The sequence below is a fragment of the Etheostoma spectabile genome, chromosome 1 (assembly GCF_008692095.1).
Source record: "Etheostoma spectabile isolate EspeVRDwgs_2016 chromosome 1, UIUC_Espe_1.0, whole genome shotgun sequence".
NCBI classification, from domain to species: domain Eukaryota; kingdom Metazoa; phylum Chordata; class Actinopteri; order Perciformes; family Percidae; genus Etheostoma; species Etheostoma spectabile.
The window spans coordinates 57997-330565 of NC_045733.1; the positions used below are offsets into that span (position 1 = coordinate 57997).

Below are 272569 nucleotides of genomic sequence, written 5' to 3' on the forward strand. Positions count from 1 at the left end.
TATGTTCAGATTGTGCTCACTGAGAGAAAAAAGGGGGAAACTGGCTTTATGAATCAAATTGACTGGACTTGTCACACACAAGCTCAAAACAAGTGTCAACAGTAACAGCACAATAACCTGTTTGGTAATGACAGAAGATTTGGCATATTTTTCATGGGTGCAACACACATACTCAGCTCTGCTGCTCATCCCACAAATGCATGCATTGTAAAAATGGGGCACCATTTGTAAGGGAACTAAACAGGCTTTCCAACTGTAAAAAATGTATTGTCAAAAACATTGTTACCACAGTGAAACACAAATTTCCTTACTTTTTGTGCTTATAATTTTAAAATACCATAACAAACTTATTTGTTTAAAACCTATTACTTCCCCCCTGTTGTTCCTGCCTCATTACTCATATACACTGTAATGTATTAAATCCCTCTAAAACATAAAGGTACTAGCCATTTATTCCTTAACCTTGTCTTCTTCCCCATCCACTGTATACCCTATATTTGGCAGATGAGTCAAATCTGAAATATTGGCAACACCTAGAGTACATAACACTGCCAATGGTAAACAATATTATGAAATTTTTTAGATAACAACATGGTCTGTGCAGTTAACTTCACTGATACCACAAAATACACACTGCTCTAAGCCTCATCTGTGAGTTTAGTAGGTGTAGTCTCAACCTTATAAACTTATAAACACTGACGTCTAGTGGCAGCAAAGTCGTTTCTACAAGACAACATATGAGTTTAGGACAAACCACAGCTGCACATTAAACTGCAGCTTGAGGACGCAGCAGTACGTTCAATGGGCCAAACATTATTTTTCCAGATCTAGTTGCCCCCATGTCTTCACCAGATCATCTATGCTGCTATGTATTTTTCCATGCCGTATGGTCGGTTCTTAGTAGGCCTACTTGTTGATCTGCTGGGACTAGATGCTGATCAGTGATATTATATACAGGTTTTGTCTCAGCTAGGTTTCTTTATTCATTGTTTTACCTAGTTTGGCATGGATGCATTTTAGCTGACAAATTGCATTAAAAGGTTATTCTCTGCCAGCGAATTATGTTCTTACTTAGCATAATAAACCACATGGATTATTATACATGCAGTGCTCTATGTAGCATGTTAAATCTACTCTCACAATTGAAAAAATGACCCTGAAGGAGGAGAGTGACATGAAAGATTACTTTATAGACCCAAATTACTTGCCTACTGTATAGTTAAATAAAAAAAACTATTGTAACTATAAGCATAGTATTATTTATATAAGGGAACAGGAGATGAGCATGTGTGTTTATGGTAATATTTTTGTCAAAGACCATGAAAATGAATACTGTGTCTGTCAAGGATGATTTTACAGATGATTAGCAAAATAAAAACTAAAATGTATTGAGAGTTTTAATAATTTCTCTACCTCCTTCTGGACTCAAGGGGGAGAATAAATTCTATAACAGACAAAAAGTCTGACACAAATATTGAATTTTGCTCAAAGGCAAAAATTCTTAATGTCACAAACAGAGCTGAGTGTTCAACCCGAGGCTATGACACAGCAAGAAGGAGAGATTTTAACAAACTGCACAGGTCAGACTATCTATTCCTCCAGTTATGTTGACCCTCAGCACCGTGTCTATTCCAGTTAACAGTGTGTCCATGCACGTTTGTGCACTGCAGTCAATGAGCCAATTCTGCTGCAGTTTGGAAACTAAGTGAGGCATCCCCCCCCCTTCCTCAGGGCATGGCAAAGGCAACCATGGAGAGACACTGCCACAAATAGACTCTCTAAATATGGAGAGCTTCAGTCAAGAGAAAATGCATGATCGAATTTTGGGCCTCTCCACCAAACAGCTTACATAAAAGGAACACAGAAAAGAAGACAGGATAGAGGCTAAATGGCACTTTCTGCTAGAATATGTGTATTTTGAATTTGTTGTGTGTTAGTGTGGGCAAGTGCTTGCTTGCACCTGAGTGTGTATTTACTGTAAATGTGCAATCATCTGTACTCGTAAGGCTACGGCTTTGCATACAGATCCAAGATAAATGTGACACAATAACAATAACTTCTCACTGACAGCTGCAGAATTTATAGGCTGTGATATGGCCATAGAAATAGAATTAGAGCAGAACGGACATTGAAATGTCTGCCGTTGTTAGTTGTTATGGTGACAAACCACATCAGTAAAGTGTGTCAAGTTTGAGAACTACGCTTTGGCTTACAGTTTACATTTAGCTGTGTTTTCCTTTTGTCTGTCTCTCGTTGAGGCTCATCATTGTAGCAATCCTGGACTCCCCTCCAACAGCAAGGCAACACACCTCTCCATGCTTGATACTACTCCACTGCTCATTTGTCGCAAAACTATGAATGTCCATTCTACTCTCATTCTACTTATATGGATATATTCTATATGTCCCAAGACCATGGAAGTATCTACCATTAGGGTGTCCCATGTGTCACCTAGGGGCCTTCTTTGCTTATAGCTCTGTTTTTAGTGACTGCCGACTCCTGAGGGAAATATCTGTCCCTTTAGCTGATAGTTGCTCCACTATGTTCACCAGCTACTTGCTTGCTTACTTGCAACTTCAACTGTCTGCTGATTGGTGCTAAGCAGGTGGTGTACAGTTGTTTACTTTTCGCAGTCAAAAAATGACACCGTGATAGCAGTGAGAGTGAACCAAAACATTCACGTTAGGGTCCAGGGAAAACCATGACAATGACCTGAAAGATAGCCTCGAAGAACTGTGGAGTCAGGTGATACTCACTGTGACTTTATCCCTGCAATCGACCTCTTTCACATAAAATCATACGTGACCCTTGGAGCAGAATTAGGTTAAGCGACTCAATGGCATTTCGACTGCTGAACTTTTGGTTCCTTGCATGCTGTCGTGCTGCAATGCTCCATTCTGACCTGCAGTTGACCCTGAGCCCTAACTTTGTGTTTCACACACTGTGGGCAATGAGCACGTATGTCAACTGGTGAATCAATGAGTGCAAACCAGACTTCACATTAAAGAAGCAGTGAGAGTCAGAAAAAGACCACTTAGTCAGATATTTCATCTGATCCATAATATGAGAAGTTAAAGATGCTTCCACACTGACTTTATTATAATAATGAACACACGCCTTCATGAGTCAGCCTCCTTCATCCCACAGCCCGGACTGTGTGTGTGTGCGTGTGTGTGTTTGTGTGTGTGTGAGAGAGATGGTGGACGGTGTCTGGAAATGCGACCCCACTCGTGTGTCCGTGCAGCCACGTGTCACAGCAGATGTTGCCTGAAGCCTCAGCAGTGTCTCCAGTGATGTGCTGTCCGCTGACCTTCAGTAACATTTGAAGATGCAATGGCCCACTTGTCATGGACAGCTGCATTGCCTTACATTAATATGCCTCACCTCCAGATCTGCTATATGGCATTTGCATGACATTAGCATATATCTGTGGACCAGCTGTTTGACGTTGTTAGACAGAAAGGTAGGGTCACACAGTGGAGGTTTTTGGTTGTTGAGGGTGGGAGACAGGGGAGTGTACAGGCAGACAGTTATTGGAGCATGGGAACACATTCAGCTGCAACATAGGGCTGGTTGCAGTTGGAGATTAAAACGTTACCATGGATATTATTCAAATAAAAATACTGTTATTTTGCTTTGAATTTTTCTAGTTTTGTCTAGTTTCTCAGATACCAAATCTTAATTGCTTTATCCAAAATATTTTCAACTGCATTAGAAACATTTGAATTTTGACCTAATGATGGTGGTGGATGAAAAGTTAAGGGATCACCAAAGTTATTACAATTCATTCTGAGAGCTCCCTGTTGGTGGGAAAGCACTGTTTACTCTAAATTTCAATCAAATAAGGCCTGGCTCAGACAACATCACCAGAACACTCTGACACTCAATGAGAACAAATGCACATCTTTGTCCCATTGCTGTGAGCGCTCTCATGTAGTATAACAACTGAAATGATGACTCATTGTATAAACAAAGGGACAAACGTTGTTCTTATTTGTTCTGTTTTTTTAGATTTTTTTTTTACATCTCATTGCAAAAAAAAATTACTTCTGTCTGTTGCAAAATATTAAATTGCTTAACCTCAGAATACACAGCACAGACTAACACTTACATAAGTACAAGGATGGGATAGATTCTTGTTCTGTAACATTACAAATTCCAGAGTCTGAGTCATCTTTTAACCACTCTACTCCTCCTGTTTAGTTGTGTATTTGTTGGGACTGTATAGGTAATATGTGGGTGAGATCTGTGGTTGTGCTCTTCCTTTCTAAAGCTCAGGCTTTTGGTCAGTTCTGCTGCTCTGCTTGAGGATGCTGCAGCCAGGTGGTGACCCTGCATGCAGTACCTGGCACACAGCGTGTGGAGGTGCGGCCAAATCCGTGAGTCTAAGAGCTGCCCACACTGGCCAATCTGCCATCAGAAAGAATGAGCAGTAGGAATATAAAAAGCTAATTTTTTATTTGTGTTATGATACATAATTATTATAAAGGCAGTTTGACATTTGGTGAATATTCCTATCCCGATTTCCCAGTTGGGCCTTCATTTACTGATCAGGGAGGCTTTAAAGACCAATGTTCTGATCACATTTAGAAATGTAAATAAAGAAACAAACACACAAACTGTTTTTTGCTTTCTTTTTAAACTTATCATTTTCATTTTTGTTTTATGGGATATGCTCTGAATTGTGATGTTCCCTATAAGTCTAAGCTCAATGCTTGTATTTTTCTCAACCTTTGTAAAACATTATAACCTTTGTAAAAACTTTAGTTTTCCCACATCACATTTCTGTCTGTTATGAAATCTCACAAGTGTCAAGGCTGTTTTTCTAATCCAGCAAGTCTTTGCATTACTTCAATGTTCCGGTGAAGACTGACTGTGTCACTAATGGAATGTGACTTCAGACAATCAATGTGGTTGAATGGATCCAAGGTGGGAGAGGATTTATGGTTTTCAGTCTCCAAACTGACTTGCAAGACATTAGGAGACACTGACAAAAAGCAATTTCACACTGCCTGCTTTAGGTATCCACTTACTTCTGTATTGAAAGGTCAGTTCACATTAAAAAAACCTGCCCTGAATAACCATTTAAAGATCCATATTTAGGTCACATTTTAGTTAGACATTGTAATCAGTATTGTCAATCACCAACCAGCAAGCACAGACACTTTTCTGCAGACCTGGAATTTGGACTGACATATTGATTACTATTAGTTACCAAGGACAGTAAATGAAAAATGTAAATGTTTCTGATTCTATTATTACAACTAATTCAGAAAAGTAAAGCAGTAGTATGTGAACATCTGTTACACAATCAACTTGGCAAAGCTGTAAAATTCACATGAAATAAAATGTGATGTGAACAGATATACAGGATCAGTTAAAAGCTGTGAGGTACACAACAAATAGAAAGAATACAGTCTAGCTGGTAAAGAAAGGATACCATCTAGTCAGAGTTGGTGGAGAACAAAACAGAATTAAAACAACAGTAAATATTGGATTTATACGTCAGCCAAAAACACTACTCCAAATATCTTCTCTCCCTGTTTACTGAATTTGCATTGCAGCTGTTTTTCCAACACACCGGGAAATAATTTTATAAGGCAATAATATGTAATAGCTGGGAGATTACCAGCTGGTCAAAGGGTTTTTCTCAATCCAAGTTAATGCCCTTGCATTAACCCCTCTTTCATCCCAGCTTTGTTTATGAATAAACGATTATTGACACACACAGCAACCCAGAAAGAATGCCTGGAAATCCTGTTGCACAATATGTCTAAAAACACCTCAAGCTGTTGGGCAGCTCTGGAAGCTGCTTTCTGATTGGTCACGGTTTCATGAGTTTGAATCCCCTTCGTGACCTTTGTCAAATGTCATCACCGCTCTGTCTCTCCAATCTTCTGCATCACTTTCAATTTTATGCCATCTATAAAAAGGAGCCATAAAAATAATCTTTACTATCAGTGCCATTCAGACAGGAGAATCACCATCTCATTACCACCCCTGTTTGAGGGACTGATTATGGGATGAAAGGAGCCCAGCAACCGAGCTGAGCCCGGGGCGTCCTAGTAGCTCAGTCTGCTAATGGTTGCATGGGGTTGAATTGCAGCTCATTCCACACTGTTGCATCTCTCTCCCTTTACTTCACTGCAACTCTTTACTGTACCTGCCACCAAAAAGGGGGAAAAGAAATGAGATATGCCCATGTAAGAATGGTGGATTGTCCTCTGTTCTTTTTAATAAAAAGATCAAAAACCTGGTTGAAGTGAGCAACAAGAGCAGTTGAATCTCACTCAATTATGCCCTGTTACCTCCCTGGATCCTTTCAATGATCCCACACAGACAAAGCACTGTGATCCCACTGTGAAACACCCTGTGATGAAATACACCATTGTGTTTGTCCTAGCCCCAATATGGTAATCCAGGATTAATTATGGGCCAAACCTAATGAGTATCTCTCTAGCCCTCTTAGATATGTAAATGTCCTAGAAGTGGACTCTCTCTGTGTTCTATAAAAGAGGCAGGACAGGGCAGATAGAGACAAGGACAAAGGTTTAGTGGCCATAGATTATTTCAAATGATATCATTGCTGGAATGAATCCAGGTCTATTCTCACTGGGTTAAGGGAGTGAATGTTTAGTGATACCTAGAAATCCGTGTGTACTTATAGTAAATGTGATGTTAGGGAATTTCACCTGTGGTAGTAAATACAGAACCCTTATTTTTTTAAATATTAGTACACACAGTACAAGTTATGATAAACTGACCCATCTGATATGACTGTTGCCTCACTGCTCACCATCAGTGGCTACCTGTCTCCCTGAAGCATGGGTTGAGAATTGCTACATCACCCATGCTTAATTAGACAGGAAGTGTAACTATGGGCAGAGCCAGAGGAAGTGTGCTCTTGTAACACTTTCATCCTTTTTACTTGAAAGGTGAGGGACAAAGAGAGAGATAAAGAGAGAGGGTGATAAAGAGAGAGCGAGAGCGAGAGAGGGAGGGAGAGAGACAGAGATAGAGAGAGAGCTTTGTGATGCTACCGTGGAAACATTTTTTTCTCCTTTGTACTTTACCACAAAGAGGAAAATTTGCTGTGTTAAGACGACAAACCCTCAGACACTTATTCAGTTTTTAAATGGGTTATTAAGGATGTATTGTGTTGCATTGTAGCTGCGGTAGAGCCAGTTACATAATATGTATTGATGCAGCCTATCTAGAGAAAGTGAAACTACTCCGCAGCGCTGAAACAACATCTGAACATTTTCAAATTCAACAATGTCAACATTCTCCATTATAAGGAAATGCTCTCGATTCAAAATCAATTTGAGTAAAAGGATAAAGATGGGGAACGCTCTACTGGGTGAGCTATAGGTGGCCCCCACATTTGGTGAATTTAATGTACAAACTATATTGGAAACGTCTCTTTTATTTGTCTTATTTATTGGGGTTAATAAATAAGACAAATAAAAGAGACGTGTGTGAAAAAGTAATACAAATTAAAAAAAGTAAATCCCTGCTCCCTAGGGATAGGATTATTAATTTATTGAAGTGCAAGAAACGTTATAAAGAAATAGAAAACAGGTAAAGAACTTGTATAAATTATACATATATATATAATTACTTAAGTAAGAACAGTCAAAAGCAATATATGATATACATTATACGGTAAGCCCTTGACACAATTGACATTATTATGGAATGAGTTTTTCTTGATTCCTCATCTCCAAATAAGACTCTTTCTACATATGTGGTTGAAGAAAGCACTCCTTTCAGATGTTTGTGTTCGTCTTTGTGTGTGTGTGCGTGTGTGTGTATGTGCGTGTGTGTGTGTGTGTGTGTGCGTGTGTGCGTGTGTGTGTGTGCGTGTTTCGGGATTCTCCACATGAAGAAGCTGCGTCTCTGTGGCTCCCGGAGTTTCTGTCCAAGGTGCTGAAATCTGCTGCTCCGAGGACGGCTCACGTGACTGCGCTTCTTCCCTGTGTCAGAACAGAACAGGATACTGTGTGTGTGTGTGCGCGCGCGCGCTCGCTTGTGTGCGCGTGTGTGGGCTATGCACGGGGACACCTCAGTCCTGATCATGAGCGATTCGGGCTCACGAGGAAAGCTTGTCTAAGACGGCGTCGGGGGTTGTTGTGGTATGCCCGCAGCGTGGAATTACTGTATTTGAATGTGTAACTTTGACTCCACTGCATGTGCATCCTTTTCTTCTTCTTTTGCATTTCTTTCGCCGTTGCAGGCATTAGTGTGGCAACTGTGGACGGGCACACGGGAGTGGGCTGCTGCCCACCAAATCTGACTGTGTCTCGGAGGTGCTGAGAAGAAGAACATGTAAGAGTCCGCAGGCATCCCCGCAGATCCTCCCGGATTTACAGCCAAAATGCAGAAAGGTCTGAGACTCAATGATGGCCACATCACCTATCTGGCTCTTTTGGCGAAGAAGGATGGGACCAGGCGAGGTTGCCTGAGTAAGAAAAGCTCAGACAACACAAAATGGCATTCAAAGTGGTTCGCTTTGTTGCAGAATATGCTATTTTATTTTGAGAACGACTCCAGCTCACGCCCCTCCGGACTGTACCTGTTGGAGGGATGTGTTTGTGACAGGGCACCGTCACCGAAACCGTCTCTCTCAGCGAAGGAATGCTTAGAGAAGCAGGTAAGATATCGATCGCACGGGGAGCTCCCATAAGTCTGACAGACTGACACTGTTAATGTGATCCGTCTCACTGAACGGACGCACTCTGAAATGTTGCCTGTTGTGTTTCTCCTGATGAGAGAAACTTGCTTTTGTCAATGTGGTTCTCAGCGAAAGCAACAATTACAAGAGGTGGTAGGTGCTATTCTGTATGCGCAGCAAAATCTCAAACGACACAGTTGCTGTTTTTATCTCAACATCTAGCCTATTTATTACGCAAACAATGTCCCAGAGATGTTCACTTGACGTTTGGTGTTACGCAATGGCGTCAGTGACTGATTGATTGTCTTGATTCGGCACTAAAATAGCCTCCCAGCATGCCTCAAAGGCGACTCGTCAAAAAATACAAAAAAAGGGACTGTGGTTTAAAGTTGACAGGATAAATGCAATTTTCTGTGAAACTTTGCAAACATGGGAACTGGTTTACTTTTTTTCCATTTCCTTTCTTGTATCATCCCAATATTAGTTGCAGTAGGCTACTTTTTTTTTATATAAGCGAGTGTATTTTTAGACATCTCAAATTTTCAGGGATTGCAGCTCATATCTAGGGAGTAAACTTAAAACAGCCTCCAAACTTTGCAGGTTGCCATCTTTTCGAGGAGAGCTGCCCCTTCCCTCTCGTTTTGACGTATTGATTTAATTCCTTGTCTTGATATTAATAGCATCCTACCTTGGCAACCGCTCTCCCCGGTTCATAGCGGCTCGGTTCATTTGATAGCTCTCTCATTGTCATGGGCGTGTTAACGACAGCCATCAATGAAACCCAAACGATGTCCAATGTATGCTTTTGTTTCTCAGCACATCCCCCATTTGTTTTAAATTCCTCTGGCATTTAGTGTCATGCATTAACATGTGCTACACAGTTTTTTTGTTTGTTTTTTTAATGCCAGTGTGACAGGGTCAGAAATAATCTCAGTAAAAGCACGGAGAGAACCCGTTTCTAGGGGTTAGGAAGGCTGCTGCTTGAAGGAATAAACCTTGTGGCATAAAAGCATTTAAGAGGCAGAAAAGTGGTCAAGCTGCTGTGAGCTGTGACTGCAGTCACCTTCGGAAATCTGCTCTGCCAGCTGCAGTCTTTTTCTGCAGCAGAGCCCATAAAGAATTGAAGTCAAAAGTCAAAGTGATTAGTAATTTGATCTTTTTCAGTTGTCATAACCTTCATTTATAAGGCAAAAAGGTTTTTCCACCAAAGCCATTAACATGTGAAATTTGGCTTTTGGTTATTTTCCTTTTGAGGGTATGTTCTGTATGACTGACTATAGACTGTAGGAAAACCTGGACTTTAGGCCTCACAGGCAGGTTACACTTTATATTTACACTATATATTATAGGCCTACCTGTGAAAGAAACAAAACTGATTCAACCAATAAAAGGCAACTAAGTTTCATTTTGTAAACTATCACGCACCATTTTGTTTCGTGGCATTGTTTTGTCTTTCTTTGATTATGATTTTTGGCCTTTTATGGATGCAACAGAGGACCCTGGCCACACAGGAACTGGGAGCATTGTACTTCATGATCAGGGACTTAACCCCTTCAGGCCATCATAGATTTGGTAGGTCTTCAGAGATGGTTTATTTTCCAAAACCTGTTTAAATTAACGTTCAGAGCAAGATTAAGGTACACCTTAAAATCTGTCCAGTTTTAGGCAACTAGAAGAAGAAAATGTCAAGTGCAACAATACATTGTCAACTTCTAGTGTGTATGACAAAAATCATATCAAACATTTCATATCTATTCTAACCTACGGTGATTGAACATGCACCACACTTTAGCATTTCGTTAAAATATATCTATTTAAAACTTGTAACGATTTTGCATGAACAGAATTTGGATGCTATACTGCCAGACTAAACCTTGCATCTGTCAAATTACTGTACAGTAATGACAATTTTGACAAATTTACCATCTTACTGTAGGTTGTATGGTTAGGAACCCAATCTTGAGTTATAATATTTATACGATGACTGTATAAATGACAAATAAAGGATAGACGCCACATAAATTCATTGTAAGCGACTGTTGTGCGGTGGCTCCTGCGGGTTTTGTATGCGTCTGTTTCCATTAGCTGTACCTGGTGTTGCTGTCCGTGGTACTGAACTCTGCTGTCACGTCATGTTCTTCAAACACTTGCTCTCTGCTCTTTGTTGGCAGAGCTGTCAGGATTAGTATCAGTGTCACCAAGAGGGCGTCATACAGATTTGCCAGCAGAATCTTGACGATTCAGAACAAGTTTATCATACCCTAGACATCTTTTTTTTCTGTAACACAGTCAAATTTAGGTTTTTGGGATTGCAGTCCTCAGCAAGAAAAAAAACACTGGTTGTTTGTCATTTTCCTAACAAGCCATGTTTTTGCAGTCATGGGAAATCTAACTTCCTACATAACGATCAACTTTGTCGTTTAGTTATAAGAACTTGTTGGTCACTCTCATAGCGTAAGCTGTTAAACTTAAAAACTGCTCACCGTCAAGCATATTTACTTAAACCGTGTTAGGACAAGAGCTCTAAACTGGGGATAAAAAAATGGACTGAGTGACATCTATGATGACAGCTGTTCATGCAGGCTGTTCCAGTGAATTTAACAGTGAATTAAATGAATTTGAAAGCCTTCAATTAACATAACACAGTCTTCTGTTCAGCACGTGTCCCTTTACATAATATGTGTCAGGAATAAATTCTCTCAGAATGTGTTTTTTGAGTGGGGGTTTGACGTTTTGTGCGCACATATATACAATGTGGTTGTGTATTTTGCACAAATACATGCTTTTCATGTGTGAGTGTGTGTAGTCAATCATACCAGTGTACAGGTCTGTATGTCTACACACATCTGGACACCTTGCAGGACTCTGTGCATGGCTTGAAGTCTGTATTTGCCTCACTGTGTCTTCCTGCATACGCCGATGTTGATCTATAAAAGGTGAAATGAGGACAGAAAGAGTAATTAATGCTCCAGGTGTCTAAGGGCATACAGATTTCCTTTTCACTCTTCCCACTTTGGAAAAACAAATGATGACAATCGAGTCAACGAGCAGACTGTAGAGGTCTGAGATTTCTGACATAAACCTGTTACATATGCAGATTACAAAAGATTTCTGTGTGTCAGTGGTGTGTGTGCATGCAGCCTATGTGTGTGTGTGTGTGTGTGTGTGTGTGTGTGTCAGAGCTTCAGGAGGAATGGCAGGGCGAGCACTGGATCTTATCTGTCTGTGACAGGGAGAGGGACAATGCAGCGAATAGATGCCAAGCCAACTGCCACCTTACAGGGCTACAGCGCTTTTTATAGCCCTCATTCCTCAAGAAGGCAAAAGATCTTTCTCTCCCTCCCTCTCCGTCTGTCTCTCCATTCGCATTGTATTCTTTGGAGTGTTCTACTTTTTAAATGTTCTTATTCCCCATTTAGAAGGCGAGCTACGTTTAAGCCCACAGTTACTATGGCAACCCCTATTTGCATCTGAAAAAGTGCATTTGAAGGGGCCAACGAAATGTGCAACAACATGCCACGGCATTGTGCTTCACTTAGCAAGTACAGCAAATGTGGGCACATGAGAAATGTGAGTTGATGACGGGTAGAGGAGGGGAGAAGTGGAAATGCTTGATATGGTTTTGCTTTAACAGTTTTATTTGTTCCATTTATATATACAGTATATACTGTATATTTATAAATTGTGAATTGTTTGTTGTTTGAGTGATTTACATAGATTTCTTTGAACCTTTTCATGAATGTATAGTATAATCTTTAAGTGTAGGTCATACAGCAAACAGTTTTATAAAACAGCATGACTATGGGCAGTGTAAAGTAATCACAGTAATTCTCAACAATACACCTGAGTTTTGCCGGCAGGTAAACGTGGAACTGGGGGCTGGCACTGTTGCTCTTCATCTGCTTTGAAAATTGGTAACCCTTCCATTAAGTTACCAGCTAATGTTAGCGCTAGCTAGCTAGCTAGCTTTGGTCGACAAGGTGCCAGCAAAATGCTAAGACATTTTTAGGAGACCAAAATATTCCAAAGTTTTATTTCATATTTTTTATTTAAATGGGATCATAATTTGATCAAATGAACATATTGCTGTATTGAAGAAGACTTGAAACTAGCGGTTGAGCCCAAACTCATTCTTTTTTTTTTTACTTCCCTGTTGTAAATCAAGTGAGAATTAGGGTCCATTTCTCAATGACTTCTTTAATCTAACTTGATTTTGAGCCAGTGAAGTCGCCACCTGCTGGAATTTAGATAAAATGTGTTGCGTTGTTGAGGCACTTCATATGGCTTTACATTTCACGCCCGGAAGTTGCCAATTGAAAACCACTATTATCATAATGATGAGATATATAAATATGTTAAATCTTTTCTCTCTTCCAGGTGAAATTCAAAACCTTTTCTTAATTGATTTTAGACAACAGTTTACTACGGGCTATGATGTCTCACTTACCGGGAGATAATGTCTATGTGGCAAAAAAATGTGGTGACTTGGAGCTAAATACAGTTCCCTGAAAGGCTTGACATACCAGTTCACAGAAAGCGGGAGATTGGAAGCACATTACTGACAAAGAACCATTCTGCTGCTCATCGGGAAATATGGAACATTACTCCCCTTCACAAATGATTTGCTCATGACTTTTGGGAGGGATGGAAAATCCAATATATTGGATTTGTGGGGTTCTATTTACAATGCACAGTGTTATATAATTTGATGTGTTTCTAGCACAAAAAGGCTCTACTATTATTGCAATGACCACCAATTTGTTGATTTGAGGTTGTTATCTGATAAGCCTATTAGAAAACAATTCCACATGCATTTTCCATAATTGCCATAACTTAACCTTTAAGGCAGTAAGGTCACTGGAGATAATTGATGAGGGAATGAAAACAGGTGAGGACGCAGAGGCGTTTGTCACTAAAGTGCAGCCAATGGGACAAAGCAAAACAAAACATGGCGTCAGTCGAGAGGCTTCCACCAATTCAGGGGTGAGTTGCCAGGTTACAGGCAGAATGCACATAGGCTGTATAATGAATCCCTGCGGACTTTTCTCTTCGAGTCTCTGTCCTACTCATTCACACACGGGCATGCATGTGGATATACATACAAATCTAATTTCAACAAAATGCAGGTTTAAGAAAAAGGTGGTCATTAATGACGAATCATGCAAGGTTTTCACTTCCAAAGGGTTTTCCTGCAGATCATCTAAGACACAATGCACTGTACATATTGAAGTATGATATTCTCATTATATGCTTAACAAATCTTTGACTCTTTCTATCGTGTCGTTTTTCAGTACTACTTTACGGTCACGTTCAATCATGACAACCAAAAGGCTTTGGAGCTGCGCACGGAGGACGTCAAGGACTGCGATGAGTGGGTGGCTGCCATCATACAGGCCAGGTACTTCTCACACATGACCTCTCCACTACATATACACATTTAGCTGAGGATGGTCTGAGGAGGGAGATTTCATTGACAATGTGTGTGTGTGTGTGTGTGTGTGTGTGTGTGTGTGTGTGTGTGTGTGTGTGTGTGTGTGTGTGTGTGTGTGTGTGTGCGTACGTGTGTGTGTGTATCTTGCTCTGTAGGAAATTGAAAGGATTTTTAAGCTTGCCGGTTCAAAAACTGTACCAACCCATAGATTAGGGTTCCATTTTTAAATTTATTGAAAGGCATTCAAATCAACAAATCTGGAGATACAATGTTTTTCCTTAACAGCATCAAACTAGTTTTATCTGATACTGCATACATATCTGCCCTGGATATCACTTGCACCGTGTTCTCCTTTGAAAAATAAAAATCAGAAACCAAAAGCATTGAATGTTTTTTGGTTTCACAATGGCTCCGCCTAGTTTTAGTTCAACAGAATATCTGAAATCTGTCTACATAGATGGGGAGTTTATTTCGATTCAGCCAATCAAATCGTGTATAAACCAGTGACACTGTGTTAGACATGCGCTACACAACACAAGAGCCACTGAACAACAACCACATTAGTTTTCCTACTGCAGTTTTACTGTATCTAACTTACAAACAAACATTCTCTGTGGAAACCTGCACTGCTAACGTCAATGTGTGTACTAGCTAGCTAATTAGTTAGTTTATGTGTAATATAAATATACATAAAGATTTTGTGCATTTTCAATTATCCACACACATTTTGAGAGCGAGGAATCAAACAATTAACGTATTGCATTAACGTAAATATTCTGTAACTACATCAACTTATAAACACTGTACATATGCTTTCAATTCCTTCTAAATCAATGAATCATGTAAATTACAGTTGTTTTACATATGAACTTTAATTGCTGCATGTTAACATTAATAAGCTGCGTTTAGGCTCCAATTTTGGAATTGGTCAACATATTTCCTTCTGTGTTGCCACCCCTAGAACCCTGCTGCTAGCGTGGTGTGTTAGCTTCAAAAGTCTCATTAAGCTGAGTAGGATGCTAAGGACTACCGAATGTAAACAACCACGGTGTCCTCTGTCATATATATTCTGCCAGGCTTCAGATTGTCCCTCAAATCGGATGAATAGAGTTACAGAAGTTTGTAAATTCCCCCTTAAGATTCAGAGACAAATAAGGATCATGAAAGTCAAGGGATACAATCAGACTAAATGTCAGCATGTAAGCAGGGCAATGAAAAACTGTATTTGCATAGAATTATAGTGTTTTTATAAAGATTTCTGATGTGCTATTCTAATACTTTGAGTTTCTTTTTTTACCACCTATTTATTTCATTCATTCCACTTTAACAAGCTGTTTTGTGATGTTGAATCAAATCAAACTAAAACCCTTTGTTCAACTGGGTAATGCTCAGCATTATTGCTCATGCAGAAGCAGCTTTTGCACATGGTTTGCTAAGCCCGTAAGTACAGTATTTGAAGAATTGTTTTGTGTGAGTTCCTGTGCTCGGTGCGGACGTAAGGTCTGTGGTTCATACATATGCTGTTTAGAAGTCTGCTTTTGCTTTGATAAATCAATTGAGAGCCCATGAAACATACGTTAATGAGATCCTTACACTGTCGTGTGTGTTTCTTTACAGTTACAGGAACCTGGCGACAGAGCATGAGACCCTCATGCAGAAGTATCTTCATCTACTCCAAATAGTGGAGACGGAGAAAACGGTTGCCAAGCAACTTCGACAACAGATAGAGGATGGGGAAATCGAGATAGAGCGGCTAAAATCAGAGGTAACCTGTCTTGTTCTTTCATGCTAGTAAAACCTGCAAGTGTGTGTTTTGTGTTACTGTATGCACACAGTGGAGAGACAGATAGACTCTGAAATCCAACAGCATAAAGACAGAAAGGGCGATGGACAAAGGTCAAGACCCAGATTCCAAACTACAATTTTGTGAGTTCATGGTGAGCATCACAGCTTGTAGCACCCCCGGGATGTCCTTGTTAAAGCCTCTGCAATACTGTGGAGTGTTTTGTGTCCTAATTATTCCGTCTAAACTAGATCAAATGCACCTCTCTTTAATGTGCTAATGGCTATCTCCAATTGAATTGAATGTTTTCAATATGCATGACTCAACTTCTATTGTGCCCGATACCGCAGCCGGCACCACAGCATGATAATGAACTGTCTCACTTTTCATGGCTAAAACATGTAGACCTAGTAGTAATGGATTTTGGGTTGTTTTGTTTAATTTCAGTCCTTTATTATTTAAAAGCTGTTTTATTATCAATTCCTATTCACATACTGTGTCAGTCTAATGGAGAGTAAATAAAACAGGGTTGACTAAAACAACTTTGATGCCACTGGTAGAGTGTGTTCATACATGAATTCTTTGAATTTAGTGAACGGGCGGTAACAAAGTTGAGCAAAAAACACGTGAAAAAATACACTGAATAAAGCATTCATAATCCTAATAAAAACACAGAGTAGTACGAGTAGGATTATAACTGCATACATTGTGAGGTACTTGTCTCTGCCCACTCAGTCAATGCAATGTTTGATTTGTGTTGGATTTCAGATCGCTGGACTGCTTAAGGACAATGAGAAGATCCAGTCAAATCCAGAGGTACCTCCCAGTGAAGATGACACAGAGATTAAGAAGATCAAAAAGGTGAGATCTGGCTGCTTTGGTGCTGTGCAGTTTTAAAGGAGAAAGCCGGACTCTTCTTTCTTTATCAAAAGCAAATGCAAAGAAAAAGACCAAGTAGGAAGGAGGGACGGAAAGTTTGACCTGTTCCTTCATTGATATGTATGGTTTCTGAAACAACTACGGTACATCATCTCTGCACCTTCAGGTTTTTATTTTTAACCTTCATTTATTCAGGGAAGCTCACACTCACATTTACAGCAGAGAGCTCCTCAACCACCAGCTTCTACTTTCTTCAGCTCTACTTAAGCAGCTGCCTGCTCCTTAATAAGGTTGGAGAGTTTGGAAAGTTTTGGGAAGCCAGTTAGCTTAAAGCTAAGGTGACAAACCTACATATTATTATCACCGAATTCTGAAGTTGCCCTTTGCTCTGCAGAGCGTTTTAGTATCTTTGGTGCTTTAGTTGCCTGGCCACACCTTTTCTGTATTGGTTCACTCTCAATGCTCTAAAACTATTGTTTCCAGCTGCAGCAGGTAGCTGTATTCAAACATTTGCAAAGAAAACTTCCGCACACTATCTAACTTGCAAACATTATATAAAGTTTATTAGTAGGCAACGTTTTGGTGTAAGACCATCTTCAGGCAAATAGTGTTACTTTCTGACGCACCTGTCTGAAGTTGTGGATGTGCAAAGTGTTTTTTCTGAGCTGTATTCACACACCCAGTAACACATAGGTAGATAGATAAAGTTAGCAACTGTCTGGTGGAACATTTACCAACTAAATAAGGAGACATTGTTTTCAGGAGTTGGTGAGAACAGAGTTTGAAGGATGAATATTAGACTTACATTTTTCAGGTCAGCAGAAACACAACTAAATGAATGCCTGCAGGTTGTGCAAACAGGCAACCATTTGCAAGCACGTTCTCCTTTGCAACTTTATAAGGTAGTCGTTGTGTAATCTTTGTGTTTACAGCTTGTTGTGCTGCCCCCAAATGACTAAAAAAATCCAGAACCAGCTTTAGCTTGTATTCAGAGCAATGACAGACATTGTCTTCAAGATATGGATCTGAGTCGGACTTGACTAAAGGTGTGCCTTCCTTTCCACTAAATTGTTACATTTACTACCAGGAAAGACTATCTACAGTGACTGTCCATTGCTATCTAATAATGCTTAGTGTAAACAATGCTAATTGCAGTTGTAATGAACTAAAAACATAAATAAACTAAATTAAATACTGAAACGTTATGCGACTCTATTGGAATCCACTTTCCCAGATCACTTATTTTCAATGTGATACTGTACAGCCTGGCTGTCCTAAAATAAGGTCTGTCCAAATGTTTACCAAAGATGCAGAATGAGTTGGAGGACTAAATACTTCTTTTTGTGTGTATAAGCACACACACATACAAAAGGTAGCTTAACTTTTGTGTGCTAACCTTTTTTATCACAGGTCCAGAGTTTCCTGCGAGGTTGGATTTGCCGCAGGAAGTGGAAAACCATCATCCAGGACTACATCCGTTCACCCCACGCTGAAAGCATGAGGAAGAGGAACCAGGTGGTGTTTAGCATGCTGGAGGCCGAGGCTGAATACGTCCAGCAACTCCACATCCTGGTCAACAACTTCCTGCGGCCGCTCCGCATGGCCGCCAGCTCCAAGAAGCCGCCCATTACTCACGATGATGTCAGCAGCATCTTCCTCAACAGGTAGCTGGTGGTGAGACTGGTTGTTATTGTGGTGTGACTCGGCGTAGTGGGAGCTGCCAACTGCTGTGAACGTGAGAGGGAGAGCAATAGAACAATAGCTGATAACCACCATTTTGCTTATTTGTTTTATCAGTGAGACCATCATGTTCCTCCATCAGATCTTCTACCAGGGCCTGAAGGCCCGGATAGCCAGCTGGCCGACACTGGTGCTGGGTAAGCACAGTTCAGCAACATTAAATCACATATAAAAAAGAAAGATATTGGGGTCTTTTTTTGGATACATCTACCTGTGAGACTGTGAGATATATATGTACACCAGTATAACAACTTTTTGAATTCAGGTGTTTGCAGAAAGATTTACAAATATAGAGCAACTATAGCGACTCTTTTTTTTAAATAGAGAGTGATTTAAAATAAGTAGCCTATGTTTTTAGCTCTTGCTCATTTGTTGTTGTGTCTTTATCTTTGTTAGATTAAATGTTTTATGATTTAGGAAATGTACTTGTTGTTCATGAAGATTTATGAAGATTTTCCTTGACAGCGGACCTGTTTGACATCTTGCTGCCCATGCTGAACATCTACCAGGAGTTTGTGAGGAACCACCAGTACAGCCTGCAGATCCTGGCCCACTGCAAACAGAACCGAGACTTTGACAAGCTGCTGAAGCAGTATGAAGCCAAGCCCGACTGTGAGGAGAGAACACTGGAGACCTTTCTCACTTACCCCATGTTTCAGGTAAGAGTTTAGGGCTGCAGTACTATTACCTAATCCTCACACAGTTTCATAAATTATTCCGTGGAACTTATTAAGGTTGTAAAGTACACCGTTTCATGTGCATACACATATACCTACTTTCTTTTGAAAAAAAGAATACAGCTCCACAGCTCAGTGCTCCAACAACCATGTAGTTTGTAGATACCAATTTTAATAAGTGTGTCAAACATATTTTTCTTTTCTCTCTCAGATCCCTCGTTACATCCTGACGCTGCACGAGTTGCTGGCTCACACCCCCCATGAGCATGTGGAGAGAAATAGTTTAGACTACGCTAAGTCAAAACTGGAGGAACTTTCCAGGTAAATCTGCTTTCAGCCAATCAGTCGAGCAATTGACAATATATTGTACATTGTGCCACATTATATGATACAACTCAAAGAAACTTAGTGTGTATAAATTAATACAGAGATGTCGATCATATTCTTGTGAGAGATGCTCTTTTGTCAAGGAATTGAACATACAGCTTTAGCTGTGAAGTACCTGAATTCATTCTCTCCTTTCAGAATCATGCATGATGAAGTGAGTGAGACGGAGAACATCAGGAAGAACCTAGCTATTGAGCGGATGATTGTGGAGGGTTGTGAAGTTCTGCTGGACACCAGTCAGACATTTGTTAGGCAAGGTAAGGAAGCAAAAATAATGCATTACGTTACTCGTGACTTTACTTGTGTTACTCAGCACAGCTCAGTGCTGTGGAGTAAAGTCTGGCTACACCATGCAGTGTCATGGAAACTGTTGCATAACTGAGAGTATAGGATGACTTAAACACAAATGCATGAATATGGATTTTTAAATTGAATAGCACTAAGAATGCTGACCACCTGTGCTTGACTTGTGCAAAACAATATACCCTAAGGGCAGTTAGTTGTCACGCTGACAAAAGTGGGAATGTATTACAATTAAATAATTATTCTTCTACATATATATTAAATCACCATACTCACACATCTCTTCTGCAGCCTTTTCTGTTATGATGCGTCACATGTACTCTCACCAAGATGTTCAACACCTTCCTCTATCTCTGCAGACGTGACAACAATAATTACTGATGCACACATTAAATTATTCAAAAAAAGGCTTTTGCAGTTTAAACACTAATTAAAAGATCAAGGTCAAAGTCAAATTCCGTGTGTGTGTGTGTGTGTGTGCGTGCGTGCGTGTGTGATGCTGACACTTCACAGGTTCCCTGATCCAAATCCCAATGAGCGAGAAAGGGAAGATCACGAGAGGCCGACTGGGCTCTCTGTCTCTGAAGAAAGAAGGCGAGAGACAGTGTTTTCTCTTCACCAAACATCTCATCATTTGTACCCGAGGCTCCGGGGGAAAACTTCACATCACTAAGGTACAGCAGGACCTGATACAAAAAAATGTACAACCCAAAAACTTGAGTTAAACTTTTCTTAAATTGTCCTAAAATTGATCAAACATTTTCTGTACTGGTAGAACCTTTTTCAAGCAATTTGGGAGTTTGGAATTAAGATTTCCACATTTGAGGGGTGAGACATTGTTGACAACTGTCATGGAGCATCAGTCTTTCAAATTTGAGATAATAGTCATATTCATTATTAAGCATGCTAATATGATATACATCTTTTTAAATAAAAGTACACGACTAGGCATAGACTGACATGTGACATAAATTGATAATTATTAAGTATAATATGATATATACATAAAATAATAATCATCTAATTTATCTTCTTTTCTCCAAAAAATATTTGAGTCACATCTAATCAAATCCTAACATTGACACAGATTTAAAATGGCACTGGTGGAGATATAAACAAAGTCAGTACCTATTTCAGCGGCATTTGTTAAGATTTCCTAAAAAATATACAGACACCTCCACATTCTATGAGCTGCTATCAAATATTATGTGACCTTTTAACCCTGTTACAGAATGGAGTGGTCTCTCTCATTGACTGCACACTGATGGAGGAGCCAGAGGGGACAGACGATGAGTGTAAGCTACTTTAAATGTCTCTTAATATATGTCTGTTAATATAGCTCAATAAACGATTGGTCTTTGCATCACATTCTCTGACTGTTTGCAAATTTACCAAAGACAAACCGTATAACAGTCAGCGATCAAAACTGTAATTGTACTTTTTTGTGCAGCGTATTTCCCTAAGAGTCCGAGCACTTGCATCATTACCTTTCTTTCCCATAGTAACTGTTGTGTGGGGGATAACAAAAAGTGAGCATTTAGAATAATTCAGTATAATAAACTGCAGATAAATAACATGTTGCATTCTTTTTCTGATGAGCGAAGTTTTTTTTGAGCCCTTTGGGTGCAAAGACTGACAATTCTCCATAATAATCCTGTTTACATGACCATCCAGAGAGAGCTGTAGAAGTATTATTTCTTAATTCACCACCATCAAATTCAACCAAAACAATCACATTCATAATTGTTGACCGGTATCACAGGATTCAATCAAGAAACCACAATGGATCATTGTGATTAATAGTGTTGTGCTTCCATGCTACTCTTTCTACATTAGAGGCTGCAGATGGAAAACACGTATCTGCTGCGGCTTTTAAATGATTGTAGGGATTTCATCATCAGAAGGAAAAGGTTTTTATTCAGTGGAAAGGTTTTTGATACACATAGATAGATTCTCATAGGATGTTTTTTTTCTTAATTTTTTTCTTGATTCTTGATTTTAAATAATTCTGAATGTACTGTATAGAGTAAGTCAACATAAAAAAAACATTACTGAACTTAGCTAAAGTGTACATTTTTTTTCTTATTTCGTCATTTCTGTTGTTTTGTAAGTTCCTATTACTTCTTACAGTGTTGCTCTCAGTATAGTTAATTGTTTTCCTGTCATAGTGAAATGAAGATTGTTGAATTTGTGCCTTGCAGCTAAAGGGGAGCGGAGTGGGCAGGACACAGAGCATCTGGATTTTAAAGTGATGGTAGAGCCCAAAGACGTCCAGCCCTATACCATCATCCTGGTGGCGTCATCCCGACAGGAGAAGACAGCGTGGACAAGTGACATCAGCCAGGTACGTGTCCTTACTTGCGTGATAAGACTGAACATGTTCCATCCAGCAGGAGTGTGAAATGCTGATTTGACTTAAGCATCATTAGATGAACTCAAACTAAAATTAGAGCTAAGGCTGTACACTGCAAATAAATGTAATACCAAGATTATAATAGAACATCTCTTATGGCTGTTAGGGGTAAAAACTTGTATCGTCCACAGGTTTGTGAACTCCCTCACCCCCCTTGCTTTGTTATACTCACAGAGAGCCTTCTGTCTGCTTGCCTTACAGTGCATAGACAACATCCGCTGCAATGGTCTGATGATGAACGCCTTTGAGGAAAACAGTAAAGTCTCCGTGCCACAGATGATTAAGTGAGGGTCTGCTACCACGCAGAAATGCATACATTACACATGCCCAAACAGAGAAAAGCATTGCATAAATACATGACAAATGCATGTGGTCCCAAACTCATACATTTGTACATATTATGACATAACATAACCCATGCTCTGACCCTATCACTACATGCCTAAACCTTAGCCTTTAAACAGCAATTCAAAATGAAAACCACACACACACAAACACACACACACACACATATTCTTCACTTTCAATGTCTCTCTCTCACAAACACTGGTAATTTTATAGATTTTTTTAAAAAAAATTTTCATATACCAAACCCATAGTAATGTTAATGCTCTCCCCAATGACCCACACGTGACTAGAAGTGTGTACTAACTGAATAACTGCATAAATACTGGGAGCTAAATCCCTGTGAGTCGCATTCCTAACCTCAGTTAAAACGCAGGTCGGACACCAGCTTGTACTGCGATGACGTCGATATCCGCTTCAGCAAGATGATGAACTCCTGCAAGGTGCTGCAGATCCGCTATGCCAGCGTGGAGCGTTTGTTGGAGAGGCTGACCGACTTGCGCTTCCTCTCCATCGACTTTCTGAACACCTTCCTCCACTCCTACCGCGTCTTCACTAGCGCTGACGTAGTGCTGGACAAGCTCATCACTATCTACAAGAAGCCCATCAGTGCCATCCCTGCACGGTGAGTGATCCCCTGAGTGAGGCAATTCCAAGAGGTTTGATTAGGGATTTTATGAGCTCACTGGTATGAAATTGTCCTCACTGCCATATTTTACTTGCAGGTTAATAGAGAAGGTTTAGAGATGGCCCCTTTCTGTTGTGAATCCAACATTTGATATCTTGTTTTGGTTACACTGTGTGTACACATTGTCTTATTTGTTTGGTCATTTATTCTTCACCTCATGTTTAAATTATAGTCGGTATGCTTGGTGATCTGTGGATCGCGGGAACCTCTTAGTTCATGAAAAAAAACCTTTAACTTTGATGTACCAGTTGCAAACACAGCTACAAAGATAGATCTTATTAGTCTGAATGGCCAATCCATGTAGCTAGTAGTCTATATTCTTGACGATCCGCCGGAGTTCACTCATTTAGGCCGGATATCTGTTGCCTTCGTTTGTGTGTAATTTTAAACTCCGGCTGATTTGTGAGAACTATGGTTAACCTTTTGCAAGGTAAATTCAGACAGCTAGCTAGACTATCTGTCCAAACTGAGTTTTCTGTTGCATTACTAAAACAACTTTTAAACGTACACATTTTCCACCAAAACAAGCTCCTTCCGAGACTTTTTTGCAACGGCACCACAGGTTTTCTTTGGTTTTTAGCACTGTCAAAGTTGATTGTGATTGGTTTAAAGAAATGCCAATAAACCATAGCACGTTTTCCTTCAATCCCTGAATGCTATGCGGAGTAGCCAGACTCCTTTCAGCGTGCTTTGGGGGAGAGTCCGGCAAAGCGAGCCTATGTAGCTAGTGACGCCTGAAAAAGGAACAAAGTTTACATTTACACATAATTTTGTCCTGAGGGTGCAGCAACAGTGCTGTAATGGTGCAGTGAAAAGGTGGGACTTCCCCCGGTGTCTGGATTTGTGTTTGCTCTCATGTGGGCTGTCTGTAAGCAGCCATCATGTTATCATACCCTGTCCAGGTAAGAAGGGACTAGAGGAGAGGCAGTGACAGGTCACACCAACACATCCACTCCTCTGTCTTCTGTCCACCATCACAGTTAATTGGGTCCTGCATCCACCCACCTCTTCCTAACCCCTCCTCTTTTTTCTCATTCCTCTCTTTTACCCTTTTCCATTCTCTCACTTTTCTTTTTCTTTCCAACAGTCTGACCATTCCTCTCTCCGCTGCACTGTCACCATGGCAACCCTTCACTCTGCTGCAGGACCCCACCCTCTCCCTCTCTCCTCAACTTCTTTCTCCCTCCCTCCCTCCCTCTCTCTCTCTCTCTCCCTCCCTTTCTCCCATCATCTGCAGCAGCTGTACGGTATTAAATATTGATGGTGGTGTTTTGCTCCCAGACCCTGCTCTCCTCTCCTCTTCTCTCCTTCCTTCTTTTTGTCTTACTCCTCTCTCTTCTCCTGCTTCATAATATCTTCTCGTTTTTCCTCTTTCCCACTTAACTTGTGTTGTTTTCTGGCGCTCCACTTTGCTTTTATCGAGCTTTGACTTTCTCATGTTCTTTTCAACTCCCACTTATCTCCCTTTCCTTTCATTTATACTCCCAGCCTCCCCATTCCCATCTTTACCATTCTCATCTCCTTTCTTTTACTGTTTTGCAAATTTAGGAGAGGAGACACAACATGGCAGCAGCTAACACCATACAGGGTTGGAGGCTTCCCATTCGCTCACTCTCAGCCAGTAGCCTTATGGTGGAATCCATATCCACTATGTTGCTTCTCTCTCGCCCCCTCCCTCCCAGTCTCACTGTATTTGCCCCAGCTTTTTTTGCACTGCACCTCTGTCTCTTTGTCACACTTTTCCTCTCTCTCTTGCTTTCTCTCTCTGGCTCCCCTTTTCTCTCTGTTTCTCTCTCCCCATGTCTCTATGGGCCTCCCCTGGGCTGGTTGCTGTTGGCAGCACCCGTGCCTCCCACACTGTCACTTGACATGCTATTTATAGGCCTTCAGAGGGGGTGGCTCTCAGTGCAAGGAGGATGCTGTCTTAAACAATGTAGCTTAAATAAAAGAGGTAGGAGCTCCCAAAGAGCCCTATGGTGAATGTGGTCCCTCTCTACTTCTGTGTACAGATACCAAGTTCACCATGCACTCCCATTATTACTATTTCTCTCCTGTCCTCTCTTTCCTATTCAGGTCACCGGAAACAACTACTCAAAATCCCAAAAGTGTTATTTTTTCAGTAGTGAAAAATGCTCTTAATGTTCATCCTGTCTTTTTCTCCTCTTTTTCATTCTCACCTTTCCTGCAGTTCTTTGGAGCTTTTCTTTGCCAGCAGCCAGAGCAACAAACTCCTCTACGGCGAGCCACCCACGTCGCCGCGTGTCAGTCGCAAGTTCTCTTCCCCTCCTCCTCTCTCCATCACCAAGACGTCCTCACCCAACCGCCGCCGCAAGCTTTCGCTCAACATCCCCATCATCACAGGGGGCAAAGCCCTGGACCTTGCTGCACTCAGCTGTTCTCCCAATGGCTATGCAAGCATGCACTCCACCATGTCACCCTTCAGTAAGACCACCCTCGACATCAACAAGCTCTATGTGTCTAGCACCGTGGCCAGCAAAATCCCCGATGAGGGAGAGACCAAAGCGGAAGGCAAAGCTGAGGAGTCTGTCCTCAACAAGCAAGGTCAGAATAACTGTCCAAGGGATTTTGCTCAGTTTTAATGAGGTTCACTTGTAGTGCAGTAGGATTTTTATAAGCCCACTGTGATCTTCATATCTTGTATGTATCCTCAATTCATACTAGAGCAACTTTTGCTGTTTATCGCATTAAGTGTAAAAAGTGGTACAGATGTATGTTTTACATATGTAAGAGGTGTATAGAAAATATAGTCAGCTTTTTTTCTTCAGTTTCCTTTGAGATTGAACAACAAAAGAACAGCAGTACAGTTGTTCCTATGTTTTATATACTTAAAATCCAATTTAAATGTTTTTAAAAATGGTATAACATAACATTAAACTGACTATGATTATTGACCATAGATAGACCATAGAATTCTGCTCATTTTTTTGTCTGCAACAAGCTCAACCCAACAGTTATGCCCATACATTTCTTCTTCTTTGCTGCCTTTTTTCTCTTGAAAGTGAAAAACTTTTTTTGTCCAGATCTGTGTGTCAGAGAGGAATGTGATGGTGAGCCAAGTCAGAGTGACGAAGCAGAAGCAGAAATGTCTCCTCCGAAATCACCATCAACACCCAAGAACGTCAAGTCCAAAAACTCTGGTGCAGTATGACTTTGTCTCTCCGCCATTGTGTTGTGACCTAGTGTTCTGTTAAAGCGGTTTTATTTCTGACACACTTTTAGAACATTTTGTGATCTACTTTTGAATCCCAACCCACAAGTTAAAAACAATGTAGTGGGCAAGAATATAAGAGCTGGCAAACTACAGTAGCTTAGCAATTTGTGCTGGTGACATATAGAGTACTTGCAGTGGAATGTCTTGGTGAATTAGAATATGAAATAAATCAAATCAATAATAATTAGTAAAATGAAACACATTTAACAGGCCTGGTTTTCTAATGTTACATTATCTATGAGCACTTCATTGAATCATTCCATTGGCAGATTACTGAGGAATTAAAAACCACCTAATATAAAATAAGCACTTGAATTGAAATTAAATTTAAAAAGACCAATTGTTCAGTAGAACTGCACTGGAAAGACCAACACCAGTTTACTACACAGAAGTATCAAGCTTAAAGCCATAGATCAACTTGTACACTTTATTGAAGAGTTAGATGAGAAGATACCAGTCTCATGTCAGTAAATATATGTAAAAGAGAAGCTACCGCTACCTGCTGTTTAGCTTTGCTTAGCATAAAGACTGGAAACAGAAGGAATTTGCTAACCTGTCCAAAATTAACAAAAATCCATTTACTGTACCAGCAACTTAAAAAAATTACAAATTAACCATAACCCCCAGTAAATCCACAACATGTTGTTAATAAGTGAAAAGATTTTGCCACACAATCTTTGTGTTAAGCTAATGATAAGGGTGTAAGTTTAGGATCCATTTTGACCATCCAGCAGAGTCAGATTGTGCGTGAGAGGTGTAAAGAGGTTGAGATAAAAAGAGTAATTCTCTCATAGAGTTAAATAAACCCTGCTGCAGTGGACGGTAGCAAACTTTTCTTTCTTTTTTTTGAAAATGACAAACGTAACCAAATAAGGTCTTGATAAAAACCACCCACATCCTCCTGGCCCTCCCCATACCGCATAGAGAGGGGGCATCCACCCCGTAGGTAGTCAGGCACAATTCATCCCCAGTGTGTTCTCTTCCCACGGTGCTGGATGCAAGGGAAGCCAGTGCCTTGTGTGAGTAGGTGGAAGGAAACCTTGTACCTTAGCAACGATGTGCATGTTCTTCTAAACCGCCCCCGGCTGAACGGAGGAAGGCAGAGAGGAAGGGAGGGAGTGAAGGAGGGAGGCAGAGGCAGACACAGTGGAGTGTACACCGTCACTGCCACGAGCTGCAGGACACACTGTGTTGTGTCTGTATTGGCTCTCTGTTGCCCTCCACTGGTCAACAACTTAGTATAATTATACACAGTATTTATACACAGCACTTCACATAAGGAATCAAATCACCTTTAATCACCTAACCAGCCACCCTTAAATTCCATTTCAGCGATATCCTGTCAGAGGCTTGGAAATATTTACTGTAAGGCAGGGGTCTTTAGCATTTTTTAGGCCCCCTTAGCTGAAAGTGAGACGGAGCAGAGACATATTGTATAAAACTGAGTTGCATATTAACCTGGGCCAACAATAACATGCAGGGCAGCCTGAAGCCTTTATACATAACTGTTTATGGTGCTTACAATACAAAGATATCAAAACAAAAAAAAATGATATAATCTTATATTATACATAATGTTTTAATGTTAAATATACACAAACGCACAGTGAATCCTTCTGGCTATCTCACCTATAGGCAATTTTGTGTAAATTAAAAAAAGAATCATATATGGGACCATTTATCATTGATAATAATATGTTGGATTTGTGTTTTGGTATATTTTCAGACACATTTTAGTTTTGGAAAAAAAATCTTTTTTAAATGATTAAACAACAACTTGGTGCCCCCCCCCCCCCCCCCCCCCCCCGCAGTAACTCTGAGGACCCCTAAGGGTCCCGGACCCCCTGTTGAAGATCACCGCTATAAGGGTTGTAATATTGGTGTTTTGTTTCCCTTCCTCTAGAGTTTTCCCTGTTTTCCTTCAACAATGGCATGGTGGTGTCATCTTGCCGGGAGCTGGACAATAACCGGAGTGCCCTTTCTGCCGCCTCGGCCTTTGCCATTGCCACCGCTGGTGCCAATGAGGGCACGCCAACCAAGGAGAAGTACCGTCGTATGTCGCTCGCCAGCACAGGTCAGTCACATGAGGGGATGCTACTTCTGTTGACCAATACAAAGGCTTGTTGAGGACTATTATGGAATTAAAAGTAAACTACTGTAATCTGATTGCATAAACAGTAGCTCAATTCTAGTTTAATCGCCACATAAAACTCCTTGATTAGGACTTTGTATTTGTGGTTGGATTATTTAGCCATAGTGACTTGAAGCATGAAGCCGTTGTATGCTTCATTACCACAAGGTGGCCTCCAATCAAATTAGAAATGGGAAGTACTCTGTTCATTTTATGTCATTATTTTAGCTGTGCAATTCAGTGCAATTAACTCATAATACTATTATTATTATTATTATTATTATTATTATTATTATTATTATTATTATTATTATTATTATTATATTTATTTTATATTCACACTTGTATTAGGAAACAAACTGATAATTTTACCAAGTGAACAAGTTTTCTTTATTTTATTGATTTCATTATAGGTGATTGTTGTCATACATGTGGCAAAACTAATGAAAAGTGATCAACTGTAAACTGTTTGTTGTTTCACTGCTCAAGTTTCCTGAATGTCAGGTTACTGTGATATGTTGGTTTCATCCACACAACATCTCTAATGCTGTTAGTTGTTGTACTTGTACTGTAATATTTAGAAACATTGGACAGCAAGAGTAAAGTCTGGGGAAATGAGGGGGATATAAACGTGACTGTGGCAATGGCATTTACATTTACATACCTAATTTGTTATTTAAATAGTCAGATACACTGTTTTCTTCCGTATCTGGAAGTAAAATAACAAAATGTAAAGGAAATAATCAGTACGCAGGTAAAGGTAATGGTGACATCACACAACTGATTGCTTTGTGGTATGGAAATTTAGTTGGCTGTCACTTTGTTCCAGGTTTTCCTACAGATCAGAGGAATGGGGACAAAGAGTTTGTTATCAGGAGAGCTGCCACAAACAGAGTCCTGAATGTGCTGCGTCACTGGGTCTCCAAACACTCGCAGGTAAAGTTCACTTTCCCTTCTATTGTTTTCTTTTTTCTTTGTTTCAATATATTTTTTTGTATGCCTTTTCAGAAGAAAAACAACACTTTCAACCAAACTCTGCTGTTGTTCCTGTGTATGTCCTCAGGACTTTGAGCTGAACACAGAGCTGAAGATACGGGTAATTGGCTTCCTGGAGGAGGTGATGCATGACCCAGAGCTCTTGACACAGGAAAGAAAGGCAGCTGCCAACATTATCAGGTTGGGTTTCTGTTATCAACGCTTCATCACACATACAGTCATATTTGTTTGTCAGTTTCCTTTAGAAAAAAATGTTTTTGCAAAAGTATTTCTGATGCTAACTGAAGTAATGGTAATAAAAGTGGAGATACAGTAGATCACAGGTCCTGGCCTAAATCTAAGCCCTGGTGGACCTACACAGAATGCACATGGACACTGACAGTGGGGCTACACAAACTAAAGAAACTTTTCTTCTTTTCTTCTGTGCAGCAGTTTCTGAATGTCCATTGAGTGTTTTCTATTTCTCCAGGAAAGAGAGAACAGGCTTTGACATTGGTACAGCATGGCAAAAATAGAGTGAAACGCCAGTATGGTGTGCGATCCAACCAACCTGTCAGCATTCACTATTGAAACTAAACATTATCAATCCCGAGGAGCTGAAGCCAAAAATGCCTGTAACCAAAACTGAACATAAAGAGTAATCAATACCCAAGTTTGGCACTTTTGGACAGGTCAAATGTATGTATGCCTACTCAGGTAATGGCAATTGTGGACAAAACTGTCAAATATTGACAATTTTCTCTTTTTGCATGTAGGACTCTCACTCAGGAGGACCCTGGAGACAACCAGGTCACGCTGGAAGAGATCACGCAGATGGTGAGAGAACGATTACAAAAGCCCATTCAGTATAAAATAAACCCTCTTACTTCTTGAAATGACGGTGCATCCTGTTGAAATGATTTGTGCTTTAGTTGTGTTAATGCTTTTCACCGCATGTGTCTTTGTGTCAGGCCATGGAGGACTGTAAGACTGAGCCGTTTGAGAGCCACTCTGCCCTGGAGATAGCTGAGCAACTAACACTGCTCGACCACCTGGTCTTCAAAGTCATCCCATACGAGTGAGTACACACACATACATGTGTGTACGTGCATGCACACACAAATGTACAAACCCAGGCATTTGGTCTATACGATAAAAATGAACTAAGGCTGAGTGGGAGGGTGAAAGGAACCACAATACAAAGTGTATTTCGGTGTGTTTTTCCATTGTCGATTATTTGAAAAAAATATTTTTTTCTGCAGGGAGTTTTTTGGTCAAGGCTGGATGAAGAATGACAAGAACGAGAGAACTCCCTACATTATGAAAACAACCAAGCATTTCAACGATGTATGTGTTTTGTCTGTTATTGTTATTAAAAAGATAAATGTGTATCATAGATAGATAGATATCGATGTGTCTATCTATCTATGTATTTTTATCTTTTTTTGTCAGATCAGCAACAGGATCGCCACAGAGATCCTGCAGTGGGACGATGTCAACCTGCGAGTGGGGGTGATTGAGAAATGGGTGGCAGTGGCTGACATCTGTCGCTGCCTCCACAACTACAACGCCATGCTGGAGATCACGTCCTCACTCAACCGCAGCTCCGTCTTCCGCCTCAAGAAGACCTGGCTTAAAGTCTCCAAGCAGGTATCAGACGTTTCTGACATTTTCTTCCAACTGTGAAGTTAACTGGGCGCAACACTTTCAGGTTGTAGCTTAATTGTTCATGTAGTCACAATCAAGTTCAGCTGGCCCTAAAGGAATAGTTTGAGAAGTTTGATACCACTCTAATGTTTGTACACTACCAATTTTAATGCTCTCTGGCAATAATTTCCTGGAATTGGGTTGCCACTGTGACATTGAAACCAGCAGAGACTCTAGGAAGTCACTGCTCCCATAAATTGTTCCAGCACACAACTCCCTGTAAAATCCCAACTTGTCATTTTTTAAGCGTCGCTTTTTGTCTGGGTTAAACATACCCGATATAACGTGCTAATGATTAAGCTTTAGAGGTGCTGGACAGAGCCTGGCTAGCTGTTTCCAGTCTTAATGCTAGGATAAGTTTTCCCTGCTCTGGGTTCACATTTAGCGTACACATACGGAAGTAGTATCAATGTACTCAATTCCCCAAATGGCAAACTATACCTTAGCTTTTTTCCTCCAGCCACAGTGAGCAATTCAAACTTTTGTTTTTTTTTAAATGCCTATAATTGTAACAGGGAATTTAGTAAATTAAACAAAATGAAGAGAAGACAATTTCCTCTTAGATAGGCTCATAGAATTGTCATTGACTGTAAATTGTTTATGAAACTTTCAACTTTCCAGATTGAGAAGATTTCCATTACGTTTTTGATTGCTGGTAATAACAGTTTTTCTTTTCCTACTTCTAGACAAAGACTGTGATTGACAAGTTACAGAAGCTGGTGTCGTCAGAGGGGCGATTCAAAAACCTGAGAGAAGCTCTGAAGAAGTAAGTATTTAGAGCGTTTCGATTTCCTGTGCTCACACATTGTGGTGGAGAAGTTTTAAATGTTCCTCTTTATGTCAGTGTACTATAACTCTATATTTGTCACGTGTCTCGTCCTCAGCTGTGACCCTCCCTGTGTTCCCTACCTGGGAATGTACCTGACTGACCTGGCCTTCATCGAGGAGGGAACACCCAACTACACAGAGGACAACCTGGTCAACTTCTCCAAGATGAGAATGGTAGGACACTACTGCACTGAAGCACACACAATAACATGCACTTTTATATTGTTTCTGTCTTATATTGTTTTAATTTAATTTGTCTCCAGATATCTCACATTATTAGAGAAATACGCCAATTTCAGCAAACGGCTTACAAGATTGATTATCAACCAAAGGTAAGGTTAGCTTTTTGTCAATATTGTTGTATTGTATATTTTATACTTTTTTCAGGACTTTGATTACATGTTTGGAGGTATAACTTTACTCATTTTTGCAAAGTCATTTTAGTCTTCTTATTGATACAAGTCTGTTTTGTTCAATAAAAGGTATTTGCGTTAACAGTACTAAAAATTGTCCAATTAAAGTGTAAAAATTAATACATTTATTTTTCTATTTAACTAAAATAAAGTGGCGACATGTAGGAGGCAAGGTTAAAGTGTATGATCCACGCGCTACTGGGAATAATGTGTATCTTTCGTTGCTAGTAAGTGATTGCCTGTAACGATCTGACAATGACAAAGACAACAAAATTGTATATTGTTTCTTTTTTTTTTCAGTTTACAGCTTACATTTCAGTGTGTTTTAGATACATGGCATCTTGGGACACTCATTTTGAGTTTTGTCTATGTTCACTATTGCTTTAGGTTGCAAAGTACTTGCTGGACAGCAGCACAGCCCTGGATGAGGAGAGCCTTTACGACGCATCTCTAAGAATCGAGCCCAAAACTTCATCATAAAGAGGATCTCTCTCTCTCTCTCTCCCTCTCTCTCTCTCTCTCTCTCTCTCTCTCTCTCTCTCTTTCTTTCTCTCTCTCTCTCTCTATCAAACCTCTCTCTTGGCTCTCAGGCTCCAACCAACAACGCTCATTAAATATATATAAAAGGAGGGGTGACCGCTAGTGGCTCGGGTTCAAATCTGACCTAAGGCTCTTTGCTGCGTGTCATTCCCCATCTCTCTCCCACCTCAGTCAAAAAAAAAAATCACCCACGTACAAATTGCCAATCTAAGACATAAAATACTGCAAACACTATAGGGATACAATATAACGTATATAAAATAAATGAATACAAATTTGTAGTAGACAGTTATTGCAACATGAATAAACTAAACAGGGATCTAGTAAATGTGTATGCATAATGACAAATAATGTATATATATATATATATATATATATATATATATATACATCTATTAGGGCTGTCAAAATAATGCGTTAATTTTGATTAATCAATCTGTGAAAAAATAACTCGTTAAAAATAACGCAGATTAATCCATTCCATATTGACCTTTGACCCAGGGCCGTTCTAGCCACCATTTGACTGCCAGGATCATTGATTGGAACATTTACTTAAAAATGTCATAGTCATATTGTTGATTGTTATGGTCAATATTTGAACAGTAAAAATCATAATAAAAAGAGTTTTTGAATTTTAATGTCACCAATGCCGATTATCCATGGATTCATTTGAATTGAAATATTTAAAAGACTTTCACAGCGAGAATTATGTATGCGATTAATTTAGATTAATTAATCACAGGGTATGTATTTAATTTGATTGCATTTTTTAATTGATTGACAGCCCTAATACATACATTATATATATATATATATTATATATATATATATATATATATATATATATTATATATATATATATATATATTTATCCAGAGATGTAAACAGGTGTAAAACAGTATGTGATAACTATCTCGAAGTCTTGATGACCTCAAGAGTTCAGCAGTCTTATGGCCTGTGGCACGAAGCTGTCCTTGAGCCTGGTGCTGCACCAGCGCTTGCTGCGGTACTGCCTGCAGGATGGCAACCCCTAGGGGTCCCTGACAATCCTTTTGGCTTTCTTTCTGCACCGCCAGGTGTAGAGGTCCTCCATGGATGGCAGCTTTGTCCTGGTGATGTACTGAGCAGTTTCACCATCCTCTGTAGAGCTCTGTAGAGCTCTGTAGAGTGCGGTGCAACTGCCATACCAGGCGGTGATGCAGCCAGTGTGGCTGCATCACCGCAGTTGCAGTGGAGTGTACAGAAACAATATATGATAATGTACATACTATTATTTGTATTAGACACAGTAGGCTGTGCCCTTCTAGTATGTGGTCCCCAACGGACTCGTTCTGTATAATCGTTATTAGAGACTGAGTAGAAGCCCAGAGAGGTTTTATTTATATAGTTACAGAGTATTTATGTTATTAATCGTCTTAAATACCATTTTATGATAGTTATTTTCAAACAGAATACACAGATGAGAGCGCTTACAGACAAGCTATTTAGTCATATTGTATTTGGAATGTGCAGTACATAAAAAGCTATCCTTGGTCACATTGGGGGTCACATTTGACACATGATGATCAATTCCCGCTTTTCTGCTCAGATGTCAAAGTCAAAGAGAAAACTGCACATAAGCTCAGTTGTCCCCATACAAACATTCTGCCTGATTAGTACAGCAACCATTTCTTTAGCCTATTTGTCCTCAAGTGTAGCTCTTCAAAGTCAAAAGTAATACAAATATCTGCTAATCTACTAGTTGCATGATCATTAATTCAAAGTTGTGTATTAAGATTTAAGATATTAGTCCTGGTTGATTGAATCCAGCGCAGAAAAGACAGATTCTGCCACTAAAAGTAAATACTGCTAATTATTGGATGTATATTTGTGGAATGGGATGTGATTACCAAAAACGTTAAGGTTTGGAAATGTTGACACTTTTTAAGACTTTCCTTTCCAAGAAATGAATGGGGTAAAAATTGGAACTGCTGTGGTGGCTAAAGTTGAATCATGTGCTCTGATGTTTTATGTAGCCACTGAATGAGAAAGACACTTGGAAGTGTGAACTGGGAAACATGTTTTCAGTTTGGAGAGATGGGTTTTTATGCTCTGCTTCTCATCACTTTATTCCCCTGGTGGGCAACATGATGTACAGTATAAGCGACGGGCATTGTATGTAGCAGATGTAACCAATATTGAGCCACTTCATGAAGTTAAATTCCCAACTTCACTCGGACAGTAAGAGCATAGTTTGTATGGTTAATCCTCTTTGGCCAGTGCATTATGGTTTTGCCTTAATCATGAAATGGATTATGTACCACAAACGTATGTAAACTATTTTGTTCTACGATTTGCCAGTGAAGCAGAAATATTTGCTGTGTACAATATTGTGTACAGGCAGTCTGATGCATTTCCTAACGTGCAATGTGTTAAAAAACATATCCCTCGAAATGTGTTATCCTTATGATTGTTCAACTCTGTAATAAATTCTGTGTATAATACTTTAAAGCAAATGTTGAAAACAACTTATAAGTGTAACACATTCTGTATCCTGTCTATTCTAATGTGTTGGCAGGAACTATACAGTAGTAATATTGTGCTTATTCTTAAAATATTTATAGGTATTTTTTACAGGCTTTGTATAAAAACACCTTGCTGCTTAAGTGGCACGCATGTACCACTTTCACGTGTTCAAATTAAATCTATATCTAGAACAGTATGTGAACTGTATTTAAACCCCACCCTTGCACATGAATCTTTACCCTCTTAACAGGCACATCAAATGTTTGCAGTGAGCAATACCCAGTGGTATGAGAATTATCTTTCAGTCTATTTCAACAGCTTGAGTAGTATTTCCAGTTTTGTATAAAAGTGTAATTCTTTCCTGATTACCTCTTGTTAATAAATCTATTCTTTCTCAGGGGGAGATGTGTCTCCAAGGCTGCCACGTTTGTTTTAGAGTGAAAACTAAGCTATCTGTTAACCCGGAAACGTTGTGGTTGTAGGCTGGTTGTAGGCTACATGTTGAAAAACTAATTGTGTGTGTGTGTGTGCGTGTGTGTGTGCGCGCGCGCGTGCGGAGAGGGGGGGGTTGTTGTTAAAATAAGCCGACTCATGTGACGCTCTCACAGCTTGTTGCAGTCCGGGGGGGTCAGGCATGGCGCTCCGTGTAGTTTGCTTCATCAGTACCGTATTTAGTTTAGTTCATTTAACACCGTTACATCTGCCCAAAGGTAAGGAAACTGCCATGTAGTTTAACGTTTTTTATTCGACTATTTATTTTGCTTGTTGCATAATGTTGCTTAGACTAATATTTCGTTGAAGCTAACTCACAGGCATTGACACCGTATGCACCTCCAAATAGTTTCCAGTTGACATTAATGGGTAATACTTCATCATTTACAATTCTGAAAGAACTCAGCTCCTTAAAAATGGCAACTGCAATATAAAAGTAAAAGTACTCGTATAGAGAAAATGGCCAATGCTATTATGGGATTATTACTGATGTATATGTTATCATTTTATTGTTAGTAATCCGATGTGGAGCTAATTTCAACTATTTAATATACTATTATTAGTTTAATCTATAACAATGCATTATATTTTACAAGACCATCAATGTTTTCTATGCAAAATCTTAATATGTAAACTACAGTCACTACAGTGGATTAAAAATTGGATTCAAAATGACCTCTGAGTGAACTGTATAGGTAGAAGCATGACATCCAGCACATGTAGAGATTTGTGAGAGATTGTACTAAATTACACGTCCCTCATAAATGGGTTCAGGACTGAACTTAATAATTTGAAGTGTTAATAATTAGGCGGCTTCATTAACTTCAGTGGTTTTATTCTGTGTCCTATCAGAGGAATATGGATTCAAACAGTGGATGTCAAAGGTATGATCATAATAACAAAGTTATTGTACACAGTACTTCACAGTCACTTATGATATGTTCTATTTTGAATGTTTTGATGACAAGCTTTTAAAATTGTCAGTTATTTCCTGTGTAGCTATAAGCTGTTACACTTCTCTTTTTAACATGCAGCACAACAAGGTTTATGACATGGAGGAGTATTACCACCGGCTCCACACATTCACTGAGAATGGCAGGGAAATTGATCATCATAATGCTGGGAATCACTCATTCACAAGTAGAGTACAACCTGTCTCGTGACACATTATGTATAGATTATCACCACAGTGGGGGCAGCCAGTTCTCTTTTAAAAATTAAATATTTGATAAGGTTATGAAAGGCATGCATGTCCTTACAACATTGTTCATTTTTAAATCTAGTGGGACTGAATCAGTTCTCAGACATGACATTTGAGGAATTCAGGAAATTAATCCTCTTGACAGAGCCTCAGGTATGATAATACATAATACAATACACTTTATGCAGATGGTGCTTTCATACATATATACATTTTCGATTGCAATCTTTTGATTCTGTTGTCTTGTAGAACTGCTCAGCTACTACAGGGAGTCATGTCAGCGGGGCTGGTCCTTATCCCGAGTTTGTAGACTGGAGGATGAAGGACAATGTTGTGACTCCCGTGAAAAACCAGGTATCCAATTACAGTGCTGAATTGCCACAAAATACAACCACAATCTAGAAGGAGAACCAGGATGGCAAGAATTTGGTAAAGGACATTATTCCAAGGATATGCATTGATGTTCCTGCTAATTTATTGTGGGAAATAGAACTGAGAGTTTCAGACAAAACTCTTAGATCCCTTGGGGCTTGTGACAGTGTTTTTGTCAGTAAGACTTCATCATCAGCCATGGCTGTATTGCACAGGACAAGAACACTCATTATTTCCACTTACAGTACAGTACATCAATCAAACATACATTATTCATTTATGTGGCTTGACTAATTTAATAATAATGTGACAAAGACAGCAGAGAAAATAGGTAATTTATATGACTCTGCCAGAGACACAGAAGACAATTTTTTACTTATTTCACAAGCAATCAACCTCATGTAAAAAATGAGTGCTTCTTTGACGCGTTATTGTGGATCCCATGTTACTCCTATGCAAGTCCCGCCCTGCCAAGCAGCTCGATTGGTCGGGGTCAGGCATTGACCTTGAGTGGTTAAGGTTCGGATAGCCAATTGGTCAGGGGATAGGACCTGAACAATTTGGGTTACGTTAACTTGTGTAAGTTTAGACGCATGGCCAATAGTAGTGTGTGAATGCTATTGAAGGGGGGGCCTTGCCTTGAAGTTGTGTGGGTTCCATAATAACGCTTCTTTGACAGACAAATGAATTACCAGTTGTTTGAGTTATAATGTGTTTGCGTCTTTAGGGTCACTGTGGAAGCTGTTGGACCTTCTCTACTACTGGCTGTTTAGAGTCAGTGAATGCTATCGCTACCGGGAAGCTAATACCTCTGGTGAGATCTGTCTGACTATTGTTATTTAGTAGTACTCATACATCTAATAGATCTCACTTGTGGCACTTCAGGTTATATCTGTGCTGAGAGATTTGAAGGGGTGTGCTTTCTTATTAGGATAATTTAGAAGATGTTCTCGCAGTGGAAATCTCTGTTTGACAATTTATATCTTAGTGGTTTGTCAGTTTTTGTTTTTTGTTTTTTGTTTTTTTAATTTAGTATTAACTGTATAAAAGCTTGAAGCAATTTGCTTTTTGTATCAGTCCGAGCAGCAGCTGGTAGACTGTGCCAAAGACTTCAACAATCATGGATGCATGGGGTAAGTAACACTGATTTGTCATTAGTTGTTAGTTTTTGTAGTTATAGCTATAACATATGAGACATTATAAGTTACAGTTTTAACAAGAATACTTGCGTTTAAGGCTTCAACTTGTTGAATACTGCCTGATTTGTTTCAGTGGACTCCCCAGCCAGGCATTCGAGTACATCAAATACAACAAGGGTCTTATGACAGAGGAGGACTATCCCTATAAAGGCCATGTATGACCTTTCTGGAGTAATGTCCCAGTGTATTTTTTTCATTATTTAAAATACATTCTCAATGTATGTTTTTTTCCCTGCCTGTCTTAGGATGACAGTTGCCATTTTGAGCCTGCACTTGCAGCTGCTTTTGTCCGGGATGTTGTCAACATAACAAGTGTGAGTGGACACGTACATGTATACATGCAAAGTTACATTCTGCAAGAAATGTTGTCCTTAAAGAAAGACTGACTTTTGGGCCACAATGTCACAAATCCGGTACAGTTAACAATGTCTTTGTTGGTAACTCGATAAGAGGAAAAGACAAAAGCAGCTATTTTGGTATATGCAAATGAGTTTCTTATTATTGTGGGGCATTGTGTCACTGTTGTGAATACTTACAGTTACAATCTTTTACACTGGATTGCCAACATTTGACTCATACTGTAATAACTTTACCTCCTAAAAATATTTGCTTTTCATTTATGTATTCAAATCTCTGTACGTTTGTCCATCCACAGTATGATGAAAAGGCCATGGTTGATGCTGTGGCCCGGCTCAACCCTGTGTCTTTCTGCTTTCAAGTCACGGCTGATTTTATGCACTACAAAGAAGGTGTTTACACAAGGTGAGCGATGGACCTAAGTTCACTAGCACTCATGTAGGTTAGGTTCAAAATATTCAGAAAAGTGTGTGGCCATGTTGTTTCTGTCCATTTCGCACTTTGGAAATATTTATAATACAATAGTGGGATGTTTGTCTAGTAATTCACCAGCACAGAAGTTATTGAATAGGAAAGCGGATTAAGGAACTAATGAGGCTACTGTACAAGTAAAATCTGCAAAATCCTAGTTAATGGCTGTTGGCAGGATGTGACAGAAATCTGCTTGCATGACATTAGAGCACAGCACTTGTTTTAGGCTTTTGTTGGATTTATTGTTGTCGTACCACTTTGCATATCTATTTGCTTTTTGCTAATGACATTGGTGTTAGACCAGTCTATTGACCAGAATAAAAGTACTTGCTGGCTTTGGAACATGTCTGCCCATAACATGGAGCTATTCATACGTTGGCAATTGTGATGGTCTGATGGCTCATGGCTCATTTGTTATGGTGCTTACAGTTATGAGTGCTTGTAATGAACTTTACTGAACTTTCTGTCCTTTCTATCATGAATGTGCTGGTGTTAGCTTGTGTTTCTCTTTTTCTTTGTCTTGAACAGGCATAAATATACATAAATAAATTCCTAAATACACATCTTTGCATAGGCAGGTTGGAAAAAAATGTTCTCTGAGGTCCAGACCAGTGGCTGTAACAGATGAGTTTTATTTATTGCTCGGTGCACTGTAGGATTCTCTCTGATCAGAATGAGTTGTCTGGTTAAGGTTACAGGAAGCAACAAAATACCAAAAGCTGAGAAGAAATTCACTCACAAAACTATCTGAGTAGATTTGCATAGAGAGAGTCTCGCATTGAAAGACCTTCCTTTTCAGGGCTGTGGAGGAGGGTCTGGCTAGTCCACACAGCATTGCGGGATGGGAGAAGAACGTGCTTTTGTTTATTAGCATTTCTTTAAACCAATCACAATCGTCTTTGGTGGTGCTAAGTGCTGAGCGGCGACACGCTGCAAAATAGCCTCTGGGAGGAACTTGTTTTGGTGGAACATGAGTACGTTAGGAGGTTGTTTTTGTCGTGCAGAAACAGAAATCTCCGATTCAACAGATCTAGCTAGCTGTCTGCATTTAACCTGTAGAGATCTGAAGAGCAGTTAACCATAGTCCTTATAAATTGCAGACAGAGTTAATTAACACAGGAGACACTTAAAGTTTGCTGAACAGAGAAAATAAGAAGAACTTGAGCAGTGAACAGGAAAGAGGGTGTCAAGACAAAATAAGACTAAAACTGTTTAGGTTATTAATTTCATTCTACAGAGGACAGCAGCCCAATCAATCTACAAAAAAAATGTACTGTATCGATTTAAAAGCATCAGTGTTGTCTGTTTAGCACTCAGTGTAAGAACACAGCAGACAAGGTGAATCATGCAGTCCTGGCTGTGGGTTACGGCAATGAGGAAAGCGGCATGCCATATTGGATTGTGAAGAACTCTTGGGGCACAGCCTGGGGAATGGATGGGTAAATATAGTCTGTGTGCACGTGTTTTTAGTGTGATGCCTTTTTACAGCTTCCAGTGATCATGGACACATGTCTTTTTTATTCCATCAGATATTTTTTGATTGAGCGAGGGAAAAACATGTGCGGACTGGCTGCGTGTTCTTCCTACCCTCTACTTTTAGTTTAAGGAGTAACATGGCGACAAAGTGGAAAACTGATAAAACACAGTCAAATGTCACCCAGTGACAACGTAAATGGAGTGAACTTGATGGGAAGTTGGCCCTTCCATGTTCCCTGAATGTTTTTATGTAGAGGTTTGATTTCTCATCACTATGTACAATATTATTTAAAAAAGTTTAAAAAAAAAAGAAGTAATCTTTGTGTGTCACACTGTCAAAAATAATGTGTAGTGCATTTGTTTTTATATTGATGTAACTATGGCTGCCTTGTTTTAGTGGAAGTTGTTATGTATTGTTCTTTTGTTTCATAATGTGGTTGTTGAGAGAATTACTGCTGTGAATGACCACTGAAAGAAAATGTATTAAAGCATATGTCCCCTACGTCTGTACAGAGGCTTGTACCATGCAGTACCTTTTAAGTAACATCATTGAAAAACACAGGGGAAGCAGCCACCTTACCAGTGGTTACATGATGTGACATGGGCTATACTGAGTAATAGACATCTCTTCAGACCAATGAGAACAAGTTATGGCAGATCACGCATGGGTCATTTACTTAATTTGTCAGTGAGTGACTTCTTTATGGCGTCATAACATCCACAGTTCTTAAACTCCTCTGACCTGCTCTGGTTATGAAACTTTAGTCATGCACAAAAAGGCCCATTGAGGAACAAGCTCTGATGTTAAGTCATTTGTTAAGTTAAGTTTGTTTTTATTTGGACATGTTCTGTTAATAAACACGCTTATGGGTCTTGCATTATTATTAATATTATTGTCTTTATTGCTGACGGACTTTCTCTGTGTGCACAGGTGTGTTTGTTTGTTAAAAAAGTTGTCTGTTTGCTGTTTTGAATCAGCTTAGAACAAAAAATGGACAGTCAATTGTAAAATTGTAGTTATTAGTGACGTTATTTCGTCTTCCTTTCTGCCATTGCCCACATCTGCCAAAAGGTGGCGACATATCCAATGATTCTTTGTGAGGGAAAGACGGACACGAGATGAGATCTGTTTATGGATGAGATGACAACCAAATGTAATGGCTGTTTATTGGCTGTTGGCAGGAGAGAACCGCCCCTTAATGTGATGATGGGTAAACTGTTTCACAACATAGGGGTTCACAACATAGGGGCGGGGCTACTTACAAAACGTGGCGCGAGTGAATATCATCCTCGCTTTTAAGCCTTTTACCCATGGCATGAATGCTTTATACGCTTCCGAGCCATTGATGTCCTAAGAGAACACTCATTGGAATGAACGGGGCTCCCTGCTATACGCTGTATTCAGTTCTCTTAACTATCTATGCTTAATACATCCATGCCTTTTAGCTACAAATTCTTAATACAGCCATTCTTTTACATCACAGTAACTAGCGGTAGCTGTGAAGTGGTGTCCTTTATGCAGTTCTCTCTGCAGAGGAACTAAGATTAACGGGTGTCTTAAAGTGCTCTAAATATGGCGACAAGTCGAACAAATAGCGAAGCTGTTGTGAAGGTACAGTTATGATTTGTTAACGTTTTTAGTCTGGTTTAATTTAACATTAGCCTACGTCATTTGTGTTAGCTAGCTGCCAAATGGCATTAACGATCAGCTAGCTAACTTTACTTTGTAAGTTACACATAAGCAAGCACGTTTTAGACGTAGCTAATGTTAAGTGTGTGAGTTTCGCTAAAACGTGTGCTTCTGTGGAAAAGTGGTATGGCGCATACTTTCCAGGTTAATGTCAATGCACACCTTGTATGAAATGACTGTTCGGTGGATCTCGAGGCGGCTATTCGACGATCATCACGAATCGTCCTGACACCTACACGCTTCCAGTGCTCACCTGAAATAGCTACTGCCATCAATAAAAAGGTTAGAAACACAAAGAAACAGTGGGTATTACGTAAGAACAGTGGTGGGTTGTATAAGTACATTTACTCAATTACAGTGCTTGAGTACAATTTTGAGGCTACTTGCAGTTTACTTAGTCTTTTCTTTTTATGTGCTTTCTACTTTTTCTCCACAACATTTCTTTAGGAATTATTGTACTTTTTACTCCACTCCATCAATCTGACAGCTTAAGTTACTTCAAAAAGTCAGACAGACCAGTGTCTTGTTGATGTCACAGTAATGCTCCCTTTTTAATGGCGGCAGGTCACAGGCTGCTGTAGAAAAAGGGATGCCAGTTCGCAAATCCCTTCGTATCCAAAGCCTGACACTTCCTCCTAAACCCAGAGAGACGCAGGTCTGCGGACAGGTAGTGAAGTGAAGATAATGAGTAGACGCTCAGTCTAGGTGCTAGTTCTGGGTTTATCACTAGGTTCACTCAGGTGTGCCGGCCAGAGCACCACTTAAGGCCACTTATTCCAGAGTACGAAATGAAGAGCTGAGAGGTAGTTCCTTTTCTGATTATTTATTTTCTCTTCTTCAATTGTGAGGGTAATTCTGCGTGTGTGGGTGTGTGTGGTTGTGGTTTTCTATAAAGAGAGAAACAAATACAAATGAATAAAGGAAACATATGAATACATTCATTCCTCCTTAAGCCCTAATATACATTACCATACATAAAAGAAACAATAGTCAGAATATGACTACATATCTCTAACTCTAATAATGTAAACAGAGAATAAGGATTCAAACACTTCTCATATGCCTTTCATTAAGTTACCGATAACATACACGGCACTTCCTGTCATCTATAATACAATGTAAAGCCTCCAACTAGCTAAACGGCCCGATGCTTTTATTGTGAAAACCCCGGACCGGAAGCTATGTTCGGGCCGAGCTAGCAAAGCCTTGACAGAGAAGCCTCGACAGCGGCACACATAACAATATTTAACACTACTTACTTCGTATTCTACACAACTACAAAGTATGAACAATCCTTACAACAAGTAGTTACAGTAGAAACGAGTTTAAACACAACGTTACATATTTTGGCTCGACGCCAGGTGAGCCGAAGCTCGAAGCTAGCATGAATGAACGTGGCTATAATTAGCACAACGGTCACGTAGCGACCTCTTGAACCCTTAACTATCATTCACGTTAAGTAACACAAATAACAGCTGGTTTAACAGAAAAATACTATCACGAGTTAGGTAGCAAATATACTTACTCTTTTCATTTACGCACACTTAAGTAAAGTGCCGCTCACAACTGCTAACACACTGACCGACTGACTCTTTCATACTGCTTGTTAACGGTGACGTCAACTAAAGTATACATACCAGCATGCACTTAAAAGCACTGAATAAAACGGGAGTAAACGTGAAACATAAAGCACAATCTGGTCAAGTGTACTAAATAATTGTTACACTAACATAACTTTGGGGCCTTTTCTACAGGTAGCTACATTCAACTAACCTAATAATGTATTTCATGGCTCACTTCATGCCACTCCACTACTAAAATGTTTTTCTCTTGCTGCTCTTTTCTTGATTTCCTGCCTGTTATGTCATGTTGCTTGCTTTAAAGCCACACAAGAAGCCTCCTGGCCCTCTGCTCATGGAGCCAGTCAACATGAAAGGAGGCCAAGCTACCTTCACAACTTCTCGAGCTCTTCTCCGAGGTAGGACTCACCTTTCTTGGCAATTGCCATGTTTCATGTTTTCATTACGTCCTGTTTTGTTTTTTAGTTTTTAATTGATCCTGCCCCCCGTGATACAACTTTATCACACAATTATACTGTTATTGAGCAAGATCAGTCAAATTATCTTGAGCAATCCTGATTAACCCTCATGTTGTCCTTGGGTCAAATTGACCCATTTTCAGTTAATTTTTTCTTCTTGTTGTCACAAAAGATGGGCCTTTAAAATAAGCACTGAAAATGTCAACGTTAAAAATATCAAAAAACGTTGGAAAAAACATCAAGAAAAGCCCCCACGACATTGAAAAAGTGACCAAAATGTCGTAAAAAAACAATAATAATGTTGAAAAAAAATTGGGTTTTTTTCATGGTTGACGGGAAGACAACACAAGGGTTAAACTTGGAGCGACACCCTGCACTCCGACCTGAACATACTTACCAAGTTCCGTAAAAATCCGATAAAGTGGGCTAAAATGTTGGGACTCGAAAGGCTGTAATGATTGAACAAGTTGGTGTTTGGTCCCACTTATTTTGAAATGGAATTAAACCAGCTGAAGTGTCTGCTCGGCTTTGTGAAGGCCAAAACCCGCGCAATGCCGCTTAAGGCTTTGATTTTGACAATTTAGCTGCTTCCTTCTGTTGACCGATTGCGGCTATATTGAATATTAAAATTCTCAACAGAAGATCGAAAGATGGAGCTTAATCTGAAAGAGTAAGATTTTAATTTTTGATTCTTTCAACCTTTTGCCTAAGTTCTAAAGAAGGTACTGCTCCACCTCTATAGGGCATATTAGTTTTCCTTTGGCTATTGCATTCATATTAACTATTGAAAATGTTCATATAGGTTGACAAAAATCTACACTGGTGTCTTTACACAGGTACCACTCAGCACTTAAGAACATGAAGATAACTGAGGAGTGGCCAAAAGTGGTGTTGAAGAAACACATTGTCTCTGCTGCCTTCCACCCATGCACCAGCAGCCTGTTAATGGCCACAGGAAACCTATTGGGGAATGTTGGACTCTGGAAGTTGGTGTATTTTCTCTGCGTTTTCTCTGTTTTTATTGAATTTTAAATGTGTTTGTGACCGCTGGATGTGTGCTAGGCCTGCACGATTCGGGGAAAAATACAAATCCCAGTTGTTTTGCTTAGAATTGATATCACGATTCTCTGCCACAATTGTTTTGACCATGACAAACAAGTACCAAACCAAGGTTATTATAGTTTTGCATTTTTCATTAGTGGTTATTTTTATTTTGTTTTGACTTTTTGTTTTCAAATTCAGTTTAGTTTTAACTAGTTTTTAAAGTGGGTTTGCTAGTTCAGTTTTTTTATTTTTTGAAAAGGCTTACTCTTAGTTCACTTTTTATTAGTTTTAGTCTTGTTTGTAATATGGGTTATTTGTCAGGGGATTCGAAAAGTTTAGAAAAAAGTATAAAAGCAATATGTAATAATAACTCAACAAAAACAACATACAATTTTAGAAATATGTATTCAGCAACAACACCAGTACAATGTACATATGTTGATGAGCACAGATATGTAAACAGTCAACACAAGACGCAGCAGTGAGTGCGGAATGTGTTTGACGTGTTCCAGGAGAAAAACCTAAACAGTCAACAGACTAAAGAAGACATTCATCAACAGGTGTTTGGAACTTTGGTCCGAGTAAAGTGGCACACTTTTTGAAGTCAATCGACTGAACACATCCCAGTATTAATCCACATATTAACCCATGTTCCCTTTTGATGTTCCTGTGTATTTACTAACCAGCTATCAAGTCGCCGGTGAAAGCAGCTTGTAGTGTTCTCTGTCCTGCTGTTGTCTCCATCATGCTGCTGGCGCTACATATCCATACATCCATGACCGTAACGCTACCGGGGTTAGCTTCTGTTTCGGTAAGGTAAGCTAGGTTAGCCTCCTTGTGTTCGTTTCTCCAATGTTGGCTGCTTTCAAATTCATGGGATGTTTCCCTTTAAAAAACTAACGATAACTTTTTTTTAGCACATTGCACATCACAACAAGCCTGTAAACATAGAGGCTTCAATGAAGAGAAGGGAGAGCATTGCAGCGCTTGGGAGCACCTTAAAACCTATTTTATGCAGTCTGTTTAAAACTCACAGAAGGAAGTAGTAGGGTTTGTGATGCATTTGGCTTGTAAAAGTAAATGAGAACCAAAGTTTTTTTAAATAGAAGTCATTTCAAAATTTAATTGTGAACAGGGTGAATTGAGATCGGGATTTTATAACGATTAATCGTGCTGGCCTAATGTGGGCTCAAAAACAAGCTTAAGCTGAGAAGATTCTACTGTTAACTGTAAACATAAGTAACACATAAGTAACCTACAACCAAGGCACATCAAATAATGCACCAACTGTGAAATTGAGGCTAATTTCAGTGGTGTTTAACAACTGGTTCCTAAGATTCTTTAGCGTACTACATGTTAATGTTCCTCTTGCTCTAGGCATTCATGGACACATAAGGTCAGTAAGTGGACACACTTAAATGCCCTATTAAAAGTCACAACTCTTTCATATCAGATTAACAAACACACTTTTTTCTTGCATGTGTATATTCAGGGTAGTGTTTGCTGCATGGATGTAGAAAAGGCGGTCTTTGATGATGTGAGAATACTTTCTAAAAATCATATTTTTTTCTTGTTCTTTTGTCTCCTTTTCTTTTCTTCAGACGTGTGTTACCTGAACGTACTCGCAACCTGTCTTATCACTCTTCATTTTCAGGAAAAAAATGCGAACGGTCAGCTGCAAGATCACACTATCAGTCGTGTGGGACCCCAAACAGGAAGACTGTTTAGTGATGGGGAGCAAGTCAAAGACTCACAGTATGATGGGGTTTCATGAAAGTGGCCGACCCCAGCACTCCTTCATAGATTATGATAACGTTACCTCAGAGCTGTCCGTGACTGCTTTTCACCCCGCAAGGAATGCTTTGCTGGGCGGCAGTGTGTCAGCACAACCGCATGTCTTTTCACACTGAGATGAAGACTAATGTGACCAAGATCCCTGGTTGCCTTCAGTTGGGTAGGACAGACAAGTAAGGAAATAGTTTTGCTACGATCAAAGTTTACAACTCGTACAGTGTAGATGGCCAGTTGGAAATTATTGTAAATGCACTGTAGGCAGCAGATGAATCACCTGACTTTATCTCTGCTGCTTGCTTTTCTGTCCTCAGATTTGCAATTATTGACTCAAAATGTGTTAAGTTATACATTTCTAAAATACATTCCCTGTTGTAAAATTGATTGTTTAATGCATGTTTTTTTTTAGTAGCTGCTGAAGCAAATTTTTTTTAAAAGATTTTTATAGCTAACTTTTTGAGTGTGCATGCTATTATTCTTGATAGTATCATTGTCACCTTTAGATGGCAGCATTGTGACAAAAAATAGTTTCTGCTGTGACTTTATTTTCAAGCAAGGACATGCTAAAAAACAACAACAAAAGGTGCTGATTTGGGTAAGGTTGACAGGTTTTTTTCTTCTCTGAATTCAAGATTAAATGTGTAACTGGCCAATGTCAATAATAGCTTATTTATTTATTCATAAACAAAGTACACCAGTCTTAAGTCAGTGATTGGAAATAAGCAGTCTTGTTTGGAGGTAATAAATGCAGAACACATGCTTACAGACATTTCCATGTGCAATGCCATGGTACAGGAAGGAAGCTTACAGTAAGACCACATCAGAGACCTTCTTCCTGTTTACATGATTAAGTGAAACAAACACGAGAGTTGCCTGTCAATGGCACTGCCATCCCTGTTCATCCGTTCAAGTTATTTGAAACCGATTTTAGCATTACAAAAAATATATTAAACTGCCTTGCAAAAAGAAATTAGTGGTGGAATATGCCACTTCAGTTTTTTTTTTTTAATTGGTTAGATACAAACTGCTCCACTTTCATTTTGGTAAAATCTGTTCAGAGTTAAGTAAAAATGCTCCTGTCAGGTATTCAGTTCATCAACAAGTACAAGAAAACTTGCATGTACTTTGTTTCTCTAAAAATGAGTCAAGGAAGCAGTCTAGGATTAGGCAACAATCAAACGGGATTTACAGGAGAGCGTTACCTACCACAGCGGGTAATCGGAAACAGGGATCACCATTCCCTTCACACATCTACAGGACGTTTACCTTCACCATTAATAAGACATTTTGAACGCCTAGCAGAAAGACAAACATTAATTTGCAGTTTATGGGTATTGAAATTTATTACATTTTTATATTTATTGCTCAAATTATGTTGGTAGGTTCATAGACAAACAAACAACATAAAATGAGACTTTAAAGTTCAAATTATAGGAAGTAAAAAGTACATTTTCTGCCTCAAGTGACCTTTCTTATAACACTTTTGATCAAAAACCAGCGAGCAAGTAATTAAGTCTTAAAAAACCAACCACAATTTCAATATTTTTGTCTTACTCATCCAACTCTGAACTAAAAGAAAATTCTGAATCAATACTACTTCTTGTTATTTAACCAATTTCTGAAGTTAAAAAATGGCAATACCGTACAAAAATAAAATAAAAATTTGAAGCCCGGTACTACAGGGTTTCTCAAATGAATCTCAAACTTTTAACCTGTGGATTTTAATATTAATAGATTAACTTCCCAAACTGCCTATATGAGCCTACTAAACCCCTCAGGTAATCAATGTCCTAACAATTCCTCTTGTTGCATAAATATTGCATCCAAATTTAATTTAGGTATGATAAATACCTGCTGATCAGTCTTGAATTACACCAACATGTATCCTAGTCCACGTAATTGTAGGCTTGTTGAGAGGTCCAATAGTTAACTGTCACAAACTTTGTAGTTTAAATGATGCTGTTCATCGCTCTGGGCTGTAAAGATGCAATGCAGGCTAACCTGGGAAATAACGTGCGTACTAAGGCTGGAGAAGGAGAGCTGACTATTAGTTTCCATCTGTTGACGCAAACTGACAAAAATATTAGACAACAGGATTCTTTGGTAGGTGTGATGAACATAGCAGTTGGGTGTAAACATGACTTGTCTTAGTCTCTCTTGTAAGCTGAAAACTATACATCCACCATTAAAAAAAAAAAAGAGTAGTAATGCTTTAACTCCATTAAACGTTGCGGTGAGGAGAACTGTTAATGTGACATCAGTTGGTACAGAAATGGAAACATGATCTAAATATTCCACCTTCACAGATAAATGCATATATTTGAACACAGCAAGGTTAAACAAACATGACCTTTTAACTCAACATAAATCAAAAACAAGCTCTCTTAACTGTATACTGTGGGAAAATAGCACAAATTGTTGTACTTTACAAAAGTAATGGATAAGATCTTGTTTGTATATTAACAGTATTGCACATTGAGAAACTCGTTCTACAGAGTGTGGAACTCAAAGAACTAACCACTTTACTGTCACTACAGCACTAGCTCACATAGTACCATTACCTTTTCTACCCTAAAAGTTACTACGTCAAAGCAACTGTTCCTTACACACAGAAGTTGATTGTAGATATATTAATTATTTGGCTGCTATTTTATAAAATCTGTAAACCTACCACCTCCATTACTTACTTATATCCTTACAATTATCTGTAATTTATAGTAATTGGACAATAAAAACTTTATTGGTGTTCTAATGGCTGGACAAAAATGGGAACGTAAGCACACTGGACCACAAACTAAGTTATACTTATTCAAGCCATCTGACACCATCTGAGCAGCACCCACATCACTCCTGGGTCAAATAGCAACTGCAACTGATTCTCAGCATTTGGTTAAATTAAATAGCCCATATGTTACGTTGTATACCACATCACGACAATACAGGAAAGTCAAGAAGTTGTCAATTATCTAAAAGTGTGCTCAGTGTTTCTATTCTTATAATAGGGATTCTAGACCCAACTATCTTTCTGTCACTGAACACTCACGTATCGCTCTACATGGCAAATTCCATATATGTGTAAATATTTTTGAAAACAAATAATATTTGCAAATGTTATTTGACTTAGGAGGACTAATCTACATTCAGTAAGTGCTGCTTAGTTTTTCATTTCACACTTCCTCCAACCCCCAGATACTAGTACAACGCAAAACAGAAAATCTCATCGCCATGACCATAATAACATTTTATCATGATTGTTGATGTTGGCTTTGAAATATGAAAATTAGATGAGCTAGACTGGCTCTCAACTTCTTTCAAAACTTGAACTCAAACTCTCAGGTTTCACAACACACACCCCAACACATCGGGTCATTCTGTCTTACAATAATGTTGCAACACATCAATTAATACAAAAATAAAGGCAACTATCATCTGTGGTAAACTAAGTGAAGTCTGTCAGACTTGCTTGTCCCTTTCACTGTTTGAATTTAACCCTGATGCTGTGGCTTTGTGTAAAAATAAAATGTTTTGAAATGACCTGAATTAAAATGTGATTTCCTTTGCTCGCAGTGATGGTCAAACATAAAAATCAAGGCTATTCAGGGGACAGTCCTTGGCTTGTGACAGGAACTTGGGGGGGAAAAAAATTGGGAAAAACTCAGTTGATATTAGGAAAGGGCTGCCATCTCTCTTCCTCCCACCCTCTCTGTTGTACAGTATGTGTCCCATATTTATCAGTAGAAGCCTGTGTTGTCATTCAATCTCTGCTTCAGTTGCTGATGAGGAAACCTCCCATCCACCGTAACTTACAGGCAAACCAACGCCGCAGAGGGCAGAAGTATTCAAAATGGAACTGCTGGAATTCAGGTGTCTTGCGGATGTCTCTCAGGAAGGCAATGTCCAGGTCTGACTCTGTCAGCATGATGAGGAGCAGCAGCAGCGCGAACAGCAGTCCAATGGTAACCAGGAACAGACGCAACACGCTCAGGATGAACTTGTTCAGCTCCTCCACATCGCTCGGTGGTGATGACCTGCCCCTGACAATGCCCAGTGCTCTCCTGCCGGAAGAAAACTCTGCCGCGTGGCCATCCTTAGATGTGCCTGCCTCCGATTCCTTCTCGTCGTTGCTGCAGGGGGTACCGTTAAGGTGACGAGCCAAAGGCATCTCCATCCCGTGTTCGGCCATAGGTGTGGGCAGCACGCTGTCGGAGGGGCTGTAGGCCTCGTCTGAAATGACCGCTGACGTGCTTGCCTCGCTGCCATCCATCATGTGGCCCCGAGAAGACATGAAGGAACTTCCATGGGAGACGGATCGCACAGGTGTAGAGTGGGCGCTGTCACGAAGGGACTCCAGACCTGAAAACCCACAGCAGAGGAAGCCAGTTCATAAGGGAGTAGAGCCCAACCGATAAAGGATTTTTAAGGCCGATACCGATACAAATATTTGGTTATTTAAAAATCCGATATGCTGATATATTAGCCGATTTACTGTAAAAAAAAATTTTAAATCCAGAAACGCGTTATAAAACAGACTTCCCTACTGTTATTTGTATGAGTTCTCTGTAAAATATAATAATAGAGGAAAATCTAAACATATTAAAGTTCTGATTAATAAAATGTATAAAAATACAAACTTAAGATATGAAACTTAGTCCTTTGAACAAAAAAATTATAAAAAAATAATCTTATCGACAGGGATGTTATAGAGTGCCCTCTGGTGGACAAACTATGCAACGCCAACGCTCATAACATGGTTGACAGTCCGTTTTTATTTTTTATATATTTATTTATCAGAATGAATATTTAAAAATTAATATTCATTTATCAGAATCATGTTATTATAAATTATTCTGATGAATGAATATTTAAAAAAAAAAAAAAATCTGCCATTATAAATGCCGATACCGATAGATGAGAAATGCCCAATATCGGTTGGGCTCTATTAGGGAGATATGTTTAACAACTGGGAGGTATTGTAACTAGACACATTCACATTTAAATAGAGATTCTGCCATGACTTTCTTATACCTCAGACCTCATAAAACTCATGAGAAATGTTTTATGTCTACAAGTCATTGATGCAAATGTTTGACTAAATAGAACCTGTTCTTTCAGATGGAGTTTAATTAGTCCTAAAGTCCTATACTTAATTTATTTGATGTCTTTTTTGTCATGTACTGTGTGTCAATTCTTTGCTACTGCAGCAAAATGAATCGCCCCTTGGGGACAAATAAAGGTTTTTGAACTTGAGTTGAGTGTCTTGGAGTTTTAGGCAATCTTTAAGCACACTACGCTCTGTTGAACACTGTGCCAACATTAGTTATTGGGACATGGGCAGAAGATAAGCATTATTTGTTTTTAATGGTTGGCTTGTCATGAGTCATGACCTATGCTCAAGAGACCGATCCTGTTCTCCGGTCATGTGATCTACTGTAAGGCAAAATGAAATGGCTAAAAGTGGCAACTCTAACCTTAAAGTGAACATGAATCATAAGAACAACTGTTACTCAGATATTCATGTTCTCTGGCAGTTAGATCATGACTTTATCCACCGCAATCGACTATAGCAACATATTCTTGGATAATTTCATGATTCAATGTGGTATTAATTTGGGTTTGGGCATCAGAGAAACTTTCAGCATCACCCTGAAATATTTGGCTCATTGTTTGAACCCTATTATTCGACAGCAGGTCGTCCCAACTTGAACCTACTAGAAGAACCACTACAAAAAGGCAGCACTCCATAACTCTGCATGACAAAACCAGTCCCGGTTTTTACCTGCACAGTTTGCAGGCGGGTTGCAGCCATGGAGTTGGGATTGGACAGCTAGCCTGGAAGGAGTCCTGGAGCTCTGTCCCGACCTAGGACCAGAGCCTGAGGTAGAAGAACCCCCAGGAAGGGCGGGGAAGAGCGGTAGGACCCCCAGAACTTTGCCCAAGAGCCTGGGTCCCAGAGACAGCACGCGCACATTCACATCTCGATAGCAATGGTTAATCATGCGCAAGTGAACGTTCACCTTCGTCTTGATCCGGATCAGACACTTCACCATGGTTAAAGGAGAGCAAAAAGCACCCGTTTAACCCTAACTGTGTTCCAAACACCTGTTGCTTCTCTCCTTTTTCCCCCTTTATCTGTCTGTTCTTGAAGCTGCCGCTCCTCTCTCTGTATCTCTTTGCTGTTTGTCTTTGTCTCTGACTGCGACTGGCCTGCTATGCAGCCCTGCCTTCTCCACAGCGACCTCTCACATGCTGGAAGGCAGGCTGACAGCGGCAGATGAATCGACAAGGCCCTGGAATGTGGCTCACTTGTGTCACAGTTCACCTCGTCCCCCCCCCGCTGTCAGCCGTGACACACATGGCATGGTCCTTGACAGCAGGTGCTATTTTTGGTTTAGATATTATTATCATTGGAAATGCCAGCACAGAGAGAGCAACAGGACAAAACACAAGGGGTTTGTTTCAGTGTTGCAACAGTGGGGTGGGATGTCAGAGCCTGCTCTCTATGTCAATGACAAGAGGGGGGCGTCTCTTTTGTTGAAAACAGACTATGCTATAAGTTTATTTAGTTGTAGTTAGGCACATCCACTGACTCACAGTGGCAGCATTGGCAAAAGGTTAATAGCCAGTTGGAGGAAAGATGGGACAGTAAGTGCCCTTTATAAACAAAAAGGATGACTCTCATGTCAAAATAGTGTGCTTGCGTAAAAAAGGCGAGATATGACAAAGTGAAGAGGGTAACTGACTGACACAAGTGGGGGTTGTTCACATGGGGAGGCTACTTTGTCTAAACTGGATACTGTCTATATGTGTGTGTGTGTGAGTGTATTAAAACACTGTGTGAGAGCCTTAGGACCCCAGAAATGTTTTGCCTTGGGTGAGTAGCTGATACAGTCACATGGACCATGAAAGTAATTCCCAAGCGTATTTTACTCCAGGGGTACACTGATGCAGTTGCCAAGTTGTATGTATAAAGATTGTGGAGTAACTCAACTAACATGAAGAAAAAAAACAAAAAAATTATTAATTAAAGTGCTTATATCATGCTCTTTATCAGGTTCATAATTGTATTTAGATATTGTACCAGAATACGTTTACGTGGTTTAATTTTCAAAAAACACCCTATTTTTGTTGTTCTACATATTGCTGTAGCTCCTCCCTCTGTGTTGAGCACTCCATTTTAGCTACAGAGTGAGGCCTCTCACTTCTATTCCATCTTTGTTGGGAGTTGTACATGCGCAGTAGATACAGTAGGAAAGCACTGCTAGCTAGTTAGAAGCAGAGCATGAGGTAGTGCCACATGTTTTCTGTTGGAGATAGTAAGTCCCCTTGGGGGGGACTTTGGGCTTTTTCACTTTGTAAACCTATTACATGCACAAAAAAGATAAATAACATGATACCAGAAAGGGAAAAAAACTAAGCATAATATCACCCCTTAAAAAAAAATCATCCACATGATGATTAAGTTGATTGGGAGTGCATGAAAACTAGTTAGAAAGTGAGTAGAGAAGTCCAAACAGTCAGCCAGAAGAACTGACTATATAGTTATATATAGTCAGTTATATAATAGTTAGACTAAAGCCGGCACATGCACACATTGACACCAAAGGGGAATTGAGCATGTGCCCTTTTCTTACTCAAGAGAACGTGCCCCTTTTCTAGGGAGCTTTTATATATATATATATATATATATATATATATATTATATATTATATATATATATATTATATATAAAAAAATAAAAAGCTAACGTTTTTGGATAGAGGGTGAAAGGGCTTAAAGTAAGTAATGTTTGCAATAGCTACAATTGATAAACAAAAACAATAGTTTGTTAAAATTAATGGATACATGGTTGAAATGTCAATTCTGACACTAGTGACATAAACTGACAATTTAATTGTATACAAATTGTTGTACAATATTGACTTTAATAATAGTGTTGTATACCAATCACTCTAATACTGACCAACATCTCCTTTACACTGAGAGAGGTGGTCTCTTGCTCACTCGCCCAGTCCAGATGGCAGAAAGCATGAGGACCTCCTGTCCGCCACAGTGTTTTTTTGTACCAAATTCTTCTATAGGTTTACAGTAAGTGTGTGTTTTACCTTCCATGATGGAGATGTGCACAGCTCTCCGTCGGGTCCTGGGCACACTGGTCAAACGAGGGCCGTGAGTGATGGAAGGACAGCTCCTACTTGGCACCATGCCAGCTCTGGGGAGAAAAAACACCCTTGTGCACAAATGGCATATACATCAAATGCATAAATCACTGTTAATTAACATTTTAGCTAGGGCTATGTTAGGGCTGCAGGCAATATTTTCCATTTGTTAAGGATTCTGACCTGTGTATCTCAGGGGGGTCTCTCTTAATTTTGGCGCTTTGTTCCATTACCTCTTTTGCAACCTTTCCACTGAGAAAACATAAAAAAAGAAAATCTGTTATGTTTGTTATATCTATACAAAACGTGAGCAGTAAAACAAGCCCTGCAACACCGTAGGACATATGCATAACATTTTTAACAAAGGCTGTTATAATATGAACTTGCTCTTCATTACTTGGGCTCATTACAAATAGTTTGTGAGCAATTCAATACCTGTATCTAAAGCGACTACCCTTGAAGAAGAGGTTACTACTGGACACAGTGCGGACTTGACTCGACTTTTCCAACCTGTGATGAAATAGAAAGAGAAAACATAATTTACATCATTATAATGATCATGCCCTAAATATTATTATGTCCGTTGTACAGTTTTTTGTTTCAGGTCTTGTGACTCACTTGTAGAAGGCTTGATTCTCCACTCCGCACTTCCACAGATGCTTACAGGCCTCAGGTGTAGGTGCAAAGTATGTCAGTATGATCTTTCTATCCTGTAACAGTACAGTAAATCCAGTACAGTAACTCCTATATCACTATATATAAATCATACTTCAACCAAACACCCTGTGGTGACATTTTCTCATCATGTGAAGAGAAAATGTTTGCATGGTCTTAGTCTTTCCTGTCAGATGTACTGAGCTCAATCGTTATACCGGCGGACCAATATATCAATACTTTTCCCTTTACTTCACTATTAACAATCGATTTCATTGGCTCCCCATGAATAAAACAAGACCACACTCATTTCTTACTGAGCTCTGCGGGCTAGAAAAGGGAAAGTTTTAATAATGCATACACATACCTCCCTCTGATTTGCATATATATGGAATGTCTTTGCTTCAAACTTGAGTTTGGTCACCTCCTCCCTGAGTTTAAGATACAGACAGACAGACAGACAAATGATACCAAATAGAAACAGAAGACAAAGTAGGAAATAGGAACAAATATCAGAACAAACAGAGAGATGGAGGGAGAAAAGAGAAAAAAGGTAAGGTTGTAGAAATTGGTAAAATATTAATTGTTATAAGGTTGAAAGTGTTTTATTTATTTTTATTTATTTTATTTATTTATTTATTTAGTGTTGAAAAGTCTCAACACATTGATTCCAGTCACAGAAAATGACAACAATAAACTGCAAGAGATGGAGAAAAAACTGATTTCTATAACAACAAAATACCAAACAACTCTGACTCTGTAAAAACGTCTCTCAGCTAGTTGTTGTAAAGGTTACTTATATACTCTTGTATGGATCATTGGTTACTTTTTTTGGATTCCTTGTTTACTCCTTGCAAATAGATATTTGGAATTGCTTTAATACCTGGCATTATTTAGAAGAAGAGTGTAGCAAAGTTGTACTAGGTCACTCGCAGTGTTGACATTTAAAACTTAAAAATATGGACTTTTGACGTGAAAAACTTGTTTGGAGTTTGCTGGCCCTTTGTGCAAGCTGTTGATTAAGAGAGGATATATGTTCATAGATGTTTTTTCTATCTCATTGCTGTTTTTTTTGTTTGTTTTTTAAATGTCTGCTTGCCATGTACATTGCACTTGCCCATATGGATCTTTTGGAATTAACCTTTTCTTTACACAAACAGCAACAAAGTCCTGCTAATTAATGTGGGCATGCACATTCACACATGCTGTAGCATTTGATTTAAACAAGGTTCAATTTTAACCATTTACTGTATCTGAACTCACCATTTCAGTAAATGGACCCTCCTGTTTCCTTGTAGCACAGTGAATCCAAAAGGAGTAAAGGCCAGAAAAGCTGGGTTGCCAGACACATCCTGACAGGCACATATACCCATTTTTTTGTTATTGTAGAATGAGATTTTTAAGACACAGTGAGATTAAATTTTCTTGTAAATTTCCTACATTGATAAAAGGACACTTTAAGACATTCATTTTATGATTTTCCTTTATAGGTCATCTCACATTTACTCAAAAAACATTACGAATAGATTCATAAAAAGCCAAAGCTCATGATGATATAAAACATTTGTTTAATAAAGTCCACCTTGCATGGATGAGGGTCCACTCCGTACGTTTCCAGCATCTGAGCCTTGTGGAGGAAGTTGAGCTCTGACGTTTCAGGACTCTGACCTCTGGGAGAAAGGAAAGTCAGTCAAGGGTATCAAAGCTTACTGTGTGTAACGTTTATTTCATTCCCTCGTCATTTGATTGAAAGGTTGTGCTTTTTTTTGATAAATAAGATGACCAACACAGGAGCAAATGTATGGAAGTAGGAGCACATTTTCCCCCATGTTACCTATCTTCTCTATAGTTTTGAATTCTGCCAGCATTGTGATGAAAAACATTTAAGGCAAAACCCTTAAACCCTTTTTACCTGTGCTGATTTGGTGGAAATGAGCAATAGAGGGCAGTGTAGGATCAAATCTTTAGCTAGTGTCTGTGTCCTACTGAGTTGTAGCTACTGTGTATGTGTGTGCGCGTGCGTGCGTTAAAGACAGAGATAGATAGAAGATCAGAGAAAAATACCAAGGTTCTTCTAACAAGGGCTTGATTCATCAATTATCAACATATAAATCACAAAGTACCCTAGCCCATCAACCACAAAGTCATCAACTAGAGGAGTAGCCGGATGCTCTTGGTGCTAGGGTTACCGTGTGTACCTGCTGAGGCCTTGGCATGCACTGTCTGGCACCCTTCAACTTTAAGGCAACCTTAACTGAACCTGACTTGTATAAGTCCCCAGGCACAAAACATACACTGAGTGCATCTATGGGACCATAAAATAACTACCATTCTGATGACACAAAATCTAAAAAAGTGGCCAGCCTTTGCCAACACCACCAATCTTAGGTGTAAGCAACCAGGTAAAGCTGCTTTTGCAGATGATACAGTCACAGTTGCACACCAACACCTCTTTGAAAGTGCAAAAAACATGGACCAGAGGAGGGGGGGGGGTGAGGGTCATACGCTGTGTAGAAGAATGAGTGGGGGCTGTGGAAAAACTCCACTTCAGACATGAAGAATGTGTGAATAGGTGAAGCTGTCTTTTTCTCTGGACTACTTCTGAAATCCAATCATTGGAAGCTAAATAGTGTGAACTGTTCCAAGACTCTTTGAACTATCAGCACCACTGAGGGGAACAAATTCACTAGAACCATCAATGGTTGCCAGAGCATTGGCATTTTGGACATTGTTTGCCTGTGGCAGGGCCCCCCAACACTGACAAATTGTAGGGAGCACCCTGCCAGTCAAATAATGTAGTCTGGAGGATGCTGCAGACGGATCCTCTCATGTGCAGCATGAGTCAGAGTCTTTGCTGAACCTCTACATAAAAATTTCAGTGCCTGGTTGTGCAGGGACGGGTAGGCAAGTCTACAGAGCCTGTGTGTGGGCAACTCCATGTAAAACAACCCAGGACTAAAACAAAACCACACACAAACCATATGAATGAAGTGAATACTCAGCACATTAAATAGCTATGAAATTTCCAACCTATAGCTGAAAATGTAATCAGATTATTTACTTGCATATTTGTTCTGAATGTGAGATGTCATCTTTTTGGTTGGACTGAATAAACTGGTTGTTTAGCGTTGGTTGTGAGAACATAATCTGTCTACAATATCGTTTATATCTATATCTATATATTTATATATAATATCTGAAGGACAGTTGCCAAACAGTGACCTAAAACCATTACCATTTTACTTTCCTATGACTGACTTATTAATTAAGGACACAGTCCAAGAGTTCAGTTTGTAACACCAGCAACAGTTTGATGGGTTTTTGTGATGCATTGCACAGTGAATGCTACTGAAGTAAAGGACTACACAGGTAGACAGGGAGTGTCGCCTTACATTAGCTCAGTCTTATGGATGTCCGCAATCCGCCGCTCCAATTTCTCTGAGTGCTTGGGGAAGAACTGGAACTTGGAGCTGTAGCCCTCTGGGTGTTTCCCAGGGTCGTGGTCACCAATTTCAGCTGGAAAATGGGGGGAAAAAAACACCCACAGCTAAAGGTTAACGTCCATGTTTGAAGATGACTTTTTAAATTCACTACTGTATTTTCAAATGTAATTGTCATTCCAAACCTTATTTTGTAGCTGACACTGGCTGTGAGTACATGCAACAATAAGTCAACATAATATGTGATGCATACCTAACAAGTGTTGAACTGCTTTCTCCAATGAGCAAATAGTGATGTTGGTCAGATGATTCATAGATACACTGCAATCATGAAGGTCATATTTTCAAATAAAAAAATTTTTTTTAATGAAAAAGTACTATAATGAAATTTTTGAAACATTATCTTTGTAATCATTTACTGTACCAAGGACATTTAGCCAGAGTTACCGTGGTGCATGGTTCAAAGATAATGCCTTAACATGAAGCTCATTATACAAATTTGTACACATTGCAAAGACCAAAACGTTGAGGATTTGAATACACCTGTGCACAAAAATGGCACACACAAAAACTATGTCACGATAAAAAGAACTCTTTGCTAATTGTTAACCTTGAGTCCAGGCAATACTTTTTCAGGTGGCATTTCTATACCATCAAAAAAACTGCCGTGTTCTCTGCATGGCTGTAGCCAGCTTCAGCTTCCTAGTTTACAAACCTCTGACATGGGTTTACAGATGGTGGAAGAACTACAGAGAGTTTGGCTACTTGTCTGCTCTCTGGGGAGCTATGTACTGCTCTGCCTGCTAGTATTGTTGAACACTGCATTTCAGACAGCCCGAAACAGTTTATGTGTGTCACAGACATTATGACTTCACATTTTCTGGCGTGTTGGCAGACCCAAAGAGTGCTCTTATAAGCCAGAGACACCTGGTGAAGAAAAACTTTACAGAAAGGAAAAGGCTCAGACAGACACTTATTTTAGAAGGCAAAGTGAAGAAAGACTGAACCCGTGGAAGCAAAAATGAGCTAACACAGATAATAATAGGCTTTCTACACTTTTGCCTCAAAATGGTGGAATTCTCTCTCTAAGCTGGTCCCCAAATGAGATCTTCAACAGTTATTGTAAAACACATCTCCACTCATTAGCTTTCAATGGTGTCTAACTTAACCAGAGCAGGTAATTCTCCTGAAGGTCTATGTTGTTACTGTAATAATAATAATAATAATAATAATACATTACATTTATATAGCACTTTATCATAGACACTCAAAGCGCTTTAGGGTGGGGACTACTCTCTAACACCACCAATGTGTAGCACCCACCTGGGTGATGCATGGCAGCCTTTCGACGCCAGACGCTCACCACACATCAGCTTGGTAGAGGGGGAAGGGAAAATATTTTAAGTGGTGGGGAAAACCGGAGTACCCGGAGAAAACCCACACACACACGGGGAGAACACGCAAACTCCACACAGAAAGGCCCGGGACAACCAGGGTTGCTGTGCTAACCACAGTGCTAACCATTGGGCCACCGTGATGCTATTTGTGTTTGTTTACTCCTTTTATTTTTTGTTTTCCTGTGTGTGTAAAGCACTTTGGATCAACTTTGTTGTGTGTAAAGTGCTGAATAAGGTGATATGATACTTTAAAAAATACCCGCAGCAAGCCAGTGCCAAAGTTTTTACAAATTATCTCTTGGTGTAAATAATTGGATGAATACATTGATACAATCCTTCATAGAAAGGTATAGCAAGCACGCCAATATAAGGCAATGTCGTGTGGTGTTCAGGGCAACACGGAGCTACCCAGACATTTAGATTCAGGAATTGATGATAAAAGGCTGGATGGATAGCTGGTTGGCATGGTGTGTGACAGAGAAACTGTCTATCAGTTTGTTTTTTGTTTTAAAAGGAAACATACTGACTTTCCATTGAATTCTTCTTTGTATTGAGTAATAATTGTGTCTAAATTACTTTGTATCGTGCTTACTAAAATTAGATTTTTCAATTCAAAGTAAAAACAACAAATTAAGATTTTCAATGTCCCCAGCCAATGAAAATGAATAGTATGAGCCTTTGACCTCTGAACACGCTCTGCTTGCACATTTGCACACACCCACACAGTAAAGTACATGTATGGCAGAATACACACACACACACACACACACACACCACACACACACACACACACACACACACACCACACACACACACACACACACACACACACACACACACACACACACACACACAGCTGGCAAGTGTAACTAGCAGGGTTATATGAAGATTATCTAGGTCAGACACATTATTATATATTCCAAGTGTGGTATTATAGGTTGTTCATTTACAGTTGTAGTTTAGGGTTTGATTCTGACAGGAGGACCACAACTGTCCATCAAAACAATGTGTAGATATAACATGTAATTGCCTCAAATGTACCAGTCAGAGGACACCATGCCACTGATTGTCTTTCTGTTCAAGATTGCAATGTTTGACCAGTGGGCAACAAGATTTAAGACCATCATCTTCCTCCTCCTGATCACTCTCTACCTCTGTCCCTCTCTCTGAATCTGAAGCCTCTTCTTCCTCCCTGTCACCTTCATCTTCCTCTTCTTGATCCCTCTCTGTCTCTGTCCGTCTCTCTGAATCTGCAGCCTCCTCTTCCTCCCTGTCATCTTCATCTTCCTCCTCTTGATCCCTCTCTGCCTCTGTCCCTCTCTCTTAATCTGCAGACTCCTCTTCATCCCTCACAGTCAATTCTTCCTTTCCCTCTTCTCTTTCACTTATTTCCGCATCTCCTTCTGTGGTCTTCTCTCACAGTATCTCACACAGTTTACTCCCACAGCTAGTTTAAGTATCTACCAAAATTTAAACTAGCTAAACTTCCTTTTAAAAAGGCTTGCAGCTTTGACTCTTGAAGCTTTAACTTTGAACTTTTTCTGACAAAGAGGCCATTAACACTGCCTTTCGAGGCTCATCAATCTCAGAATCCCTGAGTGTGATCGAGGCACAGACGTTCACATCAGTACAGAGCTCTGCTCTCTCCAGTTTATTGCATTCTTCTTCATTTCCTTCCTTCTTTTCCTCCTGTGCACTACTCAGAATTTGAATTCAAATGATTGGTCTCAGCACGCACTGTCTAGTGTGTTGTAACGTAACGCCACCGAAACAGCGACCCTCTTAACGTTATGAATTCAAACATGCCAGTTTGTAAATTTAATATTATGCTGTTTTTGTCTTTACTAAAATCTAAAATAATCAAAGGGCAGCATGCTCTTACAAATCACAAGGGAGCGATTTGAGTTTTGGCTAACGTAATGGACGTGTTGTTGATGCTGACTCGCCTTCAGCATATTACATTCATTACAAATGTGACTTTAATTTAAACGTGTGTTTAAACTTTACCTGGGGAAACTGACTTCACTTTCAGAGGCTCATAATATTTTGATTGAACGGGTTGCAAAAATATGCATAAAATTTGGAAATTGAGGACTGTGTTTATAATGTGAGCTAATATAATATTTGACGGAGCCCAGGGTCCCTTAGATGCCCTCCCTGTGCCCCTGGGCAAGTGACCAGTTGCCCTAATGCTTAATCTGGCCCAGTGTTTGACTCTTGTGTGGAAATTTGTGCTTGTTTGACAGTTTAATTTAAAATAAAGGTCAGGTAGCTCGGTTGAAAGCTTTGCAGCATTACTAATGCTTAAATGATGACTCCCTATTTTGTCGTACCTTGTAATATGTAGGCAGCCAACAGAGCAGCATCTGATGTCTTGCACAGAAGGCGACCATGGTAGAGATCCCTCTTAACCTGCAGGAAGACAAGATATCTGTGGAGTGGAACACAGAGAAACTGATTTGGGTCATTATTGAGATCAATATCGACATTCCTTTTCTTGGAAACACGCGGTGGATGTTTACAATTTGTTTTCAACTTTATTGTAGTAGATTTCTTAGTGTCAAGTGCAAACATCATTAAATTCTTTATCACACTACATTTTTTTCACAGAAAGCCAGAAAATAAGACAGCGACAAAACGTACAAAATAAAAATTAAAAAATTAAAAAAAAAATAAAAATATGAGGAGGCAGCTCCACTGTGTGTGTGTGTGTGTGTGTGTGTGTGTGTGTGTGTGGTGTGTGTGTGTGTGTGTGTGTGTGTGTGTGTGTTCATGCATGTATGCATTTCCATCTACATCATGCACTTATTGGAAAGTTTATTTATTCTTCTAACTATATGCTCTGGATACAACTTATTTTTCTATTTGATTTCTAACTGTTTGAGTGAGTTTTCCCATTTCCAGTGTTTGTTCTATTGTCTTGTACCATGCTTGAAGACCTGTGGATTTGGCTCTTTTCCATGGCCTAGACGCTTGCTTCAGTGCTGTTAAGCTAAGCATTTACTAAGCACTATGATGTTTACAATTTTAAGGTAAAGAGTCCCTTGAGGCTGCAGGTGAGTTAAAGACATGTCTTAGGATAAGAAATCTTGACAATACTATATTAAAGTAAGTAAATTAAATTAAGACCTTAGGCTGACTACTGTGACTTGTTGTACCTGAGACAAAACCTGCAACCAATCAGTAATAGTTTAAGATGCTGTTCTTAGAAACAAAGAAAAAAAAATATATTGACTGTGTTCACAGGTCTGCGTTAGATGCTACTCTGTAGTTATTTCAGATAAGCTACAGTACCTTGAGCTCTACACAGTGAAATGTAAATAAATGTACAACAGCTCCAATTATGCCATGGCCTTTTCAAAACCCATTTATTGTTGTACAACAATTAACCCAAATAAATGTACAGTATGATTTAAAATCCAAAGTTTTCTTTAGTAACATTCGACACAACACATGAAGCCTACCTCGAGGCAGAACTTGAGCTAAAGCATAACCATTTTGAGAATTGACAATGATCTAAAAGTATGATTGCTGGTTAGCACTGAAGTCCACTGGGAGCAAGTCAATATGCTGGTCTCATCCACAATATCCAAAGATTACTCATGTCAATTTTTCTGCTCAGCATAGTATAGTGACACTAAGCACTGTCAGAACACAGATGGGGTGTATTATTGAGCCCTTTTACATCACCATCACCATTTGTGAAATATATAAAGAAAATTAAAAGCTAAAAGCAACATTAAAGGCTATGCAAAATGTTGCTGCTTTTCATGCCTATGCATATCTACGATGCATTTGTAGGTCTGTTAGAGCTTCCGGTCAGGACAGATGGCGCAATATGGAGGAGCTATCCCTTGCCGGCGCTCCAGCTCAATCACGAAGGGCTGTATTGCAAATAAGAGATTTCACTGCGTGGCAACCAGTCGAGGGATGTGATTTATAGGGGTCTGTGCGCTCGGTAGATCCCTGGCTCACTCCTTATAGCAGTTTGTTCAGCTGTCAATGATGCTGTACACAGTAGAGGAGCAGCATGACACTGTAGCTCACAGTATGAAAAAAGGGAGTACTCAAATCCGGCTTCACACAAACTCTGCTCTGTAAATTGTGTTTTTTTTTCTTTTCTTTTGGACCTGCATCACTTATTGCATTTACAATACATTAACATTTTAAATATTGTAGTTCAGATGACCTAAGATGGTAATTTTCACTCGCTAAAGTAAGGATGGTTACAGACCTAAGCAGTAAGTACTGAAAGGAGTCTCCATTCAGACAAAAGCAATTATTTTGTAAAACCTCTATCCAAACTGCAGTGCTCTTATCCATTTCTCAATTATCTGAAAGATGGCTGCAGAAGCATACAATGATAAGAGCAAAATATAAGAATACTTTTGATAGGATTTCATGAGACAAGGAAATTAATAGAAAGGCAGAGAAGATTCCCTTTGGTTCAATTAAATCTTTCCCTAATGGCGTTTTTCCATTAATGGTACCTGCCCCGTCCTCCTTTTTCCATTGCAGATTAGTAACGCCTCATGCGTGAGGCGAGCTGTGGCTGGTCGTCATTGCAGGATACTGGCGTGACCTAACGCGACACACACACAGAACGTCGAAGGTGTGTTGTTTTTGATTCTCGGCGTGTTGCCAAAGCCAGAAGACAAATTATTTTCTAATAAACCTGGAGGCAGCAAAAAAAAAAAAAACGCTAGATAAACTACTTACACTTAAACAAAGCGGTTTGTGTCGCTAGCAATGGTGACACATTGATTAGTGACGATTCCCCCCGACCAATCAGTAGTCTGCAGGTTTTTACGTCACCTTTTGGTATTGCCTCAGCTCGCTTGGAACCTCGACTGAGGTAGTACTACAAAAAAGTACCTGTTAGCAGGTACAAGGGATTTTTTTACATAATGGAAAACCAAAAAAGACGAGTAGAGTTGAGGCGAGTAGATACCATGTGGTGGAAAAACGCCACAAGTGCTGTGGAGTCAGATGTTTTGCTTAAGTTTTGCTACTTACGTTTGTCAGCATTTTTGGTTATGAGTCCAAAAATAGTTGTATGATGTAATTGTCCATAGTCCAAAGAAGATTAATAGGCCACTTGTGTTGAATTTCTGTTTTTAAATAGACATCACTTTTTCCACATTAAGTTTGATACCACCAGTGTGTAGTCTAACAAACCCAACAGCTGCAATAAACCTAGGGCTGCAATACCAGAGGAAAGAGAATTTCAGAAGGGTTTCTCAGGATGTAGTCTCGCATTGCCAGACCTTCCTCCACAGCGCTGCAGAGGAAGGTCTGGCTGGTCCACACAGAATTCCTGGAAAGGAAAAAAGCGTGTTTTGGTTCATAGGCATTTCTTTAAACCAATCGCAATCGTCTTGTGTGGTGCTAAGCTGGTACCTCTACACAATAGCCTTGGGAAGAAACTTGTTTTTGTAGGGGAGCTCTGGATTTCAAATAGCTGTTGAGTGTGCAATGAGAGTTTTACTCAATATAAGATCAATATAATTTGATTGTCAGTTCTAGCTCGGAGGATGTTTCAACACATTTGATTCAGAAAACTGTGCCCCTTAGAAAACATGGCTTCATGCAAGCTATGATTTGCAACATGAGATAATTTCCTCCTCTGTCATATGTACAAAAACAAAACACAATACTTGTAACACACATGAGTATACAAGATCCTTCTTGAACTTGCAAATTAAGTCTGAGAAAATTGACTAAAGTTATGTAACTTAAGTCACGCTGGATGGGGCTGAAGACTACACATTTGAAAATGGAGTTAGAAAGAAGTGAGCTTACCAGACCTCTGTCGCTCCTTATCTCTGCTTGAGGCTAGCAGCTCGAGGCTACATTGGCCGCTACTAGCATAACATACCTGATGACCAAACTGTCTGTAGTCAAGTTGAATTGTGGGTAATGTAGGTCCCAGGTTTTGACAAGGAAGAAGAATCCATGAAATAAAAAAGTTGATATTTCTGGTGCATCAATTCTGATCCATTTAAAAAATTAAAAAATGTCACATGAGAGTAATGCTAATATCGATAGGACTCTTTTAAAACATTGCTCTAGCCGACTGCCATTTGTACAATTTTCTTGTATCTGATTGATTTTATTTAACTGGAAATGCTAAACAAATTACTGAAGAGGCCTTAACTTATCACAACTCTCACCTTTGAAACTTCATTAGTGGGAGAGAAAGGGAGTCACGAGAGACAAAGATGGTCAGACAACATTTTGACTTCCATACGTCCCGCAACGCCACCTGCAGCCCACCATGCTATCTTAAAATCTTACCTGGTGATTTCCTCTTTTAGGGCTGCGGGGTCTGGCGGGTAAAACTTGACACGCAAACACATGGTGAATGGAGGCTGGGCTGGGGAACAAAGACAAACATTTAAAATCTATTGTCATGTTTCTAATGCGGTTTTCGTGATTGGTGTGATCTTTATTTCTTCATCTGTTTTGCACGATATATATTTAGCACATTTATTTTCTTGAAGGTTTCTCATTTAACCAACTACTCAGGCATGTTAAATTAAATACTTACATTTAATTTGTTTGGCAATAGACTTTGTAAACTCCAACCAATGCTGAAAGGGAGAGAAAGAGAGGTAAAGACCACTGAATCTTTAGCTGCTAAACTGTCAGTCTGAAGTCTGATTGCTCAGGAGCTGAGCATGATGACTTGTAATCTATAGCTGGATGGAACAGCAGAATTACTTCCATCTCCTTGCCTTGCCTGCTTATTTAGACCCCCTCTACTACATTCCCCCTCCCCATGCAGAGAGGAGATGAAGGAAAGCTGTTTGCAAGATAATCAGGAGGCTGCTGTTCTCTGTCAGAGTGCTAAACATCATGGGCCAAACTGGCTCTAATCAGTGAGATGATGACATGCTGACAATAATGGTGCACTGCGCTCACAATGCAGTAGATGTTAAACACAATGATGCCGCTTTAATTCTTAACTTTTTAGCAACACCTGAATTCACCTCGTCTTAAAATGTCTCTCAGCTAAAATAAAGAGAGAAACTGCAAAATGGATAACATTTTCAAGTCTTGAAAGCATTTGTAATCCAGTTCAAAAGTGCAATGATCAACAAATACTCAAAGTCCTGCAAATTCAGTACTGTTGAGTACTGTGCTAATTTCTGATTGATTGATATTCATATTAATTTAAGGGGTTGGCATTTTTCTAGCTTGCATAATTGACCTGCAGGTCTACCTACGTGTCCTAAATATTTATGAAGAAGATAAAAAAAAAACTAACAACCTTTAACAAAGTATCCCTAACTGCCTGTGAGACTCTAGCTAGTGATCTACAGACTCTAAAAGACAGTGTAGAGATGGTGAAGACTGACTGGGACAATGCGGTTACAGATAGCTTCCTATCCTTTCATGAGCTTCATAGGGTTTCCTAAGGCCTTTCAAGATTGTTAACAATAAAGACTTAAAGAGTATTATCTTCAAAAATTAGTCTAGCCTGTAAAACACAACGCTGTATTACCTTTGACAACATTAAATGTTTTGTTTTTTAACGGGATAAGCACTCTGTAAACCTAGGTGCACAAATTATTAGCTAATTCAAAAAAAGCAAATTTTGGAGTTTTGGTAAACTAGTTTTAAATTCAAGGGGGCCGATAACTTGGTTCAGAAGGTACGTTTTCATCATATTAGCTGAAACTGTCACTATATCCTGACAGTAGTACATGAGGCAGATTAACAGCCTCCTCCTAGTTCCCCTAATGGCATTTGGAAGTTCCCACCGCGCCGAAAGATTACCAACCAATCAAAGCTGAGAAGTCTCTAACACAGTGTAAATGACTGTTCCTGAACTGCCGTCAAACTATCAAACTATAGGCAGTGGTGATGAAATATGAATCAAGATTCTGTTACTGCATTGTGTATTTCTTGCATCAAATGTTTTAAGAAAAGCACCAGGAGGAGACAGAGGAACTTGAATTTTCCACAAATTTTCTGATTTCTGTTGTACTGTCAGGATAAATTGACAGTTTCAACAAATACGACAGGGCTTTTTTTTATTATTTTTTTAATAAAATTTACCAACTGTAGCTTTAAAATCATTCCAGATATTTGAGATGAAAGAATGACACAGAAACAAATGACAAGAAAGGAAGATAGAGATACCAGAAATGAAAGAAAGAAAGAAAGGACGAAAGATGGGGATGAAAGAGAGAAGGAGACAAAACCAAATCATAAGTCACAGTGTTGGATAGTCAACTGACTTAAATCCAACTGAAATGTAGTTGGGTTTGTTATTCCAAATGAATACTTACCCTCTGCTTATCTGGGTCAACATATCTAATGCCAAAATAGTCTTTTTCCAGCAGGTTGAGATGGTGGCAGATGAGGTCAAACAGGTATTGTCCCTTGGCATCCCGCTGAAAGAGAAATAATAGGAGTTGAGAGAAATTCATAGAATGTACCTGTTTTTGAGGGACATTGACGAGAGAAGGGAACAGAAAGAAATAGAAAAACAGTAGGGTCTAGACCAAAGTCTACACTTTGCCCCAGGTAGGGCAGAAAATAACCGGTTCACACATTACAAAATAAGGAAGACATTTTTAAAACATTGATAGTGTCACATCAAAAATGATTTATTTTTTTCTTCTCATTAGGAAGTTTTTTGGAGCCTCTGAGAAGTCAAAACAGCCACCAACCATTGTTTTAATATTTACTATCCTCAAGGGAGATATGTGAGGACTATCAAACATTTATATCGAGGCAGCAGCCACCTGCGAAAGCTTTAAGATATTTCTGCTGCAGAAAAAGACCTGGAAAAGCAGTGAGACAAGGTGTGGGCAAAGGCAGGCTGAAAAGGAGAAGAAGCCCTTGTCATGCAATGCATTGCTAAAACCTAACCCATCCAAAGATATTTGTACTTTCTGTATCTTTTGAATAACTCAAGAACCTAGAAATAAAATGTTTATATACAGTGTTTGTATTTTTAACTAGGTTGATGAAATAAATTGTTCAAAATAACTAACCTAATTGAAATGTTCTATATATAGTCTCTTGATCTAGTGTTGTGTCTGTTTCCTGTTTTATTTTGAAGTCTGTTTTCTCTGTTGTCTTGTCTAGTTTTACGTCCTGTCTTTAGTTTTCCTGCCATTGTGATTGTCTTATGTGTTTTACCTGTTTACCCAGCCTAGTGTTACCTGTTCCTTATCTTCTCATTACCCTGTGTATTTAGTCTCTGTTCTGTCTTTGTCTCTTGTTGGATTATTGTTTGCTGTTTAGTAGAGTTTGCGTGCCACAGTTTCTGTTTTTGCTGGTCTTGTTTTTTTGGAATTCTGCCTGTTCCCGGTTTGGGATTCTGCCTGTTATGTTTTTGTGGATTGCCTGTTATCTTCAGGAATCCTCTTAATGTAAGGATTTTATTTAACCACAATTGTTGCCTGCTGTCTCTGCACCTGGATCCAATATTCTCTGAACCATCTGACAAAGTGTAAGCAGGGCCCTTGTGAAAAGCTGCATCGGCCCCATCAGACTCATTAAAGACACTATTTAATAAGGTCTTTTATTAAGATTTAACTGCAACAATATGGTACAGCAAACAAGGCTGTCACTGAATGCATAAAAAAACATGAGCCATTAATTGGAGCTTTGGTTACAAATGCATAGCTAGCTGAATTCAACTAGGAACTCTGAAAAGTGATTCAAACAAGCTCCAACACATACAGTTCAGGTAATTGAGCCTTCTCCAAATCAACTGAAATAGTTTTATAGAATAGTTCAGCATACTTTAAATTGACATGCAGAAAGTGAATGTTTTCACCACTGACATCACCAACCATTTTACACATACCGCTTACAATCTAAGCATGCATACATACATGTGTGGAAACTAAAGTTACTGTTTTCGACACCATGCAGACTGTGAGTTGAATTGAACAGATTTCTCCAACTGTGTTCACTCTACATATAGGCTACAGTTTTTCTTACTATAGTGGCAAAGTACAAATATCCTAAAATGCTCTTCAGAAGAGACACTGCATTCCCAGAAGTTACTCAAAACTGCATAGTCAGAGAAAGTCAAAGGCAGATATATGAGAACGGAAGGGAAAAAAGAGAAGAGAAAGACAAAACCAAATAAAGAGAGGGAGAAAACAGAGGAGAGAGAGAGAGAAAACAAGCCAGGCCAGTTGACACAGATTAATACAGCATGCCATAGCACAGTAATCAAAAAGAGAGGACAGGAGAATAAATGCATTGAAGGATCCATCTATGAAACATTTTTAAATACAATCCCTGTTGAGAAATTATATATGAGCGTCTTTATTATGAAGCCTGTTCACTTGTCTGTCTCACTCAACAACAGAACGCAATAAAACACATCGCAAAATGCTGCAACATATCACGAAAGAAACTCAGATTTGTTTGTGTTAGTTGAAAGAGAAAATCTGTAGAGAACGGCACTTTAAAATGTGACTATCATTCTTTTTTTTTTACGTTCAAAAGTAGTTTTAGTCGTGCAACAGAAAACTCAGATTAGACAGATAGTCTAGCTAGCTGTCTGGATTTACCCTGCAGAGATCTGAGGCGCATAGGACTCATAAATCATTCAGTTTAGAACGTCCACACATAAAAAGCGGAAGATGATCGACATCCGGACGAAAATAAATGACATCCAGCGGAACCTCAAGCAGCACCGGAACAATTCCATAAATGAAACGTCAGTATAGACTACGTATTCTGTATCTGCCTGTGTCAGCACTTTATTGAAGCTACAGACACATATTAAACAAAATATCAAACTAAAATACAAGGTGAAACTAAAATGAAAACTAAATCTTTGTAGATTAAAAGAGAACATGTGGCTGTAACGATAAACCTGCCAAAAAAATCACCAAAGCATTAAGGAAGTATATGCATAAGTTAAGTTACCCATGTTTGTCCCCCACCAATGTTTAACCCACACTAAAGCACAACCAAACCTAAACCTATCAGGTCCACTTGGGTCAAGCCTTGCACTTTCCAGACCTTTCCCAGGATGCAACGGCTGACCCTCCATCTCCACTGTCAGTGTGTCTGTATGTCACTGTCAACACATACACCCTGACTCGCCAGGACAGGCCTGCTGACTGGCCCAGCAGCAAAAATAGAAACAAGCACATCAATGCGTGGTCTAACCCATGCACACAAGAAGCCTCAATTCTTTTTGCTCTATTATTAAATGTCTTTGGTACACCTGTGAAACCTCTAGATCCACAACATTTTCATAGCCTGTACCTCCCACTCCCTTCATCTGCTGTGCACTGTAGTGTAAACTACAGCAGTGCCCAAAAAAGCCTTCCCAATTAATCATGTTGAAACTGCCTTTTCCTTATGTGTGCAATGTGCACCAGGGTTTTAATATGCATGTGTGTGTGTGGTAAATCTGTCTATATTTTTATGTGTGTGTGTGTGTAAGAGGTTATTGATGATCCACGTCCAAGTTAGTTGTTATGAAACTACAACACAGGCAGGTAGATTCATGTCAATCACTTCATCAAATAAATGAAAAGGAAATTAATAAAGAATTCTGAACTCCTTGACAAAAATGTCCTCACACACAAAAACATTGTAAGCACACACTTTCTACAATGGATTTATCAGCTGTCACAACATATTTTAAATGGTACGACTTAATAAAGAGCTTCTGATCTGGAGTCTTCTATTGTCCATTACAATGAGTGCAGGTAATTATATTATTCCTGGTAATTCACCTGACTCTGCACTCTGATGCAGTTTGTAATGATGAGATCGAAGCGCACTCTAACTTTGCTTTGTGCTCATTGTCTGGCTGGACTAAACAGCGATGGTATAAAGCAGCATAATCTCTTTTGCCTACAGGCAGCTGACCAAACACTTCTAATGTATATGTGGTGTTGTGTTGCATACTGATGAGACACACTAAACTTCTGTGAACTGAATGAGGTTCCACAGGGACCCAAAGGCAGGCTCTGAGGCAGAAACATTATTGATCCAAAGTTAAGTGTTCTTCAACATTCTTATGAGATTTAAACCCAGAGCCAAGCTGCAATACACTAGTGGCTGCAGAGAGGAAATGCTATATGCTGCCAGTTGAAGCACTGTTTTATTGTTTTTGAGTAGATAAACTATAGATCTTTTATGTGGTTTGTGGTCATGTAATTTCAGTGGGAGAAATTACTTCTCACGGTTTTCTCTCACTTTGGTTTTTATTGCTGTGCGGGAAATGATTAGCTCCATGCTAAACTAGGATTAAAACCTTTTTATTACCAAAATATCAGGAAATCAAAAAATAAAATAACCCTGCTATTAAGATAAATGGGTATACAGTTAGAACTTGTACAAAAGGCTTGCAGTGGGGATTATTTTTGTTTTATATCTAACACAAGGACTTTACACTGACCATAGAAAGAAAGCATTGTGAACGAATTCTTTATAATGCACCACATTTTGAAAATCTATGAACTGTAGCCATCTATCACACAGTACTGCAGGTGAGCAAATGTTACGTTTTTGTTATAAACTTTTAAAAAAAGGCAGGAAAAGCTTAAAAAAATGCCAGCTGAGTAAAATGAAATGATGCTGCAGTAAACAGGCTCATTATTTTATTGAGATGGGTTTTAATCAGTAATGCTACATCCCATTTCAGAGTAAACAAAGCATGGCTTAAACATTGCCTACTTTCATCTCATCATATCACATTGTGGAGAATTGGAACTATTAATGAGCTTAATATCAGCCCGTTTTCCAATGGGTTCATTTGGAATTAGTCTGTACTGACAATCACTGTAGCGGTGACAGTTGATGCCCCTTCATGTAAGATTAATTAGGGTTCCATCTGTATAACTTGCCCCATAACAAATTTACAGTATAGTTTTGATGAATGGCGTTTCCATCCAGTCACCCAAACCAACTTCTCAGAGAAATTAAACTATTCATCACCTGCTTCCCAAACTCAACCTGAGTACAGCTTCCTCAGCTGTTCAAATCACACTTTCCTAATGTCAAATTTCTAACGCTAAATAAAATACTGAGGTTGATCTGTCATAATCACTTAAAAGCTAATCAATTAAATTATTCAAATTGTGGTAAATATCAACCAATAAAATCATGATAGACATTTCGGCCACATTAACCAGTCCTGCTAACTAATTATCATAGTGAGCAAACAGCACTTAAGTACAATTTATCAATACACATCATGAAATGTGATAAAAACTTAAAACTAACACTTAAATGTGATGAGTAAGTAAGGGTATTATATTGCACAGTGTATGCTGGGACCTTTGACAAAAGTAAAAGGAGCTTGGGCCATGATTGTCTTGTCGGCTTCCATGTAGTTCATGGGAAAGTCATTAAAGTCTGGTTTTGGATTCCACTGTTCAGGACAAATGGCCTGAAGGCCCTGTTCTTTTTGGGCTATATATGTGTGTGCACGTCCAGGTGTGTATGAGATCCAAAATGTTATTTCCAGCTACAGTACCACGTACAGTTTTAGCTGAGGAACAAACCATGTTGCACTTCTGTATAAAACTGAAAGTAAAGGAGAACTACGCCTGTTTTCCAAATTCATCCATGTTATTCCTTTAGTCTAAGACAGTCCCAAAAATACACAAGATAAAGAACTCTTCTGCAAATCCAAACAATAGATTGCTAGTTGGGGAAAGAGAGCGTGTTAGAGTAGCAAATGTTCAGGAAAACAAAAACTTGTTTAGGCGATTGAAATAACATATTGGAATTATTAAAGTAGGTGGTTCTTTCCTTTATGAGCTAGACAAACTAGTCTAAACACCTAATGGATTTTGATTTTAAGTATTTTAAGTGTTGGTAATTTGAGAACAAAATGCTGTTTTTGAGACTCAGATGTGGGAGATGTTTGAGGAGATTACCACTTACAGTTGGCCTCAAAGATGCTCCTATGACTCATGACGAGGAGGCAGAGCTTTGACCAAACCTTAAATTCAGGAGTAAGAACGCAGATGCCATTTTTTGTGGATCAGCTCTTTACTCTAACAAGGACCTTGGAGAGTTTATAAGAGTTTGCTCATCCAGTCTACACATGCTTTGTGGTTATGGCCGTATTCTTTGAGAAGTAGCCGCGGGAAGACCCCGCGGGGCAACTGCTACGAGCCAATTGAGGCTTGTAACCAAAGAAAAAGTTGTGTCCACATCATTGGCGTCAAATAAGTCAAAAGCATTGTCAGTGGGTGTTGTACTCTAACAAGGAGGAGCAGATTGACAAGAAGACAGAGAGAGTCAAGAGGCCATGATTGTCCCCCAGATAATGGTAAATTCTATCTCAAGGTCCTGTTGATGAGCATGGGTAAGATGACATGTGAGACAAATGAAGAGAAATGAGCAGACATTCCAACTCTTACCTACTGGCATGAGCTTTAGGTAGTGACTAAAATAATTCAATTATTGATGGAAGCAGCCAAAATGACCTTCCTTTGTAGGGTCTCTTGAGCTCACCCTTTAGAAAAAGGAGCTTGGTGTAGCATTGCTGCACCTTGACGCTGGAAGGAGCAAGTTCAGATGTTTTGGGCATCAGCACACCTCCTGGATGCATTCCTTTGAAGGCATTTTGGGTAAATCCTTGAGACCTAGGGCAAGTACAGGAGACGCTGGAGAGATCATCCACCCGCTTTGGTTTATGAATGCCTTGGAATCCCCCAGGAGGATTTGAAGTGTGTGTCTGAGGACATGGACGTCTGCCACAGCAACCTGGACTCAGTTAAGCAGTAGAACATTGATTGTAATAACTAGCCCCAGCAAATTGATAAAAGTCAGAAAGCAGACACTGAAATTGTGCCAGTAGCAGTAATAGTATTAAAGGTAACTGCTAGTATCAGCTGTCGTTAGGCTATTGGTAGTTTTAGCGGTAACAGTAACCAGGAAAAATCTGTGCACGTGCTGCACCGTGTTCATGAATGTAATATGTTTTTGTCTTTAAAAAAATAAAAAATAAAGAAGATGTTTATTAGCGTTTTAAGCCTTTATTAGACAAGACAGGGGGAACGACATGCAGCAAATGGCCACAGGTTGGAACCAAACCCACAACCCCTGTGTCTCGGAATAGGCCTTTGCACATGGGCACACGCTCTACCAGGTGAGCAACCCAGGCACCCATGTAATATGTTTCTTATGAGAAATGTCTTATGTTAGTGATAAGAGTAGTAATAGTATGGGGGTGTGTGCAGCGGGCAGCCGTTATATTAGCCACAGTGACTCATGGGGAAATGAGATTAGTGCAGCCCTGTCAGTGGAAGAGGAATGTATTAAACAAGCAAAGGCCCGTAAGTGCTTCATGGAAGCACACGCAGGGTTTCATCACACCTATAATAAAAGTGATAAATGGATAGATGGAAATAACCGAGACTAGGGCCAAATGATCTCTGTGGTCCTTGGAGGAGCAGCGGCATGCCACTCTCTTGGCCTGGACCTTAATGCCTTGCATCAGATTAATTATTGAAACTGGTTCCATATCAGCTTGGGAAACACCACATCAATAAAATATGGTGTCATTTTGAACTACAGGATGGAAATTGCAACAGCTAAGCAAATGGTCCTGAAAGGCTTCTACTGTAGTGCCTGGTAACACTGGTGCTCAATAGGGGCTTCGTATCTTCACACAGTTCTCAACTCCTGGCTGGCAGGTGGTTAAGTCAATAAAATGGTTTATGGTGGTCTTAAACAATGCCCACTTCTTTGGGGCTCAACTGCAGTGTTGATAGTTAGCATATTTCAGTGCCTCACTGCATGATCTTTATGCTGATTTTCACTGTTCTTAAAGTCACTGCCTCCAGCAAAGCCTGTGAATGGCTTACTATAATCGTATGATATGGTAATGTGTACTTTACGTACTCTCGAGACCAGGCAAAGAAGTTAAAGACCGTAGTCGATGCTCCTGTCAGGCAGCAGCTGTATTAAAAGATCTACACTCTGCATGCCTTCCCTGACAAACAAGCAACCAATCAGTTATATTAAAATGCCATGTGGACATTTTGACCTTAAAGTGCACATATTATGCTCATTTTCAGGTTCATAATTGTATTTAGAGGTTGTACCAGAATAGGTTTATGTGGTCTAATTTTCCAAAAACACCACATTTGTTGTACTACACATTGCTGAAGCTCCTCTTTTCACCCTGTGTGTTGAGCTTTCATTTTAGCTACAGAGTGAGGCTACACACTTCTGTTCCATCTTTGCTGGGAGTCGCACATGCGCAGTACCTACTGTAGGTCAGCACTGCTAGCTAGTCAGAAGCAGAGTATGAGGGCGTGCCACGCTCGCATCTAGGCGAGCATTATAACGCGTGTTACAAAGTGATGCATGTTTTTAACGACAGGAAAAGGCTGGACAACAATAGAGCTGTTTGTGAACAATGTTTTCTGGAGATGGTAAGTCACCTTTGGGTGGACTTTGGGCTTCTTGACATTGTAAACCAATTACACAAAAAGATATATAACAATAAAATGAGGAGAAAAAGTAAAAAAGCATAATAGTAGCACTTTAAATTAATGATCAGAAGGTACCGACAACTCAGTGATCTAACAGTGGTACCATGGATGTAATGTGCAGGGTAAAGGAGGTTGCATTGGTAGAGTTGAAATGAATAAACAAATAAACGTGGTGGTTTTTTCTTTTAGATTTTAGGCTAATCCAGTGAGAACTTGGTATTTTAACACCAATCACATTTATCAGTTAATTTTATTTTTTTCAAAAACTATGACGATGACTCATACTACTTCCTATAGATTATAATCACTCCTCTCTAAGTAATTCTAAAAAACTGTAAAAGATTGGATCTTTATTTTGCTGCACAGTCATTAATTTACATTTGGCTTCATGATAGTGATTCATTTTGGCTGCATAGCATGGGGACACTTATTTAAATTGTTCAAGGCTATATTACTTGTCCCTCATTTAACCTCAACATAACTCTGCCAACAACTCTGTGTGGAATAATGCTGTAAAAAAGTCAGTTTAATTTGCCTTGGCTTTCACACTGTAATTGCTTTAACATTTTCTTTTATCTAGTATCTTGATTCTTCTTGAGCAGAACTTCCATAAACATTTAAAAAAAACATTTTCTTTATACTTTAGATTTCAGTGATGGAGTAAAGTGTTACAAAAGCAACACAATAACAGTAATATATTCTTTTTTGCTGTAAGAAAGTAATATAACACATTACTAATTGAATGTTGGTAATATTTTACTCGTTACAATCTCAGTAGCGCGAGTTACAACGCATTTTATAGTGTTTTGTCTTTTTAAGAATTCACCAACACCGCCAACATTTCTTCACAGGAAAGAAAGCAGTGAGTATTATACTACTACTAATACAACTAAGGCACTTTAAATTGAGTATTTTTTAATTTTCTCTTACTTCCCTATTGTACATTTTACTTCTCTATTTTATAGCTTTAGTTACTTTGCAAATTCATATTAAAAAATGATTATGAATAATCTATGATGTATTAAAGTGGATAAAGAGGAGACTTTATCCGGTGGTAAAATCCACAGGCTACCGTCCAGGTCAAACTTCTGCTGTTATGTTGGTGAAAGTAACTCAAAGGTAATGCAAAAGTAGTGTAAAACATTTAAATTAGACAGTAATATTGTAATGTAACTAATTACTCTCAAATGACAGCAACTAGTAATATATAATGTATTACATTTTGGAAGTAACTTGCCCAATACTGTAAGATTCACATTGGGTGTCTGATTCCAGCTCTGTAGGGCTGTAATGATACACCAAACCCACGGTAAATTGTACACCAAAGAACAATATTAACTTCATACCTAAAGTAAAATAATTAACCAAATCTATAACACTTCTGCTTTTGAATATTTGGGTTTATCCTGTTTATCCTGTTGGGTTTAACAGGTTGAACTATTACTTTACTGTTTTCAAACATTACCCTTGAGATTGTTAAGGTTTTAAAACTTAATACGTTAAAACAGAATCTACTTCAGAAAAATAAGTCTTCAAACCAAAGAGCTTCTTAATTTACAATGCAATACCAACCCGAGAGACGACATGCTTTCAGCTATGACTTTACACGACTATAGTATATTCAGCGTACATCTCTACATAGCCTTTTTGTGTTCACTCACATGGCCATAAAACCCCCTTAGGTGAAAGACAGAAAGACAGCGATCCTCTTAAAATGTTCACTGTCAGTAGGCTGCCATCGTATTGCCCTTGGTCTAAGCGATGCTGGGACTGTGTTTTAACAATCAGTGCTTAGCTGTGTAAATTCTCTCGTTTAGTTACTGGCTCAAGCTCCCGGGGGCTCCACTGTACAGATAGCACGGTGGAGAATTGGCCCTGAGAAGGAAACCCATAAGACTTACAGAGAAAACAATACCCTGAGTGCTCACAACTGTTTTAACGCTATAAGTGGTAAGGAAGGTATTTGAAGAGAAAAGAGGAGAGAGGGGCATTGGACAGAAGAAACAATTGAGAAAAATTAGAAAGGAAAGGTGAACAAATAATATAGAAGAGAAGGCAACAGTAGAAAAGAGAGAAAAGTCACATAAAGTATCTTGTTGGCCCAGCTGAGGAGTCTCTCAGGTGTTTCTCCAGGAAAAGGGCAGTGATGTGAATGACAAAAAGGAAGCAAAACTCCTGAGCGCCTGTCCTCTCTGTCCCTCTTATCCCTCCAGCTTGAAGGACTGAACAATACACTTACTTTTCAGAGTCTTAAAGTTTTAGGTATAACTCTGGCCATGTTTGATCTGGAGTTTATTTTCTACATCTTTTCAACCTGGATTCTTTAAATCTTTTTATTTTTAACCAGATCTTGCTTGCTTTGGGTGATTTGTGGTGGATGCAAACAAAACATGAGTACCTACACACAACACACAATTGCCAGTCATATCCAAGTGGCAAAGTAGGCCACTGGCCAGCAACAAACATTGTCAGAGTCTCAGTCCTGTTTATTGTCCCTGCACTCACATCGTCATAACGTGAATAGATGTAAAGTTGCAATGACTGTACTGGCATTGCTTTTATGCAACTGTTAATGAGCAATGGCAGTGCATTACAAACCTATGACAACATGCCAATAAAGACCCAGGGCTTACTATCAAGGTATAATACCAAACGTTTATAATGTGTACAAATCTTAAGCAAGCAGCCACAAACAATCTGACGAGAGCAAGTGTCGTTCACTTCTACGTCAATGGACCGCAGACATGACATTTAAAACAAAGAAACTGGTAAGCGATAAAAAATAAATGAAAATTCAGACTAGGAAATGTTTCAAAGTCAAGTGGGAGTGCAGCTGAATGCTCATTTTCTTTAGTATAGAAAGGTAATTGCTGGTGCCGTGTTTGGCATTTAAATAAACTCTGCAGCAATGCACATTTTCTCTGTAGGCTTAGTTATTTAAAAAAACATACACAACAAGTATTAAAAAAAAAAGTCTTTAGGAGTCAAAATGTTTTTTAACTGATATTTTTGAACATGTGAATATTTAAAGAATATTCAGACAGTTTGACTTAGATAAATATTTTTGAATGTATGCCAACTGAACAATGCATTGTTCTTTAATACTTGGTGAACATCAGAGAAAGAACTTCCTAAGTGTTCAGATGTTCTTGGTGGTTTTAGATGTATAAACTGCACACATGACAGGTGATGAAAATTACGGTGCTAAAATATAAAGCCTAGACGCAGCCCAGTGCATGTACCGGTTTGTGTCACAGATACACTGTGAGCTGTATTCTTAAGTGATAATATTTCCACCTAAAGTTCCTGCTATTGTTGATCAAAACAACATGAGTGTTACGACATGACACATAATCCAAGGACAGAACTTATATGTATTATCAATACAATGGGCACATATGGATATACTACAGTATATCACAAAATCTCCTCCAGCAGAGATAACACAAACTGGAAACTTTTAGGTAACACTAGGATTCAGGTAAGAAGTTAGTTTCTTCTTTGTCAGTAAATAACATTGGTGAAATGTATTGTTTGATACTATTTAAGCATATAGAAACCAAAGAATGAAATGTAAAAATACAGGAAAGATGGCAAACGGAAGAATACTACAAAAGTCTGGGATTCTGGGAAATCAGTATAAAACATATCATAGATCAACAGTGAGTAATTAATAATAATTTACACTGTTTATTGATCGCCAGTGGGGAAATTACAATTTACACACTGTTTTTGTTAGAAATTACTACACAGGCATGAAATACACACATGCTCAGGACCTTCTCATGCACAAATAGAGAGATGTCAGAGGGAGGGGGCATCTCTCCAGCTACCAATCTACACTCCATACTTTGGTCTGTATGGGGACTTGAACCACAGACCCTCCGGTTCCCAACCCCACTCCCTATGGACCGAGCTACGCCACCCCCTTTTTTTTTTTTTTTTAATATAATTTTCATGTCATTATCAGTTTCAAAAAAAGCGATGAAGTCGACTCTGTTCTCAAGATAAAAACCGAGGCGCGTTTTCTCACATTAAGCTATTACTGTCATTCTGAACTGGACCTTGTAAGAAATGAGGGGACACTCTAAATTGGATCCATTAAACTGTGCCAAAAATCTGGAACATTGCTCCTGATCACAGGAGACTTGCTGCAAATAGAAATGTAATGTTCTCCACGCTTTCATTTATTAGTCTGAGATGTTCTGCATTAGACCTTACTTTAGTCTTAGAGCTTAGTTTGACATACAATTGCAATCACAAACCTAATTCAGCAATTCCTGTTGGCAGTAGATCCAAGACAAGCATATACACATTTGACCAAACTTGATTGACAGAATTACAAAAATTGTTATCAACAGTGTTTCCCTCGGATGCAGTTTAAGCATCACTGCAAAACACACTCCTTTAAACCTGCACCATCTGGTGTCTGTAAACGTCTTTCAGACAGCCTCCAATAGAAAGCTCATTATAGCAGAGCCCGCTAAGGGCTCAAACTCAAAGAATCAGGTAAACAAAAATAACCAATCACTCATCTTCAGTTCAATAATGTTGACAGTATAATATCGTCTTGCATGCATAATGACGGTAACCTGGAGCCTCTGTCATTATGAAAAATATGAGATGAGAAGTGTTCACAACAAGCTGATGTGAACTTTGCAGCCACAGTTTTGGTACAAGGTTGGATCCTGTGTTGTCTTGCATTTTGAGACAATTATGTATTAAGCATTTCTTATAATTCTTGTAATCCCTGGAATTAGAGTGACTTAGGTATGACGCTGAATATGTAACATACAAAGCATCTATGTTCTCTGCAGTATTCAGACTTCAGGGACAATGTTTCTCCGTGATATGATAATGCTTGACCCTAAAGTTGGAATAAACAACAGGCTCTCACAGCTACCTATCCTCACTCATTTGAGCATACGTGCACTTAGTATACTTTTACTTGTGAGTCCATCTGCAGATAATTGAATAAACCTACAGAAAACAAGTGTTGCCTGAAAGTGTTTATTTAAACAAGAATTGCCATCACAATGCAGTTTTCATATGAGTGTTTTATTATTATAATACAATTTATTGCCAAGTAAGTTTTTACTTACTTTCTTTGGTGTTTGGTAACATAACATATTAAATGAAAATAAACAATAAGGCAAATTGCTGCAACAATAAAGAACATAAATGTAGAGCAGACATGTTCCCATACAAAATATGTAAAAGACACAAAATAGCAAAAACCTACAATATAACTACTATTCTAAGAGAAGATGGTTGTATTGTTGCCTTTCTGGCAGAAAGCCCTGAAGGCTATCCTCTCCCATGTGGTGTAATTGGTCAAAGTATTGGAAAAATTGCAATTTTTGACCTGATGATGGAGCTAGATGAAAAGTCAGAGGATCATCAAAGTTATCTTGCATCTTGTAGTGCATACCTTCTGTGACATTTTCATGCAGTTGAGCATAAAAGCATAAATGCACTGGAAGGATGCACCTTGTGACTTCCTCATTGAGGTATGATTGTATAAGCAAATATAGGCAGAATATGGAAGCATTCATAACAATTCTCCCCTTGGTTTTCCACTCTAGCATCATGAACTAGACTATTGTGGTGATGGCAGCATTGTTTTGTTCATTAATGCAATGTGGCAGAAATAATTGGTTTAAGCATTGATAGGCCAACTGAGGTAAATAACCAGAGGTCACTTTACTAAACACCTACTCAGCTTCCTAGGCCCTATTCTGACGTCCACGTAAGAGATTAACCCAAGGGGCATTGCTAATACATAGATCTTATTACTTGGCCGAGCAACCATTTGGATCCCCGTGAAAAGGTGAGCGATAAGATTTGCTGGGTGAGGTTGTGGTAAATCAGTGAGAGAACAACTCAGTAATACCCCATTGGAACAGAAGGAATAATTTGCTACAAAATGATTTAACGTGACCACAACGTCAAAGCTTTGTAAAAACACACATTTATCCATAGAAAGACCTTGGCAGTGTGCTATAGGCACTGACTTAAGGCAGGCCTGTAACAAAAGGCAGACAGCGGTTTGTTCTGTAAAAAGTGCTAACAGCCGATACGGTTGTCCTGACCGAGCAGACAGCAGGTCAAACGTGTTACTGATCACTCTCCACGATAGAAGGAGGCGCCCTGCATCTGCCGCGCTTGCATCCAGACAAGGATTCGGAAGGACGATGTTGTATTTCAGAGCTCACACACACCAGGCACCTGAGCTATCTTAAAACCATGCTCAAACACACACACACACACACACACACACACACACAACACACCACACGCACATATATGCATAGGCACATACACACACAGTTTATCATATCTTATTTCATCAAAGTACCAGATGGTGTGCACACGCAGACAGACATGCTCTCAATGTAGAGGCAATGCATCCACCACACAAAAGGTTTTTCATTTTCTTTCCTCATACTCCCCAGAATGCACCATGAGCACACTTGTGCATTGGATGAATTGGTTTATTTCCTTTGGGGACAATGAGATTGTCAGTGTGCTGTCACAACAGTCAGGATTCTGCCAGAATGGTTTTGTGAACTGAAAATTGAGCTAGAACGCAGTAAAACAGCTTCCCTCTTATATCAATCTGTTAATAAAAGAAAGGTGGACATACAACTGAGGCACCTCAGTTAATCACAGTTGATCTTAACACTCAGGATCAGATACCTAAAAAAGAGCCCGATAAGCTTACACACAAAGATACCATTCATAACCAAAGCAACTTTGCACCAGCTGAACTCAGGCTGAGCCGTCTCCCTACAGTTAAAGGTCATTGCTAGGGCTGTAATGATACACCAAACCACAGGATTCGGTTCGCATCACGGTTTTTGACCCAGGATGCAATACAAACCTTGATTTTTTTTGGGGGGGGCGTCACATCCCTGACCAGGATGGCTCTGCCTGTAACTGGCAAACTTGTCAACAGATAGCAAATCTCCACAAACCAATGAGAAGATGTCACACATGCTCTGTCTACTAATTTTACAGTCAATGGTCTATAACGTTAGCTAATTCTTGGTGGGTAACAAGATTACAACGTCGTTCAACGGGCTCTGTTATTATTAGTATTATAGAATGGTTTTGACCACGTTAACAACTCTGGGCTAACCCACAAATTCATCAGTAAAGTTAACTGTATAGATAGACAAATAATCTAATGGTAATTTAGCCAGCTAGCACACCCCTGTCTGTCTGCCTCACTCTCCCAGCATTGCAAGGCTTCAGTCAAGATGAAAGCTGACAGCAACAGCCCCGTGGACACATCCACAGTCAGCCCCCAGCCAGCTAGCAGCCAGCCACATTACAGCAATCCAAACCCGGTCAGCACATAACTCCGATGCTAAGGACGCTAACGGCAGTTTACTGAACAATCGTGAAACAGACCCAGGCACCCAAGTCAGAACATTTCTAAAGTTACACCTCTGTTATTTTAGTATCATATCGCATATCGTTACAGTCCTAGTCATTGCTGTGGGTGGATGTGATGAGAGAAAAGGCCAAGAATAGTGTATTATGTCTTGAACCCCTCCTACTACAAAACAACGTGTGAACCGAGTTAGTGGCTAAGATGAAAGTGTTTGTGTGTGGGTGTGTGCACGCCTCGAAAGTATTTATGCATCTCACAGAGGCTCTGACCTCCACATACACATGCTCAGGGACCATGGGATTTGCAGGAACACAGCCAAAATGACAAAAAGGAAAACCGTTTCAGACAAACATCTGAAGCACTGGATTCTTAACGGTTTACAATCCATCTTGTTGCGTTGTTTAAATTAATTTACTCTGAAAATTAAACCTTAGGGGAAAGTAAAAACTTCACATGCACAACGATTACCCTTTTCAAATTTACATAAACTGTCCATTGTGAAACAAAACAAATTGATATTTACTCTGTTGAATTTCAACTAGGCATGGGCTGGTTACTGTTTTGAAGAAATACCGCGGTTTGAAAAAGTCAATGTTTTGAAACCACTAACATTTTCCATCATACTGTTCCTGAGGTATGAGCTATTTTATTTTGAGTGTTCAAGGAGAAAGACTGCAGTTTAATAATTCCTCTCCCTGCCAGTATGCAGTGTTTAAAAACAAAATACATTGTGTTCATTGGAATTTCATCCCCCCCAGACATTTAAAAAAAATAACACAATTTAAAGCTGTAATTTTTAATACCACGATACTGGGAAAACGTGCAATTCTTTGCTGAAGGTTATACCGTCAGAATCTTCTACTGGCCCATGCCTATTCTAATTTTAACTTCCTTGGATCCTCATATTCCGCTGATTATTTCTATTTTTTATAAAATGATTTTAATCTAAATCTTATCTAAATCATCTCAGCATTTATCTGGAGATAAATAGCCACCTTGCAGGCATACTATCTCCTTTGAACAGCTTTATTTACAACAGAAAATGCCAAAAACGAATTGTGTATTCATAAGCAGTAGTTGCATACAGTAAGTTAACTTTAACTATAGAATAGATGATTGTGTTTGTCCAGAACTAGTTACATTAGTATGCAAATGCTCTCATTCCTATATTTAAACTCTTTGTTTAGAAAATGTCTCCTTGGTATAACCATGCTCAATTCACATTACTACACTAGTGTATTTCCAATTGTTTTGACCTGTAGGCATGCACAGCCCTCTGCTGTATTCATCTCAGCCATAGAACTTCAGCACATGGACAGTGATTAACCACCCACTAAGGACATTTAACACTGAATACGCACACGTGTGAAAACACAGCTTGGAAGTGTTTTGTTCAATATGAAATTCTGAATCTCAGGGAGGTGCTAAAATAAGAAAGTCGGTGGTCCACTGTAGAGAATAATAATAGTTAATCAGATACCTCTGCTCCTATGGCCTATATTATACAAAATGTATCTTTTTTTTTTCATGCTCCTTTTAAAATCACAAGCAGAGCAAAGTTTAAGAGGAATGTGTGTGACCAATAATTCTTTAAGTCCAGCCACAGTAGCTTATGACAAATATGGCTCACCCAAGGGAGAGACAAGCACAGACTGTAAGGCAATATGTAAGAACACCCTGAATATAGTAGTGATAGACCGATTTCATCGGCCGGCCGATATATCGGACCAATCTTTGTGTATTTTGCGTGCATCGCATCGGCCGAAATGCGTGTAGTTATTTTCCGGCAATTTTTTAAAGACAGGCGACTACAGGCAGCTCGGTGTTGCAGTTCACGTGCAGACCATGCACTTCCCCTCCACCACTAGCACCATGGCAGTCTTAAATTACAAACCAAGCAGTTTATTTCAATGGCTGCTTTTCAAGTTTGTTTTCTTAAGTTATTTAAATGTGTTGACAAAGGGCATTTTGTGATGACCTGATTATATCAATCTTATGTCAGCAAAAATTGCATCATCAAGGCTGTGTTGTAGATGTTGATGAAAGCCTTTTACCCTTGCACAGTTAACCATATGCAGCTCACCCATCGATATGATGCTCATTGCCCACATAATTTGGGTGATATGAATATTGAATGATTGCAGAAGTGACAATCTGTTTTTGTTTATTATTTTTAAAGAAATGGCATTGCAGATTCCAAATACAAATCCAGTGTGCCAGGGTTTACATTTTATTTATGTAAATTGATGGAGCAAAAGCAGTATCGGCACCAATAATCGGCTCAAGAAAATCGGCAGCCCGTATTGATCCCTCGAATATAGTGTCAATTTGGAAGTTAAAATTATTTGTATGTGGTTATTGAAAACCTGGTTACCATATTTACCACGTGTAATGATGCATAATTAAATATTTAGTAAGTATTTGTTGAACATGATCCACACATTAACCATTATGTGATGTTACTGACTCTGTAGGCTACAATGAAACTTTTACAATACAGGCTAAATCATTTTTGCTTAATTGCTTTCAGTTTGTTTTGAGTTTCAGTTACATGTACAAGTGAAGGTGTAATGATTGAAGATGCGTTCATAATTGCAAAAAGTAAAACTTCTCTATACAATAATCGTGATTATATACATCAAGTATATAATCTTTATGTTATTTTGGGCTTTGACTTGCCTCTGTAACTAAATGGCCCGATGGTTTGAACAAATGACCTGGCAGAACATTAACATTATGCAGGGGGAAATCAACTGAATTACATCGTACAGAAATAAGGCTTGGCACATTGACATTTGTTTTTCAATCAATATCAACAAACAAATTTTCACCAAAATAACATCACACTTTGGGCCAACTTGTTTCATCTAGTTGCAGCCTTGCCTCTCACCTTCAGGTCAAGCTCACGTCACATGAAATGAAAATAATAAAAAGTGCATTTCATGGTCATGAAAATGCCGATGAGTTATCGTGATGAATGTGACTTGAGAATTAGGAGTGAAAGATAATTGCATTTAACTGCATGACTGGATAAATAGAAAATAGGCTTTGGCAACTTATTCCTTGAAGACATGATCTAGATGAGATGTTGGTACTGAGCAGCTGAAAGCAGATGAGCAAATAAGGGCCTTTAAATTCTAATATCAGCTCAAATCTGGGTGTTTCAATCTTAACAGCAGAATTGATATAATGACAGCTGACAATTCCCATTTCTAAAGTACTGAGACTGAAGAGATTTTCAGAAACTTGGTAGAAAAAAAAGAACAAAAGAGGTCTTGAACAAGAAAGCTCCTGTACCAAAGCAGGTCCCTGCAGAATAAAAAAAAGAACTATCAAAAGGTGCTCTTTCCTCCCGCTGAGCTGTTATCCACAACTTCAACCTCTAGTCCCTAAAGTCTGCACCGTCTGCTGAAGGGCAGAACTCTGAAAGTATAACCTCTTCCACTAGGCTATTGGAGTTTAAATGCTCTATTTTAAGATGAAACATTTACTTTCTTGTAAAGTAACATTTCTTCCCCTTCATTGTCTATTTGAATACACACTAACCATGTTTCCTATGGTTTCTGAAACATTTAACAGTGGGAAATGATAATGCATGAAAGGAAAAAGAGCACACAAATGACAGTGAGAGAAGAAGTTGCGTCTCTGAATCAAATGGCAGGCCATCCAGGGCATAAATACAGACAGCAGGGTAAGTGCATACATCACTGGAGGATGGAACTGCTTCACTGCATGTTTTAAATGATCACTGGAAAAAAGGATTTTTATTGACTTTAGAAGGTTTGATGCAAAAATCCTGATTTTCCTACTAAACCAAATCCCCAGGGACACGGCCAGCTGTCTTTTATCCAACATCTCCTGGTACAATTACATACTCTAGTACAGAGTTATATGGAACCTGTCACATTAAAGCCTGTAATGTGTTAGCAGGTGCATTTTTTTTAAGTACAATATCAACATTCACTGACTCACTGACTGGAAAGCAGATTTATTTTCCTATATTTTCACTAGTGCCCTGAGCTGAGTTCAGTAGTCTTTCATTGCCACTCTAATCATCCTCCAGCTCTGTCACATTACATCTCCGGCATCAGAATCAAACATCTCTGATGCTACTGCAAACCACCTCAACTAGAAGAAAGTCCAGTCATATCATGTCAATATATTCGGCCTGCTGGATTACATTAGTGGAGGAGCTTTTGAGAAACACTCACCATGTCTGCCTTGCGGGTGGGACATTTAAAAGAATTCCACTAACTTTTTTAAAGAAAGTTTGCAGTTCTGTGAGCTAAAAAATATATTTAAATCTTAGAGCAATGTTTTTTTCTATAATTCCATCTAGTTAAAAAAAAGTGTGCATTGAAATCCAAAAATGACATTTAAAAAAGAAATTCAATCCATTAATGCGGAAAGAAGCCACGGCAACCGCATGCAAGTAAAAGATTGCTTAAAAAAATGCATGAAAAACTTTATTAACACTTCAAGCTGTGTTGCTAAATGTATCTCGCAGACACATGGGAAGGGCATTTGATTTTGACGCTCCAGAGACAAATTATTAGGCCACATACTAAATTAAAATGATTACAAGACATGCAGCCAAACAATAAAGCTGATGTTAACATTAAGACATATACAAAGACTGTCTCATATGTATAGCCTATAGACAATGTACAATGCATATTAGAAGGTAAACCTGTGCAGGAATGCTGATTTTATACCAATGCAGTTTACAGTTCCATTCAGTGTTTTTGTATTATACCCAAAACATTTACTTTGGTAAAGCTTATATTTAGTGGCGTGTAGTGTATTGCCTGACTAAATTTATTAAATTGATGCAACCTCCTGTATTTTGTCATGGACAGTAAGCTGGGAAACATTGCTGGCGGCCATGTTAATGACAACTTCAAAGATAGTGTTTGCTGGCAGTGTACACAATAACACTGTCTGCAAATACCAAGAGGGATGCAATGGAAGCCAGAAAAGGGGTTTTGCCGAGTCATTAAAATGCAGAAAAGAACACAGATTGATTCTGTAGAGCTCAGCTGACTCACGGCAGTGCACTGAAAAATTAAGAAAAAGCAGCATGTTAAGCCTGTCAGTCATGCCAAGTAATGAGACTGTATTTCCGCTTTATACTGAAGGACTAAAAACATCCGCAGATAAATGGTGATTGTTATGGCATGTTTTTAATTGTTACATATTTGCTCTGTAAATCTGACCCCCACACTATATAGTTTAGAGAATTTTACCAATTCAAGAAGAAACGAACAGAAGGGCTGAACTAGGACAAAAAGTTGCAATTACAAATCCATCTGCTACTTCAGCACCATAGACCGTGCCGTGGATTTATCAATACCCACCACAGTGAGGCTACTGATGTTTCATTTCATTGTACAGTGCAGGCCAAAAGTTTGGACACACCTTCTCATTCAATGCGTTTCCTTTATTTTTGTGACTATTTATAGATTATCACTGAAGTCATCAAAACTATAAATGAAAACATATGGAATTGAACTTAACAAAAAAGTGTGAGATAACTGAAAACATGTCTTATATTGTAGTTTCTTCAAAGTAGCCAACCTTTGCTTTTTTGAACACCCTTGGTGTTCTCTCAATGAGCTTCATGAGGTAGTCACCTGAAATGGTTTTCACTTCACAAAAACACGTTTACACCTTGCCCTGTTTAAGCCTGTTGGGTGCTAACACATTTACAAACAGAGCTACGTGTTGGAATCAGCCTAAATTCTCCTTTAACAGTGTGACACCCAGTGGAAGTCACAACAGGTGCTAGCAGCGTTACATCTGTGGATGAATGGACATTAGCTGGGAGAGGATGGTTTAGTTGTTGCATATTTTTCACTTATAAAGTCTTCTTTTGAGTGTTTTAGATAGTTTGTCAAAGAGTGACTAGCTGCTGTCGAAATATTAGGAGTCTTAAAAAAAACAAGACCTATGGTTGAATGAGAGGAAGGTATAAATCGTCAGCGCAGACTGTATGATATCAAATGTTACACAGGATAGATGTGTACACAGCAAAATCAGCTTACCCAAATTAACACCGTTAGATTAAATTAAAACATTTTTAAAGTGTCTATATGGGTTCACGCTACGAGTGTTAATTTAACTCTTTTTGTAGTGTTGGCACTTTAACACTGCCTACTATTTTTTGACTGTTTTGGAGTTAATATTTAACACTTAACACCAAGCAGTGTTAGTTTTTCTCAAAATGTGTTAGACAACTATTAACTCTGAGGATTATTTGTTGACTATACAAGTGTTAGCCCCATAACTTATATAAGTTATACATAAATTATAATAAGAAATTATATTTAAATTAAAGTTTGCTGAAAAAAAGGGGGACATATCTTGTGTTTTACAAGTACATTTAAATACTTGCACCCCCCAAAAAAATGAAATTTCATTAAAAAAGGATTGCTTTTGAAAATGGTCTAAAAGTTAACTGGTCATCAAAAATCAAAGCATGTCCATTACTTTGTTCCTGTATACAATATGCATAAAAGTGTTCATCGAAAGTTGAGTGTTTTTACACTCGGTTTTGACGCCAACTACGTATCAACTTAAGTCAAATATAGTGGATTTAACTCAGAGTAGAATTAACTCTACTTTTGCTCAAATTTCACTAACACTGAAAATTTAACACTTCTGAATTCGCTGTGTAAAATTGAATTTATTTAACAAAAAGAGGAATTTGATTTATATAGGATCCAAGTTGTGACCTACTAATTTGCTTGGATGTCTGCATTTTTTGCAGTATCCTAACATTTTAGTTCTTTGTCCCTCCAGAGCTCTCACAGCAACATGTCCATAAGGAGGAGGAGGAAGTTGACACAGACCAGCAGCTCTGTATTCAGGAATACTCCAGTCCAGACTAAGAGGATCAGAGCCTCTACAGAGGAACTCTGCACCAGTCAGGAAGGAGAACAGCTTGTACTGAAACAGGAGACTGATACCTTTATATTGACTTCTGCTAATGAGAAAAGTGACCACAGTAAACTACAACCAAAAAGTGACCACCAGCACCTCTAAGAAATCTCAAGTAGTTGATAGCCAAGATCAGATAGGAGGTACACATGGAGTATCAGGATTACATAGAAATGCAAAGTCAAAACAACAAAAGTAACGGTGTAAAGAACCCTAACTTAATAAAGATTCACTGTATTACTCACACAGGTACACCCATTTTCCAATGTGACACTTCAAGTCCCAGTTGTTTGCACACATGAGAATCCACAGGTGAGAGGCCATATTCTTGCAACGTCTGTGAGAAAATATTTATTCAGGCATTAGTAATAGAAGGACCATATAAGAACCTACACAGGTGAGAAGCCATACACTTGCAAAAACATGTGGGATGGGTTTCAAATCGAGCAGTAGCTTAAGATTCCACATGAGAAAGTACACAGGTAAGCCATATTCTTGCAAAACGTGGAAACGATTTCCAAACTTATAGTCACCTGACAGAGCACCTGAGAACCAACACAGGTGAAAAGCCATATTCTGGCACGTGTCGAAAAAGTTCTAAACTAATAGTAACTTTACAGGTCACACGAGAACCCAGACAGGTGAGAAGCCATAGTCGTTTGTGGGGATAGATTCAGGCAGACATCAGTACTGGAGACTCACATGAGAACCTACAAAAGGTCATGAGAATTATTCTTGATTAGTATTGAAGACTTATACAAGAATAGACACAGGTAAAAAGTAGGGGTGTACGATTCAGAAAAGGTCACGATTTGATTCCGATTTTTAGGCGCATGATTCGCTTCAAAAATCGATTCACAGTATGTAGATCTGGTTACTTTTCCCATGCACGTATTCATATCCATATTATTTATGTGGATTTGTTTATTTTAACATCCTGTTATGATGTATGTGTATGTTGTGTGTTGTTACAACCCTTAAGTTCATGTCTAGGGGAAGCTAGGAAGTGCAAACCATATACCCAAACTACCAAAGGAGAGATGAACCAGAACACAAATAACCAGAATTTTGAGAAACGTCAAAGTACTGTAACAAAGTCTCTCTCTCTCTCATCCATCCCGCTATATCTATCTCTCTACTGCTTATCTATCTATCTATCTATCTATCTATCTATCTATCTATCTATCTATCTATCTATCTATCTATCTCATGTTAAACAAAAAGGGTAAGAAACAGTAACCCAACTAAAAGTATAAGCTGAAAAACGTCAGGGTCTCCAAGAACAAAACGAAAATCATTTCCCAGAAAGTAAATGTTTAAATTCACATGCTTTTGAAATCTTCACAGGTGAGGCAGCACCTTTTCAAATAATATCAGGAGAAAACGTGCGTCTCACAATGGCGGAGAAAATTAGCTGCAGAGCTGCAGAGATTCACTGAGTCCCTGAGAGGACTACCAGGAGTCGTTCTTATTCCTGTCACACAGCCCGCAGCACAGCAACACAGCCCTCACACATAATGGCTATGGCAGAAAGGAAAAACAGCTTGAGCCATGATTCAGTTGGTTTATGTTTGGGTCCGACATGATGTCCAACAAGACAGACAGGTGGGGGACAAAGAGGGGATGCTTTCACAAAGCAGCAGCCACATACTTCTAAAGAGGTTTTCTGTCTGTTTGACAATTGATGTTGACATTTCACAAATCTGCTAAGACTTGACGTGAGCCCCAGGTCAGATGGAGCTGGATATCTCATCTGGGGCAACATTTAAAGACACAATCTCACACAGGGCCAAGCTGGCTCATTTCACAGGACACTGCCCGCTGCCCCAGTGTGAGTTAAACCTCCTCTGAGGGCACATGCCCGGCTTAACCCAGTAGCCATGCCAGCTTCCTCTTGTAGGGCATTGTAAGCAGCACTAACATGAGCAAAGAGAACAGGACAGGCAACCTCAGCCAACATAACGCCCAACACAACCAAGGAGTAAACAGTCCATTTCCCTGAGTATTTGTCTTTACTGTAGCAGCAGGAGGTAAAATGAAAAAGCCAAGGAAACATACAGTTTGAAGGGGATTTAAGAAACTGAGGGATGGTTTGATAGGATTTGCATCTGTATTACAAATGGTCTTATTTGCATTACCACACACCTGGTTTCCAACCTTATTGTCCTGTGGACAATTAACAATATTTTATATTTAAATATGCAGTTCAGTTAAGTTGTTAGTGCCTAACTAAGGTATAAAATGGTACTCATTGGTCATGAGACCCCAACTTTTGAATACACAACCAGCTCTTTCCTAGGGTACACTATTACCTGATGACACTTGTTGCTATGGATACCTTTCAACGCTGTACTCGCCATATTTTATATCAACTAATTACAAATACACTATCAACAATATCAATATCAACTTAGTGCTGGTGGCATTTCTGTGGTATTTATTTAAAGCTACTATAATCACTGCTTTATAATTAACAATTAATCAAATACTTGTATGTGAAGGGGGTCACTTGTAGTGATAAACCAACAGATAATTTATCACCAAACTCTACAGTTTCCCTCAGCTCCACAGAGCTTTGTTATCTTTTAGAACATTGTATTGGTTTTTACTCTTGTTGTACAGTAACATAAGTGTTGGTTCCAGGCCACAGCACGTACAATAAAAGCTCTATGACCCCACTGTACACTACCTGCCCAGCATCAAACAGTACACAGACAAAGTTAGCAATTAGCATGTGAGCATAGTGGAGCAGTGAGAAGCTAAGAGCCAATTGTTTCCCTCAGAAGTGGGTGGAGCCGTTCATGGAGACACTTTGACCACAATCTGTATGAACGACCAGATGTTCAGCACCGTGCTGACCACAAGGAACATGAAACAGGCATAAGTGTCTCAACAAAAGGTGCACAAAGACATCACAGAAGTCTCCATGGGTGGTTTACTTCCTCTTTTCTTTTGATTCGCCATATTTTATGGCGCGGCGTATCAAAAGAAAAAAGGAAGTAATAACGATTGAGCCAAAATGGGCTCCCTTGTTTTCATTGCTATCTTGCATCTCTTAGGGAAACATGAAAAGTAAACATCTACAGTGATAACTTTATTATCCTTCCGTGTGTTTAACAAAAAACTTGAAGACTGAACTGATTCCCATCCCTGTGTGCCAGCGTTGTACTCTGAGAACGAAGAGAAGAGAGTTGCAGCTAAGCTCATGCATATGGCTTAGGAGGAATAGTGAAAATACAATTGAGACGACACTTCATTTGGGACGCAGATACTTCCAGTACAAGCCTTTCAATTAAAAGCTCCAGTACCTCCAACACTTCGTCAGCGTCAGTCTCACTGTGCACTAAGGAGAAGAGGAAGGGAACCTTAAATGGCAGCTGACGAGGTTTATACTATCACGTGTTGCCAAGCCTCTGACACAAGAAGCTTCATTTCTCTGCACGCACTGCATTAGGGAGGATGACTGACACATAAAGAAGCCTTGTTAAAGCCAGATGTCCATAGCATCAATGCCTGTACAAATACTAATGTTTTATCTGAAGGAGAACAGTTAATGTATGCAGGATTGAGCTGTACTCAAGTCATACTCTAGTCATCATTGCTCCACTGCTGTAATATTGAACAAATGTCAAATGATTTTTGGAATGAAATATCCTACCAGACTGGGAGCAAATATGTTGAAAATAGCATAGATTAATTGAGAGGAAAATTGGTTTTGAGTTATCTGTATCATTAGTTTACTCTGTTTTCTGTAAAGATCAGAGCAAATATTGATCCTTTGACTTTTAGATGCATTCTAATATCTTTAGCCTAGCTGGCTATGGAGTGGAGAGTTAGCCTGACCGACACATATTCTCCTTATACAAAGGAAACATATTAAACATATGTGCCTTTGTAATGCATCAAGCCATTGCTCTTGGTGGGAAAGTGAATTAATTCTAGTCTACAAAATAAACAACAGGCTGTCAAGGAGTGTGTCACTCAGTCCACCACTTTGGTCCAGACTGAAATGTCCTCTGACTTTTTATCTAACGGCACCCGCAGATCAAAGTTGTGCCTTATTCAAAGCAATATCTCAACATCTAAAACATTAACTGGCAGAAGATTGGGTAGGTTGAATCCTAATGACTTTGGTGATCACCTGACTTTTCTTGTAGTGCTAATGGGTTGTTTGGTTTTAAAGGAAATGTCTTGACCACCATTCATGGATTGTAATGCATTTTTTGTTATGAGTTAATCAAACTGAAACTGTTAAAGTTGGGGGCACAAAGGAAATAACGCCCCTTGGATGAGAATATTGTCGCTGATTTATCACTTACAGAACAACCAGTCTTCTCCATCATGATGATCCAGAACTCACAATAAGCACTTTCACGGTGGTTTATCCCCACAAGAGCAAATTAACGGTGCATCCAAGTATCCAGGCAGGACTGCAGCAAACTGGGGTCAAGCATTTCTGCAAAGTTAGCACTCACGGACTAATTAATGAGTAACAACAGCTGGGCCATACCTATACAGTACAGAGGAGAGTTCAAGAAAATGCAAATGATGTACAAGTCATGGGCTTTAGTATGATAACTTTTGCCAAGTAATCAAATAAAAGATTTTACGGACAGCAAACACATTAGCAGTAGCCACATCACCTGCAGACATCAGATCCAGTTTCACAGGGAGCTTAATGGGAAATGCTAATTGCACCTAAAACATACAAAGTCTGGATGAATGATAACAATTTGAAGTTCTCTTTATTCACTGTGATGTTACTTATTCAAAATAGCGAGCCAGTCTTGTTACTCAAGTGAACTGGAATGATGTTTTTGGTGTCAAAGAAGAACATGACATCTAGATGCCTCTAGTAAGGCTCTATCTCTTTGAGACTTACTGACATTTCCACTTAATTTCACTCCTCTATTAAAGATATTATTCAGTTATATTATTTTTCTTAGTCAAATGCAATGCGTGCCAGTTGAAATTACACAGCAAATATTTATAATTATGTGCAGAAGATTGATCTAAATACTTTTTCTACTTCCTTTACCCTCTATTTGAATTGATTTTGCAGTAGTTCTATGATCTTTCTGGGCCTGCACAAAAATTGGCACTGCAGTGTAAAGATTAATCAATACAATCCATATTAATTTAAGAACTCTAACTTTGGGGATGTGTTCATTTATGGTTTCTGACATCACTGCTCATTTATCCAGTTTAAGATGAATGTCTTAAATTGATAATTCATGTGACATGGGCGACATTTCATTAACTGAGTAGTAGCCACTTTATTAGATTGTTAAGAACACTTTTATGTCCCCTTGATATCTGGAAGTGTGAACCTTTTGCCAATTTTCAGGGTAAAACTAAGGCCACTCATATGAAAACTGGATGTGCTATGGCTAAATGTCAAAGCTAATAAATACACATTTTTTGTAAACCCCGGCTGCTAGAAGTTTTGTATCAATAATGTCAACCATTTACAATCATAACCATGTGTATAGCTATTTATATATAAGATCAAAGCCAAGCAGAAGCTTTTTTGGCCTACATGCCATCTAACACTTGTGATAAATCCTGAGATTTGAGCCATGATCTCTTCTTTAAAGCCAGGAAAAATTCTGGAGTAAAGAGCTAGAAATCCCGCTCAAGAATGACCATATCTACCCAAAAAGGTGTAATTGTTTCATCCTTTCTTGCCTTCCCTCTCTTTGTACTCTTGGCTTCGCTCCTCACCTCTAATTTTGCTGCATTATCCTCCACCTTCTGACAATTTATGAATTTTTAATCTCTACCACCTATGACTGTTCTGTAGATATATGTGCTAACATCATAATTCTTATTTTAGATTTGCTCTAAAATGTTCCTCAATAATGTGAGAATTGGAATAGCAAGGGCAAGAGGATCATGTGTAACATCCATGAATGAAATGAAATGATATTATTATTCTAGAATATAGTATATGACTAGGTCAACTTATTGTATATATGATTCTGCTTCTTTATATCCAGTAACATTACAGTCATGTTAGGCAGACTGTGCCACAGCCACAGCCAGCCAGGTGAGTCTCACACCCCTCTTTTTACATCTATCCTCCACTCTCTCCCCTCAGTGAGACCCTAGGGCCTACAGCACGCTGTGTACACAGAAATGTTCAGTGGCTGAGCAGAGAGAGTTCAGTCAGGCGGCATGGTCACTCTGACCTTTGCAGAAGAAGGAAGTACACAAGACCTTCTGGGATACACTTGTCTGCGGCAGTAATGGCAACTTGATGAATGATGTAGCTGAGGAACACAGTGGATTTTTCAACCTTCCTGAACCAACCTCGCTGGCAGAGACAGATGTTAAGATAAAGGAGCCAGTTGTGCTGCAGCAATGCAAGTGACAGACCTGATACTGTTAGACCTTTTTGTATCAATCACAAGCTTATCCTCTGCATGTGCACATCATAGCCAGCCGTAGGTACGTTGCTTATACTGTATGTGGCCATTTCTCACAGACATCCACAGGGACCCAGCCCACTGAAAATTGGGCTAACAGAGACTGTTAACCTCATTTAAACAGGGCCAAACCTTTTAAGAACTAACCTTCCCCAAGGCGAAAACCAAACTGGGGTAGAGGAGGCTACAAGTGGAGAAGACAGCTAAACAGGTACTCATACCTTCAAACTTTCAAAATCTTTTTTTTTTTAATTTCCTTTTTTGACTTCTTTACTTCATGATTTAAAGTAGGGCTACAATAAATCATGTTTTTTTCTTCAATAGATCAATCAATAAAACGTCTTCAAATTGTGCAGAATGGAATTTCTAATATATGTTTGGTTTATTAAATGCAAGAAAAAGGTAAGCAGCAAGGACCCGGAACCATCAAATGGTTTGCATTGCAGTTCTGATTAATACTGTTAAAAATGCATGAATCTTCTCTAAAATCTTACTGCAGTGTAACACAAATACAGAACACTTGAGAGGGGTGGTGCTCTGCCTTTAAACACACATCTTTACATGAAAAAAATATAAGTTAAGATTTTACACAAGAAATCCTAAATGAAAACAACTATCTCCTTACGTTTGAAGGGCCATGTTCTTCTGGTTACAACAATTTGGCATGCACAGCTGTGTGTGTGTGTGTGTGTGTGTGTGTGTGTGTGTGTGTGTGTGTGTTGTGTGTGTGTGTGTGTTGTGTGTGTTGCGTGTGTGCGTGGTGTGCATAAAAAGGGCGAGATATGACATAAAGTGAAGAGGGTGACTGATTGACACAAGTAGGGGATTGTTCACATGGTGTGTGTGTGTGTGTGTGTGTGTGGTGTGTGTGTGTGTGTGTGTGTGTGAGAGAGTAGTGTGTGAGAGTTGTGTGCGGAGTCACTGCTGGGCTGCCACAGAGCTTGGCCAAACACCAGCTTGACGACAGCAGCCCAAGAGTAGTGATGTAATAATGTTGCCATGGAGACCTGTGGTTCCCTAGCATCTCCAAAAATCCAAGGGCGGTGGAAAGTCACTGGGCCGGCAAGCTGGGACGCGGTACTGCCGTGACAAGATGATACACAGCCACAAGTGCAGGAACATCAGACTTCACGCATTTCTCATTAAGCTAATGTGTGCAGTATGAAGTTAACTGCAGTGTTATGTTGCAGATTTTTAAAAACAATAATAGAAGCATGAAATGGCATGATCTTCTTACATATAGGAAGGACCAACACATTTAAAAACGAGAAATGCACAAGAAGAAGGATTTTCATGTAAGATTTAGCCCTTCAAGCTAAATCTCCATGACCTTGGCAGCTTTTTTCAAAAACAGCTGTGTAGGGATTGCCCAAATCCTCAGCCAAAGCAGTCAGTAAGTAAATCTTCCAATTAAACAGATGTTTGGAATTCGGTTAGGGGAGAGTGGTTGGAGGAAATACAAAAACCTGCAATTCAAATGACTGTCTTTCATCAAATTAGTCATGTAGAGCAAATGTAAAAGGTTTTCACAGTGAACACACAGCAGCAAACTGTTTAAAATATGCTCCTCTGAGTCAGTATTCATCCCTAATTGAGGCAGAGAACCTCTTCATTCTTTTGATGATTTGAGATCCATATGAGGTGCTGGAGAGAAACAGAGAAATAAAGGACTGAACAATTGGCCGAGACAAGACAAGAAAAAAAGCAACAACAAACAAAGAAAGGGGAAGATTAAAAGTGCTCTCAGTAGCCTGCATCTCATCATCAGTTAAAGCCTCGGGATTGTTTCAGAACAAAGAAATGAATTGGTGCCCTTGCCTTGATGTCTGAGGCCCAGAAACCAAGCTCAAGAGTCTAATTAGATGCCTGTTTATATTAGAAATAAGTAGCATGTGTTCCGATGACAATACGTAAGACTTCAATAGTAATGCTTACACATATTCATTCACATTCACACAACCTGGAAACATCCTGTCAGTATCCCAGAAAAACTAGGAAGCACAGCGCTGTCCTTCAAAGAGCCTTTTGGTTATTTCATTTAATTCCTCACCTGAAGAGACAACATTTCCATAACATATTTTACTGGAGCTTTTCTTTTCTTGAGTATTTTTCACCTTCAACAATAAGTTTCATCTCATCCATTTTGACAGCCACAAAATCATAAAAGATGTGCTATGAGGGAGAAGTGAAGGTACAGTATTTTTGGACTTGCGCTTTAATTAAGCATGCACTATTTAAAGTCTATATGTATATATGCTATATGTAACTTTCAGTACAGGGTAGTGTTCTTACCACACATGCTGTCATAAAGGTCTTTTCTTTACGGTGCTGTATTTCCCACTGTATTACAGAGGTAGCGTTTCGGAGAGGTCAAGTTGCAATGGATGTTTTGCTCAACCAGAAAATCATTCATTTACAGTGAAAGAATAAGTTACAGATGCATTGTTGCATTTCAAGAGTTGCACATGGTAACTTTGCCTACTTCAGATGTATCGTGAGCTAACCGGGTATCACTGTCACTGTGTCACGAGCCAAAGCATTAGGAGTTTGTTGAAGTAACCAATGTAATAATAACTTAGATTAATATAGCACATAATTTTACAGGGGGACAAGGGAAAAGAAAATAGTAAGTGAACACAAACACGGACTAAAATTAAAACGTCATTGTTCATGTCGGCTACTGATGTGCAACCTTCTTGCGCAATTTAAAGATATTCTTTAAAGTGAAATAGACACATTACATACCTGACAAGCCAATTAGGGGCCAGTTTTGAATCATATACAATCCAGTAGTTGTCTCCATCTGTTAATAGCCCAACAGAGTGTGACTCACGTTTTCGCCCATTGTCTTTCCCTTTTCAGATTTTAGTTCTTTGTTTAATTTCTTTCTTTCCTATGATTGTTTTGTCCCAGTATCAGTCATAACTACAACATATCACTTCTAAAATAAGATTAACATACAATTAGGCCTATATAAATAAATCTCCTGCTTCCTTTTACCTGGCTCAGCTGGCTGGATACGCTAACACAGGCTTTTCTGGTGTTACAAAGAAATCTGTGACACAACAGAATGTGTTACTGTAGCGCAAACCAAAGCCTTACTAAAACTATGTATAGATATCGTTCTTTTCACTGTTATTCTTGTTTTGGTGTCATTTAAGACCACTGTATGAAAAATGTCAGAGCTTTAGAAACATTAAAAATGTACATATAGTCACTTTAAGTCACATTACAATTTCTACTTATCTTTGCTAACATTGAGAATAATATTTCAAGAAACCATTTAAATGGGAATAAGGAATGGGGGGAAAACACCACCACTATATTTGTTATTTAGCCTACCTCTTAAATAATGGCAGACATCCTGACCCTGCCTTGGATTTAAAGGATTACACAATTTGTTGCAGAATGTTTAATGCCCTGAAACAAACAATCAGCTTCTAACTTATATGTGAAGTGGTCCTATATGAACACTATACACTATATTTGGCAAGAGTTAAAGCAGTTCGAGCTATTTCATATGAGAAATGTATATATTTCTGTTTTTTGTCCTTGCTTTATTCATTGCTTTGAAGACCATTTTATTTTGAAAGATGAGCGTGGTCCATAAACATCCAAAATAGGTATACAATTTTTAACATGGAACAGTATATTGTACCAAATGTCACCAGCTAAAAGTGGTAAATGCTGATATTTAATTCAGGCCTGGGAGATAAATCCCTCTGAGGGAGTCATTCTCATGCTGTCCACCTCTCTGAGAGCCAGGAAGAAAGGCAGAGAGAAGAAGATGAAGAAGAAAAGGCTGCATCTTTGTTCTTCTAGCTTTAAGAAAAACACACACTCAGCGATAGGCAGTACTGATCAGCCCTGCGTATCCGAGCAGCAACTTTGTACAAGACGTCATTAAATTACAAGGTTGTCTGTTAGCTAGTCCGCTCAATGATCACACTGCTTACCATGCCAGAAGAGGTTGGAGTAACAAAGCAAAGAGACAACAAGAATATTAGAGGGGTAAGGAAAAGCAGATAAGAGAAAAGACAGAAGACTGTTTGATGTGTGTGTGTGTGTGTGTGTGTGTGTGTGTGTGTGTGTGTGTGTGTGTGTGTGTGTGTGTGTGTGTGTGTGTGTGTGTGTGTGCAGGAAAGAGTGCGAGAGAGCCAGGAAGAAAAGCGATGGCTCTTTGGCTGGCACTTGACTGAAGCGGTTGACTGTTCTGCGTATGGAAGTAAGCCCGATAATGACTACAGTTATCCACAGTGAGAGAGGGGATGAGCAAGCGCCAGTTAGAGGAGTGCTTAATATTCCAAGCACATACAGTTGCTACGCTATGACAAGAGTTTAAAAATAGATGGCTGCAGACTTGTGGACTGAGGAGCTGAGCTAAAAAGAGTGTGCAGTCTCGTACGATGAGGGGGATCCAGACTGGTCTGAGTGATGTGAAGGGGAGGGAGGTGGATGAGTTTGCCCTTGGTAATGATAGTTATTGGCCGTATCCCTCCTGATTGACGTAGAAAATATGGTGAATCATGATCTACTCTGATTTACAATCAGTGCCTACTATGCATTCTTTGTGTTGGTGGTAATAGGTTGTCACTTTGGAAATTACTTTGTCTATCTTTAATTTACCACATTGTCATAATAACTACCGTCAGTCAATCCATTAAAAATGCATACTGAAATTCACTATTTTAAACAAACTTTAACAGGCAGAGCAGCTGGAGAATAACCCTAACACCAGATACTAAGTGGTTCCCCCTCCCCGCACACACACACAAATCCAATAAAGCTGCACATTTTAGAGTGGCCTTTTATTGTGGCCAGCCTAAGACACACCTGTGCCGAGATAATCCATCCACCTCACAGGTGTGGCATATCAAGATGCTGTCTAATCAGCATCTTGATATGCCACACCTGTGAGGTGGATGGATTATCTCGGCAAAGGAGAAGTGCTCACTAAGACAGATTCAGACAGATTTGTGAACAATATTTGAGAGAAATAAGACTTTTGTGTATATAGAAAAAGTCTTAGATGTTTGATTTCAGTTCATGAAAAAAGGGAGGCAAAGTGTTTATATTTTGGTTCAGTATATATATATATATATATAATATATATATATATATATATATATATATAAATATAAAGCAGCAAATACAGCATATTGTATCACAAAGAAATTGAGACCGTCTCGTAAACATAAAGTAAATTAACTGCAGAAATATGTAGTGCACTTGGTAAATGCAGTTGTTCTTTTATAAAACACATGGGACCAACCACAGAGATTTAAAAAAAGCTTTAACAAAAGCTGAATATCAACAGTGTCTCTCTTCCGAAGCCCTGTGAAAAATGTATAAGCCTTGTTATAATTTATATCAGTGCAAAAGAAACGCAGCCAGAGTTTAGCTCCTTTACCAGTTGACCTCAAATGAAAATCTTATCTCAGTTTTTTTTTAACTTCTATTTCTATATTTTTCCAGGAAAAGACTTCACCAGTAACATTCACAGTACTTCAACTAGGCCTCAGCTACCAAACAAAGCTAATGTGTCCTGGCAGATGAGGTAAAATTAAAAGGTTGCTGTCACGCTAGTGTTTGGCGCTAAGGGAAATCTGTGTCTGTCACGTCATTCAAAATGTTGAAAGACAGAAAGAGACACAGTTTTCATTTTGTGGCGATGAAAACAACAAAATGTGTTTTCCCCCCGCCAACACAATGTTTTTTCGTCAAAGGACTTTACAATAGGAACATCTGCCTGTAAAAGGACTGCATTTATATAGCTCTTTCCTGGGCGTAGGAACCACTAAAAGCACTCTACACCATTCACACAAGGTGCCACTTTCTCATCAGATAAATATTCATGCAACATTCAAACATTCATGGCACAGCATTCAGGGGTTCAGTTTCTTGCCCAAGGACACTTTGACTTGTATTGAACCATCAACCTTCTGATTGTTAGACAGCCGCTCCACCTCCTGAGCCAAAGCCACCCATGTGAGCCAGAGCCGCCCTGTCAGTTGATCAATGAATCACTTTGCTGTATGGCACAATTTGGCTTTTGCCGATCCTTTGACCTGGCAACAAAAAGATCTAAAAGTGAATATGGCCTCTAACTATTATATAAAAGTAAGACCAGAAGTGTGGGCCACGTTGCCATATCATAGATGGGTAATAGTGAGTAGCCGGGACACAGTGCCATCTCCAGTTTGTATCAGGTTTTTGTCTTTTAAAGTAACCTTAAAAAAAATGAAAAAGAGCCCTAAAGTCATACATGGGAATAAGTCCAAATACATATCAGCATTTTAGCTGGAATGAAAACGTAAAAAGAACAACTGCTGAATATAATTTTAGTAACAGAAACTCTGTGTGTGTGTTGTGTTGACTTGCTGACTACTACACAGTAGCGTGGCAGTGATTTATGTGAGTGGGGGGAGTGGGGGGTTATCACCAATTCTTACTGTTTGTTTTTACTGTAACTGTTGTGATGTAATACGATACACTTTTGGGTTCTAATTTAGCTCCAGTAAAAAAGCCAAAACAAAAACATATACATGGCATATGAAAAACAATTTGTCCATTACATTATTATATACAGAACTTTATCAGTAATAAAACCACCATTATTTAATTCAAATGTTTTTAAACGGAAATAAGAGGAACAGAGCTACAGTTGAGGATTTACAAGAGCAGTTTGTGTGATTAGGAAGTGCATTAATCTGCTGATTCATTGTATGTCTTACCATAAATCTCTTGATCATTCATTGCACTGTCAAAGGGACTCTCAGGCAGATGGACTGAACAATAGACATGTCTTTCACTCCTGCTATGTTGAATTTCTAAACCAAATTATACTTTTGCACATGACCTTGGCTCTGTGAATCCAGCAGGAAGAGCGCAGCTTCATCCCACATTACAGCACAGACAGCCGCACACTCCCCGGAGACGGAACTAAAACATCAACAAATGCACCACAGACCACAGAACACACGGCCTGGGCTGACCACACAGTCAGAGCCACTACATTAGTATATGGTCAGCCTGCTTTATGAACTGCACATGCATATACACTATCTTTAAGAATATATAAAAGGAAACCTTGGTCACTGCATGACGTTCTTATATAATATCTCTAATAAACAGTGTCAGCTACGCTTCGGCCCCATTATCTCACATCTTATCAAAACTGGAGATTAGTTGAAACATATTGCTGTATAGCATGTTACTGCAAACATTTTCTCCATTATTCAACAATACAGCACTCCCGATGGGTGGGAGGCCTATAACAGCTCCACAGTGGGAACAGAGGGGCATTCATTATCTAAAAGACATTTTTAGCAAAGCTGGCTTATTACCTTTTTCCGACTTACATAACGCATTCAGTCTAGCACGTTCCTTATTTTTCTTTTACCTTCAATCAAGATCAGCCCTCAAGGCATATGGTGTCTCCTGGCAGAGATCTTTGCCCATCCATCCTATCTGGAAAGTATTTACTATACACCTAAAAAACTGTGATTTGGCATCCAGGCTTTATCAGTTATTGGTGATATCTGGCTGCTTTGGCCTTCCTATTGAGAGGGTCTGGGAACGCGATTACCAAGACCTGAGCATTGATTTTAACTGCCATGATGTATGGTGTAACATTCCAGAAGTATCACGCAATCCCTTCAGCTCTCTAAAATTCTTAAACATGCTGTATTTGCTAGACTTACAGCTGCTAATAGAATGATTGCAACCCGTTGGAAACCAACTCATGTCTATTCATTCATGGACCCTTTCCTTCTTGAATGTTATATACATCTCACCTAAAGGATTGTTAGGAACACCTGATGACCAAATCACATGGTAGTTGCTTCAATGCATTTAGGGGTATGGTCCTGGTCAAGACCATCTCCTGAACTCCAAACTGAATGTCAGAATGGGAAAGAAAGGTGATTTAAGCAATTTTGAGCGTGGCATGGTTGTTGGTGCCAGACGGGCCGGTCTGAGTATTACACAATCTGCTCAGTTACTGGGATTTTCACGCACAACCATTCCTAGGGTTTACAAAGAATGGTGTGAAAAGGGAAACACATCCAGTATGCGGCAGTCCTGTGGGCGAAAATGCCTTGTTGATGCTCAAGGTCAGAGGAGAATGGGCCGACTGATTCAAGCTGATAGAAGAGCAACTTTGACTGAAATAACCACTCGTTACAACCGAGGTATGCAGCAAAGTATTTGTGAAGCCACAACACGCACAACCTTGAGGTGGATGGGCTACAACAGCAGAAGACCCCACCGGGTACCACTCATCTCCACTACAAATAGGAAAAAGAGGCTACAATTTGCAAGAGCTCATCAAAATTGGACAGTTGAAGACTGGAAAAATGTTGCCTGGATGAGTCTGGATTTCTGTTGAGACATTCAGATGGTAGAGTCAGAATTTGATGTGAACAGAATGAGAACATGGATCCATCATGCCTTGTTACCACTGTGCAGGCTGGTGGTGGTGGTGTAATGGTGTGGGGGATGTTTTCTTGGCACACTTTAGGCCCCTTAGTGCCAATTGGGCATCGTTTAAATGCCACGGCCTACCTGACCATTGTTTCTGACCATGTCCATCCCTTTATGGCCACCATGTACCCATCCTCTGATGGCTACTTCCAGCAGGATAATGCACCATGTCACAAAGCTCCAATCATTTCAAATTGGTTTCTTGAACATGACAATGAGTTCACTGTACTAAAATGGCCCCCAGAGTCACCAGATCTCAACCCAATAGAGCATCTTTGGGATGGGGTGGAACGGGAGCTTCGTGCCTTGGATGTGCATCCCCTAAATCTCCATCAACTGCAAGATGCTATCCAATCAATATAGGCCAACTTTTCTAAAGAATGCTTTCAGCACCTTGTTGAATCACTGCCATATAGAATTAAGACAGTTCTGAAGGCAAAAAGGGGTCAAACACACCATTAGTATGGTGTTCCTAATAATCCTATGGGTGAGTGTATATGGAGCTCTCTACAGCTCGCATGAATGGAGCGCCACAAAATTTTGGACTCAGGCTCTACATTGCTGAATCTTTAAAATCCATGTTGTAGGCTTGTGCTTTAGCCTCCTTACTGTGCATGTGTTTGGTCCCGCATGTCTTATGTCCGTCTCTCTGTCAATGTCTTTTGTTTGTTTGTTATTTTGTGTGTCGTTGTGTATGTCTTTTTTTGTCTTATTTGTAAGCTGTAGACACCATTCCTACTGCTGTGTTTTTATCAGGTCTCCCCCCTTACCGTCTTTCCTCTCTGTGTTTTTTTGTTCCTAGGACAACATTCTTATGTTTCAGTATATTGATTGTTAATTGAATAAAAATATTTGATCACAAAAAAAAGAATTCATAAAAGGCCACATTACAAACACATTGGTGTAGCTGCAGACACCACTGTTCTGTGTTTAGGCTGCTCACATCACAAAAACATATACAATTACAGCATCACAGAGGCTATAAAAATGATAGAAGCTTGACAATCTATATAAAGAATAATCTCATCTCTACTTATTAGTGCATTTGAAATTTTGCCACACTGCTGCAGGGCAATTAGCAGACACAGTGTGTTTCCCTCAACAGTGTCCTGTAGTCATTACATCCTTCTTTATGGCGTAATATCTCCATTTCCTCTTGTCCAATGTAACCTTCCTTCCCAAAGCCCCTGCAGGTGCGCGCCACACACACACACACACACACACACACACACACACACACACACACACACACACACACACACACACACACACACACACACACACACACACACACAGGATATGTTCTGCAAGTGCCGAGCCAGCAAGCAGCCTTACAGGACGTCAGCATCTGTGTGTAATTAAAGCTTTTTGCCTTTTCTTAACAAAGCACCCAACAGACAACCTAGAAGACATTATTACCAAGATTTGTTATGCCTTCTTTTATGCATGCATGAATTCCCACAAATCAGATATGCACATTTATCACTGATGCACACAAATATCGTTACACGGCGCACATGCAAACACGCAAGTAAGGAAAAGACATACATGCTCTAACAATTAAGAGCACCTCGCTGAAAACATCATTATTATGGTGATTAAAGTGTCAGAGCTAGAAGGAACTGAATCATGAATAACACATGAGGCCCATGTCTGAGTAAAGAAATCTCGACTTAATGATTTCCAAGTTCAGTGCAGCTGACATCATTCTACACAGAATCACCGCTGTGCCTGAACTCTTTCTCTCTAGTGACATCCTCAACTCCACAGCAAGCTTTCTGCCTTTCCCAAATAAATCTCGTCTCCCCTTTCAAGTTTGACATAAAAGAAGAAAAAAAGGAAGATGTGCAGAGAGAAGACTCTGGTGAGAACAATAAACCGCTCACTTATTTCTGTAAAGCCTTAAAGATTTCCCTACTGGAAAGCCTGTGCTGGGGTGACAGGGATTTCTCTGCTGGTCTAACATTCATTCTGCTAATCTTAAGAGCTTCACTGTAGCCCTTTGAAGACATGGTGTATCTCTAAAACCATAGCTGGGTCAAATGTTGTGGATGGAGTAGTGAATGTAGAATGTAGAATGTACTAAAGGAGATATTTGTGAAAAGATGTTTTAATAGACAAGTACATGTACTCAAGTACTGTACTTAAGTACAGAACTATAAAACTAACACAACACATCCATTTCTGGAACTTTTTTTCCTTGTGAGCTCGCCCAGTCCCAAGGTGGTCATACTACATAATCCTAGAGATGTAACTGCTCCCATACATGCAGTGGGGTGATTTAGTTTGGCTGGTTACCGTCTGGCTGCTGCTCAATTCCCCAAATTATACCACAGTGCCTCCCGACTACGACAGGAAAATCACAGAATTATGTTTCACCTACAAAATGATAACCAACCATACAAGGGATTCACACATTTACATGCAGTGCAGAGAAATCTTCAACAATGTTTGCTATTTGAATTTTACTCCTGAAGCTCAGCTTGACTCGATATGCTCTTGATTTACTCTTCTGCAATCACTTCTTCATATCTTTTTTTTTGTTTGTTGGACTTGAGCACCCTTGTGTGTCAGCAGGATGCAAACAGACTCGTATTTACTGCCTCACAACAGGAACTACTTTTCTCATTTTTATTTCTGAAAGCATGAAAGGCAACTTGTTATTTATTTCCTTGCCACACAAACTTTGGTTTGAGAAGAGATAAATAAGGTTGGTCTGGATAAAACAATGCTAAAGAGAAGTGAGAGACATCTCTGGCCACACAGACTGCAATATATATGAAAAAATTTGTGAGAAAAATGTGGGGGTGTGGAGTTGGAAAGAAGTGAGCTAACCAGATCTCTGTAGCCCCCTCCTCATCTCTACTGGAGGCTAGTGGCTGGAGACCACATTAGCTGCTACTAGCATAAGACACCTAAATCTCGAATGCGTCTTTCAGCAGTCATGTTGCATTGTGGGTAATGTAGTGTGGAATAAAAAAAAGATTATACCTGGTTTTGCTGCATCAATTGTGATACTTTTTGAAAACGTGTCCATGGGGAGTTTGATAATGTTTTAGTAGTGAAATAGTAACTCAATGGAGTACTCTTTTAGGCACAGTGGTTAGTGTCTTAACCTGCTAGCATTAGCTAATGAACACTAAACAGGAAGTACAGCTGAGACTAATGGCATTAGTCTTGCAAGTATTTGGTCATTTACCGAAGAATTGAACAAATTGAAATTATGTCCTGATAATGGCAGTAATGAAAGGTAAGGGACAACAAAGTAATTTCAAATGTATTGTATTGTATTGTAAGTTTTATATCAATCTATTCAATAGTTATTGAGAGATTTCATGCAAAAATACATATCTAAACCACCTGGTTGCTAGAGAAAATGTGAATCCAAAAGAATTCTTCCTGTGGGGGGGGGTAAAACTAAGAAACCGCAGTAGTATTGACTAAGTTGCATACTTAAAGAGCCCATATTGTGCTCATTTTCAGGTTTATAATTGCATTTTGAGGTTGTACCAGAATGAGTTTACATGGTTTCATTTTTAAAAAAACACCCTATTTTTGTTGTACTGCACATTGCTACCGATCCTGTTTTCACCCTGTGAGTTTGGGTCTCTGTTTTAGCTACAGAGTGAGACATCTCACTTGTTTTAGCTACAGAGTGAGACGTCTCACTTCTATACTTTCTTTGTTGGGAGTCACACATGCGTTGTAGCTAGGTAAGATCACATCATCTAGATAACGCTTTCTCCAACTTTGGTCAGTACAAGGCAGGATTAGCTGAGAGACTTCTTATAAATGAGGGCGCACTTGTGGAATACCTGCAGAACAGGGACATGTAAGTAGTTCTTTTGTAGATTATGGTTAACTAGTGTGTGTTGTAGCAGTGTTTTTGTCATTGAGAATGAGCTAGCAGGCTAGCGCTAGCATGTACTACGGGTCTCAGCTAGTGACGTAGAAAGCCGTGCAGATTTTGAACAGCTCACCCAGAAACCTGTATCTCACTCAAAACAGAATGGATAGTTTTTTTCCAAGTTTGTATGCGTGTGGAAGCACCAGAGACACAAAATAATACCCCAAATCCAAGAAAAAGTGTTTTTTTCATAATATGGGCACTTTCAGCCTTTAAGTGGCTAACAATGGCTATAGCCTTTGGGGAAATGCTTTCAACGTCCTTATTGCTGTGTCACGTATAGCATGTCTTTGCTGTGTTATCTACCGGTGTCAGGTTCAGTCAGGGCAAGCTCATTAATCCGTTCAACTGCAGCGCTACAGACTGAGAGGAGAGAGAAAAAGACAGAGGAGAGAATGAATAAAATAAGAATAAAAGGGAGGATTTTGTGGAATTGAAGGGCCAGCCAGGAGAAATAGCTCCACAAAAATAGAAGAAGCATAATAGAGAACAGGAGAAAGAGAGGCAGAGAAAACGAGAGTAAGATATGAGGAATAGGATTTGCTTTGTGGCTCCTTGTGGTGGTTGGGGTCGGCTGGCTGTGAGTTTCTGTTTTGTTTTGTCAGTCCTTTAGTTCTTAATTGTGTTACCGCTGTCAGTTTCTCTGTTGGCCCTGTCTCTCCCCTTGTCTCCTGTGTTTTCCTGTGTCTCTCCCCCCCCTCCTCCCGCCTACTGCGGCTTGCTGACTATACACACACCTGTTCTGCATTCCACCATCGCCGCTCTCACGCCACGCACACCTGCCAGCCATCTGCAATCAAGCTCAGTACTTCAACCCTGGATCCACTCACCATCTTCACTTGATCGTTGTCTCAGCCACACTGGTGACACTTGCCACAAGCTCTCTTTGTATATTACATACTTACCTGTCTTTGTCCTGTGCCTGTACATACCTCTCCTTGTGTCTATTCCCTTGCAGTCATCGTCTCCATACCTCGCTTTTGCCTCTAGTCAGCTGGCTTCACCCCTTGGTTCCCTCCTTACAGCTCCTTGCTTCATCCTGCCTCTGCTTCTACTTCCAGCCTTCCCCTCTTGGACTCCCTATGTTCCCCGTTTTCCAGAGTCTCCCCCTCGGCCCTGGTTCCCTCTGCACTCTTTGAGTTCCCTTACCATCCTACTGCAGCCCGCTCATCCCTCACCATCCTACCTCAGGCCACATGCCTGTTCCTTTTTCTGGCATCCGCCTTCCCACACCTTCTTCTCCTTTTGTTAATAAACCTATTTTTGTTAAGCATTGCATTTGGGCCCGTTCTGTTTTCCCTCGTAACACTCCTGCTATACAGCAAAGGCAGTGACATCACTATTGAGCAACCAAATGTTCTCAGTGTACCGGCTTGTTCTCCCATCTCTGCTGCTTCTGCATCACAGGCCAACACCTCCAGCAACATGTGCATCGAAGATAACCAACATTACATTTTCACTCTTGTCACACACACATTTGCATCCACAATTACAGGCGCCCTTGCTGGCATGATTTCTGAATGAAAGCTTTTGATAGGAACATGGTTGTACAAGTACCATTGATGCTTAATAGCCTCCATTCACAGCAAACTGTAAATCCCACTGCAGATGGAGATGAATGAAGAATCCAAAGATTTTTTAAGAATCAAATGGAAATTAATGTCATATTTACATACATACATACATACTTAAAAAAAAATTTCACTAATGTATTGGCATTTTCCTAGTCATACACATTTTAAATATGTTATGAACTATTTTGGGAGAACATCAAAGCACCTGGAAGACACTGGTAAATTTAATGTCATGTTCAAGACTGAAAACATTTATTCATAATATATGTATGTGGCTCACGGTTAAGGGTTATTTATTCCTAAATGTATACAAAATCAAGAAATGGGAACAGAGTCCTGTATAACCAGGCCAGGAACACGCTGCCAAAGAGATCAAAGCAGCTAAGAGGAGCTATGCTGATAAGCTGGAAAGCTGCATCCCAAACAGCTACCCTCGGTCAGTGGAGAGGCCTGCAGACCCTCACAAACTACAGGAGACCATCCCCCAACACTGCTGGTTCTGAACGACTGGCTGACGAGCTGAATGGTTTTTACTGTAGGTTTGAAAAGCCCACAGTCACACCTCTCCCACACACCAACTTGCCAACTCACACTTCAGACAATCACCTTCCCCCACCCATACCCTGTCACCTCCCCCCCACTGACCCCTCACCTGCACCTACAATCTGTGAAGTGAATGTGTGCCAGCTCATCCGGCAGTTTGCCTAAAGGGCTAACAGGTCTGTGGGTGATGTAGTCAACTTGGGACTGCATTACATCCTGCAATACCTCGACTGTCCAATGGCATATGCAAGGATCCTTTTTGTGGACTTCAGCTGGGCGTTCAACACCATGATCTCAGACAACCTCAGCACCAAACTCTCCCAGCTCACTGTGCCAGCCTCCACCTGTCAGTGGATCACAAAATTCCTGACTGACAGGAGTCAGCAGGTGAGGCTGAGGAACATCACATCCAGCATACGGACTATTAGCACTGGCGCCCTCCAGGGGTGTGTCCTCTCCTCACTGCTCTTCTCCCTCTACACCAATGACTGCACCTCAGGAGACCCATCTGTTAAACTCCTGAAGTTCGCTGACGACACAACCGTCATCGGCCTCATCCGGGAAGTCGGTCTACAGACGGGAGGTTGATCAGCTGGCTCTCTGTCAGAACAACTTTGAGCTTAACAAGCTCAAAACTGTAGAAATGATCATGGACTTCAGAAGGAGCTCCCCCCACTCTTCCCCCCATCACCATACTCAACAGCCCTGTGTCTGCTGTTGAATCCTTCAGTTTTCTGGGATCCACTATATCCCAGGACCTAAAGTGGGAGCCCAACACTGACACCATCATCAAGAAGGCCCAGCAGAGGATGTACTTCCTGCGCCAGCTCAGGAAGCTCAACCTGCCTAAGGAGCTGCTGGTCCACTTCTACACAGCCATCATCCAGTCTGTCCTCTGCACGGCCATCACTGTCTGGTTTGGATCTGCCACCAAAAAGGACAGGAGCAGACTACAACGGACAGTTAAGACTGCAGAAAAGATCATCGGTGCCAACCTGACCTCCGTTTATGACTTATACCCTTCCTGAGTAAGAAAACGGGCAGGAAACATCACTGCAGACCCATGTCACCCCAAACACAACCTTTTACAGCTTCTCCCCTCTGGTAGGCGCTACAGAGCACTGTACGCCAAAACCAACTAAATCAGGAACAGTTTCTTTCCACAAGCCGTCACTCTGATGAACAGTTGACTTCTTACCCACAGTGCCAGGTTCAATTCTTCTGCAATAACCCAGCAACACTTTCTCTAATCAGTCTGTTTACTGGTTCCACTTGTTATTTATTTATCCTTCTCTATTTCAGAGCTGTGCATACTGTTCATAATGTAATATAATACATATATAATAACATAATACTATTTATTCTAGCATCCTTTGCACTATGCTCTATAATTAAAAGAATAATAACTATCATAATTATAATTTACTCTTGCATAGTTTGCACTCTTCATTGCACTATTTTCTCAACCTGTCTATATTGTTTCTGTTTATGGTGTGAATTTGTTGTTTGTTTTGTATGAGTAAGCACATTGCGAGCAATACAATCCAAACCAAAATGCCCGTGTCCTCAAACATGGCAAATGAAGTTGATTCTGATTTTAAGTATGAAACACACAAAAAACTATGTGTTCCAGGTGTATCAACTGTTAAAGTTCTATGCTTTTGCACAGTACATTAATATTCTTATGGAAATTTCATAATACATTTCATTATGAAGACAATTCACTGTTTGATTAGCTGTGGACTAGTCAGTAGTTACAAGCAACTGATTACAATAGAAATGATAAAGCTGCAATAATTTAACATTAATTGGAACTGGTATGGTACTGAAAGTAATTCTCACTGATTGCTCATTACCATGAAGTAACCAATACACTGTAATATCTTGGTTTTCTATGAACCTATTACATGAGAGCAGCTTATTTGGTTTGGATTTAATCAGTTGGTTTAAACCACACATCAATCATTCTGCACAGTAGTGGCAATGCATGTGCTGACTAAACAATCGAGTGGAGTTGAGGCCCTGACATCACTCAAATCCTAGATATTAGTGTCATGGCCTACAGCCCACCAAAGCCTTGAGGGTTTATCTTACCGTTTCTCCACATTATGGATTAACATGTTATTTAGCTGGGCGCCTTCAAATCAGGAATAAGTCTCAAGCAGATTTCAGTGGGGCGGCACAGGGATGATAAGCAGGAGGTCTGTCTAAAACCCATCCTATTTTCATTTTATATTAAGCCTATAAAAGGTTAGAAAAACATTACCGGCATTCACAGGCTGTAAATTATTATGGGCGGAAAGAACCCATGCTTGTGAGTCAGAGGCTGTATGTCATTTGAAATTCAGATTTGTCTATCCAATAAGAATACTGTATGATGAACCTTTCTGAAAGAAGGCTGATTGAGCATGCATACTTTTTTTATTTTAGCACTTACAGTTCAAGGTGCTACGTGTGGCATCTCCAGCTGTGGTGTGAGAGAGTGGGACTATGAACTGACTAAATAACTAACTTATTCTTTACATGCATAAAAATACAGACAAAACCACCTTATTATATTTTCCATTCAGCTCCTTTAGCTTACATCTGGGAGCTTCCCAATACGAGCATATTTCTGTTCCCAGCTGCTGAGCAGATATAGAGCTTAGAGCTCTGATCAAAGACATTTCACAGCAGTTTCTAAGTAAAGTGAGAGCATTTCCTGCATGTACCAGTGTGTATCCAAGATTCAAACACATGTTCAAAATGCACCGCTCAAATCACAGGTTGGTTCCCAAGCTGTCATATTGAGTAACTTATAGGTTATTTTTTTCTTTGCTCTGGTCTATGTTATAAGTAGCGATGTATACATGTTACGGTTTTCTTTGTCTTGTTTGTCTTAATGTTGTTTAAAAAGCCATGTGATGTGATTTATGCTGCAACCTAATTTTCCCATGGGGACAATAAATATGAACAACAACAACATCTTTGTTTGACTGATGATACAATTGCTGTAGTCTGTAACAAAATGCCATGAATATTGATAAATGCCCATCAGAATTTACCAGAGCCCAACGTGAGGGCTCTAAATGGCTTATCTGACCAACAATTCCAAACCCAAAAGTATCTTGTATACAAAGATATGAAACCTGGCACTATGAATGGCACAGTCGGGTCACTGTGTTCCAGACTTAAACAGCTCAACAACCACTGGATGGATTGCTACAACATTTTGTACAGACATTCAAGGTTCCCAAGGATTCAAGGATAAACCCTAATGACTTTAGCAATCCCCTGAGTTTTCCTCTAGGGCGACTATGAGGTTGACATTTGGGGTTTTACATCCCTGGACATGTTTACAAAAACTCCTCAAACACCACCTGTTCACAACAGCCTACAACCTTCATAGCTCTCTTTCCCCATAATTCTGTAAAGTGTCTTTGGGTTTTGTGAAAGCCACTATATAAACAGTAGTAAATACTAGTTATAATTATTTATTATCATGCTGTGCCCCGTAGGCTCGCTGCTGCACGTCAGTCAGAAGTGACAGAGAGAGGTGACTGTGGGAGAGTAAGACCTCAAGCTTGCCAGGCAATGCGGGCATCTGTCTTCTACGGAAAGTCGCTTGATTTGTGGCTAAGTTGGCAGCACCACCCCGCCCCTGCTGCTGTACAGATGTTCGTACAAAAGCATGTTGTGTGTGACATCTTTTGCGCACCTGGGATTGTTTGAAAGACACACACACATAAACCCACACAAAGAGTCCTTGATTTTTAGTTGGGTTAAACCTATTGTATGATTTAGGGGTAAGATGCAAGCCATTGCTGCTTTAGTTAGGAGGTGAAAGCAACATAATCACATAAGCAGACCCTTGCATGTATGAAAACAAAATGTTAGAACCTCTATTCCAATTTTAGCAGTGCAAACTGAGAAGAAAACAATATGAGTGCAGAGAGACCACAGACAAGAGCAACGTATTTCAATAATGCATTCCCAACACAAAACAAGAGGAGCTTCTTCCAAGTTCTGCATTTGGCTTCAAAAGAACGGCCCTAATGTAATTGGTGGACTCTAAAGGATCTAATTTGGTGCCAGGTGCCTGAACCACTCACTCACACTGATGAAGTACGTCTCTTTGGATCAGTGATTTTCCACCATTCATCTTGCTTTCCATCTTTGATATACATACTGTATTTTGTTTTTTGGTAGGAAAAATATTTTGGAACAAATGGCCTACAGTATGTTTACTCAATTAAAAAATGTTAGATTAGGTGTGTGATCTATATTTTAGAATGCATGCTATGGATGTATTTGAATCACATAGCATGCATGTTCCTATAATTAACTCATTAAACTTAACTATACGGAATGTGGAGCAATGGGGTGATTATCCTGCTCTTCTGTGTTTTCTAATGAGGTGCTGCTGATTAACAGTAGTAGACCGTAGATACTTTACCACAGTTCATGATAATTCAAACATAGATCTTACTAATTCCTCTATTTGTGCATTTCTTTAATTACAGTGGCTCTATGTTAAAAGCGCTATGGGTGAATCGTAACTAAAGACACACCGTAAGTCTTTTCCAGGACAAAAATAACAAGATGGACAGTTATTTAAAACATTAGGACACAAATGCAGTAAACTCCCCAAACTATACGCTAATAATCCCACAATTCTGTAAAATTCTCATTCTCCTCAATGACTAATCCGACATGGAGACACTTGCACTCTCTTTCCCTTTTTAGATATTGTATAGTTTCGACATCAGGAAGGTTTATATGGGATTGGCTCTACAGTGCCAAACATGGAGTTCTGACTCTCTAACACCACCAATGTGTAGCACCCACCTGGGTGATGCACGGCAGCCTTGCAACGCCAGACACAACGCAGGTGGGGAAAACCAGAGCACCCGGAGAAAACCCACGCACACACAGGGAGAACACGCAAACTCTACACAGAAAGGCCCAGGACAACTAGGGTGTCTGTGAATGGTTGAATGAGATGCAAAATGTAAAACAATTTGGAGGAAAGCACTATATAAATCCATTCAAGATACATTTGCAACATTGCCCCCAATGGGCAAATATACCAGATTAGGGCTGCACTATATGTGGTAAAAATTGCAATTATTTTAAATTATTTTGCGATTTTGATAGGATTGAGGATATTGGAGGGAATGATCATTTTTGTATCATCCACATTTTGTGTCATTCTTATTTTCATTGAAAAATATTTTTAAAATAAAATGATTATACTGTACCAAAGAAAGATGTTTTTCTTCAGTCTGTAGGACATGATTTGTAGGCTAGAACATCTCTGCAGGACCAGAATCCTTTATTCAGAAGGGTTTGACACATATTTTGCCTTTAACAAATATTGAGCCCCCTGCGTTTTAGATTTTGCACTAGTCCATATTGCAATTTCCATAAAATTGAGATTAATTGTGCAGCCCTACACCAGATAAAGGGATAGAAACCTTGGTATGAATGGTATAGCAAAATCTCTAAGGCTGTACAAATCTCTAAACCTTTAAATACCCTGCAGACACTTCTCAGTCAAGTGCTATGGCGGAAAACAGGTCTTTCTCCAACCACATTTAGCTGGAAGATTCACACTTTTACTTGGAGGAAGTGGCCAGCGTATCCCATGTCACAGCTCTATTGCCAGACCCTGTATAGTGAGACAGCACCCTCCATTGCACTGTGGCTAGTATCTCTAAAATTGTGACTTAACAACAGCTTCTGGTATTGGTGGATCTTTTTGCTGTTGATGTTCACCACCAACACCGTGTGGCTAAACCACCACTCCTGATCCTGGCGCTTCTTCTTCCACCCACAAATTAATTCTGGATTGAGGCTTTAAAAGAGAGTGTAATGTGACTGTTAGAAGCCTGGGAATATCCTGGAGGAATGAATGGTGTTAAAAGAGCGGAATAAATAAATAAACACGAGTATGCCCATGCTTCCAGGGTCATAAAGTAATGTAATCACTAGGAGAGGGGGAGCAGGCACACAGTACAGGTGAGATAAATCTGATGAGGCTGGCAGGCAAGCCATGCAATCCGTCGGGCAAAGGGGGTGGTCTGGGCCCCAGTGTCCATGTTAAAAACAGGATTTGTTCTCCTCATCTTTGCCTGGCTGGCTTCACATTCCACTCAGCGCTGTCCCTAAAGTACATTTTTTTTCCCATTTATGAAGGTCATATCAACCATCTTGCACTATGATGGGATTTCAGTATAACAGCAGCAGTTTGAGGTGAAGGCTAATTGAGCTAAATGAAGAGTGTGACCATTGTTGAGCCCCACAAGGGGACTATATTCTGGGCCACATCTCCAAGGTGTGCGGAACAAGGACAGCAGGCTTCGGCTCCCATTTTCAGTGAGGTCACAACATTGTCAGGCTTCAGTAAGGTCACTGTAATGTCCTTGATGCAGATGAAAAATGACATGTTCACCGGTGCTTATTTAGATTTGCAGACGCTTTATGTAAAACGTAAATGATATAACTCCCTAAATGTCATGCTCACATATTCTAATCCCAGCAAATAAATGGTGACACTGCTGTAAACAATAGCCAATTGATTAAGCCGATGATCCTATTTATGTTTTCCTTTAGACCAGTTGTGCTTCATCAAAAGCCCCATAGTGTGAAATAATGTAATATTGTATTTAATAATTTCCCATGGTGGAAATAATGAAATATGCCAATAAAGAGCTTAACCCTCTCAATAGAACCTTCACTGCAAATTAAGAATTTGGTCCCTGCTGTGTGGTTTCAGTTGTAAAAAGGGTGGGATCAGCATATCTTGACAGCCAAACACTTTGAATCATATGTGAAAGAGCTGCTCAAAGTCAATGTGGAACAAGTGCAGACTGTACTTTTGGTAAACACAACAAACACTACACAAACTGCCTTCCCCTGCAGTCAGAAGGCAGAAATATACTTTGTGTTTCGCTTATAAACCATTACAACTAAAAGTTATGTAGTAAAGTTGCAAAACAACAAAGTATTTCCATTTCTCAAAATGGACTTGATAGAAGGTTAGCCTCAGGGACTAAAAGTCACTACTACGACAATTTGACTGCATATTTATTGCAATACACATTACATTAAAAACATGACTACATGTATGAAATCTCATTTAACCCAATCATAAAACACGTAACGGGACTGGCGTAAAATCCCAATTTAATTTCTCCCCCGAGCAGTGCCACTTCACGTTGTCAGATGTTGAAAGGCTTGCTTTGCCTTCAGATCCAAGAAGCGAACAGGTAGTGACGGTCTTTGTGCGCTGTCATCTCTGATTCAGCAGCAATGGAATCCCTTTGAGTAACAAGCTTCAAACGCAGCTCCAGTAACTCAAATGGCCACAGACCTCTCAATGATGTAGCCACACCACCACACACACACACACACACACACACACACACACACAAAACACACACACACACACACACACACACACACACACACACACACACACACACACTTGATTTACTAAGGAAGTAATAGACATTAGTCACTTGCTCTTGCTCCTCCGCTCTCTTGCTCATAAACACACAGCCCGTTAACTGACTCCAGTCATATCTCACCTTCATTCATGTCAATACCATTGATTTTGGAGACAACTCAAGAAGTATAAGACATAAAGAGAAAAGATTGAAAACAAGTCTGCAAAGGACTAACTGCGTGAGGGACTGACTGACTACCTGTCTAATACAGTGTGCAGAATTAATCAATATAACCAGCTTACATGGGCAACCTATCAATAAACCTGCCAAAAGGAACAAAATACACTAATCTACACCAAGTAACCAGAACCTCAATCTAAGTTCTTCCTGTACAAAAGTGCTACAGACTACAGCCTCAGAAGTCATTATAAATTAGAATCAATGCTTGTCTGTCACTGGATCAACAACACATAAAAAAACAATGATGGACTCGCTGGATAACCGTCATAGCTGAAACAAATAACCAAAACGTGAGATTCAGAGTAGTAAAAACTCAGTGGAGCTCTCCGCATTAAAGCACTTAAACTACTTAAAATGCTACTTTGTTTTATAGCTAAGCATTTCCAACCTACAGCTTTACTGCATCATGTAGTAGGAGCTAAACTGTCTATTTTATTTCCTATTACAGCACTATTTCAGCTGGTTTAAAGGTGCAATATGTAATACTGACAGCTAGAGTTTAAAACAGTTACTGCAGTACAAATTCCAAATACTGGAGAGAGTCGTCTCCCCCGCCACTGCTTCCCCAGACTCGAAGTTCACGTTGGTTACCAGGCGGAGACCGCAGCATCCACAACAATGTTGCTAGACGCTTGTCTCACATAGCCTGACGTTAATTCACAGCAGAGCGGAGTAGCTAACGTTAGGAGCTGGCTATACCGACAGTCATAAAAGCTCGTGCTCACGCGGAGCTATGTTCACAACTGACAGACACACGTTTTGGGATTTTTTTACAGTAAATATATTACATATTGGACCTTTAAGTAAATACATTCTACTGAAATTTTTGATAAGAAACTAAGATAGATTAGGCAGAGGAAACGCCTGGCCGCCCTTTCTATTTATCACCCAGCTTTAACCCTTTATAGTCATAGAAAGCTTAAAGGGGGGGGGGCAAAATGGAGGCTGGCGGTGGGGCCTTGACCAACTGCCAGTTTACTCGTTTGAAAGCCATGATGTCTCTCTCTCATGGTTGGACCAAATTCTCTGGGTGGGCAAAGAAGAGAAAGGGGATGTAACCTTGCCCCTTATGACCTCATAAGGAGCAAGATTCCAGATCGGCCCATCTGAGCTTTCATTTTCTCAAAGGCAGAGCAGGACACCCAGGGCTCGGTTTACACCTATCGCCATTTCTATCCACCGGGGGACCATAGGCAGTTGGGAGGATTGCATAATAATGTTAAGAACACTCATAAAGTGAGTGTAAAATAAAATTTTCATGCCATGGTACCTTTGAATTGGATGGGGTTGTCTGCAGGTGGGTTGAATCTTCATAAAACGTGAAAACCAAAGGGATAAGAGGTATTCAGATTATGAATCCTATTAGCTACAGCTGATATTCTTCCTGGGGTCCAAAAAGCATATCAAAGTGATACCCCATGGTCAAACCCAGGGTCAGTCTGAAGGGCAAATTGACAAATAGGGGTATGACACCGACTTTGAGACAAAGTAAGATGCCCATCCTCTAATAAGACTAATTAGAATCTAAACTAAACTAAACATCGCCTGGTTATAGAACAAAAACCTATAATGTCTCCGCCTGTCTCACGCAGCCAGAGGATCCAGAAATCCTCTCTGAGCCCTCCATTGAAATAATTCAAAATCTGATTATACAGATTTGTTTCATAATGCATTCAAATCATGCAAGAAGCTGCTGCAATGACAAACACTTCAATGAGATTTGATTTAGTCTTCTGTTGGAAATTCAAAATAGTGCTATACTAATCTGTTTCTGCTACGCAATGCACATCATGATGTCCACACAGGTACGGTCTCTGACGAAAGCATCTGCAGTCCATTGATGATAGACGTCTGGCCGTAAACACACAGCAACATTCAAATATATTTTTGTGACACTGCGTGGAGTTAGGGTAGGATGACACATCCTTTGCAGCAGAATGAGGGAGGGAGAGAGATGTGTTGTGGGAAAGTCATTTTACCTGATCACTGCCCCGTTACGTGTCAATAGCACGTCCCAAAAACAAGGTGATTTGAGAGACAAGAAATGTTGGCCCCCCCACTGACCTGAATCGTGCAGGTGTACTCCGAGTCGTCCAGCAGCCTCACAGTGCAATTGCATTCCCTGTCCAGACTCCTGATGCTGCTGCTCATCAGTCGACTCAGCATCTTCACGATCGTCTGTGCACGGGACCGGGGAAAAGGGCGCACAGCACATAGGCTACATACAAGTTGTATCTTATGTCACGTTAATGACGTCCCTGTTGTTTAGTCCCACACCTGGTCAGCGGCAGCGACTGTGCGGAGCGGCGGCGGTGGTGCATTGTTTTATCAGTGTGTGTGAGTGCTGACTGGCCGAGGTCCCACACGGTGCGTTTCTTGACTCAGCGAAGAGTGGAAATAGTGCTACTGCTGCTGCACTCTCTCTGGTCCGGTTGGACTGGCAACCCCCCCCCACCCTCACCACACCTCCTCCCCTTGTCTCGCCGCCGTTGCCATGCCGCTCTGAATGCTTCATGGGCGGGCGGTGAGTGGCGAGATCGTCAGCCAACGGGAGCAATGGCTGAGATGCTGCCTTCACAGAGTTAACGACTGGAGCCGAAATTCCGATAGGCTGGGGTTCGTCGTGACTACAGCCACATGTTTATGAAGAATAACCTAGTTTTATACAGTCTATGATAATAACACAGCTTTTGTGCTGATGCAGAAGTTGAACTGATAGCAGATTGACATTCAACATTTTATCACGAGGCACCGAGGCCTTTTAAACACATGTAGCCGTCTAGCCTAAAATTTGAACACATTGCATACGCCTGCCTAGCCTCGGCTAGCTACACATCAAAATTAAATAATCTATAATGTCAGATTAATCATTTAAACCATTAAAAGCATCACCTTAATATTCGTATGTGCCTAATGGCAAACGCACATTTCAGTAGCCAACGAGTCATATTATCCCATTCACCACTTTTTGGGCTCGCGTTTTAAGTTTAATTGTGATATTTCCGACAAGACGTGAAGGTAGCAACAGACTTTAACATTTGTTTTCTCCACAGGTTTATTACCTGTCCTTGTCATGTAGGCTAGTCAACAGGGCTCTGAATTATAACCATGTAAAACAAGAGAGACACATTCTATTTGATTAGGGCTACACTGTAGCCTTGATGCCTCATGTAACCTAGCCAGTGTAAGTTTAATGGAAGGGCCAATTTGGGCTTACAAAATTGTGGGCCGCTTTTCTTAATTTCTTAAAACAAAATTAGGCATAGGCATATGCTATAAAAGTTAGCTTTCTACTTAGGCTACCTTCACGAATGTAAACCAAAGGCCTATACCAGCAGAAGGCATTGATTGAGCTTGATTAAACCAGTGAGGGTTAAATGCCTTGCTCAAAAGTTACAGTTCCATGCAAACAAATGCCCTCTAGCGTAGCTTATCCCGACGGTTATCAGCTTTTCTTGAAAGCAGTTTCTGTCTAGAGAAGGCTACTTTTACAATCCTAATACATTACTGTACAGACGGGTCTGTTGAATGAGTTTGAGCCAACCTGTTAACAGTAGGCCTAGCTATCGTTTTCCGCTTTCCTTGATTTGGTTTCCATCTGGTGGTGTTTTATGGTTAGTACAATAAAGTGTGAGAAAAAACGTTAAGGAAGTTAGTCATGCAGAAATATTTAGATCCTTTACTTAGCCTAAATAATAGTAGCCTATAGTCTACACCATTTGGAAAATACTCCACTCCAAGTAAAATTCCTGCATTCAAAACCTTAAAATATATATAGGCCTATATATATATATCGAAAGTAAAATTCATTATGCAGTAGGCCAATGTCCTTTGAGTGTTTTACTAATATGCCGTTTCCTATTAATATTTGCTGATGCAAATATTAGTTTTTTTGAGAATCTGCTCAACCCATAAACCATCCATTACGAACGTTCAAAATCAACACATTTGGAGATAGTTCTGATAAGTAATTTAAGAGTACATATTTGCCTGTGGTGTAAAGTAGCAAGTAGCCTACATTGCATTTTTAGGCATACAAACGCTTATTACATTCCACCATTAAGAACACTCGTTAACATGTAGGAAAAAGACGAATGTTATGGTTAATAAACGGGGTTATCAGTAATAGCGATAAGATCATGGCGCCCTACGATAAGTTGACTAACCTCAGGGGTTAATAAACGGGTTTATCAGCGATTACAACTCACAGTAGTCATCTAATCAAAATACAGCTCATCTGCCGTGACATTGACCCGCAATGCCGTGACCCGGATTCGAACCGGGGTTGCTGCGGCCACAACGCAGAGTACTAACCACTATACGATCACGGCGAGCTACGACGAGCTGATGAACGTCAGGGGTTAATAAGCGGATTTGTCAGCAATTGCAACTCACAGTAATTACCTAATCAAAATAAAGCTCATCTGCCGTGACATTGACCCGCAATGCCGTGACCCGGATTCGAACCGGGGTTGCTGCGGCCACAACGCAGAGTACTAACCACTATACGATCACGGCGAGCTACGATGAGCTGATGAACGTCAGGGGTTAATAAATGGATTTGTCAGCGATTGCAACTCACAGCAGTCATCTAATCAAAATACAGCTCATCTGCCGTGACATTGACCCGCAATGCCGTGACCCGGATTCGAACCGGGGTTGCTGCGGCCACAACGCAGAGTACTAACCACTATACGATCACGGCGAGCTACGATGAGCTGATGGGATTTGCATTGCAACAACTCGATATGATGAATAGCACAAGACCTCAGCGGCGTACTGCTTTTTCTTCCTCTCTCATTGATAGTCAACGTGGAGGACACAGAGCCTGCACATTTCCATTCAATAATCTGCCCGCGACCACTTTTTCTTTTTTTTTCTTTTGGTATTTTTTAACTATGGTAACTTGCAACATAGCTAGTATTGATAGCACAATAGTGACATCTGGTGTATAAACTGTTAAACTGCTGCTTCACTAGGTCTTCTCTGGTTGGCTAATTTTGCAGGTGACGTTGCAGAGCTTCCCGTTTTGTAACGTGCCACACCGGGTTACCAAACAGTTCTGCCAAACAGCCTCGACCAAGTGGTATTTTAACTGTTTTAAGACACTATTAAGGTAACGCTTCGCTAGAATGTTGTGTATCATTTGTGCTTAACTTGTGCATGTAACTTATTGACGCTGTGGTATTTTCTTATATTGTTTACAATCTATACATTGTTTTTGCAACTGCGTCGTCTTGTGGGTCTAAGAAATAGGTGCATGAATTTGAGTTGATGGCCAGAACGTCCAGATGTATCTATTTCAAGTAATTCTGTAAAATTTAAAGCACTTATTGTTACATTTTCCGGGGTTGCTGCGGCCACAACGCAGAGTACTAAACGCTATACGATCACGGCGAGCTACGATGAGCTGATGGGATTTGCACTGCAACAACTCGATATGATGAATAGCACAAGACTTCAGCGGCGTACTGCTTTTTCTTCCTCTCTCATGGATAGTCAACGTGGAGGACACAGAGCCTTCACAGTTCCATTCAAGAATCTGGCCACGACCACCCTTTTCTTTTTGTCTTCGGTATTTTTTAACTGAGATAATTTGCAGCATAGCTAGTATAGCACAATAGTGACATCTGGTGTATAAGCTGTTAAACTGCTGGAGCCACATGTGCTTTGCTAGGTCTTCTCTGGTTGGCTGGTTTTGCAGGTGACGTTGCAGAGCTTTCCGTTTTGTAACGTGCCGTAACTGTGTCGTCTTGTGGGTCTAAGAAATAGGTGCATGAATTTTACTCGATGCCCAGAACGTCCAGATGCATCTATTTCAAACAACTATTTCTATTTTAAAGCACTTATTGTTACGTTTGCCACTGTTCGAACGTGCATGTTATAATGCACTTTGTGTTAGACTTCACGGAATCTAATATAGTCCACCCAGTTCAACTTTTGCACATAATGTCTCTGCAAGTATGCCCATGTATCTCCTTTATGACTCATAGTGGAATAAAGAAAACAGAAATGTCTGCAACTGATGTGTCCACAGGTTCACAGGCATGGCTCATACATGTATTCACTGGTTCCGCAAGGGACTCAGATTGCACGACAACCCAGCACTGATGGCTGCTTTGAGGGACTGTAAGGAGTTGTACCCCGTGTTCATTCTGGACCCTTACCTCCATAACAACACCTGTGTGGGTATCAACCGCTGGAGGTTCCTCGTCGGAGCCCTCAGGGATCTGGACTGCAGCCTCAGGAAACTCAACTCCAGGTAGAATTATAAGGATAAAATTTTCAAATATCGAATAACAATAAAGTTAGAAAACACAAATACGTATTGTTATATTTTGGTGTATTCAACTCCTTCAGGCTGTTTGTTGTGAGAGGGAAGCCTGAGGAAGTGTTCCCCAAGCTGTTTGACAAGTGGAAAGTAACCAAGTTGACCTATGAGTATGACACAGAGCCCTACAGTCTGAGCCGGGACAAAACAGTGACCACACTGGCCAAAGAACATGGAGTCGAAGTCCTCTACAAGATCTCACACACTCTTTATGATATAGACAGGTATTACTCATGCCGAACATGTACACATATTGAGGCATTTACACATTGTTTTCTTCCTTCACTTAAATCCTATCCAATAGTTACTTCTCAATTGTTTTATTTCAGGGTTGTTTAACACTGCGGCATCATGCTGTTTGGATGGTGATTGTCTGTTATTGTTTGTCATGTCTTCATAGGATAATTGAGGAAAATAATGGGAAGGCTCCCCTTACTTATAACCGAATGCGGGCAATAGTGAAGACTCTTGGACCCCCTAAGAGACCCATCCCAGCTCCAATCATGGAAGATACAAAAGGTACTACGAACAACACTAGATCATGCCAGTGATCTGTCATTGTGTCTTTACGAAAATTAAAAACTAAAACCAATTGGTTTAAACAGTTATGAAAACCTAACATACAAGTGTAAAACTTGAAGCAATGGTTAATTGAAATATATATATACATACATACATACATACATACATACATACATACATATATATATATATATCCTGTCACAGATGTGAAGACGCCTTGTTCAGAAAACGATGAAAAGAAATATGGAATCCCTACGCTGGAGGAGCTCGGCCAGGACGTGGCACCTCTTGGACAGGAGCAGTTCCCAGGAGGAGAACAGGAGGCTCTGAGGAGACTAGACGAACATATGCAGAGAACGGTATTTCACTTCCACACACCTATTATGTCTCTCTACACCACTGAAACTCACTTGTGACACTTATGGAAATAACATGAATTGTCTTCTAAGAAAATCACATTGAATTTGAGAACTTTTTTTTAAACCAGCATCCATATATTTGACAAAAAAAAGTAAATCCCCTGGCACAGAAAATGTCCTGTCCTTAACCTATGTTCCCAAGGGGCGGGAATCTTTTGGATCCTCACAATTCGATTCTATACCAATTCAAAGGGCTACGATTTGATTATTATTGATGCATTTCAATGCAACATTTTTTTTTATGTACATTCATGAGTAATTTAAAAAATATACATATAAATCTGAGTTTTTATTTTGCAGCCTTAATCATGCTTGTGAAAGTCACCTTCTCTCACGGTAATCTTCCACGTCAGAGGCTCAGTCGTGTTTTAAAGGTGGAGAATTGGCTTCTTAGAACATGATACATGAGGTGGTTGGATGTAATGTGATAAAGTAGATGAACAGCCTATGTGTTTTGCCTAATTATTTTATGTATGTCTGCTTAGATTATGTCTATAATTTTTTTTTTTTTTTGTCCTTTTGGCCATTTTTGTGTTTGTTTTTTTCTGCACTCTTGCCTAAACTCTAAGTTGTTGTTCGTTATTCCATCCTCTTTCAGTCACTCTGTTTCCGGATTTGTACTGATCTGTCTAGAGACAGTAACTTTTTTTTTTTTTAAATAATCAGTTAACTTATCAATTGAATTGATCATTGAATTGTTCTAAAGAGAATCACGATGCAACTAAGAATCTTTTTTTTTTTCTTCACCCCTAATGCTCCCTCTTATTTACCTTGTTTCATCTGATTGTTTTTTTTAATTTAGGGATGGGTGTGTGGCTTTGAAAAGCCGCAGACTTCTCCAAACTCTTTGAGCCCCAGCACCACTGTCCTTAGTCCATACATCACTTTTGGCTGTCTGTCTGCACGCACCTTCTGGTGGAGGCTGACAGATGTCTATCAGGGGGTGAGTCTCACCATTGCAGAACAGTTTTTGTAGGTAGTGTCCTATGCTAAGAATAAGGCTACACAACTGATGGTCTATAATGGTATAATCCCTCAATGTTTAATACCTTTCAACAGAAACAAAAATAACCAAGATGTTGATATTTAAGCTATATTTAAAGGGTAGGAAATGTGTTACATATTGTTATACGGTCCCAACTTTAAAATTCTGTTAAAGCTTGACTTAGTCTGACTGTTGTGCATGTGTGACATTTGCAGAAGAAGCACTCAGATCCTCCAGTTTCCCTGCACGGTCAGCTTCTGTGGAGAGAGTTCTTCTACACCGCTAGTGTGGGTATCCTAAATTTTGACAAGGGGGAAGGCAACCCTGTAGGGTCCCGGGGTTTGGGGGAAAAACCCTAATTATTGGCGCAGGAGAAAATACGGATCTTTTTTAAATATTTAAGGGAAATGTTTGGAAAAATTGGGAAAGTACGTGTGCTCATGAATAGAACCCCCCTGCTTTAGTTGACAAAAAAGAGGAATAAAAAAAATCATCTTTGAAAATGATCTAACAAATTTATTAAATTGGAAAAACCCAACCCTTAAAGACACCCAATTTTTTTTTAGAATAAATAATGAAAAAAAAATAAAAAAATATTCTTCCTTAAAATACAGGGGGCGAGTTAGACACCTATATGTAAATTCCATAGGAGCTGGCAAATTTTTAAAGGCGGATCCAGGAACTATGCATCCTAAAAAAAGTTCCCCTTGGCCCTTTGGGAATTAAAAAAAACCTCACACCCAAACATCCCCCTTTAACCACTAGAGATTGGAGTTTTTTTTTTCATTAGCCCTAATGTGGTGAATTTTGCATTAGAGATGATTTCATGAAAGTACCCCTGCCAATCTCTATGTTGATGAAAGGGGATGGCGATGTGGGGGTATTTTTAATTCCAAAAGGGCCCAAGGAACTTTGCAGGATGCACGTATCCTGGATCCTGAAATAAATGGCCTTTAAAAAAAACTTGCCCGCCTCTACAGAATTAACTAAGGGTTTTCTTTCCCCCCCGTTTTAAGGAAGGAATTTATTTAGTTTTATCATTTCCCTTTCCCAAAAAAAATGGGTCCTTAAAAGGTTTGGGGTTCCAATTCTTTTAAATTAAAACATTAAAAACAATTTCAAAAAAATTTTTTTTATTTCCCCTTTTTTGTCAAATTAAGCAGGGGTTCTATACTCTACCCATACTAGAGAAAACTGAGCTGGAAGAAGGTTATCATGACAATTTGTAGCATTCCTGTCACCTGGAGTTGTGTACCCTTAAGGTCGGGATGGTTTCCCCCCATGATGCCATCATGGGGCTCATTGAGACAGGAGGGCTGGATCCACCACCTGGCCAGACATGCCGTTGCTTGTTTTCTCACCAGGGGAGATCTGTGGATCAGCTGGGAAGAAGGACAGAAGGTGTGAGCTTGCCTCTCATGTAGATTAACTTAAACCATCTAGCCCCACGGCACATATTTCCATGTGGAGTTTACAGTATGTGGGAGACAGCTGCAATACAACAACTCACAATGTTTAGGTCTTGATGACATGGTTTAGCAAAAGTCAACCTAGACTAACCTTAAATGGGTACCTGTTAGATTTGATATCTGCACAGCACTGCAACACACTACAAAGTAGAGATATAAATGACTAACACTTAATCTCATCAAAGTAAGGTGGATATAATCAGAATGCGGCTCACATCTACAGGGTTTTATCATAGTCAAAGGATTTTTTTCACCATACTTTTAAGGAGAACTCCACCAATTTTACATAATTAAAGTCTGTTTACACTAAGTACAGCCATTTGAAAAATGCTTAGGCCTTGAGTAGGGTCAGTTGAGTCTGAAGACTAAGTTTGAAAATAAAAAAACACCTGCGGATGTGGAGTTAGAAAGAAGTGAGCTTACCAGACCTAATTATCTCTGTTTCTGCTGCATCAATTCATTTTCTATCTGTGCATTATGAGTCAGACAATGTTATTGGTGTGCAATGCTGAATCTGTGGAGCACTTTTAACATTTTGTTCCTGAAGGTGTTTGAGGAGCTTTTATTGGATGGCGACTGGGCTCTGAATGCTGGAAACTGGCAGTGGCTCTCAGCAAGTGCCTTCTTCCACCAGTTCTTCAGAGTCTACTCCCCTGTCGCATTTGGCAAGAAGACAGACAAAAATGGAGACTACATCAAGTAAGATCATTAACCTGATAAGCTCAAGTTATAACAAATGTGCTATTTGAAATAATCTTGCCTCCTCTCTACTTTATAGAAAGTACCTTCCTCTTCTGAAGAAGTTCCCGCCCCAGTATATCTATGAGCCTTGGAAAGCTCCATGCAGTGTCCAGCAGGCAGCAGGATGCATTGTGGGGCAAGACTACCCGCGTCCCATTGTTCAGCATGAAGTGATCAGCAAAAAGAACATCCAGAGGATGAAGTTAGCTTATGCCAAGAGAGCAGACCCTGCTGAATCACCCAACAAATCACCCAGCAAAAAACAAGGTATTGCAAGAGACATAAACCTGTATAAGAGGTTCATCTGCTCTGGATGTTAGTGATGTTTACAGAGAAGCATGCTTCTTTAATTCTTCCTTTGTTTTCTACCTAGGTACAAAGCGCAAGGCTCCATCTGTCATTGACAAGATGAGGAGAAAGATAGAAAAGTAATAGTACACAGATGAATGCAAAGTAATAGGGTTATTGTGTAACTATGACTGTTTCTTTATGTGTGTGTGTGGTGTGTGTGTGTGTGTGTGTGTGTGTGGTGTGGGTGTGTGTGTGTGTGTGTGTGTGTGTGTGTGTGTGTGTGTGTGTGTGTGTGTGTGTGTGTTGTGTGTGGTGTGTGTGGTGTGGTGTGTGTGTGTGTGTGGTGTGGTGTGTGTGTTGTGTGTGTGTGTGTGTGTGTGTGGTGTGTGTGTGTGTGTGTGTTGTGTGTGTGTGTGTGTGTGTGTGGTGTGTGTGTGTGTGTTTGTGTGTGGGTGTGTGTGTGTTGTTGTTTGTGTTGTGTGTGTGTTGTGTGTGTTGTGTGTGTTGGTGTGTGTGTGTGTTCAGTCATATTGTCATTTAAACTGTTGCCAGACTATCACAATGTATCAATTTTTTTTTAAAAATGATTACCATTTTATATTGAATTGGTTTATTTTGCGTCATCATTTCATGCTTGAACAGTGATTTTGCACGCTACTCAGATAATCGAATCCAATTTTAAATGCATACAAAATGTCAAGGTAATTCGCAAGTAGTGTATTTTTTTTCCACTGCTATTTACAGCAAATATATTGTCAGGGCTTGATTTCTGTTTTCAGTAGTTTTTCCTGCTTTATAGTATAACATCAAAAGGTATATTTCTTTTGCATCTTAGAACAGCAAATGGCCAAATTCAGTCCAAGCTGGTGGTATTTTTGGAGCTCTCACTATTACCACTAGAGGACACTGTAATTACAACTGCTGAAAAAACTATCACTTTGTCATGCAGGTACATCATTTTTTGTTTGGTCAAGTTTAATAGGCTTTAATCTGAGTTTTACAATGTTTATGGCGATTGTGTACACACTTAGCAGCTTTGGTCAACACTGAGCAACGGTTTATGATGTGCACAGAAAATGACATAAATAATGATGTTACAACCCTTTTAAGAGTAATGAAATTAGTGATAATGTTTAGCATAATTATGAGACATACTGTATACATTTTTACAATACAATTATTTTCTTAGTGTCTTCATTCGAAAATGTTGAATTAAAAACTGGAACAGGCTAACTTTATCCTATTCACCATAATGGCCATCAGCCCCTGTCTAATTAGGAGTATGCTGCAATGTTAACTAACGCTCATTAGACAATATAGGCAACATACTGTATGTTGACAGTCTGTGCATGTGATTGGTAGTGTGTGAGCAATGATGATGTGGTGTGTGGTTTGTGTGTGGCCGACAAGTGTCCTTGTAGTGCAAAGCTTCTCTTCCCTGTTCTTCTGCTGTCCCTTGGAGCTGCACACTGGTATGAGAATATCAGAAGATTATGTAACACCTCAACAGCGTGCAGACGGCTGTCAAGCCAACTAGGTTTCCCAGGAGATCCTGGTCAACATAAAACAATTGCTGTCACTGTGTATGCGCATGTGGGGTTTGGTGATACTTCTCCCACCAGGGCCATACAGAACTGCCTCAACTTTAATCACTTAGTTAATTACAGATTTATTTTATATTTTCTGAGACGTGACCTTAAAGTTAGTATGTATTCTGCAGTTGTGGTCTTATAAACATGTAAATGGCCCCCGAAAGGATTATTCATCGTTATAAAATCCTTAATAGTATTCCACCCTGTGGGGCCATGGGTTTTCCCCCCCTCCCTTTTCTTTTCGACACCCCACAACCAACCATTTGGCTTTGGGGACTGTAATTCCAGTTTGGTTTTAAAGCCTGTTCCCTGCAGCTGGTGTTTCAGTAGTCGTAGGGAGGGGATTTACCCCAGGAGTTTATTTTCTTACTGTAGAAAATAAAAAAATTAATTCCTGCTTTCTACAAAAGCAAGTTTGGTAGTTCGAAGAATAGCTATCAAAAATATCCCGCCTTTACATTTTACAAACCACTGGCCATGATAATAGGGCAAGCACTATTTAAAGTTCATTTGGAGCATAATTTGTAAGAAATTATTTTTATTATCTGACAATAAAAATAATATGAATGCACTCAACCACTTAATTAGCCAACCAATCCAGAGACGAAACCCTTAATATTGACACTCACTCATTTAGGTGCTTGGTTCATCACCTTATCAAACATTTTCTGAAGAATACCACAACAGAAGTGGACAAGCCCATGTTACCTATTCTAATTTTATGTTTCGAGGTTGGATAGAGACTCTTGCTCAGTCATCACGTGTACCTGTTGTGAGGCTACTTTACCTGGTGAGAAATTACAGACAGCACCTGTTCATAACAAAAATGTTTAATTGCACAGAAACATTAAACTTCATTGACATTTTCTTTTGCTGACATTGTGTGTGAGTCAAGGGGCATAATGGTTTGCTGGAGGCTGAATACAGGTGTTCTCCAATGGCCAGTTTACACTGAATCTAACAAAAAGCACCTAATTTCTGCTAAAAGTTAGCAATTTTCTCTTTTAGTCATATTTACAACAATATAACCAGAGAAAGTGAGGGAAATGAGGAAGTTGTGAGTGAAAGGTTCATGTGTACATGCTGAAAGGTCACTATTTATTGGATGTCTATGGAGCTGGTGAATAAATGCCACAGTGAAACTGAAGTGCTGACAGTTGGCCAACCTGCTTCATGCTTCATACCTTTTGGTCTATCCCTATCACACATACACATCCTCAACAACAGTCATCTAGACCTGGGCTTGTCCATTACCACTCTGGTTCTAATAACTGATGATAACAATTTACATTTGCCCCGCAGTGAGTTCCTTTTATTTCTGACTGTGCACAGTCATGTTTGCAAAAGACAGATAATGCTATCAACAAAGCCAGAGGTAGTAATCTCAAAGAGCATCGTCTGTAGCCCCTCTTCATAAATCTGCCAGACTTAGCTAAGAAAGGATTTTGCAAAGGACATGCAATGTTAAAATCTTGCCACTGACCCCAACTGAATTCCAATTTGTAGAGGAATTGTTAAAACGTTGATGTAATGATCTTTTTTTATGGAAATGAGGCATAATGTTTCATATTGTTGATTGCCAAAATACATGGAAATAAAACTTAATGGAAAAGTTTCCTTTGGATATCAAAGAAGCAAAGGCTAAAAAATCTTTTTTCTTCTGTTTTTTTAACAAAACTTCTGGCCAACAGCATGATTACACATGTTTCTGTATCTTCATCAGCATTAGAGGGTCTCCCTTCATCTATCAACAGTTGGGTAACATGTTTAGGGGGTATTCACTGTCAAATTGACTCACACAACACTCTCCTAGCTTCTGTTTCCACACCCTACTGTGCTTTGATCTCTCTGTACACACCTTGTCCAGAATATCCACACCCTGCTGAGGCAGCTGTGTTTCCAGCCCCTATACAGAGGACTGGCAACCACACAGTACATGTCTAGCACTGCAGGGTGTATGTTTGTGTGTGTGTATAGGGTGTGTTTGTTTATGGGAATCACTCCTGGAATCTATTCTGAAAGGCCATACTGTGTGTCCATTTTGGGGGGTTAGAGGTCCTTCATTTTGAAATCTTCACCTTTTATTTTTAATTGTTTCTCTTATTTTGACATAAATCTTTCAGTAAATCTTGGCTTTTAAGTTATGTGGTTCACCTCCCTGGCAGGAAAAGTGGAAAATGTGGCCGTTACGTCGGACCATGATGGATGGATGGATGGAACAAAAACAAAATGTAAATAGCTTAACAGAAGGAGCATTGGCATGCGTAATATGATGAGTGTGTGGGGTAACGAGAGAACATTTGGATTAATATCTTTGATCTTGATTTAGGGAGAACACTGAGGAAACCGTAAATCATAGTACTGGTGCCAGTTCCAATCATTTCAAAGAGGAGTTGTCTGCAGCTTGTTCACCCTGCAAATAAAAAGTACATGGGGAAAATAAATCATTCTTAAAAGTTTGTTTTGATGGTTTTTAGTTCTCCCCTTACTCATTAGTTACATTTTTACTTAACTATGATTTCTTTCATCAGAAACAAAAACGTCAACAGAGACCTATTTTCAGACAGAAGTCACATTTTTAAATGAATCATGCAACCAAACCAACGCATCCTGTAAAGTACAGAACATTTCAAATTCAACTGCTAATCATTCATTTGTGTGTATGAGAGAAAGACTGTGGTACGTGTGTGTGTGCGTGTGTGTGTGTTTGTGTGTGTGTGTGTGTGTGTGTGTGTGCGTGTGTGTGTGTGTGTGTGTGTGTTTGTGCGTGCATACTTTTGTGCAGATAAGAACCCATAGCTATTTGGCAGTCAGTGGGATCTGCCTATATAGGGCTGTTCTATTCCTACTGCTTCTCCTCTGGGGATCCAATGCAATTGTCGCTCACAGGACAATGCATGCCAGAGAGCCTGGTAGGTTTCACCATCTTATACTTCATTATATTATAAAAATGTTTTTTTGTTTTTTAAAAACTCCATATAATAATAAATAACAAATGGGGGGGGGGTCATTGTAACTCCACACTTTCATGTTTGGAAAGTAACCCTGCGTGTCTGAAAGACTAAGAGAATGTACTGCTCATATAAATGGACTTAAAAGTGAATGCGTCATTCTCCTGATTGACAGGCTCATATGATTCTTTACTACATTCTGTACACAGAGCTAAAAAGTTTGAAGAGAAGAGTAGCCAACTACTGACCACAAGTGGTCCCTCTCTTCTTTGAGCACATAATAATTGTAATTAATTGGAAACAAAACGGATGAAATTAACATCACCCTGTTTTTTTAAAATCCTCTCTTCCTTTTTAGAGAACCACCATACCTGGGATGACCTTGTATTTTTACATGTATGTTACATGGGCATGGATTTTTCTTCTTCAGAAGGATTTTTCTTGTTAGATCTTTTACTACATAGATTTTTAATTTTTTAGTGCTGGCATATTGTGTTTTGTAAAATAAATGGTCCATAGACAAGTTTTGGAAAGTGTGATGTGTTCTTGTGCCTATTTGCAGGCCAACTATAAATAGTCAAGCAGCTTACGCATGCTCATGTTTGATTGGAAATTGCATTGCCTTAAGTCAGTGCTGTGGGGTATCTGTCAAAGGAGGGAGAGAAACTTGTGAATGGTGAGTTAACTTTATAAAATAGACTTCTGAATGTTGTTTATGTAAATATTGAACAGGGCAACTATCCAAATAGGACGATTTTTACAGAGCATCTCTTACTGATGTTTGTGTTTTTAATCTCAAACTAAAGAAAAACACTTTTTTGAAAGTATACATTTCATTAGAACTTTATGTAGTATAACTTCCTGTTGTCTGTGTTTTCATGTTTTTAACTCCTTGTTCTCTTCCACATCTCAATAATTTCTCTTCAAAGCCAAAAGAAAAGTGACAACACAAACTTTTTCTTCTGAAGAACTTTTCCCCCTTCTGAGTATTCCTTTTTTTGGGTGAATAATGGGTTCACGGAGGACGCCGACACGCTCCCCTTCTTGCAATGGGAGATCCAGCAATGGGGATAATATCAGCGGGAGTAGCCGGCCTAGTGGCTGCAGCTACCTCTCTAACGTGAGGCCAGAGAACAGGTACAGATTCAACACTAACCTGCTGTGCTGTGCTACAGTACCTGTTAAAAAAACACTGTAGAGACCATGGTAGTCCAACATTAGGACTTTTTCCAAACCTGGGACAGACTGGGTGACACACTATTATTTTGTTTGTTGCCATGGTCACTAGAGTTTAAATAAACTGTTGATTAAGAACAGCATCTCAGTTACACCACACCGGCCCCATTTCAAATCAAGCAATACACTAAGAGCTTCTGCATGGAAACATTGGATACACAATATTGGCATAGAAATATTCCTTCATGGAACAGGCAGTGTTGACCATATAGGTTCCACTGTTTGATGAGACTGTTTTGAGATGATAATGATTAAAAATATATACATATATACATATATATATATATATATATATATATATATATAATATATATATATATGTGTATATACACATATATATATATATATATTATATATATATATATATATATATAATATATATAATATATATATATATATATATGTGTATATACACATGTATTTCTAGCCAGAGGAAAAGGGCAGCTTTTACATTAACTTTACCAAAGTAATCAGCTCCCTGTTTTTTAGAAAACTACACATTTGATTTCATTGTCATCCTTTGTCAATTTTTGTTGGCTTTTAACAAGACTATTGCTGGTGTAGTTTACTCCACAAGAATGTGCGATGTCACTGCAAAATGATATGTAAGGATCGTTTTGTGGGAATGGATCAGATATTGTTTCTAGCAGGAATTAGGACAAACACTATGAGCACCCACAAACAAACTGAAATAATGAACAGAAAATGTAAGACACAATTTCCTGCAACTTTGAAACAGTTGTGGCTTAAAAATGAAGCAAGAACCAAAACGTTTCATTGTAAACATTGAATCTCCAACAAGATAAATACTAGTATAGTTCATGTTGCAAGCCATACTGTGTAGAATTTATAATTTAAGTGTGACTGTATTTAGTATGACTGTCTTCCTTTGTTTGCTTAATCATGAGTAACATGCACTGAAGTGTAAAAGTAACTGTGCACTGATCCAACACTGAAATGGATGTCAACACCAGACATAGAGCAACTGTATGCAAGCAGCACGATTGTGCTCTTATAATATGCATGAAAGCCAACATTAATTAGTATTAACATATGTGGGTTGATGTTTCTTCCACATTTTTACATGTAACGATGTGTTATTATTCTTGAACCATTATAGTTATATTGATGTTGAGGTTTCATTTTTATAATTAATGTCATATGGACTAATTAGACCTCTCTGAGGACACGCTAAATAGCTATTTATACCGAACTTCAGAAGTCAAAGATCACAAGAATGCTTTCGTTTGTGTGTGGTCTGTACAAAAAAGAATGTTTAACATTTGCCTGTTTTCATTGTCTCTTTTGAGAACCAGATAACACTCATTAAGGACCAATCTTAGCCTAAATTCAGACTTGCCTTTGGTGACCAAATCAGTACACCCTTAAAGAATTAAGTTTTCTTTTCCCTCAATGCTCACTCATTACATGCTACTGTGTCTCCACCCAGCCCCCACCCCAATTTTCCCAACTGTGGGTTGTCTTTTTCCAACAACAGCCAAGCTGGGTGGCGTGCTGGCTCAAGACATTTGTTTACATCTTTTTGAAAACTATGAAATTATCAGCGCTTTAATGTAAAAGATGTCATCTAGAGGCAATGGAGGCAAGGTCTTAAGACAAAAATCACATCTGGAATTTTTTTTTTACAAACTTCAGCTTCAACTTCGACTTCAGTTAGCGGCTGCAATTTTTATTTCAGACAACCTTATCCTGTACATAATGCTAGCAAATACTTTTGCTCTGTCTGGAAACTGATCATCTACACAAAACAATCATCCAGTGTGTATGGAATAATGCTAAAATTGTAAAAACAACTTGACTGACCAACTCCATTGTTTTGCAAAGGAGCACACTCTGCAGCATGATGGCCCAGTTAACTGAGGAAACACAGCCCTCCTTTGAAACTACCCTCAAGTCAAAAGCTGTGTCTGAGAATTGCAACGTGAAGTTCTCTTGTGTGGTTACAGGTAAACACGGCTTCAACACTTTGCAAGACCATAAATCAGATGTTTATTAACTGATGAAAATGTATTACAGGGACACAAAACACATGTTTTTCCTCTGATATACACCAGGTTTCATGCATCTTTAGCATCTGGAAAATATTCAGAAAGTCTACAAGACTAATTCTTTCTCTATTTCATAACTGTATTCTTATGTACAGCACTTTTGTCAACTTTGGTTGTTTTAAAGTGCTTTATAAATAAAGATTGATGGATTGATATTTACAATGCAGTGAAGCAATCGTGAACTAAACTGCTACCTTTTGTAGTTGATAGAAATTGTATGCCCTGATATCCAGGTTTTTGTCTTATTTTCTTTCTTTCTTTTTTTTTTCAGGATACCCTACTCCTCAAGTTACTTGGTATAAGGATGATATGCAGTTAGACAGATACTGTGGACTGCCTAAATATGAAATATTCCGCAATGGACAAAACTATTCCCTGCACATTTACAAGTATGTTTTTTTGGAAACACTGACATGATATTTGACTGCACTTGTTCTACCAAGATCAAAACTGTTGAAGCCTGTAAAAACCTTAAGAAATTTGAATGACTACACAGCAAAGGGCAATCTGATGAAGGCAACAAACCCAACAGTGTATTATCTCAATCTTTTTGTTATGAAGTAGTCCAAAATACTAAGAGGGTCCCTTGACATTCTTACCCAAATTAAGTAAACCTTACAGCTTATGCCCTGAGCACAGTTTAGCTAACGCAGCAGTTTTACCTTGTCAGCAATGTTTACTTTTGGTTTTGTCAGGGATTTTGCTCAATATCATTTTAATTAAGGCAACTTAAATTTGGTTCTCCTTGCAGTTGCACAGTGGAGGACGCAGCAATATACCAGGTCTCAGCCAGCAACAATAAAGGTATTGTGTCCTGCTCTGGGGTCCTGGAGGTGGGTGAAATGAACGAGTTTAAGATCCACCAGCGCTACTTTGCCAAGCTCAAACAAAAGGCAGAGAACAGACGCAGGGAAGCGGAAGGTAAAGAAAACCAGGAGCCAATACGAACCATCAGTCCAGACCGCACGCAGAGGAAACGCCGCTCCACAATGGAGGCCTTTCTCAGCACACCAAGCTCCATGGAGGATGAGGGCAATGAGCAGAACCATCAGGCTGTAGCGGTAGAGGCTGTGGCCCGGTTACAGGAGGCAGCTGTTGAAGAGATGGAGGAAAAGCCTGTCCCCATCGCTAATGGAGCTGTGTCTGCTGTAACTAATGGACAAACCATCAGTGAAAACGGTAACAAGAATGGGACATATATATATGACTCTGCCCAGAAGAGTTTTACTGTTCACCAACCCAAAACTCCCTTTGTCAAAAAGAAGATTAAAATTTCCAACAGTACACCAGAAGAGCAGGCATCTGAGGAGAAGAGACCAATAAATGAGACCTTCACCTCTGTAGTTATAGCCTGCACAGAGTCAGTAGAATCTGAGGGGAATTCGGAAGAGTTTATGGAAGTAGAGAACACTGATAGTTCATCCGTTGTGGTTTCAAACTGCAGGAAAATGAAAGAACAACATCAGAAAGCAGAAACGGAGGAAGTATTGCTTGCTAAAAGGCCTTTAATGAATGAAAACACATGTATTGAGGTAGCTGTGCCTCCACAGAAGGAACAACTCATGTTTCAGTACCCCCTGCTGCTCTTAAATCACAAGTCATAAGACTGTGTCTGAAACTGAAGGTAAAAAAGCTGCAAAGCATGAGAATGAAGCTGGGAGCAAAGATACAGAACAAAATTTGGAAATGCAGAACCAAAGTCCTCACTTAACCTCAACAGAGGGACAGTCAAGTGCTGCAACAGAACCTCAACAATCCCTGTGCATAGTCAAAGGGAACATTTCTAAAACAGAACGTGTTACAGTCATGGATGTTGGCGAGAAGTCAAAGACGTCCACAGGTGGATGTTTACCCCAAGGAGAGCCGGTGAATGCACCGTGTGAAAACAGGAATGCTTTACCTCAGCGTCCACATAAACAGCCTGGAGATCAGCTGCCTGAGAAGGAAACAAGCCCTTGCCAAAATAATCTGTCTGTGTCTGCCCTGCTGAATGAGGTGAGCAGAAAGCCTTCGCATTAGTTCATGAGTTATTTTGCTGCCAACACAGGCCTCATCAGTAACACTAGCATCCTGGAGCTATTTATAGCTTTTACAAGTATGCCCCGCTGTGTGACAAGAATTAAATGACGTACATGTTGACAGATTGTGCAATAGGTAGATTAATGCAGTGCATTGGATTTGTTGGTTCTAAGGAAGAGTTGCATTATTTCTTAGGATATAAATGTAACATTATATTTGTTAAATTTGGAAATCTGAAAATACTAGTATCTGTACCAAGCAGATTTTCTCTAAAGTTCGACATTTTGAGAAATACATTGTTCACTTGCCAGATGAGAAGATCTATAGCACTGTTGAGCCAACTGTTTTGAGGTGCTGAAGTTTTGTTTTCTCTCAGACTACTTAAATCAAAATATGCTAAAAGGTTATCATAAGGCTTTTAACCTGTTTCAAGTGCTAGGATAAACTACTCAGGGCTACAGCTGCTGACTGTAGCCTTAGACCATACATATATATATATATATATTTATATATATATATGTATATATACAGTATATCATCAACACCATCATCATCCTATGCAGAGTCATTTGGTAAATTCCCTAAATTCGCACTTGTTTTGCAATTTATAATGCAAATGTTTATTGTCCACTGCTTATGCAATCGTCCTGACTGCAACTGCATGGTTGAATGCTAATGGCACTGAGAGCTGAGACAAAACAATGCACAGCTGAAGCACCTCTTAAAATTATTCACATTCCTTTCTGGCCACACGTAAATGTAAAATAGCCACCTTACTTGCGATAAGGCTTCACAGTGTCAGAATTGGGAAAGAAAACAAATTGGCAAAAATGCATATTTTTGATGTATTTTATAACAGTACTGCGTGTGTTCTAACTAAGTAGTTTGAAGTTTTGCTTTTTGAAGGAAACAGGGGAAGAAACAAGAATAAACTTGAGCTATCATAATGACTTATCACACAGAGAACCTCTCATGCACATTTTAAAAGGGATTCACCTCAATTACAATCTTTATGGGTATTTGAAGCTCAACAAACATGCTTGTATGGGGCAGATGTACGAAAGAGAGAGCAATGTGCTCACGTTTCACTATATAATATATTAAATACATCACTACAGTACAGTTTTTCAGTGTCACGGTAAAAAGTTCAGCCTCAATGTTAGTCAGTGGGCTGGATTTGGATTCTGGGTCAAGATGAATGGATTTGTCAACATGGTTTTCATACTCAAAATGTAAAAAGAAATGATTTAAGAAATATCCTAAGGTTTGTATACAGGCTTACTAACACTAATGCAAACACTAATATGGCAGGAATCCTATCTGTCACTGAGAGCCATGGGAACATTGTATAGTAGGAAGTAAAGATTTCTTGTATATCACTAACTTTATCGTTTCTCTGGTTCACAGATTTCTTTTTGCTCCAGGGTCTTCCCATTTTATTCTCTGTTTGTTGCTGGTTACGTTGTTGCTTTTTATAAAAATGACGTGTTCATATATGTTCTGAATAGCCAGCGATAAGTGAATAAGTATTTACAGCATGGAAACCTCTGCTCGTATTTTGCCCCAAGGTTACACAGGCCCATTCAAGGATGACCAGGAATGAGGCACCTGTCAGCATTGAGCTTCCACCCAACCAGATGGATGTGCAACCACCACAAAAGACTCTATCAGAGAGAGAGACCACGACAGATGACATCCAGACCCCTTCATTGCACAGTGGTCTACAAGCAGCAATTGGCAAAATGACACAGGACACATGGTATCATTCCGGGGGATCAAATGAAAGCCATACAGTCCTTTTTACAGACCTACAGAATTCAACCCTCAAAAGCCCCGGTGGTATTGAAAACACCCAAGGGTGTAACGTTTCTTCCAGCGCCCAGCAAAGCCAAGTTAATACAGTTATACAAACCTTTGAAGGGACAGAAATACAAGTTAGAGAAAAGGTAGAGGGCAACGAGGTAGGTGAGTTACCAGTGCAGTCAAACAGCTTGGCCCCAAACAAGAAGAAAGTTGAGATAGAGACTGAAAGCGCTGCTCCGCATATGATAGAACACATTGAAACAGAAATAACCAAAGGTGCAGCAAATAAAGACACTAACATTATCATTGTGGATGTCTGTACTAAAGAAAGTGAGAAGAATGAGCATGTATTAAAAATGGAGAGGGAAACTAGTTCAGCATTGCAGAATCTGAAGTCATCGCTATTTGAGCCTGCTATCCCACTCCTAACAAAAACTCAACAAAACACAAACATATCCGAACTTCACACTAAAGACTTCCAGGAAATTCACAAACCTGTAACAAAAGTCATATCTGTAGCTGAACTTTTGAGATCACAATTAAAGGCTCTTGACTCTACATTAGCAAATTCAGTGACTGCCAAAGCGGTCCATGCTGGCTTTGGACAAGATCTTAATACAGTTGAGACAGAAACATGTGAGAAGTTAAAAGAGGATGGCAACAAACTGGAAGTGAAGAAATCTGACAAGAAAACTGAGACAAGTATTACTCCACCTAGGAACATAAAGGAAACCCTCATGGAGATTTATCATCAACTATATAACACGGATCAGGAACAAATTCAGTCTCAAGGTGCAACTTCACTGCCTGTTCAGGCTTTACAAAAACCTCTTGTAATCCCACCCACCTCTGTCGTAGACACTTGCACCACCATGGAGACTGCAGGACTTCAGGATAGTGACAAAAGATATAATGAAGGTTTTTTAAACATTTGCCAGGAAACTGGAGCATCAACTCTGGTTCCTCTGAAAGATTGCCCTGTTGTTTTGCTATCTAGGAGTGAAAATGTCAAACACACTCTCCCCCCTTCAACTTCTGAGGACGAACTTTCCAAAAGACTTACATCTGGAACTGTCAGTGCAGAACCTGGGACTTTACTTGCAGTGAAAAAGGCCAACAGTCAAAAGGTAAATATTACAGTTTTGGAGCAGGCCAAAGGTGAACCTGTTCAAAGCAAAGACATGTTAACCTCAGCAACACAACTCAAAAGCAAAATTGAAAAGGGGATTCCTGAAATGAATTCCACAACACTAGATAACTACAAAAAAGAAGAACATGACACAAAAAACTTTTCTTTGCAGAGTGCAAAAAAGATTCCCACTAAAAGTGTACCTGGCACAGATACACAAGATGAAAATCTTCACATCAGTCAGCAGGACAGCTCTATGGTTGAGGATTTTCCAAGGACTGACTCCTTCGGCAATCTAACTCCTGAGGTTAGTCCATTGTTAAAGAAAAGAGAGAGTGTATCTCCTGTTCCTTCTGCTACTCCACAAGAGCTGGCATCTGGGGCCAGACGTAAAATACTAGTACCCAAGGCCAAAACCGAGGAGGCCTCAGAGGCCACATCACCAGTCGAAAACCAAATTCAGAAAAATGAAGTTCCTACAGAGAGCAGCAAGCTTTTTGCAAGTCCTGTGACCTTCTCTACATCTCCAAGCCTGTCACGACGGTCACCTCTGCTTCAGCCCCGTGGGGAGAAAACGTCCCCTGTAGAAAGGCGTTCTCCGCTCTTAAGCAGGAGGAAGACGACATCTGAATCTCAAGCACCAAGCCAGCCGCTCACCGAGGAGCTCCTCAGCCCCATAACTGAGGTGAAACCTGCAGAGAAGGACAAGCATGACCCATTCAAAGGTAAAATAGCTGTCAACATTAGTGCAAGTTTATGTGGTATCACGTGTATATTAATCAGTATGGTATTTTGAGGCAAGCATGGGGTTACAGTGAATATAGTTATCAGTTTATTATATACTTTGGAGCTATAGTGCGTATGTTGGTATTTTGGTGCGTCAACCCATGAGGAATTGTAAGTAATGATAACAACACTGTTGGTGCATCGACATGACGCAAGTCTTTTCACCACCTCCACCCGGCCTCCAGGTGAAGAGTTCTTTTAATTTATACGTTCTCTTCATCTCAAAAGCTGAACACAGCTTTTGTTCTTTCTTGGTGGTGATGTAAAACTCTTCATCTCCAAAGCTGAACACAGCTTTTGTCCTTTCTTGGTGGTGATGTAAAACTGCATGCAAAAGTCATACATAGCCATATTGAGAAATACAGAGAGAGAGTTTTGTATCACATATCACATTGGCCATAACTTGGATGTGTCAGACGTTCATTATTATAAAATACTTGCACACTATCGCTTTGAAGCAAATAAACCTTTGCTATGTAGCATAGATATAGCACATGCCACATATATCAGACTGGATACATCAGGTTGCTTGATAGTTAGAAGATAGGGAAGTTTCCTTACCATGTTGTCTGTGTCGGGTCTCCTTTCCAACCAGCACCTCAAGTTATTCGTAAGATCAGGGGCGAAACCTTTGCAGATGCCTCAGGACACTTGAAACTGTGGTGCCAGTTCTTCAATGTTCTTAGTGACTCTACAATCAATTGGTACAGAAATGAAGAGAGGATCGCTCAGAATAAAAAAACGTAAGTTTCAGAGTGGCTTGAAAGAAAACCTGCAGTTTCACAAGAATATGAACATACTTTTAGAAATATACTATTTTTTATGAAAGGTATCTATGTACATACTGTATATATATAAGAAATACAGCTGTGACAATTTCTTTGTTTCTCAGTGCAGGGGATGAAACTCAGGTCAATCTTGCCATTGTTCAGGCATCATGCAAAGACTCTGGTGTTTACGGCTGCACAATCACAAATGAATATGGAACTGACTCCACAGACTGTCTTCTTAGTGCAGATAGTGTGTATTATTTTATCTTACATTTGGCATGAAATAAACATGTTTCCTTGCATTTTTCCTTGCATTACTGGGTTGCAACAAGTCTCATTCTGTCTTCTCTCTCACTGTTTTGCAGTTTTGGCTGGAATGTCCCTACGTGAGGACCTTGGTGGTAAGATGAGATTTTACATGTTAAGATCACATTTCTTTCCAGTGTTAGAGCCCAAATGATTTTCTGACTGCCATTCCTACATTCTTCTGTACACAGTTGGAGAGGAAATTGAAATGACACCCATGATATTCAACAGGGGTGTGGCGGATTCAGGTGTCTGGGGTAACAAGTTATTTGGACGTATAATGATGCAGGAATCTCATATTGGTGATGGTTGTTCTCATAAAGTCTGGAGGGCAAAAGTCATCTATGGTCTGGAGCCTGTGTTCGAGTCTGGAAACACATGTATCATTAAAGTGCGCAACCCCATCGCCTATGGAGGCAAAGCGGAAAGCTGCCTTATAGACAGGAACCTCGACATTATCAAGCAGGTACATGAGAAAGGTTTAATTTTGTAATTTATTTGCATCTTCTTAAATTTAAATGTCATTCAATGAACTTACAAATCCAGCAGTAAAGTGAATCAGTCTTGTGTCATTCTTGCCACCCACGTAGGATTACTGAGACATTAATCACAAGATTAAATAAATGTACTGATTTAAGTTGAGCTTATCTATACTGGCTTTTCTCCACTGTTCTGCATACAGGAGTGTAAAATTCAGAATTTGGCTCGTGAATACTGCAAAATCTTCTCAGCAGAGGCAAGAGTGATTGAAAACTTTGGCCCTTCTCTTGAGTAAGTACAAGCAGTTAACTCCTTATCAAATGCTAAAATCCTCTTGATTATTACTTACAGTACATGCAACATTAAAGTCATTCACACCATGCCAAACTATGTTACACAGGGTGATTCCAGTCTACCTGATGTACCGACCAGCAAATACAATCCCTTATGCATCAGTAGAGGCTGATCTGACAGGAGTCTATCAGAAATACTCTGTCCTGGATGAGACAGGCAGAATAGACATGAGTCTGGCTCTGAGGCAGAGCAGAAGTGCTGTGCACTGCAGCACTGGATCTTTCAGTGGACCAATGGCAATCTGCTACTCACTCGGCTAGAAGGTAGGCTGATGCTTGACTGCAACAGGGCGATGTGAAATTTACGTTTTCCCTAAATTTGTGGCTAAAATATTTAGGAAAATGATGATGCTTTGGTTTTCCTCATTATTTACCTCCTGGTTTATCTTACAACATGACACAAATTCACATTTACAAAGTTTGTGGTAAAATTAGCAGCATATTAGACACAGAAGAGATTGTGAGCATGTGAATCTTAAAATTGGTTGACAGATTACACACCTCACCATAACAAATGTGCTAAAATATTGCTTGCAATAAGGAAAAGTGTGCTGAACTACTTAAAACTTTGTTAACCTTCTCAACCCTTAATGTGTATTTTAAACACTTTCAGGTTCATTACACACAATTTGTTATGCAGCATTTATGATAAAATAAGAATTTCATGTAGTTTTACTTTTTTTCTCCCTCTTATAATTTACGTACTGGATTTAATGTGGTGACAGTTCAAATTGCATGTCTGTCACATTTGCATAATGTTACCTGAACAACAGAAAAATAAAGTAATTGCTTGGTGTTGTTTTGCAGGTGTTGACACCAAGATCACCAATATCGGGATTTCAGTCAAATTGACGGGGTTAGTACATTGGTGTTTCTGTAAATGATGCTGTGAAAACCTCATTTTACAGGTAATTTACATTTATACTTGTCACGACTGTAACATTCGTTGTGTTTGTGTGTTGCTGCAGGCATCAAGGGTTATCTGTTGAAGGCAATCCCAAAGTGTTTGAGGAATTTGTCTCACAGCACCAGTGTAACTATTTCTGTGGTCTGCTCAGCCTGAGGTCACTAAAGGTCATAGACTCTTTATTGACGCCAATGAAACCCAAGGGTTCCAAGAGCCCGTTACTTCAACGTAAAATGGCTGCTGGCTCCTCCAGCCCTCAGATTGGCCGGAAAGCTGCTAGCAGCCCCAGACTGCCCAGGAAGACTGAGCCAGAGGGCAGAAAGACCCCCACAACACAAAAAGTTGCCGATGCTCCCAAAGATGTTAATCAAAAATTATCACGCAATAAAACATGAAAGATCTGACATTTTCTCAGTGGAGCAGTATTCTGATCAAATGCCATTGATTATCTACGTGATGGAATCCTGAACCAGAAATGGTTCTCTGTTGGGTATGTATCAGCAAAACAGGCCAGGATGAAGAGCCAAAAAGAAGGTTGATACACCTCTATGAGAGGGGCACCCAACCATTCAGAGACCGGAAAAGAGATTATTAATAATAATATAACTTAACTATTTAATTTTAATAGCCACCATTCCTTGCCATTATCACTTTTGTGGCTTGATGCCCGCACGTGTTGTGGTGTTTTATATTGTATTCTTCATTCAACCAATCTTAGGGTTAAAACTACAGCACAGTAGCAAGTAGGAGCTTTCCTGGGTTTGTATTCTATCAATTCTATTCTATCCCTGTCCCATAGGTCACAGATTGTGAAACCCAATCTCAGGTCAGTGTATTTGTACTAAATGAATGTGCAAGATAAAACATTTTGAACTGAAGTGGCATTATACGTGGTCTTAGTGTCCTTGTAAATGGAAAAGCAAAAACATGTATCTGTTGTAGTCACCTTTTGAGAATGTAGAGCAGTTATTATGTCAATTGAACCATATCAGATTCACAGTACTGCACATTTTTAAGGCTGGGAGAAAACAACCTATATTTTTTCAGAATTGTATCAAGCCAAATAGCTTCACGTGAAACTGTTGTAAAGTGGCAAATGGTGCTGTGCATTTATACTGTAACTGTTTACTTGCTGTTCCACATTGCACTGCATTTTTAGAAATTGCACCTTTGAATGCAACTGGCTGTAAATGAAAGGATATGATTACGGCTTGCACGTTTGGAGACACTGTGAAAGTGCATGACATGCTATTTAAATTTTGAGTGTCATTCTTAATAAAAATTAGCATATCGTGGAGTGGGCTGAATCACTGTAATGAAAGCCATCCCACTCTGTCTATCTGACATCAGCAGTCACTCAATATCATGTAGAAAGATAAGTAACCCTGTGTTATCTCAGTGACTCCTATTATCCAAGAGAAGTACGTCACATTTCCTTCTGTCATTGTACCAACTTGCACACGTTATTTATAGCATTTCTATGAAAAGCATTGCCATATTTGGGCCGATTCCTTTGGACAATTTTAGTTAAGCAACACTTTATCAATATTTTTAAGCTATATCAGAATTTGACAAAAGTTGTAAAGCAAATTAATGTCCTACAGGATCCTATCTGTCCAGTACCATCTAAATGGAGCATGGATTAAAACACAGCGGTCTAGGAATACATTTGTCAAAAAAGTGCACAAATAAGACAAAGGGGATCAGCAAAGATTAAAACAAGACTAAAGTTTCACAGCCTGTCTTTATTTTGTTTCAACAAAGTCTCACTTCCAACAAATTCCTTCTCGCTGTACAAGAAACTTCCACGACAGTCCACAGCCATATGAGCTGCGCTGTGACTATGCTGAATAGGTCCAACAATGCTTCAAGCACAAACCTTAACATGCTAATATTTAGCATGTAATTTGAGTTTAACAGATCTCAATTGTAGTGTAGCGTTTCAGCAGGATAACATTTGCTAATCAGCACTTAATACATAGCACAGCTGAAGCTAAGGGGGATATCTTTTGCAGGTATTAAGTTTAATGATGGCACTGGATTAAAAATTAGAGGGATCACCAAAGTTATTACAATTCATCCTGAGGAGGACATCAATGTCTTTACAATCCATCCAATAGTTATTGAGATATTTCACTAAAACTCACAAATACAGGCAGGAGATCACCAAAATCAGTAGGATTAATCTTCTGTGAACAATGGACATCTGTGCAAGATTTGATGGCAATCCATCTCATAGCTTTTGATATGTGGGAAAAATGTGTAGTTTGACTGCTTCCATGGCTATAAAAAAGGCTTTGCTTGTTCACACATAGATCCAACATATGTACATTTGGAATAAATACACTACTGGATTCATCCCGTTATGCTGTGGAATCTTATGAATAACATGAGAAGAACCATTGTGTGTAGTGTAGAAAAAAAAGATCCTTCTTTGAGCCATAGCATGCTTAACAGCGCTACCACCCTGGTTGTAAATCAGATTCCTTCAGAGATATTAGAGAATGAAGTGTTGCTCGCAACCAGTGTGTGTTTAAAGGGTGAAAGGCTAACTTCATCATGATAATCATTTGTGATTCATTAGTGAGTCATCATTTATGTAAGCGGTGGCCCCTCACGCACAAGTGTGTGCAGTGCCTGAGGCAATGTATGTGTAGTGGCGAATTGTCCTTTTATTGAACAAAACAAACTAAAAACTCAATGTCCAACAGCCACTGAGGCCCCAAAGGAATGAATCTCACACAGAGGTAAAAACGTTCATTGTCCAGGCAGAGATAGCATTCTGTGAGGTTTACTAATCCAACATCTCGGCAAACAAACGTTTCACGAAAGGAGCTAGTGCATCTCTAGGCTCTTGTAAAAAACCATGAGCCCTCCCCACTGTCTTACCTCCCTCATACCTGATCACCTCTACATGTAGACTACACCTGGTGGCTAAGGCTGCCTAGTACTTTCAAAACAAAAACAGTAGCAGATACTAAAAATAACCCAAATAAAATACTAATACTAATGATAAACACAGTTTTGTAGCTGTATAATTCAAGCATAACTGAAAAAAAATAAATAAAATATTTAACTATTAAATTTAACAAAACAAAGAATAGTTCCAACAATAACAAAATAAGGAATAGCTCTAACAACACTTAAAAAAAGTTCACTTAGTGTCACTTCTGATGTTGTCCAGTAGCATGAAAGGGTCAGCTGCTGCTTACAGAAGGAAGATGTGACAGGCTTTTTTTTAGGTAAATGATGCTTCTGTCTCCTTAAATAATCTGTGGCCCATACATAACAATTTGTAACTAAACGCACAGTAGGCCTGGGCCTGATATTGACTTGAAAAGCAGGTCAACAATTGCAATAGCCTACTACAGCATCATCATGAATTAAAGATAATGGCATAAATAGTAAATGGGTACCGAGTCAACTGTTTCCTGGGATTTGTTTTCATGCTAATCGAATGTGACCAGCGCAAACAGCTAATTGCTTATAACGCTAGTCATAACCACTAACAAGTATGCCACTAACAAGGCTCAAAATAGCACCACACTTCCATGGTAGCACAGGGTGGGTCCCTACATGTAAACCGAAGCATTGAAAACTTTGTAAGTGTAGAGACAGTTTATTAAAAATATAGTCCATTAATTCAGTACCGTTCAAGTATAGTACGTACAGGTAGGGGCCATCTTGGGAAAACAGGACCAGTCGAACCACAAACCCGTGCTACGTAAGTAAACTTTGACTTGGAATCTCCCATGGTCCGTGGTTTCCCTATGGGTTGATAGGATTTACGTTTGTGAAATCTAATAACATGGAAATGCTTGAATTATATGTATTACCACGACTAGCGTTAGAAGCTAATTAGCAGTTTGCCCTGAAACTGGTCACATTCGATTACCATGAAATCAATGCCAGAGAACGGTTGACACGGTCCCCATGTTTAATAGGTTCATTTTGGAATTGTCCTTTATTGATTTCCACCACATGTCAACATGGCGCTGAAGCTGATGCTCTCCATTCATGACTCTATTTAGAAGATGTGGCTGGATTTGTGGAACAGCCATACGGGAGGTATCAGCAGACTGGATAGTGTAATTGAGGTGTGATAAACACATGGAGAGCATTGGACCTATCACGAGACAACACACTCCTGCCACCTGCTGTTAGTTCAATATTTTTTTTTCAGATTATTTTTTGGGGCTTTTTCCCCTTAATTGACAGTGGATTGACATGAAAGTGGGAGAGAGATGGGGGATGACACGGAGCAAAGGGTCCCAGGTCGGATTCAAACCCCGGCCGCTGCAGGACTCAACCAACATTAGGCGAATGCTCTTGCTGGGTGAGCTAGAGGCCACCCCACATTTAAAAAAAAAAATTCTGATTTTAGTTGACTGACCTTTCTATGAAGATATTGATGTGAATGTGTGGTTTGTCAGGAAAGATGTTAAATACATTTCCCACAGTCCCATCTGCCCATGCTAAATATGACTGCCATTGCAGATTTCACATTGGAGGGTTTGATGGACAAAATATTTAGTCACTAAATAGCAGTTTTCAAATGGCAATGAAGAAGTGGAGGTATAGTTCTACTTTATTCCAACAAGTGACATAGTCATCACAAAATATGCACATAAATAAAAGTATTAATAGTTTAAAGGTAGGTCAAGGGTAATATCCACAATATCACTGAGTGGCAAAATATGTCAAACCAATACTATTTTATCAACCTTAAATCATCTCATGCACCATGTTCACTTTGTAAGATCAGATCTCTTTACATAGTCAATATCTTGTCTATTAGAAAAATTACATTTGTCTGAGAGGAATAATGTCAGACAATGAGACATGTCTTAATCCAAATTAGATTCCTGCAAGGAGTTGCAGAAACAACTATGAGCGAAGAGTGGAAATTACAGAAAAAATATGTATTGGCACAGCTCTTCCTGCTGCACTGAGTAGCCCTAGCCGAATGCTATAAAGAGCCCTGAATCACTCACAGTAATCTCAGCATTAATACCCATGATAAGACGTAGCAAATGAAAGAAGTCCTTAACTGTAGAAATTGTGTGTGTGTAGGCCTAAGTAATTGCCATTTCATTCATTGGACATATTGTTGAGATAATTTGAACACCTTACACTTTGTCTTTGGCCCATTAAACACTTCAGTCTCACATTCAGGCTCATTATGTGGCAACATGTAAAAATATGCAAAGATCTTATTTCATTTTCATAGTTTCAACAGATATTATAAAATACCATTTATACATTGTACAATATTAGAGGCACAATGACAAGCACAATGACAATGCACAGTTGGTAAGATCTAATTCAATTGAATGGAGAAAAAAAAAAAAAGAAAATCAGAAACAGCAACAATTGTGATATCTAAGAACCACCCTTTCACAAGGCTGCATGTTATTCTGACCTCTCATTGTTGTGTTTGACTGACCTCAATTACCATTGGCAGGCCAGGGTAGTTGTGCCCATTTTGGCTTATTATGTGAAAATGATCACACGTCCCTAAATGCCACAGACTAGTTGGCATTTGAAAAAGTTTTATCTCCAGTACGCCAAAAGTCCCAGGCTGACATTGGTCTCTGTGCCATCGCTAAGTTGACTGTCAGTGCTAAATTAATCTACCATATCACAGCAAGCTATGGCTGACTACAAAATAATTACATTCTGATGTATATCTGAGGTTATTTCTTTTCATGGGGGAACATAAAGGCTAAATCTGAATAAAACAATGTTGTCTAAATGCTGTATTGATAAGCACATCGTCTTGTCCTCTAGGGCTAAGCAATCCTCCTTTCAAATACTGGAGAGAAAGAGTTGATATGAATACTAGATGCATCTGCAACAGTCATCAATATGCTGATAAATCTGCTCAGTTATGATTTGCAGACTGCCACTTGTTGTGGCATCTACAATATTTACAACAGTGGGTTATCACCTGGTATCAATCCAGATTTATGAAGGGCATTCCTATCTAAGATGAGTTGTGGACAGCCTCTTAACAACTTAAATGTTTTTTCAGTATTGCTCAGTGCTGTTGGTGGTATGTAGTTAAAAAAAAACACAACAAAAACATGAGCCTTCTAATTGCATTAGAACAATTGGTACCACTTCAAAACTTCCCTCCACCTCTGCTCAGAGGGTTGCAGTGAAAATGGTAAAGGATGTGAAGCAACCACAACTTCCTCTGTATGAAGCATGGCAAATGTATTGCCAAAACATTAACAGTTCACAACAATCTGAGGGAGTAAAGCCATCAGAAACCAACTGTGAAATTCAGTTTGGCATACAGCATTCACACTCTACTTGTCAATGTATTCTTAGATTAAGCGTGGAAATGTGACTTTAGACAAATTTCCATTACATAATGCTCTTTAAGGAGTATACTGTATGAGAAAAAGAAAATTGTTGAATCCAAAGAGTACTTTTACGTTAGAAACTGCCCAAAAGAAGCATAGACTTTAATGAAGAACTGAACTCTGCAGTGTGTGGGAACTTGACAGCTGCCATTGTTCCATAAGTGCTCTTTCATGCATGCAGCATAGATTGCACAGAGGAAAGTTTTGTTATAAAATTACGCATAAAATGTTTAATTTTTAATCTGACAATAACACACAAATGTAAATGATTTGAGGTTTAATATGTCCTTGTTTGGTTGGTTTGACAGTTTGGATCGTCTGTATTTTATAAATCTTACTCAGGGGACAAAATGAATGTAATAGGCAAGGTAAGGCAGCTTTGTTTGTATAGCACATTTCAGCAATAGGGCAATTCAAAGTGCTTTACATTAAAAGATTAAAATAATAAAAGTTACAGTGCAGTACAAGAAATTAAACATTAAAGAGCAGTTGAAAACAGTTGAACATATAAAAGCAGATAAAATAGCAGATTTCAGGCTGCTAGTATAGTTTAGTGTATAAGCCGCTGCCCCACTCACGTTATTGGAGTGCAATGTCCATTTTGTGGTAACCTTTACTATCAGGATACTCTTTTATCATTGGCACCATTAATGAATAGACTTGTGTTACCCACCAACAATTAAAAAACATACAGTATTAATGTTTTTCCTCAGTGGAGAAATGTATAACTTAATACAAAGATCTCTAAAGATAGAGCTTTTCTTTTAAAACTTTCCTTGGGGTTGCAATTTATTGTAACGTAAATTTCCAATGTTATAACATGGACCCTATCATTATTGATCAGTATCAGTACATATGTGTCCCTGCAAACACGTATCCCTAGGAAAACCAAACAGTGTGGCTGAAACACATTGCATCAAGGAAAAACAAAACATAATTCAGAAAAACACACAGTGAACACAGTCTCAGAACATGTGAAATGAAATTGAATGACATTTAAACACTGAGGGAAAAAACAATTAAGTGTTAGTCATATAAATGCCAACATAAAACCTGATGTTTTAACGATGGCTCAAACAAGTGTAACATATGTGTCACTGCTAATACACACAGGCTGAGTCAACAAACAAAAATGGCAGGTAGGTTTCAGGTGTGTGGTCACTAATTATGTTATCACTTACTCAGTCAAACACACTTCCTATAGGAAATTAGATGTAGTCCATGATAAAAGAAAGCAGTTAATAATTAGTGGTGGTGAAAGCTTCTCATGTGAGTCCATTTTTTGTGATTACAATTTTGACAGTCCAGCTGTTGATTAAGGTTGTAGTAGAAAGTAAACTCATCTACACTCACTGTATGCATGGTTTTATTTCCAGAATAGAGTTTACCCAACTTTAAAGGCATCCATTGATAGGCCATTAATAAATTGCCATTAATAAATTATTAATTCAGAGTGATTGTTTTTATTGGTGGTTATTTGGTTTATGATACCAACTGAGTCATAATAATAATATCACTGATCCTAAGTCTTACTTCATTTGTCTCACATTGAGAAAGAAAGGCTATTGTATTATGACTGTTTTTCGCCCAAGCTTGACATTTTTATTTTTTAATCTGCACTCAAAAAATGGCTCAACTAGCCTACTGTGTAATCTGAAAGCATAAAACATTAGAGGCATTCATGGGCATATGAACATTCTGAATTAACCATATACTGTTATACTTAGGATAGTCACAAAGATCTACGCGTCCCACCTAGACCGATCCATACCATTAACATGTTATATGTTTTAAATTCACCTTTTATCCTGATTTTGGCATTTTATTTGAGTGAGTTCAAGTTTATTTCATGCTCAAAGAGTTGATACACACAACAGATCGGCTACATACAACCACGCATAGGCTACATAGAAAACTCATAAATAAAACACAAACACAAAGACGTCAGCTATCCATCTTTTGTACAGTTTGATCCTTAGCCTAAACCCTAACTGCTGGCAGGGTTGCTGTTTGTTCTGCACTGAACTCAAACACATTGTATATTTTGGAGTTGCACATTGTTGTTTTCTTCTCGTTTACATCTGCACTCTTCCCACTTTGTATTGCAACTGCTGTAGGCCTACAGCAACTGGCCTCATAACGTTAGCCTGAGATTACACATCCACAGAGAAATATCATCACCCAACTCATCTATCCCATAATGTCCTTATTACACGTAGTGGCGCCTCTTGGCTGTCCTTAAACTCCTATAAACCCCTACTGAACAAACAGAGTCACAGAGACACGTTTTTGTTTAGTTTTGTGAACCACTTCTGCTCTCTCGTATCCAGAACTGACACCTCAACAAAGCGCTCACACGTGGGCGGGACTTCCGGTTGCGCGCACCCGGAAGATTCGGATGCAAGTTTCCGTGCTTGATTGTGCATCCATATGCCCGCTATTTTAAACGTTTTAATGTGATTTAGGGGCTTTTTCTACTCAGTAGTATTTGCAAAAATGTTATCTTTAGACTTTCTGGACGATGTTCGTCGCATGAATAAGCGGCAGGTATGTACCCGAACATTAGTTTACTCTTATGTTACGACCGCCGCTTTGTACGGTGAGAGACAACCGAGCTAACGTTAACTAGCCGTCGACCGCTTTAAACGCTGTAGCATTTCTGTCACTTGTTAGCCACCTAGAAAGTGAACTGTTTTGTGCACACGTATCTATTAAAATGTCCTCATTATACTGCATCATAAAATACTCCTTAGAGACTTGTTTAAACAATAATCCTCACTTAAATGTAGCTAGCTATTTCCTCTCGTTTTACCACACCATGTCATGGCACTGCTAGCTAAAGTCACTGAATTCCATGTTATCTCAAACATATGGTGAACAAATTCAAGCTTTACACTCCTAAGTTGGTATTTGGTTGGTTTATAGCTGACATCGCGTTATTTATAGTTAACGTATACAATTACACGTGTGTTTTGAATGCTTGTTGCAATTTTAATATTCCTTTTTCTGTTTGCAGCTGTATTACCAGGTGCTAAACTTTGGTATGATTGTTTCCTCTGCGCTGATGATCTGGAAGGGACTGATGGTTGTCACTGGCAGCGAGAGTCCAATTGTTGTTGTTCTCAGGTAAATAAGTAGTTTAATAATGTGTTGGGATTTAAATTTCTGTGTTGCCTTCATTTGGCATTTTTAACTGGATAGACAACGAACTTCTGTCCTCAACGACTGTTGCCAAAATCGTCAGACAGATTCAAGGATTGGCAGAGACTCGGTTGATCATGACTGAATTCTCTCCCTGCTCCATGACGCAGAGTAATTCCTGCAATTTTCCTGTCTGTTGCACACTTTACCCAAAAATCTGTAGGTCCCCCAAACATCACCTTTTGGAGTTTTACATTGCAACTCATTTATGTACATACGCTGTAATAAAACTGGGACTTCTTTACCAAGAACATAAATTAAATAATCACATTTTCCTTAACAATATGCGTAATACAGCTATATTAGTGAACAAGTGCATGGAAATGGGATCCTTCTGCAACACATTTACATAATCACTTTCTGATTCTGAGAAAGTGTCTGTACATAATTTACTTACTAAAAATAGCTTTGTTAAGTATGATAATTAGTCCTCTTATGCATACCTGTTGCTGGTCTACAGTAATCTATTGTGAAGAGTAAAAGTGTATGCAAGCAGTTGGTCAACTGTTGACCTGATCATACTGTTAAGATGATAGACTGCTGTTCAAAGAATGCTAGGGCTCGTAACTCCCTGTAATCCATGTTTTTTCTGCCAGATATTCTTTCAGTGAAGTCAATGTTTGACTGGAATATGTTTTAGTTTTGTCATGTATTGCTTTTTAATTTTAAGTATTGCAAGCAATCCAATCCAAATGTTACCACTGATGGGTAGGTATGTCCTGATGTCGTTGGCTTTTTGGTCCTAATTGCGAGTCATGTAATGTTGAGCAGTCATGTTGAAAATCCTTGTTAATGCCTCTTCGTGGCTTTTTGGGGTTTGTTTCTGTTTTTTTTTAAAACTCAAAACAGTTCTACGCTGCAAACATTTAGTTGCTTTTCAACTGTTAAAAGACATGACTCAGTGCCACGAGTTGTGGGTTATGGCTGTTAAAGATTGACATTCGGTGCGGCATATTGTTTATTAAGAGTGGAAATGTTCTGTTTAAATTATCTAAATGGTACTAACTAACTTTGATAATGTGTATCTAACATTCATTTCAGTGGGAGTATGGAGCCAGCTTTCCACAGAGGAGACCTGCTTTTTCTGACCAACCGCGTAGAGGATCCCATCCGAGTCGGAGAAATTGTTGTCTTCAGGATAGAAGGCAGAGAGATCCCAATAGTACACAGAGTTCTAAAGATCCATGAAAAGTATGAATACACATATTTTCTTTGTGTTGTTGTCCATGAGTAAGTTGTACTTTTTAGTATCACTGAGTCCGATGCAAGTGAGATGCAAACCTGAGAATCAATCAAATCCCCAAAAAGTTTAAAAACACCATTAGACATGGTCTCTGTGCACTTTACAATTAAATGAACACAGAAATAACAGACAGCAACAAAACAATTGAACATCATTAACTCAGTAATAATAATACAAAACCAGCTACATAAGACAAGAAGTGAAAAGGTTTGTTTGTGAAGGACGCAGAATGGATGGTGTGTTATGGTTGGCTATAGTATAAAGATTTATCGAGATTGAAAAATGTCAACTTAGTGAACTTCTTTAACATGTAGTGGGAGTGTGCCATTGATAGTGTTGAACTGTATTGAAAAGCGATCTAAAAATGCTCACAGAGGCCTCTGTGATGTTTCACACTCATTGTACATATTCACACTCATTGTGCATACTCATCCAGACACTGATGTATTGAAAAAGAGGACTTAGTGTACATTGTTGTCTAAAATCACGCTGATACTTTTTCCACAGGGAAAATGGAGACATTAAGTTCTTGACCAAAGGAGACAACAATGCAGTGGATGACAGAGGACTGTACAAGCAGGGCCAACACTGGCTGGAGAAAAAAGACGTGGTTGGACGAGCTAGGGGGTAAGTACATTGTTTGGAAAATGAATCCATAATATTACAGATATCTTAATAACATAATATGCACGGCACCTTTATTTATATAGCACATTTCAGCAATTCAGAGTGCTTTACATAAACTATTAAAAAGCATGACGAAAAAAAATTAAAAACATTCATAAAAGATAGAGATGCACCGATTGATCAGCCGGTGACCGGAATTGACCGGTTTTCCCATGACCGACCATGACCAGCGACCGGGAGATCAGACTTACTTATGCCGGTCAATGCACTCGGGCGCCGCATGTTTAACATCGCGCAACATCTCACGTGCACACGCACCGCCGGTCCATCAGCTATTTATGAAAGGTCAGAATGAATGTCAGAAATGTTTACTGATCTCAGGCAAACGGTCAGCTGCTCTCTCTCCCCTCTGAGGCTGAACAACTGAAGAAAACCGCACTCACAGCTGCAGTATATCAGAAAATAGCGTTGGGCACATTGACTTTGATGAATTTACTGTTTATCAGACCCCAGATGAGGCAAGAAGCTAATGTTAGTGAACGCTGCAGTGGCGGTCCCTCTACCTCTGACTCCCCGCTGCAGCAGACGCTGTGTGTATTCCTCAGATACGCTGTATTAACGTTATTGTTTTAAACACTTTCCAGGTTAGTGGGGATGCATATCGCTCAAAATCAACATTAAAAATTTAATATTCCCACAGCATTTAGTTTTGTCACTAAACCGTGTGCAGTATGAGCGTTGTCGTTAAATCATGTGTGTCAGGCAACAGCACCCTAGGGTACCGGCTATTTGCATGATTGTTCCGAGGTAACCGTAATGTTAGCAGATAAGCCCGTTGGTATTGTTTATATTTATGTACTATGACAAATAAAGTAAACTTGCTAAAAAAAAAAGGAACTAACACGCCGATGTCTAACATTACTGTTAACGTTCAAACGTGTGTGTGTGTGTGTGTGTGTGTGTGTGTGTGTGTGTGTGTGTGTGTGTGTGTGTGTGTGTGTGTGTGTGTGTGTGGGTGTGTGTGTGTGTGTGTGTGTGGTTGTGTGTGTGTGTGTGTGTGTGTGTTGTGTGTGTGTGTGTGTGTGTGTGTGTGCATATCTTTGTACTTACGTCTATATTATTTATTGTTTAAATATAATTTGCTTTTCATTTCATTATTCCTGTTTCCCTGTTTTCATACACAAGTTTAGTTTGCTAAATATATTATTAGTTTATATATTTTTTATATATTTTTTTGTTCTTCCGTAACGTTGCACTTTAGGATTAATTTATATAGTTCTATTTTAAAGGCATCAATTATCTGTTCAAAAAAGGTTCTATGTAAAATGTACTATGAAAGAAAAGATAGAAAATACACTCACCGGCCACTTTATTAGGTACACCTGTCCAACTGCTCGTTAACACTTAATTTCTAAGCAGCCAATCACATGGCGGCAACTCAGTGCATTTAGGCATGTAGACATGGTCAAGAGAATCTCCTGCAGTTCAAACCGAGCATCAGTATGGGGAAGAAAGGTGATTTGAGTGACTTTGAACGTGGCATGATTGTTGGTGCCAGAAGGGCTGGTCTGAGTATTTCAGAAACTGCTAATCTACTGGGATTTTCACGCACACACCATCTCTAGGGTTTACAGAGAATGGTCCGAAAAAGAAAAACATCCAGTGAGCGGCAGTTCTGTGGGCGGAAATGCCTTGTTGATGCCAGAGGTCAGAGGAGAATGGCCAGACTGGTTCGAGCTGATAGAAGGGCAACAGTGACTCAAATAACCACCCGTTACAACCAAGGTGGGCAGAAGAGCATCTCTGAACGCACAGTACGTCGAACTTTGAGGCAGAGGGGCTACAGCAGCAGAAGACCACATCGGGTGCCACTCCTTCAGCTAAGAACAGGAAACTGAGACTACCAATTTGCACAAGCTCATCGAAATTGGACAATAGAAGATTGGAAAACGTTGCCTGGTCTGATGAGTCTCGATTTCTGCTGCGACAGTCGGATGGTAGGGTCAGAATTTGGCGTCTACAACATGAAAGCATGGATCCATCCTGCCTTGTATCAACGGTTCAGGCTGGTGGTGGTGTCATGGTGTGGGGAATATTTTCTTGGCACTCTTTGGGCCCCTTGGTACCAATTGAGCATCGTTGCAACGCCACAGCCTACCTGAGTATTGTTGCTGACCATGTCCATCCCATTATGACCATAATGTACCCAACTTCTGATGGCTACTTTCAGCAGGATAATGCGCCATGTCATAAAGCTGGAATCATCACAGACTGGTTTCTTGAACATGACAATGAGTTTGCTGTACTCAATGGCCTCCACAGTCACCAGATCTCAATCCAATAGAGCATCTTTGGGATGTGGTGGAACGGGAGATTCGCATCATGGATGTGCAGCCGACAAATCTGCGGCAACTGTGTGATGCCATCATGTCAATATGGACCAAACTCCCTGAGGAATGCTTCCAGCACCTTGTTGAATCTATGCCACGAAGAATTGAGGCAGTTCTGAAGGCAAAAGGGGGTCCAACCCGTTACTAGCATGGGGTACCTAATAAAGTGGCCGGTGAGTGTATATATATGTGTGCTTAAAGTGGTTAGAAAAGATGAAATCGGAATCGGCTAAAATCGGCAGGCCAAACTCAATAAAAAATTGGAATTGGCCTAGAAAGTTGTAATCGGTGCATCTCTGATTAAAGAGACACAACAGCTAAACTGAAACAGCTAAACAAGAATAAGACTGGTCTGAAATCTGAAAAGAATACAAGTTGAAGGGCAGTGTAAAAAAAGAATGTATTGACTTCATAAAAAATTAGGGAGACCTGTAAAGACACTGTCACATTGGTCGAGAGAAGATAGAGGATTTCCACGGGGTCTTAAATGGTAAAAAAAAAAAGTCTAAAAATTTTAAATCCAATGTAAGGCCCAAAAAAAGTCTTAAATCCGTTAACGTTTGTGTTCTAGGTCTTCAATTATTTTAAACCGGTCTTAATTACACCTATAATTATATAATAACCTCTAATGCATTTAAAAATGTTTTTTAGATAGTCCAAATACAATTCTCTGTATATTTATAGATTATTATTATTATTTTGTGTCTCTTTTCTTCAGTTTGAATACATTTTTTGACTTTGCAAGTACTTTTGTGACTCTGAATTTCGTTGTGCTTTAAGGTCATAATATAGGTCTTAAATTCATTCATAATGGTCTTAAAAAGGCCTTAAATTTGACTTGGTGAAACCTGCGGAAAATGTTTCAGGAGAGTTGCAACCAATGGCAATTTGAAAAGTCTAGCAGATGTGTGTTAAACCCAATTTTTTAAATGAGATAAAACTTGTGTTGCCAGGACACAATGCAAGCAACACTTGTGCAATCTAATGGAATTGCGTATGATAATGATAGCGTTGTTTGTCTGTAGTGGGTGACTAACTCAGAAGAAGGTCATATGCAAAAAGCAGCAATTTCCCATCTTTTCAGTTTAAAATTTGGGGGTTAGGGTTGTTCTATTATCTTTGCTTAGGTAATTGATGTTGAACAAGGTAGGACTAGGCAATTCATTCTCTTCATCAGTGTTTGTCTAAAAGTATGACAGAGATGGAGCGACGTGTGGTGTGTGTGTGTGTGTGTGTGTGTGTGTGTGTGTGTGTGTGTGTGTGTGTGTGTGTGTGTGTGTGTGTGTGTGTGTGTGTGTGGTGTGTGGTGTGTGTGTGTGTGTGTGTGTGTGTGTGTTGTGTGTGTGGTGTGTGTGTGTGTGTGTGTGTGTGTTGTGTGTGTGTGTGTTGTGTGTGGTGTGTGTGTGTGTGTAACGTAGAGAGGTCTTTCTGACGTGATGTCCAATCAAAGAGCATGACTGAATAACTGCATTCTGGTTGTTTATTTTACGGACAAAAAAACCTCCTTTACCATACAAGATGCGCTCTGCATGATGCAAGATTGTAGGAAAACTGGACAATAGATAGCAGCCCACGAGACTGATAACACGCAGGTGCGCAGAAAATATGAATTGCACCCCCACACACAGTAACCATCAGCAACAGAGTGATAGGCAATTCACATACAGTGCATCCCTTGCAACACTTAGATGTATGTTTGAGCATATGTTCGTCCCAGAACAGGGCTGTCACTATCATAAAACTTAAGTTGACCAATAATTTTTTTTTTTTTTTTGCTGTGCTGTTTGGCTTTGCTTAGATCTAAATTGTTGTGTTGCAGCCTCAAAGCACTGTAAGTGGTGCTCTAGTTTGGCTTTGTTTTACATTGAAAAAGTCCTGTAAAACTGCAACCCACCATTGAATCCAAATAAAACTTCCTCTTATTTGTGAAAATAGGCATGTGACCTGTTTCAACTCCATCCCTTAAAGAATCTGAATCAAGAATCCATGAGAACCATATTGAAATTTGGAATCAGAATTGTTAAAATCCAAACAATACCCAACCCTAGGCCCAAGTCGACTAACCCCCTTCACTTTCCCAGCAGATAGAAGGCAAGACACGGGAACCTTACGTGGCTGTTGAGGAGCTGTAGTGTTTGTACTTTTCCCTGAGCTGTCAAACACACTGCTGCACCCGTAGAGGAGATTCTCCGCTATAAATCAGGAGACGCGTTATCTGCACCTCCTCTGTCATTATCAGCAAAGCTCTCTTTTTCCATGTTTTGTTTTCTTGACATTGCCTTGTGCTCCGGTAGACATTTTACCCAGCTGTGAAATAAACACGTGACCTGTTTTGACCCCACACCTCAAAGGATCACAATCAGATTTGTAAACTCCAAACAATACCCAATTTACTTATGGAATCCAGCAATTATGCAAGAATGATCGCAGTCTGCTCCAATAACCGCTATTATGTAAAAATTGTGACAGGCCTAACCCAGAACGGTGTGTTTTTAAGTTATTTTAACATGTTTTACCTTTATTTCTAGCAGGGATTTCTAATTTGACGGCTTTGGCCCAATTCTGCCCTTTTCATTGAGAGACTTAATTTGTAGACCATTTGTGTACCATAGGAAGTGCTATCAGTTACAAGCTGACACAAATTATGCATCAATTACATTTCTTGACCGTAAACATTTTCATCACCCCCAGGTTTGTGCCATACATTGGAATTGTCACCATTCTCATGAATGACTACCCCAAGTTCAAAGTAAGTTGGTAGACCCATCACACCGGTCCCAGTAACATGATTTGCTCAGTTTTAAAGCTTAGAAATGTTGCTTGACCATCTTATTTGTTACATATCCGGTGTTTTCATTTTACAGTACGCTGTTCTCTTCCTGCTGGGTCTCTTTGTGCTGGTCCATCGGGAGTGAGTTACCCAAACTTCAGGACTCAAGAAGGTTAAACTACGTCCAGGAAACCTCAGTCATGCCTTTCAAAACAGAATTAAGTTAGACTTTGTCAAACCCAACAAGCTTTTTTTGTACCATTTGTTTGAACATTTTGTAGAAATGTGGATAGGGTGTTTACATTTGAAAAATCCAAGCTTTAAAAATATTTTTGTGAGCAAACTTGGCTAGATTTACTTTGAAACTTGATCTTTATTTGTGTTTCTCTGAATGTGAAACACCATTCATCAAGATAAAATGAAATCTTGTTTCTTTTCTGTTGAATCATTGTCTTTGAAAAAGATATGTGAAGTATTTTATGACAACTGAATATGAATGACATTAAATATGAAATCTGGTTACCATCCACTATTTATTATTTTAACTCTCATTTTGTTTTGGCCCTTGCTTTACATAAACAGCTCCTTCAGAGGATGTCGACCCTGCAGTGGCGGAATTAAAAACGTTTTTCTTGGGCAATGGGGCAATCGTGATCAGGAAATGTCAGACATATCACAAGTTAGCTGTTTATTACATCTGCTTTTACTACTACAGAATCATATAAATTCACATAAAACAAGTAATGTCTTGTTACTCCATAGGGAGTTGGGTTGGGAACCGGAGGGTCACTGGTTCAAGTCCCCGTATGGACCAAAAAGAAGGGAGTGTGGATTGGTGGCTGGAGAGATGCCACTTCACCTCCTGGGCACTGCCAGGTGCTGTTGAGCGAGGCACCGTACCCCCCCACCCGCTCAGGGCGCTGGTTCGGCTGGCAGCCCACTCACTCTGACATCTCTCCATTAGTGCATGTATAGATCAGGACTGTGTGTGACTACTAACAAGTGTGGACACAGAGTGTAAATTGTAATTTCCCCATTGGGGATTAATAAACAGATTAAAAATTAAATTAAAATTAAAAACTAAAGGTTCTTTAAAATAAAAAGGAGAAGATATATTTCATAGTTTTGTCATTCATTTATCCAAAAAACCAGTAGCAACCCCTGTCAAATTCAGGGGAATTTGCAGACCTATGCAAAAAAAAAATTTGTTACTCACATATTTTCTTAAATGATGCAATGGCTTGTTTGGTAACTTTCCTATGTAAAGGTCACTGAAGTGGGATACACGCTGCCTCTTTAAGTGGGCTGAGCTTTTCATTAGTGCAGACATTAAACAAAGAGAATAGAAACACTCAAGTGTTTCTATTCTCTTTGTTTAAACAGTGGCGCAAATTTAGTGTACATGCAAGTCTATCCGACTGAGGCTTTCCAACAAAATCATGCAATCTCATGGATCAGCATATAATCAAAATATGGATCCACTTGAAACTCTATTGGGTTATTTGACCTTGGACTGTAATTGCATTTGGATGCCATCTTCACTTGACATTCTGATCTTGTTCTTGAATGTGTTGCCTGTTGACTTTCATCACTGGGTGGGACTTTTATCACTGCTATCTTCAGTCACAAAAAACATGCTTCAGTAGTTAGAATTAGATGAAAAGTCACATTAGAGTTAATAACTCAAACTGAGTTAAAGCTGTCTTCTTTAAAACTTAACATGTTTTTTAGATGAATATCTGTAGTTTTGTTATTGGTACGGTGTCAGCTGTGGAGTGAGCATGAGCTTCACTGTCAACTTTCCGTTTGTGGTGTGGCCCTGAATGAACAAAACATCACCAAGTAACCCTTGAAATAAAGTGTGCCAGTTGTTTTAAGCCTTAGATGAAAGTAACAAATATTGTAAGGAAATGCAGTGTTGCATAAAACCGCGGCTATCTTGGTTCATCTAATCTGTGAACTTGGTGAGAGATATGCCGTGATGGCCAGACAGTCTTCTAATTAGACTGACATTCAGCTATGCAGAATGTCTAAAATCACAAGTGTGTGTGTGTGTGAGAGAGAGAGAGAGAATGTCAAAGGTTATGAAAAGAGCAAGTTGCAAACTGCAGCTCCTCCACTAAACTTGCAACTTTAGCACCCTGAAGTGATAAGGAGCCCGTCTGTCTTTTCAGCTCTAAATTAACAGTGAGAACCAGCAGGTTCTCTTGTCCTCAGAGGACTGATGGTGATCACAGCAGCATGCTGTAACTGGCCAAATGTCACGTTGCTCATGTAAAGGACCTGGCCCTGAGAGCAGGAGGGGGTTAAGGTGCCTGTGCAGGAAATTACTATGTGTTGCTCTAGAAGAAAGCATGAACTATCATCGCCTCCACCATTTTGTGGATCTGGCCACAAGAAAACAATAGACAGTGCCCACCCTCCAAGAAATGATTTCAGTGTGTATAAAGCTCATATTAATGGTTGAGATATACTGTATGCTGTGGCATATAATATTGGATTGGTTGAATTGTAAGAGCATGATGCATTTATTTGAGGGAATTTACTAAATCTAATGTCTGTGCAGCCATCCCCAGCCCCCAAAACGTCTAAACATAAGTTCAGCCTTTAGGAGAATGTAAAAATCCAACCTCAATGAATCAATACACACAGAACATTTACATTTTGGTATGTTGCTGCTCGTGTAATTGATGATAATTGATTGCTCTCTCTCAACAAACATTCCATCTGCGGTGAGTTAAATCTAAATCGGATGGTGCGTAAAATACGCACAGCCAGAGGCGCGGCCCAATGAAGCCTTGGCACTAACTACCCTGAGTACATTTCGATTTATGATGATGGCTGTAGACGCAACAAAAACAGAGCCCGCCCCGCACAGGAGATCCTATAAAAGTAGGATGAGTCTGAGCAATTCACGACCAACAAGAGACACTTGGACATTTGCACCCTGGAGGACAGTTCGCCGCTCCGCGTTGAGATGAAAGGGGTTACGCTGAATAATGTTTGCCAGTGTGGCTTATTTGCTTATCTTGTCTTATTTTCTTTCATGTCTTTTACCGCCGCAGTCAGTTTCGACCTGACTGAGCTTAGGAACAAAGTTGCAAAAATTAAAGTGAATCCAAGAGGCAATCTTTGGGCTACAGGTAAGAACTATTTTTCTATCTAACAGCTATGGACCAATCGGTCATGTTTGCATTGGATGGAATCTAAAGAATCTGGCATATATTTTTCTCATTGGCTATATTAAATTTCTTTTAACATGATCACATTTTCTGCCTCTGAGGATGTCCCTGAAAGGTATTTTCTCTCCTCCAGGTCTCACATAACTGAAGTCTACTAACAACCATTGTCTTTGATTTGGCAGGACATTTCATGGGCAAGAAGAGTGTGATGGATACCCCCATGCTGCCTTCAGCTGAGGGGCAGGGCGCTGATGCGCTGCAAGACACTGCGGGGCAGAGCGCTCTCGTGGAGCTTTTCCAAGAGTTACTGAGGGTGGCGTTACAAGCGCAGGTGGATACACTAGAGAGCCGCACGAAAACTCAGGTGAGCATCATTTAAGTCCAAACCTGTTTTTTTGCGCACAAACATGACTGAGATTCTGACAGTTAATGATGTTATGGCCTCTCTGTTTCAGGAGACGGACATGTTGATGAAGATTTTAGAAAGCTACATCCAACGCAGAAAGTGATACAGAGGATGTCTGGCACGCATGGACACGGATGCGGGGTCATCTGGCCTCATGGGTTCAAATAAATACATTAGACGCAGTCTACAGTCTCCTGCTCATCATGATTGTGATTTACTGTAACTGTCATACTGCTCATGTGCCATTTGCAATACGCCTACATTTTTTTTCTATTTATTTTGGTGATACTATTTCACATTGTCTTGTAGTTTAAAGTTATTTATATTAAATAAAATGATTATTTGCACTGCTGTGACTGATCTGCGGCAGATAAATTATGACACGTTGATGGGTCACGTTTTGATTTACTGAAATTCTGTACGTAAGCTAAACATAGGCTTACTCCATTATGCCTATGGCTACACAACTGGGCTTTCTCTCTTTGTTTCTGAGTGCAGTAAAATGGAGAACATAGAAAAGACGTTATTGAAAATGCCAATGTATGAATGCCTGAGAAAAGTATGAGTCATTGAGGCCTCAAAAATTAATGTAGGCCCTACACATAGACTCAGGTCCGTAAAAAAACAAAGACGTTTTTTAGTAATTATAGCTTTATGTTGGTCTTGGCTTAGTTTGCCCGCTTCTGTTTTCCCCACAGGGGTCTGGTACATGTGACCTCACAGCCTTTATTTATAGGCCCAACACTAAAAACTGATTGTTCAGCATGAATAAGATTTTCCCTAAAATAGCACTTATATAAATCCAAATGTAGGCAGCTTATATAAATCACACTTTCTAGTTTTCTGAATATTTCGAAAATTAAATCAATATTATCTTTTATACTTTTCCTGTCCTTGCATAAAGGGATGATCTGTTCTCTCAATCAATAGTGGGGAGGGGGGATGGCCCATTCTTTGCCTTGGGCTAATCCATTGTAGACAGCAGGCTATTTCAATATCTCTCCCACATTACCATGTCTGTTTCACATCACTTTCAATGCTCTGTATTCAGAGTGGTGGTAGAAAACATGGACTACTGGATCCCTAGTATAGGTGTGAGAGATGAGAGTTGGATATTGTGGATAATTTCACAATTTTGGCCTAAAAACAAATGCAGTCTAATACAACAGTCCTGCAATTAATCCTACCTTCATGAAGGTTCAAATGTTGAAACTGTTTAATTTTGGTCAGTTTGGAGACAACAGTGTAGTGCCGTTGAATTTCGCTGAACCACGAGGTCTTCCCAATGTTTTTTTTAGTTCTTTCACTCTAAATACACATTTTAAGGTACCATTATTTTTGCCAAACAACAGCTTTGAAATTCTGTAACTTCCAGGTGCAGAAAGTTGTAAGTAGGTTAGTAGACTAGAAAATTGAGTACAATTTAATACAAGAAGCCTTCTCAGTAGGTTAAAGGAAATCTGTGTCCCTTAAGAAAAGCATTCAAATATGCAAGCTTTGATGAGAAAAGTTGCAAATTGTTCCTTGTCATTTTCAGTGTAAACACTTAAGAGTTAAGATTCAGAACATTGTATTTTCTAATAATGAGTCAGCCATTTTTACTGATTTTTACTTTATTTTACTGATATACACAATATGTGTGAGTCTATTTAAATACTGAGATGCAAATATTCTTTTATTAGCTATGCTTGAAATATCATACAACTGTTGCACAGCATAGCTCAATGTGTTGATTGATACAATACTTATTAAATGGTGTATGTGTATGTATGTTTGTGTGGTTGGATGGGTGGTGAATGAGTAAATTGGATTTAAAATTGCAGATCCAAACATGTTGTAGATGGTTAACTCTTTAAGAAGGCGATGTCTCGAAACAATCTGAGAGTGTCACACATCTCCCCTGACATATGCTTCCTCAGTCATGGGGGAATGAGAGATTCAGTTTAGCATCTCTCTGTGCTCTGTGATTACTTTGAAACTAAACGCTTCGTTCTTTTCTATGCTCAGATTTATCCAGTAATCCCTCTTTCTATCCACATACACAAATAAACAGCTACGTGTCTCTAAATTGCCTGGGGAGTTGATGCTTGCCACAAATAAAAGACCTTTTTAAATAAAAGAATTCAGGAAAAGAAAATGTTATTCTTGCACAGATATGATTTTATCATTCAGTTCTCTTGCTGGTTGAAGTAAATTATTATAATGTATTCCCTATGAATACATCTGTATCAATAGCAGGAGAAAAGCTAAGTGGAGTTAGTAAGGAGGAATTATTTTTTTTGAATCAATTGAGGTGTGGATTGAGCACAACTTCATATCAAAATGTTGCCCCTAATATTTCATATATTTACCCTACATTGAATTGTATCTATCAACAATATTTACAGATGATTATACAAGAAACTTTCTGTTCATCTGTTTGAAAAATTTTTTTAAAGGAAAAGTTCATGTTGCTTAAAGACTCAGTAAAGTGGGAAATAAGTGTAGTTTAGTTTGTGTGTGTGTGGGGGGGGGGGGAATGGCTAAAGAATTCCAATCAGCAGAGGACAATAACTAAATACTAGATTATATTCAGCACGGGGAATCAGTCACATCCAATACTGATGTTCAGTGAAAGCATTATGCAGTCACCAGACATCAAACAGCTTATATATTTCCTCATCTTGAAAAGGTTAAATGGGAATTTTATTACTGATATTTTCATTTTCTTTTAACAGAAAGACAAATATTGGCCAATTGTAACATATTGTAATATATTGAAATAACTGCAATATCATTCATATCGTGGCCACCACCGCTGCTGTGACCATTTTCAGTAAGTGATCCGTAAATCCTTTTTAGATCATGTTTTTTTTTAAAACAACCACATGATTTACAGCTTGTTTTTATGAGGGTATTTCTTGGACAGGTTTGTCTTTCACTAATTAGGCTTTGTTTGTAAATGTGTTATGTCATGTGAGAGCATTTTAATTTGAACAAACATAAACAGTGACATCACCCTGTAATTTATCACATTATCTTAACATTCACTGTTTATAGTGTATGGTCCGAAAGTCTGTGAATCTGTGTAAAACTGTAACACAGTCACTGACTCATTTTCAGTGGAAGGTACAAGTTGTAAGCAAATGACCTAAAGTCTATGCAAATTACTTTGTGTACCCTGTCTTTGCCTTCCTGCATACCAGCTTGTTTCTTTGTTTTATATTGTTCTATTTAAATAATGACTCAATTTATAGCCAACAGGAAAAAGTGTTGCATAATTCACAATGCGGATGCATGTTGTGTCAACACCAGCAGCCTTGGCTTCTACTTGTTTTTGTGAATGTTCAGTTTGAACACCAAAAGCTGACAGAGACATACGTTGTGAGCTTTAACTCAATAAGAGCAAGGCTTTGGGCATGCGTCGATCATTATTGATTGAGTGCCCCAAAGGTGCTAATTTTCAATTGAGTAATCTATCTTGCGCTCATGCCCGCCATTGGGAATTGACAGGAGGACAACTTTCCAAATTGGGACCCTCATCCACACCCACTCCAGCACCATAGACCTTTGCACGGGCCGCTTTAGCCTGCTTGCGCTCAGGACTTTCACAGGTCTTATAGATTTAAGTACAGAATGCAGGGGCATTTCACACATGTTTAATTATAATTTTTTGCCATGGGACTGTGTTGTTGCAGTGCATATTTTATTATTTAATTCAAGACAGAACATCTAAAACATTTATGTATTCAGCATGGATTATCATATGGTGTTAGGGTCTTTTTTACCAACTGCTTACATTTGATACATCTTCATCTCACACATTTTATACCAGTGTAAAACTAGCGATGCCACACTGCCACCCTCTGGCAGAAAATACTATACATGAGCACATCTCTGTGCTGATGCTGCCTCTGTGTGTTTTTAATAGAGTTGTATAATATCTGTTCATAACAGGGGGCCATTTCTACAACAAACCACTGAACCAGCATCAGTACAAGCTGTAGCTGAGTTATTGTAGGCCTAAATTCATGTCCTGCCATTGAGAAACCAGTGCCAACCAATAACGTTAATCTTTTCAACTTCTGGACAAGCAGACTTGGACCAAAGAAACTAAATGATGATGACTGGATGTAGTTAAGCTCATTACTCTTTGTTGCTTTTGATCAATATTAATGTTAAAGTAATATTCCTCCTCTTCGTCTAATTTCTCTTATTGCTTATGACACCTCACATCCCACTGAAGTTGTTGGCTACATGATAATAATATGATGGCTGTGTAATAAAGTGTGCAACAATGTAGAATAGAATAGAATAGAATGCCTTCATTGTCATTATACAAGTACTTGGTACTTGTGCAACGAGATTAAAGCAATCCCTTAACAGCGTTGACACAAAAAGTATAAGAATATAAGATATATATATAATATATATTATATATATATATATATATATATATTTTCAATGTTATCAATAAAAACACAGACTTCCAGCAAGTTACATATCAATTAATATTAAATTCACAAGCTGCACTGTTTACATAACATACAATGCATAATTTGTTATATTTTTACATTGCTTAAATATCCTCCATCACATCCACAGTTTGTTGTGAATGGTGATGTCATCGGAGCACATGACTTTCTTCTTTTCTTTTTTTTTTTCTTTGCGGCGATTCATTGGTCGAGCCCAGAAGACTCTGCACAGTGTGGCAGGACCACCGAAGCCATTTTATTATTATAACAGCAAAGGTGCAGGTGCATCAAAATATATTTTTTATAGCCACAGTTGTAATTTTAGAGCTCAAGTTACCATGGGACAGTGTGGAATTACGTCATCCAAAACCGTCTTGGTTTTTCTCAATCTCATATTTTGGGTAAGAAAACGATGGATGTTTGAACAATGTGCAGCATCCCAGCGAGGCCAGGGATGGAACGCATTAGCAAGCTAGCAAACTGCGCCAGAGATGCGATACAGTTTGACAATGGACTAGCTGCTTTTTGAGCCAGGATATCTACAAAACAGTGTCCCTTTTAGCATTTACTAAGATAAGCACTTGTTGGAGAAACAATAATGTGACGGTAGCTAGCTAATGTGTCGCGTAGCTGCCTCCCACAAGTTGTAGCTATGACGTTACGCAGCAGCTGCCAGGTCCTGTAACGGCGTCCGAGTTAATCTGCAGTGATATCTGAACCATTGGTGGTTGTATCATGTGACCAACAGAGTTGGATTAAGATAAACATAAATATTGAAAACGGAAATGATAAACAACAAAGCTCTAAAAGTGTAATCTTAAAAAAGACCGTGTCATCCGCAGGATATGGCTAAATAATGTGTGCCCAGTTCACATTTCACCAGTCTCTCAAATGTGTTCAATCTGTTTTTGCTATTCCTCAACTGGAACTAAATACATATTTTTAATGTATGAAATAATATGTGCGCACGTTTTATATTTTATATATATTTTTACACTATTCTGTCTCTGTCTTACATTAAATTATATTACATTAAATTATAATTACATATATTATTGATATGACGATAGTTCAAAACGCAGGCTTTACAACGTTTGCAATGCAAATAAATGTGAGGAGGAGACAAAGATAGAGCATGCCTTTTAAAATCCTACACCATGACAGTATAAACCGTAATGTCTATTATCAGTCTGGAGTTTCTGCTCTCCTGATTCTTCACTATTGTGGTACCAGGATAAACGGTCAGGATTTAGTTTTGGGCCTTCGTAGTGAGGGAGTAGCCGGCCTGTTGGCTGTAGCAGAGCTTAGTGGACGGGCTGGGGGTGGATAGTTTGACCATGTCTTAGGGCTGGGCAATATTGAAAAAAATTAAATATCACGATATATTTGACCAAATACCTCGATATCGATACCGCAACATTATTGTAGTGTTGACTATTGGTGCTTTCACAAAATATTTACACAATGAGATTTTTGATAAATAATCAGCAGTAGTGTGGATATAATGACTAAGTGGGTAAAGGCAAACAATAGAACAGTAGCCTAACAACAGACTGGTAAGTTCAGAAAATTACACAACTTTACTGTAATTTAGCCTTTGAGACCAGAAAAAGACAACACATATCATGATACGATATCCAAAATCTTAGACGATATCTCTAATTTCACCATATAAATATAATATTGATATATTGCCCAGCTTTACCATGTTTTGAATGTAGGATGGGCCTTAGCCATTCGCTGCATGTAAAGTACCAGTGTCTTGAATAAGATTTGAGCAGCGAACATACACCATAATCAACTACCCAACTGAATTACTGTACTGCATAGTGTGATTAAAGAAAAACTAATTGTTACAAACTATAGCTGTAATTTATTTATTTATTACTTTTCAAACAAATTAAAGTTTTCAATGAATTCCAGGATACATCTTTTGGGTTATATAGTCACTGTCATCTACAGCCTACAAAGTTAACTACCCCTTTTGATTATCATACATTTTTCTAACTGTATTCCCCCTTGTCATTTTTGTTTTTTGAACATGTATAGGGCCAATTGCCGACAACTAACATAGCTTGTAACTCAACAGTCTGACTATATACTTATATAATTAAAATGTGGCATATCTAAACAAAATCATCAATAACCATCAATGTTTATGTGTGACCCATAGAAAAATAACATATTATAACAATAATAATATAACATTCTGACATTTCCAAAGGACATATTTCTCTCACTGTTGCTATCTCTCTGACTTCTGTTTCTTTGTTTCTCTCTGCAGGCTGCAGCTGGAATTTTATGTTACATTGGAGCTTATGTGTTTATCACATATGACGACTATGATCACTTCTTTGAAGATGTGTACACATTGATTCCTGCTATCGTAATAATAGCAGTTGGGACTCTTCTCTTCATTATCGGCTTGATTGGCTGCTGTGCAACAATACGTGAAAGCTCCTGTGGTTTGGCAACTGTGAGTGTGGACTACTTTGACTCGCACTCTTAAAACCAACTGAATGCCGAGGAAGACCACACATGCGATGTTTCTGTTACATACTGGAGGCAGCATAGGAAGACACAAAACAACACAAGCAAAATATGAATTTAACGGCACTGAAAGCTATGCCATATAATTTAAAAAAACTCACTTTACTAATGAGCCTCTAAACATTGTTTCTTTGTTGTCATTTCAGTTTGCTGCCATTCTCCTGCTGGTATTTTTAACAGAGTGTGTGGTGGTGGTGCTTGGCTACATATACAGGGCAAAGGTAAACGCGGTCTCATTGGACTTCATGTGTGTTTCACAAGTAAAGTTAAATGAAAGTGGGTCTAAGTTTGCAACAGTTGTTGTGATGTTCTTAAAATGGAAATTGTGCAACTGTGTGTGATAATGTGTTTTGTGTGATATTTGTTCCAGGTAAAACATAAGATAGATAGAGTTCATAGCATTTGGAGTTGACATTTTAGAAAAACATAATATTGTGGAATCCTGTTTGTTTCAAGACTTCCTTTGCTTAATGAATTAGTGTCTTATAAACTGTTTTGTAAGAATGTTAGCTTAAAGGACTACATTGTAAATCAGTTTTATAATAATGTGAAAAGCTGTCCCTTGGAGATAACACATGAAACAGTCACTTAGCAGGGACAGTAACAGCTGCTGTGCTTTTCTTTTTAGGTAGAAAAAGAGGTGAATCACTCCATCCAGAAGGTTTACAACGAATACAACGGCACCAACACCGATGCTCCCAGCCGCGCGATTGACTATGTGCAGAGGCAGGTAAGAAGAAAAGTCTGTTGTGTCAAATAATTTAAATTTTGTCAACTACAAATTTCAAATAGTACTCTTAACTCCAGGCTCTTTATCCCACTCTATTCTCTTTCTATTATTCTGTTAGCTTCACTGCTGCGGCATTCACAACTACTCTGACTGGAGGAACACGCGCTGGTTCAAAGAATCTAAGAACAACAGCGTCCCAGTCAGCTGCTGTCAGCCCAGCATCAGTAACTGTAGCGGCATTCTCACCCGACCAGCAGATCTCTACCAAGAGGTACAAACAAGAAGCTCAAGTGCAGGGCTATAACAGCTAAAACCACAGAACAAAGTAAAGAATTTTTTTTGTGTGGCACAAACAGAAGCTCACTGTAAAAGGTTGTTTGACATTATTGCCTGTGCATTTGTTTTGTAAGAACGTGTTGTTATAATGTCATTCATTTTCTGTTGTAGGGTTGTGAAGCTCTTGTTGTGAAGAAGTTAAAGGAGATCATGATGTATGTCATATGGGCTGCACTTACCTTTGCATCTATACAGGTAAGAAGGACAAGGAATCACCTGAAATAACAAAGGGAAAAATATACAGTGGAGCAGCCAGACAGGTTTTAAAGGTCCCATGACATGGTGCTCTTTGGATGGTTTTATATAGACATTAGTGGTCCCTTAATACCATATCTGAAGTCTCTTTCCCAAAATTCAGCCTTGGTGCAGAATTACAGCCACTAGAGCCAGTCCCACAATGAGCTTTCCTTAGTATGTGCCATTTCTAAGTCTGTAGCTTTTGAAGAGGAGAGAGGGGGGGTCAAGGTGGAGGTTGGGGATTTGGTCTTGACCAACTGCCACTTTGTTTGTTTGAAAGTCAAGATGTCTCTCTCATGGATGGGCCAAATTCTCTGGGCGGGCAAAGCAGAGAAAGGGGAATCTTGCCCCTTATGACCTCAAGATTCCAGAACGGCCCGTCTGAGCTTTCATTTTCTCAAAGGAAGAGCAGGAAACCCAGCGCTTGGTTTACACTTATAACCATTTCTAGCCACTGGGGAACTACAGGGAGGCTGGGGGAACGCATATTAATGTTAAAAAACCTCATAAAGGGAATTTTCATGCCAAGGGACCTTTAAACTAATTTCTATCCTATCAATAGCATCTAAGCCACTTCTTTGGAAGTGAATACAAAGGTGAACATTAAATTAATTAAAAAGTATTAGTTATTAATTTTTACTGGCAAATAATTGGTTTAAATAAGATGAACCGCGGATATGTATAAAGCTATCCAATTGTTTGGCTGCTGACGGTGTGGATGTTGCTTGAACAGATTTTGTTAAAAGCACAAAACTGGTTCTGATCCAAATCAAGGATTGTGACAGCAATCCTAAATCTAAGAAAGGAATACAGCTACTTTATTGAGTTCACACTGAGGTTAATTCATTCACAACAAACGTCTTATTCTATGACTGTATTTAAATCAAGTCAAATGCATGTTTTTTGGGAGCATAATTAAAGCTGTAGTCATCTTTATCAGCGCTCTGACATAATTATGCCATCTTATTTTTACTGTGTTTAACAGCTCAGCATGGTTGCTGCTGACCAGGAAACCCCTGCTCCCACAGCAGCAACAAAGACAGCATGACCAATCACTTATTATTACACTCAAACTATAATAGTCATTATAACACAGCATGCACCCTGTATGTGTGGAAAGATGCTTCTTGGTTTAACATGATTTGCCTAGGTCCAGGGTGCTTGATCAGAGTTAAAAAAGAACTGATCATTTGTTCTTGCTTTTTGATTACACTCATGTTATTTTCCTGCCCAGTTTGCTGACGGGCATAAGGACTAAAATAACAACCTTTTCTTTCGTTCCCTTGCTGTGTGCCTGCAGATGCTGGGCATGCTCTGTGCCTGCGTGGTGCTCTGCAGGAGGAGTCATGATCCAGCGTACGAGCTGCTGGTCACTACCAACAGCTACGCATGAAGGATGTAGCCAACCAATGAAACACTAAACGTCAAAATCAAAAGGAGCGTCACCAGACATGTCCACAGTAGATTTCAGCTGTAGTTATATAAGCTCAAGCACACCTTGCACAATTCATGATAAAATAGTGAACACATAATGTGGTTTGGGTGGATAGGGGCTTCAACTGGTAACCGGTTATTTATTGACATGCTTTATTACTGTTTCTTTAAATGTTCTTTTTATTCTCCTTACAAATTCTGAAGTATTTACACAAGCCAAAGTTGTATATGGCTTACTGACATTATTGATGTTGATGCAGATTTCTTTTTCCGTTCAATTGTGGCTTGATAAAATGTAGGCTCATCCCCAATGAGGAGGATGAAAAGTAATTTGGCGCAAATATATGTATAATTTCACAGTGTGGGAGTGTATGGAATGTATTTCCGTGTGTGCCAGTTTGCACTTTGGCTGGAGCTCTGGTGATATTTCATGTTTGGAAATGAAAATGCTATGCTAAAAAGAACATGTGCATTATACCTAAGTTGGTTTGACCAGATTTTGTGAAAATGGAAAAACTTTATACCAGACAGAACAAATTCAGTGTTTTTGTACCAGTCGTTGATATAGAAAGACTTCTTCATATTCACAATTATTCAGGTTGCGAATAATGTGCATTCTGTTTTAGTGTGGATGTTCTCTTAACCAGGCTTCATTAGTGAGTGCCAACATATACATTGTGAATGAACCGTTTAGTTTCCAGTGCTATTAGGAGTATTATCAGTGTTACCTGAAGACTTGTGTATGTGTAGATTCAGTTTGTTACAGTCAGAGAATTCCATTGGTTTAGTTTGTTGGTTATAAACCTGCTCTAAACAATTATGACACCTTGTTTTATACATTTTTGTGAAATTGTGGTGTTAAGTTGACCCTTAGATATTTAGCTAGTGCTGCAAAAAAATAACATTGTAAAGACTGGAGAACGGGCAGAGGACAAATAAACTCATACATTTCAACTTGACAGTTTAATTGCCATTTTTTCCACATGCTTTTATATGAAAGTTAAATTAATGACTTGATTGTAATTGTAATTTATTTATTTTAACAAGGACAGTGCACACAAAATGAATAGATGTTGTGTGCCAGGTTGAAGCAAATTGCTTTTCTCCCGTAGTCTCTGGGCAGGTGTATGGCACAATACAATACAGACAAGGTATTTACACTATAAAATACAGATACAGTACAGTACATTTATTATTCATTTTTATTTATTTATACTGTTTATTGATCAGGACCTAATCATGCACAAATGGAGAGATGTCAGAGTGAGTGGGCTGCCAGCTGGACCAGCACCTTGAGCAGTTGGGGGGGTGCCTTGATAATAACATCTACAACATCTACATCTACAGCTAAAACTAGACTCCCCCCCATAAATACACAGTCATTTAGCACATTCATTTTCTGGTGAGAGCAAGTCTGCGTTGTTAACAACCAATGCTTTGCTATGCGTGAGAATGAGTGCAAAAAATACGAGTATTCCACTGACTTACACTGACTTATAGCCATAGACGAGTCAAATAAAATCAAAGGATAGCCGTTTTGGTCTCTATCAGTGCCACATTTAGAACCTGAGAGACAAAACCAAACCAGGCGCAAATCCCCTTCTGAAAAATTTGGTTTTAGTAGTAGGCTCTACTGAATAATTAAAAAAATATATACAGTATAATAAAACATAAAACAGCTGCTGTTATTTACTATTGTTAAACTATTTAAAGTCAGTGGCTGGATAGAATAGTTTTAAATGGTGTTTTAAATGTGTGTGGTTTGCATTAATCTTTGGTGGGCCTGCTCATCTACTGTGTCTCGCTATGTTAAGTGCCTGGAGTGTGGGAAAACAACAAAAGCATGCCCAAAGCCTTTGACAATGAAAGCAGATGGCACACATCTTATGCCACTACAACTAATTACTGAATTAAAAGTATTAAAATAAAATAAAAAGCAATGTTATTGTTGTCGTGTAACGCCTGGCTTACACTGCCACAATACTAGTTCTACTATTAGCAACAACTTGTTTTTGGTTATTCATCAAACTCACGTTGAAAACTGACCTAGCAATTCTCATTTTCTGGCCTATCCACAATTTCAACACCAGATGGTGTATCCTTTTTCAGTCCTATGAGACTGTACTGTACAGTATTAGTGATATACAGTGGTGCTCAAGTTACATACACATGTTAAGTGACTAAAAAGAGGAATAAAAATCATGTTTTGAATTATTTTAATACCTAAATAAACATGAGGTAAAATCCAACTTTAAGACACCATTTTCTTTGTAATAATACACGTATTGTAAATAAATAAATGTCTTATTTAAAATACAGGGTCATAGTTACTACCCTATGTTATTCCCATAGAGGCAGCAGATTTTATTATTAAAGGCCGTTATTCTGGATTCAGGATATTGCATCCTGATAAAGTTCCCTTGGCCTTTAGAATTAAAATAGCCCCACTCCTCACATACTCTTCACCATGCTTAGAGATAGGCATGGATACTTCTATAAAATCATCTCTCAATGCAAATCAAACCAGGTATAGTCTAACTGAAATAAAAACAGCCTATCCTCTAAGCATGGTGAAGAGATGTGATGATGGGGCAATTTAATTAAGGCCAAGGAACTTATCAGATGCATAATACCTAATCAGGAAAAACTGCCTTAATAATAAAATCGCATGCTCTATGGGAATTTAACAAGGGTATGTATACTTATGACCCATTATTTTAATATAGAACATTATTTATTACAATGTTATTCATCACAAAGAAAATGGTGTCCTAAGTTGATTTACATTTTTAAAGGTATTAAAAAATTTCCAACACATGATGTTTTATTCCTCTTTTAGTCACTTAAGCGTGTATGTAAATTTTGGCACCACGTATAAGGAGCGAGTGACCCATCTGTACAACGCATGAGGTAGCAGGGTTACAATATGATATCTTTGTATAACTACTAGTCCCACTCATCAGTTCAGAAATCTTTCAAGAAAGCTTTACTGTATAAATAAGCAAGAGGTGTCTGATGTAGACTTTTTAATCAAGCTTCTACTACTTAAGGATGACAGATTTTCAATTCAGGTTCAGAAATTCCGTTACAAGAATACAAGTTTGGCCATCAGCTGGGGCTGTAAATAACGTTCACCTGAAGCCTTCAACATATGTGTGTGTTGTGTGAGTGAAGTGGCATGTGTTTTTGTGCATTAATGTGTCTTTGTAAGTTTAAAACAATACATACTGACCATGTGTTTTGGTGTGAGTGTGTGTGTGTGTTGTCATTCATGTGCATGTTGTCTTTATTTTCTTGTTTGTGGGTGAGTGTTCAGACTTTGCCCAGATAGTTTCCTGGCACCAGTCCAGTCAGCCCGTTTGTCTCCACTGTCCACCAGCCGTCTTCTTCTCGTTCCAACACTCGGACCATGTCCCCTCGACTCACAGACAATTCATCCACTTCCTGATCAGTCATTAGGAAAAAAGATGACAAATGTTGGTTACGAAATATTGGCTCTGACAAGCCATTCTCACTGAAATGTTTTACCTGAATCTACTGTACCTACATTATCTTATTAACATACTGGACAATCAGAGTAATGGTGCTCTGCTGTTGACAAACTTGGTTTCATGTCTAGCTTCGTTTTAGCATTGTAAAAAATACTAAAGAAAGCATCCATAGTAATCACCTGTGCAGCATATTCATAAAGCACAGTGTAGATGTCTTCATCAGCTGAAACTGTGGCCAATGATGCTGCATGCTGGAGGCCTGGTATGGGTGCATATCCTCCGTCTGGAGTCTCAACTGAAGACATATGCAAAACTTCTTTGAGAAATAAAACTTTATGTATACAATACATTGTATACCATTTTAATTGTGTGTACTTTTATTTAGTTTATGCAGTTTAATTCCCCTTTATTTGAATTGTATAAAACACATTTTTTTTCTAAAGGAAATAGGATTAGTCCAACGAATCGTTCGGTTTGTAATGTGCACCTAACCAAAAGCCTCGTACCGAACGGTTCAACATGAATATGTGTATTGTTACACCCCTAGTAATTAAAGTCTTATTTTTAACCTGCAACTTATCTAATAGAGAGATGAATTAGGTATGGTATTACTTTACCACACATTTACACAGGCAGACAGATAGCAGTTGAGTCTTAGCCTAAAGAAGAACTCAGCAGGAGCAAACTCTCTGGCCTAAGTAAATCCTCCATCTCATGCAGCTTTGCTGTATCTAAAAGCTAACATTAGAGTTTGTAAGTAAGACTTTGCAAGGGAAAGTTTTGCATAGCCTTGAGGCTAAGCCCCCCTGTCTTTCAATCCTAGTGACGTCCCTGAATGCACACAAATGGTAAGACGGTGTCTGCCCCCAAAACCCAGACCAGAAGCTGATTCCACAAGAGAGGAGCCTCATAGCTGAAGCCTCTGGCTCCCAACCTACTTTTAGAGACTCTAGGAACCACAAGCAACTCTGAATTCAGGGAGCGTAGTGCTCTAGTGGGACAATAAGGCACAAAGAGCTCTTCAAGATAGGATGCTTGACCATTTAGAGCTTTGTAGGTCAGGAGAAGGATTTTAAATTCAATCCTGGATTTTACAGGGAGCCAATGCAGAGAAGCTAATACAGAGGAAATATTATCTCTTTTCTTAGTTCTTGTCAAAACACGTGCTGCAGCATTCTAGATCAGCTGGAGAGTCTCCAGGTAATAAAAAATTACAGTAGTCCAGCCTGGATGTAACAAATGCATGGACTATTTTTATAGCATCATTTTAAGACAGGATATTCCTAATTTTGGCAATGTTAAGCAGATGAAAAAAGGTGGTTCTTGAGGTTTGTTTTAGATGGGAGTTAAAGGAAATATCCTGATCAAAAATGACTCCTAGACTTCTGCCAGTAGTGCTAGAGACCAGGGCAATACCATCCCGAGTAGCTATATCCATAGATAATGAAGTTTGGAGATGTTTAGGACCAAGCACAAAACTTCAGTTTTGTCTGAGTTTAACATCAGAAAATTGTAGATTTTTTATATCATTTATGCATTTTTGAAGTTTAGCTAACCGACTGGTTTCGTCCGGCTTGAATTGGGTGTCCGCATAACAATGAAAGTTAATTAAATGTTTCCAAATAACATTGCCTAAAGGAAGCATATATAAGGAGAATAGAATTGGTCCAAGCACTGAGCCTTGTGGAACGCCATGGCTAACTTTAATGTGCTTGGAGGGTTTATCGTTAACGTTAACAAATTGAGATTGATCGGATAAATAGGACTTTAACAAACTTAGTGTGATTCCTTTAACGCTAACTAAATGTTCCAGTCTGTGTAAATGGATGGTATGGTCAATGGTGTCTAATGCAGCACTAAGATCTAGTACAGAGACAAGTCCTTTGTCTGTAGCAGTAAAAGGTCATTAGTAATTTTCACCAGTGCCGTCTCTGTACTATGATGCTTTCTAAATCCTGAAGTCCTCAAGTAAACTATTGCTATGTAGAAAATGTGCTACTAAGCGACTACCTTTTCAAGGATCTTGGAGAGAATGGAAGATTGGATATAGGTCTATAGTTTGCTAAGGAGGGTGGGTTCTTTCAGGAGAGGTCTAATCACAGCTACTTGAAATGACCGCGGCACATAACCTGTTAATAGAGACATATTGATAATATCTAGTAATGGAGTATTAACCACGGGTAACGCTTCTTTAAGTAGCCTCGTTGAGATGGGGTCTATAACAGACAGGTAGATGGCTTAGCTGAATATGTACCTAACCCCCACTTTCCACAGGATGTAGAACAGATGCAGATCCGCTCCGGAACGGCGTCGGAGTCATTAGGTTTCCATTAAAGTCAATGTGTGTATTTCCACGGACTGCAGAACAGCGAACCGCAGCCCTCCGGTGCAGATACGTAGAACTTCTGTTTTTGCCGGACGCCGGAGTGCTCTGCAGCAATTCAACACACGGCAGATAGTACGGGACAGGAGGTCCAGCACAGAAACAAAATAAAACATCCGGTTAATTTTCAAAATAAAATAGACCATGCTCACGGCGGATCATATTTCCCTGCACTCCACCTTGAAAACACAGCAGAGTTGTTTCCTCTCTATTCCTCGGGATGGAAACAAACCGTTGTTGGTTTTGTAGTTCTATTCTACATGAATTTACGAGATCTCGTGGGTCCTCGAGACTTCAGCTGTCAGTCATGGCTGCAGCAATTCCGTAACAAATCCGGACCTGGTGGGTGTTGACGGACGGCAGAGCACGGAGCCGTTACGCATCTTGTGAAAATTGGGGGTACGTTTTTTGCTGGAGCAGAAAAATAGCGTCCGTGGGCACCGGAAATGAGACAACACGCTTAGCGTAAACGTCTGCACGTCCTGTGGCTGCACTCGGTTTTCCCGCGAGAACGAATGTTCCACTAGAAAAGATCTATGATAGGTGCACCACTAGACTGAAATGTTCATTACTTCCCACATTACACAATCTTATTAGTGTTCATTGAAGCATTGGATGAGATAATGTATTATGTTGTGTGTAGGTTAACTGTTTTGTGCGTGCGTGCGTGCGTGTGTGGTGCGTGTGTGTGTATGCGTGATGCGTTGCCATTTGTTTCTCTCGAATGCCCAAGACAAATTTCTACTATAAGAGACAATACAGGCTTATTTTATCTTATCTTATCTTATATCATTACCATGGTTTAAGAGAGAGCTCACAAGTCAATGCAATACCTACACTCGCCAGAAGGTGTCAGTGCTGATTCGGCGTTTTGAAGACTTTCGCCACTGATGTTCACAGAATTTTGGAGCAGGGGATCGGAGCACCTGAGTGATTCGATTCAGGGAGGGAGATATTTAGAATATACACAGAAATGTTCTGATCAACAGATAACAGCTGCACATGATTCTTTCAGATGAGTAGATCCTTTTTTGTTTTGTTTGTGGTTTTATCAATTTACTGAGGGTTTCACAATAATCTAATGATCCAATAATCCACATTGGCCAGTGCAACCCACCCCCCCAAAAAAATTATATTTCCTTTACATAAATAAAGACATTTGCACCATAACTTGATGCAGAATATGCACAAATTGTTGCAGAATTTCTTTTTACCAGTATGCAGAAAATTATATGTGTTGACTATCAAAATGTCCCCGCAATGTTGAACCCAAAGTTATGCCCTTGGCCACAATAATAACCTGTCCGTATTCATGTGCACAGTAACAATTCCATCTCCTATTTACTGTAATTCCTCCTTCCATGTAGATTGTGTCAGACCTCATCATCATGGATTCTCCTCCTGCAAAATGTGCTTGGCCATTGTTGTCCCCAAACGTCTCCCTCGGGTAGTAGCTCTCAAACACTATGGGCTCTGTGGGAGGAAAAGACTAGCTGCTCATTTGAGAAGTGAGGTCAAGTGTTGCTTTCTGCCTGGGTGTGTTCACTGAACGAGAGAGGTTAAAAGGTGAGTAGCACTTTAAATTCAGTTCATTTGTCATGGCTACTTTTCTCACTTCTCTATTCAAGTTTGCTATTTTCTCTGAAGGGGAAAGGACAGTCAAAATGTTGAGTAGCCTCTTACCTGGAGGCCTCGATCCTGTGCTTTTCATCCCTATGAAGTAGTTGTTGTCTGTGGTGATGTCACACTTTTCCAGTAGCTTCCTCACCTCCTCGTTAGACTGATTTTAAAACAAGAAGGAATTCCTTTAAAATCAGAATAGTACACTATACCTGTAGGCCATGACTCAACATTTTGGTATTTACAGACTTTCATTTCAAGTTAGCCATGATAAAAATGAGGAAGAATCGTAGCATGTATAAAATGGGCTTTTGGTCAGTCACACACCAAATGGGTGACAACATGTGCTGTTTGTGTTAGCTTTCAAGAAAGAGTCTACATTTCTACAGCCACACTAGTGTTTGGGCTGTAGGCCTACTAATCTGCATGCTAACATTTGCATGCTAACATGCTCACAATGACAAAGCTAATATCCTGACATTTAGCAAGCTAATGTTTACAATGTTGACCATTTTAGTTTAGCCTTAGAGCCATGCCACTGCATGGGTAATACTTTGTACATATTTAACATATTGATTTAAGTTTGAAAATGTAAGCTCTTGTAAAAGTGTCCTATCCACATTTCAACACTGTAAATGTCTCATGATAAATTGCATTTGGACATACGTTTTAAACCTGCACCTGAATTAAAACTAAGCATTTAAGTAAGACAACTACCTAAGCTGAACCCAAAATGTTAAGTAAGGTTTGTATCCAAGTAAATTAATTTAAAAAAGTAAGCTCACCTCATCATCTTTGACACACTGCATGGAGAAATGATTGCAGTGGTCCCATAGAGCACACCTTAGCATGCTGATGCGATCTCCCTCCAGCTGCTGGAACACCTGAGAAACATGTACACATTACTTGATTCTTTTCTTTCACTTTGTGTCTCTCACCTACATCTTGTCATGCTACATTACTGCACACCAGCAGTATCATCTGAATGTATTAAGAATAGCTTACGTGCAATTGTTTAAAAAAAAGAAGCTTATAACACTACTTGATTTTCATGATTTGTTACTGTGTGGCTATTGGTTTGTAGTTTTATTTGTAGCTGATTCAGTGCAAGATAAAGTGTATTTACTCCCTGGTCAGCCGTACAAAGGTGCAGTTAGAGGAATCATACAAATAAAGGGGATGTGGTGAGTGTAAGGTCTAGTCTTTGTGGTTAGAAGCTCTTGTTCTGGGTTATGACTATATTAGACAGCAGTGCATGTCATGTACAACACATTAACAAACACCATCTGTTTTCCAAAGCAACAACCTCCTTTAGCTAGCCACAGTAATTTTGTAAAGTGTCCTTGGGATTCACGAAAGGCACTATATAAATATGTTATTATTATTATTGTTATTAGTAGTATTAGTATCATTTTATTATATACAGAAAGAATTTAGTCCACAGTATACCTCACAGGTGCTTTTGTGCGTTTCTTCCCAGTCCTGGCGAACACTTTCTAGCTGATCAATGTTGGTTAAGTACAGCTTCTCTATGAGAGATTAGAGTTGAATTATATGTGGTGATAGTTAGAAAAGAAACTCAGTAGCAAACACAAATGTAATGAATAAATAAATAATGTACAGTGCAAGTATTCTCTAAATAATCAGTGGTGGCTGTAGTGAGAAATTGTAGTTAAATATGAATGTATCAATTATAGAGATGAAACATGATTCTAGCTCATACCTGCTTCATTGGCAGCCTGTCTGCAGTTCTTGGCTCTGTGGCGTACCTTTGGAACAAATGTTACACAGGAAGATACCTGCATGACCATTATTACAAGCTCTCATCACAACCTGCCTGTTTTCATCACATTAAAACATCATAATAACATCATAAGGCCCAAAAATATATGTAATGTATGTTGAAAAGGTTACTTTTCTATTATATATATATATATATATATATATATATATACATACATGTATGTGTGTATATGTTTACAAAGTTTAAATGTAATCAGGGGTCATTTGGGGATTTGTGTAAGATAGAATGCGCTTTAAAGGATATGACAGACATGTAACAAACATGAACATACTTCAGTTCCATGTTGCATAATTGCTTCACTGTGCACAATTGCAGAAAAGTTCCTCTACTAGTGTTGACCTGCTATCAGCTAGACACTAGCACTCAGTTTTGGGTGCAAAGCCAAATGGCTAAATGGAAGTTTGCATTTGAATCCCTGGTCTGACCTTACTTTCATAGTGAGGTAGCTCATTTAGTTTTTGTACCTTTTCTGAGTTTTTGGATGTATTATTTATCTTCTCACTCCCCTGTTCAGCGTCGTCCGCCTCCCTGCATCTCAGCTCATAGGTCTTTTTAGACTGGAAGAGACAGAAACCGCAAACTACTTAGTTCCTTAAAGGACAGGAAGTGTAAAGTTTGCTGTTTATGCCAAATGATGGCCATATGCATCAAGCAGTTTGATATTTGGATTAAATGCAACATGCACTAATTTGAAGGATCTCAGCTGTGGCTGTTTTCCTACCTCCAGGGTCTTCTTGTACAAAGAAACCTTTTTCTTCTGAACCTTTTCCATGATGCTTTGAAACTGTAAAAGGGAAAAGGAAGGGTCAGAATAAAATTATTTCAAGTTTGCATGTAATGTTTTCATCTACCAATGATGCACACACTTCTTTATAACATGCTGTAGAAAGTTAAAACAAAAGAGACAGTCTAACTAAATAAAAATGCTGAGGTAACTTGTTCAGCTTCTAGTAGGCGTAATCTTTATTAATAACTAGAATGTGGTTTTGGAATCATTGTAGGGATTTAAGTGGTCCATTTATTACGTTGTTTAGCTTTGCAAATATGTATTAACTGCAAAGGGATTTAAATGAGGGTTGCACACAATCTGCAACAGGAGGAGAAAAATAATCTCTATATGTCTCAGGCCATCAAACCTCACATTATGGTTTTTAGGGCAATGCAACCTTACCTCTATAACTCTATTGTGTGCAATAAGTCAGTTCTTAAGCAACACAAATGCCCTTTACCTTCTTCCTCTGCTCTTTCTGCCGCTCTCTGAATGTCTCAATCTTTTTCACCTCCTCTTTCAATATATCAGAGAGTTGGATGTGAAAGTTACCGATGTTCTCGATTTCTGCGGCCAAAAACAGCAATACAGCAAAACAAATTAATTCTACACTTCATACACAAATAACATCTGTAGCTGCAGTATTTAGTACTTTGGTTGGATTTGTCCATGTCTGGATGAACTCACGTGTTTTTAATAGTTCAAAGGACGCCCTCAAGGTGCTGGAAAAACAATGCACATTGAGAATCAGATAATTCAATGCTTTATTTGGAGTGTACAATGAGGTGGGTGCTCTCTGCAAAGTTATAACCATCAACAGCCAACATTTTATAATGTATCCAGGGCTCTTGTTCGGCATCTTCTTTTTGTTGACTAATGTGTTCCTTCCTATTCCTTTCCAAAAAACACACAGAAGCTTGGGAAAATGTGACGGTCTGACTGACTAAGCAGCTACACCAGCGCAGAACAAAGTAGGTCTACGGTCAACGTCACCTTACTGACATTAGTTGACCCATGACATGCTAAGACAGCATGGAGATTCCATCCAGACTTTTTACTTTACATTGTTATTATTAAATGATGGATAAAGTTCTAAAAATATTTTTTAGTTCAAATTTCCCAAAGGTATTTTCTTATGGTAGAGACATTTTTTTAATTTTATTATTTCCACTTTTAGGGTGTAGTCAGCTCTACACCAGGTAGCTGACATGACGGAGAACAGGAAACTGATAAAAAAAGGAAAATTACCTACTGTATACTGAGATAGGGGTTGCTGTGTTAGGTGGTTTACGCACACACACACACACACACACACACACACACACACACACACACACACACCACACACACACACACACACACACACACACACACACACACACAACACAGTCTGTCGTTCTTTTTGACACATATATGCATTTCCTCTAAAAAAATAGGCTCATGAGTCATAGGCACCTGACTGATGTTTTACATTGTGTGTTGCAGTCAGCAACAGTATTTCAAACTCATCACATTGTCCTTCAACATAATAAATATGTGGCCCTCTTCCAATATACCAAGTATAAAGTATGTGCATGTGTACATGCCAGTCTATGTCTTTACCTGATCTCTAGGTGTCCTCCAGCTTTTCGAGCAATAGTCACCAGCTCCTTTCCATACTTCTCCTCTGCTAGTGCCCTGTGCAGAACAGTCAAATTACACTGCAGCCCAGATTTTTTGTTTACTGTTAGAACTGTTAGAAATAACTGTCCTTACAAAAAGAAAAAAAAATCATCACTGCATTTGGTTTGTGTGCAGATCCCTTCATTTGCACCTTTGACCTTGTAATTCTTTTCAGAATAATTGAGTATAATACAGTTGTTTTGTCATTTTGTGGCGAACTTGCCATTGCTGAGAAAGCTATATTGACTTAAGATTTTTATTCATCTCATGGGGTCATGATTGTAATTACACAACAATCACACAAATGCTACCTCATCTTTAAAAGCTCCTCCACATCTTTGCACATTTGCTTTCCATCTAGCAACCTTTGGATCACAGCATCATACCCGGCATGACAAGTGAAGTCAGACCCCTGTATTGAGAAGAAAAAGCTTAGAGAAATACTGTTTTGTACCACATTGCTCAACAACTGTTGCAACATGTCTTTAGTCAATCCTGGACTCACTATGTGGTCAAAATGCAGAACTGGCACTTAAGTTATATGTGACATGGCAACACACTCAGTACTTCATGAAACCACCCCTTATTAGGAGCGCAGGTTGACAGTTCGACACATTACGAAAGCTCAAACACCGAGAGAAGACTTGTAGCACATAGTTTGTTGGATTTATGACTTGTACAACATACGCAGTACTGTCTTGGTTAAGAATGAAACAAATTGTTTTTATTTAATAAAATGTCAAATTTTACATCTACACTCTAAATGTTTGCTAATGTTGGACTGCAGATGACTGGTACAGTCTGTATACACCAGTGTCAGAAATCTCTCTCAGTTCATGATAATCTAGTGTTCTAAGAGTTTTTTTGCATATTTTTTAAATTATCTGCATACAAAATACATTCAATTGTAGTTTAGTTATCATTTGAATCTCACATAATTAACCTTAAGATTTAAGATTAATTATTGTATGACCGTGAATATGCCAATGAAGGATGAGCATTAGACCACAGAAATAGACTTACCCAGAAAGCATCTTTAAACATCAAAGGTGTCATTTCAGTTGTTACTTCCTTGAACCTAACACAGTTGCTTTCTTGCTTTTCTCAGTGGGAACCTCTTTTCCTGGACTTCTCTCTAAAGTGAATCGCTCACCAACAATTATAATACAATTTGTTGAAGGTCGTGGCTGAGTAAAACTGTGTTTAAAACCATGAGTAGCCCAAACGTCCGTGAGTCATTTTGAATGAGGAAGAGCTTCTGTCCCATGATGTCACTGACCACAGACCGCTCAGCCCCCCCATGTGTTCACAGCTCTTTCACTATCATTTGTTGGATATGACTGAAAGTATAGTTTAAATGTTTTGTGAAACACATCAGCAGATCATGTATTGTTTCTGCCTAGATAATGTTGTCTGTAAGTCTCTGTGGGTTTGATATTATGTGTTAGCTGCAGGTCAACATGTTATTGGTTTGGTCATTTACAGTGAGCGTGAACTCACAGAGTCATAGAGTGTGGTTTCAGTCACAGCTGATGTGAGTAATACAGAGACTGACTTACCGCTTGCAAGCACCTGCAGTGATACATAATAAATATGAGACCATTGTTATAATTTTCAAAATATTAAAACAACTGCCAATATGTTAACAAATTAATATAATACAAACACATTTGAATTTAATCAGTATAATAATGTAAATGCAGTGGTTACTATTTGCAGTGTTTACTGTTGTTTCTCTTGTTCCTTTTTTTCCCCATGCTCTTATTCTTACTGCACCTCAAACTTGGTTAACTAAGGCAAATTGAATGATATTGTTCCAAATATGTCTGATAATAAATTTGGATAATCATTCTTTGTTCTTTTCTTCACAATATCTCCAAAAGCTTCTGTTGTCAAACCCTTTCATCCCACTCTTGTTTTAAACACCCCTATAATGACCACAAGGGGGAGACACAGACCATTCTCAAGAATATCAAACAAACCTAGTATAACATGGGATCAAACCCACACAGAGTCAGTAGTTCATAAGTCTCCGGGGGGTGGGGGTTGGACGGACATAAAGCCAAAATCTCCTTATCCTGTTAAGATGAATACAAATCCATGCCTCGGGCATCTCTCCGGGAAGACATGCGACACGTGAATGAGCACATAGAAGCATCTTATTGATTTTCAAAGTGAGGAGAAGGACAAACTGTGGTGTCTCTCACCAGTCGCTCAATGACATGTGTGAAAATCTTTGGCTCTTTCACAAAGCTGGGGGATCATTCTGTCACACACCTAACAACACGTTAAATGCACAGTACCAATCAATACAGCCAACTGAGAATAATGGTGCGTAGTCTTTTACAGTTTTAATTTCTTTATTTATGTGCATTTTTTTTAATTATAAAGCTCTTTCAGCTGCAATTCTGCTTATATTGCACCAACAATCATCAATTTATTTTATATATTATTATATTATACAGTATATTTGTTTAAATAGCTGTCCTGTGAAAAACATGTATCTCCAAAACATAAACTTTTCTTAAAAAAACAGGTTTGTTTTAATCTTGGTGACAACAGTTTTTTTTTTCAGACAGCTCAATGGGGTTTTAAATGGTTAATTTAGCTCTAATAATTTTCTTAATCCTTAATGGGAAACATGCTCAAAGTCCTAAAGGAGAAAGTCTTAATCTGTATGATGAGTATCAGAATAAGATTCAATGCCAAGTAAGATTTTACTAGAAGTACTTTGCCTTGGTATCCTATAGGCCATGTCAGATTAGCTGGGATTATTATGGGATTATTATAAATATAGCTGGGATTGATCCGTTGCCGCTGTTGTTTGTCCTTTTTTTGACCGGATTACCTTTACTTTACGCTTCATTTGTGTTGGAATTCTCTCTTGTATTTATGAGGACTATGGTTAACTGCTCCTCAGGTCTCTGCAGGGTAAATCCTAACAGCTAGCTAGACTGTTGAATCTGAGTTTTCTGTTGCATAATAAAACATTTTTTGAACGTACACGTTCCTCCAAAACATGTTCCTTCCTGAGGTTATTTTCCAGCAGCACTGGGGCACTGTGCAGTGCTTAGCACCGCCCATGACGATGTTGATTGGTTTAAAGAAATGCCAAGAAACCAGTGCACGTTTTTCTCCCATCTCCTATTCCGGAATGCTGTGTGGACTCGCCATAACTAACATATACGTTCATAGTTTATACTTCTAAATATTTTTATTATTATATAATTATATTATATATATTTAACTTCATTAAACTATATATAGCCTATTCTTTCAAGCTATGTGCAGTCCTGCTACCTATCTGCCTGGGTAAAAATGAAATGCAGGCTATATATAGTAGTTTGTTACTTGATCAAAAGCCATCACAGCTAGCCATCATTCTGGAGTAGCCATTTTTGGGTTCAAAAGGGTGTAACAATTTAGTTTTCCCACTTGGAAAACCAAACATTTACCAGTTAGAGTCAAGATAATCCTCCCAGGCCAAGGCTTACAAGTTTTCAAGTCGAGATGACTGAGTCCGTGGTGCTTGGTCTTCACTGTGACCCCGTTTGAGGCCTCTAATGGAGGGACAAGCTCTGGGAATCAGCTGTGCTGCCAGGGTTTGAGCACACGTTCACACACCAGGGTTTCAGCGCACACACACACACACACACACACATACACACGCACACACACTCTCCCTCGTTTTCTCTCTCTCTCCCTCACACTCCCAAGAGTGGCAGTTATTGAACTGTGACAAACGAGCCGTGTCAGACCAGCCCCCCTACCTGGGGGATTGGCTAAATGACCTTTCCATTACCCAACCACTGCTGTATTCCCCCTCCACAGATAGAGTTACACACACAGCCACAGAGCCCATTTGCCAGGACCAGTGTCACCGGCGCTGCCATTAGCCACTACATCTTTCTCTGCTTTCTTCTCTTCTTATTTTTTTTTTTAATTTTAAGCCTGTAGATCACTTTAGCTGGAAAACAACAGCATTTCCATTTATTTTGTGTGCCTACATGTGTGTGCTAAATGATAAATATGATGCCAGAAGCAGCTTGTGTCCAGTTGCTTGGGTTTTTACATGTCTGGATTATCTGTGTGTGTGTGTGTGTGTGTGGTGTGTGTGTGTGTGTGTGTGTGTGTGTGTGTGTGTGTGTGTGTGTGTGTGTGTGTGTGTGTGTTGTGTGTGTGTTTGAGAGAGAGAGAGAGAGAGAGACCTGCCTACAGAGTGTGTGACTTAACTGTTTTTCACACATATTCCAACCTTCATACTTGCTAATCCCATGTTGACCGTTGGCGCTAGCCCTAAATCTCGCCAGATACTTTTAGGAACAAGTATGAGGAGAAAAACGAAGAGGGGGATAAGAGGAGAGGAGTGGAGTGGAGTGGAAAATTTGAACTTGCATAAGGAGGGAGAGGATGGGAAAAGAAGAAGCAAGAGGAGAGTGATGGAGAGAAGTAAGAAGAGAATGCAGGATTAGGGAGTGAGAATAAAATTCAAAGAAAAGAGTCTCTGAACTGAAGAGGATGGAGCTTGGTCCTTAATTGACTGCTGCTGCCTGTTGGATAGGAATGCAATGAAGTGAGTCCTTGGCCACATTAGTGAGAACCTGTTAGGAAGCTGACAGATGGAGACCTAATGATGTGTAGGCACAAGGGCAGGGCCTGTAGTTGCTAGTGAGACGATCTGTAGTGGCTGTCATAATACAGCTGAAAACCAACAGCTGAGGGAGGAGGAGGTGAAGGAGAAGGAGAAGAAGGCGGTAGGAGAGGAAAGAGCAGAATCATGCTAACCCAAGAGAGATCAAACATGAGAAAGGCCCCATGCTCGTTGTATGGGGCCTTTCTCATCTTTGATCTACATCTGGCTTTGAATGAAACATTTATTAGCTGACTTAATCCTCCGCATAACTGCTAAGAACTCCGGTGTTAATCAATTTGATCCTCATGTGTCCGTTATTCCCTGATGTGATTCTCTGGACACTGGGATGAAGGCAGTATGTGCACACACACACACGCACACAAACATGCACACACACACACACACACACACACACACACACACACACACACACACACACACACACACACACACACTTCTAGTATGCATGTTTGTGTGTCCTTTGTATAAATATTTAATCAGCACTGATGTCACATAATACAATCATGGCCATGTTTCTGTTTATTTGATGATCTTTTTGTCCATAATAGATGTCTGCATGTAGGTGCACTTATGTTGGTTTGTATGTTAGTTAAAAAGATATATGGAAAAAGGATTGTTTGTGAGGGCTCATGCAACTCTCTGGCTCTGTACATTTGGTGTGTACTGGTGGTGACCCCTGTAAAAAGGATGCGTGCCACAGACAATTCACCCCTTCATCCTGCTCCTCTCTCCTTCCCATGGTCCCTTCAACAGACTGGCTTTTGGTGTTACACTAATTTGCCCAGCGGCCTTTCTCTCCACAGGGCCACACCCTGTCCTCCTCACCTGCCTCCACACCCTCCCCTTTTTTCTTGCTCTCTGTCCTTACACCTTCTGACCATCCTCCTCTCCTCTCAGTTTTTTACCTCAATACCTCATTCTCCCATGTTATCATCTTCCTCTCTTCTCTCACCTCCCTCATACTCTCCTCTTCTTTCTCACTCCCCTTTTTCCTCTCATTCATCTTCTCTCTCTCTCATGTTTCTCATGACCTGGCCTTATGCTGCTTGTATGTGTGCAGATGTGTGCATATACTTGCATGTGTACTTTTGCAGTATGCACTTGCATTGTGGGTCCATGTGTGTGTTGTAAAGCCAAAGAGGGAAGACTGATAATTTGCTAAGTGGTTTTATCCATCTGACAGAGGACAGAGATTCTGCTTGGCTTCACTCCTCTGATCCAGGCCACAAGGGGAGTCAAAGTCTGCCCAGATGCAGGCTAGCACATGCGACCACTCCGTCTGGACCATCACCTTTCTTGGCTTTGTAGTTTATCTTCAAAGAGTCCAAATGGATTTTCTTGTGTGTCTATGCGTGTGGACATGCATGAAGGTGTGTGCAGGTTTAGTTTCTGTTTGCTCAGTGGAAGATAATGGATTGTGTGTGTGTGTGTGTGTGGTGTGTGTGTGTATGTGTGCTTGCACATACTAACCTTTGTGTGTTTGTGTATTAGATTCAAAGCGCTATAGGGGAAAGTGGCCCGTAATTTTATACGCTGATTAAAGGTATCAGGTTTGTTTTCTTTAATTATGTATTCGTCAGCCACCATCAGATTGATACATTTTCCTAAAAGGTGATTCATGATTTTTCAAATACTAAATAGTGATTCAGGTTTTATATTATTACCATTTTCTGACTGAAAGCACACCAAAAATAATAATCAACACAAGTTTAATTCTTCAAAATTGACTGGAGGAACTGGGAAATATCAGTCATAAAAATGTTACCACACTTGTTTACTCTGCTGGCATTCTGTATTTAAAAGTTAGTGACAGCTTCAATTTATATGAAATACAGCAAAAGTTTTTTGATTATAACAAACATGCTGAGATGTTAAAATTGTACTGGTTTTACTTATCACTTTTGAAACTTTGCCACCAATCTATACTGTATCTAGAATGTTTCAACCTGATGTGAGTTATTTGCCTAAGATTGTTGGATTACATTTTAACTGGTTGCTCCAACATACAGCAAGAGACTCCTGGACTTTGAATAATGTGCCTGATGACAATGGGATCCATAAATCTGTGCCAAGTTTTCCTTTTCACGACTTGATTGAGTATTAATGGGTACTCCTGCAATTTAGTGTGGAACTTCATTAAATAAAGAGAATAACAAGAGACAGACTTAATACAGAATGCTCAAAATCAACGCAAAACACTGGATCCTACATTTGCTTTAATGCAACTTGATGATGTCTTCCATTTGATCCTACCCGCCCACTAAATGCTCATTTCTTTCAAATACCACAGTTTCAAATTTGAAGTTACAAGCCCAAGAAAAGATAACTATTGTATTTTCAAACTTAAGAAAGCTCCCTACAGTGCCGGCAAAAATATAAATCTGCGTTCATAGGTTGAACAGTACTTCATGTGATGAATAAACTTCACCACTTTTTAAATGGTGGAGTGACCCACATACTTGAATAAACCTGTTTTTTTTTTCTTCTTTCCCTGCTCTGAACACCTTGCATAATACTTTTTCACTTTTTATTATCGCTTTTTCTAAAGCAACCCTGTGCTGTACTCTTCATGCATACTTTGAGGGTGGCACCCCGAGGACAAAACACACATGAAACAGCAGGTGGGGCTGTCGAGTTTCCAAATTTGCTGTTTGTAGATGCGTGCCTTATGAGTCGCTCCATCGACACTCCTTTTGTTTTCTGTTCAGTCTCACAGTGAATGGCAAGGCCTTCTGAGAAACTGATCACCGGCTGCTTCACTGCTCGTCCACCACAGGCAGGGCCGCCTGATAACCCAGGGTGCAAAGCTGCTCACAGACAGAGTTGTGAAAAAAAAAAATCACAAAAAGGAAACAGTACTTTTTCTAACCTTTATCTGACTGATTATGTAAATCAGATCTCAGCAAAGCTCTGTGTCACTGTTGATGACAGAAGACTGGATCTTTACTGGTTTCAACAATGTGAACAATGAATCAAAAGCCTTGGGGAAGTTGTCCGTGAACCACATTAGGATAATCTTTTGTTTATTTTTTTGCTCATATAAAGGATCGCCATTAGCTGATGCAGTGACAATCAGGTAATCTTCCTGGTGTCCACACAACATTAATTGCAACATAAAACTACATTCATACTGTATACAAGTCAAAGGCAGTCAATGCTGTACATGCAATTAGGTAGAATACTAATTTAAAATCCACAATTAAATGCTATTTCAAAAGAATGAGAATTACATACTACATGGTGAACAGTCTCTTTCAAACTTTCAAAACAGTTTTTCTACACAACTAGACGTTAAATACTCTTTACGATCCTATATGACTTACCATGTTCTGGAGATCTCCTAAGCTCTGGATTTGTGTAGTCTTGCTTTGCCAGACCTTCCTCCACAGCGCTGCGGGGGAGGGTCTGGTTAGTCCACACATCATTCCGTAATGAGAGGAAAACATTCTCTGGTTTATTGGCATTTTGCTAAGCACCGGACAGAGCCACGGTGTCGCTGCAAAATAGCCTCGGGAAAGAACATGTTTTGGTTTAACGTTCAAAGTAGTTTTAGTCGTGCAACAGAAAACTCAGATCCGACAGATAGTCTAGCGAGCTGTCTGGGTTCACCCTGTAAAGAACTGAGAAGCAGTTAACCATAGTCCTCATATATCGACCAGAGTTTAAAGATCCAACACAAATAAAGCGGAAGGTTACAAAAGTCCACGGCGCAACTCCGGAAGTAAAACATTGGGCATATAGAGTAGGTTTTGTGTGATATATGCATTTCAGTCAATTTTGAGCAACGGTCACAACTGGCAGTAGTTTTTGTCATCTTTTGATTTTTTTTTTCTATTTCTTGCATTAGCTGACATCTGCAAAAAGAGAACTAAATTGAAGTTCAGTTCACAAACTACATGCCTAGAATGGGCTGATGGCGCATCATTTTTTGGTGCGTACAGACACAGGACTTCTATAAGGGTTGCATCAGCAGTTTTATGTGACAGTTTGTCTTTGATGTTCTGTTGCAGTGTGCAGTGCAAGGTTGGTTGTTGGGGATCCGTCAGCCATTTTATTGCCATAGTAAAACTGAGGACAACACAGGATGCATTTTACAGTATTAGAGTTGCCCCAACTCTAATGCTGCTGTTTATTTCTTTACCTCTGTCACACGCTTATTGCCTTCCTTTATCCGGCTTGTTAAACTTGCAAAATACATCACTGCAGATTTAATGAATAATGAATGATTTTTGTACGTGTGTCAATGATACTTTACTTACTAATGTATGTTTTGTCATGATATAGCAAATTAGAGAGAGTCACTCATAGTCACAATCAACTCAAGAATGACTATATTGATTATGACTATCCATATCTTTACTTAAAATGATTTTCAGATTTTCTAAAAGAGGGGGTTGTATGAGGCAGAAGTATATTGCTTAGCTTCCATGTCCAACATCTTCAACAATTCATCAAAGCAAAGGGGAATGAGGAGGAGGGAGCAAATATTATCACATATTTATTGTTATCTACATATCTATACTGTTGATTTTCTGTAGCACTACTGTAAGTAATTGAAATATACTTCAAATTCCAACAAAGTATTCATAGCTCACACAGCTCACTACAATGTCAAACTCAGTGTATGGGAGATTATCAAACTGGTTCGAGTCCTGCCTTATTTACCCACAAACTCAGTCTGTCGTCAAACTGCCTTACTGTAATCTCTCTTAGAAAAGAAGACATCAGATAGTCAATAGGATTAATTATTCCTTGAATACGTTCATTTCTAGACAATAAATTACTGTGTGAGTGTGGCTCCATCCGGGCATGTTTGTTTATGCAGGCTGGCAGGCACGCAGGCCCAGGTATTGCATTTACAGTGGTGTTGTGCTATGCGGTGGTGTGCATGATTATCGACCAGCGTGTCATGCAGGATAAGGCCCGGTGTGCCTCTGTTGACTGCTTTGCGGTCAGCACTGCAGGGAGCAGGATTGTGGTTAGCCTACAGACAGCCAAGGCTGTGTAAGAAGATCAGCGTGGTGTGTGTGTGTGTGTCTGTTCGGTTTGTCTTTGACTACCGCTGTGCCCTTTTGTGTTTTCTTCATGCTTTGTATCTCATTATTTCTATCTTTATTATTGGTTCTCTACCATCTCTTTCTGCATTTATTTTTCTTTCTTCTCATTCTTCTGCAATTGTTGTCTTTCTCACGATTTACAAGCAGACCACACACACACACACACACACACACACACACACACACACACACATACACCGCAGTGGACACACCATTGAGCATTTGGGATGTGCCCTATATGCTTCAAACAGGCCACCAGTACTAATGGCTCTACATGTGTGTGGGTGTGTGTTTGCCACAGCGCATACTTTTAATATGCAGCAAAATGTTTTCAACCAATCACCTTACTGCTTGACTGATTGAGTCTTCACAGATGTAAAATACAATTTACGATAGTCTTGTTCTCACACTCATCTCCTCTTTTTACTTCTTCCTGTCTTTTTTATTTTTTATTTGTTTTCGCCAACTTCTTTCTCTTTCCTCCACAAACACATACACACACATACACACATACACACACACAACACACACACACACACACACACACACACACACACGCACTGCAGTGACCGTGGATGCGTGCAGGAGATGGGCCCCGTGGCTGGAGCTAATGGATAGCTTTCATAAATGGCGGGAGCTTTGCACGGGGGAAGCTAAGTGTGGTTTTTGCCATGCTCTGATTCTTCCCTGTCCTGATGATAGCACCATTCCAGAGGGCTTCATCAATTCTTCATGGGACCAAGCGCTAAACACAAACAATATCTGACGGAGGTTTGCCACAGGCATGCTCCGAGCACCCCTCCTCTTTCTCTGTCCCCTCTCAGTATGTTTTGCAAGCTTGAGCAGTTTGGATACAGTCGTGGTGGAATGGGGACATCTCATTTAACAACAAGTCAACTGTTTGATGTGCTGTAGTTAACCTCAACTGTGTCTAGTTCTTGTCATGTCACACTGGAATATTGATTGTGGTTTTGTTATTGTAATTACATTTTTGCTTTTAAAATACAATTTTGGATGCAGATGCTGAACCATTGGACAAGCACCATGCATGCACACATTTGTTTGGACAAACATTGCTGTAATGTCCACAAAGAATCCATGAGTGATCCCAATTCTAAACTGCTACAGTAATACCGGTTGCAAAGCATGAGCTGGTTCATCTGCTATTGTTAATTATCTCAAGATAATTTAATTGGGGACACTAAGTTGTGTTTATTTGTAAGTGTTCTGAAAGGCAACCCTTGTTTGTGGGACACGAACAATGCCATCAGAAAAAGTGGCGAGATGCAGGGCGTACTCACACTCATATTCTCCTGCTAGCCTGTACTCCTGTTGCATTAAAACAATCAGGGCCAGGGCACGCTTACGTCATTACATTGTGGGACCAGAGCAGAACCAGACCTGTGTGGAAGACACCGGCTCTTTCAAAGGGGATCAGGAATGGTTTAGTGCACCGTGCCCCGGCACTGAAAGGCATTCATGATGTAGCACTCGTTGCCAACTAAATGGAACAAAAGGCGTAAAAATATAAACTGAGAGCGAGAAATAAGTTTAAGAAACTTACTTTATCACATTTGCACACCAAGCTAATCATCGCATTATTTAGGTATGATCGTATTTCTTTTGCTTTTGACACACATGATTCCAATTACAATAACATCATTAACTTAATGATCCAAAATAACAGATTATGAGCCAATAGTTTCAAGTGTCCAAAAACAGAGGTCAAAACTATTGCTGCGATTCAAACGTTTTTTTATGTTCCGATTTAAAATACTTTTACCCGCCAACATTGTCAAACCATTTTTGGAAGCTTCCTTTAATGCACTTGCCAGGTGACCATTAAGGAACATTGCCTTAGTAGGAAATCACATATTATCTTGTCTTCCTCTCTGTAGCTGCCACGGCCCCCATCCTTTCTCAGCATGGCGCTTTATTCATTACCTGATGAGTGCTCACCGGCACAGCCCTGTTCCCACTGTTAACCAGCATTCATAATCAGGAGCGGTGGCAGCGGGAACATCTTTCAGTAGTCGATTGGACATTAACTAAAAGCATTGTGGAGCTTTACTCACAATTACCACTCCTCTTGCTGCTCACATAAATCACACAGTCGTCTTTCATGAGCTGCACCCTTGTCTGATTTTCTCTCTCTCTGCAGCCCACCGATGTCCACTCAGCCACTGCACTTTCTCTTTTTGCCCCAAGGGATTTTTTTGACCAGCATGCTCTGTAGGCATCAGTGTACTGCCACTAGAAGTAACTTTACCTCCCACCCTGTCCCGCTTTGTATTGAGTGCAAACGGCTGTTGGATTGCAGGAGGTTTAGGCCAGAGCAACAATAGAGACCTCACCGTTTAAGCTGTTTGATCTTTTAATGGTCTTCCATTAACGTTTTGTTGTCCCAAAAGCCAGCAGTGACTTTGGCGGACTCTTGTTTTGATATTGCTTTCATTAAAAGGAGGCCAGGAACATTTGTAATGGCCTTTAAGTCATTTGTTGAGGGTGTGCGAATATGTTTGTGAACTTGTGTGGCTGTGTATTTATAAAAGGAGACTAGCTGAGGTGCAGTGTATTTTTATCTGGATCATCGATCTGTATCAACCTTGCCTCCTCTGCTGCTGGGTGGAGAAGCCTTGACCTTCAGTGTGGGAGGTATCAATGAGCCATGTGACCTCCGCGCTGGGCCACTGCTGCTACACCATTCTCTCACACTCACTACTACACACGGAGTCACACACACCTGCTTGCACATGCAAAAATGTACGTTCACAGTGAATCATGAATAACAAAAACAAAAATAAATAAATTTACGGTGTAAAGTTCCCTCTCCACTCCAACTGTCAGACCATACCGATTGGAATTGCTGTCTTTTTCTCTATTTCTTTTTCACACCCTCACACACACCCTCACCACACACACACCACACACACACACACAAAACCCCCACACACCACAAACCCCACAACACACACACCCCAAAAGAGTAAGGTCGGGAACTCAAAACACAACATTTCTGTTGTCTTTGTTTGTCGTCACACCTTCTCGGGCGGTTGAGGTTTCGCCTTCTCTGGAATCACCGAGCGCTGAAAGGGGGGGGTCCGTCTGTGTGTGTTTGTGTATCAGAGTGTGAGTACGATATTGTGTGTCTTGCGTTTGCGTGAGCCTGAGCGGCTTTTGTCGGGTGCTTTTTGTGTGTGTGTGTGTGGTGTGTGTGTGTGTGTGGTGTGTGTGTGTGTGTGTGTGTTGTGTGTTTTGTGTGTTGTGTGGGGTGTGTGTGTGTGTGTGTGTGTGTGTGTGTTAAGGCGGAGGTGGAGACTCAGTAACTGCAGGGCCCTGTATTGATGTCCGCTGCTTCCCCCTCGAGGCACAGCTCTGCGGGATAGTGTGTAGTAGGACAAAGGCATGGCCCATCCGTCCTGCTCTATGGGCCATAACTAGAATTAATTACAAACCAATCGAATCCACTGAAGCCAATTAGTAAACTAATTGGTAATTTCAGCTGCCCATCTCGTCATGGATGGGCATTTAGCTATGGCCACTGGTGCTGGTCTTCTAGGTGGGAGCCCCTCAGATGGACTTTTGTTCACTGTAGCTGGACCCAAACAAAGCGTTGTCCAAATATGTCCAAGGGCAAAAGTGTTCTGAAAGGCCACCCTTGTAGGTGGGACACAAAGGATGCCATCAGAAAGAGTGACAAGATGCAGTAGTAGTTGGGGCATACTCACACTCATACTCCCCTGCTAGCCTGCTTTCCCATTGAAGTAAAACAATCACTTACGTCTTACGCTTACGTCATTGCAGACTACAATTCCTGTTCATCTGTAAGGTAAGAACCAGACCTGGGCATGTTTAGCGATCACACTGGCTCTTTCAAGCTAGACCAGGCGTGGTTTAGGCTCTGAAAGGCATTCACGATGTAGCACTTGTTGCCAACTAAACGGGACAAAAGTGGTTGTGTTAAAAATTTAAAAAACTGAGAGCAAGAAAGAAGTTTAAGAAACAGGCTTACTTTATCACATTTGGGTGTAATTGTCAGATTGTCAGTTCAGAAAATTCTAGCGCTGCCCCCTCTTAGATGACTAATTGTCATTTTGGTCTTAGTGGACTAAGATTTCTTTATGCAAATAGTCATTTTTTATGCTTTTTCATGCTGAAGGACTTATTTCCAAAAACCAAGAAACGTATGAGCACATCTCTTGTAGACACAGGATTTAAAGTGATGCTTTTCCATGACTTTGTTGAGAAACTCAGTTTTACAGATCTGTCAAATCAACTAATTGATTACTCAACATTATCATATGATTGTTAGCTGACTAAGAATTTCTTGAGTCAAGGACAGCCCTACGTAAATCTAACATCAGTGCATTGATGTGGGTGTGTACAAACTTTAGATGGTGTTTGATCATCTGGCAAGAAATTCAGTAGAAACATATTGACCCCGTAAGTGAGAATGTATTTTTTTGTGAATTGATTAAACACCCCTTGGATTCACATCTTATTTAAACACAGAACACTGGTCAGGACATGCTCCACTGGCTCTCGTCTGCCCCAGCTGCTTGTTGCTTGCGTGGTAGAAGTGGTGGATGTGAGGTTCAGGTTACGCCCCCTCTGATGTGGCTTGGTGATAGTGGACAAGGTAGATGCCACTGCTCCCACTATTCCCCTCTAGACATTCCCCACAAATAGCCCCATTAGCTGAGACTGATGTTCCTATTCTTCCAGCCCATTCAAGGATACTCTTCCTTTCAGCATTTCTATAGCCTCAGTAATAGGTAAGTCCAGTGCTGTGGAATCGTGGGAGATAAAGGTGGTTAGCACAAGCAGTTATTTCTTCACTTCCTGCCCGCCGGTTTCTCTCTGATGATTCTGTTTATCACTCCAGTCTCATCCCTGCCTGTGATTGGCTGAGAGAAGTCCTAAAAAATGACAGTTGTCTGTGTTTCAACGAGCCGTCAACATGTCTGGCTCTTACCATTTGGGAGGAAGTGCATGAGGAAGGATGAAAGGCATGTCAAGGTGCCAGGTTTCTGGAGGAACATCAATCTCCCAATTAGGCCTGAAATAACCTAGCCTGACCTGACACTTCCTGTCTGCCTGAGCGCAAGAGAGAAAGAGGAGAGGAGTGGGAGGACAGGAGGGCAGAGGGAAAGTGTGAGAAACTGAAACCGAATGAGAATTAGACAGAGGCACAGTACCAGTGGGTGTGTGTCATGTGGAAGTGCTGGAGTTGTGGAGTTGGCTAGCATTTGTATGCAAATGACAGCCAACTCCACAACTCCAATGCAGAATGTCTCAGGCCATTTGTTGCTTATGTGGCGAGGAGTGGGACATTTAATTATGAAATACTAAGTGGGGGAACTAAGATAACTAAGAGGAGGAACTAACTTAGGAACCGACAACACCACTGGGACTTGCACCCCAGGATATGAAAACCAAATTGTAAAAAGCCACAGGGTTGAAACTGTGAGGCAGAGACAGTAGGGAAAAAATGACTTTTTATTAACAATGATCTAAAAAGACAACTATAACAATACAACAACTAAAATAAAATACATCAAATAAACTCAAATCAGTAGGTTGGCGCTTCAGCGGGGGTTAGACTACGGGAAAGAATACCCCGTCTTCCTAGTCTGGGAGGGCAACACTAGAAACGTTACAATATAAAACGCACTAAAAGAATCCCAGGGCCTACTTGCATGCAACGGGAGCGAGGTTACATCACTAGCCACCCACCTGAAGACACCCATGCCACACCAAAAAAGTAAAAGGACAAAAGAGACACTCCTGAAACAAAGAATCAAAAAAGTTAACAAAAACAACCCAGTTTCTAAACAACTAAACACTCTCAGAACATACACTAAAGCATAATAAGAGAAATGTATTCAAATTCAAACAAAAAAGCAACCCTAAAAAAACAAACAAGGAAAGCAGAACAGCAACAGGTGAACCTAAAACACAAAAAAGCACATGTTAGTTGAAGGGGACAACTTTAAATCACTAAAGCTAAAGAATTGGACCCTACTCACCACCTTCTTTTACAATGCACCTGAGCAGGGGGAGGAGCTAAGGGAGGAGTTTTGCTGGACTACTGGAGTTGCGTTCACAACACCCCTCGATGGTTCACTACCTACAGTTGTGCCGTGGAAGTCAAAGGCTACTTCAAGTTTGTTACAACCTGGCCCTTTAACTGTATTTTGGCCATCAGACAGACAGCCAAAGTGAATGGTCTTATTATTATTATTACTGTTATTTTTGTTATCTTTATACTGTCTTTTTTTTTCTTGCTAAAACAGATGCCGGAAATTTCAATTTCCTTGCGGGAGTCATCCCAAAAGGATTAATAAAGAGAAGTTTATGTCTAAGTCTAAGTCAAATTGTTTGAATATGAGGAGGCTACTTTAGAGCTGTAATATGTGACTAAGAATACTCCAGATTAACCATATAGTTCCATGGTTGGGATGTGAGTCCACACACCACACACACACACACACACACACACACACACACACACACACACACACACACACACACACACACACACACCATCTTAAACGTAGCTGGTCAATGGGCTAAACAGTATTTCAAGGTAATCCACCATTTATTGGCTTAAACAGAATGACCAGTACAACCATAAATTGATTAATACATAAAAGTGCAGGCTTTTAAGTAGGCACCCCCTTCCCCTATTTGTGCTTTTAGCACAGACTGTACATTGATTGGTTAACTAGCACTTTGCATTGCTTCTGGCCTATTTTTTTCCCATGGGTAATAACTCAGTTTACTGATGTAAAAATGTATTTTACATGAGCTGGATTTTACTGTTATAAAGATTCCAAGTGGATGGAGGTAGTGATGGGAGGTTCTCTGACCATCACAGTTAAGCATGATTTATACTTAAATAAAATCTATGCTGGGGCTACAGAAGGGCTTTCACCGGCGACCCGGTAGCTGCTGATTAGTAAATACAAAGAAACACCATAAGCAAGAGGAAGAGTGGGTTAATATGTGTATTGATACTGGGATATCTAACCAACTGTGTACATTGATTGACTTCATAAAGTTTGCCACTTTACTCGAACCAAAGTTAAAAACGCCTCTTCAAGTAGGCTATGTCTTCTTAAGTCTATTGGCTAGGATTTTTTCCTGGAACACATCACTTATACATTTTGGTCCTATTGCAGCATTCTGTGTAGACTGTTAATGTGTTTGTGCTCATCATATGTACATTGTATGTACTGGTGTTATTATTGAATACATTGTGAATGCATATTTCTAAAATGGTATGATGTTGTTGAGTTATTATTACAAAAATACTTTTTCTGACCTTTTAGAATCTTGGCCCAGACAAATTACCCATATTACAAAAAAAGACTAAAACTAACAGTAGAACTAACAAAAACTAAACTAAAACTAAGCATTTTCAAAAACTAAAAACTAAACTAAACTAGCAAACCTGCTTTCAAAATTAATTAAAATTAAACACAATTTAGAAAATAAAAAGTTACAACGAAAAAAAAAAAAACTAAGGAAAAAAGAAAAACTATAATACCCTTGCTCCAGAGTTGCTATTCGTGCCATCACCATCACTCACACTTCTCCCTTGCTCTTCCACACACTCCTCATACACACACATGCCGGCTCAGCGCATAAGTATTAACTCTGCGTGGAGCCTCCGCAGAACCATGAATCACGCTTTACTAGTGCTGCCTCTCAGGAAATCTTTCTACTGATGAAATCTCCTTCTTAACTGTCCTCCAAAAAAATTGGACGTTTTGTTTCTTTTGTCTTGAGTGTCAATCTTGAGTAGTGAACTTAACCCTTTCCTACAGTTAGAAACGAGGTAGCCAAAATTGGCCAGATCATGAACCCCTTTTTGATTTACAGCTCAGCAATGCAAAACGGTGACCTGACCTACAGTAAATTTTATTAAATTAGTGTCCATAGAAATGTCAAGGTGGTGCGCTGGTTTTAATGAGATCACAGGTTACAGATACTGGTTTCTAAAGAGTTGTGTTCATAAATCAAAAGCTTCTATCCTCACCATAACACATGAATTTAGTATTAGGATGGATTTTCTCGAGTTTAAAGTAGCAGTAAGATCAAGAGTTTCCACCTATTAAGTTAACACTGCTGATCTGTGCAGGATAAACAGGAATTGCAAACCAGATTAGAGGCACATTCCCTTCTCAGATGCCCATTCTGTGCTGTTAGGATCTCACAGTTAGCCCAGTGAAAAAAGATGGATGATCAATGGCTTGCCTGAAAATCATTTGTTTAATCTGATTTGTAGGGATTTTCTCTCCTTCAGCAATGGAAACGGTGGACGGCTGGGAGAGAAAAACTGTGGTGGGAGTCTGCTGAAACATTGGTTCAATATGGACATTATTCTGAAACCTGACACCACAGGAAATAGATATTGATCATGATGACCATTTACTCACTCTGTGGCTGTGTGTGGGGCAAAGCAAGACCTACCAAGTAGATTCTTAGTTGGATAGAGATGGCTGCCTTTTAGGGTTGTTGCAGACAACTGTGTGTGTGTTATTTAAAGGATGAGATATTTCCAATTTACAACAAACAGCATGAAAAGAACAAAACCAGCAAATAATAAATGATCCTACTAACAAGTACTGTCTGTGTATCTAAAGTCTGATTCATTGTATTCCAATGTGCCATAGAGTTCCATTGTTGTCCAAAAATCTATTGGTGGTATATGAAATATAAGGTATAAGCTATGCTTTAATCATGTCCGGCAGTAATGTGACGGTAGTAAACAAAATAGAAGAAGCAGAGTTTGTGAACTGGAAACAAACAAGTTGACTTGGCCATCCAACCCCATGAATCTACGAGAAAAACAATGAGGTCTTCAGAAATTTCTTTTAATTGGAGCGAGTTTTAATATTTATTTCATCTAGTATTGGCCATGTTTAATGCTATCCAGAGACAAACACATATTATTGCAATGATTCTAATGCATGCAGACAGCGACAACGAAAACAACAAATCAGTTGTGGGTAAAATGTACGCTAAGTCAGAACTTCTGCTAAAGCGTTCCCATATCCCATATAGAGCATCAACTCTTTTTTTGACAAAGACAAAAAAACAACACAAGCAAGGGTGCAACAATCAAGGAAGTTTTATAAACTTTTGCCATCTTCCACAAAGATTTGTAACGCAATGCTTTAAAATGCACAGAAAAATATGTTTATGGAAATGTTACTGTTGCTCTGGGTGACACAGTGCTAATGCCTTAAACACAAAGAGCAAGTTCTGGGCTGAAAGTAGTCTCCAACAAATGCACTATTCTCTTCTCTTAAGGTAAAGTTTGCTATAAAATACAGTGTCCAGCTGTTTTGGAAAATCATGAAAGTGGAAAATTAATGAAAATATATATTCAAATTGTTTTGAAAGGCAACATTGCAGGGGACGTTTTGTGAGATGGGCACTGCTGGTTTTGTTTTTTTAATTTAATTTTTTGACAATAGCATAAGTATATATTATCCATGCAGGGCCTCATCTTTTAAAATAATTTCATGCCATTCATGATTTATGATGATAATAATGATGATCAGCAAATATTATCAGAAGAGACCCTTGTACAAGGACAGAATTTATTTTCAACTACATGCCATCAGCAGGAGATTTAGCCATGTCCTCTTCTTCTCAGAGCTACTTACGAATCTCTTCTATTCTGGTTGTTACATTATTTATGTCCCAGAAATCTGTTTGCCCAGACACTAAAGCCCGGGCTTTCATCTTCTGTTAGTGTCTGCATTATATTTTCTTTATCAAGCTCCAAAATCTACCTGTGATGTTGAAAAATTCATTGGAGGGGCCAAATGCACCAAGTAGTCATGCATGTAAAAAGGACAGGCTAATGCCTTTTTTAAAATAGTCAATTTAGCCATGATAAAGGCCAAACTGACTTCTTGGGTAATATTTCACGCAGGCTCTGCTCTCAACTGCCCTCAGAAGTCTTCCTCCATGAATCTATTACATTCTCACTCTGTATTGTATAATATCAAAATGCAATCGTCATGACACAAAAACACTAAGGCTTTGGTTAATACTCCCTATCCCAGACAAACACAGACACACTGATGTCATTCTGCAAAGCAGGTATTAGAGGAGGTCTTATTCATTGAAAAAGTAATATTTTTTCTTCAACCAGTCTCATCCGGGGAATTCCATCAGCATTGATCTGGACAAACGAACAGGATGGGATGAGCATGTGAAAAAGAAGGCAGCAAATTCAAGAGGATTGATCTCAGTTATTGCTGTTAAACTTTTAGATATGTAGACTTGATGGGGGTTGATGTGCCAGTAGGGACAGTATAAAGGAGTGGTGTGTGTGTGTGTGTGTGTCTGTGTGTGTGTGCGTGCGTGTGTGCATGCGTGTGTGAGAGAAAGAGTGAGTATGATATCAACAGAATAAATCAATACAGAATGTGAAAGGAGAAAAAGTGTGTTTGTCCTGTTTGGGTTGTTCATTAGGCTCATGTCTCCCAGTGAAAGCTGAGAGTATCACACAGTGTGTGTTGTGCAGAATGTGTGGTCTGAAAAATGGTATGGGACTCAAGAACACATTTGGGTAGGGGTTTCCGAGGACATTTAAATGTAGAACTTATATGTAGCTCAATTGCAGACTAATGCAACACATTTATATCAGGGCTGAGACTGAAGAATATTACCAATATTAAGATTCTACTGCCATGCTATCAGCTATGTGAGGCTGTACTTAAACTTACAATGATGATGATGTTTACCATGATCACCATTATTTCCCAATCACCAATTTAGCATGTTATTATGCAAATATTTGCAAAATAGCCCTAAAATACAAATTACAGCTGAGGCTGATAGGAGTGTCACTAGTTTTGTAGGTATTTAGTCATGAAACAACATATTGGACAACACACTATTTTGAACACATGATGTTAGCTAGACTCAGGGGATAAATTTCTTACAATCCACATTCTTGGGACCATACATGTGTCTACCAGATTTGACAGCAATCCCTCCAAACAATATTTTTTAATACAAAATCAAATTGTTAAGCACATTATGGCACTGAAGAAAAAGTTTAGGGGATCATCAAAGTCAGTAAGATAGATTGTCTACGCACTAAGCATATCTATAACAAATTGTGAGCCAATCCATCCAGCGGATGTTTAGACATTTCACAGGATAAGAGAAAAAACAATTTTGCTGGTGGTGCTAGATCCCTTTACACGGCAGCTGGATTCTTGCAATATTCTTGGACCAATGAGCATTCCGTGAGGAGCTATTTGCAGCTATGGGCGTGGTTGGGCGTGGTTGGGCGTAGTTGGGCGTTAAAGGCGGACTGGCCATCTGGAATACTGGGCACTTTCCCAGTGTGCCAACGTACTTTTTGGGTCAATCGCCAAAACTTGATATTATTTTGTCCGGCCAATGAACCCACCCATAAAAGTGGTAGGCCTAGACTGGCGGCCCATGGTTTTTTCAATTGACACTGGGCTGGCCCAAAACATTTTTAAATATCACACAGGGTAGGTTTTTCCAAACACTTCCTACTCTCACAACGAAATAGACTAGTCCGTAACGGTGCGCTGCACAAATGTTAAACTCACAGTGACAGAAGAACTAGAAAGTACACAAACAGACACTAAAATTGCGAAAATTAAACAAAGTTATCCAAGCGGCTCAGACAAAAAAAGTATTTGTCAACACTGCCAAAGATGATAAACGTTTTAATGGCTACTGTTGGGTATAAAGACAGGAACAACCACGTCCAACGTGTTAAACATGCAGAGAGCGGCAGCAGCCAGCCAAAGCGGTGCTAAGTGAGGATTATGTTAACCAAGACAATGAAGAGGACATTGTATCTTTAAACAGCACCCTCTTTGGGATTTCTGCCTTCATGCAGTTTCGGGTGTGCATATGTCAGGCTAGAATAGTGATACAGTCCCTGACAAAAGTCTTGGCGCTTATCTATTTTGTAGAAACACCTGCTATTAACCTGACTTTTAATTAATCAATTGGTGTAAGAAATAGCTCATGTGAAAAGCTAAAACCCTCCCAAATGATGTTCAATGCACTGAAATAAAGTAGTTTCACTGAAACAAGATTTATCATTTAAACAAGACAGAAAGGTCAAATTTTGGCAAGACAAAAGTTTTGTCGCCTATACAGAAATTGAACAAATGTACTGCAAATACTAAAATATGTCAGCAAATTAAATAGCGGTGCTGTGAGATCCAAATTTAATACCTTGTATGACTTCCATGAGCTTGAAGGACTGCATCCATGCGGTTTGGCAAGGATTCATACAATGTATTGATGAAGTCATCAGGAATAGCTAGGAAAGCAGTCTTGCATGCCTCCCAGAGTTCATCAATATTCTTTGGTTTGGTCTTCCATGCTTCCTCTTTCATCCTACCCCACATATGCTCAATGATGTTCATGTCTGGTGACTGGGCCGGCCAATCCTGGAGCATCTTGATCTTCTTTGCCTTGAGGAACTTTGAAGTGGAGATGGAAGTATGCGATGGAGCACCATCCTGCTGCAGAATTTGGCCTCTTTTATGGTTGGGAATATAAGAGGTAGCTAAGATTTCTTGGTATTTGAGACTATGGATGTTGCCTTCCACCAGATAGATCTCTCGCACACCCCATACTGGATGGAACCCCAGACCATGATTTTTTCCGCCACCAAACTTCACTGTTTTCTGGGTTAATCTTGGATTCATGCGGGCTCCAGTAGGTCTCCTGCAGTATTTGCGGCAACTGTGGTGTAATTCAACAGAAGATTAATCTGAAAAATCCACTTTCTTCCACTTCTCCAGCGTCCATCCTTTTAGCAGGCTGTGGGCCTTGGCAAATGCCACACAGTTTTTCAATTGTCTTTTGTTTAGTGCTGGCTTCTGGGCACTGATTCGACCATGGAGGCCATTTCAAGGCAGAATCCGACAAACCGTTCTGGTTGACACAAGGACTTCAGGTGACCAGGTCTGGTGGAGCTCTGCTGCAGTGGAAAATGGGCTGGCCTTGGATTTTCGAGCCAACAAACGGTCCTCTCGAGCAGTTGTCTTGCGGGGTCTGCCTGAACCGGGCTTGTCAAAAACGTCTCCAGTGTCTTCAAATGTTTTTTTTTATCCTCTGTACTTGACGCTGAGACACATTGAAGGTGTCTGCCCCATCAGCAGTGGATCTGGTCTTCAGCCTCTTGATAATCAAAACTTTAGTCTCAGGGTGAATCTTAGGCATGTTTGCAGAGGTCTAGTTACAGTTGATGTGAAGGTCTAGTGTACTGGGGTTGTTTTTATACACACCTGAGACCTAATTGATCCATTATTAGTCACAGGTGAAGCTCATATGACAAGGCGACAACATTTACGTCTTTGCAAAAATTGACTCAATGGGCTTTACCAAGCTGTGAATATTAGAATACTTTTTGACAGTTTCATTTTGCACTGAAACATTATTACAAAAGCTGTTGGGATTAAAATGAGCCATTTCTTGTAAATAAATCTTGATTAGAAATATATTTCAGCGGCACTTCAGGTCAATTTGTACTCAAGCAACAAGACTTTTGTCAAGTACTGTAGAGATCATGGAGAAGAAACGCAAAGGAGGGGCAGAGAAGCTGCGTGAAAAAAAGAAACAGGCCCTTCAGGCAGAAGCTGCCAATTGGGTCAAATTGACAGACATGTTTTTGGCAGTAGCAGGACCTTCATCAGCTCCCGTGGCTGATGATGGTGGTGGTAGAGGTGTCTGCGGCAGTGGCAGTAGCATGCACAGTGAGGAGGAAACTCAGGAGGAGAGGGACAGAGATGAGGGAGTCAGAGTAGAACCTGCGGTAAGCTCCCCTTAAAACACTTTGCCCTTGATAAAACTGAGCCAAAAACAAGTGGTGGACAAACGGTTGATGACAACACTACAATAATAAAAGAAGTAGGCATGCTATAGTGCATGAATGTATTAGTTTGGCTAAGTGTATCCTTGTATCTGAGTCTTGACTGATGATGTTCTCACCGTTTTGATATTATAAAGCTATATTAGCTTACGTGTCATTCAACAAAGTAGCACCACCTCAAGGTTCATCAAACCTTGAGCTTGTGCATTTGTGTCCTTAAAGTAGCCTAGATAGACGTTGCACATTATGCAAACTTTCTTAACATGAATTGAAAGACCTCTTCAATAAAGCACAAGGCCTTTTCAGTCATGAAATTATTATATACATATATATCTATATATATATATATATATATATATATATATATATAACATTTCACATCACCAATGAGAAAGGGCAACATCAGCATTGGAGACAAATAGATAATTACCTCATCTGAAGAAACTATCAGGTTTTTTTATGTCCTCCTTGATTTGATTTTAATCTTATTTTTTGTATTGCACCTGACTTTAATAATGCTTTAATTATGCAGTGCTGTATCCAAACTCCACTGTTAAAAGAGCAGACATTTTGAAATATATAACTCCTGCCACTGGGAAACAGAAAGAACTTACAAGCACTTTAACGGTGTCATGTTAAGACCTGACTTTAAAATTATCTTCAAAACAGTGACTATTGCTAGACTCATAGACTCAGTAGTGAAACTCAAGACACTGTAGTGGCACAGACTGCTTTAGTTCATAGCTGTTTGCTGTGGCTAAATCCCAGAGAGTAAATGATAACATCTCTTAAACTGAATAGTAAATGGAGACTTATACTGTCATGAAACATATATAAGCAAACACACAAGCTGCTAGAACCCCAACACTGGCCTGCTGAGATATTTTAGCCTGAGCAGGGTGAGAGATGAGGGTTGAGGTAGTGGTGTGTGGGGGTTGAGCCAACTCCCACAGGAGACTGTGACGCCTAAACAAATTCGATAACCTAACCTTGTTACCCTCAAGTCGCATGGCACTGCCCCCCCCACCATTCAAAACAATAGCTTAAACAGATAGCCAAGACAGGTTTCGCATAATATACACACTGATGTGCACACATGTTCACACACTGAAAGCCACAAGTGCACACACGCACACATGCACAGCGGGTATAACAAATGAGTGGTTGTGAATGGACGGCTGTGTGCACTTAGCGCCAGCCAGCCTCGGCTATACAATGATAAATCGACAGCAGCTTGTAGGAGAGGATGGCAGACCCTGGATTAGAGGAGAGGCAAATACTACTGTGCAGGAGCGCTGAGTAGAGAAGATTGTTGTGGGGAAAGATTTAGAAGAGAGGAGAGAGGGAGGACTCCGTGGGGAAGGTGATGAAGCATGCAGCTCAGGTTTCCTGTCTCTGATGTAACACCAGCCTGGATCGATGGCTCTGCTGGGGCCCGGCCAGCACACTCCAACCTGCCTGCTCTCTACAACTCTCGCTCTCACCCTCCCTTTGTCTTTATCCTTATCTTTTTTTTCCTTTTTCTCTCACTTTTGTCATCTGTCATTCTCTCCACTACACTCTCCATCTTTCTCTTACTCACAACAAAGGCTATGCAGCCCAATGGCAACCACTGTTTAACAATACTTTATATTTTTTGCCTTGTTCACTCAGATAAAATTCCAATGAGAATGTTTCTATGTGTAATACTGAAATATAGGGAATCTTCACTAACAGTCAGGACAGGAAATTGAGGTCACCTTCTCAGTGATTAGAGTAGCAATGAGGCAAGAGACAGTTGAATTTAAATGTTAAAGATTAATTTAAGATGAACTGCTATTCAGTGAAAATATCAAAGAGAAATCTAGCAAAGTCAGTGCAAATATATACAGTAAGTAAGGCAAATATCCTGTAGTGTATCCACAGAATTTTAAATCTCACCCTGGTCAATATAGATCACTTTGGCAAGAAAGCCAAAAATAGGAACTTTTTCAACCCTTATTTTGCCACACTCTTATGCTGCATTTAAATTCTGGTGGGAAGGTCTGGAATCCAGGAGCATGACATTTAATTGCCTTTTATCTGTATAATAAGGTACTATGATTTCATTTTAAAGCTTTTACAAACAAATACACAATGACTCAGGTTTGTAACCAGTTGATATAGGAGTGGGAGCATTAATATACAGTAATTCTTTAATTGAAAAAGTTATATGGGTAACAAAAATAATATCAATATATACATTTAAAACTGAATCAGTAAAAGTGGTTGTTGCACCTCTGGATTGAGTGAGTTGAGAACACCCACACTTTTTTTTTTAACTAAATGCTCTAGTGTAACACAAGCAGCATTGTGGCAGACAGAGGAGAAGCTACAGGGTTAAAATAAAACAAGCATATGACTGGCTGCCTTTTGTATTGAGACAAATGGCTTTTTAATAGCCTTCAGGGATTGATACTAATCTAAGGAGGCTGGTCTGGCTCTTTCTCTTGGTGTGGGCTAAAACACCAGATTGGGTGGCAACTGGCGCAGGCAGCTCACCAATGTAGGTCTTCAAACTGCCACCCAAACAAAATGCACTTATAATAATTAGCAAAAATTGATATTCCAACCCATTCTCACTCCCAACTCGTCAAATACGGCAGCTTGGTCAGTGTCTGAGAACGCTAAAGGGTGCCCTGTACAAGGCACTATAGCATCTGAAGGAGATACACCAAGGAGTCCTGGCCAAGCATCTGTATCAGAATCAGAATCAGAATCAGAAGCAGAAATACTTTATTGATCCCCGAAGGGAAACTCTGTGTTGCAGTTGCACAAATAGTAGAAATATAAATTAAGAAATATAAGGAGTGTGGATATTTACATAGTTAAAGGAATATTATGTTACAGTATTTACATAAATAACATAATTAAGGTGTTGCAATGGTGAAAAGTAATTGTAAGTAAGTGTAAGTTTCTGTGTGTCAGATACTCAGAAGGAGGAGTTATAAAGTTTGTGACGAGTTGGAAGTGAGCATGTGTTGAATAGGGTTGTAAAATCCTACAGGGAATTTCAGCAGGTGTCAAGAACTGTCACACTACTAACCGCACATTTTTCCTGCAGAGGGATCTTTTTTTTTTTGTTTAGAGGCCTGTGCATGTCTACAACTGGATGTTCAACTACTAAAAACCATAACAAAATATTCCATTTCAGTGTAGATTTTCCCTGTATAGCAACAACAGTCATGGTGCTGAAGGAGCCCTGTCTGTCCTTGTCCTCATTGAGTCCTGCTGTAGCCCGTTAGCAGGCATGAGACTGGGGGAGCTATTGTTAGGTGGCCTGAGTCTGGGGTTGTCATGGAAAAACTCTAGTCTCATCTGTCAACAGAAGGATAAGTGTTTCAAAACTACACACACGCTGCTCAGACATCTAGCCTCCATAACACCTTTAACATATACATGCTTGTCTCAAATATTGTTTAAAAGGTTGCTAATGAAACAAAAACATGCACTTAAATCCTTAGCTTGTTGTAAATACAAATGCACACCAAGTTTTACCAGTCAGTATTATCTTCCTTTTTATTTACAGGGAAACAAATGAGCAATTTTAACAATCAATTTATTTACTGTAAATTCTCCTTCACTTATCTTTATTTATTGCTCTTTACTGCATCTTTAGTTTGAGGTTAATGATCCATTTCAGGCTTATGTGCTGTTACAATGGTAAATTAGTGGCCTGTAAATTGATACAATGCCAGAAAATGTATCGCCTGAGTGAAGAGCTGCAAGGGCCGTAGCCAGCAAGACAAGTATCTGCGCAGAGAAGTGAGAGGATTTACAGTATATACACACACAATATGGTCAAATCCAAATATTAGTGTAAGCATGGGTATGATAGGGAAGCATAGTTTTAAGTTGGCAATTCATTTTAAATGATACATGAATACATTTGAACTAGATTACAATTAAATGTGCTTTACAATTCACAATATGTTCTATAACTCAAGCTTTGTCCATCTTCAAAGCATTACTGTCCAATATTTAGATTTGTTTAACAAAAAGAATGCCCAGATGTCACAAGTGATATCAAAATGTCATGAGATAACGTGTCAAGCAATAATACTAATAACTGTAATATCTGCATGTAGTAATATTTTTTGCCACAGTAATATAGGCCACTGTGTAATATATAGTTTCCAACAGAGCTAATGCCATGATTCAAAACTAAACTAAAGTTCAGAGCAGTTTGCGAGAAAGTCAAAATGCTCTAATCTCTTTAAAACCACGCATTTGGAGATACGAAACGGAGATATGAGGTTTCATCCTGCAGCAGAGATGATATGGGCCTTGGCAGACTGCAGCACAATGACACGGCCTATCTCTTACCATTTGTGTGTGTGGAGAGCTTTTCGTCATGGCTTGATCTAATCCCATCTGACACCTAACATAACCATAGCCAACACATCAGTGCTGATAGCACATGAGAGAGCAGTCAGAACTCAGCTAGCAGAGAGATCCACTCCCTCGTGTTTGTGGTCTGCCTTCATTTCCTCACAAATACAGAACAGCAGCACAGAGTGGTACCCATCTGTGCTGACTTGCACTGGGCCCATAAATATTTCAAGCTGAAAAAAAGATGTCAAGAAGCCTTGGATGAAACTCCAGCAAATAATTCATACCATCTGCTGTCAAACACGTTCTATATCCCAGAGTACAGGGTGGTTTGGTATCTGCAGAAGATGTACTGGAAGGACAGGAATAGAGGGATATATTGTGTGGTTTGTGTGTTGGTCTGTATATGCTGCCTGATGCTCTGACATGCGGTTATGCTGTGGATACCAACGGCTGGAGGCGATTTACCAAAGCCAAGGAGCTGTGTGAAGGAACTTGAATAGACAAAAAGACGAGTGTGGACTTTGCACTATAGGCAACGGGTTTCTTGGCAATCTGTTGACAGACCCGTGGCAGTGCAAGGCCTCAGACAGAGACCATGCCATACATTTAACAGTGTAAGGGTCTATAGAGTGGAAGCAGTTGATGGGAGGAGAGAGAAAGGTGACGATTGTGTTGGCATCAGCAGCAGCTGAGCAACGACCACAGTAAGAGGCGTGAAAACTGTTAAGTGAAGGCCATCCAGAACCCAATGACTGGCGTAAAATTGGCTGCAGAAGCTAACAAAGCGCTCATTCACAGTGAGTTGGCTAACGTAGCTGCTGGGTTCACATACGCAGCAACCAATATCTACCTTTAACACCTTCCTTTTCATCCTTTATCCCCACCACTTGCTTCATCTTGCCATTTTGTCTTTCCCTCTTACATTCAATCTCTTTCTCGCTATCCCTTCCAAGCCCCTTACCCACATGAACACTAAATCAATTTTCAAGAACGAGTGTTAAGACAGAGCAGCAACACCTCCTGGTAACGCACACAGTTACAAGTTAAAATGCTCTTATATATGACATCATAATGTCTGAGCTTAGACAATGACTCTCTGAAGAGTTTTGATATGTTCTCCAAAAAAAAAAAAATCACACCTTGAGGACAAAATGTCCTGTCCGAGGAGTGCGTAATGCTACTATGTAAATGTGGCTGTTAATCTATCTTTGCGCTTATAGAAGTTTTCGCAAACTGCTAAAGCGACTGTCTGGTAGCATCTGCATGAACTCAGTCAGGTCCACTCACTTCCCTTAATTTGCCTTTGCGCCAGTCAAAGGTGTGTCTTTACCATGTAAACCAACAATCACTACTACCGTGCGAGCAGCAAGATGATCTCTTCAAGTTCCGGATTGTTCTTCCAATGGCATTTCATAAGACTGCAGTGCCGGAAGGGTCGAGCGACCAACCTTGCCGTTTGTCGGACAGCTCACCATGACACTCATCGCCCCAGAGTTAATACACCTCTGAGTAACGCTGGGTTTATGGGCGTTTTACTAGTCATATCGTGGCCAGAGGCATCAGTCAACAGATCTTGTGGCATAGTGATCTGTTCAACCAGGTGGAAGTCTAGGTACAGGTTTGCTGCATGGACACTCAGCTTCGCTGGTTACCTCTACTTCCCCCCCCTTAATTTTGCTTTGCGCCAGTCAATGTTAGGGTTGTGTTTCTTCAGCCATGTAAACCCCAAAATCAGCTGATACTGTGCTGAGTCAAGCAAATGAAATCACATAATCTCTGTCACTTAATGTTACCTGAATTGGTTCGTTCAATGAGTCAATTTTAAACAATAAAGACCATCCAAGGCAGTTGCCTTAACAGGAAGGGTCAGCGGAACAGTCTTGACCTGTTTCTGTCGGACTAGATTCCAGTCAATGATACTTTCATCAGCCCCAGAGTTAATAACACCCTCTGAGTTACAGTCTGGTCATTTATGGAGCGTTTTACCTAGGTCAGTGATCGATGAGGAAAAACAGAGGCAATCCCGCTCACCAGCATCCTCCTCTTGGCTGGTGATCTTGATTTTTTTCCTCTCTAACCCAGGTGGCGAGTCCGTGGCCCAGTTGTCCACAATAGCGCCCCTTTTGCAGACTGCGCCGTCTCTCCTCAGGAGAGATCCTGGTTCCCCCCAGCTGCATAAGCTCCTCCGATGTGCATTTGCCCTTGCATTCGCCGCTCTCTCTCCCTCTAACGGAGCCTGTTGTCCACTCAAATGGCTATGATGGCGTCTAGATCTCAGGGAAGCTAAGGGCGCTAAATCATCTTTAATGGGCTCTGAGAGTCCATTCATAAAAGCGTTCATTAAAGCTGGTGTGTTCCACCCGCTATCTTTGGCTACAGTGCGGAACTCAATGGCATAGTCAACTACTTGACGGTGGCGTTGCTTGATCTGCACAAGGGCCCGAGAGGATACACTGGCAGGTGAGGAGTGATCGAATATTTTGCTCATGGTATCTTTAAAAACTGTGACTGACTGACAGAAGATAGAGTCTCTGGACCATTCAGTTCTGCCAGTTAACCTTTAAACACTGTTGTTACCCCCCTTAATTTACTACACAAGGCAGCATGTTAGCTAAGTGGTTAGCACTTCTATCTCACAGAAAGAAGCTTCTTGGTTTGAATCCAGGTCATTCCCGGCCTTTCTGCATTGGTTTGCTCCGTTTTTTTCCCACTATAAAGACATGCATGCTAGGTAGGACTACAGTTGAAAAATAGCTAATTGGCTAACACTGATGCATTTACAGAAATGTTGATTACTGTGCATTGTCCTAATCAAATAAACTAAACTGTTGTTGTTAAATTTGACCGGACAGTTTTAACTGCTCTTATTTTAACATAAATACCAATAACCCTAACCTAATGTGTGTGTGTGTGTGGTTTGTATGTGTTTGTGCATGCAAAAACCATACTCTTTTCCCATCCATTTCCTATGGTGCTCATTTGTCACGGTAAACAAAAAAATGTGACCAAGTTTAATAAATCACTCAAAATTCAAAGGAAGTAGTCACAATGAATTGTAATGAATTGTGTTCAAATTCCTTCTGTGAAGGATTTCATAAGGTCTCGAGTCTCTCATGAACAGGGAATGTCTAAATTGGTAATTTCTGACTGGAACAGTGTTAGGTTAAATGGAACACAATTGACACTGGACTAAAACAAATTCTACAGTTGCCTGAGTCCCCTGAAAACTTTTCCCAGGAGGCCAAAGGCAGAGACAATAGAGCAGCAAGATTCATGGTGGATGCAGGTGAGTGAGTGAGGACTTGGTGTAGTTGCTCCGCCAGGTGGTTCACTTGAGTGGTGACTGAGGCTTGAAACTCCTCCTGATGCTCTGTGAGGTCCTTCATGCCACGGCTGATTGTCCTCAGCTGTGCCTTGTGTTGATAGATCTTGTTGCCCTGTGCCTAAAGGGCGGTTTGGAGTTTTTTTGGGTTGGCTGAGTCCATACTTGGCCGGTTTGTTCTGTAATGACCTCAGACACGAGACTGGACTTAAATGCACAACTCAAAAACAGTAGTAGGTAAAACAAAAGAAGTTTACTGAGTACTAACAAAACAAAACATCACTCACAATGAGGATCCAAGCACAAACACAGTAAAGCGCTCACTTGGTGGATAACAAAATACAGATACCATGGAAACATGGCTTGAACGTTGGACGAGACTGTCACACAGACGGAACAAGACGAAACGGCACAAGACAAAGGGAGACAAGGACTGTTTATCCAAGAGGTAGGGGAAAACAGGTAAACCAATCAGGGTTAGATTAGACAATCACAATGGCAAGAAATTCACACAAAGGGAAGAACTCAAGGTCTGAAACAAGAGGGAAAGGTGAATACAAAATAAAACAGGAAGGGCACAACAAGAGTAGACATGAGTGGCTTAACTTAACATACTTGACGAGACATAACAATAATGTCTTAAAGAAAACTCAAAATATCACAAAGAAAGCTATTTACCCTAACCTTAAAATTTTGATTAGGGGGATTAAATTAACAGCCAGATAGATATTGATTATCAGGAGCATATCTAGAGCTTGAGGAGGTTGGGGCTTAGCCCAGAACCATTTAAATAAACTGAATGCATTGCAAAACGGTGATTGCCCAGCTTGATAGTCAGTATGTTCATTTCAGCTGCCCAGTTTGTACAGTGCATAGCATAAGTGAATATACCCATGCTAAAGTTGACTTCAAAGAGGAATAAAAATCCTCTTTTGGAAATGGATCTTAATGCCTTAATTAAAAATCAGTAAGACAAATCCAACCTTTAAGGACACCAATTTTCTTTGTGAATGAATAATGTATCATAAATAAATAAATGTTCTTCCTTAAAATACATGGGGCATAAGTAAGTACTAAATTTGCTAAATTCCCATAGAGGCAGGCAGATTTTTTATTATTAAAGGCCAGTTATTTCATGGATCCATAATACTATGCATCCTGATTAATTCCCTTGGCCTTTGGAATTAAAATAGCCCCACATCATCACATACCCTTCACCATACCTAAAGATTGGCATGAGGGCATGAGGGCATGAGGGCATTGGCTAACCAAATCAGTTATTAGGCTAACTGAAATAAACCATGCCAATGTTTTTTGGAAGTAATGTCCTTAAATATGCATATGCCAATTATTCACTTCATTGAAACATCAATCAACTTTAAAGAAATAACAAACTCCTGTAATGTAATATTTCAGATGTGTTTGAGCAACATTTCTGCTCATGTTTAAAACGTTTTGCACATTCAAAATATATCTCATCTGTGTTCTCTGAGATTTGGAAGAGTCATAGTATTTGGTGAAAAATAAAGTTGTAATAGGCTATTACAAGAATAAAGTCACAATATTTCAGAAAATAATCTACCTGCACCATAGTCTGCTGTGCATTATGTGATTGCTCTGCTGACAGACACAGAGCCCCTTTTGGCTCTCTGGTCTCTGGACCAGATCCCGCTTGTTGGCATCTGAAGCGGAACCCAAATGTCAGAGTGAATCTTTCTGCGTGGTCTGTAAAACATTAGCATCACTTTCTTTTTTTAAGAGAAAAAAAACAAAGTGACTCAGAGCTTGCTATACAGGAATAGGCTTGTTCAAGATGAGCCAGGTCTGCGCAGAATCAATCCCTGGCGAGCCCCGCCCATTGCATTCCGGTTAGATTTGTGTCCGGCTTGATCCCAACTTGGTCTGATGTAATACACATGTGGGCAACGATAATCTCACGAGATCAAGGTGGACACAGATTTGAGAAGGAGGCAGCGCAGTTGCTTTTCACCGACTGCAAGACCGGCCTCTTAGCTGATTTAACAGCTGATTGCTTCCGAATCGACTCAACATGATGACGTTTTATATGAACTTTTTTTATTGTTTTTGAATTGGAGGGATTTTAAATGCCATTTGTCTGATTTAAAGGCTTATTCTGTACAAACCACCTGTTGTGTGGCTGATGGTTACGTTTAAAAGCCAGAGAGACTAAATCCGTTCATATACTCTAAGAAAAACAACTGGAGACTGGAATCGGATCTAAAAGTATGTGAGTGTTTCTATGACTTCCTGTTCAGCATGAAGGCTGCTGGAATCGGTTGGAAATTGTACGACTTTACCGCAGCTTTTTGTCACCGTCACGGCTGCTGCCGCCTGCTCTCGTCCACTTTACAGGCAAGGCGCAGTTTATCTCGAAAGAGCCTAGTGTCTTTGGTTGTACAATGTGTATGATGTCATTGACATTTTAAAAGGCTTTTTAGAACAAAAAAAAGTGACTTTAACATTTTTTAACACCCAGCACTGTGAATTTTCTTAGCCTCCCCTTTTGAATGCAACATTCAAATGACTAGAAATTATGTTTTGAGAAAAGTGGATTTTGAGGGGTATAGTGCCATAGACCACCATTCATTCTGCACTCACCTGTGAGCACCCTCATATGGAACCAGAGTGGAACTGCTACCAGTTAAGAAGCTGGAAGTTTCAGTGGAGAGGAAGTTCTCTCCTTATTAGAAATTCTCTAGTTCTACCATGAGTTCTACCAAAACCAAAAATAAGAAAATGCGAGTGCCTAGGAAAGTACTTGTTTTCTTTATTTGCATGTGCTAATTTGGGGCTTTTTTATTATTATATTATACTTGTTTTTGCAAAAAAAATAAGAGAGATGGAGAGGGAGAGGGAGAGAGAGAGAGAGAGAGAGAGAGAGAGAGCTTTTCATAAAACATTTGGGGCTGTAGCCGAGGACGCTCAGGCCTAACGACGCCTCTGTTGAACATCTGAAAACAAGTGCTTAATTTATAATGTCTGATATAGCAATCTGTCAAGTAATCCATGACAAAGTTAATGTAACACTACAGAAACATAAGAAACATTACTGCACAAGTTCATTTCCTTTGTTAAACTGGGCAATTGGTATTAAAATACAACTAACAAAGGACTTTTATTTACATTTTGGAATGAAATGCACAATAAAAATGCTGACATTCCCATTACATCCAAAGCATTTACAATATAAAGTCATTACAATAACCATTTTAATTTAATTCTGACCAATAAAACATCTGTCAGACACGTTAATAAAAGTGCACAACTTCAAATTTAGATTTTGATTTGTTTAGATTTTCCAGACACGCCCATCAGTGGCTGCATCATGAACCACTAATCTTAGACCCTTAGGCCACGTAGCCTTCATCATCATTTCAGTAGGGTAATCATGTTTAGTGAGTTTTGGCTGAGATATTCACACGTATGGTGGCTTCAGTGAAGCATGCAGGTGTGTTAAAGGCTGTTTGTACAGTGCTGCTGCATGTGGGAGCGAGCCTCTGCAGGGCCAGCAGGGAGCTCTGGCAGGCCTTAGTCTGACTGATCTCTGTATCATCTCACTGCCTGACTGATCGAAAGAACATTGGTGCAGTTGCTTTGTCCATAGTCGGCCTTCTCATAGACGTTGTATACATGTATACACATAAACATACATGTTTATAAAACTGACATATGAGGACCTTCGGTTGATTTCTTTCTTTCACTACATCATAACCCATCATGACATGCCCCCATTTTATTTTGACCTAAAGACATCTTCTTACCCAGACATTAATTTACCTTACTTTGTCTACAAATGAAACAGATAAACAGAAAAGGATGCAAAACTCCACTCTGCTATGTAATATATTCTCCCTCAACACAGCCAAAATGTAGCGCTGTGGAGCAATGGCCCTGCAAGGCAGAAAAGCCAGCGCAACCATTTATATATGCACACACACACACACACACACACACACACACACACACACACACACACACACACACACACACACACACAAAGTGTGGCTTGGGGTGGTGGCTCTGCCAGGCAGAAACATCCTGGTCGCTAATGTGTTCCAGCCAGCCAACCAGCCAAGAGAGAGTAGCCAGTGGAGCAGATAATCACATCATCTGAGTGAGACCTGCACAGCCTGGCGATGCGGCTAATGCTGCTGCTACTGATGATGAAGATTATACTGATGCTGCTTTCCCCCCTCTGACCAACAATGGCATATGTGTGTGTGTTTGATGTACCTGAGTGTGTATCACTGCATTACTTTTTTTTTTTAATTATCATTACTAAACTACAGTGGGCACAACTGGGGCAGAGTTTGGTTCATGTGAACCAAACTCTAGTTCATTTTACATTGTTTGAATGTGTTGGTTTGTAATGAAAAGTGTGTGTGTATGATGTTCATGTGTTTGTATCACTGTATTATAAGCTTATAATATAAGCAAGTACATACTGTAAATTTGTGATGCAAAGAGCCTTTATAGTACTGAATGCAATATGTGTGTTGTGTGTGTGTGTGTGTGTGTGTGTGTATGGATGCATGTATGTGTGTGTGTGTGCGTGTGTGTGTGTGTGTGTGTGTGTGTGTGTGTGTGTGTGTGTGTGTCACTCAGCTTTAAGAGCTTGTAGACATATGTGTCCATTTGTCTAACTGCCTTGCTGTTTACTGGGTTGTGTTTGTAATGCAAAGTGTGTTTTTGTATGAGCATGTGCCACATGCAGTATGTGAAAGTGCTGCAAGAGTGAATGTGTTTGTTTGTAATGAAAGTGTGTGTGTGTGTGTAAGGAGTTCCACATATGTATGCATGTTTGTCAGACCACAGCTTTATTAGGAAATGTGTTTGCATTTTCTCATAAATGTCTTCATTGAGCTGAGTAATCATTTTTACTGAGCCTGAGTGATGATCTAAGCATCACTTACCAGAGATGGATGAATGGCTGTTTGTACGACTGATGAAAATCAATGGGTTTCTGCTGGTGGATCAGGGACAGCAGGTGCAGTGCTGTCTATTGTGATTCACTGAAACACTGACAGCCTTACTGATGAGGTTAAACACACTCATTTCTGTTCCAAATAATTGCCCTTGATGCCTTTGTAATGCTTTGTAGTATAAATTTGTAGTTCAAACAACATCTCACAAAAGCAAATATAATCAAACACTGGTGTGTTGAATTATGCTACGATTTTAAATTTTATCAAGAGAAGCCTTTAGCCAAATTTTTTTGGTGCTTGAAAGATTTGTCTTCAAACATTAGTGCAAGATTTTACATTGACATTATTCTTTAGGACATACACATTGACACACACATGACATTGGGGTTGGTCCCTGTACTCTTGTTATACCGAAGAACATATTTAAATGAGTATTTAACTACATTCATTGAACATGAAGTGGCTGAGGTGATAAATTAACTTTTTATGTTTATGCTTATAGAGGAGAGACAGCAAGCCACAAATCAGAACATGCAGAACATTTATCTGCAATGGAACAAAGTGGAACGGGTGAGACAATGAATGTCATCTTCCGGCATCTTGTTGATTAAAACAATCCCGTAGACGGAGGCGGGAGAGGGGCAACAAAGAGGGACGTTAAGGGCAAGGAGGAGAAAGAAAGTATATAGTAAAAACCAAGAGCAACAAAATCCTGACAGTGAAATATTGTTATGAGAGACGGGACAAAAAAAGAATAAACAGGGGGACTCAAGGAAAGTGCAAGGGATAGCTCAGTGGATCAAATCTTGTTAACACTGTGGCATGACCTTGGCCAGCAGCTGACACCAGCGATCATCTTTAGGTCACAGTCACTAAGCCACTCTGTTTAATTGACATTAGCCATTGTTGCACAGCCGGGCTTTGGTGAGAAGTGACACCATTCATGCTTCTCTCGCGCAATGCAGGCCAAAATATGGGACAGTTTTTCACAAAATTGCCATGGACTGAGACAGGCTGGTCTTAAAATCAATCAATAGAAATGTCCAGCGTTTTATGATTTGCACAAGCAAGAAGTCGAATCCTATTGTGCTAGATCTACTGATCACTGACTGTGTTCATATTTTTACATTGTTTGTATTTTAGTCACAAAGCACCGCTTTGTTCAGACACATTGACCATTAGCTTATTTTCTGTTTAGAAAGCCTTGATTTTTATTTAGTTTGTCACAAGTTATGGAGGCTAAACAACATCTGACTTGCTTGCTTTTTTATACCATTTTTTGCCAATGTACAGTTCTTTAACTCTTGTGTTGTTTTCCCATTAACCATGAACTTGTCCTTCCTGGTAAAAATTTAAAATTAACATTTGTTTTTTGTGCTTTTCCAATATTTCTGTCTCTTTTTCTGATTTATTTGTCACTTTTTCCATGCTTTTGGCGTTTCTTTGGCAGAGACGCTGATAGTAACTAAGCAACCAATATGCGTCTTCAACCGCGCGAAAGATTAAAAACAATATCGCGAAAATCCGAGCGGTCAATATGACCGTTTATGGCCGAAATAGGTAAAAGCTATAAAAAGTATTTTCTTTGCCTAGGGTGTAATGTATATAAAAACTATTTTAAATTAAAATGTAGACCTTTTTAGGAAAAGTCAGGTACTAGCAGGATTGTATTTTTTTATCCAGCAAAGTTATTACATATATAAATTTCAAAACGATCAAAATGACCGTCATGGCCGTTCTAGTGTTAAAACCTGAGCCGGTTTAAAAATAGATTACATTTAGTCTTGGAATTCATGGTCAACAAACCTCATTTATATCAAATTATGCATAAGTTTTTAGTTAAAAAGGCAGAAATTATGAATTATTTTGACTAATAGTTAAGATCAGAGGATATTGAGTAGTTCATAGATGGGTATATGTCAAAGTTTAGTCTGGATACTGTTTTGAAACCATTAAAAAAAGAATTCAAGTGCTATATTATTAAATTAAACACCCAAAAAATTCAATGAAGGTAATCATTAAAATTACCCGAAGAATGTTGTATGGAATAATCCATGTTATTTTTAAGAAATCCATATTTCTGATTTAAAACACTTTGAAACGGGTCAATTTGACCTGAGGACAACACAAGGGTTAAATGTCATCAAGGAAACCTGTAGCTGCTCCAAACTTATTAAGTGCATTTATACAGTAAAATACTATTTAACAGTTTATAAAACAGTTTCCATGTGTCATCAATATCCTCTTTAAAGGTTTGTTGTGTGTGGAGGGAAAAACAAGAGGAGCTCAAGTTTCCATTCCACAGTCATTTCCAGACACCCAGGTAGACACACAGTATGTGATCTCACAGTCACAGAACTTGCTTTTTTTATTTAAAAAACACTAAACAACTGTCAGAAAATTATATATGTAGTGATTAACAGTAAACACATGTCATCAGTTATCGTCATAGCAGCAGGAGGTTACTCAGATTCCCACGTCTGAGGCCCTTCATTCATTTACGACTTCGTCAGATGGCTGTACTCTGTGCAATGTTTCACTGTAAGAATAACAAGATGATGTGTCAGAAGAACCCAGTGCTGGACGGTCGGTTTGTTTATTATTGACGGCTGCTGTGTGAGTCAGGACGGCCCACGCTCCTGACCCCTCTGTCTCTCAGATCAGAGTCTGTGGCCACGATGCCTGGAAGCAGAACTTCTTTGATGACCGCAGATTTACGGGGATGCTTTACTTATCGCACCTATGGGGGCAGGCAGGGAGGAGAATGAGGTCTTTCTCACAGAGTATTGCACAATTTATACCTCGTCAGGATCCTGAGAGTGCTTCGTTACATGCAAAAGGGGAAGGATCAGATCCACAAAGCAATGAATCTCACATTTATTTAGTTTGAAAGGAGGAGTTGGTCACAGCTGGATTTTCAGATGAGAAAGAAATGCCATTCACTACTGTAGTTGCACTACAAAGTTACTTAATGTAGAATATTTGGTTACTTTGAATCCTAGTGCAAAATATTAACTTAAAAAACGTAATTTATATCTGCATTTACTTATCCCCCAAAAAATCTACTTGGCAGAAGTTATGTAAAAACAAAGAGATACTTTTTTCTATTGTCGTATTATTGACATAATGTACTTTATCTGACAGTAATTTCTTCCCTTATAAAGAGGAGAAAAACATTTCCAAAATGCTGTGTTGTTTTGGCATTAATGAATCACTTTTCACTCAGTGTGGTGACTTGGAATTTGACAAGCTATTTATTTTGAAGTCTGCATCATCTGACATTAAATCTCTCTGGAGAATTTATATATATATATATATATATATATATGTGTATATGCTGTACACGTATAGCTATAGATGCTGTACGCACCACCTTGAAGCAAATCGCTTGCATCTTTTGAGCAAAAACTTAATTTAAACATGGACCACCTTTTGACTTTGCAGTAGAAACCAGTTTTCCTTCCCTTTTCTATTGCACTATAAGCAGATCTCTGCTTAATAAACATGCTGAGGTTGTCTGACAACTGTTGGTGGTATATGCCTAACCCTTGACCTTGCAGTCGTTCCACAGTGGAGCCCTTTCTTCTGCCTAATCTCTAATGCCTTCCAAGCTCCACTCTAATTCATTACTTCCTCTTCCACTGCCCTGCCAGGGTCACATAAATGACATGCACCGCACTGGACCCTATAATGACCGAGGCCTGTGTTTGATCTTTGCTGCATCCCTCTGATGTCTGGTTGTTGGTGTGGAGGCAGAAATGAAGAAGTGCATTAGAGTTGGTAGCCTGAGCTGACACAGAGTCAAAGTTCTGGCAAATCAAGACTTGAACTCGTACATGACGGATTGTTTGACTCATCGTAGCGGTGAGGCGGAGAGTCTTGGTAAAGAGAACAAAAGAGAACAATAGCCTCAGCAGAGACGGGTGAGTGAGTTATGGTGTCACTGAGAGGACCTCAGTCTATTAAGGAGCAGCAGGGAGTGTGATGGAGGTCTTGGGAGAGTGAACTTGAATAAAAAAGACAAACTGCAACAGTTCGGTTGTGGATGATAAAAATGGTTTTGCATAATAAAAAGCTGGTTGTAACCCACTATAAAAAATCACTTTCTCATATTCTCATGCAGAGCAGACATATTTTGAGATATGTTTCCTCTCTCTTACTTGTTGAAGGTGGTGATGCTATCTGAGGTAAGATAAGGTAAGACTTATAGCGAGGTCAGCCCGTTATGTCTCACTCATTGGTATTTAAAATGATTTGCAAATATGGCTCCCATATACATAGTCATTAAACACAGGTGCCTCGAATTGCCTCAAAGATGTAGCATATCTTTTTTTTAGATTCGTTGGCACACACACAGACATGACATAATAAGAAATGAGATCAGAACTAATTTGACAATTAATTTTGTGATGAACGACCTCATGTGTCTATCGCTCGCTGTGCCCAGTGTTAATGTTATTCATATGATTACGCTTGGAAGCAGAGCTTGTATGTCTTGGTCTGGTGTCTGCCTTTCTTTAAATGTAATACACAGAAAGGAGCACTCAGGCATAAGCACCAAATGAAGAGTTACATTTTAACCATTTTAAATAAAGAATTGTCTAGAAACGTTTTTAAATTTTGCTTTGGATAAAACTGCCATAACATTTCTCGTTTATTCAAAGTCTTTTGTTAATGTACAGTTGTTCCGCAAATTTTTGAATGCACACACAATCCTCATTATAGTTGTCAGCTCACACAGCATTACAGTAAAAAGATTCTTTGGCCTGTGAAGCCAGCCAAAACAAGAGCTTAAGGGCTTAAACTTAATCACATGCGTTGCCTTTGTACTGACTCCTAAGGTTCCCTAAAGATATATGTGAAAAATGAGAAAATAAGCTTCCAAAAGGAAAAAAAAGTCATTTAAATTCCAACCTTTATAACTTCTCTATGTACACCCCAATATCTAGAAGCTCACATACTCAAATTGCAGGATGAACAAAAAGACGAGATGTGAAATGCTTTTAGATAAGAAGCTATGTAAAGACAAAAGATATATATAAATATATATGTATATATATATATATATATATATATATATATATATATATATATATATATATATATATAGTGCAGTATAATAAAACTGTTCACAACCTTTTAGTGGTAGCAACAAAGTTCTGTTTCTACTTGATGTAATATATCTAATAGATGTTTGACAAGAAATGAAACATACATCTATAATAGTCCTTACAAAGTCAAACAGCTCTGCAATAAAGTTACGGGTAATGCGGTGAGCTCAGGTTAATTACAGCAGGCCTCATATTATCATATAAAGTTTCATGGTTTCAATAAAGTTGCAAAGGCTGCCTTGGTATGCCCCCTTTTTGGGAAATCGCATCCTCTGTCACTAGCTGTTGCTTACTCTGTTCGCGCACACAATTTGTTATGTGGTATTTCATTCAGGCTCCTGCCAGAAGCCTCGCTGTACCTTCCATAACTCTTACACCCGTGAAAGATTTTTAATTAAAATGAAGACAGCTGGCTGAACTGTGGAGATGTCACAAATAGTTTTCGCCTCCAAAGAAGCCCATCAAGGTCTCCAGGCATCAGATTGCAGGCAATTCCAGCTTTTTTGAAGAACTTGTTAATCACGTCTCCTTCTTAATTCAATTATCAACAGCTTCAGATTGATGCATCCAGAGATAGCAAGATAGGGAGAAACAGAGAATTCAATCGCTTTCCATCGGCTTATGGCTTGTCATCTATCCCCCTTTCTGTATTATATATTGATATGCATGGTGACCCCCGTGCATTTACTGTATTAGATTTTTTTATTACTCACCTTTGAGCCAGTGCTGAAGAATAACAACTGACCCCTCAATGTGAACACAGGGGACCCGGTCTTGTGTGTGAGTGTATGTGCGCAATTGTGCCTGTTTGAGTACATACATAACACATGTCTACTTTTGCATGTGTGACATTACGTTTGTCTTGTCAAGATGGGGTATGCGTTGTGGGTCAGAGGGTCAGGGGGGTACTGGGGGTTAGTTTGATGTAGTTGGGGGGTGGGAGAGGTTGGCTCCCAGGGCTGAGAGTTGGAAGGTCATGTTCATAAATTGTTAGCAGTATGCTTGGGCTTAATTGAAAAGGCTGGAGAAGGAACGGGACCCCTGATCTGTAGCCCCATGCCCCATCCGCTGTGACCCTTAGGTCTTCACTCATTCAACTGTGCATCTGTCTCTCGGTCTGTCACAGTAAAGACAAAATATAAATATGATTTCAGACATTAATATTAATATATCAATAAATTCATAACTACTCATAAGTACCAGCAGTAGTCAGCTAAATGTGTTCTGCCACTGCATTCAGATATGCTACTTTTCTTGTCAATCTTCTGGCGTAAAGAATGGAGAAGGTGGCCTCAGTGGCTCACTGTATAATATGTCTTTGTTGGTCTGAGACCAATTTGGAACAGACAGGAAGCTAACATGAAGAAAAGAGACCATTTGTTTTCTCAAACTAATTAGAATCAGGATTAAGACTAAACTGTCAAAGAGCTTTAAAGTGGCTGAGGCACAATCAATAAATAGAACAACGCCACTTCAGCAACGTATATTTCGATGAGCTCGCATGGGTTGTTCAACTATTGATGTATTATTCGTTTATTTGGTTTGTCTATAAAATCTCAGGAAGTAGTAAAACTACCTGTTGTAATTTACCAAATTTTCCAAAATCCGACCAACACTTTAAAGCAAAAGTCATTCAGTGTACATTTATGACAAAGAAAAGGATCACATCCTTACATTTCAAGAAGCTGGACCAATCAAAAGGAGATCATATTAGACAATAATTTGGTTATCAAAATAGTTGCAGATACATTTTTCGCTGATTGACTAATCTATTCATTGTTGCTGCTCTAGTTCGAATTAGTATTATTATTCTTAATAAATAGATTTCTTAAAAAGTGACTGCCCTCATCTGCTCTATTCTTCTCTATTTAATTCTACTTCCATAGGTACAGTATCTCAGTGGCTCGATCACCATACTGCGGTATCACCGATAAACATCTCACTCCATCAATCTTTCTGCTGCTGCTTGAGATAACCCCACTCCTGTGTTGACAAAGCAACGGCTCATTTATAAAGCAGAGGTCCCACCTTCCCATCCCCTATGGACACTGAAATCTGTCCGCCAAACAAAGCAATCATAAGCATGAATAGAGGTCTGCTGTGAAACTCTATCCAACGTGTCTTTACATTCTACACAGGTGACACATAGTCGCAGTCTTTTGAAGAGGATCGCTGAGCCGAGTGGACACTCGGCAAAAAAGAAGGAGAATCTGTCATTTCACACTGGGAGGAAATCCATCCAGGGGGACTATTGTCCTGGATAATAGGCAGGAGATGGTCAAACACATCATTTTGGCATGCTGGGCTTATGACACAGACAGTTTTACTGCTGCCATAGTTGGAAGGAAGGAAGGAAACTCCTTTTCATGTTACTGTAAGCAAGGAAAGATGACACTGCTGTCATCCTTTTCTAGCTTTCTCTTCTGTATCTTTGCCTTTTTGTTGGGGGGTTGTCTCTCTCATGCCTCCCTCTCTGTCCCAAGCTGTGTCTTGGTGATGAGAGGACAGTTTTTGAAGAAATAGTTAAACGGTTTGGAGACTATGCTAATTCATACCTATGTGCTTTCTTGTCCAGAGTTAGATAAGAAGATGAATACCACTCTCGTGTCTGAGAGTGGTATCAATCCTCTCATCTAAATCTTGGCAAGAAATCTAGGTAGCATATTTCCCAAAATGTTGACAAATCCATTAATGAGGTCATATACAGTATGTCAACAACCAAATGACCAAAAGAAAAGTTGTTTTTTGGTTTTTACATACTTTTTAATATCTTTTTATTTGTAATGAAATTTTGAGACACTGTTTTGGCAAGGACCTAAACGTGATCAATTGGCTGTGACATTAATATGGCAATGGCAAAAAATGATTCTAGGTAGACTAACTTTTTTACATTTTGGATGCAGTCCTGACAGACACCTGTTGAGAGCCCCTCAAAAACATATTACATAACTGTGGCAATCAGGCTTCCATATGTTCGAAGGTTCTCACATTTTTCAACCATATCATCTCACTGCTCCTTGTCAATATGTCAGCCATCTGTTTTAAGACAATGCCCTCTGCAGGGAGGGGAGCTCTGCACTGTTTTATGATTCAGAGGTGTGAAACCCTCCAACACTCGTGTGACGTTTCTTCACCCGCTGTGTCCACCTGAGGTCCCAGGACAGCAGTTATGGAGGATGACTGCTCAGCTCTGGTCTGCTGGCTGCCTCTTCTTTAAGGTGTAACAGAAACAATCCTATTAAGTGGTAGATCGCCTTTCACACAGATTACTGAGCATCTGTCACTCCTGCCGGAGGGGGCAGGGACAAGGTCGCTACCGCTGGAACACACACACATGGCTCACACCAGTATACAGGCCAGCACACACGTTTTACAAACTCATTATGTCAATATAATAATGTTATAAAGTTCACAAGAGTCTTAGAAGTTACTATGATATTTTCTCAAAATTTTTGCACATTCTGCGCTTATCTACACAGCCTCTTTTTTCTAAATGTTAAACAATTATATGCTCATATTTGTTTCTGTCTTTAGTTGTTTGTTTATTTCATAGTAATGTTTAATATGTTTATGTATGCACCAATCCTTGTTTTCTAATTCTCATTCTGAAGAAATCACAGGTGATGTTTGGTTCTGCTCCTCCAAATGAATGGACAGCCATGGCCCTTCTGATACATAAGAGTATATATTTCAGGGGAGACTCACTTACTTACTTTTTTAAATCGGAGCAGATTTTCTTTGATCAAAATACAGGATTTAGGGTTAGGAATAAATAGGATTTTGCAAGCAGACTACAAATAATGTGTGTCATACAGACCCCCCACACACACACACAATTCACATAGTATTCCTTATTGACAGGTTGTCCCCAAACCTAGAGGGATATGTACTGTGTGTCACACAATGACACCTGCCGCCTGAATAAGAGGCCTAACCAACACCTTACACTCAAACCAGCTTCTGATGTCTTCGTGTCATCTCTGTGTCTCTTCTATTATGTCAGTCACTTGTTCTTCCTTCCTGGTTTCTTTCTACAAGCTTGTGTCTTTAAGCATGCCACTGACCCTCCATATGACTCCTCAGGTTGGTGTTGTGTTCTGGTCTCCGCAGGGCTCGGGGGGGCCCGAGTGCCACCGCCTCACGTTCACCCCAGATGAAAGGTGAGAACTCTGAGAACAGAGCGTTCTGGTCTGCTAGAGAAGACCAACCTTCTCTGTTTTGCATGCTTGAGTTTGGGCAAGGGGTGACATGGATGTGTGTGTGTGTGTGTGTGTGCGTGTGTTTGTGCGTATGTGTGTGTGTGTGTGTGTGTGTGTGTGTGTGTGTGTGTGTGTGTGTGTCTGTGTGTGTGTGTCTGTGTGGGTGGGTGGGATGGGGGAGTTGAGTATAGGTGAGAAGGAGAGAGAAATGAGAGAAAAAGATTAGTGTAACTGAGAAGCAATGACAGATATTCACTGCTATAAACAGAGAGAGATAGAGAGTACTTCCAGCATCTCCAGAGTTACATGTTGTGCGTTCTCAGCAAATTGGTTTCTAACTTAAGGTTTGTTTTCAAAAGATATTTGAGAAATTTCAAAAAGCAACCATCAACATTTCAGCTGTTGGGCCAAATTATTTCTTCACACAGTGCTCTAGAAAAGAGCATTGCTTTGGGAGAGATTTGGGTCTCACTACACGGAAAACTGAGTTTGTTATGAACATTTTTATGTTAAAAACATGGGGTTCGTTTAATGCAAATACCCCAAAAAGGTGAATTTAAGAAGTAACTGTTTTTTTTTTTTTTAATTAAATAAAAAAACAGCCAAGAGTTTAATTGCTGTCCTATTAACAGATATAATAGTTGATTTAGTTGTTTTTCTCTGGACTCAATCTACATATTATTCAATTAAACAACATTTTTGCATTACATTATCTTTTGGAACAGTTTTTCAGTACAGACGAAATCCACTTTTCAAATCAATGTGTTTGTATTTGCTTTTGTTTTTTTCTGTTAGGATCCAGTATGTCTGATACAAAGAAGCTGTCATATGTCATCTCAGGGAGAAAAGTGAATAATTGACACCTTCCTTATAGCATAGATCAAGTTTGTGTGTCACTGCAGAAGGCAGAAGTCAGGTGAACCTAACTGTGTTCAACAATTGAATGCATTTCAGTTTTGTTGCTTGCAATCCATCACTCCCTTTCAGCTTTATTACCCCTCTATTTTGTTTAATACAATTGAAATGGCACATATAGCTACACATCTTACTGTTACTACTAATGAAAGTAACAATCCTAAAATATGTCAGTGAATTTCAGTATAGACTTATGGGTAACTTGCTCCTCTCATTTTATGGAAAATTGCATAAGCCTCATACATAATGACTCTGGAGCAATACAACTAGAGTGGCTTATCTGAGGAGTAGAATAACATAACTTACTGTAAATTACTTCACACTTCCATTGTAAATTCCAAATTTATATATCATGCTGTAGGCACACTGTTTGCCTGTTATTTGACACTTGTCCTTTCGGTCTGTCATGTAATGATGGAGGATGGAGCAGTTCTTTCAAAAGTGGGGGCTGTATATAGAGTAAAGGATACCAAGAAGAAAAAAAAAAAAAAAAAAGTTGCAGCCATGCTTCATGGCTGTCTTCAAAACAAAACAGATGCGCTTTAATTTATGGCCACTTTCTGTGATTGGAGAAGAAGGCTTAGAATCGATCTGGGGCCTCTCTCTTTCACCTGTTAAGAGCTTTCCTCGTAATTGGCTGCTGCCGTCACGGCTACTGCCAAAACTGCTGCCTTTCTCTGTTGCACAATAGTATGTTAAAGTATGTGTAAACTGTGCCTATTTTTCTTCTGCTCTGGCTATTGATTTTTAAATGAAGTATCAAAGAAAATCAATAGTAATCAACAAATAGAAGGCAACACGCTGTAGTGTCAGATCCTGGGGCACGGCTTAATCAATATGGACGCCTGTCACAACATAGGGACGAAGGGTAGATGCAAAAAAGTTGAGAACCTGATTTGAATGGAGAGGGAGTTGTGGGATGAGCCATTTGTCATGAGAGAAGAAAAGAGATAAGGCGAGAGGGATGTTGAGCTTCCTATCCACCCCCCTGTCCATGTTCTTCCCTCTTTCCCCTGGCCTGTGACAGGGCGCTCACCCATAGTTTGGGGCGATTCATGTAAAAACATTACAGTATCCCTCAGGCCGAGGATCAGGTTCCACTACAGCGAGGCCTTTATAAAAGAGCCTGTCCAAAATGCTTAATGAAACGCCAAGTGAACTGTGGAACAGGTAGTCTCCCTGCCACTCACTGTCAACACCTAGCCATCTGTCAATGTCACATGTCTCCTTTCTCGCCACATACCTGAATGTTGAGCAAATGTTGGGTCCATGTTGGCTGGTTGCACAGAACCAAAGTAAAAAAAGCAATTAACCAAACCCTGGATGAGTGATTTCCTTTTTTTTTTAATAGGTGAAGGCAGTAAATGATGGGGACAATGGACAACAATATATTCAAAACATGTTTTTTTCTTGATCTTGAAAACTGTCTTTGCTAGAATATTTTATAAGAATTTATTTTATAAATTAATTAATCAATTATTTAATAGGACAGTAACTTAATCAAATTACCATGATGTATTACTGACAAGTCTTGGGGTGTCCAGTTACAGCAGTGGTTACAAAGCATACTGTATAGCCGCAGTACCCCTTTTTTCAAAGCAAAATGCCAAAATTAATCATGTGTTCTTTGTATCTTTTGAAAGACATTGTGAAGCAGAGGTTTGGGTTTAGATTTGAAACTGGTCAATGTTTAGAGTGAGTAAATATTTCCCAGCTGGAATTTGGGACTAACCCCAATTGGGTCAATGTAGCAAATAGTTTATGAAGGTATTCTTTTTATGTGAAACTGACTTGCTGCTGGGCATTCAAAGCCACTCTAGGCCAAGCTCTGAGCTCAGAAGTAAGTTCAGCATGATGTTGCTGTATTCTGCTTTTCAGACTTTTCATCTGTAAGACTGTTGGTATGAAGGTTGTTCCTGTACAGCATTGTTTCTTACTGAACCCAAGAATCAATCAAACAACCTCTGGAAAATATTGCACTAAGGTTGGTATCATTGGTTTCCCATTAACGTCTCGTTATATCTGGTCAAATGTCAATCAGCTCTGTTCACCTCAATTCATCCTGAATACAAAAGGACAGAAAACTGTGCCAGGCCTCCCTTCAGGCTACAGTACTTTCTAAGTAAATTTGAAACTGTAGCCTATTTATGTGTGTGCCCTTACAGGTCTGTGGTGGACTGCCCCCTCCTCTCTTCCACAGTCCTCCCCTCCCACCACCCACTCTACCACCAGGAGCAGACTGCTGTGCCAGGCCTCCCTCCAGGCCACAGCGCTGCGAAAGTGACAACATAAGGTCCATTCTGTTCCCTGTCACTCACAGCCCCAGGCCCACTGTTAAAGAAAAAAGGCTTTTAGAGGCTGTAAACGGGGAATGGAAGAGGAGAGGTGGGTCACAGTGGACATGTCAGTGTTTTTGTGTGTATGTGCATGCATGTAGCATGTTCTGTGTGTGTGTGTGTTGTGTGTGTGTGTGTGTGTGTGTGTGTGTGTGTGTGTGTGTGTGTGTGGGAAGAGCGTGCACAGCAGGGACTTGGGGAGACCGGTCTGCTAAATAGGTGAGGCTGGATTAGCCTTTTAAATGGAGCATGCCATGTAACCTGTGACTGTGTCCACATGTCTCATGTTACCACTCACTGTTCCCGTAGTGGGACTTTTTGTCTCATGCTTTATTTTTATCACTAACTTTAGTGCCGGCTAGTAAGGGTCTCCACTCTTCACTTTCAGCTTGTGTCTACAATACATCTCTATTGTTAAAACAAATGACGTTACATGGAACATGCTGTTTTATCATCATCCACAATAATATATAGCCTCTTTTGTCATTTGGAGTCATGATACTGGCTGAGTTACATTTTAAATGCAGGCTCATTCAATACCCCTGCACATTCATTTCCACATGAAAACAAACCATGCAACTTTAACATTCCTCATAGCATGACAGGGTCACTACACTTAATGCAGTGAATGCATGCACTCACAATGCCTTAAACAGACATATATCCTCTGTCTGGTCCTGGTAAAAATGGAATTCCTTAGTGATTTCTTTTTATGACAAGGGCTGTCTGCATCAATCCCAAAGAGGGGTGAATGTAGGGACAGTTTTGATTAATTGATTATAAGTTCAGCTTTGAAGCATTGTGTTTTTCCCATCTTTATCCTGGCTGATTACTAATATTTATAACCGTCAGACTATTTAACCGGGACCAGTCTAGAAGCATTATATTGCTTTGCAATTGGTCCTCATTTAACCTTGAGGATTGTAAAGCTGTCGTGGAGAAACGATGTAATGTTCACCTTCATGAGGGGGCGAACAGTTCACGCTTGGCATGCCTGAAAATTTGGTTCACAATTTCAGGCAGGTTTGAGAAGCTGGAATAGTTATGAATACGATAATGAATACATGAATACATATGAATACAATAATATTAAAAACCCCGGCACATTTTAAATCCCTACTGATTCGTTTTTTTTTTATCCTTCTGAAACAAAAATTATGCTCAAAACTTACCAACTGAAAACAAAAGAGACATTCATGTATGCTGGCATCAGAATTACGTTTTAATATTGTCTGACAAATTTTGGTTGGCATTTTGTACAAATGGTATAATTAAATAATATATAAATAATAATGATAATAACAAAAACAATAATAAAACATGCAACGATGTAACTTGTTTTTTCCTACACAAAGGAGCAGTTCATACATCTTTGACCTGGTTTGGATGAAAATCTGTACATTTGTTATGATACTTCACATTAAATTACGGCAGAAACTTTTGCCATACTGTTTCAATGCAGTCTGCTTTGTTTGAACCTTTGGGATCTGACATAATAGCACATTTGCATGTTTTTGGAGTCAACATATTATATTCCCACAAGTGTCACAGTGTGGAATGAGACAGAATACATCCTATGTCACAGTATCCTTTTGAGTCTTGGAGAAGTTCTGAGACATGAGCTGAAACCTTGTTAAGTACTTCTGTTCATAAACCAGAGTTTTACTGTTTCTTTTAAACATTAGCAATCTTCACAAAGTTAAATCATTGTCTTCCTTGTTTTGTTGTTTTTATGGTTGTGTGGTCTTGGTTTTTATAACCCTTTAATTCTTTTTACACTATGTAAGAAATGCAACTTTTCTGTGGCACAGGTGTGATGGATGGACTGTAGTGTGTCGCTGGGTTGTCAGTGGTGTGTGTGATGATATTCAGCTGAAGGCTTTCACCTGTCGCTGCTGAGGTGGAGTGAAGGGACGACTGGCGCCGGCCCAGTCTAAACAGGAGTCAGCCCTCTGTCTTAACAGGTCTGCGTCACACTGAAGCACGTCCCAGTAAAAGACAGTGACAAAGAAGAAGAAATTCAGGAAACACCCCCTTCTGTCTTTACGTAATGCATATTTCTCCTGCTGCGTGCACTCATTCCTGCGTGTTTGCCTGGTACCAGCTAAATAAAACCCTACATGTCATGGTGGGTACAGTGACTTTAAGACACTTTACTGTAGATGGGTGGATGAGATTGCAACAGCAAGGATGTGTGTTGTTGTATGAATTTGTGAATTTGTGGGTGCATATATGTTCATGCACAGTTTTTTGTGTATTAATGTTACATTGCGCATAATGTGGACTTAATGTGGGCACATTAAGGTCATCTTATTTTATCTTGATTTTTTAAACACACACTCTAAGACACATCTTCCCAGTCTGCAGCATGACACTCCTAGGCTAGGCGTCTTGTGTGTGTGTGTGTGTGTGTGTGTGTGTGTGTGTGGTGTGTGTGTGTGTGTGTGTGTGTGTGTGTGTGGCTGAGCGGGACATGTGTGTGTGAGAGTGATGGTGGAGACACACCACCTGTTTGGCTGAATCTGGGTGTGCTTGATATCCCTTCGGCCTTGGCTTAGCTGCACTACAGATGTTTTGGTTGTTTTTAGCGCTGCTTTGTTTTTGATTTCCCCTCGTCTGTTTAGAACTAGGGGGATAACATCCCATCCACTACGGGACATCTGAAGAAGTGTTAGTTAAGTCTGTGTGTTCTCCCCTTCTGGAAACATGATTTGTGTCATTCCTTTTATCTTCAGACCATTCAAATACAGATTCACATGTACTCTGTTTTTTGTTATTTCTTTAAACACAGAATGGAATTAAGAACATAGCACAGTGTGCTGCACTTTGTTAACATGGTTAAACTTTTAGTTCATTGTGCCAGTTAGGTTAGCACTGCACTCCCAGTTATTCTATGGCGTGGTTTAAAATTCATGATTTGTTTGGAGCTGCCTATATAGTTTACTTTCATGGCTTGGCTGGAGTTATGTTTGCTGTTTTTTTGTAAAATTATGCAATTAACAAAATGTCAAATGTCTATATGTTTATACAGCAGTTGTAGAATACACGTCCTTGTATGATACTATATTAATGCCTTTTGGGAAAGATTTCTGTTTATCTTGAGAGGTCAAGATCCACGGTCAGCTACAGAACAACAATGAGAAAAAAGGCCACAATGCTTTGCAGAGGGACATGCAGGGTGGAGATATCTTTCACAGTGGCTGTATGTAAATCCCTGCTTTAAAAAGGGGGTCTTACCTTTCAAATACCTTATATATCGTGTGAAAAGACTGTATACACGTCACAAGTCAAACTGCTTGTGCTTCTATTGTATACATGATCTGCTGTGTTAGTGATGACTCTTATTTGAGATCTCAGATTGCACAATTTAGGGATTTTCAGCTTGCATTGAACTGAAATCCTGACCATTCATCATTCAAGTATGTTACTTTTAAGGAGTTTCCTGAAATAACTATGCAGCAGCAGGACCAGATATGTGAATAAATGCAAGATACATTGTAGTCATCTCTGACAATCATCAGTTTTTGTGAGGCTACATGTGTAATACACATTTATGTGGATAACTTGTTGTGTTGTGATTAGTTGCAGGAGTCTCCCCAGAATTTTTTTTTTTTTTTACCAACTTCAACCATCTGTTTTTTGCTATCTGTCAATAAAGGAAATGAGTCATGCCGACAGAGAGAATCTCCTGGAATCTGATCCAGTTTATGTTCCTGTTGCCTACAGAGTCTCTTTAGGTCGGTGTTAGAGGGATCTCACTGAACGGTTTATCTGCTGGTGCCCAGGCAGGGTTATCGGCTCTGGCCTACCTCAGGCATAAGGGCCTCGGACCTCACACAGACTGGAAGGAACAGGGAATGCTGGAGTTTTGTCTGTTGTTAACGTTGTATTCCTTGTCCTTTTCCTGCGATAATCAAACACAACTTTAATAATATAAATACATGTAATACTTACATTGTAACGTTTAAGCAAATGTTTAAATCAGCTTACATAACTTGTATCTAACATGTACATTTGCTGTTGGTGTTTGTTTTTGGTTGAAATTCCCCCTACAGTTACCAAACTTGGCTCAACTATGCAAGTACAAATTAGTCAATTGTTATTCTTGTCAGAGAAGGGTAATAAGCCCACACTTGCCCCATGTGTTTTGAGTTGGCCTGAGTGGTGAGTGGGGTGGGTAGTGTTGACTCTATGGTGAAAAGTGGCCTTGATCCATCTCTGCGTGGTCACTTCCAGGTCAGGCTGTAGGCAGAGTCGGAGAGGGGTGTGGAGGGGGAAAGCAGGATATCAGAGACAGCCCAAATAAACAAACCTGTCAGCCGTAGCATGGCCCTCTGACCTCCCCTGTCCCATCTATTTTCTTATCTACTCCACTGCTAATACTGAGAACAAGTGACACCTCTCTCTGGCAAGCACTCACTGTTTTCCTTCCACTTAGCCACGGCAGAGCTGCACAAGATACGCACATGGTGAGGAAAATGATATCTTGTGGCTTGTAGAGGCAGAGCTCTGCTGTTAGCAGAAAAGCGTCTCATTATCTGGAATGATGAATATATTATGTGACACTCATAATTATTAAAATGCAAATATTCTACATTGTTTAAAGGTATTTCGGTAGCACTTTGCACAATAAGTTGGTAATAGTGTGATAATAAAGAGGTAATATGTATATCTACAGATATACAATAATGACAATGAAAATACAACAATAATACAACAATACATATATCACCCTGTTAGTATCATGTTATTACAATATTAATATTATTATATTACCACTACACAGATATACATATGGTTATCATCGAACCCATTCCTGGTTATTACATTGGTAATTGCACATTATTACATCTATTAACTTCTTATCACCGTATTACCCCAGTATTACATCTTATTACTGTGATGTATTATCCAGTTATTACTTTGGTAATTACAAGTTATTACCTATATATTACCTCTTTACTATCACACTGTTGCCCCACTATTACCATCTTATTACCGGGGTGGAATGTAAAGTGCTACCGGTATTTCTTGATTTTTAGGGCTTGTTGTTAATTGAAAACAAAACACCTCTTTTGGTGGCTACATCAAGAGGACAGTCATCCTACACTGAGAGAAACACATTTTCTAGAGCATGACGTTGATAAGCAGCCAGTGACACCTAAACCTTGTTATAACTGTCAACTCCTGTTCCATCCCTTTGTATTCAATCAGTAATGTCAGACAAGATAGATTACACAAGTTGCTATTGTGTTTATAACCAGGGCCATACACTGCCCTTCTTTCTCCACCTTTAGCAACCAGTGTTACACCATTCTCCAAGAAAGCAGTTGACCCATCATCCATGCAAAGGGGTGGAGTGGATAGGTGGTTGATGGTGCCAATCATTGGCGAGGGAAGAGAAGCGTGTGGCCCGTATGATCCCCAAGCGAGAGATTGGTGGGGGGTGATTGGAAGAGAGGGAGAACTGCAACAGGAGAGAAGGCAGCAGTGGTGGAGTTTGCATGTACAGGTCGCTGTATGTGCGTGCAGAGGCGAGGGGAGTCAGGGGGGGTAACAAGCTGTCACACTGCAGGAAAGTCTGCTCCAGTAAGTCACATCTGCCAACGTGCACCAGGGCCATGCCTGAGGGCTGCAGGGTCAAAGGGCAAGACGTCCCCCTGCAGAGCACTCAGATCACATATCCACTCCAGTCAATAAACTGGCTGCTGTCACTGTTACAGACACTGGCAATGCTGTTCCTTTTTCTATAGACTCAACTGTGGAACTACATCACATTGATTTACAGTATATTTTGTTTTTATTGCAGGATCCTTGGAATTGAAAGATGGGAGGATAAATGTGCTGGAACGCTGCTGATAAGGTCATTAAACTAAGTTCCATTTTCTCTTTTTTTCTTTAAGAAAAATAAAAAAAACACACTTGGACCTTATGTCCCATTTAGATTGCAATGTCTGAATCTAAAAGGAATGTCTGCTGGTCTTCTCATGGCAGGGTGACTTTTTTAACTCATGTTAGGAAATGCAAGATTTAGTTTCTTGTGTTCATCTTGGCAGATCAAAGCCTCATCTATTTACCTCTGAGCTACCACAGCCTCAGGCCTATGCAGTATGGAAGCCCGGTGAATGGCACTTTGTGTTTTAATACTGACACATCAAATAAGCCTGTGTGTGCATGTGTGAAGTTAATTGTCAAAGCTAGCGACAAATCAACAAAAAGGCATCCCTTTTTTTCCTTTGACCTATTTGCCATCTCTCATGTCCTGGAGCCACCCTTATTTAAAGTTTGTTTTCTCTGGATTATCTGATCTTGTGCTCTATTTCTACTCAAAAGCAACGGGAGTAGAGAATGCAGCCTGAACCCCTCCTTTTCCAACCCCGCACCACTGTTGCCCCTCCACTGTCTGACCCTCCCTTGCTTCGACCCGTCTAGTAGCTTGGCAAAGTCCATGACCTCCCAGTGCAGCTCCCTCAGTGACCGGTAATGGTTTATTTTGTGTCAAAGTGCATTTTGGTTCTACTCTGCTCAAATTTTCAGGACAAATTCAGCAGTTGTGCAACACGAACCAGTCATGAGCTCACATGTTTACAATGCATGGCTGCCGTTGTTTGTCACACCTTTCAAATAAAAGGTAGCCAAGATGGACAGTGTTTACAGGATGCTGGGAGCTGTCGGGGGCTGTGGCTGGCAGCTTTGTCCACTGGGATGGTGTTTGGAGGCTAATTTGATGGCTGCTGAGCCCTCCCCCGCCTCTCCACTGCAGCCTCATGGTGCCTGTCTGGGCGCTTCATGGTCACCTCATGGCCTGTACATTGTTGTATTTTAAACAATGGTTTTCAAGTTAAAATGAATGGGCTCGTGTTTTGTCCCCCATAGCGCTGCTGCTCCTTTGAGCAATGAAAGTGTGAATAAACCAAACTTGCAAGAAGTGGTTCAATCACTTCTAGCATATTTGTGTTGCCATTGCTTCATTACTCTTTACATTTCAGTGGCAGATTTGTTTTCAAAGGGTGGGTGTTGAATTGTGTATGTAGTGAAAGTGCAGGCAATCAAATCTGCCCATGGCCCTGATAACGCAAGAGCAGCTCTGGGTCCCGACATGTAAGGAGTAGCAGAAAGTTTGGGAGTTGAAGAGTCTTTCAAGGAAACGCTTGTAGTAAATTCTAAACTACAGATGTTGTCCTTCTTAAGAACAGCCGGAATTAACCATGGCTTCAACAGAATACACAACCCCAACAATGTTGTGCATTTTGCAATGGGGCTATTGTTGTCTGACCACAATCATTAAGTCAGGGAAAGAAAGAGTGATAATCTTTTTGGGTGTTGAGTGTCAGTCTGGTCCCTCATGAGACAAGCTTGTTGAATCTTCACGGATTGGTCAGATTTCCTGGTTGCTCTGATGAACAAAAGGTCCACAGGCCAGTGTCATCCTCTACTTGTTTTGATTGTTTATTCTTGTGTAAGTTTATATTTTGTTTCTATGACATGATGCTGTTTCAGATTCATGCACTTGACACTATTTCTTGAAAGGTCTTTATTCAAGAGCACACACCCTTTTACATTTGTTTGTCTTGACACAATGTGTAAACTGCTACTCACAGTTTTACTATAAACTTCGGCATATCATCAATGGACAGTCCAAGTGTGACCACAAATCTGAACATCAAGGTAGTACAGTACATATACTGTACTGAAGGAAAAAGTCAGGTAATCACAAAAGTGGGCTTCATCCTCTAGTAACCATAAATGTTTGTCCCAAATGTTGTGCCAAGCCATGAATATGTTGATGATTTACATGTGTAACATTTCATGAAATCCACCAAGTAGAGTTATATCAGTTTGTACCAAAGTGGCAGATTGACCAAAAAAACAACCGACATTGCCATCCACACACATTAGATACTATCTGGTTTGTTCACCGAGATAAAGTAAGTTAAGATTGCATCTGATTTTGTGTGTTTTATGATGATTTTCCTATGGATATAAGAAATTATACATAAAATGTGACAAAGCATCACTATAGTATTTTACAGACAGACAGCTAGACAATGGGTAAAGAAGGAAAAGAGAATGTTAAAAATAAATCTAAGACCACATCCAAACAAAGAAGCTATTTGTGCATTTATATAATAAGACAAGATAACTGGGACAGAAAAAAACATAACATAACATTTAATCTATATATACAGGACCACATTCGCTGTTCATGAACCCATTAACCTTTCCACTACATTGAACTGTTTGTGTAAACATTTTGATATAGTCATAATGGCTGCTGGTACATTTATAATTCAAGTTACCGTAAATTAAACAGTGGGACTTTGGTGCAGCTGAATGAAACACCTAAGGGCGTTCATCGCAGCTCGACTAAGCATTTGTTTTGTTGTGTTGAAATGCGTGTGACGGTGTGTCATTTGTGTTTCCATCACACTGTGTTTCTGTGTCAAATGTGCTGTAACAGTAGCAGTCCTGACCGCCCCCTGGACCACTCCCACCGCTCTCTGATCGACTCCCTCCACCAGTTGTTCTCCATCTGCTGAGATCTTGCTGGGCGATCCTCCTCTCCTTTTCCTCCATGATTTCACCACAGTTCTCCCATTTCTCCTGTTGTCTGCCTTCTCTTGTTCCCCTCCCCCATGTACCTCTTTTTCCTCACCCTTCCTCACCCTCTTTTCCTTCCTCCTCCCTCAATGTCAGCTAATTGGGGTGTGTGTGGGGGGGGGGGGTTAGCTAAGGGCAGTACAAAGACTCTGTCTGGCCCACCCACTGACCCCGTTCCACCTTTTTCTAAACCATCATTTCTAGCCATTAGCCCTCTCTTAGTCTTTTGATTAGGGCCAAGAACGCGTAGACACAAAGGGCTAATCACGGGATACAAGTGGCTGGGCTGTGTCACTCATCTTTGGGATAGTCCCCTTCCCGTCCCACCCTGCCCACCTTGCTTGTTTGTCTTTGGTCTGCTGGTCAAGACCTGAGCCTCTAATCTAGTCGCTGGTCAGCGAGGAAAACAGTCTGTCTCTCTCCTTTGTCTGTCATTAAAAGAAACATTGTTTTTCTTACCAGTTGTATGTCTATATGTCCATTGGCTTTACCTCTTTGTGTTATATAATGTTCATAGCCACAATCTGCTCTTAATATGGTTTTATTTATGGTAAGGTGGTAAGAAGTGGTTGCATTTAAAACCAAAAATGTCAATTGCAAGTCTGTGATGAAAGTAAACTCTGGACTCTTGCATGAAGGTTTGGTGCGCTACGAGCCCATCCACCACCACCCTCCTACCTCCTTGTGGTGGGATGAGTCTGCTATTGAGGTAGATCTTCCACACACACACACACAACACACACACACACACACACGTAAGCTAAGTAAACACTTCCACGATTGTTCTCACACACAAAGAAACATGTCTCGTCATGAAATCCTCAGCACACTGTTCAATCAGTAGTCGATTGGATGGGTGGACTCCAGCCAATTGAAACCCAAGTATTTTGCCGCATGCCAACATGCCATTCTTCTGGCTACCACTGCATGATGAAACCTCTGGGCGGTTGAAGTGATGGACAGAAAGCTGCTTAGATGCAATCGAGGGGAAAGTTTCCCATGTTTCCATCAGAAATGTGTTGAGACTCGCAGGAGGTTGGAACAAAGCACCCGCACTGTAAGACTGTCATACTGTCTGCTTGAAGTTGGCAGGGCAGGATAGAATTATAATTTACATCTTTGAACTTTCAGATCTGTTTAAAGAAGAGCTAGTTCATCATCGCCAACCTCGCCATAGTCCAGGTGTTGTGAAGCGTCACTGGCACAGAATATCGGGGACAGAAATAAGACTTTTGGACTTCTGTATGATATCCAACCGTGCACTGTAAGTGTTTTTATTTTTCTTGTCATTTAACAGATTCATCAGTTTAGTTCAAATAACTGTGCGATTCATTCAATCATTTATTTATTCAATCATTCATTTCAGCTGTATTTTATACATCTAGAAATTAAATCCGTGCAGTTGTTTTTGCTCATCCTTGATATGCTTTTTAGGCTGTGCAGTCATCTATTACATTTAAATTTCAATTATTTTAATGAACATTGATAATACAATCATTGAATAAACTAATCTGCTTCTAAAGACAGACAAAGCATCCCAACATTATTGTCATCCATGAAAAAACATTTGTGACACCTAACCTAAGGGTGCATGTCCTGGAAGCAGGTAAGTATATCAGCAATGCAAACAGATCATAAAGGCTTACCTTCTGCCATCAGTGAAAGGTCCTGCACATAGCAACTACCTCTAAACCCCTTAAAGTGGGTGGTGTTTACCTCACACATTACAGTTTTGACAGCTAGTCTGTTCATTCAAGGGGTTAGGTAGGTCATCATCTCAAAATAACTGCAGCAGGCTTGCAGAATAAAAGCCTGCCATATGAAGTTTTCTATGAAGTTATCTTTTTTACTGGTTGATTTACTGTAAAGATTTATTTTGAAAAATAACTAAATATACACTGAAGTTGCATAACACACCAAAGCTGAGATGCTTTTATTTATCACTCCAATCACACCAATGGAGGTGCACATGCTTTTTAGATGCAAATTGCAATAATTGGATACACTTGAGAAAAATAACTAATTACTAATCTTTTAGAGCTGCTGCCCCCGCTACCCAACACCGGATAAGGGGACAAAGATGGGTGGATGGATAATCTTTTAGGGAGATTTTATTCCATGTCTAACTTTACTGGATTTGATTGACTTGATTAGTATGGTGTCAACCATATGTGATGTGTCATCCTATTGCTCTTCTTTCAAGGTCCTATTGTACTCAAATCCTCATGTATCAGTGCACATCACTGTAACTTCCTAGAGTGACTAAGTGATTTTAAACGTTGAAGTACTAGAGAACTAGACTTTCACATATGAATGGAAGTCTGTTACATTCAAGCTCTTGCCAAACAAGTTTACACAATGTTGATTAAGCCTATCACAATCAGGGAAAATTCTCTGTATTTCCCAGTATACCAGAGTTGTGGTGTCTGTGACACACATAGTCTATGTATATCTGTGTTTGCATTCATGTCTCTATCTTCCTTATTTTGCTGTATTTCTGTGTCTCCCTCTATTTCATCTACAAAAAAAATTCCATGGATGTAGTCTTGTCACGTAGGTGTCTGACTGATGTCCTGTTTCTGATGTTCTCCTCTTCTCCTTCTCCTCCTAGAGCCTTGGATTAGAGCAGACCTCCCTGCTGCCACTCACACACAGACCTGCTTCTTCTCAATTTCTCAATCTCACTTCTCACCTCTGTGTGTGTGAGTGTGTGTGTGTGTGTGTGTGTGTGTGTGTGTGTGTGTGTGTGCGCGCACAGATGCAGTGTTTTGTATGAGCATGTTTGAGCGTGTGTGGGGTTGGTATGTGCTTCTGTGCACATATGCGTGTGTGTGTGTTGGTGTGTGTGTGTGTGTGTGTGTTGTGTGTGTGTGTGTGTGTGTGTGTGTGTGTGTGTGTGTGTGGTGTGTGGGTGGGTGGTGGGAGTGAGGTGCATGTGTTGGCTTTTGAGATTTAGCAGGAATGTTTTGGGGATCACTCTGTTTCAAATTTCACCTCGGTTTAGAGGTAGCAGAGAGAGAGAGAGAGAGAGAGAGAGAGAGAGAGAGAGAAAGGGAGGAAAAGAAGGGGGATAGTGTGGGTGGGAGATAAGGGCAGGGGGGGTGTTCAGGGTAAATCTGTCCTCTCTGAGAATAATTTGATCCCCCGGCTTGGCTAGCTGTTCTTGACTGTGTCTTGTTTTGTCCGTCACTGAACAATGCAGATGGAGTAACGTTTCAGGTCGGAGGGGAGCACTGATCTCCAGACAGGTAGCCACTGCCCCTCCCCATCCTCCCCACAGCCCCCATTTATTTCTGCCACACACACACACACACACACACACACACACACACACACACACACACACAACACACACACACACACAACACACCACACACACAGGTTTCCTCTCTTTTTCTCAAATGCTTGCTCTCACCCCTGCCTGGTCCCTCACCCACATTCTTTCCCCCTTGTTCCTATGTTCCCATTGTTTCTCTTTCTCTCTCACCCTCTCCGTCTCCTGTAGATTCAGTAGGCAGGTAGTTCACTTGGACCCCACCACCTCCACCTCCACCTCCACGACCTCCACCACCACCCATCCCCTCTTTTTAAGCAAGCCCCATGTGCATTCCTCTGACTCAGTGTTAAGCACAAGCAGCCTGACCTCCCTTAAACACACCATTCATTACACACTGTTTACTCTGTTCCTTTGTTTAATTCTCTGACCTTAGTCAGACTTTTTCACAAGAAAATCTTAGTCGAACAATACATGGTTGTTTTCATTAATTCCCCAAAGGCCATATAGCACGTTTTAAATCTAATATTTTTACTACAAGCCTTAACACCAACATTGTTGATAAAAAAAAAAGCCAAAATATACCAAAGCTGAAATGCTTTTATTTATCACTCCAATTGCACCACTGGAGGTGTAAAAAACTGGATAAACTTGACAAAGCTAAAAAATAAATCTTATTGGGAGATTTTATTTCATGGCTCACTTTACTGGATTTGATTGACTTGATTAGTACGGTGTAAACCATATGTGATGCATCATCCCATTGCTATTCTTTCAAGGTCTTCTTAACCTTGTATCCTCATGTATCAGTGCATGTCATATAACTTATTAATACTTTCATGACACAATACACCATAAATGTGAATCTCCTCACAACTTTTCAAATACGCATGACGTAACATCATCATGACTTTTTTGAGCTTCATGAAACTCCTTGCCTTTCATTTCATGCTTAGAAATCAAATTAGATCCTCAAGTGAATTGACTCTTTCAAGTATACAGCAACAAATACATTTTCTCATTTTACAATCTCCTTTTTTTCTCCTGTGAAATGTACAGAAGGTCCATTAGTACAATTTATCATTAACTTCACTGTGTGCAAGTTGTGGGTCTGTGTGGCCGTGTTAGTTTTTCTCCCTGCGAAAACACAAACATTTCCCAGCGCTAAGAGCCCTTAATGGACTAGAATGGGCACTCTGAGGCTCATTAGCATTAGCCAGCTTCCTACTCTCCGTTAATGGAGAAATGCTCTTTATATTTATAATGCTTTTACAGAGCGGGACGATCAATATCATAATCTACATGATTGTGGAATATGAACTAAGGTTTTTTTGTCCGCATTAGAGGGAAACTATTGGTTTGAATTGGAAAGCAAGAAAACACTTTAATGAGGGTGTGGTTGCTGTCCAGAGCGGCTATATTAATTGTCGTGCAATAGGTAGAGCAGACAAGAGGTTGTGTTTATGTAGCTGAAAAACATATTAATGAGTCTGAAAGTTTTCTCTACATAATCTCAAAACTTTTGAGCCTTGTTAATGTTTTCCAAATTTTTCTCCTGAGCAGAAACTGCAGGCCACCCAAAACTGCTGCAAACCACTTACACCAAGATCGAATAAATAAATGCAGTTTGACACGCACAATGCACATTCCATAAATACTAGTCTGTAAGGTATCACATCATGTTTATTGGGATCCTGTGTGTTTGGCTCTGAAGAACAATCTCCTGCAAGTCTTCTTTAGAGAAATGTGAAGAGAGTGTGTGCAGGATAAGCAAGTGGGCACTTTTCTTGGTCTAAAGGGGGCTTCCCCAGCACCTCTGCTCTTGTTTGTCGGTGTGTGTGTGGGTGTGTGTGTGTGTGTGTGTGTGTGTGTGTGTGTGTGTGTGTGTGTGTGTGTGGTGTGGTGTGGGTTGTGAGTGTGGCGTGATTGATGTGAAAGGTTTCTCCTCCTGGGTTATCACTGGTGTTGAGAAGTGTGAGCCAGGGAGGATTGTAACACCAGTGAGGAATCCCATCACCTATACAACTCATATAGACTTTGAGTTGAAGCTGTTATAGGACACACACACACACAGACACACACACAAATATATATATTAATTTGTTGTTGCCATTTTTCATTAAATACATGTAATTTTGAAGAACTATAGATGAAATAAGGGTCATTCTTTAACATGAGTATTTTTCCCTAGATAGAATTTAATCCGGAACAACAATGTAAGAATCACACACTCACACACACACACACACACACACACACACACACACACACACACACACACACACACACACACACACACTCACACACCACACACATACTCAGAAACACCAGGAAGCTGTAAAAACCCCACAACCTCCTTGGTGGTCCATTGGGATCTGTCTCAGTTAGGGCCTGGCTTTACAGTAATGGACCACAGGAAGGACAAAAAAGCCACAGCGTTCTCACAACTTGTGTCACACATCATTTTTTAAAATCTAAATCTTTCTTTATTCCTCTTTGAATGTTTTGAATCTTTGAATCTTCATTTTTCTGTCTGTTTCAGTCTCTCTCTTCATCTTTCTCACCTGCTCTCTATTTTTCAACCCCTCCCCTCTCATTGAAGAAAACTGATGTCTAGATTACTTCTCTCTATCACCAAGGTCAGACTCACACGTATCATGCATGACACATATGGATCAACCCATTCTGTCCTGTCAGTCTCGTGTCTTGACTTTATGCTGGTGTGAGGTGTGCTGATACCAGGGCAGCTGGTAACTTCAGCAAGTCTGCCTCCGGAGCATATTGATCAGCACTCCTTAGGTAAGTCAAGTCATTAACCAAAAGGACTGCGATGGCAAAAAGAGATACATGGAGGAAAACAATTGCCTGCCAAGAGATCTCAGGGGCTTGTTAATGTGAATATTCTCTGAAAAAATGCAACCTGGAGGATTTTTTTTATTAATGTAAGACTGATGTTTGATGGGATGAAACACATAATTGACTGTTCACTTAGCCCCACATCCCCCTTGTTTCTTTTCTATTAATGGTTTTTAAGCCTTATCTTAATGAGAAAAACAATGTAACATGCTACTTTTCTTCAGTTTCTTGCAGTAGTTGTGATACATTAAAAGAGTATCATCAGTTTGAATGACCAACTCTGCAAACTCTTTTTCTCTCTTTACGGAGAGTGACGACTGTGATCCTCAGAGGGAGAAAGAGCTGCTTTTGTTCACATCACCTCAACCGTCTCCTGAGCGTGCAGCAGGAATGTATGTAGCAGAATAATGTAATGTGCAAGGATAGTTTATAAGACATTGACTTTAAATATTCCTAATAAATAATGACAAGCCACCACACTACACATTAGCAGCATTCACCATCTCTTTGGATGTGACCCAATCACAGTCACACACACACACACACACACACACACACACACACACACACACACACACACACACACACATATTTACATTGTCTCTTTCTTACTGTCTATAACCCTCAAATGGATAAGGATTGATTTTTGTGTTGTTAATGTTGCTTCCCTGCAGGTTTCCTTAAGCTGACCTAGCAGATTGGACCTCTGAGTATTCTGTAATGTAGTGAGGGAGAGAGATACTAAGTAGTTGCCATAAGAACATTTATTTGACCTAAGGAAAGTATGAAACAATGCCATTACTGTGAATGGGCCCTCAAACTGCTATAATAGCTGTTGATGTAACTTCCCCCATAAAATTCTGTATATCAGGGATATACTGTATACATTATATATACATACATGTTATAGTTTTTGACAACGTTTTTGTCAACTGATAATTGTATATCATTGTAATATTTTGGGTTGATTCTCATTTATGTTCTGTTGTGTATGTATTTGAATACCTCATTGTATGGTCAGTGGTAAATATTTATGTGAATGTTAAAGCACAGTTTATACAGCTCAAGTATCCACTCTTTACAATAATCCTCATCCTTCTAACTTGCAAAAGCAGTCTCTCTCTCTCCCAATCCCATCAGGGTCTCTCTCACACACTGCGCATGTGTGCTCTTTTACTTCAATAATTTCCATGCACCTAGTCAAATAACAAAGAAGAAAGGAGGATTTCTGGGTGCCAACATGTATTATGTCAATATCATGTAGTCTATGTTATCTACATATCACTAACTCAACCTTTAGGCTTTCTAATATTTGGATTAGCAGGAGTTAATAAACATACCTTTACAATACAACATGTGTTACAGATCTTCTGACTCTGACACACTGTGTATGTTGTCTGTAGATTCATGCAGACTCCAGTAGGTGCTGCTGGAGAGCAGCATAGCTTGCGATGTGTGTGAGTCTGTCCCCACAATCTGGGCTCGCCACCAACCTCCTGTCAGTGTACAAGACCACGACTCACCACATCTCCAGGGAGATGCTGATAGAAAAAGCCACAGCAACACTAAGTGCCAATTCACACCTGAGACAGTGCAGTATTTGCAAAACACAGTTTAGCACGTTTTTATGACTTGATACATGTGGTTTAATTGAGACAGTCAGGGATAACAGAGAACCTCATTACCTTTTGCGCTTGTCCAAAAGTCCATCTAATACTTCTTTTATTGATTGCTGCATCAACCACAGTCTTGTGTTGCAACAAATGTGCAAATATTTCTATAGACATTCAAAATTGTCCAAAAAATGTACAGTTTATTAGGTAGTGGTGAAGGATGTGACACTACAGTCAAACCAGTCCAACTAACTGGTTATAATGGTCTCCTACAGTAGGTTGAGATAGCAATGCAAATTACCTCCCTCAATTTGCTATGTAACTGCAAAAAGCCACAGCAGTGCTGCTCACTCTGCTACAGGACTTTAGAAGTGGCATCAGTCCACAGAAACTCAGAGGAAAATAAAGAAATTAGTCAAATAAAGTCAGAAATGGTTGTAAAATGTTTGTTCAAGAAGTATGTGACAGTGAGCAAACTGTCCTTTTTTCAGTTCACTTGAATGTCATTCATGCTATGCATTTAAATTACATTTGACTTTACATCTGAAATTCTAAACTCTGCAGATAGCATGTCCTGTGATCTTTTTGTCACTCATTATTTGTACACCAAAACACCTGTTTTACTTGTTTAGGGCATTGTGGTGCCTCAATATGAAGAAAGGACATAGGGTGTCCTCTGAGCACTCTTCTCATCTCCTGATCCACCTTTTTATTTCCTGTTGTCGAACTCTGGGATCCAAACTCCTGCGTTAGCTAATCCCTAATGATCCCTCAAGACATGAGGTCGTTTTTATGTATTTTTTGTCTATTTACTCTGTCTCAAATACTACTGCTTCAATTACCTGCAACCTTTTCACGTTTGATATCAGTTTTCACATTCACTGGAGTCATCTGAATGTCTGAGGATGCTTTACAACATCCTTTGACTGAACAAATGCCAAATGAGCATCTTTCGGCTAAGGGCATTATCTAAAGTAAAAATTGTAATTCGTAGCTCCCATAATCCTCTTTTCTCTCACCCAGATAAACCATCTGTTCTGGAATTCAGATCGGACGTCATACAGGGTTTTAAAAAAAAGCCCATCTAAGTACACAAATTCCTAGCATTTTACCCTTAAAACGTTACAACGCAATGTACAAAAAGTAAATATCTGTTAGTATGTTTTTGACCATAGGCTGATTTTTGGTTTGTGGTATTAAAAGGAAATTCAAGTGTTCACATATTGCAAAATGATAGTCACTATAAGGTCATATTTCAACATGTCATTAACCATATCAGAGAAGTTTTATTTTTAAGTTTTTTTTTACCAGAGACAAACAAATAAACACAAATAAATAGTAGTATCACATCAATTCTGAATATTTAATATATGAGTTAAGTGTCACAAACTCTGCCTGACATAAGAAGCTGCTACTACTGCACGACCCATACCATGAGCCTGGGTTGCATACAGTAGATATTAACCCTATGTTATCCCTTACCAGGGTGCCACTGGGCCAGCAGCCACTGACAAGGTTAAGCTGTTTAGAGTAGGTGAGGAGATTACACAGCTTATTATCCACATCTATCTCACATCTCTCTCTTTACACACACACACACACACACACACACACACACACACACACACACACACACACGCACAAACCCTATACACCCCCTCCCCCAGGCTGGCCGCATGGGGCCGCTCCGAAATTTAATACCATGTCTACAACAAGATAAGGCTTTCTTATGGACAGATTAACAATATGCCCATTGTTTGTTTTCCCTGTGCAGTCTTGCAAGCAGGCAGACACAGGCAGCCCAGGCATTAAAGCCTAAGAGTCTGGTTGTCCGATGTGAACTCTAGCAGAAAGAGAAAAAAAATGTTGGGAAAGAGAAAAGGAGATGGAGGATGGAGTGCAGAAGCAATAGAGGAAGAAAAAAATAGAGAGGCAATGAGACAAGAGAGACAGACAAACAGAGAGGAAAAGGGGGAATGGAGAGAAAAAATAGAGGGGGAGAAAGGAATTTAACAACCTCAGATAGTCTGGCACGACTGGGTCAAGCACAGCATACTTCCCCAGTAACAAGAGACTGGGGAAGGCATGTCAGCAGCCAAATTGCCCCTCAAACCCACTGACAAGAATTGTCAGCAGAGAGGGGAGAGAGACTCTTTCTGGCCTACTCTCATGCCAGGGTTAATCACTGGCAATTACAGAGAGGAGGAGCAATCAAAAGGCCGTGATGGTGCGGCACTGGAGTGTGTGGGCTGCGGTACTCGGGTGTCATAAGCCACTGCGATTTAAACCAACCATTTCTCAAATGCTGAAAAAGTGTACATTTTAATCCTGGAGTGATTCTTTATGCAAGGTTAGGGTTAGGGCTGAAGACTCCATCAGTGTGTGTGAATGTGCGTTTATGTAAGCGTATGGGGGTGAAAGGATTACGTGGGTGGGGATTCAGAGGTGGTGAGGCTGTAAACTGGAGGGGTCCCAACCAGACCCTGGGGTCCTGAGCACTTGGAGTCAGATCATGTCAGAGGGCAAGGGGGCCAGAATTCCAAGTTTGAGCTGTGAATATGAGCAAGTGATGATAGTGAAAAGGTACAGATGGATCCTGCAACAAAGTTCTTTTTCTTAATGAGAAAAATGTATTAGTAAAATTACAATATTTTAAGCAAAAAGTGCCGGAAATAAGTTTACAGTACACTTCACTACTTATTTCTTCGAATGTTGACAGAATTTTGTGCTGTAAATGAATCAGTTTTCTTTAATCATTAGTTAGTTTTTTTTTTATCAAAGACCAACATTATGCATTTCTGTTCCTGTTAAATAGAAGTGTATTACTTTATTCCCCAGTAAATTGTGTTACAATTATGAACAAAATAGACCAACATCATATGTGCATGTACTGTAAATGTGCAGGTACTGAATAATCATACAGTACTGTGTGCATGTGTGTGTGTGCGTGTGTGTGTGTGCGTGTGTGTGTGTGTGTGTGTGTGTGTGGTGTGTGTCACACCATGCATCCCACCAACATGGCAGTCGGAGACCGTTTGTATTCACATGGTGACAGTTGACAGCTGTTTTTTCCTTTAATAAGATTAGGCTAAAGAAATTAGTTGTGCACTCTTTAATCTGCCATTTAACAGGGGGGCCACCTGGGGCCTGCTTTATCCCATCCACTCTGAATGGCTAATCAGAGAGGGTTTGATTCACACAGGGATGAGTGCAGCCCTTCTCTGCATTTAGAACCTGCATCTCCACAAGCCAATAAATGGACAAGTCCCCAGTCAAAAGAAAACGTGCTTAGTTTCTTGTAAAAGAGCCTCAGTGTTCTTTTTCAGTATGGTACAGTGTAATTTGTTGTTGTTTTTTCTTCAGTCTTCAGTGGTAATAGTAATTGTGAAGAAAGAATTAATCCACCATATGAGCAAGTCTTACATCATTGTACTAACAAGTGTAACTCCAACAATGTCCATTAATAACCACAATGCCATGCAGTGTGTAAGTAGTTGTCCATGATATTAAATTTTCCAGATAATACCGGCTGTAACCCTCTGGGGCATAAGCCATTTCCCCCCCAATCTTTGGTTCACTATCATGCTGTAGGGATTTCAAAATTGTTATATGACTATGAAGAAAAAAGAATAAACTAAATGGAAAGAGAGCTGTCTTTTTTCCTGACATCACGTCATGTCCATTTCCTTGTCAATAAGTGACATAAAATATGTACACAAAGCCAATAAAAGCTATTCATCCATACTCAATGCTCCCTGGGCGCACGTCTTACAATTCTATCCAAATGCGCAAAGGGTCTATGCATTATTTATTACAGTTACGCTGTTATATCATTATTTTGGCTTCATTTTTTCAATATTTAGCAGCAAAGTAACACAGTCAGGAATGTGGCAGTATCTGTCCAATTCAAGGGGTAAGCAAGCATCCGGAAAGCATACGTCCTGTGGGGAGATTCTGAGGCTAACAAGCCATCACCTTCCGCTAGCATTCCATTGACTCCCCTTCATTTTGGCGCCACTTTGGCAGTGAATAACTTTAATTAATTAAATGATTGTGTCATGACCACGCAAATTTCTGTCGCACAGTAGAGAAATTTCCAATAGAGTCAAGGGAGAAGCCCAGAGAGAGTCCATTAGACCATTGGCACAAAATGACTGGCTCTGATTGGGTGACACAGCCCACTGAATACAGGAAGTGAAGATGGCTAGTGCTAACAGTAAAACAATACCTTTTCATTCGAAAAGATGACTAAATATGCATTCAGTTGTTGAATTATTTAGCAAAGTCTCCGAAAAGACACTAAAGTTCCAGGCTGAATTACAAAGCTCTTGGAAAGGCTACAGTCCCACAGAAGCCATCTGTGGAAAGGCCCATGTGTTATCATTCAGGTTAAACAAACAGAACGATGCAAGCTTGAAGTGATGCAGAGATGTCAGAGATTAGGTAAAGTTATTAATGGATTAAAAATTATGGATTTATTTGTACAGAGTCACTTTAGGCTGGATGAAGAAACTTCACAACGGTCTAATATCGCATGGGAGGCCTCGCAGAAACAAACCATTTCTCTTCTTATCAGAAAAAGTAAGCCTCTAGGAAACACTGCTTTACACTGTAAAAAATTACTGTATGTCTTACGTCCCCTCCTCACACACAAGTTCTGTTTTCGTGATTAGAACCTGGTGCTGATGGCTTTCCCTGATACTAAATGTGTTACTGTGGCATTGGTAATGCTTCTCATTTCAATTTTGAGTTTAACTATGTGCACAGGCTCAGGTTTGGATGAGGTTAACAAAACACCTCTGCAAAACAGAGAATAATCTTTCCTGTGATAAAGGCAACCTGTTATCAATCAAATATAAAGTAATCAGCTATTTGCAACATCTGTCATATTTTGGCCCACAAACATATTCTGTTTCATGGCCCTACATGACAGTCACTCCCTACATGTAAATGAAGCCAGTAAATGGATCTGACTGCACTGATCTGGTAATTTAATTTCATTGCATACTGTTACCTCACTTGCAGATAGATTAAATATATTCTGTATAAAAGAACAGTTTAAACATTATTATCTGTCATATCTGTACACTATATTTTATGCAGTTGCAACTGGTCTTAAACATTAATGCACACATTGCCAGTGTAGGAAAGTGCTGTCACCCTCATTTGCGCTCAGAAAGAGTCTGCATGTTGGTTAGTCTGGTTTCTCCACAGTGGGAGCTGTAGTGGGCTGGTTGGGAGAAATCAGCGTTGGCACAGCTGCACAAATGGGCCTTTTACTGGGCAAATCAATCAGGCAGCCCGGGCTTGGGCCACTGCCCAGAAAGCACAGTTTGAAGTGAGTCTCACCTTACGCATGTGCACTGGCTGAAAGGAGCCAGTATTATCACTGTACAGCACTCACCCTGTCACCTCAGCTTTCTTTTTCTCTGCCTCCTCCCGTTGCTTTTTCTCCTACTGTTATCTCCGTCCTGTTCACCACTTCTACCATCATGTATCTTTTCTCCTCATGGCTAAAGTCTTCTCCTGGCTATATTCTTCTCCAGTCCTCCACCTCCTCCTCCACCTCTTCTTCCTCCTCTCATGCTCTGCTACTCCTCACACACCCTCCAACTTAACCGATTGCCATAAAAGGCTATGATCTGAGGAGAAATGTCAAATTGTATCCTGCTATTGGCTGTGCGCCGCTCAAATCACTTGTGACAGTTTCCTATTACATTGTTTACCTGCCTGAAGGCGGAGGCAGCCGTACTTCAACAATATTCAAATCTGCTCAATCTGGAGTGCCCACAAGTCCTAGCACAGCCTAAAGAAGCTGCGGATACATTTATGTGGTTTATAATGTCTACTGTTATTCCAGTGAGGATAGGTTTGAAAATGAAGACCAGATGGAGACAGTTATGATGGTAGTTGAGATGTTTATGACAAGAAATAAACAGGGGCTTGCTTTAAAATATCACAAATCTGAGTTGCTCTGGTTTCTGGTTGAAATTATGTTCATTATTTGTTGCGTACGTTTTCTTAAAGGAGAATTCCAGCCAATTTGCATGTTTATCTTGATTGCTGCGTATCTATATAGGACTTTTGATTAAAAAAAAATTGAATCGGTGCAGGCAACAGTGAGTAGCTGCAGCTACGTGTACAAGCTTCAACTGAGCTAAAAAAAGCAGTTATCAGGGCAACTTTTAGAGTGCCTTTGTGTCTCTTAACAGACACAAAATGCAATTAATGTGTGTGTACAACATAAAGACGGCTCTTACGTGACAACAAGATGCATTTTCAACTCAGACATTGTTTAAATTCACCTACCCTGTCTCAATCTTGCCAGTGGGTAGCTTACCTGGTTAGCTGCTAACTGCAAGCGGCTAGCTGTTAGCTGTTAACTGCTAGCTGCCTCAGTGATGTGTGTTCAGCCTGTTTTTTGTGAAAATCATGACGCAGAAGTTTTGTGTGTATGTGTAGCTCATCCATTTTGTGTGTGATCAATCTGGTGTTGCTTCAGCTGACAACAATCCCCCAAGAGTGATCTGGTGGGTGGCCTTTGCGGTGACAAATTGCAGTTTATTTTCTCCTCAAAAGTAGGTAATTGAGCCCTGTAGTGGTTATGACCATATCAGTAATGGTGTATCTACATGGAGATGGGATAAATGATGTCTGTGGCTCGCACAGTGATAACAGCTAGCAGCTAACAGCTATTTGGGCAAGCTACCCACCTGCAAGATTGAGACAGGGTAGGTGAATTAAAACAATGTCTGTGTTGTCACATAAGGGCCCTGTTCATGATATACAGCCATATTAATTGCATTGTGTGTCTGTTAAGAGGCAAAAAGGCACTCTAAAACTTGCCCCGTTAACTGCCGTTTTAGCTCAGTGGAAGCTTGTACACGTAGCTGTAGCTACTCAGTGTTGCCTGCACCAATTCAGGTTGGTTTTTTTTCAATTGAAAGTACTCACATGTCTGTAGCGATAGGATAAGACAATAAGATCGACATCAAAATTGGCAGAAATTCTCTTTTAATGAGAGCAAGGCTGGGGCCAAAAACAGAGGAAAAAAGTAAGCAATTAGACAAAACAACCTGTTTCTTTAGTTCAGCTGACAGTTTTTATAGGTTTTCAAAGCTACCAACCTTGTATGTGTCAGGATGACTGCTTTCAATTGATGTAGTCCAGGAAAACACATCAATCATATCTGAAAGTTATCCCATTTTTTTGCAGCTTAAAATTTAGTCTTCATGAAATGTAGTCTACCGTACAACGGCTTACTTTTGCATTAAATTTGAGTGATAATGTTCCAGGTAATTAAAGTTGAATATAAATCTCTGCATTGTGGTAAATCCAGCAAAAACAACACAACAGAAGCTGCTATTATGCATCGGCTCTCTGTGTAGCACCACAGTCATGGGAACTCCCTATTGTCTCTGCTTCTTATCTCTGTGGAGAGGTCATCAGGTCAGAGAGATTAGATTGTCAGAAACATGGCAGAATCTGGCAAGTGAGTGAAACAAGTTTCTTCCAGCTGTCTGCTGTGCACTTCCTCACATCACAGTCCTTCTCGCTTACATTTTAGACATGAATCTGCTGCACACCACATGATTTATCACAAAAACTTGTGTGCTTATATTGTCAGCATTATGATAATTAAAACAACAGAGGTATCACATTTTCAAGTATTCCTGAAATACCTTTATTTACACTTGAGAAGTTTGACATTGTAAAAGTTTAAAAATAAAATAAGCAAGATCAGGTGCAGGTAGCTCACCTTATAAACCTTATAAACTACAGTGAGAGAAAGAAAATTGAGTTCTGTTATAAGTCATGTTCAGTTTGAGGAGTGTGCATGTGTGTCTTTAAATCCCATTGTTTTATATGGTATTGTCTGCAAGGTAATTTGGCTTCCTTCTTGAACTTTAAAAGGCATCTATGTGTCTTGTATATTTCAGAATGATACATTTAGGCTACACACAAAAACAAAAACACACAACGTGCGCTTGCAGATTTTTCTTTAAAACAACCAAATTAAAGGACAGGTTCACATTTTTCTAAAGTCTGTCTTAAGACAGTACTGACATGCCCATATATACATTGAAAAGGTCACTGGTCATTGTAATTGTTCCTCCAGTCCGTACTGGCCATAAAAAAATGAAGATGGTGGATGTTGTCCCCTATCTGTTCCACTGAATTTGTTCTAAGAAGGGTTTTCTTTGCAGCATGGACAGGTGCAATAACTACACTTATGGACATGTGAATCTTACATATATATCTATATCTATATGTATATATATATATCTATATCTATATGTATATATATATTATATATATATATATATACATATATAAATATAAATGTATATACTGTATATACAGCGTATGATTTGAAACAGAGGGTGGGATGTTTTGAAATGTTTATATTTATGCAAATAAATCAGGAATTTCAGAACTTAAACTTCTTCACTGCATTGGCAGGATTATTTTAACTTCTTTTTTATTTAAATCATCAACATTTTTACTAATAATCTTCAACTTCCCCTAGCAGACACATAGAGTCTGTGATCATTCAAAACAAAACAAAACGTGAAAGAATAAAATCCCCCTTCCAATACCATAGTGCCACTCATCCAGGCATACCAAAAAACCTATTTATGAACTTCAAAATACAATGGGAAATGATCTCAAAATGAAATAGCACAATGTAGTATCAACATAAAAAAATGGGCTACTTTGTCGGCACAGTCTGCTATGATGATAGACTTCAGTTGACTTTTTTCTACTAATGGAACCATATCATCAATGTCATCTAATATCTCATGAATGCGAGCACTGTCAGTGGGTCGTCCATTTTTGGATTTTATCGTTCCATTGCACTATGGACTATTCACGTTACAGCGATTTACTAACTTTAAATACTTCTATTTTAGGTATGTAATACTGTTTATGGTCTGTTGGTGTAAAAGCATCAATCATGTTTAGGGGGATACAAATAATTTAGCAGAGGCAGGGATATAGACCAGAAAGTGTTGAATCCCATACATCCCCACATATATATATATATATATATATATATATATATATATATATAATAACTGTATATATGTATATATACGTGTGTGTGGTGTGTGTGTGTGTGTGCGTGTGAAATACTCTTCAAAAACTGTTAACCTGTTTTTGAATGTCTCTCAATAGCTGAAAGTCCATAAATGATAAAAGCGCTGTGATCCTTCAATATGCATGTATTATTATAATAACTCATTTTGTTCTCTTAAATATTTACTAAATTATTTTCCCTTTAAGTCACTGTGTATTAACAATACAGGTATAGAAATTCACTCCAAGGCTGCTGGTGACCTGCTGGGGGCACAGTGTTTCCAGAAATCTCCAGAGCCTGGCAATTAGTTAATTGAAAAGTTATGTACATGGCATGAATAATTGAAAACTGGGTCTCTGGAATTAGCACAGCATTCAGAGGCACAAATGACTCTACAGCAGTATGAGTAGAAGATAGAGGCAGTAATGTTTGACAAAAGACAATTTGCTCCAGATAAAGATTTACCAGGTGCTAAGAATCTCCTTCAATTGTAAGTTGATAAAAGTTGTAAGTTGTAAGGAGTTTGTCTGCACCTTTCCTAGCAAAGATAGCCCACATTAGTACAGAGCATTTACCTCTTTACAGATGTTAATGATGACTCCAGAAAGTTTTCTTCATTCTTCATATAACTTAATTTGTTAAAACATTGCAATAATGTGTTATTTTTAAAGCCTATCTCTTGATCGAAAGACAGCACTGATGTTGAATTTGTCACATTTTCATGTAAACGGAACCATGCAGACTAAACAATGTAGACTTGTCAGAATCATTCAAAAGCATACGACACACATGGGTTGTATTAGGAAAACCTAAATCAGATGGCTTTGACCGTTTTACTTCCAGTCTGTGCGGCCACTGACTCAAAGAACCCCATAGTAAGTTCAATGTAACAAGTGTATCCAAATACCATACAACTATGAAATAAAACCATTGTATTGTATCTGAAGAAAAAAAACAAGTGAAGAACGCATTTCCAGTCTTTTTCTTCCAGGATGTCACCAAAGCTTAATTTGTTTTTTCATTTTCCCGAGCCTTTTAGTGTCTCAGCAAAACAGCACAACATACCAGAAACTGAAACTGAGACAGCTAACCCAGCTAACCAAACATCTTAGAGCCCTTCACAATTATTTAACAAAATAAATTGTAGTCTATCTACTTTTGCTCTATCCATTTTCCTATTCCCCAATCTCACTTATATTGCCTCATTCTTGTTCCATTCATCCCTCCATTTGTCTGTCCTTTACTCATACTTTTTCTATCTACCAGGCATCAGTTGACCACACACAGTAACGTTGTCATGCTGAGACACTCAAGGGTTAATTCTGGGACCAGGTGGTTTCTCATTGTAAAGCTTTCCTAGTTAGCTCCGGTGTTTAGCCGTGGTTATCTGAACAGGGCTAACATGACCTGCAGGGCTCCTTTACACCCTGCAGCAAACACTTCCGAGACTTCTCACTTGCCAGCATTTGGCACCCAACCAGAATGCATCTGTCACCATGACTTCTGGTGACCATTTTTAGCCCTGAGCTGATAAATAATACAGATACATGAGCTATTATTCATGGTACAATGCTGTGGGATTCTCTCTGAGACTAATCATCACTGAGATGGTACAAAACACTGTTGAAATTTCATTTCACTAGCGCAATGCCCGCACCAATGCTTTTCCTGTGGTGTTGCGGCTTCCAACTTTTCTTGACAACAGCTCATCTCATGAACGTCTTCTTCACACTCTCACTGAGCTTTCTTTGGTCCTGAGCAATACATTAGTTGTGTCACATACCCAAGTTGCAGCTGTTGCCAGAAACACCGTGAAATACACTCAATCATAGACAGATGCTACCATTAGGCAAGATAGGCAACTGCCTGGGAGCCCAAGGTAAAAGTGAGGTAAAAGTGCCCCAAACAGCTATAGATTTATTGTGATGGTTGGATGTGAAGAAATAAAATAAATTAAGTTAAATAAATTTTTAAAAGAAATAAAGTTTCTATATTGTAACTCATTGTAACCTGAAATAACTTACAGAACGCCCCCAAAGCACTAAAAATATGCAACTCAACTGTACAATACTGACTTACTGTGTACTTCCACTAAATAGGAAAACTACTACATTTACCTGACAGAGAAATGTTGCTGGTTACGTTGCAGATTCAGATTTTATTCAAAATATCACAATTAAAATATGATGCATTAATATTTATTCAACTAGCCAGCATTGTAGAGTTGAAAAGCTCCAACTTCTACCAGTAGAACTGAAACTAGCCTTTTGTGTTGTTGTTGTTGTTGTTGTCACTATGGAAGTAAATAAAAGTGGTTTGGCCTTCTTGGTTCACGCAGGTTCAGATTAGATTGTTTAGTTACCCTCGGCTACAGTTGTTTGCACTCATTAGCTCCGATGGCTAACTTGGCTCGTGACTGTATTAGATTCCTTCCTTTGAGTATGTTTATATTCATACAACAGCATCCTGCGTGTGGCGTCAATTGCACATGTGGGTCGGATAACCCAACTCACCGCGGGCATAGTGAGTTACTCACTAAGACTCTTCATTAATAAGATTAGAATTTAAACAACTTTATGGCTCGTTTCAAAAATGCATTGTTTTTCATGGATTCTATAATTATTCACTGAAAAGTTTGGACACTTTTTGAGCAGCACATTATGATGTTTTGGGTTGACATTTACACAGTTTCTGTAGCCATTGTCAGTTATGTTATTACTAAATCGTTTTCAATGTACTCACAGGGTAAGTAGCTGCTTTATCATTACAGAATTCTGATATGGAACTTTACCAAATGCAGTTGTGAAATATCAAACACCTCAGAGTCTTAGTTTTCCTTCCAAGCGCTCTGTGTATTTCAACAGGCCTCCTTCTGTCTGGTGACAGATGAATCAGCCCTGTGCAGGGTTCTCCCTGCTCTGACGAAACTGATCACTTACCATACGACCAAGAGCCAAACATTAGTACTGCTGCCTTGGCTATGTGGCGAAGTGCAGACCTGGCCCCACGCCCATCTAAAACTGGACGACTCTGGAATTACAGCAGAGTAAGGATTCCATGACTGAGATGTATTTACAGAGGACATTTAGATGTTGATAGTCCATGCTTGCAAGCAGATACATCATTTATATGAATAACTTGCTGATGGATAGTGTTTAATATTTATGAAGCGCTTTTAATTGAGCCCACTTTTCATTGGGTGCTGGCAGGGGCAGAGACTTCTGGTGGTGCCCTGTTGTGGAAATGATTATGGCTGGTCACTAAGACGCTATTGGGAAACGCAAAGCTATAGCTATGGTCCCTCTTAAAAAGCTACAATTAAGTTATTGTCTGCTCAGTGGGAAATCTTTGTTCATTAAAATTTATTCAGGGATCAAATTGTTCGCGGTTTAATGGACTGAGCAAAGGTCAAGCATCCATTATTTGAGAAGCTAAAAAGAGAGTATTTTCAGTTTGCTAATGCACAATAAACGAAATGCAGCAGCTCTGTAAGGCTGCACTCAGAGCAGATGTGACCCGTCCGTATTGTCATGAGACAGTGTTGGACCCTTCCTTCTCCACTGTCTGCCAGTAAACATTCAGCTTGTTTTCATTCAAATAATGTAACTGAATCTGACAGTTATTTATTCATATTTTATTAAGAAAGACTAGGCTACTTTTTAATCTTCAGGTTGAACATGTTGCAGGATGCTGCACTGGTCCATGTTTAAGATGCTAGAAAGAGACATGTTCTACATGAATAAAATAATCGGTAAATTATAAAACAATTTTTTTTTTGAAACATATGTAGTTATCTGAATCCTTAGCCCACAGCACTATGATAATTTCTGTTTATTTACATACAAACGAAAGAGACAGTTATGCAAATGTGAACCAAACCAAATGGCACAGACACCGAAGAAGATGAGTAATATTTAGTGCCATAACCAATCTGTTAAACCTGCAAAATTGGCTAAAAATGATGACAAACAGTTGTGTATTTTGAAATAAACTACCTCCTTAAAGATCATACTGATGTCTGGGTGTGTGAACAGCAATGTGCGCTTGGACCAGTAGTCCTTGAGGTATAGTATGACTGCAGGTAAATGCACCCTGTTCTGTTAAGTCAAAGACTGACAAATGACAATAGATGCCTTAGTGGAGCCTTTTAGGGGAAGAATGTCATAACAACAAGCTTAAGTCCAAGTGACATGTGACACACTGAGCAGGGAGGTTGAGAGCAGTTTAAAATTGTAATTACTGGTATAGGTAAAGTCTGCACTGACTGACAGCTCTAACAAAGACCTGAAAGAGGAGTGGGCTTGTCTTGGAGAAGGGAAAAGCTTGAGGAACGCTGTTTTAAATGCTCTTTAACACAATCAGAGGCTGCGATCAAATGTTGCTCGGCCTCCAGAGCTGACTGGTTAGGATTCTGACACTCTGGGAGGTCTGGTCATGGACATCTCTCTCTGCAGGACATCTCTTTAAGAGAAGTGGGCTGCAGTCCCTCCAGGGTAGACATACCTGAGCCACTCAGACAAGGTGAGATGGATTCCTGCGCCGACTCCTCCCGGGGCTCAGAGAGCTCTACAGGAGCAGACCTGGCGACAGCGTAATAGGCCAATTACCAGTGATTTGTACTGCAGTGTGCAGAGAAGGAAGGTTCTTTGGACCTGTCACTGCCAGACAAATTTGATATCACAATAATGCATTGTCATGGTGGACTGTCCCTTAAAGCTCATTGTATTGAATTTCATTTTAGCTATTGCGGGCAGATATTTTCTTTTTAGAGCAGGTTTGATACTCTTTATGTTCTCCTCTGTTTTTGCTGTTAAGATTAGCAAGTGCACTTTTAAAGTACATTAAAAGCTAAATATTCATAGGTAAAATAATCCCATCTTAACAATAACAAATATTTCCCAGGGCTATTATCTTTGTTAGCTTCCTGTCTCTTTTCACTACAACTTGCTGGCATCACGCTAAACCCAATCAGAACTTCTTCCACTTCCTGTCACACTATCAAGTTCTTCTGTGTCACTCTCCTTACCTTCAGTCATATGCTCTCTGACACTTGGTTTATGTATATATTTTCATTCAGGTTGTGATTTTGGTCGGGCAGCTTTTATCAGCGACATGGAAAACAGACAAATGGAAGACAAATGGCCTGTCCTCTCAATCGCTCAACATAAACTCACTCTCAGAAGCAGATATGAGTGTGCCTACGTAGTAAGGAGCCTACTGACAATCTTTGCGGAAGAGAGAGCAGAACTCCTACAAATTAAGTGAAAGTGCAGAGGTAACATGTCCTAAATGTACTTAAAGTTGTTGTCCGTAAGATTTGAGTTAGGTTGTTTTTAGCGGCAGCTTTGGCATTAAGATGTAATTGAAGGTGTGCCTCTGGGACTTCCAAGTGACGTGTCGACTGAATGACGGTGCGATCCATTTACATGCTCCAGTCCACGCAGATAGCAGTTTAGTCTAAGATGAGCTAAGAGCTAGCTAATGCATCCACAAAGATGCAAGCTGTGGGGAAATGCACAGTGGTGGAGATGACAGCTCACGTGGCTAACATGGTCAAAAGTGCTGGCATGGGCCAGATGAACTCCGACGTAATGTTAGTTAGTGAGCAGCCGGGATGGCAAGTGAGGTGATCCCCGATATTCTCTGCAGGTAAAGTTAACGTTAGCGGAGCTACCAAACCCGCTGGCGGCACCTTGACTGCTGCTGCTACTGGCGGAGATGAGAGCCTAACAGCCTGACTGTCATTACCTGATAAGTGACTCCATGGAGAGAGGGTGGTCCTTTACATGGAAGACAGACAGGATATTAGTTTTTTGTTTATTTTTACTTGGACTCAAAGTTGAATAGTTGTCTTTCTCTGTCTGTTGGTCCGCCATTGAGAGTCAGCCTTAATTAAATATAGGAACCCGGGCCGATTACAATTTTCTTTGCATCTTTCCTTGTCAGAAGTTTCCAGTTTCCAAGTACAATAAAACGCAGCATAAGCAGCACTGTCAAACTACAACTGGGCAGACGGGGAGAGACCAGCCTCTGTTGACTGATGCGAAAAATCAGCACTAACTGTGCACGCCCATTTGAATTTAGGGCGGGAAAGTCACCACAGACACTCAGATCCTATTACTTGACAAAGCAGCAAATACAAGCGCTTTCATCATTGGCATTATATGCTCAATTCACATTGTTTTAACTCACTCTTTGATGGATAGGAACTTAACAGACAATAAATAGATGTAAGTTTTACTGACAATAACTTTGAAGTAATGGTACCCAACATGGCTCAACAGAAAAATAATGGAAATACATTTTTGCTTGAGTGGCATTAAGGGGTAGTTTTTGACAACACAATTCGGGAGGATACAAGACATTTTGGCCAAAGTTTTTTGGCAAAACAGAAATAATATAACACATAAAATAATATAACACATAAAATATAACACAGTTATATGTGGTTATACTAATTATGAGTAAAACTGTAAATTTCAGATGTAAACAAGAACATTAAACATTACACACTGTTGCGTTGTATTTTCTTAAAAAAACACCAATTAGTGAATCACTTAGTATATCTACTCCTATACAATGTATCACTTATTAAATCACTGAATGCCACAGATAAATCAACACAACACAAACTGTACCAGCAGCTTGACATATCTCACATCCATGTGACTGATTCCTGTCTGTGTCAGTGTCCACTCTCACTGTGTGCTGCAGGCAGTGCCCATGTCAACTCCAGCTGCTGTGCTCTAATGACAGCCAGCTGTTTGATCGGCGTGCATGTCACTGAATATGTGTGGGAAACCTGCTGTTTGTTCCCTCACTTAATTCACAGTCCCACCATAACTGCAGTTTGCACAGTAGCCAGTAAATGTAAACTATAGTCGTGGATAATATAGAGTTTAATGTCTGGGAATGCTTTAGGAGAGAAGAGGAGAAGAGAGGAGAAGAGAGGAGAGGAGAGGAGATTAGACATTAGACTTTGCCCCTGTGTGTATCTATCCTTAAAACATTTCCTTTTGCAAAGAGGCACAGTTGTCTTTAGTGCTGTCTCAGACGAGTACATCAAGAAGTAACCCATGGCCTCCAGAAGACCTAATGATGTCTTTCTAGTGCCCTGTAACAGGCCTGACCCTCCGGTGTCCGAGAGATGCATTGATTTTAGAAAAGGGAGGTGTAAATGTGCCTTCCTCCTTCTTTCGTGCTTACACCCTTGGTTTTCAGAGGACAGGAGAGCCATGAAGCAGCGTTGGCAGATGTACAATAGCCGTCCTCCATGCTCAGGTGTCTCAGTGCTGCATTAAGTGTGACCAGGCAACCCCACACACAATCAGTCCCTTACACACCGTGGGTGTATTGGCATACAGGTCTCCATCCTGTGCTAAGCGTACCACTGAGTAAGAGATACCTGCTCATGGTATTTATAAGAGGAAGTGCGGCTCTCTCCTTCAGGGCAGAAAGTGGTGCAAATCTGTAATGAAAATGTTTGCTGACTCATTAGGAATCCTGAAAGGGCTTTAGGTTGCAGCACTCTAAGGGATCAGACAGATTTGTGTTTGTTAGTGTACCTGCTCTGAACAACTTTAACATTTATTGGGTTGAACTGGGGATTTGAGGCTGATTACATAATTGCTTTATTAGAGATAATTCTGTTAAATCAAATCATCACTTTTCCAGCTTGCTTTAATCTGTGGTACAAGGATTTCTTGTCTGTATGCATACACCTGACATCCAACAGTCAACATCTTTTTTTGCTTTGCTGACAGGCTGCCAGTCATTTTGGCACACTATAGAGTTTCACACTGAGGATTTGCTGAAATAACTTTCTCTTGGCTGTATAATGTCATGAACTGGAATTTAAAGAACTAATAACCCTGCACAGATCTGGAGGTGACTCCAGGTATTACATTAATACATATTGTATTAATGTTTTCTTAGCTTAGAGCTCTTTCCTATGGAGGCTCTCTCATAAGCAGATGCATCTAGGCTAGATGTTGAGGTAAGACAAAATTAAAGCTTATGACTTGTTGACAACATCTAACAGTGATGCCTGCATGTCATTCCACAGTCACAATATAGGAGAAATTAGATTACATTTTAAAGTCTTGAAAACAACTTAGACACAGAAATGAATTAATTAAAATAGAATACCAACACTGTCATCACTGTATTGACACTAGTGTTGACTATGTCATTACAGCAATGCTCATCCAGCCACTACAATGTCATTTAACAAAAACCACACACATTACAGTGTACAGCAGCCAATTCATCAAAGCACATCATACTCTCATCAACATGCATTTCAGTGATTGAGGCAACTCACAAACTGCAGTAGCACCAGCATCTTGTGGTCCAACCTAATGTGCTGGTTGTCGGTAAAAGCATTCATATTGCACCTCTAAACTGATGTTAGGAAAGGACGTTTCCTCTGTGAGAATAAACTGGTGTGACCTTTGCCCCCTGCTTATCTATCATGGGGACAGACAAGGCAGGGACGAGAGATAGCGTAATTCAGGCACCAGCTGAGCTAAATCAACCTGCTTTCTTTCATATATTGACTCAGGTATTGTTTTTTCCAAGTAATGTGAGTAAGCGGGCTGTGGTCTTTCATGGGCTTTGGGTACTTTAGAAGAAGCCTTTCACAAACAGCCAAACAAGCTCTGTCTGAAAAGTTCCCTTTTTGGACATAATGGTAGAAATCCAA

General features: G+C 39.5%; 10 protein-coding genes and 3 non-coding genes across 22 annotated transcripts; 8 read left to right on the forward strand and 5 right to left on the reverse strand.

The window, feature by feature from the left end:
* The first annotated feature begins 8018 nt into the window (after positions 1 to 8018).
* On the forward strand, positions 8019 to 35636 carry LOC116690550 (ras-specific guanine nucleotide-releasing factor 1). 3 transcript variants are annotated; one of them, XM_032517611.1, is made up of 27 exons: positions 8019 to 8653; positions 13966 to 14072; positions 15723 to 15870; positions 16657 to 16749; positions 18178 to 18431; positions 18565 to 18644; positions 18973 to 19166; positions 19396 to 19505; positions 19710 to 19828; positions 20388 to 20548; positions 21106 to 21169; positions 22076 to 22218; positions 22489 to 22571; positions 23009 to 23257; positions 25509 to 25882; positions 26362 to 26478; positions 28456 to 28626; positions 29513 to 29619; positions 29747 to 29859; positions 30435 to 30495; positions 30630 to 30736; positions 30921 to 31005; positions 31111 to 31308; positions 32052 to 32131; positions 32250 to 32367; positions 32457 to 32525; positions 32994 to 35636. In XM_032517611.1, the coding sequence occupies exons 1-27, from the start codon at positions 8378 to 8380 to the stop codon at positions 33084 to 33086; spliced, it is 3774 nt and encodes a 1257-aa protein (XP_032373502.1). In that variant the 5' UTR covers positions 8019 to 8377; the 3' UTR covers positions 33087 to 35636. The 3 variants fall into 3 exon arrangements, with proteins under 3 accessions (XP_032373502.1, XP_032373510.1, XP_032373519.1); XM_032517619.1 differs by lacking the exons at positions 8019 to 8653; positions 13966 to 14072 and adding an exon at positions 15475 to 15545; XM_032517628.1 differs by lacking the exons at positions 8019 to 8653; positions 13966 to 14072 and adding an exon at positions 15555 to 15605.
* A 578-nt stretch (positions 35637 to 36214) lies between these two features.
* Positions 36215 to 41834, forward strand: LOC116690568 (pro-cathepsin H). 2 transcript variants are annotated; one of them, XM_032517631.1, is made up of 12 exons: positions 36215 to 36361; positions 36996 to 37027; positions 37178 to 37283; positions 37427 to 37497; positions 37594 to 37698; positions 38444 to 38530; positions 38794 to 38849; positions 38989 to 39070; positions 39161 to 39229; positions 39571 to 39677; positions 41054 to 41182; positions 41273 to 41834. In XM_032517631.1, the coding sequence occupies exons 1-12, from the start codon at positions 36286 to 36288 to the stop codon at positions 41346 to 41348; spliced, it is 996 nt and encodes a 331-aa protein (XP_032373522.1). In that variant the 5' UTR covers positions 36215 to 36285; the 3' UTR covers positions 41349 to 41834. The 2 variants fall into 2 exon arrangements, with proteins under 2 accessions (XP_032373522.1, XP_032373532.1); XM_032517641.1 differs by lacking the exon at positions 36996 to 37027 and having other exon boundaries at positions 36269 to 36361.
* A 686-nt stretch (positions 41835 to 42520) lies between these two features.
* wdr76 (WD repeat domain 76) lies at positions 42521 to 48347 on the forward strand. Its single transcript, XM_032519730.1, is given in 9 exon segments — positions 42521 to 42830; positions 43092 to 43191; positions 43460 to 43576; positions 44794 to 44843; positions 44845 to 44888; positions 45578 to 45617; positions 45784 to 45937; positions 47484 to 47528; positions 47611 to 48347. Coding segments are annotated over 9 exon segments (879 nt in total). The 5' UTR covers positions 42521 to 42792; the 3' UTR covers positions 47902 to 48347.
* Positions 48348 to 48441: 94 nt separating this feature from the next.
* Positions 48442 to 123521, reverse strand: frmd5b (FERM domain containing 5b). Of its 4 annotated transcripts, XM_032517676.1 has the most exons (15): positions 122892 to 123521; positions 69727 to 69831; positions 69494 to 69502; positions 67980 to 68022; positions 67727 to 67805; positions 63763 to 63860; positions 59985 to 60108; positions 58175 to 58262; positions 57856 to 57944; positions 56960 to 57023; positions 56557 to 56648; positions 56374 to 56448; positions 56122 to 56190; positions 55885 to 55991; positions 48442 to 52135 (listed from the first exon to the last, which is right to left on the reverse strand). In XM_032517676.1, the coding sequence occupies exons 1-15, from the start codon at positions 122991 to 122993 to the stop codon at positions 51549 to 51551; spliced, it is 1731 nt and encodes a 576-aa protein (XP_032373567.1). In that variant the 5' UTR covers positions 122994 to 123521; the 3' UTR covers positions 48442 to 51548. The 4 variants fall into 4 exon arrangements, with proteins under 4 accessions (XP_032373567.1, XP_032373576.1, XP_032373592.1 ...); XM_032517685.1 differs by lacking the exon at positions 69494 to 69502 and having other exon boundaries at positions 122892 to 123520; XM_032517701.1 differs by lacking the exons at positions 67727 to 67805; positions 67980 to 68022; positions 69494 to 69502; positions 69727 to 69831; positions 122892 to 123521 and adding an exon at positions 67232 to 67690.
* A 1565-nt stretch (positions 123522 to 125086) lies between these two features.
* Positions 125087 to 125158, reverse strand: trnah-gug (transfer RNA histidin (anticodon GUG)). Its single transcript has one exon. It is a non-coding gene; the product is annotated as a tRNA-His (tRNA).
* A 115-nt stretch (positions 125159 to 125273) lies between these two features.
* Positions 125274 to 125345, reverse strand: trnah-gug (transfer RNA histidin (anticodon GUG)). Its single transcript has one exon. It is a non-coding gene; the product is annotated as a tRNA-His (tRNA).
* Positions 125346 to 125460: 115 nt separating this feature from the next.
* Positions 125461 to 125532, reverse strand: trnah-gug (transfer RNA histidin (anticodon GUG)). Its single transcript has one exon. It is a non-coding gene; the product is annotated as a tRNA-His (tRNA).
* Positions 125533 to 125710: 178 nt separating this feature from the next.
* cry5 (cryptochrome circadian regulator 5) lies at positions 125711 to 131889 on the forward strand. The gene is made up of 12 exons (XM_032517774.1): positions 125711 to 125728; positions 125834 to 125943; positions 126865 to 127089; positions 127188 to 127382; positions 127559 to 127677; positions 127885 to 128039; positions 128902 to 129042; positions 129300 to 129415; positions 130314 to 130485; positions 131101 to 131252; positions 131332 to 131561; positions 131668 to 131889. The coding sequence occupies exons 1-12, from the start codon at positions 125726 to 125728 to the stop codon at positions 131724 to 131726; spliced, it is 1677 nt and encodes a 558-aa protein (XP_032373665.1). The 5' UTR covers positions 125711 to 125725; the 3' UTR covers positions 131727 to 131889.
* Positions 131890 to 136028: 4139 nt separating this feature from the next.
* Positions 136029 to 149210, forward strand: alpk3b (alpha-kinase 3b). The gene is given in 18 exon segments (XM_032517662.1): positions 136029 to 136089; positions 136691 to 136804; positions 137058 to 137265; positions 139210 to 139331; positions 139705 to 139822; positions 140185 to 140993; positions 140996 to 141022; positions 141025 to 141428; positions 143021 to 145109; positions 145766 to 145913; positions 146063 to 146190; positions 146306 to 146341; positions 146438 to 146712; positions 146929 to 147017; positions 147127 to 147248; positions 147251 to 147343; positions 147887 to 147935; positions 148048 to 149210. Coding segments are annotated over 16 exon segments (4971 nt in total). The 5' UTR covers positions 136029 to 136089; positions 136691 to 136804; positions 137058 to 137137; the 3' UTR covers positions 148382 to 149210.
* Positions 149211 to 156700: 7490 nt separating this feature from the next.
* sec11a (SEC11 homolog A, signal peptidase complex subunit) lies at positions 156701 to 165133 on the forward strand. The gene is made up of 6 exons (XM_032517749.1): positions 156701 to 156904; positions 157374 to 157483; positions 158600 to 158749; positions 159309 to 159428; positions 164510 to 164567; positions 164683 to 165133. The coding sequence occupies exons 1-6, from the start codon at positions 156854 to 156856 to the stop codon at positions 164731 to 164733; spliced, it is 540 nt and encodes a 179-aa protein (XP_032373640.1). The 5' UTR covers positions 156701 to 156853; the 3' UTR covers positions 164734 to 165133.
* A 2382-nt stretch (positions 165134 to 167515) lies between these two features.
* nmbb (neuromedin Bb) lies at positions 167516 to 168358 on the forward strand. The gene is made up of 3 exons (XM_032517761.1): positions 167516 to 167731; positions 167953 to 168134; positions 168226 to 168358. Exons 1-3 carry the CDS (start codon positions 167566 to 167568, stop codon positions 168277 to 168279), a joined length of 402 nt encoding a protein of 133 aa, XP_032373652.1. The 5' UTR covers positions 167516 to 167565; the 3' UTR covers positions 168280 to 168358.
* A 4478-nt stretch (positions 168359 to 172836) lies between these two features.
* On the forward strand, positions 172837 to 178871 carry LOC116690644 (tetraspanin-3). 2 transcript variants are annotated; one of them, XM_032517727.1, is made up of 7 exons: positions 172837 to 173031; positions 174915 to 175106; positions 175327 to 175401; positions 175809 to 175910; positions 176029 to 176181; positions 176358 to 176441; positions 177469 to 177774. In XM_032517727.1, exons 1-7 carry the CDS (start codon positions 172969 to 172971, stop codon positions 177529 to 177531), a joined length of 732 nt encoding a protein of 243 aa, XP_032373618.1. In that variant the 5' UTR covers positions 172837 to 172968; the 3' UTR covers positions 177532 to 177774. The 2 variants fall into 2 exon arrangements, with proteins under 2 accessions (XP_032373618.1, XP_032373627.1); XM_032517736.1 differs by lacking the exon at positions 177469 to 177774 and adding an exon at positions 177784 to 178871 and having other exon boundaries at positions 172838 to 173031.
* Positions 178872 to 180795: 1924 nt separating this feature from the next.
* Positions 180796 to 190910, reverse strand: LOC116690617 (proline-serine-threonine phosphatase-interacting protein 1). Of its 3 annotated transcripts, none has more exons than XM_032517708.1 (15): positions 190670 to 190910; positions 189958 to 190058; positions 189587 to 189661; positions 188672 to 188706; positions 188445 to 188551; positions 187937 to 187999; positions 187680 to 187772; positions 187135 to 187180; positions 186861 to 186940; positions 186197 to 186295; positions 185475 to 185571; positions 185171 to 185264; positions 184629 to 184717; positions 181588 to 181703; positions 180796 to 181361 (listed from the first exon to the last, which is right to left on the reverse strand). In XM_032517708.1, the coding sequence occupies exons 1-15, from the start codon at positions 190700 to 190702 to the stop codon at positions 181230 to 181232; spliced, it is 1260 nt and encodes a 419-aa protein (XP_032373599.1). In that variant the 5' UTR covers positions 190703 to 190910; the 3' UTR covers positions 180796 to 181229. The 3 variants fall into 3 exon arrangements, with proteins under 3 accessions (XP_032373599.1, XP_032373598.1, XP_032373604.1); XM_032517707.1 differs by having other exon boundaries at positions 187135 to 187210; XM_032517713.1 differs by lacking the exon at positions 180796 to 181361 and having other exon boundaries at positions 184625 to 184717; positions 187135 to 187210.
* Between the last annotated feature and the right edge of the window lie 81659 nt (positions 190911 to 272569).

Coding starts and splice junctions, on each gene's coding strand:
- LOC116690550 (XM_032517611.1), top strand. CDS start 8,378: ATGCAGAAAGGTCTGAGACTCAATGATGGCCACATCACCTATCTGGCT. Junction 26,479..28,455: donor CGTCAAGTCCAAAAACTCTG/GTGCAGTATGAC, acceptor CCCTTCCTCTAG/AGTTTTCCCTGTTTTCCTTC. Junction 32,132..32,249: donor CTGAGAGAAGCTCTGAAGAA/GTAAGTATTTAG, acceptor TCTCGTCCTCAG/CTGTGACCCTCCCTGTGTTC.
- LOC116690568 (XM_032517631.1), top strand. CDS start 36,286: ATGGCGCTCCGTGTAGTTTGCTTCATCAGTACCGTATTTAGTTTAGTT. Junction 39,071..39,160: donor ACTATCCCTATAAAGGCCAT/GTATGACCTTTC, acceptor TGCCTGTCTTAG/GATGACAGTTGCCATTTTGA. Junction 39,230..39,570: donor ATGTTGTCAACATAACAAGT/GTGAGTGGACAC, acceptor GTCCATCCACAG/TATGATGAAAAGGCCATGGT.
- frmd5b (XM_032517676.1), bottom strand. CDS start 122,993: ATGCTGAGTCGACTGATGAGCAGCAGCATCAGGAGTCTGGACAGGGAA. Junction 67,806..67,979: donor TATTGCCAAACAAATTAAAT/GTAAGTATTTAA, acceptor TTTGTTCCCCAG/CCCAGCCTCCATTCACCATG. Junction 52,136..55,884: donor GCACATCTCCATCATGGAAG/GTAAAACACACA, acceptor GTGGGTTTTCAG/GTCTGGAGTCCCTTCGTGAC.
- cry5 (XM_032517774.1), top strand. Junction 129,043..129,299: donor TGACAGATGTCTATCAGGGG/GTGAGTCTCACC, acceptor TGACATTTGCAG/AAGAAGCACTCAGATCCTCC. Junction 131,253..131,331: donor AAAAATGGAGACTACATCAA/GTAAGATCATTA, acceptor TCTACTTTATAG/AAAGTACCTTCCTCTTCTGA.
- sec11a (XM_032517749.1), top strand. CDS start 156,854: ATGTTATCTTTAGACTTTCTGGACGATGTTCGTCGCATGAATAAGCGG. Junction 157,484..158,599: donor CCAATTGTTGTTGTTCTCAG/GTAAATAAGTAG, acceptor CATTCATTTCAG/TGGGAGTATGGAGCCAGCTT. Junction 159,429..164,509: donor GTGGTTGGACGAGCTAGGGG/GTAAGTACATTG, acceptor CATCACCCCCAG/GTTTGTGCCATACATTGGAA.
- nmbb (XM_032517761.1), top strand. CDS start 167,566: ATGAAAGGGGTTACGCTGAATAATGTTTGCCAGTGTGGCTTATTTGCT. Junction 167,732..167,952: donor AGGCAATCTTTGGGCTACAG/GTAAGAACTATT, acceptor TTGATTTGGCAG/GACATTTCATGGGCAAGAAG. Junction 168,135..168,225: donor AGAGCCGCACGAAAACTCAG/GTGAGCATCATT, acceptor TCTCTGTTTCAG/GAGACGGACATGTTGATGAA.
- LOC116690644 (XM_032517736.1), top strand. CDS start 172,969: ATGGGACAGTGTGGAATTACGTCATCCAAAACCGTCTTGGTTTTTCTC. Junction 175,107..175,326: donor GCTCCTGTGGTTTGGCAACT/GTGAGTGTGGAC, acceptor TTGTCATTTCAG/TTTGCTGCCATTCTCCTGCT. Junction 175,402..175,808: donor GCTACATATACAGGGCAAAG/GTAAACGCGGTC, acceptor TTTTCTTTTTAG/GTAGAAAAAGAGGTGAATCA.
- LOC116690617 (XM_032517707.1), bottom strand. CDS start 190,702: ATGACACCTTTGATGTTTAAAGATGCTTTCTGG. Junction 188,552..188,671: donor CTTTGAACTATTAAAAACAC/GTGAGTTCATCC, acceptor TTTTGGCCGCAG/AAATCGAGAACATCGGTAAC. Junction 185,572..186,196: donor AGTGTGTCAAAGATGATGAG/GTGAGCTTACTT, acceptor TTTTAAAATCAG/TCTAACGAGGAGGTGAGGAA.